The sequence below is a fragment of the Labeo rohita genome, chromosome 17, assembly GCF_022985175.1.
Source record: "Labeo rohita strain BAU-BD-2019 chromosome 17, IGBB_LRoh.1.0, whole genome shotgun sequence".
Classification (NCBI taxonomy): Eukaryota; Metazoa; Chordata; class Actinopteri; order Cypriniformes; family Cyprinidae; genus Labeo; species Labeo rohita.
In genome coordinates this window covers 22,296,133-22,584,490 of record NC_066885.1, presented here as the reverse complement: position 1 = coordinate 22,584,490, position 288,358 = coordinate 22,296,133, and the positions used below count along the sequence as shown (strand labels likewise).

Below are 288,358 nucleotides of genomic sequence, written 5' to 3'. Positions count from 1 at the left end.
TTGTCACAATACCAAAATTTTGACTTTGATACAATACCTGACTAAAATATCTCGATACCACTATAGAACCGATACTACGAAAAAAACATAGAACGACAAGTAGCCTAAATTAATAATAGCTTTATCCAAATCTTTTTTCATGATATAGTCATTTTTGTTGTTTTATCTTTGTTATTAATAATAAGAACATAGATGCAAGTAACAAACTGAAAGACAGATACAATGAAACAAAGACACAAATGAAATAAATAGGGCCCTATGAAATCTGTTTTCTTCCCAATATCTGTATCTGTATTTATTTTGATCAAATTCTTTTAGTCTGTTTTCATTAAATTGTAATAATCAAAAGCATGTCTAATAAATTTATAAATTAATTAGATTTGATAAAGAATTAATTTATTATATTATTTATTTCTCTCTTTTTTTCCGTAAATACTGTCTTGTGTGTTTACAATTTTCTTGTAAATAAACACTGGCAAATAATTTTCTGGAAAATATTCTGTAAATATTGTTTTAATAAAATTTTTGTAGTAGTAGTAGTACTATCATTAAGTAATATATCTGTCAAGTTCAACCAAACTTTTATTTTGACGGGTTGCTGCCTGTGTTACATGATCTAACAATAGTTTTTTCAAAAGTAACGGTAAAATGCTCGTGAGCTGACGCTCACAGCAGTTCTAGAGATTATGTTCATATGTTCATGTGTTCATGTACTCAAATATTGAGGCAGCAGAGGCTAAAAACAGCGAGCGTAACGCACTCTTAAATATGTGTGTAATAAATTAAACCATGCGTATGCGCCATTCATTCATACAGTAGTCTTACATAGCCAGAGCTTCAGACTGACGGTTGTAAACACAACGGCTTCCTTCTTTCGTGAGAGGGTTTGACGCTATGACGTTGTTTCCAGGCGGAACGTTAAAAAACGCAACACACTCATCTCCCAGAAATCCTATATAATCTAACCAATCTGATGACGACTTCAAACTCCTGAAGTGTTTCCAGCAAATCATGCTTTACGCATCAGACATTTAGCCAGCGTTCCATGGGCATGACGTCTGAGGCTGACACAATTCTTACAGAGACGCATAGAATGTGCAAGATTCATATGTAAATAGGCAAATTGTATGATATTTCGTGTTTTTATGACTGGATCCCGCAATTCCGTCCAAATTTTGCACTTCGCGGTAATCATAGGGCTGTAAATAAACAGTGTTAATACAGCTTTCATCAAAATGCATTCTTATTGTATTCTTATCGGAATCATACCGTTTTTAAAAGCAGGCTATTGCGATAACTTTTTAGTACCAATATACATGCATGCAATGCTCACGATACGACAAGATTTTAGCAGTCAAAATTGCATAAAACTTATGTAGTCTGAACCGGGCATGGATCCATGAATCGTAGCTATGGCTCTACATGTGGCAATTCTCTGCCGTAACCGAATGGATGCCTACAACAGTCTCAGGGACAGCAATAGTTATCCCTCAGCCACGCAAAGGCGATATTGATGTATTAGAAGATTATTAATTCACTCAGCATTTGAAGAACTCATCAGAGACACGCTGTTAATTCCCACTGTGAGGTAATAGAGTGGAATACAGTTTGTTTTCAGTGGGACCGGGTTGTGAGGACGTTGCCTGAAGGTTGTATCTGGCTTTAATTGCTTACCAAGGGCACTGAGAGAGAGCAAGAGCGAGTCAGCACTCACATCTATTATCAAAGGCCATGGGAAAAGGGTCGCCAAACAGTCGTGCCTGTCAGGCCTTATCAACAGACAAATCCCCACTGGTGTTAATGGCCAGGCTTTGTCTGCCTTTCATTACATTAACTAACAAGGCAGGAGCTTGTTCCTCTAATGTGTCACTTCCTGTTGCACTCTCCTCTCAGGGCAGGGGGTTAGACGGCCACAGCCAGAAAAATTCCACACATCAGAGGAAACATTAGCCTGACTCTTTGCTAGCCCTAAGGACCAAAGGGCGTGTGCCAGGAAAGCGCTGTGCCCTTTTCCCGGGAATGCACTGTTCTTGAAAAGCCGAGGTTTTGGATACCGTTCCTGCACTAATCCTTAATTAGATTATCCAACGAATAAACTGACGCGATATCTTCTTATTCACGCATAAGCACTTTTCTAATTCGGAAGGAGACTGTTGCGAGCGCAACAGTCCAGAGGTTTTCCCCACACGTTTGTGCACTCGCTGCAACTTTCATCTTAGAGCATTAGCGCCAATTCTGGCCTAATGCGATAGCAAATTTAACAGGAGCTTATGGAGGATTCTTGCATTAGAAGCGAGAGGGCTATCTAAGCGGAGACAGAAGCCACAAGAGCGTCGGTGGTGGGTTGCAAGGGGGGAAAAAAGCCTGTTTGGCAGTCTAGCTGCTCGTAGAAGGAGCAGGTCAAGTTCTTGGCGAAGAAAGTGCTGCGTTGCCATGGCGACGGGAGATTTTCTTTCCCAGTGTCCCGGGGTTAGGGCGCCATCAGCAGTGTGAATGTTGCTTAAAAAGCAGCACAGTTCAGCCCCTAATCGCCCCCCATTTATTTTCGGGCTCGGCAAATTCCGCCTCAGGCTGCACAACAAGAAATCAGGAAATACAGCTGCGAGGACAGCGAAACCGCCGAAGACGTGGTCGGAGCGCATAAATGCGTTCCATTCAGCGGCTCCGTTGATAATTTACAGGATCTGACGGGACAGAATCGGAGGGGATGTTTATCATTTTCGAATCGTTAAAAAACCATCAACCGGTTTGTTGTTTATTGGTTCCTATTATATAATCATATTAGGGAGTGAAATAAATTTAATACGACAGGAATGTTGATGAAATTTGGCGATCATGAGATTTCCTTGCAGCCTTGATTAGATCCTTACTGTACCGAAGATAAACCTCAGTATTTCTTGTCGGACACATTGCGTGAAGGAGGAGGAGGAGGTGGTGGACGGGGGGCTACAGTATGGAGAGGAAAAATCCTTGGCAAGCGCAATTAGCGCATGTGGATGTATGCTGCCAAAACGACTTTATTTATGTTTGAATGGCAGTGCTCAGTTCAGGTTGGCACAGATTGTCTGCCGCACTCGTTGGCTTCCTCCACCCGCCACCGTGTCCCCGTGGTGCGCCCTCACCTCCTGCTCGGAGTCCTAAAAGCGGGACAAGGCCTGTTAACCCTCGGTCCGTGCTCCAATAACCAATCATGAACTAACGTCTGAAAAATGAAGCACGGACTCAACAAAGGTATTCGGTCACGAGAAGGAAATGCGTGAGTCATCCGATAACTTTTTTTGGCTCAGTTTTTTCTCCTTTCTCGCGTCTGGTCTGCTTTCGCCTCCTCTGCGTAGCTTGTTCAGGCGCCTGCCAGGGCGATAAACGTAGTCGTTTCTGTCATACGGTGCGGGAAGGGTCAAGTAGACACATCTGTTATCGGTTGCAAATAAAGTGCATGAGTGCACGTTCCAGTGTTACCCTTCCCGGATCATTCCAACTTGGCATTTGATATATATATGTATAATATATACTGGTATGTTTTTATACATTGAGGCTAAGTTTGCAGCCTTTAAAGGAAGAAAGGCCTTTTTCCTTAGGCCTGCGGAGTGAAAGTCTGTAGAGGCTCAACTGAAGATCATGATCGCCTGGGATCTCTCAGCACGCTGCAGCTGGTGGAGGGGTGAAGGAGGAGAGGGCGGCCCAGCCCTGGCAGCCTTAGCAGGAACAGATAACAGCTGATACTGGGACTAATTTGGTAATGTGCAGTACCACTGGATGACGTGAGTTGCGGGCTGGTGGTGCCGCTGATAAAAAGCATGCCAGCAGAGATGAGTCCTCCTCGGGATGCTGGTCGTGTTTTCGTGAAGTGGACGTATGTGTATGTCTGTCCACACACAGGGCGGCCATTTATAAACCTATCTCAGGAATGGTCACTGATGTCTCTCTAAACACTGACAGACTCTCCAGATGTTCATACGTTGTAAGAGGAGAATTCAAAGGAGTTAAAGCAGTGTTCCTACACCTTTGATTACATTGGGTGGCCGTAATTACTATGTACTTACATCAAAAATGTATTATGAATTTAAATGTAAGTACATAGTAGTTAAGGCCACCTAATATACAATGGGACCAACAAAAGAAAAAAAGTTAGCAGTTTCTTTATCAATTCATTCATTTTGAATACTGTCATTTTTTGTTTGAGCAAGTATTTATGTATTTTTTTATATTTGGTATTTACATGAAATAATTATTTTTGTAGTTAAAAAAAAAAAAAAAAAAATTTTAAAAAAATAAGATTACCAATATTCTTAATATTTTTTAGGAATAATAATATTAATTTTATTTTAAATTACTAATGTATTAATTATAATAATACTAGTACATTTAAATTAGATATATATGTTAATTTAAATAATTGCTTACTTAACTATATTATAATTAATACATAATATGTAGTATAATTTATACATAATGAAATAATAATAATAATGATAATAATAATAATAAATTGTATTTTGACTCTACTAAATAAATACAAAAAATAATATACTTTATTAAAAAAAAAAAAAAAACATTGTCAGTTACTTTATCAAATTCATTCATGCTGAATCCAGTCATTTTTGTTTGATCAAGTATCTATTTTTATATTTGATATTTATATGCAATATATATATATATTTTTAAGTTAAAAAAATACCAGAAGTACAAAAAAAATTAATAATAAATTACTGATTAATTTAATTTAAATTAATATAAAATTTGAATTAATGCATAATAATATGTATTATAGTTAATACATAATTAGATAAAAAATAATAATAATAATAATAATAATAATAATAATAATAATAATAATAAATTGCATTTTTTACTCCCCCAAATAAATACAAAAAAGAATACGCCTTTGATTATTTGATTCTTTATCAAAATCATTCATGTCGAATTTTTGTTTGATCAAGTATTTATCTATTTTTATATTTGATATGTATATGCAATATTTATTTTTGTAGTTAAAAAATAAATACATAAAACGTGCAAAAAAAAAGATTTTATATATTTGATTTGAAATAACATTATTGTACATTTTAATTAAATTAAATTACTAATGTATTAAGTATAAAAATAGTAAATGTAAAAAATATATATAAATTAAATAAAAGTATATGTGTGTGTAGAATTAACTAATATTATAATTAATGCATAATAATATTATGATTAATACGTAATTATATAAAATAATAATAATAATAATAATAAATTGCATTTTAATCTTTTGTATTATATGCAATATTTATTTTTGTAGTTTAAAAAATCCAAAAAAGAATAAAAACATTTATTTAAATTACTACTGTATTTATTTTAATAATAGTCATTTTAAATTCTACATATAACTTAAATTAAATTATATATATAATTAACTATTGTTATAATTAATACATAGTTATATAAATAAAATAAATTATTACTATTAATAATAATAATAAATTGCATTTTGCATTGCATACAAAAAATAATTAAGCAAGCTGAATGTGGTGATATTTATTTATTACATACATTCATTGTTCATCATTTATTTTATTCTTCTTTACTGTTATTCTTCTTCTTCTCCCTAGTTTTTAAATTCTTTAATTTAATCACTGTGAATTTGCTTACTCGCAGGGTGTTCATTTGCAGAGGCATCCGAATTTGTTACTGATGGGCACGGTCTTTGCATTCATAGCCAGGAAAAGTATTATGTTAATAAATGATACCGCTGGAAGAGTGAGAGTTTGGAAATACACAGGGATAATAATAACAGCATCTGGACTCTGGACAGTGTTATTACCATTTAAATTAAGGCCCTTGAGCTGAGAGCCTCTCAAGTGAACAATCTTACAGTTAACTAAGCACACATGAAACCACGAGGCCTGTTTCTCCCAATATATATATTTTTTTATTTCAGGTTCATTTAAGGTTTACTCCCGACACAAAGAGCGCCACGATAAAGATTTATATTTTGGATTATTGTACCATATGTTCACATTGCCTGTTTAACCCACAAAAGGAGAAAGCATTATGTAAATACCACGGTTGTCAAGGGTGACAGATTGACATTACCCTACAACAATTCACAACCCCGCTCTTACGGCTGAAAGAGGCCGGCCGGTCTCGATGTAAATACGCCTAAATAAAAACTGTTGGAAAAGTCGCCCGTCACAATGACTGGGAAATGTCTGTGTCACATGTGCTATCCAAAGCAGACAGATACACAGAGCAGCAGTCAGGCTGCAAGCTTGGCCGGCACACAACAGCACGCATTTCTTTCAGTCATTCCCTTCGGTCTGTTCGAGAATACACTGGAAATCAAAGCGCGAGCAAGTCTTGAGATCTTTTCATCAGCGCGAGCCGATCATGGGTATCCGCTGTCAGGCAGATGAGACTTTAAATTAGCAATGCAATGTAGTTTCATCAAAACACATCCTGATTATTCAGCCAAATGATCGGGATGACTAAAAAAGCGGTGAGGAAAGGTGCCTGTTACGACATCCGCTCCTGAAAGGTTTGAAGTTTTAGAATTAGCCCGGTAAAGACATGTGGCGTGCACCGGCTAATCTACAAGCTGATCTCTGCTCGCTCTCTGCAAAGCCAACAGGCAGATCTGACAGCAGCTAACTAGCACCCCCTTTTGAAGTGATCGCATCTGGTCTTAGCTGCTGAGCGCCTGAGCACGAGGAACGAGTCCAAACATGATGCTTTTCCTCTCGCGATTGTAATCTGTGAAATATCCATTTATAAAAAGCCAATATTTCTGTCATTTAGAATAACAGTAAACGCTTTATTTGTTTCCTTGAACACTCTGAAAAAGAATTTAGCTTCTCAATTTTAAAATAACAAGCATGAAAGCTCCTGTTCCCGTTCTTTTCATCTGCTCTGCAAGTGAAGGAAGTGAAACAACAGCAAATTTCATCAGCGCATTGTGTGGTCAGATAGCGTCCCCATGGGCGTAACTCCTCGGCGGACGGCGTGTAATTAATCCCGCACAAACACTCATAACCCTTCTCTCGGAGGGTCTGGGATCAGCCCGTTCGCCGGGAGCCTCTCGCCGGGACGGGGATGGAGCCGGGGCCCTTGGGCCACCGGAGAGCAGTGTGGGAGCGTTCAGATAAACAGCTCAGACAGGATCATGGGTGAACCGTGGGGAAAGGACTCGATTCTGTTTCTCTTTCTATCCTCTCTCCGCACCGGAGCACCATACTATAGGGCTCATCTGTGATGTGTGGTGTGTGTGTGTTTTCACAGAGTTTGGAGCTGCTGTAGGTCAAAGAGGAGACTGGCGGGCCGGGGGTGCAGGCGGGCTGGGCGAGCGTTAAGCTGGTCAGGTGCAGCGCCACCAGTGATCATTAGGGTTACAGCTGCTAGGGCCAGATTGTCTGCTGCCTGTGCCGGGCGAGATGTCTCACCCTGGGAAAAAGAGTGAGCATCTGTCTGTCCTTCCCCGTAGACACGAACCTCCTACCAGCCTGTCCAACTCAGCCCGACTGGTAACAAGGTCACCTATCCTTTTTTTTTTTTTTTTTTTTTTTTTTTTGCTCTTTCTCTCACTCTCTATCTCACTTTTTCTCGCTGTGTAAATGCTGTTAACCGAGGCTTCACTGCCTAGTTATCAGGTCAGAGAGGCACAGGAGCTTCAGATCTGTTTTTTTGACAGAAATGGTTCCATTAGATTAAGGGAAAAATATATATGACTGTCAAGATATTAAAGTGTATAATTGCAATTAATCTCATAAAACTTTTCCAGGTTCCTAGTTCCAGGAAAACCAAGTAATATTCCTACAGTTTTTAGCAATGACGCTGCTCATGGCATAGATTGTTGGTTTGTGCATTATATAACGGCTCAAAAATACAGTATGAACTAATATTGTGATTTTTTTTTTACGATTTAAAATAACTGTTTTGAAATGTAATTTATTCCTGTGATGGCAAAGCTGAATTTTCAGCATCATTAATCCAGTCTTTAGTGTCACATGATCTTTCAGAAATCATTCTAATATGCTGATTTATTGCTTAATAAACATTTATTATCATTAATGAAAACAGTTGTGCTGCTTAATATTTTTGTGGAACCTTTTTTTTCTCTAAGATTTGTTGATGAATATTTCAAAAGTTTGAAAGAAAAGCATTTGTTTACGCTAAAAATATTTTGTAACGTTATTAAGCCCAAAGAAAGTTTTGAATGGTAGTGTAAATATGTATGAATGAACAAAATATCTATGAATTAACAAACAGTTTATTTAACAGTCAGTGTCAGTGTCAATAAAATAAAAAAAAAAAAAAAATTATAATAAAACAAAACAAATAAATTTGATAGAATGCTTTTAAAATATTTAATATTTTTGTGGAAACTGAAACATTTTTTTCCAAAATTTGTTGATGAATAGTTCAAAAGTTCAAAAGAAAGCATTTATTTAAAATATCTTTTGTAATATTATAAATGTCTGTCTTTACGGTCAGTTTCCTAAATGTGATGTTTCTTTGCTGAATAGTATAAATTTCTTAAAAATAAAATAAAGTAATAAAATAAAATTTAAAAATAAAATAAATTACATTTATAATGCTTTTAAAATATTTAATTGTTAAACAGTGCTGCTTAAAAATTTTGTGGAAACTGAGAAAACCTTTTTTTTTCTTCCAAAAATTTGTTGATGAATAGTTCAAAAGTTCAAAAGAACACAATTTTTTAATAAATAATTAAATAAAATGTTTTAAATAAAATATTTTTAAAATTAAAATAAAATAAATTAAATTAAAATAAATTAAATTAAATTAAATTAAATTAAATTAAATAACTGACCCCAACATTTTGAATGGCAGTGTCAATGTTAATGAATGACAATGTTTTAATCATGGGTGATATTTTACTTCAAAGAATGATTACACTATTACACTACTAATTACACTACTAGTCATATACATTATACTAGATTAGGCATACTTTCTCACATTATACTAACACATTATTATGGCATTTCCTTTTGTTAAAGACCTTGTCTATATTTGATTCCTAAATAAACAACCTGTAAAGCGGGACTTTGTCTGTCAACTGGCGCAAGAGACTTTTATAGAACAAAGGGAGACTTTTATAGAACAACATAAATCGGTGATGTCAAACAAAAGTTAATTTTGATAAAAATGCTTTTAAAACATTTAATTAATTGCATGCTTTAACACAGTTGCAATCAAAATTATTCAACCCCCCTTGACCTACAAGACATTTTGCTCCAGAGAACAAAATTTTGTAAAGACAAACAAAGGCATCAGACACTATTAGAGAAAGTTTATTAATATACATTTAAATCTGAGAATACTTCAAGAGAATAATTCTGATACTTCAAAGAATTCATGATGTCCTTCATACAGTCATGATTTCCACTGACTGATCAACCTCCATGTTTGACTACGGAGATGATGTTCTTCTGCGTATAAGCTTTGCCTTTTTTTGCACCAGACATACTGCTGATCCATAGGTCCAAAAAGTTCCAGTTTGTCACATCACTCCATAAAACATTCTTCCAGAACTCCACAGGTCTATCCAAATGAATTTTAGCATATTCAAGTAAGCGTTTTATGTTCTTCTTGATCAAGAGCGGCATTCGGCAAGATGCCCCAACATGAAAGCCATGCTTGTCTTGTGTTCATTTACTCTGTACTAACATGTTTTTCTGTCTTTCAATGGGTCGTCTTGAACGTCTCTGTGCATTGCAGGTTCGTCCTCAGTTGTTCTGATTAAACATTTCATGATATTGTGCTTTTTCTTCAACACCCTCAAAGTTTTTTTGGTACAACATATTTTAAGCTAGGGAATAAGGCTGCCAGCTGTGTCTCTAGGAACTTTTAATGTCTTGGAAATATTTATATATATAAGCCTTAGACTTTCTAAAGTAATAAAATGATTTCTTCTCTATAGCTTTTGTGAGAGCTCTGTTGACTTTGTCATATTAGCTACTTTAACTTCAGCACATGCATGTGTAACAGCTCAAGCTAATTCTGTTTCCTGTCCTGGATCTTCAGAAAAGCTTGAATTTGTAAAATACTCTGAATCTCTGAATAATTTCGTGACATAAACTTCTTCTGAATAAACTTCATGACACTGACCTGGACTCAGTGTTTCTTTTTAAAAACAACTTCTCTATTAATGAGGCTACTTGAAAACAGAATTTATGGATTAAATAAATGTTTCATGAGCACAAGCAAATTTATAACCCTGGAAGTGAACAAACACAGGCGTCACTGGACCAAAGTCCTGAGAACCTTCAAAACAAGTGCAAGGATTTGCTCCCAATAATCCTTTCAGCATATGAACAGCTCTCCATTGTTGATTATTTTAAGATTAACTCTAGTCATAATCTCTTTTTAAGTGCATGAATTGATGGATTTTAATCAATGTGAGTGAGTTCTGCTATGTAAAGTGTCGTAATGAAAAAATCACAGCCTCAATAAGCCACAAATAGCATATGGACAGCTATTAATCTGTCAAATGCAAGACTTTGCAAACATACTGGGGAGCGATTAATCAACATCGTAAAAATATGGTTTTAAGTCAAGTGATGATTTTAACGGACAGCAGATTAAAGCAGAGGTCAATCCTGCTGGTCCGATGGCAAGCAGTCAAACGCCGGCACTTGAACGAATGTGAACACAGAGTCTGGATTTATGAAAAGAACTGCTGTTTAGCACCTGGATCTGAGTGAGAGCTGTTTGGAGAAATATTTCGGGGAGTATAAATGTCTATTATAAACCAACGAACATGGGGGAAAAGCAATTTTCACAGACCACAAAAGAAAATTTACGATAAATACCATGGTACAAATGCAATAATCATTTACCATGGAATATGCCAATGTACCATAACATTACCATTTGATACCATCACTACATAGTACGACCACAGTGCTTTTTTTAAGCGAGTGACACACGGAGAGAAAGAGAGCGAGAGGGAACACAAGACCAAACAGGTGTGACTCCAACTTTCTGCCTCACAGGAGAAAATGAAGCGCTGTCAAGGACACTGCACCTGTGCTATTGTCTGCAACAAATGGCTTTTAAGTGCAAATTTCTGCCAGGCTTAAAGGAGGGCTGTGGCCTTTGCACTTATATTCCCCATCTGAACTCATACAATCTGCATAATGGGGTGGGAATCAAAATGAGGCTCCACAATGATTCTTCAGTGCTATGAGAGGAACACGACACATCATCCCATCCTTAAACACTCACTGCCATACATACTACATTGCTTTCCACACTCTTATTTCAACCATAGAGGCATAACGTTGGGCATCCGATTATGTTAAATGAATAATTCACCCGGAATTTTGTTATTGTACATAAAAATGATTTCATATTGTACATTATTCAAATCCAAATGACCTTACCTTGCAGAATCTCCAAGTCGTTTTTCCATTCACTGATGTTGAATGGTGATTTATACTGTCAGCATCTATTAAAAGTACAAGAAATACATTAGAAGTACCATAAAAATTGTGGTCATCCTTTGGCATTTCTTTCAAGGAGGCAGTGTCACCTCAAAATATTGGATGAGAAAAAAATTTTAGTACAAAAATAAAGCAACGCTAATATTACATAACATTAAAAATGGTATAAATCACTATTTTTTCTAAAGAAACATTGACACCAGCAGGTAAAGTTATAGCGAGACTCCCCGTCTCTCACCTCCCCTGAGCCCATTGAGCTTTAACAGACCCCCTAAAGCTTGGGATAGGTTTGGTGGGGGGTAATTGAGAATGAATGGAGTAAAGTCATGTGAGAGGAGGCGATGACTCCGTTATGATATGATTGGATATGACTGGTTATGATCGCCTGTGATTGGTTCATGTGATAAATCCCACCTCTTGTGTTCATGTGTGTTCGTGAATCAGTCTGAATAATCAATAAAATGGCATTAATGGGAAGACTAATTTGAAAAATTAAGTAAACAACTCACTCAATTAGATATAACCACTTTGTTACATTAAAATTAGACTTGAAATGGCCTGAAAACATGATCCGAGGGAGTTTTTAGTGAGTTTGGTGAAATTTAAAGTAAACCTCTGTCTGTGACCAATATTTACCAAGCTTTAATGACTGATGATGCGACAATTCAAAAATAGTTAAAAGTTAAAAGAATAGCTTAACATAAGTTCACAAATAAAATATGTTGCTTAAATTGTTACTCGCTTGAGTTATTTTGGAATAAATGTAAAATGCTCAAAAGCACTTAAATGAAAAAAACTTGATGAGATTCATACTTGGCTGATAAATAAGTACTAATTACATTGTTAATGTAAACATATTAAATAGATTTTTCTTTCTTCTTTTTTTTTATGAAATGTCAAATTTGCTGTGAAAATGTCACTGGGTAATCAATTTACATTTTATTAAAAAAAGGAGAGCTCATTTCAGAACACCACCAAACACCACTGGGGTGATCTAAAATGTTAAAATAATACAAAAGCATTGTAATTTCTAGTACAGTTTAGTAGAATTGCAATTAAATTGTGACCGTACATGCAAATGTCTATTTAAAGCTACACAGGCTATTAAATACAATTTAAGCAATGAGGTGCATGTTTTTGACCATACAGCAGAACACATTAGCAAAGACAGTATAATGATGGTAAAAAGACTGCAGAAATCACACAACATAAAGGCTGTGGAAAAAAAGTCCCGCCTTTCAATTTAATGAACCAATTAATGGCGGTTCTCACTGTTTTGAATAACACATTACCATGCTAATTATTCTACTTCGCAGAATGTATTATTTACAGTATGGTAGTTTCTGTATGTTTGGAATACCCAGATAACATAGAAAAATATGCACTACTGTATTGCCGAATGCAATTGTATCCCACAATGCACTGTGCTTGCCTTTTCAATTCAGTGAAAACTCATGGCACAGATTGCTGCCATGGTTTGTGCATTTGTTCAAAGGTTTGGGGTCAATAAGATTTTTTGATGTTTTTGGAAGGAGTCTATATTTATATGCTCAAAAGTACAGTAATGTTGTGAAATGTTAAATAACTATGTCTATTTTCAGCAGCCGTTACTCCAGTCTTCAGCGTCACATGATACTTGAAATCATTCTAATACGCTGATTTGGTGTTAAGCAAACAATTTATATTATCAGTGTTGAAAACAGTTGTGCTGCTTAATATTTTTGCTTGAATAGAGATATTGTTTTTCAGGATTTGTTGATGAATAGTCCAAAAGTTGGTCCCACTTTACATTAGGTGTCCTTAACTACTATGTACTTACATCAGAAAATAAGTACAATGTACTTATTGTGTTCATACTGTATTGCAAAACACTTTTGCTGCTATTGAGGTGGGACAGGGTCAGGTTAGGGACAGGTTTGGTGGTATGGGTAGGTTTAAGGGTGGGTTAAAGTGTAAGGAATGGGTCAACAGTGTAACTATAAATGTAATTACAGAAATTAATTACAGATGTAACTACATGCAGGTATTTTTTTAAATAGAAGTACAATGTTAAAACATGTACGTACACAATAAGTGCATTGTATCAAATAGCTAATTTAAATGTAAGTACATAGTAGTTAGGACCACCTAATATAAAGATCAATCTAATGTGTCCTTGCTGAATGGTAGGCCTACTCATTTCTTAAAGGGGACATCCATTTTTCCCAATTTGGTATGATTCTTTAGGATGTTCGTTAAATGTTTGTAACATACTTTGTCAAACCTTGTCAAAAAGCAGCTCTGTTCACAGCGATCTATTTCAATGCGTGTCTCTTTAAATGCTAATGAGCTACTGCTGACTCCACCCCCCTTCCGTTTTTTGTTTATTCAGTGGTGTGTTACCATCAAAAACAAAACTAATCCACAGCGTCCTCAGTGGCTCTGATGTCAGGAGGAAACGAAGACTCTTATGTATAATTGGAACCGTTTAGGTTTTTTTGGGATTAAAAAAAAGTGAATGGATTTTTATCATTGTATGGTGGTTGTGTCCACTCACTGTTAAGACGTATATATTGAAACACCATATAAAAGTGAAAAAAAAAAAAAAAAAAATGCATTGTGCTCAACTTTTCACTTTGGTGTGATGAATAATACAGCGGTAATATTAGTTTCTCAAAACTGTATTAATACGTGGCTTGTAGTGCATGAGCTCCTACATATGTGACTCCAGCTGCAATGTTGTGTCATTTGTGATGCTAAATGCATCAGCTGACAGTTGACAACTACAAATGAACGTATTACCTGAATAAACAAAGCCTGCTGTAAATAAATAGCTGCTCACCATTGATATCAGATTCAGTTCATAGATGAATAGTGTATGGAAGCGCTGATGCAAACTCCTCTGGCGTAGCTTAGAAAGTTTCACAGAGAAAGGCGGGGAACAAACGTAGCTATCTCTGAAATTTGAATGAACATGTGATGCCCCAGGATATTTGAAATAATAAGGTTACGTCTTTGAGGAGGGACATGAATGAAAGAGGTTCTACTAATGGCGTGCGGTGTTCTCTCTTTAATGTGTTGCTAGCGTGTTGCATCAGTTGTCACTGCGCAGGTTTGTTTGCCTAAACTGTTTTTAAGCAGGATTTGTACCTTGTTGAAATTCTGCTGAATGAAATTATGCATGAGCTCATGTTGTTTGTTTAGTAGTTCAGACAAAAAGCAGATTCAGTCTCAAAAACATGTTGCGGCAGTCCTGCCCTTTAATGAATTAAAAATAACTAGAATTGCCGCGTTGTTTTTGAGAACTGAAGTAGCTGTGTACTTATTTAAGTATTTTGTTTTCATGTGATCTGTATCATGCTGAAACTTTTTGGTTGGTTTTTTGAAAAGCAAGACATTTTGAGCTCCATCCAGTTTAATACTTATTTAATAATGCAAAAAATAAAATGAAGCTATTCATAAGCAAATCAAAGGGCCTTAGAAGAGGTTTTCATCAACACAGGCTCGACTTTATCTGCATCTTGTTGAATGCTGGTGTATCTAGAAGAGTCTGAGTCTGTCTTCAGCGTATTGGGTGACTCAGTCTAGTATGATGCTAATGGTTTTCCTGCAGCGGCCGCATCAACACCTATGTGCTGCAACCAGACTGCAACAATGACACGACGCAGAGAGCGTCACCTGAGCTCACTGTGAATTTTCTTCTTACATACCACCTATGAGTCATTTCTGCCGTTCCTGTGGCTCTCCAGAGCAAGTGAAGCTTGCATTGAGAACACCTCATAAATTCAGAGCTGGGGTATTCACTTTTTCTCATTGTGTTGAATCACTTGAGACGCCAGGTGGCTGCCAAAAATATCATACACATTATATAGTGCACAGGTACATAATTTAGTTATGTAACGATTTTTTGTTTGTTTGTTTTTTATTTCCACAGTTCTCTTACATTTGAAGGAAATTATAATTTGGGTACTTTACAACTATATAATCAACTCATTTCCCCTTACCAATAAGATTTTAGGTTACATGCAGGGGAAACCTACACTGCCGTTCAAAAGTTTGGGATCAGCAAGATTTTTTAATGTTTTTTTTAAAGAAGTCTCATCTATTTAATCAGAAATACAGAAAAATATAATGAAATATAGCAATTTTAAAAAATAGTGTTCTATTTTAATATACTTTAAAATAGAATTTATCTTTGTAATGCAAAGCTAATTTTTTTAGAAATCATTCTAATATGCTGATTTATAAGTGTTGTGCTGCTTTATATAGTTTTGGAACCTGTGATACTTTTTTCAGGATCCTTTGATGAATTAAAAATATTTATATAAAAATTTCTAACAATATAAGTCTTTACTATCACTTTTTATCAATTTTATTATTTATCCTTACTGAATAAAATAATTAATTTCAAACTTTGAATGGTAGTGTATATTGTTCAAAAAGATTTTTATTTTTAAATAAATGCTTTTCTTTTTAATCATCAAAGAATCCTGAAAAAATTACCACAGGTTCCATATATATATATATATATATATATATATATATATATATATATAAACGCAGCCTTGATGAGCAGAAAAGACTTCTTTTAAAAAAAATCTAGAAATCTTTACAATTATTATTATTATTATTATCATTAAGAAGAAGAAGAAGACTAATTTTTATTATTGTTATTATAAATTAGTGTGTTTATACTGTTTGCTGTTTGTTTTAGTTTAGTTTGATTTAGTTCTTCTTAATCTTGGTTTTACTTTTTCTTTTTTTTAGCATTTTAATTTATAAGAGTTTTATTATTGTAATACCTCAATAATAAATTATTTTATTTTAATAAATTAATAATAAATGATTAATTTAAATACTTTCACATTCATATTAAACAAATGCATAAAAACTACATGGGAAAAATATAAATAAAAAATAAGCTGTTAATACAAAATAAAACTGGCAGCTGTGGTTGCGAGAATATTTCTGTTGTTAAATAAATAAAAAATAATTTAAAAAACAAACAGTAAAACTATAAACAACATTACAGACCTGTGAAGTGTACAGTTTAAAATGGCAAACAAATAAATCAAAAAATCCAACAGTCCTTTTCTGCTGAATTAGCAAAACCGTGCCTATTCTAAACTTGTACCTTTAACATACTGACAACAACCATATAACAACGTATGGATAGTCACATCAAGTATAAAAGTTCATCACAAGCAGATTTTCCACATGCTGAGAGAAATGCTAATATATAGAAGGGTCATAAACACAAATAAAAAACACCATCATGGTAAAACACTACACTTAGGTAATGCAATGAATATTCATTTAACCATAATGTATATAACTGATAAGTAAAAGATAAATAAATAAATAAGAAGACATATTTATTATTTCAATGGAATAACATCAAATGTGAAGTGTCATATGGGGGAATGTATGTATTCTTTACTGCTTTAGTGCAAAGCTTTAAGGGTAGCATTTGTACAGTCTTTTTATTTATTTATTTATTTATTTATTTATTTATTTAACAGCGGATGACATTATACCACCACAACATTAGACCACATACCACTGCTGAACCAGCAATCAGTTCTCAGCTACCATTTATACTGAGAATGAAGTAATAAAAATCCTAGAAGATACTGTCTAAGCAGTAGTTTCTCTGTAGCAACTGTCGCACTGCCTGTGACTTCATTTCTACATCAATTCAGCGCTTGAGCATTAGTTAGGCTTATCTACTTGAACTTTCAAACACTATAAACATTTTTGCACAAATACTTACACTGGCAAGACAAATAACTACGCAAACCCTGAAGTCTTGTTCTCAGCTAAGGTAGATTATGTGCGGCTGCTGTGTGGAGCGTCTCCTGGGATACTTCGGATGCAGAGTAATAAAACTCTTAGCGTGCCTGTGCCAAGTTGGGACATCTGCTCACCTTATCACAGATAAGTGGGGGTTTGTCCCAGCATCTGTTAGAATTAATCCATTTTGCAAACACAGTTATCCTAATCTCCTAAATATGCCCCTTGCACATCAGCGATGCACAAGTATTGCTCTTTTTTGTGATGTTTGTCCTATTTCGTGTTAGCCTAAAAGGCTGAGGAGCCAAAGAGACCGAAACAGTAAGCCGGTGTCCAAAATGGCTCAAGCGCGCAGAGGCCTCTCAGCGTACCTACAATCTCTGCATGCATATTCATGAGGCGCCCTCTTCCTTTTGTTGCCTGCCTAGTCAGCAGTCACAAAACACATGGTGAGGGTTGGCAGTGCCTTGCCTAGGTAGAGAGGGGCGGTGGACGGAGGCAATGGCAGGAACCGGGACCTGTGAGGGCTGACTGACGTTTCCATCTGTGGCGAAGGCTGGTAATTATCGGGAAGAGGAGCGCCCGCAGCAGCGCGCCATCTGCTAAGGGGGAAACGGCTCAATGAGGTATGATCGGGCTCCGCAGCGCCGCCGTGCCATTGCCTGATTCTGACATGAGGGCCTCGCATCTGCTGCAGACGGGCCGCAGCCATGCCACACACACATACATCCGCGGTCTGGGTGCGAGCATCTGACGGGAGCGAAGAGAGCAGCCAAACGCCCTCTGTGACCCAAAACTCCATCTCCTTTGCACTTCTCGACGCCTACCCAGCCTGTGTGTGCCACACCACTTAAACACTGACGTTACCACACAGCTGGGAGATACTATTGTTTGTTTGGCTAGTGAACCTCCAAATGCTGTTAGCAAGTTCGTTGGTAAAACTAAAGAGATAGTTCAACCAAAAGTCAAACAACTCTCTAATCTAGTTCACAATGCACTTTCAACAAAGAAGTTAACTTTTATGCATTTGTCAAAGACTTTTACCCAAAACAACTCTCATTTCATTCAAGGTGTATGTTATGAATCAAACCCATGATGTTGGGTTTGACTGTGTTACCCAATACTGTTTGAGCTAAAGGAAATCAAGTGGCTACAACAAAGTAAGTTAACAGAGTAAAAGTCACTTAATGTTTGAGACCAAAAACTACTGAATGGCTTTAGACCCTGTATCAAAACAGTCTACAGTTTGCCGCATGGAGTCCACTGTGAAGTCTGCATCAATACAGGTGCAATGGAGGCCAGCAAAAAATTGCTAGCAACTGATACAAGAGTCTGCAGTCTTAGCACCCTTTAGCAAGTCGACTTCCTATGCTCGTTGACACTGGTTCGAATTCCACTCAGACTGGTGCGAGTTAAACCAGTCGCATTAGTGCCGTGACCCAGACGGGAGTGAGGTTTAGGGGGTTATTTAACGGAGGCCTCACAGGGTGCTTTAGACACTGAAACTTAAGGTTGTAGTCATTAGAGTCTTTGCTAGCGTGACTGGCTGGTTCGAATCCCACTCAGAGTGGTGCAAGTAGGACCAGTCACATTGGTGCCATGACCCAGACGGGAGTGAGATTTAGGGGTTAATGTAACAGAAGCCAGCTAGTAAGTGATTTCCAGGTAAACCTAACTAGCCTCGACTCACAGGGAGCACTAGCCCTTGTTAATGTGGTTAGCTGGTTGTAGAGTTAATGTCAACTGATTGGTAATGCACGCTAGCAACTGAAACAAGGGACGACAGTCTTTATCGTCCTTTAGTGAATCCACCTCCCAAGCTTGTTGACACTGGATCAAATCCCACTCAGAACAGTGCGAATAGAACCAGTTGTATTGGTGCTGTGATGCAGATGGAAGTGATGTTTTAGGGATTAATGTAACGGAAGCAAGCTAGTGAGTGTTTAACAGCTAAACCTCACAACGCTGGCCTCACGGGGTGCTCTAGGCACTGACACATGAGGTTGTAGTCATTAGAGTCCTTGTTAGCGTGATTACCTGGTTCGAATCCCACTCTGAGAGGTGAGAATAGGACCAGTCACATTGGTGCCATGACCCGGATGGGAGTGAGATTAATGTAACAGAATTTAGCTAGTAAGTGTTTTGCAGGTGAACCTCACTACCCTTGACTCACAGGAAGCACTAGCGACTACTACTAGGACTTAGGGTCATTAGCGTCCTTGTTAACATGGTTAGCTCGTTCAAATCCCTCTCAGAGTGGAAGCGAACATGACCAGTCACATCATTGCCATGACCTGGACAGAAGTGAGGCTTATAGAGATAATGTCAACTGATTGCTAATTCACGCCAGCAACTGATACAAGGGGCAGCAATCTTTAACGTCCTTTAACAAGCCCACCACCCATGCTCGTTGGCACTGGTTCGAATCCTACTCAGACAGAACCAATAGAACCAGACACATTGGTGCCGTGACCCGGATAATCGTGAAGTTTAGGGGTTAATGTAACAGAAGCCAGCTAGTGAGTGTTTTACAGCTAAACCTCACAACACTGCCTTTACAGGGTGCTCTAGGCACTGACACTTGAGGTTGTAGCCATCAGAGTCCTTGTTCGCATGATTATCAGGTTCGAATCCCACTCTAACCGATGCAAGTAGAACCAGTCACATTGGTGCCATGACCCAGTGGGAGTGAGGTTAAGGGAGTTAATGTAACAGACACTAGCTAGTAAGTGTTTTGCAGATAACTACTACCTCACTACCCTTGACTCACAGGGAGCACTAGCAACTAATGCTAGGATTTGTTAATGTGGTTAGCTGGTTCAGTCCCACACATGGTGGTGCAAATAGGAACAGTCACATTGTTGCCATGACCTGGACAGAAGTGAGACATATAGGATTAATGTCAACTGACTGCTAATGCACGCTAGCAGCTGAAACAAGGAGCGGCAGTCTTTAACATCCTTTAATGAGTCCACCTCCCATGCTTGTTAGAACTGGTTCGAATTCCACCCAGATTGGTGCAAGTAGAACCAGTCACATTGGTGCCGTGACCCAGATGGGAATGAGGGGGAGTTAGGCGGTTAATGTAACAAAAGTCAGCTAGTAAGTGTTTTGCAGGTAAACCTCACTACCCTGCCCTAATAGGGAGCACTAGCAACTGATGTTAAAGGTTGTGGCCAATTAGCATCCTTAGTAGTACAATTAGCTGGTTAGAATCCTGCACAGAGTGGTGCAAGCAGGGTCAATTACAAAGTTTCAGTCAAAGGGTGCATAGTGTCTGCAACAAGGTGATTTGTGAACACCTTAAAATAACAAATATGACACCCTATGGTCTTTTGGACTCGATAAATGCACAAAGGCAAAGGTCATGAGTTCACATAGAGCTATGTCTTCCTTATAAGAACTGAAATACACAGCACAGACTAATGATGCTGAATACATGATGATAGAACTTATATTTTTAAGTAAGCAATAGTCATAGTCTGATAGCTGCATGGAAATAGGTATGAATAAGCAGAAATGCATAAATAAATTTGATGATGTATGTGTGTCCTCCAGTAATACAATGCAGATGTAAGCGAGTTGCTCTATGTTCATTTGTGAAGCACAGGATTGTGGAGCTCATGGATGCTGGTGATGGAGCTTTACAGCACTTCTCCACCTGGCAGGTGCAAACTCCCCCCCTTCTCGGTCCGACTCTGATCGCTCTCCCCACACTGCCTGCAGACACACTAACATCCCCATTAACAATGAGCATGCTGTACCGGCTTCCTCAGGGGGCCGCAAACCCATGATGAGGATCCATGATGTCCCAATGCTATTATCTGTAAAGACAGCTGCATGTGTGGGTAAAACCAGGCATTTTCTATGATTTTCTGGAACTTGCTTAACACAGTATTTAAAGGTTTGCGGTGTTAAAATGCAATTGATTGCAGAGTAGTTGTAAGTTATTTGTATGTTAATTTCTATGTTTTGGTACCATCAAAATATTGCTCTGTTTGTTTGATCACCCAAATGCAGCATCATTGACGTTTGGGGTGGGGTTATCTGTTTGAGGACCAATGGTAAACGGGGAATTGTTTTGAAATCCTATTTAATAACAATATTTTTACCGTTTACTGACACTAGTGGTACATAAATTATAAAGGTCAGCATTAAAATTGCAGTTTCTTGTTACAACATTTCTATTTGTTTTCTGTAGGTCATGCTTATCAAAGTTCAGCTTTTCATCATTTTCAAATAATTTCTTAATCTGTATTTTTGTCTCGCTTTTCAGTAAGAATATCCACGCAAAAAAAGCCTTGTTTTAAATATAAAGAAAAAAATTAAAATTCAATTAGAAAAATTAACTTCATCCAAATCTTTCATCTTAAGTCTCACATCTTAATTTAAATAAGGAAAAAAGATTTGCCAATCTGGAAAGAAAAATAAACTTCATCCAAATGTTTTATTGTCTTGTTTGATTCTCCAAAAAATAAACAAACAAAAAAATCATCTTATTTTAAATATAAAGCAAAATGTTAAACATAAAATGAAATTCATGCGTAAAAGCTGAAAAAAAAAATGCCAATGGGGTAAGGAAAAACTGCATACAAATGTTTTATTATCTTATTTGCTAATCAAACAATCAAACAAACAAAAATAATCATCTTTTTTAATATATAAAGCAAGATGTTAAAGCAAAAATTACATTTATGTGTAATTTAATTGATCTTATTTGATTCTCAAAAAAAAAGAAATAAAATAAAATAAAAAATAAACAAACATACAAAAATAATATTTTTTTAAATATAAAGCAAAATGTTAAACTTAAAATTTAATTTATTTGTTTTTATTTTAAATATTTTATTATCTTATTTTATTCTAAAAAAAATAATGAAATTAATAAATAAATAAAATATATCTTATTTTGAATATAAAGCAAAATGTTACATTTAAAATTTAACTTGTGCATAAAAGTTGGAAAAAATTCCAATGGGGTAAGAAAAATAAACTTAATTAAAGTGTATCTTGTTTAATTCTCAAAAAATGAAATAAAAATAAAAAAGGAAAACCTTACCTTATTTCCCTTCGGGGATTAATAAAGTATTTCTGTTCTGATTTTAAGGATGACAACAAGATAAGTTCTAAAAGAAAATGTTTTTTTTTGTTTGTTTGTTTTTTGCAGTACACAAACAAATCAGAGAAATTTAAAAATACTACACCTCAAAATGAGGCACATTTATGCACATGTCTGACGCCTATTTCTCTGAAAACATGATAAATGTCAAATGCATGGCAGTTTTCAAAAGCACGTCTCTCCTTTTCAGAAATCTCTTTTATTGTCTTTTCCAACCTTACTTTTTCTAACCTTACACCATCTCTTGTTCTCTGTCTCACTCTCTCAGGCTGCTACTTCCCTCTGAAATCTCTCAATATTGCAGGAGCTCTCTTCACCTTTGTGGGTCTGTGTTTTCACGCCGCACTTTAGTACTTCTGGTCCCATCTGTGGCTGAATAAAAGAGGAGGAAATAACTTAACTCCCTATCACAGGAATTTGTCAGACTGTTTGGACAGATTGGTAGAATACAAAATGCAGTGGGGAGCTCTGATGTGGCGATAAAGCGCTCCCCTTTGATCGTACTTTGCCTCCCCCCGCCACAAACGCACATGTGCATGTCAAAGTCAGTTACATCATATACCGAGAGACAGGAAGCTAACCACCAAATTGACAGGATTTCTGTCCTGGTGTAGCTTTGAAATCGTTTCCCCTCGTTTTTGTCGTTGGGGGCAAAGGCAAATTTTGCTTCTGATCAATGCTGAGAGCTTTTTGTTTTTTCAGAGAGAGAAAGAGACGAAACACCCAGTGTGGTGAGCAATAAAAAAAAAAAAAACTAGCGTCGAAAACTATTTCCACGTGTAACATTATTTCATAATTAACATCTAAAACACTTGCTTACGAGAAAAAATTGGAAATGTGACTTTTCTCTTTTTGTTGGAGTGGCTTTTTAGATGTTGCCAGCACTTAGGAGAAATTCACGGCAGCATCAACAGCGGCCGTCTCCCCATTCAAAAGCATTAACTCTGTGCCATGTGTCTAACAAACAGAGGCCATTCTACAGCCCTTAATGACAAGGCAGGCGCTCCTCTTGCCTCCCTCTCCGCTGTTCAAATTGCTCTCCAAATGAAGTACAGCTGTGCCGACCAGGTGCTGCCATCCCTTTCAGAGAACAGGAAATTATCAAATCCCCAAATTCCTCAAACACAGCAAATGCCGGCTGCCTCTTCGTGTCTGTGGGCTCTTTTTTGCGGTGGGTAGCGCGCCTCGTGTTGCCATGCGTTCGTTATGCATATATTACTGCAGATCTTATTGTGAGTGCTTTCGCTTAAGATTAGGAAGTCTTCCCTTGGAAACCAGAGAGCAACCTTTCTCGACATTCCGTTGTTTTATTTTTCTTGTTAATTAGTAAAAAGTTCTTTTTTTATTTCAGTATGCTATTCCCTTTGGCTTGTTGTTAGAACTGTGAATGTGTATCTTCCCTAAATAATGTGATCTTTAGCATAACTGTCATTGTAGTTTGCATATGAAAAGTTGAATATCTTGATTCATTATTGCATGCATCATCTGTATTCTTTTAAAACCTGACCAAATGTCGGTTACTTTTCCATTCGGTCATGGAAATATTCTTTCTGCGCAAGCATTTGCTTCCTACACAGCTCATAGCTATAAATCTATGTAAAACTACATACCTATATAATAACAGTGTTATTGGTTGAAAAACGAATACATCCGATCTTAAATTTTGAGTTTTAGTGCCTATGTGCCAATGATGACCTTAAGATTAAGACCTCTTCCTTTGAGCAGGGATTTACAAAATAGGGTCGGGGAGCTCTAGGGTGCCACAAGGGGGTGCTAGAGAGTTCAGTTATTTATTTTATTTTATTTTATTTTATTTTCATTAGTTTTTATATTAAATTTCATTATGAACTCATTTAAAAAACATATAATTTGCTTAAAGATTAAAAATAAACAAATTATAATTTTTTGGGGGAAAAACATTTTATTTATTTATTTATTTATTTATTTATTTATTTATTTATTTTAAGTACTAATCTCAGATATGTTTTCAAATATGTTTTCTGGATAATAGTTTAAAATAGTTTTGCTTTAGTACACTGGCAATATAAAAGAAAATTATTTAATTTTGTAAAAAGTATTTATTTATTTATCACACCTAATATTTTTCTCACATAGTATAAATGGTTTTAGGTGAAAATATATAACTTCCTCCATAAAACATATTAGTATGGAAACCCATTTCCGCCACTGAATTTAAAAAAAAAAAACCTTTTTAAAAACGTAAAAAAAAAAAAAAAAAAAATTATCTTTCTGACTTTTTTGCTCACAATTGCGAGTTTATTATTATCTCACAATTCTGACTTTTTTCCTCAGAACTGTGTAATACAAACTCGCATTTCTGATTGTTTTTATTTCTCTCACAATTGTGAGATATTAACTCCCAATTATGAGAAATGAATTCAGAATTGATATTCTTTCTCAGAATTGCGAGTTGTGAGATATAAACTTAAAATTCAGACTTTTTTTCTCAGTTTATTTCTCAGTTTATATCTCAAAATTGTGACTATTTTTCTCAGGATTCACAGTTTCACATCTCGAAATTTAGATTTTTTTCCCCTCAGAATTCTGAGTTGTGATCTAGCAATTGCATGTTTATATTTCATAATTCTGAGAAAAAAAAAGTCTGAATTGCAAAATATGAACTCATATTTGTGATAAAAAAAGGCAGATTTGCAGTTTTTATTTCACATTTCTGACTTTATTTCTTGCAATTGTGACCTTTTATATAAACAGACAATTCTGACCTTTTTTCTCAGAATTGGCAGTTTGTATCTCGAAATAATGACTTTTTTCTCAAGATTGCGAGTTGCGGGATATAAACTCACAACTGTGAGTTATTCAGTCAGAAGATATAAACTTAATTCTGAGAACATATCAGTCGTTTTTCCCCTCAAAATTTTATTTCTTTCTAGCAATTGCGAGTTTATATCTCACAGTTCTGAGAAAAAAAGTCAGAATTGCAAGATATGAACTCACAATCGCAAGAAAGAAGTCTGAATTGTGAGAAAAAAAGTCAGATGTGCAGTTATTATTTCACAATTCAGACTTTATTTATTGCAATTGTGAGTTTTATAATGCAATTCTGAGAAATAAGTCAGAATTGTGAGTTTATTACTCACAACTTGGAGTTTATATCACACAAATAACCTTTTTTTATATAAGCTATCATTATGTAAGGGTGAAAAATCCCTGTTTTCGAGATTCTACATTGATTGAATATGAAAAAAAAAGTAAAACAACAAACTTTAGCTGTCAAATCTACAAAATAGCCAGTGTGGCATTGAGAAGTTTTATACACCCTACAACAGAATATCTGTAATAAAGTGTATTTTGATGACCTCACTCAAAAACTCATCTGCACGTTACAGGTTTTTGATCCCATTATCCTATGCTTTACCAGTAGGACCAGCTTTTTCAAGAGTGCTCTGTACTTTTCACTACGCTTGTGCTTGAAATATCGAGAGCAAACATCACTTCCCCCTTTTCATCCATCTGATGTGTATGCTCAGCTGTTCCAAAGGTAGAAAAGTGCATGGCCTTGTGCGCAGGAGTACAGCTGTCAGTGTCTCCATTAAAGTCCTTATTCATAAAACACAAAGCATTTCCACAGCCCGGCTTCATATGTGCACCCCCAGCTGGTCTCCCACCCCAGGCAAATCCCATTCAGGCATTGCTCCAGCCAGATGTGCACTGCACACCATGGCCTCTAGGTCAACACATGTTAAAGGTATACAGAAAGACCATCGTATGCAATAGAAAGCTGAAAATCAACCATAACAATGAGGTTATTGAAAAAAGCAAGTCAAGTGCAGGATCTTTCAAGGTTCTTTCAAGTAGTCCTTAAGACACTTATACCTAGAATTCTTAAAAAATATTATTATAGAAATATAATACAATAGTAAATGTAATACAATAGTGTTATTTACAGGAAACAAATATGAAAATATGAAATATTGGGGGGGCCTGGCAAGTCATGCTGAGACCAACATGCAAAAACAAGCCAAAAAAATATATATTTGTGATTAATATAATTCCATACATACGCCTCTTAAGTGTCCTGAAATTATAATTAAGGGGAAAAAATCCTTATTGAAAGTATGGAATTCTTGGAGAAAAAGAAAAAAGAAAGAAAGAAAGAAAGAAAGAAAGAAAGAAAGAAAGAAAGAAAGTAAGTTAAATTAAAAGTTATTTGCCTAATGGAATATATATATTTTTGGTTAGATATTAATTAATTAATCTATTCATTCATTCATTCATTTAGAATTTGAATTTTAAATGTCATGGTGGGACCAGTATGCTGAAACAAGCATAAAAAATGAAGAAAAAATAAAATAAATAAATAAATAAATAAAATAAAAAATACCTGAAAATAAAATGTCAAATGTCATGTGGTGTATTTTTTTAGAATAGTAAAATTCTATTTTATTTTTGGCATGTCTTAAGTATATTTGATATCTGACCTCCTTGACCTTGAAACACACTCATATATATATATATATATATATTTTTTTTTTTTTACTTGAGAAAATGAACTTAAATCGTTTTAATGTTTTTAATAATTAAGATGCGTACATTAATATTCAAGGTGTAAGAAAAAAATACACTGCATGATATTTGCCATTTCATACAATGTTTTTTTTTTTTCATAAAAATATATCGAACAATATGACATTAACTTGTAGAGAGTTACATTTACATGTGTAGTAAATTACACTTCTATATATTTCATTTATCTTTACCATGGACAGTCTCTGGCCCCAAAAGCAGATCTTGCGTTTTCTCCTCCACACCAAGCACTGAGCTCGTGCACATGTTTTCTCCTCATGTTTTCTCCTTTGGCATTTATATGCCTCTCTGGCACTCGTGCCAGGGTCAGGCAGTCCAGGTGGATGCCCGACTGATCAAGCCTTTTAACAGCCAGGCTTACTGGGATCACAAGATGCGCCCATGCTGGCTTTTATGTCCCCTTGTGCAGTTGAGGACGACCTGAATTGGAGATGAGCAAACCCCTGCTGAAACCAGATAACCTCAGATGGGCAGTCTCATTCGAAGACTTGGCCTGCGCTGCGCCTCTGAAAAAGAACGCGAACTCTTTGAAATGCAGAGCTCCATAAAGAATTGACAAGTAGGAGAAGAATCAAAGGACTGCGATTGGAAAGCAGTGAGCGAAAGTGATTCCTGAATTAAAGATGAGGAAGAAAATGTGTCAGGTTCTAAATGCCAGATGAGAAAGAGGAAATCAATATGTTTTCACACAAACAGAGACCGTAATTCCTCTGGACGTAATATTAGATTTATGAGCGACAGTGTATGATGCGCGTAGAATCTGATACGGACAGTCTCGCATTCAAATGCGCTGGGCTGGTACACGAGTAATCAAACTTTCAGAAGCGCGTCTTGCTTATCGGAAGTCTGTCTCTCTTCTCTTTCATCCCAGCCAGAAGAGGACAGACAATGGCAGCAGTCCTTGTGAGATAAATAAAGGGGGGGAATATTGTAATGCGGTGCCGACAAAGCGTTCTGGTGATGGTGGCAGCTGATGGCTATTATGTCCAGGTGGCCAGGGTTGCGCCGGGGCTCACAGAAAGCCTCCCAGCTGCTGGGATTCTTCGCATGTCAATTAGGGGAAAAGGGAATGTGTGTTTGCAGGTTTCACAAGGACACACGGCACTCCATGTGTCACATTTGGCGAAAATGCACAAAATCGCCATTGTGATTATCAAACTACGGAAGGGGCTTCAAGTAATACAGGTGCTGCAAGTGATTTCTATGAAATGGAACTCATGAAGTATCACTATTTCCTGATGGATCACTGAATTAGTGAATTAGTACTTTCAGCCTGTCGGTCATTTAGCATGTTTGCAGGATAGCTCATATATAATAAGTAGCTTTCATAAGCAGGTGTCAGTTATTGGTTGGTCATGTGAACACAATTTCGCTAATGTTGCTTTTGTCAACATTGGCAACACTGAGAAGACCTTGCTCTCTCTTTGGTTTCTATGCAGGGCAGAATTTTGTAAAAAAGGCTACAAAAAAGTCCAATTCAGTGGCCAGATCTGATGGAACTTGCAACACTTTTAAGTTCATCAAGGTCCTTATGAGCATGTGTCAGTTTGTATGCCATAGCAGAATACTTGAACTTACCTGTACATTGCTGAGTTGGACAATTCAGTCTCAGTTGACCCTTCGCAATGACCTGTCCTCCTTTGTCAATGTAGTCCGACAAGCTGGGGTGCTCTCATGCTCACATTATGTTGTCACGCAGTGAAAAATAAATCACGCAGCAAACAGCAAACTGGTGAGTCGACATACAAGACAGAGCAGATTATTTTGTTATAAAAAATCTCAGCTTTCAAATTTTGCAATTTTGTAAGAAATTCAAACAATAAATGTCATTTTGTGGCTTTTTAATATGTCATATCGCTGTAGCGACTGGCACGTGAACCAGTCATCTCTTCCTTTTTTACTAGTTATAGCACAAAATAAACATGAAATAAGGTATCAGAAGGTACCGTATCTTATTTCAACCATGGAAAGATGTCAGTACACACCATTTTTCAAGTTCAAGACCACCAATGTTAATCTACTCTCCTGTCTGGTTTGTTTGTTGAACAAAATGTGAGATTCTGCGTTATGATTGGTCAGATCGCCTGTCAATCAAACCTGCGAAGGGTCAGGGTCATCCCACTTCGTAGTTACTGTTGCTGACTTACAGGACATCCTATAGAAATACATTTTTGTGAATAGCTTTGTAAAACTTGGAGTGGAGAGTATTCTTATTGGGGCTTAAATTGATCGTGACATTGTAAAGAATTGAAATTTTACCCACTGTTATTTTTTAACAATATTATTATACAGTAATGTGATTAAAAACTAAATACTGTAAATCAATCAAACAAAAGGTGAGAAGCCTCCATTTTAAGCACTTGTATTTGCTAAGAGTGTAAAAGAGCTGTTCCTAACATTTCTACAAGAACTAAATCATTAAATAAATAAAATATTTTTTGCATAATTTCTATAAAATTAATCTTAAAAATAGAAATATGCCATAGAATTACATTAGACAAGAGCAAAAAAAAAAAAAAAAGTATTGAGATGAGAAAATGTTGAAATGACAACAGTTTTTGAAGGGATAGTTCACCCAAAAATGAATGATGAATTCTGTCATTAATTACTTACCCTCATTTCGTTCCACACCTGTAAGACCTCTGTTCATCTTCGAAACTCAAATTATGATATTTTTGATTAAATCCGAGAGCTTTCTGACTCTGCATAGACAGCAACGTAACTGACACGTTCAAGGCCGAGAAAGGTAGTGAGGACATTGTTAAAGTAGTCCATGTGACATTAGTGGTTCAACCATAATTTTATGAAGTTACGAGAATATTTTCTGTGCAAAGAAAACAAAAATGACTTTATTGTCTTTATTCAACCTTTTCTTTTCACTTTTCTTCACGCAAAAAGTATTCTTGTTGCTGTCTATGCAGGGTCAGAAAGCTCAGATCAAAAATAATTTGTGTTCTGAAGATGAACAAAGGTCTTACGGGTTTGGAATGACACAAGGGTGAGTAATTGATGACAGATTATCCATTTTTGGGTGAACTATCCCTTTAAGGCTGGGCTTAGTGAAAGTTCAATTAGGCTACTGTTCTAACAATGATTAAACTTACTTTTTATAATAAAGAAAAGATGTCAACCCAGTGTTTCATGTGGCAATAGAACAGTATTCATTTGACCAATTCAAATGAATCACTTGTATCTTTGAGCAATTCATTGAATGATCTGACTGTAAAGTAAAAGACTTACCCCTGGTTTCACAGACAAGGTTTAAACCTAATCCCAGCCTAAAATGTAAGTCTAAGCACTTTTAACGGAAAGAAACTTGAACTAATCTTAAAGTATGTATGCACACCAGTAATGTTTTTTTTCTAAGGCACATTTATAAAAACTACTTAAATATCCTGATTGAACTATTGCCTAATCCTGGCTTAATTTAAGCCCTTTCTGTAAAACTAGGCCATAAGATACAAAATTGCAAACAAAATCACAGTTGTGAGATACAAAGTTGTGGTTATGACAGCCCAAATAGCCAATCAAATTGCTGTGTTAAGTAGCCTTGTTCCTGCCATTTTGTCAGTCAATCTTTAAAGCTTCCTGAACATCTGGGCACATACAAACCTCGTTTAGTTTGACAAATTCCTTTAACTATGGTAAAAAGGTGTTTGGCATGTAATTCAGATACTAAGCATCCAGAGTGGATGGTTAATGGAGTTTTTTTTTTTTTTCATTCCAGAAATAAGACAGTAATCTCGAAAAATGCAGGCTTTGGATCTTGTTGTTCTTTATTAGACTGACCTTCATTTATTTTAAACTTCTTTATCAAATAAAAATAATGCATTTTCCTACATATGGATGCTAACAGACCCCACTGTACGAACTTTTGGAAACCAAGCCATGAAATAAGTTTAATGCAGAAAGAATGTGAGTATTTGTGAACCAATCTACACTGGACACACTGCATTTGTTATAAAATAAAATTTAATTTCTTTTTGTAGATTCAAGCACTGGAAATTTTGAGAAAATTGCATGGAATCCTGGTTACATTCTCACTGTATCAAACTCATTTCAGTGGGTTCGTTTCCCAAAGACCATACAAGGCAAGTTCTTATTCACCCTTGGCTATCTGGTAAAGGTCGAAGTGTGCATAGATGTTAGCAGTTACCCTGCTATGCCTGCCATTTTAATAGCATGCGCTGGGGTCAGAGGGCAGCGAGCGGGATTCAGTTTTCATACCCCGTATCGCACAGCCGGGTCTGTCCGTGTCTGTACGCGAGCTGCTCTTCGCATTCAGCCATGACAGGCCTGGTGTAATTGGCTCAGGGAGGTGAATCCATAATCGTGTGAGTGGCACGTTCCTCGCTACATTTTGACATCAAAGGTGAGGGAGAGGGTGCGTGTCACAAGTTGCCATAAGGAGTAACCTTGTTAGAGGCCACAGCCGCACTGGCGAGGTGTTTCTATTTTTGCCTTCGAATTGCGTAGCACTATAAAACCAGAATATTTTGAAGGACTTAAATTTCTGGCTACATCTGTTAAATTTGTTGTATGAAAACACGAGGCGTTGAGCGGGTAGTTTCTCATATAGAAAAGCCCACACAGAGAGCGTATAGTTCCATATGGCGAAGCTGGACTTGTCTTTCTCCTGGCCGAGACATTTGAAAAGAAACGCGTCGTTCCTCGGAAATTCAGTCTCCGCTGCAGCACACAGATGGTTATTATGGAGCTCCACATAAATTGATTATGTTGGAAATTAACTGTTGCTGTCAAAGGCAGCCGCCAAACCTGTCCCAGTGTGTCCCTCTGCCCGCTGATGCATAGGATCCAGCTGATGAACCAGATGTTGCATCAAGCTCTTCATTTTAAGGTCAACGCAGACGTGATATGGCGGTCCTTACTCCTCATCTTGCTTTGTTTGGTAGGCTTGTTAGCCTCATGTATTTGTCAAAGACGGGTAACGTTTCAATGCAAAAGAGTCGAGATTGAAGAGCCATCTGATGTCTATTCTAGCAGATGTGAAGCTATAGTGCATATTAGAGTATGTGCAAACACATCATCCCATCACTGTCTGTCATTAATCGCTCTTGATATCATAGAAACAGTTGTCACACCTGCACATTTGAAATGCATTTATACCATATGTAATCCTGAACAATTAGTCAGAAGCTTTTTTTAAAGGGGTCGTGAAATGCGGTTTTTACGTTTTAGAATATTTCCCGAGATGTGCTTATAATCTCACTATAGTTTTGTCATCAAAAATAGTTATAATTTAGATATAAATGCTCATTTTCAACCCTGAATTTAGCCCTCTGAATTGGTGAGACTTCACTGTAAACACACCCTGCTATGACATCTTGAACTCTCTAGAAAATGTCTGCATTTTTACTATAACAGCTGCCAAAATGAACTAATTTGTGGTGATAATAGCATTATATTTAGACCACTTTGGATCAAAGGTTTCAGCGCTGCACTGTATCCAACCACAGTCATGTCAACAGAACACACAATGCAACCCAATATCTGCAATCTCACGAATACTTTCATTCAGTGTTCGAATTGTGTCAAAGCTCTTGGGGGGTCCCTCTAACCAAATGTAATGTTTGGAACCATTTTGTTGGTGAAATAGAGCAAAAATAGGCAATATGGTGTCTTAATATCAACTTCTAGTTTATTGAACTGTTTTATCAGTATCACATTTGTAATTTTTTGTGAAAAGATGGCACTCTTCATGTGAGTGATATTGATTAACTATATGAAATAATATAAATATACATTTTCTGCCCCATATCCTGAATTTTGAGAAAATGCATTTTATTAGACTGAATCACAGCGTGAAAGAACACACTCTAAATGAGCAGTTAGTCTAGCAATTGTTTAAGCACTCATAACTCCTCTTATAATCAATGAAGCCATACACTGTATGATAAATCAATCTCTTACTTACATAGTTCGTACATATCTGTACTTTGTTGCTTATGATGAGGGAATGAAGGCTCACCAGCATGGGGTAAGAGGCACACAGTATTAATACAAATATTTTAGCTAAAATATTTTTTAATAATGCCTAAGTTAATACTTGTTCAAAACAATCACTTTAGCAACGTTTGTACTATTTTCTGCTTATTTTGATAAATAAAAGAACACGTTTTTGTTCAATAAATATACTGATAAATTTATATATATATGTATATATATATATATATATACTGATACAATAAATATACAATAAATATTTAATAAATAAAATGTTATAAAACATATATTTTAAAATACAAAAACTAAATCATTTTAAAATGTGAACATTCTGAAAGCATTGAAGGAGGTCCAACAGTAAACATGATGGTTTCATTCTAAACATGGTGATTATCTCTAAGATGAACACCCAACATAATATATTATATTTACCATCTGAATCTAACAATGTCATGTCAACAAATGGAAAAGTCAGCCTTCTGTTAATTATCATGTTAATTATTTGGCTTTTAGCCCCAACAGCAGGGGCACTTTTACCCCAAATACTGTACTTTTACATATTCTTTCGTTATTTAAAAATTGCTGTTTTAATTATCTTAAACACAACTGAAAGTCATTAAGAAGACCTTTGTCTCAAGATATATTCAAGAATTTTAGCTATTCTCATTTGCTACTTAAATCTACAACATTTTTAAAAAACAAATATTAGATTAAGTAAGCACAGAATCGACTTTGCGCTGCTGCCCTCGATCGCATTAAGCATCAGCCAAATTTGCACGTTTATCTTGAAAAATGGATGTTTTGGAAAGTGCTATGCCACCTTTTTTTGCCATCTAGTGGTTTAGGTAGAGGAAAATAATATCAAATGAGCCTTTTACCCCAGGGTTCCTTTAGCTCTGTTGTACCCTACTGAAAACCTCTAACATTTGTCTTACAAATCCTTGTTTTGTACTTCTAATTTGCACTCTCTTCTGCACTTACATGTTTGTCACCATGTTTACCTACATCATCTACTGGAAAGCCACTCCCTTGTGAATGCAAGTATGACAGTTAGCAGAAGCTAGAGATTACAGTTTATAAGGTTGTAAATATGGATTTTTTTTCTTACACAAATGCATCGATTTGCTTCAGGAGGCCTTTATTAACCCCCTGGAACCGTGGGAGTACTTTTAATGATGGATAGATGCACTTTATTTTGCTTCAAAACCTGCATTTGTCTGAAAGAAGAAAGTCGTATACACCTAGGATGGCTTGTGGGTGAGTAAATCAAGGGGTCATTTTCATTTTTGGGTAAACTATCCCTTTAAGCTCAAACAGGAGAAAGCATTTTAACATCGAAAACATTACACACAGCAGCTTTAAAAAAAGCTTTTAAAAAAGCTCACCCATCTATTCATAACTCAGTGGAGGAAAATACCTTTAAAACACTGAGTCTGTCAGGAAAAGAAAACCTTTCTTGTAAGTGTTTCTTCTCCTCACACCTAAAATATCACAGCGAAACAGCCATCTGCAGAACGCATTCCAGCCTTTTAGCGAGCATGCCTTTATCTCTGATTGGGGAGTGCAGGCTACACTCGCCACGTCTGGCAAAAGATGGAGTCCAGGCGCATGAATATGGATGCTGTCAGGTGTAAAAGAGTGGGGCTCTGTGATGCAGTGCTGTCTGTGACACATCCTCTGCTCAGCTCCCTGCTCCAATCACACCCCAGATGTACCAGGACTGCTGCTGCTGTCACTCAATCTGCGGCCCGTGGTGTCTGCCAGCAGCAGGAACCTCGGTCCATACCGCCCAGCTCTGACAGAATAAGACACAAAAGAGCCGTCCTCAGTTTGGCTTTCCAAGAACTACAGGGGTACCCTTTTAAATGTTGATCAAATTAAGCTTCAGTGATTAAAAAAAAAAAAAATAGTGTTTGTGGATGCACTATAAGTACAATATGGGAGACCATAAGTTGTGGACAGGAAATGAATGATCTCAGTGTTAGCTTCATATACAGTCAAACCAAAATTTATTCAGACACCTTCAACATTTCTCAGGTTATCACAGTTTATTCGCTATAGCTTAGAAAATAGTAATAAAATATACAAGACCTCAGAGTTAAACTGTGTCAGAACAAATTCATCTTGGTAATGTCAGAAAGGTATGTAATGAGGTTGAATAACTGTCAACTGCTAGATAATAACAATTTAGGTCAAACAATTACCAAGCAAAGCTTAATTTTGTTCAGTCTGTGGTGTAAAAAACTCACATTAGCAATTAAAGAAAAAACACTTAAAGGGGTCATCGGATGCCCATTTTCCACAAGTTGATATGATTCTTCAGGGTCTTAATGAAAGGTCTATAATGTACTTTGGTTAAAAATTCTCAATGGTTGTGTAAAACAAATTTTTTTTTACCTTGTCAAAAAGAGCTCTGCAAAAATCATCCCATTCTGAGGGATTTTTCCTTTAAATGCAAATGAGCTCTGCTCACCCCGCCCCTCTCTTCTCTCTGTGGAGTGACGAGCTGCTCCGAGAGATTGTTTACTTTAGCTGCATTTAGTGCGTTTAGCCGCGAAACTTGCTAACTAGCACTTTATTAGGAAAGGTGATTACAGAGATTCATAAAAAAACCCTTAAACTCACTTCTGCTTTAGGTGAAGCTGGATCACGAATCACGTAATCCATTGCATCTTCAGCGGCTCAGATGTCGGGAGTAAATGACGACCACTGTGTTCATTATTACATCCAGCAACACAACACCTCAATCGCTCAATCGGAGATATTATTGTCTAACTTACTTACCTGCTCCGGCATCGAAACAATGGAGGCCGGACTGTTACAGCTGATCTGAGGTAAAACGCTCATTTCAGTCAACTATCGTGGGAGCGGCCTCGTCACACCAACAGGCATCTGAGAATGGCTCGATTTGAAAAAGGGGATTTTATTTTGACAGATTAATTAAAAACCACTGCATAGATTTTTTTATCATTATAGGGTAGATTTGTACATACACTGCCAACACACATTAATGTTCAAACAACATGAAAAAGTGAACTTTGGAACCTTTGGAACATGGTTAGGTCAGAGTGTCTGAATAATTTTGGTCAAATTTTTATCAATTTTACTGGTAGTCCACTGTATGAAGAATTTTTCGGTATGTCACAGTTTACTTTATTTTGCTATCCTCACTTACATAAATGAATGGTAACACTTTAGTATAAGGAACTATTCTCACTATTAATTAGTTGCTTATCAGCACACCTATTATTAACATATTGGCTGTTTATTAGTACTTATAAAGCATATATTCTGCGTGACCATATTCTACAATCCTAGTCCTACCCAATACCCAAACTTAAAAAAATAAAAAAACAAACAAACAAAAATAAAAAAAATAAAAATAAATAAAAGCAAATTAGGAGTTTATTGAGGCAAAATTCGTAGTTAATGGTTTGTTAATAGCGAGAATTGGACCTTAAAATAAATATTTAAGAAAATATATCAGAAAATATATCTGGTGTCTGAATATTTTTTTGACTGTATATGAATGATGTAAATATGAATTAAGTATGAAAGTATAGAAATACAGAAGTCTGTTTATGTCTCATAGTAAAGAACGTAATTACAACTTTATAACTGCTAATTATGACCTTATATCTTGCAATGTGACTTTATATCTCACATTATGATATCCCATAATTGTGACTTTATTAACATTTATTAACATTTCCAATTTTACAAGGACTTTGCAAGGACTTTTTTTAGTCACATTTGCGCATATATATATATAATTGTGAATTTATTTCCCACGATGTAACTTTGTTTCTTGTAACATATCTCAAAATTGTGGCTTGGTCACAACTTAAAATGTTATGTCTTACAATGCGACTGTTGTTACTATATCTCATAGTCACTTGCGACTGACAAAGTTCTTGCAATTAAGAAAAACAAAGTCACAATTCTGAGATACAAAGCCAAAATGGGATATATTACATCACACTGCAAAATATATGGTTGCAAGATGTAAAACCCCAATTGGGACAAAGTTCTCACAAATTTGTAGAAAAGCAACTGCAATTTTATTTCTCACAACTGCGATTTTAAAGGGATGTTTCTACAGTAGAACAAAAAGAAAGATTTTTAACTCAAACCGTTGCAGTCTGTCAGTCATATAAAGGCAGTCAATGGGATCCACAGCTTTGAGAGTCAAAAAAACATACACAGACAAAACCAAATTAAACCCTGCAGCTCGTGACAATACACTGAGGTGTTAAGACACGAAACAATCGGTCTGTGCAAGAAACTGAACAGTATTTATATCATTTTTTTACCTCTGATCCACTCCAATTTCCACTGTCCTGAGCGCGTTCACAACAGCCAGCGCGTGAAGCGTCAGCATGCTCTGGCATAGCAGACGCATGCGCAGAAGCAATCTGTCGCATGTATGCCTCACTCATTCTTTACGCAGTGAGATTGTGTTGTGTTTTCGCAACCGATTAAAAACGAAAAGATTATGTTTGCTTGCGTGAACTCATCCGGGACTGTTGACTCCCAACTTTTGAGCCTGATCGACTGAAGTTATGGTTGCTTGCTCTTGTATATGCCAGAGCGAGCTGACACATCACAAACTGTTCAGTTTCTTGGACAGACCGATTGTTTCGTGTCTTAAGACCTCAATGTATCATCACGAAACGCAAGGTTTAATTTGATTTTGTCTGTGTGTTTTTGTGACTCTCAAAGCCGTGGATCCCATTGACTGCCATTATATGACTGACAGACTGCAACGGTTTGAGTTCAAAATCTTTCTTTGTGTTCTACTGAAGAAACAAAGTCACCTACATCTTGGATGCCCTGGGGTAAGCAAATAGACAATTTTCTAGTTTTTCAATTTTTTGGGTGAATCTATCCCTTTAATATCTCACACTGTGACTATATCTTGTTGTTAAAACTTTTTTTACTCTAAGGTATGGGCTTCAATACCAAGTCACCAAGACAAGAATGTACACTTTTTTTATACTGCAAACCCACTAACATCTAAACGACCTTGCTGTGACTCTTGCAACAAAAACTATTTATGTACTTTTCTATTTTTTTTTCACTTTTGCACGCAGAGATCTCAAAAGATGCCCTTCTGCTTTGTGCACAAATAATAAAAATTGCACTGCAAAAGTCACCTTCATCATGACCTTTCTTAAAACTTCTCTACTTGCAGTGTTTGCCTGCTTGACATCCTTGAAAACTGGCTTTTTATTTTATAATTAAAATTTTATTTATAATGTTTACTCCGAGGTGGAAATGGGCTTTGATACCAACAGCCACCAAGGCCCATCGCTTATGAAAAGTACACTTTTTTTTTTTTTTTTTTACAGCTAACCCATTAACATTCAAACACCACTGCTTTGACTTTTTTCATCAAATCCAATTTAGGAACTCAAATTCTTTCACTTTTGCCTGGAGACGCCTTTCTTTTTTGTGCGCAAGTAATAATAATTTGACTCCACGTTCACCTTATCGTGACCTTGATTATTTGTAGTCTTATGACAGCAACTTCTCTTCTTGAAGTTGTTTTTTTAGCTCCTAACATCCTTGACAACAATTCTGGAATAAGTTAAGCGTCTAATTTATGTCTTTCTCAAAAGTTCGAAAAGCCATTTTAACACAGTTTACAGAAGTTGATCTCACCCGTAATCCCTTTGGGGATTTTTTTTTTCCACACCGCTTTGTGAATCACCGCCGAGGATACGGACGTCTATTTATTGTGTGCATAAAAAGATTAGAAAAAGAAGCTTTCTTTTCTTTTTTTAATGCGATGTTAATGGGATGCGACACAAAATATGAAACATAAGTAGATGATGCTCTGCAAACCCAGATGGGGCCATTTAGCCTCTTTAAAATATATGAGAAATTAAACATGCTTGTAGGGGAAAGAAATGTGCTTATCTCATTTTACAAAGCACTCCTGTAGAATATCTGCTAGTATCCAGACGAATGGAAACAGAAGTGAAACAATGTCGAGATTTTGGAGCAATGTGCACTCATTGTTGCCTGAGTTAGATTAAAAATGAGAGGGGGATGAGAACCGGCGGGGGGGGAGGGGTGGACGTGCGTATTTTTCCGTGATTCATACCCCGCTGTAAAAGGCAAAACTCTCAATTCCAGTATATCAGAAGCAAACACCTTGGCTGATAGACGCTGTGAGGTGGAAAATAGCGAAATGAAATTTTCTGTGCTTAAACGGCGAGAAAGGAGGAAAAAATAGAAGAGGGGATATTCTCCAATCGCTGCGCCGCCATCCCTCTTTGTCCTGAGAGGCCTGTTTGCCATTCTGCACGATTAACAATATTATCTGTACCTGCCCGCGTCTGCCGGCAGGCTGCATGCCATTGTGTTCTCGTCAGGGGTGAGCGCCTCGGGCCTGGCGTGACACTGACGCTGGCCCGTCAGGTGCCACAGGGTTGGCTTCTCCCAGGTGGGACCGCGCTGGCATTTTGACCGGCTCCTCGCGGGGAGGGGGTGTGGAGACCCCCGGCAGGAGAGAGTACCTGCCCGAAAAAGGTGTATGTGTTTGGGCAGTAGTCCCAACGGGTGTAGCATTTGTACAGTGTGTACAGAGCTCCATCTGGCTCTTCTGTCTGGAACAGAAAAGTGTGCAATGAGCCGCTCCGGGTTTAATAAGCGTTCCGATTGCTTTATAGGTATTTCTGTTTTACACAGTCTCAACTTTGGACGGCCGGCAATGCTTTCACTGACCGTCAGGTGCGTATCGCACACAAACAAATCGCATGCTCCAATCTTTGCTGGCTGCTATGTATTTTCTGGCAGTGAAGTTGGTTTATAACGCCAGAAAAACGCTGAGCTGATGTAATCGGTATTGATTGGCGCTTTCACTGCTTTGAGATGCTTCAAAACATTTTTGAATCATTTGTTTTTAATCAAGATGTGAACTAAAGTCACATGACTTCAGTAAACAATGGCTTCATTATGCTGTAACTGTTTTGAAACATTTCTAAATTTCAATAGTTTACTGATATGGGTGATCTCTGTGAACACATGCATCAGTTTTATTAATCTGTAGACATTTTTATTGACACATTTGTGCAATAAAAAGGAGGAGTTGTAGTTAACAGTCTCCTATTTGGTATGTAGTGTTGTTAATCGAAAATCGATTCCAATTCCAGAATTGGATACTTGTTGTAAAATTTCAGTGTCGAAATTAAAATTTCGATTCCTTTGTGCGCTTCTTTTTCTTTTCTTTTTTTTTTTTTTTTTTTTCGAAATTCCCCTTCTGTGAGGACTCGACCTAGCGATCTGCCAGGACCTTGTTCGCTAATCTAAGCGCTCCAGAGTTTGTGTTCACTTGTGATCAGAGTAGTGATGGGAAGTTCGGATCATTTTACCGACTCAGACCTTTGAGTCTCATTCAGCAAAATGAACAAATCTTTTTTCGAGTCATTTCGATCATTTTAGCAAAATATAATAAAAATGTTACGTGTTACTTCCCTAACACATCTACTGCTTACACAAACGTTGATCACACCACAAACAAGACAAAACTATAATGCTATTAGAAACTTTAGTCTTTAGGGTCTTTAGTCTATGATTAGCTCACCTCACCTCTTATCTGGGTAAGTTTTCGGGTTTGAGTCATTCGTTCATCACGTGACAGCCCTATAAGCTTAACCAATGCAGTGTGAGCCAGAAAAAGAATTGATTAGTTCATCTGTCGAGTCTTCGGGTTCGAGTCGTTCGTTCATCACGTGACAGCGGAACCTAATGTTGCGCATGCTCGACTGAACGAATCACTCCCTGAGACGACTCGTTCGTCCTGAGTCATATTAAAGATTCGTTCAAAATGAAAGAATCGTTCAAGAACGACCCATTACTAATCAGAGGCCGAAAAAGCTAAATATAATATTTGTGACAAGCTAAACATGTTGCAAGAAAGGTGTCACCACCAACATGACAAAATGCACTTGATTTTTAACAGAACACTATTCAAACACCAACATGATTCTGTTCCTAATTACAATGATTCATCGGTTTTATTCATAAACCTTTGATGTGTGCGATTACGTCTGTGCAGCGAATGATCACATCAGTGTGATTTGAACATTCAAACCTGCGTTTGCACTGCCGCTGACCTGAAGAGTGTAGCTGTCGTGTATATAAATAAAACGGCTTCACAGTCTTTTCAACCACACAGTTTCATTATTTCTCTTACAAACATTCAAATAATCACAGAAGTACTGGAATGAAAGTTTATAGTTCAGATATAAACTCTGATTTGTTCGTTAGCGATCAAAATAGAGTAGCTACATCACCTTTTGAAAGTAATTTGACACTTTAAATAAAGATTTATCGATTACATTGTTACGCCAGCTGGCGAAAAGGGCTGTTAAAATGTTTTGAATCATTCAAGAGATTCGTTCACAAATGCTGATTCATCCAGTAATGAAACAAGTAAATTTTGAGTGAGTCATTGAATTTTGATTTTGTGGTTTTGTTTAGTTGTCTAATTTTTCTTCAGAATCTTGAGAGAAGCAGAGTCTCCATTAAAAAAAAACAAACTAGTTTATCCAGAATCATGTAGCTCTTAAACGACTCCAGTTTTATGTGGCCTGCTGGGTTTTGTTTGTTTATAGTACTCAACTGAAACTAAATGTTTTGCAATAACGAGACATAAATATGTTTTATACCATTTTTTAATCACATTGGAATCGAAAGAATTAGAATCGATAAGCAGAATCTAAATCTGAATTGATCAAATTCAAACGATACCCAACCCTATGATTGGGTTTGTAAATGTTGTTTTTATGCATGTTTGGGCTGATTTTATTTTCTTGCATTTACACCATTCTGACCAGGCGGTCTCATTAGCTTGTGGCGTTTCAAGCCCTTCAAAACAGTGGATGATTTTGTGAACTGATTTGAAATCTTAAAAAGCTTTGTTTTGCCCATCACTAATAATCACACTTCTGATGAGGAACTAGCATCTGGTTTTAAATTTCAACATGAAATTGCTTAACACTGAATTTTTAATAGAGTTTTGTTTAAAGCATCTAGTAGCCAGGATATGTGACCAGCTTCATCATTTTCATTTAGCTTGAAGCCAGAAACAGTTTTTATGTTTTAAAGCTTAAAAGGATAGTTCACCCAAAAATGAAAATTTGATGTTTATCTGCTTACCCCCAGGGCATCCAAGATGTAGGTGACTTTGTTTCTTCAGTAGAACACAAACCAAGATTTTTAACTCAAACTGGCACAGTCTGTTAGTCATATAATGGCAGTCAGTGAAACTCACGGCATTGAGAGTCAAAAAAAACCTTGCACAGACAAAACCATATTAAACCCTGCTGCTCACAGTGATACACTGAGGTCTTAAGACATGAAAAAAATCAGTCTGTGCAAGAAACTGAACAGTATTTATATCATTTGTTTTACCTCTGATCCGCCGCAATGCCCAACTGTCCTGAGTGCGTTCAAAGTGCTCTGCATTAGTAGATGCATGCGCGGAAGTTTTTTGAAGATTTTGAACAATTTAGATTAATACATCATCTGAAAGCTAAATAAATAAGCTCCATTCATATATGGTTTGTTAGGATAGGACGATATTTGGCAGAGATACAACTGTTTGAAAATCTGGAATCTAAATCTCCAAAAAATCTTAATGTTGAGAAAATCACTGTCCAAATGAAGTTCATAGCAGTGTATATATACTATTAAGAAATTAAGTTTGGATATATTTACGGTAGGAAATTTACTAAATGTCTTAATGGAACATGATCTTTACTTAATATTCTAATGATTTTTGGCATAAAATAAAAATCAATAATTTTGACTCATACAGTGTATTTTTAAGTATTGCTCCAAATATACCCATGTGACTTATGACTGGTTTTGTGGTCCAGGGTCATATATTACCTGAAAGAGGTTCGGCTGGCAAGAAAGTTTAGGAATCCCTGCATTACATTTAAATAATGTATGTGCATTTTAATGTGTTAAAACTAAATGTCTTATGTGCTGGGATTCCTTCATAAAGCCATGCTGCTGCTACTGTCATAGCAAATACAAAAGCAGTTGTACTGCTTTCTTTTAGGTTCATTTTTACTCACTGCAGATCCAGTGCAATACTTCAAGATTAAATATGTTGTTAAAACAAATCTCAAGCTCTCTCTTTCAAAACCTGGCCAACACGGATCCCTCTAAAAGTACTTTGATCAATTTAAAAAACAATACACTTTCTCTATTTCTACCTTTCGTCTCTCTTTCTTTGCCCACTCTTCTATTCACATAGAATAATTGACTCAGCTGCAGTCTTTGTGATATAATAACCAGTTCACCTCACTGAATAACATTTCAGAAGCTCAGTCCCAGCATAAAGCTAATTGTTCCAGAAAGAGAAAGAGAGAGCCGTGTATGTGTGTGTGTGTGTAAGCAGTGATAAGAGTAGACGCGACACACTCTCACTGCAGGCCTGTGTGTGTGCTGAAAATGACATTTATCTTCACAGTGAGGCCTGGCCCTCCCTGTATGCCCATATAAAGGGAACCGGCTCCGAGCCACACTGTATTTTTTTCGTTTTATTATTACTTTTCAATAACTACAAGGTTTCTTTTTTGCTCCCCGCAGGCCCAGACTGGGATCCTGCTGAGCTCAGATAGGCAGTGTAATATTCACACAACCTCCATTTTCTTTCTTCCCCATGAGCAGTAAGGGTTATTTCACCAGTCAACTTTTCATTGTCTTTCACAACTATATTTTGTTTTTTGTTTTCAAAGCACTCTTGATGGATATGAACTTAAAAAGCCTTTTATAAGGCCTTAATCCATACACCATTGAAAAACAACTGCTGGAACCTGTGTGGCTACACAGTAATATTTTTAACCATTTTTTTGTTTAAAGGGTCTTTAAAGTTCTTAAAGTTCTTTAAAGGGTCTTATACAGTATAAATCTGTTTTATTACATGTTTTACATGCAGTCACCATATTTAGGATATTATATTATATTATATTATATTATATTATATTATATTATATTATACCACATAACCAGTCTTAAGTACAGGTATATTTGTAGCAATAGCCAAAAATTTGGGGTCAAAATGATCAATTTTTCTTTTATTACAAAAAGTATATTAAGTAAAGATCAAGTTCCATGAAGATATTTTGTAAATTTCCTACTGTAAATATATCAAAACTGAATTTTTGATTAGTAATATGCATTGCTAAGAACTTCATTTGGACAACTTTAAAGGTGATTTTCTTTTCTTTATTTTTTTTTTTTTTCTTTATTTTCTTTTTTTTTTCTCAAATACTTGTTTTGTGGTCCAGGGGTTATTATATTATATTATATTATATTATATTATATTATATTATATTATATTATATTTTTCAGTCTGACAAAATTGATGCATTGGGAAATTTCATATATTTTTTTTCCTTTTTGTGAATTACTGACAAAAACAGGAAGTGTTTTGTGCTTTTTGAGTCCATGTATTTATATTTTCAGTCTATGAAGAGAAAATAATATACTTTTTTATGTTTTTGAATATTAGAGAGTATAAAATATTGTCAAACTTAAAAATGTTATAATATATATATATATATATATATATATATATATATATTTTTTTTTTTTTTTTTTTTTTTTTTTTTTTATGTGACCCTGGACGACAAAACCAGTCACCAGTCATAAGGGTGAATTTTTTGAAACTAAGATTTATTTTTAGATTTTTTTAAACTAAGCTGAACAAATAAGCTTTCCATTTATGTATGGTTTATTAGGATAGGACAATATTTGAAGATCTGGAATCTAAGGGTGCAGAAAAATAAATATTGAGAAAAATCAACCTTTAAAGTCGTCCAAATAAAGTTCTTAGCCATGCATATTACTAATCAAATTAGTGATTGCTAATTAAGTTTTGATATATTTACAGTAGGAAATTTACAAATTATCTTCATGGAACATGATATATATATAGATGTTTTTCCTTTTTGTCAATTACTGACAAAAACAGGAAGTGTTTTGTGCTTTTTGATACTAATAAAATGAAGAGAAAATAATATACTTTTTAATGTTTTTGAACATTAGAGAGTATAAAATATTGTCAAAATTTTACATATAATTTAAAAAATTATATATTTTAATATGAAAATTTTAATATAATTAAAAAAACATTTATTCTTCTTTAGCCTTCAGTGTCACGATCCTTCAGAAATTATTTTAATATGCTGATTTGGTGCTGAAGAAACATTTATTGTTATAATCTGTGTTGAAAACAGCTTGAAAAACAATGTTTTTTTAAATATTTATGCGGAAAGCATTATTTTTTATGAATATAAAGTTTAAAAAGAGCAGCATTTATTTAAAATAGAACTGTTTTGTAATATGTTTTTAGGATATTAAATGTGTTTCTTCTGATCAATTCAATGCATTCTTGCTATTTAAAACAAACAAACAGACAAAAAAACATCTTACCTTTGAATGCAAGTGTAGGTATTTTTGACTGACTTCCGTTCTCACAATGTAATGGGAAATATAGCTTTGGCGCACAAACCTGTAGCCTCATAAATCTGCTAAATGAGAAGAATTTTATGGCAAGTTTTATAGCTTTTCTTCATTAACCGTACCCAAAAATGAGTACAGACTGTATAGTTAACTTTGACAATTAAAACTTAATTATGCTCCATGCCAATTGGCTTCTGAAATGATTTTTTAATTGGCATGCCCCCAACTCAAAGAAAATCTCCAATTTGATAATTGTGATGGCGTCCATGTAAATATGATCCTTCCAACATTATTGTGTCACAAGTTACATGAGTGCTTTATTGGGCACACATCCAAAAAATTAAATAACCCTCATAGAAATAGAATAAGATGTAGACTTCAGTAACTTTGAGTGAGTGTTTTTTATCTGTGTCTTAATATGACAAATAGGAAGGTCTTTTTTCTTGTTCTTCTCCTTTACTTTTCTTTTCCCAATGTAATAGCATTCACATGGGCATTGAAGTGTATAGACCAAATGGGTAGTGTTGCAGTTTATTAATGTTGCCTGAATGAAAGTATTTGTTTGAGCATATTTTATAATACTAGAGTTGGCTCATCCAGGTCTTCTTTTTTGTTGATAGGAAATATCTCTGGACCGCTTTGTCTCAGATATTGGAAGCTCTGTTCAAGCCTATAGGGATTTAGGAAGACATCCCTGGAGGTGTCATGCTTCTGTTGATTTCCTGATTTTCTTTAATTTTTTCCTTTTATTGCTTGTCTACGGTATCACACAACAAAACATGTCCAGTTGGACGGGGCCGTAAGTGTTTTTTAAATTCGGCAGTAGGTCTCTTTTGGCTCAACGATATGCACTTCTTACTGTTCTTAGTTATTTGAGACAGATTCTGCGCTCCATTTCTTTTGCCCTCTTGTCAAAGTCAGTCTGTGCATCTCAGATCCGTTTCAGTCTATGGATCTGACCTTGTGGGATGTTCCCAGTTTCAGAAAGGATGAAGACAATTCCCTCTGGGAAGGAGTTTTTCATTCTTATCCCACATTCTGAAGTTTGAGATTTTATAGTTAGCTGTAAAGTAGGTCTTGATTGCCTGAAGGAAGATCTGATCTTGGAAGAGGAACGGCTTGTTCTTCAACGTCCATTCTGTCATTTACAAAATGAACTCTGCAGGGGGCGCTATTTATGGTAAAGCTCAAGAAACACATCATTATTCTGTATGATAAATATTACTTTTATTATTATATTTTATATTTATATTTTATTTATTATTAAAGGGATTACACATTTATAGACACTAAATGTGTACATTCAGTTGAGCAAATTTATTTGTTGAGGAATATTGTCTGGAATAAAAAAAGATATTAGATATATTAGATCAAAGACAGTAAATATAGTGGACATGGAACAAAATAAACTACTTGATATTGCAAAAAATATATATGTTTTTGTGGCTAAAATATATTTGAAGTATATGCTAAATATAGGTTGCAAACAGTGACGCTCAATGAAATATATTTTTGAAATAGGAATATATTTAGGTTCGACCTTTTATTTCAGGGGGAAGAAAATGCATTTTCTTGGACTAAAATATATAGAGGCCAAAATATATTTTTAAATGCTCTAAAAAAAACATATTAAATATATTTTTAAAAGATATACAAAAAATATTTTGCTAGAAAATATATTTACATACATATATTTTAGCAAATATATTTTTGGTATATTTTTTTAAATGTATTTAAATGTATCAATATATTTTCAAAAATATACAAAAATTGCCAAAACTATATTAGTAGAAAACCTGTAGCCTATGTATAGCATATTTATGTAAATGTATTTTGAAACATATTTTAGCAAATTAGCTATTTTTAAAATGTATTTTAAATGCAAAAATATATTTACAAAACATATACAAGAAAAAAACATTAGTAAACAAAATACTTATGTAAATGTAATTTTAAACATTTTAACAAACTTTTATATATATATAAAATATAAATTAAATATATTAAATATATTTTCAAAAATAGACAAACAAATGCTAAAAATATATTAGTAAAAAAAAAGGTTTTAATGTAAATACATTTTGAAACATATTTTAGCAAATATATGTTTGGCCAATTTTAAAATATATTTTGACTGTACAAAAATATATATATTTTTAAAATATATAAAAAATCCAAAAATATATTAGTAAAAAAAATATATGTATTTAAGTAAATGTATTTTGAAACATTTTAGCGAATATATATTTTTGCCCATTTTTAAAATATATTTCAAATGTATAAATATATATATATATATTTTAAATTGCCAAAAACTATATTAGTTAAAAAGAATATTTTTTTTGTAAAAAACTATTTTGAAACATATTTTAGCAAATGCATTCTTGCCTATTTTTAAAATATATTTTAAATGTATAAACATATTTTCAAAAACATACAAAAAAGGCCAAAAATAAATTAACAGAAAATATATTTATGCAACTATATTTTGAACCATATTTTTAGCAAATATAGATTCAAATGCTTAGATTTAGTGCTTTGGATTTAATTTCATCCACTTTGAAGATATTAGCTGCACAAATGGGTGCAAAAATTGCATTCTTCAGATGTGATTGAAATGGGTTTTAAAGTTATCACATTTATTTGTTTACTGTATAAATGAATTGATTGAGTCAGTCTCTTGAGTTACTGCATGAAACAGCAATAAATTAATGGTTTCAGATATGTAGACAACATAAAGAATATGACATGTAGCAGCTCCAAACAAAATATTTTAATTTAAATTCTATTAATTCAAATTAGTAATTGTGTTTACAATAAATATTTTTTAAGTCATAATAATGCAGTCTAGTCAAGTAGGCCTGGTTTCTGGTTAGCATATACTGTAATTAATGACCCATTTTAAATGACTAAATACACTCCATGATGTTTAACACATTTGCCATATTCCAGAATCATATTATCATTATTATCTGTCTTACATAGCTTCTTCACACATGCATCTACATGAAAATATTATGTAGTCACCTTGCAGTCTGTGCTGAGAACGCAGGTTTAAAGCATTTGCAAGAATATCAGTCTCTGTCTGTCATTGAATATTTAAGTTGAGCACCTGTGTGTGTGTGTGTGTGTGTGTGTGTGTGTTCAGACAGCTGTGAGTGGGGGGAGGGGGTGCTGACACTCCTGAGCTCGCTCACAGCAGAGTGGGAGGTGTGAACAGGAAGTACCGCCCAACCTGCTCTCCACCCAGCAGTCCCACCCCCTCACATCCCAAACTGGATGCCGTGGGGGTGAGACAGTTTCATCGGCAAGGTACCAGTTTTGTCTAAACTTCAGGTTCAAGTCAGGACTGCTTATAGGAGAAGCTTCAAAGATAATAGAATTTATTGCTGAGATCAAACGTTGGCAAGACTTCTTTTTTTGATGTTTTTATTATCACTGGCAGAGATGGCGTTTGTTTGACTTTTTATCTCATAACTGTGATTTTATTTTAAGCAGCTGTTTATGTTTAACAATTACGACTTTATTGCTGACAGTGTGACTAATAATTGTGACTGTATTTCACATAACAGTAACAATTTCTAACAATCTCACAATTATGACTTTGTCGCTATATTATTTCTCTTATCCACGACTATAACTTTGTACCTCACAATTATGACTTTAAATCTTACAATTAAGCCTATTTTTCTTACAATATGACTAATAATTATGACTGTGTTTCTCATAACAGCAACTTTATATCTCACAATTGCCAGTTTTTCTCTGAACTGCAACTTTGTTTATTGTATAATGTGATTGTAATATTTATTTCTCACGATTGACTTTGTACCTTAAAGGAACACTCCACTTTTTTTGAAAATAGGCTCATTTTCCAACTCCCCTAGAGTTAAACAGTTGAGTTTTACCATTTTCTAATCCATTCAGCCGATCTCCAGGTCTGGCGGTAGCACTTATAGCATATCTTAGCATAGATCATTGAATCCGATTAGACCGTTAGCATCTCGCTCAAAAATGACCGAAGATTTTCAATATTTTTCCTATTTAAAACTTGACTCTTCTGTAGTTACATTGTGTACAAAGACAGACGAAAAATAAAAAGTTGTGATTTTCTAGGTCAATATGGCTAGGAACTATATATCTCTCATTCGGCGTAATAATCAAGGAACTTTGCTGCCATACCATGGGTGCAGGAGGCGCAATGATATTACTCAGCCGTCTACTCTGCCGGCTGCAACTCTGCATCTACACAAACTTAATCCCGGTCACTTTCAGGCGCTGCGTAATATCATTGCGCCTGCTGCACCCATGGTACGGCAGCAAAGTTCCTTGATTATTACGCCGGAATGAGAGTATAGTTCCTAGCCATATCAGACTAGAAAATCACAACTTTTCATTTTCTTAGTACACAATGTAACTACAGAAAAGTGAAGTTTTAAACAGGAAAAATATCATCATTATATATGGACATTTTTGAGCGAGATGCTAACGTTCTAATCAGATTCAATGATCTATGCTAAGCTATGCTAAAAGTGCTACCGCCAGACCCGGAGATCTGATGAATGGATTCGAAAACTGTAAAACTCAACTGTTTAACTTTAGGGGAGGTGGACTATGAGCCTATTTTCAAAAAAAGTGGAGTGTTCCTTTAAAATTATGACTTTACACACAGTGTAATTTTAATATCTGTCACAATTGCAACTTTTTCTTAGAATTAAACTCTCACAAATGTGGCATTGTATCTCATAGTTGTGACTATATCTCACAGTTTTGACTTTACATTTTACTATCGCTATAGTATTTCTCATAACTGCGATTATAACTTAAAATTGCAGTTTTAATTTTTACATTTGTACTTTACAATTGACTTCATATCTTACAATTAAGCCTTTATTTCTTACAACCTGACTAATAATTGTGACTGTCTTTTAATAGTGACTTTATGTCTCACAATTGCTACTATTTCTATGAACTGCAACTTTATGTCTCACAAATGCAACTCATATCCACACATCTCACTATATTATTTCTCATAACTGTGACTATAACTTAAAATTGCAGTTTCACAATTTTAACCTTGTTTCATACAATTATGACTTGATATCTTACAATTAAAGGATTCGTTCACTTCCAGAACAAAGATTTACAGATAATTTATTCACCCCCTTTTCATTCAAGATGTTCATGTCTTTCTCTCTCCAGTCGTTAAGAAATTATGTTTTTTTGAGGAAAACATTTCAGGATTTTTTCCCATATGCTTCTATGGTGCCCGCGAGTTTGAACTTCCAAAATGCAGTTTAAATGCAGCTTCAAAGGGCTCCAAATGATCCCAGCTGAGGAATAAGGGTCTTATCTAGTGAACCGATCGGTTATTTATTTATTTTTTTTTTTTTATGTAGTTTCTATACTTTTTAACCTTTAATGCTTGTTGATGTAAGATGATTTTGAAGTTGGAGGAGCAGCATAGAAGTCAACTATGTGGAGAGAAATCCTGAAATGTTTTCCTCAAAAACAACTTCTTTATGACTGAAGAAAGAAAGACATGAACATATTGGATGACAAGGGGATGGGTAAATCATCTGTACATTTTTGTTCTGGAAGTGAGCTAATCTTTTAAACCTATATTTTCTACAACGTGACTAATAATTGTGACTGTGTTTCTCATAACAGTGACTATATCTCACAGTTGCTGCTATTTCTCTGAAATGCAACTTTATATAGTAAAATAATTACAACCTTATTTCTCACAGTTGACTTTGCAAATTATGACTTTACATTTCACAGTGTGACTTTATATTTAATAACTGACTATTACTCAAAATTGCAAGCTTTTATTGGAATTAAACTTTGTCACAAATGTGGCTTTATATCCCATTATTGAAATTATATCTCACAGTTATGACATTACATGTCACTATTGCTATATTATTTCCCATATATATATATATATATATATATATATGTATCAAGAACATTTTCATATATGGATGAAATTGGATTATCGTTTTTTTCTTATCGGATGGGTCTAGTATGACTGCTATGTGCAAAATAGCTTCACAAGTAGCATCATATTATCTAACGTTCACAAGTTGGTTTACGCAGTTCTTGGCCTTTACCGACGTGGCAGTTTTTGACCACGAAGGTCTGGTGTCAGTTCAGAGCAGCGATCTTCCCCTTCATTTTCCTCTCTTTTTTCTCCTTATCTTTCCACACGCCAGAGCTTTCAGGGGCTGCAGGAGTCTGCACGGCAGATGGGTGCCTTGCTTTTACATCTCACTTGAGGGATGGAAAAAACAGCGCAATCTGCGACCCACAATGCAGCATCAGCGGAGCCGCACGAACGAAACAGGGAATCGATGCAAGGGCACAGCCCAGATTCTTAACAATCCCTTTGAATCCCCACTTCCCCCTGCCCGGCCCTTCAAAGTGTGCCCAATGTTTTATTTATCCGACGGAGGAAGGAAATAAAGAGCCCGGCACAACAGAGTACCCCTTCTGTTTCCTGAAAAAGTCGGCCGTTATCGAGAACGAGGGGAGGGACGGTGGGGATTCGCACATGTCTTTGAGAAAGAACTACAAATCCCAACAGGCTCGGTGGTGGAAACGGACCAGCTGTCCACGGTTTTGCAGATCAGATCCCGTTGTCTTGATTATGAAATCACAAAATAATGAGGAGTAAAGTGCAGGCATGAGTGTTTTCTCCTTTGTTCTTGCTTTTGACAGAAGTTATTTTTCTCCCGTTGCCTCCAAGCTGTGGTCTGCCGTTGCCAATGTTTGGTGCAGGACTGCATTTGTTCCCGCAGACAGAAGAGAAGACTCGTGGCCTTGCCCTGTTTAAAGCTGTCATCCAACTCCCGCCTTGTGTTTTATTCAATTTTGACTGCGGCCCATACGCCTCCCATACCAACTGTCATCATCAAAATTGCAAAAGTCCAAAGCAATTAGACTTTTTGGAGACTCTCGGTTAACTTCTGTTGTGTTCTCGCATTATATTAGATGGATAGATGCACTACTTTATGAAAAAAAAAATAAACGAAGGCAGTTTTTGAGTATTGTTCTTGCAAAGTTTCATAGATGACACAATCGCAATCTGTCTAGTCTGGATCTGGGTTGCATTTGCCAAAAGCATTGTACGCCTAAGTAGATCGTAGAACCGTTGGCACCAACGGTCTCTACGAACTAGGTTTATGATGCTTCTGGGAAACACAACCCGAACTGGTATGATTTCATTTGGACTAAGGCAACATAGCATAAATTATTGCTTCAGTCCAAGTAAAGTCGAACTTTTAAACGCACTTACGGATGCACTCATCTACGGTTGTGCGCAAGCACCAACCACGACTTCCTAAAAGCTTTCGAAACTGACTTCCATAATGACTGGCTAATTTTCTAGTTTTTAGACAAATATGAACTTTTTACGACGCAGCAAATGAGCAAATCGCAGCAGGCACTGAAAGCAGGCAGCATTGTCAAAAAAGATTTAGATATGAACAAAAAAGCTGACAGTGTTAATATGGAACCAAAAAGAGGAGCGCAACCTGGCATTCACTCAAATTTTGCACCTGCACCTTAACAAATGGAGCTCTCCTGTGTGCCTCTCTGGCTTTCTCTGACTCCATCTCTCATTTCTATTCAGCAAAAACTCTCGTTCTGTCCTACACCCAGGCTCTGGGCGACATTTTTCGGGTGTTTCGTCTGCACGGTGTACTGTGCGTGCGTTAATTTGGGCCCATCCCTGAGGAAGCGCAACAATGAAGTGGACCTGTTTGGGAACATGGTGCCAAGATTGGGGGATGACACAGCGAGGAGTTAGAGACACCTGGTCTGCCTGAAGGGCAAGCGGAAAACTTCTTCCCCCTTTCCCTCGCTCTGAGAAAACAGCTGCTGATCAGCATCTCGCAGCCATCTTACCATACTGGCTCAACCCAGGCCATCAATCAGCCAACACCTCCTGGGTGAAAGAGAGAGAGAGAGAGAGTGAGCAATGAGCAGTACCTCATTTGTTTTGGCATAGGTGCTTGGTATACTTTCACGAGTCTCACGTCAGTTTTGATTGGTTTCAGTTTCAAGAGACGAAAATAGCTGATGAGCACAGTTCTCTCATGTTGATGTGTGTTTCCCATTCAATTCTGGCAAGACCGGATCAAAATATAAATATAATTTCACATATATTTTATATATAATATTACTTCTCATAACTGCAGTTTAACAATTGTGACTTTAAGTTAAGTCATTGTAACTTTGTACCTCACATTATGACTATCTATCTTACAATTTAAGGTTATATTTCTCACAATGTGATATGATTAGGGGGTACATTTACGATTTGACAATGTGAAGAAAAAAGTTTTCCTTTTTCCCAAAAACCCAAACATGACCTTACATAGCTGCTTTGAAACAATCTTTATTGTATAAAGTGCTATATTAATAATGATTTGTGGGAATATAAGCATAAAATAACATCTATGTTTGCTACTGTCCACCATGTTACTTTTACTGGGTAACACAGTTGACAGGTAACTTAGTTGACATTTTTAGTGTTTTGGGCCTATACTCAACATGGAAGCCTAGAACTACTGAGCATATGGTACGTTTAGAAATATATTTTCATAAACAAAACATATGTTTTAGTTAAACTGTCTTTAAAATTTGCAGCAATAATACATGCGTAACACTGTTGATAGTAAATTAATCCACTCTTGACACAGGTTTGCTAAATTAACCAATATTAGGGGAAAGAGAGAGAACATAGCTAGTGTTTCATCCATGTGCTTCTAGATGAAAAATATCATCATACTGTGCAAATTATGCAAGAATGGGACAAATCATTTTTTTTTTTTTTTTTTTTTTTTTTTGGGGGGTTTTCTAGTGGGTAACTTAGTTGACAGTGGTTTTTTGGTTATATCACAATAAACACTTATTTTTTTTAAAGCACAAACCTGATTGTCTTGGTAACCTAATCTAACTGACGGTAAAACTATTTTACTATTAATTAAACTATTTTTTAAACTAATTTATATTTGAGGTAATTTTCATGCTTAAATGCAGAGTAGAATGAGCAACTTTATAAAATCGGACAGCTGAATTCCAGGCTTGTATGTGATATAAACATAATTTTTGAACAAAAGATATGGCTTTTTTAACATATAGTAGTGTGACTGGGAAAAATATAATTGTGTACTAGAAAATTAAGCATCAAGGCTTTAAATTGATGAAAATATATTAAAAATATACTTCACGGACATGAGAAATACCCACAATTATAGAATGACCCTGTGGCTGTTTTTCTCATAAATGCAACTTTATATCTCACATTTACAACTGTTTCTCAGAAGTGCAACTGTAATACAAATGGCAATTTAAATATTATATCTGCAACTATATTTACAACATGACCTACCATTTTGCTAATAAACAACATTATTTGGCATAACTGTTTTATTATATTTAACTATTTGTTGAATATCTGTGTATGATCAATCAATCAATCAATCAATTAATCAATCTGTGTTATACTGTTCTTGCAGTTTATTCATTTATACAACAGTTTTCTCTGGTCCTCGAATCTGATTGGCTGAGAGGAGTGTGATATTCTAGTGATAACAGAACTCAAACAATTTCACTGTTTGTATCAATCCGCTTGCAGTATTTCTCACAGCGAGATGCCCAAATCCACTATAATTTTAAAAATAATACTGTTTTTGTGTCACAGAATGTAGTTTTAGGAATTTTTAGGCAAGAATGTACTTGTTTGGACTAGATAACGTCTATTTGAAAATTTGCTTCAGTGTTTTCAGTGATGTGAGCTCCAGGGCGTCAGCATCCGTTCAGCACTTATTAACCCGCCGAGAGCAGCCTAACCAGATCGTCCCCAGCTCGACCAGATCTTCTGGAATTTGCTACTGGCTCTGATGTCTCTATATTAGCTAAACATGAGATATAATTTGTTTGGGTAAACCTCATGGGCAGTCTTTGGTCTCATTAATTTTTTATTTGCTACAGAGCAAATAGTTTTGGCTGAGGGCAAAATCTCACCACGTTATATTTTACGTAAATTTAAAACTGTATATCAGAGCCTTTGTACTTTTGATTGAATTGCCTAAAAACTTTTATGATGGCTGTTGTTGTTTATTAAATAATATTATTCAATAAATAGCATAATATAATATAATATAAAATTTAGTACTGGAAAAGGGTGCGCGTGTTTGTGATGGTGATTTTAGTTCTATTATTTCACCATTAGATGGCGACAAGTGACTGTTTTTATGAGTGAGACAGCACTAAAGACTTTTATATTGAAAGAGACAGAAATCTTATCATGAAAAACCAAAAAAAAGTGATGCCAATAGCATGTCAAACCAACAGGTGGCAATATATCTCTAACCGTAAAGTCATGCTGGCCAATCAGAAGCCTGAAAAAAGCATGCACTCCAATGTCACAAGCCAAAATCTCTGGTTTTCACCAGCCAGTTTTCAAAAAGGTTTAGTTTCAGTGACCTGATACTGCACTTGAGTGTGGACGAATGGCCAAACCGGACAGAAAAAGCTGCAGTTTTGAAAATACCCGTGTTCGTGTGAACAGGGCATGTAACAGGTTGTAAACAAGGAAGTTTTTTTAATTTTCAGCAGCAGCGCTGTCATTGGAAATCAGCCTAAACAGATGAAAGGATACTACGACAAAGATATCGCTTTCCTCAGTGGGCATTCAAACTAATGTTAGATGCAGGTAACCACACTCGTTCAGTCCATCTCTCTCTTAATAATACTTTACATAATACAGCGAGACAATAAGCTTTCAATGAAGCAACTCAACGTTCCTTCGTTACTAGTTCTAAAGTGACGTTTTCGTATTAGTAATGGAGGCTTGGGCTCAGCTGTTCAGCTGTCAAATTGAGATTTGAATACGTGGTGGAAGGAAGTAGTTTTGCACAAAAGAGGGGTTTTAAAGACAGATTGATTAATACTTCTATTGTGTAGTATAGCTATGTGAACTGGGATGCAGTCAACGTCTCCAAATTCTAGTTCTGTTGCACCATTCAGCTTCTTTCCATCTGTAGCCTATGTGCTTTAGAACTTTCTGTTCTCCATGCGAGTGTGCTGAAAGAGGGAACCCTCTAAACGTCTGTCTGTCTTTCTTCTCCTCTGACGTGTTGAATAATGAAAAGTTGCAGGAGGAGCGCTCGTAGGCAGAGCCGGTGACATACGGACCCAGACACGTACTCCGGCACACAACTTGGTCAGCACAGATGAGTTGTGGGAAAACAAGCAGCTGCGGGAGGAAGAATGGACCATAAGGCTCGACCGCTTGCCAAATTTCATCATCTATTATGGATTGCCTGAGAAGCGTACTCCACTGCGACCGGGGGCATGTCTGAATCACATGCAATCGCAAATCCGCACCGAGCGCGCAGATATTGGAGATGTGCTCTGAGCCTGCCTGGCTTTATGGAATTTAACATGTTACGACAGAATTAAAGGATTTAGATGGTTGAAATGTCTTGTATTGAAATACCCCTGCAATTTCAAATCAGATATAACACGGATTTACTGACTTACTGAGAGGTTTATTGCCTGTTTGCTCAGAATGATAAGTGGAGGATAAATCTGATCAATTTATTAAACTATAAAGTATAATAAAAAGCATCAGAGTAAATCCAAATTGACAACAAGCCACACATTTTGTGCTCTGAGCCTTTTGAAAAGATACAAAGCAGAATTTATATGCTACACAAAGCTGCATTTTCCTTTTTTTTTGTTTTATAATCCTGAAAGGAATATGCCTCTTTTTGCCCCCTTAGAGAATGTACTGGTAATTGGTAATGAGTCATGGTACTTTTATAACACTAGATTTTTCATGTTTTTAAAAAAGTCTCTTTTGCTTACCAAGCCTGAATTTTTGATCCAAAGCACAGCAAAAAAAAAAAATTCTGAAATATTTTTTACAATTTAAAATGACTATTTTCTATTTGAATATATTTTAAAATGTAATTTATTTCTGTGATTTCAAAGCTGAATTTTGGCATCATTACTCCAGTCACATGATCCTTCAGAAATCATTCTAATATTCTGATCTGCTGCTCAAAAAAAAAAAAAAAAACATTATTTATTATTATTATTATTATTATTATTATTATTATTATTATTATTATTATTATGTTAAAAACAGCCGAGTATCTTTTTTTTTTTTCAGGTTTGTTTGATAAATAGAAAGAATAGAAAGAACAGCATTTATCTGAAATAGAGATCTTTGGTCTTTATCATCAATTTAAAGCCTCCTTGCTAAATAAAGTATCATTTCTTCCTTGTTTCTTGAACAGCAAATCAGCATATTAGAGTAATTTCTGAAGGAACATGTGACAATAAAGACTGGAGTAATGATGCTGAAAATTTAGCTTTGATCACAGGAATAAATTACATTTTAAAGCATAGAAAGCAGTTATTTTAAATAGTAAAAATATTTCACAGTATTACTGCTTTTGCTGTATTTTGAATTATAAATGCAGGCTTGGTGAGCAGAAGAGATTTTTAAAAAATAATAAAAATCTTTTGACTGTTAGTGTACATGACAGAGACATGGTCAGTGACAAATATGAGCATTCACACAAAAAAAATAAAAATAAAGATAGTTGAAAATATTTGCCAGCTCTAAGAAAAGTTCTCTGACTTCGAAAATATTATTTTTTTATGATATTTTATTTTTAAGAAATAATATAAAGTTAATAACTCAAAACATGTCATGTGAAGTGACCATCAATTAAATATTTTTACACCTTGAACACACGTGGAAAAAAAGGTAATGCTTCACAATAAGGTTCATTAATTAACATTAGTTAAAATCATTATTAAAATCACAAGTTGTGTTTGTTAACATTAGTTAATGCACTGTGAACTAATATGAACAAACAATGAACGACTGTATTTTTATTAATTAACATTAGCAAAGTTTAATAAATAGTGTAATAAATGTATTGTTCATAGTTCATTCATGTTATTTAATACATTAAATATAATACACTAATGTTAATTTTCTATAAAAAAATATTAATTTTAATCTATCAAAAATTATATATAAAAAAATAATTCTCATCCTTGAATCTGATCGACTGAAAGTAGTGAGATGTTCTAGTGATATTAGTTCTAGTGATATTAACTCTAACAACAAAAATAGTAAAAAAAAAAAAAAATCAGGCTAAATGAAATATTTTACAATATTATCATTTTTGGGGAGTCACAACACACATATCATCACATATTACAACCTGAGCTATGCCTTCTCAAATAAAAAAATAAAATGAAATAAAATAAAAACTAAATAAATAAACAAACAAACTGATGATTTGATCTTGACCCACATTCAAACATTGTTTTTGTTTTTTTTTTTGTTTTTTTGTTTTTTTAGTAAAATCAATTTGTTGAGTCAACTTAAAATAATTTGTAACCTGGCTGCCTTAAAATTTTAAGTTCAGTCAAATCAGAAAAAGTTTATTCAACTTGAAATGTTAAATTATACTAAGTGACAACTTGAGATATTTGAGTTGAATCAACTTAAAATTTTAAAGCAGCTGGGTTACTTACCCATCTGTTAAGTTTAACAAACACAAATATCTAAGTTGTTGCTTAGCAAAAATTAACATTTCAAGTTGACTAAACTTATTTTAGTTAACTGAACTTAAAATTTTAAGGCAGCAGGGTAACAAATTATTTTAAGATGACTCAACATTGTGTTTTTTATTTTTTTACAGTGTATGTGGTTTTGATTTGGCAGATAACTATGTAGTAATGTTTTCTTTTTAATATTTTCATTCTTGTAATGAGACTTCTTTAAGTTGCTATGATATTTTAGGGTACTATGTTTTTTGACTTTACTCCCCCAAAACAATAAAATGAGTTTTAATTCAGAAGTTAAAAACATGCTCATCATAGAAGATGTATTCAAGTCCATTTATGTATAAATTTACAATATACCATAATACTGAAAAATTACACTTGTTTATGTTTATGTGGTACCCCAATATACTTCAAAGAATCAACTCAACTAGTAGAATCAGTTCAACTATAATAAAACCAAAAGAATATTTTCCAAAAAGTCCCATACCACTTTTTTGTTAGTGCTGAGAATATTGCATCATTACATGAAAAAGTCTATATCTCCAAAGTAAAATCCCTCTTCGTCAAGGCAGATATATCCCTACAGTTCATTATCTCTTCCGCTCAAGCCTTCTCGTAAGAAGCCGAACTGAAGCAGCGTCGAGAGTTTCTATATCTTTTCTGAGGGACCACTTTGGCAGGCACCATCTCCACACAGCAGTCAATTGCCTTGTAAATTACAGGGCCGGGGTAATAAAAACTGATTTGTATATCACCAGGAGTGGAGAGTGTGTCTGTCTTGTAAATTTAATTAAACAGCAGGTGCAAAATCAGGTCATATGGCTTTGATGTGCCCCATGTGAGAATGACAACCAGACAAAGATTCTAATATGGGCAGCATTTACATATTTTTGCATGGGCGCTTGTACATCGGAACAGCCATCACCTTGTAGTGCATCGAACCCCCCCACCTCAAAAATCAAACGGGATTCAAATGAACCATCACCTCTAATTTTAATAGATCTGCACCAAAATAAACGTTTAAGCTCTTCACGACAGCTTTAATGCTCCTATTACGGCTTCGGCTACGTAACCTGGGGGGGGAAAACTCCAAACTCGAACGCCGATTCCTCTCAAGCATGCAAAGCAGTGAAGCTAGAAATCATCCTCTTATTGGACGATGTGACCTGTGACATCAGTCCCGCCTCTGTCCCCACAGGACCCCGTTGATTTGATTTGACTTGCAAGAGGTGTCAGAGTCTGACCTGATGGCAACACCCATCTTGTGTTTTTACTTTCTACTTTCTTGCCTTTTTTCTAGAGGAGGTGCTGGATAATTACCACCTAGGATGTTGCCATCTGTGCCGCCTTTTCACGGTCTGTTAACTTGCCTCTCAAAAACTTTTCTGGTGGCAGGGGCCACACATGTAAGAGAGTGCACATTCAAGCATCATTAAATCCTATGCTAAAGAGGATAGACTCTACTTATGGCTCAGAGCAGTATGTCACGCCGGCCCGAAATAGGCCGTTGGAAAATCAAGTCCCAAAAATGTAATAAATTCAATGTGTTTTTGAACATCGAGGTCATGTTAGCGCGATCCGGTCCAGATCGCGCTGGCACGCGCTGTCTTTCCAAAGTCAGTCTGACCTTATCCACCTTATGTCCAGTTAGGCACAAATGTGCGGAATAAACCTTGATATCCAAGAGCCGTGACTTTATTGCTCTGTCTTTTAGCGCGCCGGAGATCAAGTCCGACCCGGCGTATTGTTGTGGTGGAAATCTGTTATTAACAAGCTGTCGGGTGTTTGTACTGACAGATTCTTTGTGAAAGCCTCACTTAGGAAAGCGCGGTGTCAAGCTGAGCAAGTTTTTAATGAGAAATGCCAAGCAAAACACGGCACGCTGCTGCAGGAGCGAGGAGGGGTACAGGTGCATGGCTGGAAGCGGTGGATGGCTCAATAGCCAAGAGAGAACATATCTGTGTTCAGGATCTCCTCTGATTATTGCCACACATCATCAGAGAAATGAAGCAACATCAACACAGGTGCGCGGCTGAGGGTTATGGGAGCCCGTCTGACACGTTTCGCGAAAGGCTCGTGCTGTTTTATTGCGTGCAAAAAACCAGCAGCTACATTATTTGATATGAAGCAGTTCATCAAAGCTATGATACAAAACAGCAAATATTACACCAGAGAAATGCTGATTGCTTTAAAGAGCAACAGGCTTTCTGCTTCTAAGGAACCATTTAGATCAAGTGACGCTTTTAGTTGGGTTGAAGTAGTTGATAACGCCAAACAATGACAATTAACCCTTCGCTAAGTTTTGCCGCCTCTGGTTACTGTTGTTAAGGCTTTACACAGGAATGGGAACTGGAGATTTTCATTAATAGACGTGATGAAACATTCTCATAAAATGATTAAAATTGATTTAATGTTATTCTTACTTGGGCTGAAGTCAGGGTTGCCAGGTTTGTTAAACAAAACCAGTCCAACTGCTTATCAAAACTAGCCCAATTGTGTTTTTTTCACTGTTTTCCCTTTGTCGGGGGTCCCTACCATCAAAATTGTGTTCCAAGAGGGTCTTCTTCTTTACAGAAGATCCCATAGGAATGAAAACTGGAGATTTTCATTAATAGATGTGATGAAACATGCTTATAAAGTGATTAAAATTGATTTAATATTACTCTTACTTGGGCTGGAGTCAGGGTTGCCAGGTTTGCAAAACAAAACCAGTCCAACTGCTTATCAAAACTAGCCCAATTGTGTTTTTTTCACTGTTTTTCCCTTTGTCAGGGGTCCCTACTATCAAAAATGTGTTCCAAGGGGGTCTTCCTCTGTTGAAATTGCTTTCAGGGAGATGGTGTAGACTATGGCAACAGTGTAAAAGTAGCCCAATTATGTTGTAAAACCATGGATTTGGCAACACCGGCTGGAGTGGGTTTGCAAAATATTTTTATCTGCTGCTTTTCTTTAAAGAAACTGTTAAAGTTGTTCAATTCAAATGTTCATTCAAGTGAAATAGATTTCGAAAAAAAAAAAAAAAAAAAAAAAAAAAAGTAGGACGGGACTTGGATCTTAGTTGTTTTTACTACACATTCACTATGGTACTGTAGTTACTATTACACAACGATGACCTGAATGAATATATAAATGAATGCTGCAAGCAGCATTGAAAGGGCCCTCGGACCCAGGCTCACCGCCACCCGGAGGCTTTAGGAAAACAGCTAATGGTAAGCAGTATGTTTAAAATGTTAACTATATGAGCAATATATTATAGTCATTTATATGAGCCAAACTTCCTGCTGCCAGTTAGTGGTGCTATGACTATAACTGAATATTGGCTTCCAGATATCTTCAAGCCAGGACTTTGATGAAACATAAAGTTTGGTGCAGATTGAACATGGTATCTTTGAGTTAGTGTAAAACATGACATATCCTGTTGCCAACAGGTGGCGCTATGATTATAACTGAATATTGGCCTTTAGGACTCTTCAAAGATGTGAACTCTGGACATTCAAACAGTGTAAAACAAGAATTTTCCTGTTGCCAGCAGGTGGTGCTATGATCATAACAGAATATTAGCCTTTAGATGTGTTCAGGACAGGACTCTTATCAAACAAGTGAATTTTGGTGCAGATCGAACACTGTATGACTGAACTATAATAACGTACGGCCACCACAAACGAAAACTTAAGTTTTTCACAATTTAACGTCACAAAGCTTTAGATTACACTCACCAAATTTGGTGTTGATCTGTTTAAATCTCTAGGAGTATGTTTAAATACAAAGCCTGAAACTGGCAAAAACAGCACAAAACTTGCAGAGAACATTCAAAATAACAGACTTCCTGTTGAGTTTCGGACTTCATACCGAGGGACTTTTTTGTAGGTATTGGCATGTTACATGTGTCTACTGAATTTCGTACATGTATGTGAAATGTACATTGAAATTTTATAGGTGGCCGCTATCAAGCCTTTTTGACACACCAACTTCTGAAACCCATATCAGATATCAATTTTCACCACTAATGGCGCTTTTTCAGTGCTCGGTCACTATTTAAAGGGATCCCTGTGTATTAAGACTTGTATGGCTTAATATAATGTAAATTATGTTGGAAAATATGTTGTAGAAAAAACGTGAAAGATTTACATTATTTAAAAAATCCACATTGTTTTATACATATTTTGGACTACGGGGGGGCGCCATTATTTTGATGATATAAAATGGTTGCACTCAGTGAGCTACTGCCGCTACCTTACTGCTTTCTTAGTTCTGTCTTTTAGTCTTTGTTCTATCCACTTTAGCCCTGATGCCTTTGAGGCTTTTAGTAGACCACAGCTACTGAAAGAGCCTACAAACGGCAGAGACAAGAAATGCTAGATGCCATCCTGGCAGGATGTAAACATGCTGACGCTTGTCATGACGCCGCAGCCACCGAAGGAGTTTCTCAGCGTGAATTTTACTCGATATCTGGTGCCGTTTGGACTCCATGTGGGGAAAGGTCAATGGTACAACATTTGGTTTAAAGGGGTCATCGGATGCAAAGTTCACTTTTACATGTTGTTTGAACATTAATGTGTGTTGGCAGTGTAGGTACACATCTATCCTATAATGATAAAAATACATGCAGTGTTTTTTAATGAATCTGTAAAAATAATATCCCCTTTTTCAAATCAAGCCATTCTCAGATGCCATGGCGTCACATCCACTTTCATTAAGACCCTAAAGAATCATATCAACTTGTGGAAAATGGGGATCTGATGGCCCCTTTAAGTCTAAATTTATATCCATCGCCACCTGTAAGCTCTTTCAGTAGTTTTGGTCATCATATCAGTATTTTACTTCCAGAGTTGTGTTGCAGTAAAAATAGCAACAGGCAGCGCCAGTAGCTCACTGAGTGCAACCATTTCACATCATCGAAATAATACATTTTTAATTAGCTTAGAGCTAGTTTAGATGTTTTTTTTTTCAGCAGGAAAAACTTGAAAATGGCAGAACAGCAATAGCTGTTGGATTGGTCAGGATGATGTGAAGGCGGGGCTTAGCGGAGGCTCACTTTACAAGTGTGAACGAACAAAGATAAATATGAGCTCACAATGAATATTTTCTCCTTAGCAAAGATCCAGCACTAGCATGTGCAAGAAATTCCTCACCTATGCTCCAGTCCCAAGGTGTGTCCACTATTGATTTATATGGATATGCCTGAAACATTTTTAACCCAAAACACCTACGAGTCCAATAGAAATGTCATGAGCGCAGCTGAGAAAGCTCATAAACTCAGGTGAAACACTCCAGGCATCATCAGCGCATGAGCGCCGGGGTCCTGGAAGCAGACCTTTACTATTGACGGACGTGAGAGTTCCTCTTCATAATGAATATTATCTAGCTGCAGCTGTTGTAGATAACATACAAGAGGGCTTGATGTGTTGGCAGCTTTGTACAAACAAGTGAGTGAAAGCTACATTTGGAACGCTCGACTATGAGCCACATGAGCACAACGACTCAAACCTTGTTTAGCACTGTTGAATCAGGCCAGCAGCATTAGCGCCGGCAGCACGTTTGCTTGCGTAAGTGAAGGCTGACGGGGCAGGTCAGGGGAATGTGTTGTGTCATCTGTAGGCCTGAATACGTCTACACTGCACTATAGACCTCAATCCATCATCAACCTCATCATCTTCTCCTAATTAACCTTACTCTCCTGTGGAGAAAACCCAGCTGCAACATGCCCTCATCCAATCAATCCAATCATACACAAACCCACAGCCATCTATGCTTCACACAGGTATGAATGAAGGTGTCAAAGACTCTGATGATGCCTTGCTCGACTTATTGGTTGTGTTCAATGCATTTATAAAAGTGGTTCTGAGAAGCAACCAAAGGCTTTGTTTGTACTACAGGGAGAACGTGAATCTACAAGCTTTCTCTTTGATGATTTTACTTTTTGTTTTTTCCGAATTTTTATACTTCATCAGAATGGTATAAAACTTGGTAAAGTACCTGAATAACCAAAAATGTAAAATTTTCCTGAAAAAAGAAAGAAATTAATTAAATATAATGGAAACGTTTGGTACTGCACCTAAATTACATCTTTTTTGAGATATCAACTTCAAATTTGAAACACAACATGTTTAGTTTTATGGTTTTGATTTTTGCCCAATTTTAAAGTCAAACATGTTTTGGAAATATATATATATTATGTAAAACTTAAAATAGTAATTTTGTGTATTTTTAAGAATAATAAATATAAACTTCTATAACTGTTTTTAGTTTTACTTTAAAAAAAAATAAAAAAAATAAGTCTTCTTTGAAAAAAGACTTTTTATTATTATTTTTTTTTATTCCACAACAAACTGCAGAAATGAATACATTTAGCCAAATATTGTGTTCTTTGATATTTGCTTTAGAAAAATAGTATAGTTCTTCTATAAACTACAACTAGTTTTATTTGTCTAGTGATGATATATCAGATGATTTCACAATATTATACAGTAGATATTAGGCTGACAAACTTGAGAAACTTTCAACACAGACATCATGGAAAATAAGGGTAAAATAAAATAAAATAATGAGTGGAAAAATTACTGCTCTGGCAACATGGCAGAAATGTAATGATAATATTTATTATGCATTAAAATGTAATTTAGTTTTTTTTATTTACAATGTCAAACATTAAAACACAAAGTATAAAATAACTACTGTAAAACATCAATTTAAAAGAATTGAAATACAACAAGATTTAGTCGTTTTCTTAGAAATGATCTGACAGGGAAAAACAAAAACTTTCTTTGTTTATGATTTTTTTGTTGCTGTTGTTTTGAACACCATATGATAGTGAAATACAAGGATGCAAACTATAATTCATAATTTTGTAGCCAAAACCCGGTCCCACTTTATATAGGGTGGGGATGTAAAAAACAATAAAAAACAATTTGTTGAGTCAGATTAAAATAATTTCTTATCCTGGTGCTTTAAAATTTTAAGTTCAGTCAAATAAGTTTAGTCAACTTGAAATGTTACGTTGTACTACTAAGTGACAATTTAGATATTTAAGTTGACTAAACTAAAAATTGGGTTTGTTAAACTTAAAAGCTGGGTTTTGTTACCTAGCTGCCTTAAAATGTTAAGTTGAATCAACTCAAATATCTAAGTTGTAACTTAGTACAACTTAACATTTCAAGTTGACTGAACTTAAAATTTTAAGGAAGCGGGGTAACAAATTATTTTAGGTTGACTCAACAAATTGTTTTTTTACAGTGTACTATGTACTTACATTTAAAATAATAATTTGATATTATTATTATTTTACAAATGTTATTATTGTGTATTATATTTAAATACCTGCATATAATTACATCATTTATAATTACACTGTTGACGCATCCTTTAGACCTTAACCCACCTTTAAACCTACCCATACCACCAAACCTGTCCCTAACCGTACCAATATCTCAATAGCAGCAAATGTGTTCTGTAATATAATATAAACACAACAAGTACACTTTAATTATTTTTGATGTAAGTATATGGTAGTTAAGGTCACCTAATATAAAGTGGGACCCAAAACCTTTCTGAAAGTGCTTGAAGCTTTCTGACAAGAACCGTTTTTCTCAGCAAGTGTATTAATTTGTGCAATGTAGATCTGGATAATTTCATATTATTTATTTGCTTAAAAGTTACATGTGTGTTTTGCTGAGTTTTAGGCATAGAGGTTCTAACAGTACAAATAGGTTAGGCAAATATCATGGTCTTCTATGGTTACTGGTACTTTGGTTCCCTCACTTGGTAGACTTGTGAAATGCAAACATCCCATTATGCAAACATTATTTGTGTCATATTTATGCTTTCTGTTTTCCTAAGCCATCTCAAGCTCAAGCTCATCTTCTTTTAAAAATATATAAAAATGAATATAAACCCCGATTCCTAGCAACATAACGCAGAATCCACATTAAAAATATGAGATTACATAAACAATGTTTTCTCTTGAGTGGTGCGTAATCTTATAGAAAGGACAAAAACTGATTGCTAATTAATATTAAAGGTGATAATGAAGAGATTATTTTTCCAAGACGATAAGCAAATGGCTCTTAATTACAGGTGCTCTCTCTCCCTCACTTTACGCAGCCTTTGACGCAGCAGTGACAGAAATAACCCCTCATTAGCAGTTAATCATGTTAACCTGACTGAGTGTGCAGTGATGGGGAGCTAACTCGATTTTGCAACAAGAGATTGATTTCTTACAATTAAATGAACAGGTGCGACGCATGTAGAGTTTCAAAATTAGGAGTTCGGAACAATCTTTCAAGTTTCTTTCAGACTTGACTAAATAGCCACGTTTTCATTCTTTTCACATTTTCTAAAAATGAAAATGTGAACATTTCAGTGACTGTTTTACACTAATTAAAGGACATGAGAAATTAAAGTAGAATGGTTAAAGGAAAGTTTCTCTTTTGGGGCGGGGGTACAGTAAAAACAGTAATATTGTGAAATATTATTACAATTTAAAATAACTGTCTTCTAGTTTAAATATATTTTAGGATGTAATTTATTTCTGTGATGAAAATACAAAGGTGTAATAATATAGAAATTTTCTGTAACATTAATAAATGTCTTTACAGTCAAACATTTTGAATGGTTTAGTTAAACCTTTACCTGTCACTCCCATTTTTGAACACAGACATGCACTATCCAGACTTAAATTTTTATAATTCATGAATGAAAACATTTTGTAATATGATTTTAATGTACATTTTCCGTGGTAATGCAATGTCTGATTTTAAAATGCCTTTCAAAGGATGAATTTTGAGATTTTAAGTTTTGAACTGATATATAATTTTCTAAAGCGAGATAGGGAAAAAGACAATGAAGAATGTCTTTTGTGACAAAGGTCAGAACTCATGTTATGATGTGGATTTTTTTAAGTTGCATTCTTGACATATATTAATCTATTTCTTTTCCTACATAATTTGTAACACAAAAATATGGTAAAATATCTATTTAGGAGTCTTAGACCTTTCCAGCAATGTATAGTTTTTCGTGATTAGATTAGGTTTTATTCGTAATATGGTGAAGTAAAGTAGGAGTCCCACAGAGGGGATGGTGACAGTTAAAGAGTTAATATAATAATGCAGTTACTTACAATAACTTTTAACTCAAAGTTCTCTCGTGGTTTCTTACCTGAACTTCTTCAACTTTGCAATTTAAGAGATGATATAAATGCAGGAGTGAGAGTTCAGAGTCCTGCGATGGCAAAGTAAATGAGTCATTAGGCCAGGCCAGATGAAAATATGAAATAATATTAAAGAAATCACACCTAAAACCCATTTTATCAGTTACCAGTCCAGTTCAGTCCATCTGCAGATTCATAATGTACTATGTAACTCTTAAGTCTGATGAAAATATATCAAAGTGTAGACACACTTGACTGAATTTTTTTTTTTGTTATTTTAAGACCTTTATGTCCCCTTATACTTAAATATAAACAAAAATCAATACAAAATTTTAGATTAAATGCGAAATTAAAATGATTATAAGATCCTTTTAAAGCACACACATAACGCAGCTGAAAATATACAACACATCTGTATGGAAACGAGTACACTGAATAAATGGCTACACTAAAATAATCATAAAATACCTTTATCTCAGCGCTCTGAACTGTAGATGAGTGATTGGATGTGCAGGTTCCAGGCTTCCTGCCATAAGTATTCTCATGTGAACGCAAAACAGCCTGCTCTCATGTTCCGGAGTCTCATTTAGGCAGACAAACCTGTGCACACCTGCACCAATACAATGTACTTAGAGGCATTAGTACTCCTGAGTGGACATTATTGCAAATGCATTAAAACAGCTGTATGTATCTATAAACATAATGCCCTGCAAATGCTAAGCGGGTGCTCTGTAAAAATGACTGAAACATTCAGGCTGACCTGAGTTTATCAGTTGTGACCCTGGACCACAAAACCAGTCTTAAGTCACTGGGGTTTATTTGTAGCAATAGCCAAAAATACATTGTATGGGTCAAAATTATTGATTTTCATGAAGATATTGTGTAAAATTCCTACTGTAAATGTATGAAAACCTAATTTTTGATTAGTCATATACATTGTTAATAACATTATTTGAAGAACTTTAAAGGCAGTATTTTGATTTTTTTGCACCCTCAGATTCCTGATTTTTAAATAGTTGTATCTCTGCCATATATTGTCCTGTCCTAACAAACTATACATCAATGGAAAGCTTATTTATTCAGCTTTCAGATGGTGTATAAATCTCAGTTTTGAAAAAATGACCCTTATGACTGGTTTTGTGATCCAGGGTCACAAATACATGTGGAATCTTCTCCCAGACATGCAGCTGCTTGATGGTGGAACCCCGTGTAACGACATCCACACAAACACACACGCAAAAAAATGCTTGTTTATTATGGCTGAAGACCTGAATAAAAGAAAAGTGTGTAACTTTACAAATTAACCTTTTAGTTTGAGTCTACAGGCCAAAATGTGATACAACAGCGCCATCTTTTGATGGGAGACTGAATTACAAACTGAGTCTAGAACTGCACTGATGTGAAAACCCTCATCTTCACAGGTGGATGCTTTGGCTACATTCAAAAGTTTTTTGTTCTTGTTGAAACATGCCATTTTCTCTGCAGTGGAACATTAAACAGCGAAACAAACCAGTATGAGAATAAATAGATAATGCAAACTGCACTGTAAAAAATAAAAAACTCAATTTGTTGAGTCAGCTTAAAATAATTTGTTATCCTGCTGCCTTAAAATTTTAAGTTCAGTCAACTAAAATAAGTTTAGTCAACTTGAAATGTTAAGTTGTACTAAGTAACAACGTAGATATTTGTGTTTGCTAAACTTTACAGATGGGTAAGTAACCCAGCTGTCTTAAAATTTTAAGTTGATTCAACTCAAATATTTAAGTTGTCACTTAGTATAATTTAACATTTCAAGTTGAATAAACTTTTTTTGAGTTGACTGAACTTAAAATTTTGAGGCAGCCAGGTTAGAAATTATTTTAAGTTGACTCAACAAATTGTTTTTTACAGTGTGGTCATTACTGTGTAATTCACAGTCAACAACATTGTAAAACCTATTGGAAGCCCATTCTCACCACTGAATAAAAAAAGGTAATCGCGACACGCAACTGTGACTTTTTTCTCTCAGAATTGCGAGTTTATATCTCCCAGTTCTGACTTTATAACACGTAATTGCTTAATTACGTCTTAATTGTCAGATAAACTCGCAATTCTGAGAACATATCAGTCTTTTCCCCCCTCAAAACTGGACTTTATTTCTCGCACTTGAGTTTATATCACACATTTCTGAGAAAAAAGTCAGAACTGTGACTTTATTGCGAGTCTATGTACGCAATTCTGAGGAAAAAGGAATTGCAAGATAACTTGTAATTCTGAAAACATATCATCTCTCGCAGTTGAGTTTATATTACATTTCTGAAAAAAAAGTTGTAATTGCCACTATATATTATATCACGCAATTCTGAAGAAAAAAAGAATTGCAAGATATAATTCTGTGAATATATCAGCCTTTTTCCCTCAAAATTGGACTATATTTCTTGCAACTGTGAGTTTATATTATACATTCCTGAGAAAAAAGTCAGAATTGTGATTTTATATCATATCACGCGTGTTATCATATGATTAAAAAAGAATTCTGAGAACTTATCAGTCTTTTCTCCCCTCAAAATTGGACCTTATTTCTCGCAATTGAGTTTATATCACACATTTCTGAGAAAAAAAGTCAGAACTGTGACTTTATTGCTTTATTGTACGCAATTCTGAGGAAAAAAGAATTGTAATGTAACCTGTAATTCTGAGAACATACGAGTCTTTTTTCCCTCAAAATCGGAGTTTATTTTTCACAATTGAATTTATATCACATATTTGAAAAAAAAAAGTCATAATTGCCACTATATCTGGCAATTTATATCACGCAATTTTGAGGAAGAAAAGAATTGCAAAATATACTCATAATTCTGTGAATTCTTTTTTCCCTCAAAATTGGACATTATTATTACTTCATGTCTGGTAATTCCCAGTTTACATCTCCAAATTCTGTTTTGGGGAGTTTATATCACGCAATTTTGAGAGAAAACAAGAAAAACTAATATATCAGGTTGGGACCAGTCTCTTATGGTAGGCTGCATGTGTTACATCAAAATACACTAAAAATACCAAAACTGTGAAATAAGTTTTTAAATAACCATTTTGTATTTTGGTACATTTTAAAATGTAGTTCATGCCTGTGGTGGCCGATGAATTTTTCAGGACTCTTATTAAAGATTATACAATTCTGCATTTATTTGAAATAGTAATCTTCTGTAATATAGATGTCATTGCTGTCACTTCTGATAAATTTAACACACCACATGCAGACCCCCAAATTTTAAATGGTAGGCTAGTGCTTCTGCTAAAATAATATTCATTTAGTGAAGGCAGTTCGATTCCACACTATATTCCAACAAAACAAGCAGCATACACACATACACACACACAAAAAAGACAAATACTTCAGAAAAAAAAGCTTGTTTTTATTAGTTCTGCATCCACAACATAGGGCTTTGATAAGTAAACTCTGATAAAGAAAAGTCTTTTCACCACAAGTTGCATCTGTTTTGAATGAGGCTGGAGACAGAAGGTCACTTAAAACAACCACACTGTTGAAATGTTATCTATATTATTAATACTCCCAAAGCCAAACTCTAGTGTTCATGGAAGGCATTCCTCCCACAACTCATCTGATAAGCAAACGTCCACTTTCACTACCTGCCACAATTCACCCATAATCTGCTTGGTATTATGGAAGCAGTGCTTTCCCATCAATGGCTTTTCAGTCCTTGTAGTATGATAAACAACTCACTATAACTCTCAAGTCTCCTAAACGATTATGGCAATGCTGGTTTACTGTGTTTCTTCAAGCTAGTCTTCAGTCTTGGCCTCCATCTCTTCTGCATCATCGTCTCCATCCACCTCTGCATTCTCTCTCTCCAGCCGCTCTAACTGCCGAGCCAGTTCTGTCTCATCTGTGTCCGTTACTACTTTTGGCTGCAGGGGTAATGAAACAAAGTCAAATGCTATTCAATACAACAAAATGTACTGCAGCATACTGAACTAAAATTTCAGTTAGCAATGTCTCCATGCCAAAAGCATTGGAAAATCATAACTTCTCACCTCCATTTGAATGTTAAAGACACCTCTCTTTTCTTCGATCCTCTCTTTAATGACAGCCATGGCCTGATTGAGCACAGAAAGGCCCTCTGTGCGCTCTAGTGTGGTTGTGGTCATAACATAGCGTGGAGGGGCAATCAAGTTGATCTGCAACAGAAGCAGTGAAATAGCAAGCAAATCTGGATTATTAATCGAACAACAACAAAAAATTATCTTTCGGAATTCTAAAAATGTCATGTGGTGTAACAGGTAAAAAGTTCATACTTTCTAACATCTTAAAGGCATGCAAGCATACATATCTTAATAATATCATGAGTTCTTAATAAATATTTTATTTTTATTAAAAAAAAAATAAATAAATAAATATATATATATATATATATTATATATATATACACACACACACATATATATATACACACATACACACTGCCGTTCAAAAGTTTTGGATTAGTAAGATTTTTAAATTGTTTTTTTAAATACGTCTCTCATGCTAATCAAGGCTGCATTCATTTGATTAAAAATACAGAAAAAAACAGTAATATGAAATATTATTGCAATTTAAAATACCATTTTTCTATTGAAATGTCCTTAAAAATATAATTTATTCCTGTGATGCAAAGCTGAATTTTCATCAGCTATTAATCCAGTCTTCAGCATCACATGATCCTTCAGAAATCAGATGCTTCATATTTTTTTCAGATTTATTTATTTTTTTGGAACCTGTGATACTTTTTACCAAGACTTTTTAATCAATAAAAAGTTAAAAAGAACAGCATTTATTTAAAATAGGCATCTTTTCTAAAAATATAAGTCTTTACTATCATTTTGTATCAATTTAACACATCACTGGTGAATAAAAGTATTAATTTAAAAAGTATCACCGGTTCCAAAAAAAAAATCATCCCAACTTTTTTTTAACATTGATAATAAATCAGCATATTAAAATGATTTCTGAAGGATTGTGTGAGTAATGAAGACTGGAGTAATGATGCTAAAAAAAAATTCAGCTTTGTGTCAGAAATATATTATATTTTAAAATATATAAAAATATAAAACCATTATTTTCAATTGCAACAATATTTCACAATATCACTGTTTTTTTTCTGTATTTTTATCAAATAAATGCAGCCTTGATGTGCAGAAGAGAACTTAAAAAAAAAAAAAAAAAAAAAAAAAAAAAAAAAAAACACAACAACAAAACAAGAAAATAAAAAACATATTACAAATCTCAATGATCCCAATTCAATTCAATTAATTAATTCAATGTTAATTATTTTAATTACTTTCAATTATTTTACATTTTTCAATTATTTAACAAACTGAATTCTGAGGAGTTGCACCACATGACATTTTGCAACCTGAACTAACCTTTTCTTTCATAAAATTGTCAAATTATTGGATTTTTAGAGCCTAATTAACCTTGATCACATAAATGACAAACATTTCTCATGACTAATAATACTTTTAAAAAGCCTGCCTCACTTTTTTAAATAAATAACAATAAAAACATATTACACCAAACAGCACAAGTTTTTCTTTTTAAGAATTTCATTCTTTTAATGAGGTTTTCTTTTCTTTAACAGTTGCTTCAATTCAGGAATATCACAATACATCTTGAGTCAGAAATTAAAAACACGTGCATCATAAACAACGTGTATTCAAGTCACTGTGTGTATGAATTGCATTTTTAATGCATTTTTGAGTAAATGTGTATAATCGAAGCAAAAAAAAGTTTCTAACCTTGATTGGCATACACTCTGTTGAACACTTCAGTCCAGCCCTCAAAGCATCTTTCACTGCATCAATGCCCTCATACCCATAGCAGGCCACCTCAATATCTGCTCTTATTTTAACAGCCTGCGGAGTGAGTCGTCTGTTGATGTTATCAATCAGGACGTTCCTTTCCTCCTCAGTCAAATCCAGACCATCTAAAATGGATGGGTCTCTGTACAAAATGCAATTTACACAATAGTGATATAAAAACATTTTAGTCAAGTCATTTCTTAGCCAATACTTAAAGGAGAAGTCCACTTCCAGAACAAAGATTTACAGATAATGTACTCACCCCCTTGTCATCCAAGATGTTCATATCTTTCTTTCTTCAGTCGTAAAGAAATTATGTTTTTTAGGAAAACATTCCAGGATTTTTCTCCATATAATGGACTGATATGGTGTTTGAACTTCCAAAATGCAGCTTCAAACAATCGCAGCTGAGGAAGAAGGGTCCTATCTAGCGAAACGATCGGTTATTTTCATAAAAATAATACAATTTATATACTTTTAAAATCTCAAATGCTCATCTTGGCTTGCTCTGTTTGAAGTCTGTGTATTCTGACTTAAGACAGTTAGGGTATGTTGAAAAACTCCAATCGTATTTTCTCCCTCAACTCCAAAAATCATTTCAAAATCATCCTACATTGCTGCAGAAGTACCGACCCAGTCTATGCAAAGTGAACATGCAAAGAAGATCAAACACCCTTAACAAAATTACGATTTTGAAGTTGAGGGAGAACATGAGATGGGAGTTTTTCAGCATAACCCAAACTGTCATGAACAGGAACAAAAACAGAGTTCAGGCAGAGTAAGACAAGGAACATTCGACATTAAAAAGTATATAAATTATATTATTTTTATGATAATAACCAATCGTTTCACTAGATAAGACTCTTCTTCCTCAGCTGGGATTTTACAACCACATTTGGGATCGTTTGAAGCCGCATGTAAACTGCAATTTGGAAGTTCAAACATATCAGTCCATTATATGGAGAAAAATCAGTCGTAATTTCTTTACGACTGAAGAAAGAAAGGCATGAACATCTTGGATGACAAGAGGGTGAGTACATTATCTGTAATTTTTGTGGACCTCTCCTTTAATAGACAAAGATATACTTACGAAACAGCCTGTTTAAAGGCGTCATAGGCGCCGTATCCAGGTCGCTTGTACTTCTCATCGAACACCCAGGCAGTTCGCTGGTACAGACTCTCTAGCTGCTCATCTTTAGTGTACTCTAGGACTTCAGCAACATGCCTCAAAATGCTATAAACCTATAACAACATACATACAATATCTATGAGAACATATACAGGGTTTTAGAAATAGACAGGTTGAACTAACCTTGCTATGTGGGATTGACAAGAGGACAAAAACAGGATAACAACAGCTTTAAAACACTGTCAGACTTCATTTTCATCTCTGTTCTTTGATTTGATTGGCCATCTCAGTCATTTTGATTTTGACGAGCACTGTTTGACCACTAAATGAGGAAGTCTCTGTATCTTCGCAGCACAAGTAGAGCTAATATGAGTCAAATGTCAGTGTATCCATATTGAACAGACATGGCATACTTACAGTTTTAGATTTTGTGAACTTGTCTTCACATTTAACGGCCTCTTCAGGTGACACTCTTCTTTTGGATAAATCAATGTAGCCTGTGGAAATTTGGATATGACAGGTTAAAAGGAGAATTGGATTTAAAAACGCAAGAAACATACGTTTCAAGCACATCCCCACCTTTCTCTTTATCCACACGAATGACCACCACACATTCATTGCGTCCGATCCGGATGAGTTTGTTGATGGATCTGATTCGTCGTCTGGAGAGCTCGCTGAGCAGGATCATGCCCTCGATGTTGTTGTACTCCAGCAGACTCACATAGGCGCCCATCTCTGCTATGGATCTGACATTGACCATCACCACATCTTCCACCTCTGGAAACCTGTGCTGGTAGAATCTACAGCTGAGTCCTGGCATCTTGATCCTGGCACAGGGGGAAAAAAAACCTAATGTGAGGATGCTGTCTGTGTAGAAAGCTCACTAGGATTTGACACACAGCCAAACGATGCAAAAAGAGAAAAGCTTCTCAGGCAAACAGTTTTTTTTTATATATATATATAGAAAACTTTATAGAACGGCAAAGTGTTAAGAATGCAGACACAAAAACTGTCCATGGAACATACAAATAAAGTAAATGACACAGTTCAACAATTCAACACAAACCACACCACTTTCTGCCACTGCAACCATACTTTCTTTCACTTACCGATGTATAAGAGAAGTGTGTACTGGAGTTTACTTAATGTCTGTTATTTGATGATTAGAATCCAAGTGCACATACACAAAATAAGAAGTAATGAAAAATAAACAGCGGTTTCTCTACTGTCTATTTCATCAGCATGTTGAAAATCAGGCGGAAGAGGAAGTCGTTCTTTTGTTCGTGTTGTGTTAAGTTGCTCTGTACCGCCAACTTGTGATTCGGAGGCGATTTGCGAATGAAAGCGACAACAAACTAACGTTAGCAGATTCTATAATGATTTCATTTTGTAATACTGATGAAGAATCTGTTTTATATCTGTTTTGTCATTGCCCATTCTCCAAGTCTTTTTGGTCAAGAGTTACCCTGTTAATATCTTTTTGTTGTAACAAAATGATAGAAATGATAAAACCTATAATTTTTTTGTCTGACTTTAATTGTAAAGACAGTAATCTTGTCCGTACTGTATTATTGCTTTGTCTTCTGGGTATTTCACCTTCATGAAGCCAGAACTATTCATTGTAAACCTAACTTTAGGTTGTTTTCATCTGATTTAAAGTCTTTTTTTGCCTCTTTTAACAATGTGTCCAAACCATTGAACTCAAAGGCTTCTAAAACTTTTAAAATCCTTGAGTCAGTTGTACAACATCTTTGAGGTTTTTTTTTTTTTTTTTTTTTTTTTTTTTTTTTGCTGTCCGTATGCCCCGTGTTACATCTTCATTATTGTAATATTTGAATTTGCAATAAAAAAAAAAAAAGTAACACTTTACAACAAGGTATAATTTGGTATTAGTTAGTGTATTAACTAATATGAACGAGCAATGAACAATACATTTATTACACCATTTATTAATCTTCAGTAATGTTAGTTAATAAAATACAGCCGTTCATTGTTCATGTTAGTTGCATTAATGTTAACAGGCAACTTTTGGTATTAATAATGTATTAGTAAATGCTGAAATTAACATTAAGATTAATAAATGCTGTGGAACTATTGTTCATACATAGGCTAGTTCATGTTAACTAATGTAATGTAGTTAACTAATGTTAACTAATGAACCTTATTGTACCAAAGTGTTACTTAAGTGTTACCAAATATTTGAGTTTGTGCATTTTTTGTCCCGTTATAACAATCAACCAATGCTGTTGTTAAATAATAATAATAATAATAATAAAATCTGAAATACAGTAAAACTCATAATATTGTAATATGGTATATTATTGTAATAATTGTAATACTGCAAAATTTTAGCCTACTAAAATGTATGTTTTTAGCCTACTTTAAATGTATGTTTTAATATGCAGTTTATTTCTGTGATGCAAAGCTGAATTTTCAGCATTATTACTCAGTCGTTAGTGTCACATGATTTTTCAGAAATCATTCTAATATGCTGATTTGGTGGTAAAGATTGAAAAGAGCTGTGGCAAAACACTGCAGGTAAATAGGGTAAAAAAATTAACTTATAATTATTGCCTTACCCAGTTGACTGATTACATTGATAATTACAAACCGTAATACAAGTTTTCTAAAATGACAGGTTTAAATATGCAAAATGCAAATGAAATGTTTAATAAAATATCCACTAATTTGCATACATTTCTAGTACAAAAATCTAAACACTGGATGGAGTCAGTTTCAAAATTACCTTTCCATTTTTTGACATACTAGTCAAGTGGTTTTACAGAGGGAATTTTAGGTTTCTTATTTTTGTCACTCCCCTTAATTGTTTTGTGATATTTTTGCTGAACAGAAAGTTTAAAAGAACTCCATTTGTTTATTTTATTTATGTATTTATTTATTTTTTGTAACAGCAAAAGTCTTTACTGCACTTTTGACAATTTAGTGCATCCTTGTTGAATAAATGTATTAATTTAAATTAAAAAGGAAAGAAACAAGTTAAATCTATCCCTGTATAAACTATATATATATATATATATATATATATATACAGTGTTGGGAAGGATACTTTGGAAATGTAATAGGTTACAGATTACAAGTTACTTGATTTAAAATGTAATAAGTAGTGTAACTTTTCAATTACTTTATTAAAGTAATGTAACTTATTACTTTTAATTACTTTTTGATTACTTTTCTAAATTTCTAATATTTTCAACTGTTAATCATTTGAAACATTTAAACCAGGAAGAGTTAACCTTACAGTAGCACTCAACACTTATCACTGTCAGACTTTCAAAATCCTTTATCACTTGAATTAAGATTATAATAAGTAAAGGATAACATACATCTTTATTTTGCAATAACAACTGGCTGAATGTACATTATCTCACTTATTACACAGCTGCTCGATAGATTATTTAGATGTTTCGTGTCAAAATTATTAGACACGAAACACTGAGTTGAAATATTTGAACGCAAAGCTTCCATGAAGAAATCAGTTGCTGGCAAACGGCAAGTTCAAACTAGACATTTTAGGGACACAGTGCAGTCATACCAGTTTTGGTAGTAAACACTAGCATCTAACAATGCCTTGGAAAAACATCTTAAAAATAAAGTTTATGCATAAACCCAAATAGGAAATAAGTTATTGAATAAGCATGTGTCCTATTCTGTGTCCTAAACCCCTGAAACATTGCTGTCTCATTTTAGAGCAGTCAATGCAATTTATGAAAGAAGTCAGTTAAATCTGTAAGTGGGGGTGGGTGTGTAAAAAAAAAAATTCAGATGTAATCCCCTTTGTAATCACTGGCATTTTTTAAAAGTAACTGTAATTTAATTACATAGTTTTTCTCAGTAACTGTAACTAATTACAATTACATTTATTTTGTAATTAAATTACGTAATTCCGTTACATGTAATTAGTTACTCCCCAACACTGTATTAGGGGCGCAGAACAAGCGGCAACCTCCCGGTCTCCCTCTTCAAGTCAACACGGAAATGACTAAAACTGCAATTCATCGACTGACCGCTAGAAACTGGCTGCAAAGGGGTCAATCCCAAACTCCCCATGTTAAAATGCCCAACTTCACAGCAGAAACAAATGTTTACAGCCTGGTTCAAAAAGTGGTTTTGGTCTATATGGCTAATTTTGCCCTTCATGTCAACTGTGAGGGGGTGAATTTTTTTTAATAACTCATCCGTTTAATTTATATTAAGCCTTAAAGTTCTGCATAATTTAGGGCGTGGCCACTTGAGTGACAGGTGGATTGCCGCTGCTGTCACCACAGTCGCGCTAGGCGGGCTTGGTTTCAGCAACCAGCTCCACCCACGTCCCGCCTATTGCCCATTTTCGATTATCCGGGAGTGACGTGCAGTGACACGATTCTAAGATAGCGACGGCCGACTCCCGCCCACTAAGAGCTTCAAAAATGCTCTTCAGAAACCTACGGGTGACGTCACGGGCACTACGTCCATTCGGCACAAATCCAAATATTCCATAATATTTTCATAGTGACAATCCAAATGCTAATGCGTTCCTACGGTGATACAGTGAGGCGGGCGCGTATGTTTTATAGTATGTATATATGTACTGCAGATTTTATAGCCTATATATGACATTATAAACATTATAATTTGATATTTAGTATTTTCACATTTAGATGGGAAAAAAAAATGTAATTTGTATTACTGTCTGTTAAAAATAAAAGAAATCTAGCACAGTAGATTTTTTTTTTTTTTCTGTTGTACCGAAATTGTATTGAACCGTGACACCCAAACCGAATTACATACCGAACCGTGATATCTGTGTACCGTTACACCTACTATACACTACTGTTCAAAAGTTTGGGGTTAGTATATATATATATATATATATATATATATATTTTTTTTTTTAAGAAATTAATACTTTTATTCACCAAGGATGTATTTAGTTAATAATTAAAAGTTTATTAAAAGTTAATAATAAATAATTTACATTGCTATAAAATATGTATATTTTGAATAAACACTGTACTTTTTAAACTTGTTATTCATGAAAGAATCCTGAAAAAAAAAAAAAATCACAGGTTCCAAAAAATATTTGGCAGCACAACTGTTGATATTATCCAACACTGATCATTCTAATAATAAATCCGCATATTAGAATGATTTCTGAAGGATCATGTGACACTTAAGACTGGAGTAACAGCTGATAAAAATTCAGCTTTTCATCACAGGAATAAATTCTATTTTAAAGTATGTTAAAATAAAAAACATTATTTTATATTGTAAAAACATTTTGCAATATTTCTGTTTTTTTTTTTTGTTTTTTTTTAATCAAATAAATGCAGCCTTGATGAGCATAAGAGACTACTTTAAAGACTATTACAAATCTTACTGACCCCAAACTTTTGAACGGTAGTGTATATATATATATATATATATATATATATATATATAAACAATGCACACACATATCCACACATATCATCTCATCTACAAAGAAAAGGAGACAAACACTATTAATCTGGGCTTTAATTCACTTGTATAATTCATACAAAAACAGTTGAGAAGGAAAGTTGATTCTTCTTTTACATTCATTAATCCTACTTCCAGTTGACTGGCATGTAACTAGATCACATGAGACTGAGGTGTCGCACAGCGGGTTACTGGCTCCGTCCACGCTCACAACACAAACCAAAGTGTAGTGCACAAGAGTAAAAACCTCAACGGTGTGTGTTTCCTAGTGGCTGAGCTATTCTGTACATTAAAAAAATATTTAGGTTGCTTTCTAAATACACATTGATTATCTTAAAGAAAAAAACAACAACAGTAAAAACAGTTCTGCAGAGCAAATCTCAATAAAGCTGTTTCTAGTGTGTGCTTGAATCAGCTATGGAGATAATACTTGTCTGCAATAACCGACAGTCCTTCTTTTAAAAGAGTCGTTACCAATCAAACACACACACACACACACACACACGCACACACAGCTTTCTGTCCATCAAGATCAAGAGTTCCTTACTTCCAGCATTTGTACTTATGGGCCAAATAAACCCCAAAATCATGCATTCATAAGCATACACTCAGCACATCTCACCTCAACATGGAGCTGATGTTTCATACTTTTGATCATCCAAAGTCATGAAAAACCAATGGAAAAAAAAAATCTCTAAAACATATCCAGGTAAGATCACACCCCAAAACCAAAAAGAAAAATATATATATATACAAGACTTTTTATTTTTTCTTTGTGATTTTTGGGTGAAATATGGCCAGGACATGTTCTTGGCAGGTTTCAAGAGATCCTAATGTTACCACAAGTTAACACACAAGCCCTTTGCTCATGTTGAAATTGGTAAAAACAACACAGAACCTTCAAATCCAATCAAAAACAAATCATACATTTTAAATTGTGCAGAAGCATTGACTAAGACTAGGCCGTGCTGACGCTCAGATGGTGAACCTCACTGTATTGCTATAAAATACTGTTTACAATACTGGTTACACTTCTGAGAGCTGGAAGTGCATGTGAATACTGAGACAGAGAGCATAGACTTACATTTAGCCACTTGCATCGTGCAGCTACGTTCAGATGTGGCCTTGCAAACTCTCGAAAAACCTGAAGTGTACTATTAAGCTCTGTCATAATCACAGTATTGCTTGCCATAGGAACACTGAGGCAGCGTCACAGGGATAGAAGGCATCAGTCACTTTGACGTTTATCCCTTTTAGTGTCTTGTAAGCTTGAAAGAGTTGTTCAGACGAGCACTGAACTCTGCTGGATGCTCTAGTAACATTGTACATCAGAGTTTCAGGGTGAAAGAGGAGAGAACAGAGTGTATGGTCTTTGTCCATTAATAATGTCAGTGAACCTGAACTATTTGAGTCTTAATATCTCATTGGACTTTTAAAATGGTGAATGATTTCCCGCAACGTAAACCCTCCTCCAAAAAAACTTCTTTAAAAATACATATAGAATATTTACAATCATAAATAGTTATCAAAAGCAGTACAGAAGCCCTAATTCTACTGCTGCACCAAGTGCTGGTAACTCTCTCGTTGGAATGTGGGTAACCGGACTCAAAAACACACCTTGACCGAACGAGTTATGACATTAAAAACTCTTATTCCCTCAGCCTGCTGACAGCGCAGTGCATACAGACACTTCTGGCGAGGTCTGAGGGGGGCGTAGTGTCCTTATCTAGTGTTGAATCCTGTAGTGTAAAAACAGCGGCCTGCAGTCAACTCTATGGAAGCTGAGAGTGTGCGGTTCACAACCAGTCTGCTCTTCATTTACACCCGTCTGTGGAGGGGTCGCTGTGAGCGGGTTTCATCTCAGCGCAGCCAGGATGAGGGGACCCACTGAGGTTCAGTGTCTAGTTTGTTGATGAGACGCAGGAGCTCCTGGTAGGCCTTGTCTAGGTCGGTGTTGACGATGGCGGCGTCAAACAGGTGGCCGTAGTTCTGCTCCATCTCACGGGCCTTCTCGATGATGTCTCTCAGCTCCTCAGGCTGAAATGAGAAGGAAGAACAGAAAGCGTGTGAAACCATGAGAAAGGGAGCGGATTTGTAGACCAAAGGACTGTGTTCTGGTCATTTTGACCCAGCAATGATTTTATTTTTCCTAAAATGCTCGTTAAATCTTATTGCAGTGGACTAAAACTTCCTGACTTCACTCACACAGGGTAAAACCACTCCTTTTTGGAACTGATTATTCGTAGGCCTCAATCTGAGCATTTGCACCTCTGTTTTTGAGTGAAAATTGCCCCAATTTCTTTTAAACTCCAAAACCAAGGTACATAAGCTCAGATCAATGAGGCCTATATCCATAATTGAAAGAAATCAAGCTGACAAACAGATTAAATCTAAGATTTTGTGATGATATAGCATAAAGAGAGATCTGCAAGACATTTTTAGAAAGGCTGGCATTTTTTGACTGTGAACACCAAATTAACCTTGAGTATTAGAAATTTTTTTGGACGAATCCGATGTGTGATCTGCCAATACAGATTTAGATTTTCTTATATATATATATATATATATATATAGTGCATGAGTGCTGATTTATCAAAATCTTAAATGTGATTTTATACAACAGTTCAGTAAATAAAAAGTTGGTATTGTTTTATTTTAAACATTATATTATGTGTTTTTGCTCAGTTTTGCAGAGAACAATAATACCTTTGAAGCCACAGCAGAATTGTTACCGGTCTCTAAGCAGCACAGCGATTGTTAGTTTCTAAATGAATCCGCGTTTTTAACCAATTGTGTGAATGACTCATTAAGATTGACTTACCGCTACCTGCTGGCAGATTTAGTTTCTTATTTAGGGTATAATTTCATTTAAAAAACAAAATGACTTTCATTATATAAACAAAAAATACTGAGATATTTCTGAAACGATCTTCATTTATGTTCCACAGTTCACGTGAGGCCGTTGCAGCCTATAAAGTTTATGCTGAATAAAGTTTATGCTGAATCAAATAAAAAAATATGAATCGACACATCATGTAATTAGACAGCCCTAATATATTATATATATATATATATATATATATATATATATATATATATATATACACACACACACACACACACACACACACACACAAACAATACTTTTTTTTCAATGCAAAAAAAAAACAAACAAAAAAAAAGAAACATAAAAAATATATTTACATAAAAAAAAATTATTAAACATTACAATTCACTTAAGTAACGTAATTTTAACTTTTTGTTTATTGAACTACTGCTGTATAAAATCAGTGTCACATTGCAGTCGCATTGATATTCAGGGAAATGTCGTGCAATGTTGCTCACCTAAATTATTTATTGTACTTTTTTTTTTCTACCACACTATGCATCTAGGCTATAACTTTCTGTGGGAGCTGTTGCGCTCATTTGCTTTGATTTTTACACAAGTGTCTCTCACACATTCATCTGGCAAGCCGTAAGTGTGAAGTCAAAATGAAAAAAAATGTACAAAAAAAATAGCTAATTCCGGTCCCTGGCCGGCCAATTGGTGCATCTATATCCAAAATATGTATAAAATGATGTGGATGTTTTTAAATATATACCTTTCATGGGTTTTCTACTACATATATCAGTAAGAGACATCATTTAGATTATATTAAGCCATATAAGTCTTAATACCTAGGGTTCCCTTTAAAGAATTTTCAGCACAGCACAAGGGTTAAAAGTTTGAGCACTGTCATACATGACACTCAAGCACAACAGCCTAAGATGTCTATCTATCACAAGTTTACATAGAAAAACAATGGAAAATCGGCACAGTGGAATGCAAAAACATGGTCTATGTCAACAGAGTTGATCTTTCAGGGCTGATGTTTACCTTTGGATTTTTGTTGTCTTTAGCTAAAAGGGCTCTCAATCGCTCCTGGGATGGAGGAGCAATGAAGATTATGTAGGGCTTGAGGTCCGAGCTGCGCAACACCTTTAAAGACTAAAAAGAAAGAAGAAATTAATAACAACAATCCTCAAGAAAACGCATGTGGTACTTGGATTGCAAAATTTGCTGCCAAAATGCTAAGGGCAGAGATGTGTTCCTGGAGGCCACCTTCCTACTTAAACACACCTGAACCAGCCAATCCAAGACCACTAGAAGTGTCCAACTCTGCAGTAAAGTGGTCTTCACAAACACAACTGGTCACCTCTGTCCTAGGGAAGTTGTTTGAAAGGTGTTCTAAGTGGTCAGTCTCACCTGAGTGTGTACGCAGAGAAGGCAGATTTTGCCCGTGTTGATGACTTGTCGGACTGAGTCTGTGCTGGTGCCGTAGAGGTTCTTTTCAAACTCTCCAGACTCTATGAACTTCCCTGCCGCAGAGTCCATCTCAAAGGCCTGACGGGTCACAAAGTGATAATCGCGGCCATTCACCTCGATATCACGACGGCTTCGTGTGGTGTCTGCGGCAAAGAGAGTTTGTTGCTCAGGACATTACAGAGTAACACGGGCTGATAAACACTGTGTTTTCTGATACTTACGAGGAACGGCACCAGCAAATCTGTCTGGCTCACTGGATAGCAGTCTTTGTCTGAGCTCATTTTGACCACAGTTTGGTGGGCCGATGAGAGCGATGGGCCGCTTGCGATTGGCTGGCTGGTGATATAGTGCCATTTCTTCATATGTAAGAATCTCCTCGTTATCAAAGTCTGCAGAACAAGAAGAAATGGATGAGATGGAACAACTACAACAATGTGGAACTCAACAATGGCTATACATTAACTGTTAACATCCAAACTGAAGAGTACTTTAGGATTAAATGTCTGCTGTATAAAATATTGCTGTTACACTTAAATTTTTGTGAAGCACACAATAAAAAGTCATCACGGGTGTGTAGTGACCCCTCAGCATGTTCATTCAAGTATTTGTCTGTGGAGACTCACCATCATTTTTATTAGCATTGTATTGCACCTTCTTTCGCTTCTTCTTGTTCTTTTTTGCACACCAAAGTTTTCCTGTCAAAAGAAGATGGGTGTTAATGAGAATTAAACACTATGCATGTATGTCCGTAATAGTGTGCACAAGCTCTGCGATCCCAACCTGATTTCTCAGGCTCTTTATCCTCCTCTATGGTTTGCTTCATTGCCTCTCTCTGCTGCTGGAAACTTTTGCCTGGACAATCAGATGAGAACAACACATGTAAGTGTGAATCTTAATGTTAAAAAATTAGGCAGATATATTTAAATACAAATTTGGATCCATAGCATAACATGTGAGATACAGTACCAGGGACCAGGCCAGCAAGAGGCTGGTTGTCTTCATCCCCATCTCTGTAGGCCTGCCACCAGTTGGGGTCGTCTTGGCTGATTATGTGGAGGATATCTCCCTTCTGAAAGCACAGGCCGAGCTCTCGACACGGAACGTAGGGGTCATCTGAGGGGTCGTAGTCAAAATGTGCCTTCACATGCATCTGAGTGAATACAGGGATATGATTAGTTGTATTAATGAAGCGCTTTATTCGAGCAGTAATCACAGGGTTAGTTCATCTAAAAATTATTCCCCTCATGTCGTTTCAAACCCGTAAAACCTTCGTTCATGTTCGGAACACAAATGAAGATATTTTTGATGAAATCCAAGAGCTTTCTGACCCTGCAACTGAAACGTTTCCAGGCCCAGAAAGGTAGTAAGAAAATTGATAAAACAGTCCATGTGAAATCAGTGATTCAACCTCAATTTTTATGAAGCTACGAGAATAATTTTTGTGCGCAAAGAAAACAAAAATAATGACTTTATTCAACAATTTCTTCTCTTTTGTGTCAGTCTGTGTCAGCGCACAATAACGACTAGGGTTGGTTATCATGTTCGATACTTTTTAGGCACCACCCAAATTGCCTCAATACTATCGAGCACTGAAAAACATCTTGTCGTTCTGTACCAAACTTCAATATCTAAGGGATTAATCTTGTCAGCGTTAATGAGTCACTAAGCATGCTGCACCAGATGCGTTAGAATCGAAGCGGCACTGCACAGATCGATCTGTGTTTGACATCAGAGTACAGCGAGAGCAATTCGAAAGCATATGGAGCAGCCTATTCTCTATAGCTCTTGCAGTACTTTGATGTCATACACCAATCGGTCAGCACAGCACCGCGTCAACACGAACACACCTACTACTTTATGCCGGTTACACCCAGAGATGTATTCTCGTCCATACTGGCTTTTGCACTGCATTTCCGAAAAGATTGTCCAAACTACACGACCGAAATTGTGTGTTACGTGACCATTCATCCACACTGTAGCATCATGCTACATAAGGCAATAAATAAGATTTATATTCCACTTTTACTCACTTTAAATCACCATCGAGTGTTTGTAATAACTTCCGATTGCAGTCTAATGTGTGTTTTGTCCATGTTGCTGAAATATGTAATTTGTAGCCTATTATATCAAGCTAATCACTACATCTGCTTAGCATTTCTCATATAAACACTCTGTATTAATATGAAAATAGGCAGAATATCATGAAAATCACATATAAATCACATACCGTCGTAACTGTGTGTTTATTAGCTTAAAATGTTTTTTTTTTTTTTTTTTTTTTTACAGCTAATGCTTGAGTAAATCAGTGGAAAATTAATAGAAATGTTGATTCTGTCTGAGCTATGCATTTTAAAACAAACTAGGGTAAATGTAGCCAAGATGTAGAAACTGAAAACTATTTGAACTTCATTAAAACTATTTGCACTAATTTATTGTGCTGGTTACATTTTGTTCCTTTGTGTAGTAGTTAAGTATTCGAGTCTGTAAAAATGTCAACAAGCTGAAAAAATATTTTTTTTTGAGATAATGTAATCTTGTTACACATACACGTGCTGCTGCTGACACAGGAGCTGGTCAGAAAAAGTATTCTTAACATTATGGCTGAACTGATGTCACATGGACTATTTTATCGATGTCCTTGCTACCTTTCTTTGGATTTCATCAAAAATATCTTAATTTGTGTTCCGAAGAGAAGTCTTACATGTTTGGAATGACATGAGGGTGAGTAATTAAGGACAAAATTTTCATTTTAGGGTGAACTGTCCCTTTAATTTAGTTCTGACTGAAGGCCTTACCACAGTCTCTTTAATAGGAGGTGGTTTGATCTGTGCGCTAGGAATGAGAACAAAAGTCAATACGCCATGCATGTCCGCCTGTGAACAAGGAAAAACAACAATATTCAGTGTTTAGAGGCCCAAGAATGTTTTTGGAAACTTCCGTACTTAAATACCTAAACTCTTAGGTGTTTTATTATAAAACACAGACTTTATCCTCTTTTTTTCTAGCCATCCTTCTCTAAAATTAATTACCAGGATGTCGAAGACTTCGTTGACATCTTTGCCACGGATTTCCACACCATTGATCTCCAGGATCTCGTCTCCTTCATGCAGAAGGCCACTGCGTTCTGCTGCCCCTCCTTTCACGATGCGGCTGATGATTACGCTGTCCATATCGTTTCGAACAGTTGCTCCCTGCATAAATACACATGTGCATATTAAGCTAAATTACAAATCAGATAGCAAGAAGTGGATAATATTCTAAGGAAAAGCAATGAAAGAACATCCTCACCAATGGGATGTCCTTTGCTTTCTCAATCCGCACGATTTTGACAGTCTCCCCGCCCCACTGGGTGAGAGTCTCACTTTGATTGACAGAAGGAACAAGAGGCTCCAGCTGCATCTCTTGTTCAGCCACACTGTCATGGGCCATCATGAGTGCCTGGAGGATATAGAGAGCCATAGATGATGAGTTATATTCAGGATGAAAGCCACTGAGTTCTACAGAGTAGACATGAGTCTGACCTCAACGTCATGTTATAGAGTTCAAAAGAGCTCAGGCTCTTGGACAGAGATTGTGATCACAGCTGTGGGCATCAGCACAGCTACACAAAGGAGACATGGGGGAATGTGAGGATGTGTGTGCATGTGATAGAGACAGACCTGCATGTGAGGCGTTTTAAGCAGGGTGCTTAGCTCAAGTCCTTCCTTCTGCGAGCTGTTGTGCATCATGACCTCCACCTGTGAGGAGAGATTCAACAACAGGTCATTATAATACTATAACAACACTAATACATTTAGCATGCATTAAATTACTGTATAAGAAAGTGCTGAATTTTATTTTATCACCTTTGACAAAATGTATTTCAATTTTATGATATAAACTACTAATCAGAAGTTTTTTTTCATGTTTTTGAAGTCTCTTATGCTTATTAAGGCTGCATTTATTTGATCAAAAATGTGGTAAAACAGTAAAATAAATATAAATAATAAATAAAGCACTAAAATTAATATTTATATTAATTATATAATTATATATATATATATATATATATATATATATATATATATACACACACACACACACACACACATATATACACACATACACATATACAAATATACACATATATTTACACTACCACTCAAAAGTTTTTTAACAGCAAGAATTCTAAAGGATCATGTGACTGGAGAAATTATTCTAAAGATAATAAATGTACTATTTTTGCTGTACTTCAGATCAAATAAATGCAGGCTTAGTAAGCAGAAGATACTTTTAAAGAATATATTAAAAATCTTACAGTTCAAAACCTTTTGACTGGTAGTGTATATTATATTATAATATACATTTATAATTATATTTATTAATATTAAATATTAATTACTCTATTCTATTTTTACTGATTTTAAAATGTAAGTTATTCATGTGACAGCAAAGCTGAAAGTATTAACTTCATTTAAAAAAAAAAAAAAAAAAAAAAAAAGAAAAAAAAAAGTGCTGACCCCATACTTTTGAGCACTAGTTCATATTTGTGATTTCACAGATATATTATGAAATTAAAACTGTTGGTGTTCCCTTTCTTAATAAATGTCCCTGTTCTTATTATGCATGATGAATCATCAGGGCATAGTATAAAGATTAAAAAATTATAGATTTCACAGCATCATCAAAACGTAACAACTTTCTCTGCTTCCGAAATGACTTTTTTCTGCTGACAAATGTGAAAAAATATTAACCAAAAATATCACAGCCTACTTTTAAGAACTAAAGAAATCCTGATGGATGAAATCAAGTCCAGTTTTTCATTAATTCCCTATAAATATTCAGTTTTACGTTGAAAGGTCACATTAGGGAAATCACATTGTGGCAAAGGAATGAGATATAATCCATATGATTTATGCACGACACTAAAAGGGAATGATGTTGTTTGCTTTCAGATTGTACTAGAAAGTAGGGCTCCGGATTTCAGCAAGATTCCTTTAGGTTTTTGTAAACACAAAGTACAGCTTTATATCAAGGGGTCAGAGCAATGGGGTCTTGGTGGAATACAGCGATTTGAAACTGTAGGATCATTTCCAAAACCTCTGCAAGTTCAAATCAGTTACAGATGGAGAACATGTCCATTTTGGACAGCATTTCTGAGAAAATAAGGGGGTAATTTTTAGGAGCTCTGGATGGGATATGCCCACGTTTGAAAAGGCAGTCCACACACTGGCTCTGGTAACCTGTCCCGTGAGAGAGGGTATTACTGTGAGAGCCCAGCACAGGTCAGTGGATCTGGGTCTTAATGAATGTGGAAGACAGAGCAACTCTCTGTCTGCTATTGTCCTTCACGGAGTGAGAGAACCAAAAACAACAACCATGAGTTTATCAGGCTCTCATTAGCACTTCACACAACACTGACTCCAACTAAAGAGCCTTTTCACCGTAAATCGGATTCATTTGGACAGCTATAAAATGTCAGATCTTCTGAACTGTCCTTTACTCAGAATTATAAATGTGTGGTGCCATCAGCCAACTTGCAGTCATGACGTAAGTTCCTATGATTACTCACATGGCACTGACACAACTTAATTATACTGTTATGAACAGACTGTTGTTAATGTACCTGTTTTTTTAGTTTTTTTTAATTTCTGGTTACAGGTATGTTGATAATATGCATCAAAGATGATTAACCAGGTGTGAGAGTGGTGTAATCACTTTAGAGAAAAGAGCTGGGTGGGGTGTGTTAACTAATCACTTCAGAAATGTTCCGTCAACTTTACCAAACACTTGTTGATACCCACAACAGACATGCACCTACATGCAGAAATGCGCTGACAGCTTGTGACTGTCAAATGACTATAATATTGAACTGAATCTTACTGAATTATTGAAGTCCAACAGAATTATTTAAAAGAAAATTAAGTATTATTCCCATGCAAACACTCTCCTCCAGTTTGAACAGTCCATTACTAAGTGCCATTAATACACAAACGCAGATGCTCCCCTATTACCCAGTCTGCTAATTGCCCTTTTGTTGTTGTTAACCACTGAATACTCAAAATCCTCTTGTCCTCAATTGTTTTTTGATGTTACTGATTTTTAGGGTTCACATATTTAAACAATGCAATAGCAGTATCAACAAATGAATATTCAACAATAAGACACATTTGGCAAAGTGTCACTTCACCTTTAACAGAGCTTCTAAAAACAGTAACAAAGTGCAAATGATAAACATCAAATCAGGTCTGAAGTTGTTGTGCTTCACAGCTACAAGGGAGTTCCTGTCTTACAGCTCTTCATGCATCCTTGAGGGTGGGTTAAAAATACCCATTGCAACTTTCAAGTTGCATATAAAAAAAATACGTTAGGATTTTCTCTATTTTATTTTATTTATTTATTTTTTGAATTTTATGCTCACTATGTCCATAATTATTTGACAAATTAATTCTAAAAAAAAAAAAAAAAATCGATTCTCCGATGCATTGCGATTCTCTCTTCAACGATTCTGAGTATTTCAGAATTGATTCTGAGCTTGTTGTTTTTTTTTTCCCCGCATGTGGCACAAGTGCGCGGTAGAGACATGGTGGGCTTCACTGCACAGAATTTTTGCTGTAAAGTGGCTTTCACATAGAACATGGAAAGCGCTGTGCAGGCCGCTGAGTTCAACTATTCTGAACTTTGGCTTTGTGCGCCAGTGGTTCGCTCCGCTGCGCATGCGCTTTGGTCGACAAAAACAAACCATCCATGCGCGGTGCAAGTAATTGAAATTAATGGATTTCATAGCGTAGCGCTTTCCGTGTTCGGTGTGAAAGCCACTAGACACGTGCGCATTGCTTGACAGTGTGTGCTTCCACCCGCTGTGTTTTACTTTAGATATGCTATCATTAATGCCGCTTGGAATGCAGTACTATTAGATGCATGAAACTCACATACTGACGGACTTTGAAGTGCGCTTTGTGTTTGTTGTCCTAAAGATCGATTGTGGCTGCGGTTAAATGCACTTTTATTTTTTAATACTTTTATACAAAATTGATGTTCACACAGGTATGTTTTCAGAGCAGGACAAAACAACTGATATATATTGAAATAGATCTGTGTATTAGTGTGAATACAGTCTGTTAAAGCTGTCACTGTCTAAGATCTCATCAGTAATAATCAAACGCAATAATGCTGAGGAAAAAAGAAAAACCTGTAACTATTATCTGAAAACTTTCGGATACTTAAAGAACACTTATTTTAAATAAGTAATTGTTTTAAAAAGTAGCCTGTTTATATAATAAAAAATAAAGTTTGCACAAAATAAATTTAAAATTTATATGAAAATGTAGCCATGTGCAGTAATATTGAAAACTGAGAATGTGATGCATAATGATATTGAGTTGATAATGAAAACTGTAATTGAATAGAATCATGAAACCAGTGAAGATTCACACCCCTACTTTAACATACAGAGATTGCAACTATAAACAAAAAGCAAAGAAACTGCCATTTTGGTTAAAATGTAAGGTTGTAAAGATGTATTTGCACACCAGAAGAATTGTGGAAAAAAAATTAAATCAAGAATCGTTTTGGATTGTGACTCCCAGAATCGGATTGGATCGTGAAGTGCCTGAAGATTCCCTCTAGAAAGGATAAGTGTCTGTGCTTGTTAAAAATACCAAAATTTGTTTTCCATGGATTATTTTTTTGTTTTAGCAAACAACAGAACATGAGGATTCACATGGACGCATCACAGCACGCACCTGCATCACTTCTGTGAATGGAGATAAACATAATAAAGCTAGGCTATAATGAATGAATAGGCCTATATGATAAATATTTTTACTTAAAACAAACGAAAAAAAACCGTGCAAAAAGTAGCTAGTATGCAGAGTTTTGATTCATTTTTGTGCTGCGCGAAAGGAAGACGGTTGAAAGCGGCATCCTATTTTTCTTTATTTTCCAAATACACAAAGATTTGTTTTTATTGTGAATGTACACAAATATAAACAAACCGTTAACAGTTTCGATTATCTGTATGACTAGAAGGAGTCATTTTCAATGTTAAAAAAATTAGACGATTGCGATGGTGCTGCACGCGCATACACAGTTAAGCATTGCTAATTTGAAAATGCAGCCTTTTCATTATCATAATAAAATACAGTCAGCCAACAGTTAGCGATGCGGTGGCACCCACTTCCTTTGAAATGTTTGATAATTGCACCTGATGTGCCAGCTCCGTCCACTCCTCCACCCCAGATGCTGCCTGTTCATACGTGTGAGCATGGAGCTAACTCTATTAACGCATTCGTCATGTGGAATGGATTTGACTGATGGTGCTGTAAAAAGTGCGCAGACATAGGCCATGTTCACATTTGGCTTCTTTTTTGACAAGAAAAAGTTGCGCTTTTTTAGTAAAAAAAAAACATCTGGCAGCGTTGCAGCCGAGGGCGTCTTTTGTTGCTATAACAACAGCTGCAATCCTATGAATCTCGAGAAAAGAGAAAGCTCGCTCTTGCGCTGGTGTTTAATTTTTTATCTTTTTGCATTTTTCCCCCTTTACTTTATAGGGCAGTATTTACACAGGAAGCGAAGTGGGAGAGAGAGAGAGAGAGAGAGAGAGGGGGACGGGATCGGGAAGGATCTGCGAGACGAGACTGGAAAAAGGGACGCCCGAATCGCAGCGCCGTTCATGTTAACTTCAAATACCGACGCGCGGCTCCGATAGCCTTGAAAAGCCTATCAACTGGCACCGTCTCCATTTTTTCTTGTTGTTCTTGTTGTTATGGAACATCAGTTCTGGCTACTCGCTTGTCATTGGTCAGCTGTTAAAAAGGCGCTTGACATAGGCATTTCTTTCAGAAAAGCTGAACTTTTTTCAGAAAAGACGCTCTGAGCTGCAGAAAAAGACGCCGGCGGTGGCGTTTAAAAAAAACGCTGATGACTTTTTTGAAAAGACGGTTTACTCCATAGGATTATAATGTAAAACAGATGCTGCCAGTTTGAAAAAAGATGCCAAGTGTGAACATAGCCATATTTGCCCAATTAGAGACGGTAAAAGTGGGTGGGTCCAATATAATTGCTCTTCAAAAGTGGGTGGGTCCTGTCCCACCCACATTCAATGGTTCCGACGCCCATGCATGTATGCATCCACATATATAACAAGTGCTGCTCACCTCTTGTGCGAGGCTCTGTGCGTGGTCCGTCAGGGGGTAGGGAGGGCTGGGCCGGTTCATATAGTGGGCCACGGCGTTGTGAATGTTGAAGGCTTTCTGGAAGTCAGGCTTCTGGACCAGCTGTAGAACCAGCTCGATGTCCTCTTGACTCTGAGAGTCATTCAAACTATGCTGCACCTGCTTGAGGGACATCAACAGGTCCTCCAGCTCTGAAAGCACAAACACAACCCATAAGTATGCTTGCAGATCACTGATGTATCTCAAAAACACCCTGTCTGTAAAAACAGAAGAAACAGTAACTTCACAGAGGAACAGCAGTACATACCTCTGAATCATTCACCCGGAAAACTGATGACATGGCCTCCCCCACTGAGCATTTTTATTGTTCAACGCACAACATTTGCAAATCACAGATGTAATTCAGCTATTCTAGCGTTGTCCTTGACTAACCAAGTTTCAGCTATGCTGTAATTCTCCTTTATAGTGTCTAACTACACAATGAGAGAATGTCGGGACACAATAGGAGTGAGACATGTGGGTGTGTTTTCCTTGTGTGGTGTGTGTAATGTCTAAGTGGGTGGCTAATAGAGGTACTAGTGGGCAAATTAAATATCTTAAGTGTTGCCTTTGCTTTGTTCTTGACGGGATATAATTTATGCACACTTTAGAGTTTTAGACTGTCTAAAAACAACGTAGGGAGAGCGTAACAAACAATGCAGAGAGACAAACTGGCACGCAAACAAAAAAGAAAAACCGAAAACAGTACAGCAAGAGTGGTCTGGGTCAGAATGTTTCATAAAAGGCTTTTTAATTAACCTCCCCCTCAGAGGGTCCTCTTCTCCCTCCCTAAGGAATTCCACTCACACACATCCCTCGGCCATGACTTTCAGCAGTGCCCCTCTCATTTGCACAGTAACGTTCATCCATGCCATGCATTCTGGATTTCCCCTTAATAGAGATCTATTCAAACCAAAGAATTTACTGGAGGAGCTAAGCATGTGTGTGTCTGTCCAATCTAATGGATTAAACTAGTGAAAGACTTCATGTTGGGAGTAACTAAAGAGAAAGACTAAGAGGTTGTGGTGTGAGGAAAGCAAAGAAAGGTGAAAAACAGATTTAAAAAATGAGCTAAAAAGATATTAAAATAATGGGGCATATAAATGGACTTTTGTCCTCATTTAGTTTCAAGTCCAGTGGCTCTTTGGCTCTTGAACACTCTTAGTCATCAGTAACACGGCTCTTTGCCTCCTCTAAGAATGACTTCACTCATGCATGCTGATTTTAGCAGTCAAGTGCCCTTCAGTTCCCCTGAATCAGTTTCAGCCTCACATTTCCATAACCATTTGTGCCATTTTGTCACTTTTTGTCATACGATTGTGGAAATTAATGGTTAATAATTGTTTTTTTTGTTGGTCACTTTATAAGTCTAAATGTCAGGGCTCTAAAGTGAGACCATTTCAGTCGCATTTATGACTGAAAACTGCTGCGTGCGACTATGAAAAAATATCTAGGAGCACCAGTGCGACTGAACCGATCAGCATATTTGTGTTTTCACTGAGGGGAGCTTCAAAGGTTTTTATGTTCTTTTTTGCAGCGTTGAGAAATGCATCACAGACATCTCACGAATTCCTTCATAAAGTGTAGAGAGAGTGTAAATAAAAGATTGATTGTGCAGTGTAAAGAGCTTTGTTGATTATAATGGAACTTTGTGAGATCGCAATGAACTAAGTGACAGCTTTTAAAGATTATTAAGGGAGTTTCTAAATGAGATATTGATTTAATACAACAGTTAAATAAACAAAAAGGTAATATTAAGTGACTTACATTGCCTGGCTAAAACACTTTGGCCTGATTTTGCTCTATTTCGTCATCAAAATGAGTTTGAAACAAGTCACAACTGAACCACTGTGCATCTCCATTCACAGCGGTGTTTCACTGCATGAACGTGTGTTTTTAAATAAATCTAGCGAGTCACTGATTCAATTTCCCATTTATAATACTTTATACCTGAATGAATCAGCCATTTGAATGAAACAAATTAATGAATGATTAAAACTGGCAGTTTCAGTTTCTTTTTTAAAGTATCTTTGCAGTTATTTAAATAATTTCTATATTCATTTTATATTTAAACCATTAATCTCAACATGAATTTATGAATTTGACTGTACTCATGCCACCTCTGAGCCTCATTAAACATTTTTAAACAACAAGCCACTTTTGTGTCCTTCTGTGCCACCTCTGTAGTACAAATTAATTTTGTTAATACTGATTTCATTTAATTGGTAACTTATTATTATTCTACTTGTTCTTATTCTTCTTCTGTTGTTTTAACTAGAAATTTTAAAAAGCTTATATAACACATACTTTGAATAAAGTGAGAAAAATGGCATTACAAAGGTAAAAACAAAATTCCCCTGTAAATCACTTTAAAGAGTCAAATATTACCTTGTAAAGGGAAGGCTAATTTTTGATCAAATTTCAGACTGAAATTTCCCTGAATCTCATTACATATCATGCACTGTTTTAAATTATAATGTTTTTATATTTTAGTATTATTTATATAATATTATAATATTTATTAACATTTAGAATTAGCTTTTATTTTTATTTTATTATTTTATTAATTTATTTTTATTTTTAACTGATTTTTTTTTTTCATTTTTTATTTATTTATTTATTTTAGTTTTTAATGTTTCTAGCTTTAACTTAGTTTTATTTCATTTCTAGTTTTAGTACTTCAACTTAACTAAACTAAAAGTCTCCAATTTTTATTTTATTTTTAAGATTTTTATCTAATATTTTTATTTATTTTAGCTTTATTTCAAATAGTCGTGGTACTGTGAACGCACATCGAAAACTGACAGGGAAGAGAAGAAATTTTTAAACAAAGTAAAAGTCTATCACTATTGGAGTAAAGACAGAAACAATGTGGAGAAGAAAACAGGACTGAAAATGAAATATGTTGCAAGCCAGATTGAAACTCGTACAGGATCACCATGACTCAATGTGTAGGCTTAACTCACTAAACAATGGCTTTGAAACTAACAACACTCCTGGTTGCTCTGCACATGTCATGGGTGGGTTTATTGCAGCAATCTTTAGAAACAATGCCTATTAGCAGTTTATAACACCCACCTAGTAGAGTTGGTGGTGCGGTGAGGCTTTGCAGACCACCTATGGAGCCACCCGGACCTTCCATTTGCTCGAAGGTGGGGTTATCGATGCCCACTTTGGGATTCTGTGAGAGTTTCTTGAGGCGCATGGACGAGTTAAGGTCAAGTTCCTGTCGGTTGCGGCCTTCTTCCTCCCGCCTCCTGCGGTCCTCCTGCTGCTGCCGGATCCTTTCCAGCTGAGCGCTGCGTCTGACGGGCAGGGTGCGGGCACCCAGTTCGCTGGGACAGTCGACCGCCATCTCCCTGTGTCTCTGCACGACCTCCTCCAGAAAGTCAGTGCCTCCGCCGCTCCCTCCCCCGCTGTCTGACTCGGTCACATATCCGTTCATGTGGGAGGTGGTCATCATGGCTGTGCGTGTGTGTGGTGATGTGTGGTGTGAGTGTGTGTGAGGTATAAGGGTTAGGAGGGGTGCTTTCTGCATGGTGTGAGGGCTGAGGCCATGACAGCAGGGCTGAGGTCAGTAGCAGCTCCAGACAGAGAGCCACACCTGGAAAAGAGAGAGCAACACTTAGAGAAGTTTTCCACAACTAAGGATATTTTATGTAACCCTAACCTTAAGTACTAAAGGTTAGGGTTACATAAACTTTTTTCAGCCCTGGGCTACAAGCATGAATGATACTTTAAATGACGTGGCTTGAGGAGAGAGGTGATATTACTAAGGGAACAGACTTAGGACTTTAGGAAATTTCTCATGATCCAGTGTTTTCAGTATCTCAGTTTGAAGATAATGAAAAACCTGAAACATTTCCAGCCAAATCATGCAGACCTAGTTACACTCTTTAGACTTGGGCCAGTAACCATCCAAAATGCACTTAAAAACCAAAACAATATTAGATGAATAAACCGAAAGAAGGTCTGTATACTTAAATTGCGATATGGACTAGCGTCTGTGAATATTAAGCCACAAACAAAAAGACTACTTAAATATGAATCCTGCATGTTCTGCGTGTGTCTGTGTGAATGAATGGCCCAGATGCGCAACCCGTCAAAATAAAAGTTTGGTTTAACTTCAAGAAATTGCAACAGAAGCACATTACTTTATGTAATTATAGTATAACTACTACTAAAATTATTATTACAACTTTATTTTTTAACAAATATGTACCAGGAAAAAAATAAAATAAATACACACAGTATTTCTAAATAAATAAATACATATATTTTCAAATTAAATCAATTAGAGATGCTTTTTTAAAAAATAAAATGTAATGAAACCATTATGGAATGGAATGCAGCAAATTAATGGAAAACAGAATACAGAAGAAAAAAACAGAGAAAAAAAGAAAAATTATTCAAACAGCCATGTCAAAAACTGCACAATATGAGAATTCCTTTTTTTTTTTAATTCAAACAGGTCACCCTCACGCCAATGGCTCAGAGAGACAAACAGCCACACAGTGTTGTTCTCCACTGCAGTGGCCTTGTGGCTGTGAGCGTGAGCTGTGTCAGCTGTCTGAGACAGGCCAGATCAGTGTGTTATCTGCCCCTTTATCATCCCCATTTCTGACAGCTGACACTTTCAGAAAACCCCAAGTCGCTTTCTCAGCCCCCAACAAGACCTTGCAGATGTGAGCAGCCCTGACCCTTGACCCCTCAAACCTTTCCTTAAATCTTCTCAGACAGTTTTCGGTAACAAACAGCCCTGAGTCACGGCTCTGTCACTCGGTGAGTCAGGTGATGAGGCGTGCGTTTGAGGGAGATGCTGGAAGAAGCTCTTGTAATAATAAGAAGGAGGATTTAAGACTGAAGTGTTTGCTGTTGACTTGAGATGCCAACGGTCTACCACTGAATAATGCATGAGACAGTGATAGCACGTAAAATGGGCGTCTCCTTCCCGGAAAACCCATCTCATAGGATAAAGAAAAGACATGTGCGCACACAATGAGGATAAAGGATGACCTTTGTTCCTCCATATACCCCTCCTCCGTTCCACTTTCCTCATTCCTCACTTCTCTATCTACTTCTAATGTGGGCACAAAATATGAGAACCTGCCCATGCTATGATTAAATTTGTGACCCACTTAGATACCACCAATAAAGATTATTCCATGACTTTCCATAAACATGTAGATAAAAATTATTTTTTGAGAAATTAATAAACACTTTATATAAATTTTTGATTAAATATATTTTTAAATAAAAAAGTGAATAAATAAATATTTTAAATATTTTTTAATTTCAAAATTAAATGTTTTAAATAGAAACATATATTTTTTAAAAAAATAAAATAGTCTCCTCACACAATGTCATCACATGGTGTCAGAGGCTACTTTGAATAATTTTCACTGCACACAAGTTTGTGCGCACTTTTACAAATCATACAGGTTTGGAACCACATAATATGAAAGCCCGTTTCCGCCACTGAATAAAAAAGAAAAAAGGTAGCGATTTTTTATCTATTACAATTCTGACTTTTTTCTTTCAAATGTGAGTTTACATTTCGCTATTCTGACTGTTTTCTTAGAACTGTGAATTACAGTCAGCGCCAATAGCCAATAGTGCGTCGACACATAGCCCAACTGCGCTCACGGCGACCCGAGTTCGATCCCGTCTCGAGCTCCTTTGCCGATCCCGCTCCCCTCTCTCCTCCCAGCTCTTTTCTGTCATATCTCTACTGTCCTATCACAATAAGAGGCATAAAAACCCCACAAAAATAAGCATAAAAAAAAAACATTTTTGGTGAAATATAAAGATATAAACTTGCAACTGTGAGTCATAAAGTCAGAACTGAGATCCAAACCCACTGTTTTTCCTAAGAATTGCGAGTTTATATAACACACAGTTGCATGTTATTAAGTCAGAATATGAGATATAAACTCACAATTCTGAGAACATACCAGTTTTTATAACTCACAATTGTGAGTTTATATCTCACATTACTGAGAAAAAAAGTCAGAATTGCGAGAATAAACTCGCATTTGCAAGAAAAAAAAGTCAGAATTGCAAGTTATCCCGCAATTTAGTTTATATTACAACTCTGAGAAAAAAAAGTCAGAGTTGCAAGCTTTTAACTCACAATTCTGAAAAAAAACCTCACGTTTTTAGACATTTTATCGCAATTGTGAGTTTATATCACATAATTCTGAGAACATACCAGTCTTTATAACTTTATAACTCACAATTGCGAATTTATATCACACAATACTGAGAAAAAAAGCCAGAATTGTGAGATATAAACTCGTATTTGCAAGAAAAAAAGTCAGAATTGCAAGTTATCTCACAATTCAGACTTTATTTATCGCAATTGTGAGTTTATATCACATATTTCAGAAAAAAATAAGTTAGAATAGCAAGATATAAACTCACATTTGCAAGTTTCTAATTTAAATTTCTATTACAATTCTGAAAAAAAAAACTCAGAATTGTGAGATTAAATGTTGTAATAACCTTTAATAATGTTGTAATAACCAGAATTGCATGTTTTATTTGTGTGAACTATCACTTGAAGGCCCACACACCTCACATGAGTCTGAAAAAAAAAAAAAAAAAAAGCACTGTAAGCTAATTTTGGGAATGTTAAAGGCAATTTAGCAACCTTTCAAACTCCAGCCTGCCCAAATGCATCATCTAAGCCCCCATCTTGTCAGAGCAGGAAGCAAAGCAGTTCTGATTACAGAAGTTGTTGTTGCAGCACCAGTGATGGCTGAGATGAAAATCACCGGAGTTTCCTGGAAACTCTTGCTTTGCTCTGCCTCTCAGTCTGACCTCAGCGGAGCCTTCTGTCAGATACAGAACCTCTCTTATCTTTAACACTATCCCTCATTTAGTCTAGCTTCACTCCTCACTAATGCACTGCTCCCCTCACTTCTGCCATGCCCTCCCTCAGTTTCCCCTCCTCCCCTAAGACTGCTCTGAGATTACTGTGCCTCACGACTGCCTAACGCGTTGCCGTGACAACAGCTTTGTCTGTGGGTGGGAGGTCCCAAGGTCTGAGAACCAAACAAGGGGGAAAACACGAAGACACACACACACACACAGAGGGGAAAAGCTATATGGGGGTCCTCACCCGAGTTTGCAAGTCAGCCCAGGATAAGCCTTCCAGATTGTAGCAGGGTCTCCTCTCTCGTCAGTGCTGACCCGCCTGCCTCTTCCCCTGAATGCTAAAAGTCTGTCTCTCTCTTGACTCCTGAAATAAAGGGAAATTGTGAGTGCAGGTGACAACATGACCTTATTTACAACTCATTAGATCACAAGCAGATGGCCTTAAATGCAGGTGAACACAATGCATTTGTAGAGTAAACGCTAATCTGTCCTGATTTGTCCTGGACAAGAGTAAAAGAAAAGGCAATATAATATACTGTATATAAAATAATATTTATTATCAGCATTTCTATAAATCCACTCTCTCTCTCACTCAGGTTAGGTTAGGGTTAGGTATTAAAAGCAGATTTATGTAAACTGTATACACACTAAAGTGCATTGTAATTCACACAGACGTCTCTGAGGTCATAGTTGTGCAGTGACGGAGCAACAATCCCATAATGCACAAGTCAGGAATGCAAAACAGCCTGGGAACGACATTCCTCAGCAGACCAGACCAACATAAGGGCTCTTTTGTGAGCGTTTGCATGCATACACTTTCTCATGCAACCTCAATACCTGATTACTAGTGTTATCTGAAGTCAAGGTTACATTAAGACAATAGAACAAGTGCTGAAAAAATATGCCTGTGGTAAACAGAGATTTATTGCATTAAGACCTCTAAGCCACTGTTGTTTCTTTGGATGCAGCTGTGCTGATATCGACAAGAGAAAATCCATTTAATCTTTCCTATAAAAAGGTAAGAGGATTGTAGCCTTACACCTACACACAGATGTAGCTTGAGCATAGCCGACATCCATGTGAGCTCCACACACTCCCTACATTATTCAGGTGCTCATGTTGATGTCGTTATTAAGGTGGTTTCCACCCTGTTGGCCGCAGATAAGAACAATCTTTAGGCCGCACACTACAACACACCAGAGACAATATGCAATACTGAGCTAAATCAAACAATCCTCCGACTGACAACAGCCATTTATCTTTCATGAGAGCGGCTTAGATGGACGACTAAGGTGTAGTGCTTTCCAGAATCCAAAATTTACACTTAAAATGAGCCAATTTAAAGTTTAAAATCTTTGTTTAGAAAATGCATCATGGTTTTAAACAGCAACATAAAACTTTTTTTTTGGCCTTTGCTATTTAATCTGGCATTAGTGACGTTAGCAAATCAGGTCTGATCATATCAGAGAGATATAGATGTTTTATGTCTAACGTTCTGTGTCTGTCATGTGTTCCCTAACAAGTTTTTCACGGAACTGTAAAAAAGTCAAAAAAAAAAAATTGCATGTTTTTAACTCACAATTCTGAGAAAAAAAAAGTCAGAATTCCGGAAAAGAAGTCAGAATTGCAAGATATAAACTCTTATTTGTAAGAAAAAAATCAGAATTGCAAGTTTTCAATCTCACAATTCTGACTTTATTTCTTGCAGTTGTGAGTTTATATCACATACTTCTGAAAAAAAGTCAGAATTGTAAGATTAAAAGTTGCAATAACCTCTTTTAATTGTTACTCAGTGGCGAAAACGGGCTTACTGAGAAAATGATGATAGCATTAATATTTGCATGAACTATCACTTGATGGCCCACACACCTCACGAGTCTTGAAAAAAAGCACTGTAAGCTAATTTTGGAAGTGTTAAAGGCAATTTTTACTTCAGAAGAATTACAATTAGAATCTACATATTAACTCCCTATTATTTTCTGCATTTGTTTAGAAAATGTTATTCCACATCCTACCGAATGTTGTCCTTCAAAACGTGCAAACTGCAATATCTACGTAGGCTATGCTGCAAAAATGCGATAAAATATAAACGTTACATTCTAAAACACAATAATCGCTTTTTAAAGTAGAACTTAAAATCACTAAGGGTGCATTCACACTTCAGTTCTCTTGGTTTGTTTGCTCCGGACCAAAAAAAGAAAACAATACATTTGGTCCTGGTCCACTTAGCGTTCACACTGGCATTTTTGACAGTGAACCTAAAAACACTGAACTTAACAGCATAGTGATACGTTCACAACCTGTTTGATTGGACTGAATTAAGTATATTTTGTGTGGGAACTCACTGAACACCCCAAACAAAAGCTGTGTTTGCCGTAGCCATTGTTGCGTGTATATCTAATTTTTTTCACCACCTGCTAACTCACGAAGAGCTCATAAAATGCACTTTACCTCTTCGTTGCTCCACATTTGCCCTCTGCTCATTTTGGGTTAAAAAAAAAAAAAAAAAAAGTGCAGCCCAGAATGCCTACTCTGCCATGTTGCCGTCAAACAAAAAGACTTGCCATGCCAACCTACTACTGTAAACAAAAGCCTGCAACGTTTGCCCCGCCTCCATGGTCTTCTGATTGGTCCACTGTTTTGGAACTGACATTAATGAGCAGCCCTGTGTGTAAAAGTTTAAATTCTGTGCCACAGCATCTTAAACACATCACTCATGTGCGAGACACTGCCAAAGATGCAAGCGCAACAGTCATAAATGTCTGTATAGCGCCGACTACATACACGGTAGTATGTTTTTAATGGGAAAGTATTAACAGGATTAAAAAAATTAAATAAATAAATGAAATAACCATCATGGGAAAATTACATAAGTTAAGTCCGGTTCAGACATGATTTAAGACCAATTTTACCACAATGTGCATGTCGTAGGGGGTCATGGGGATTTGTATATGACAATGGGCGTTAGGACTCGAGATTCGATCGTTTCATCTAGTGTATCATAGAGTAGGACACGTCTGCGATGCTTCACAACGTGAACACAGAAAGTATAGCATGTTTATTTATTTTTTTTCATCGTACACAAGTACATGACAGAAACACCTTCGTACAAGCTTTCAAACACACCGAAACGAAAAAGACACAATGGTATTGGTCCTGCTAGGTGAAATTTTACAATGGAGGAAATGTTTGTGGAGCTACGGCAACAATACCCCTGCATTTATGATGAGGGACTACCGCGTCAGAGTTAAAAAAGGTAAAATAAAAAGTATTTTACCACAGTTCTCTTTGACAGTCCATACTGTCATCTTCATGCAATCCAGATTTGTGTCCATTGTCAGGTTCTTTCTTTCTTTTTGGGGCTTTTCTGATGACAAGACAGGGCAAAACACGGTGTTTGCTAGGTATTGTTTGTTTACGCTCACAGCATCGTCTAGTCCTGCTGTATCGATGACAGCATGCACGTCGTTAATGGTCCAGTAGCATCATGTAGTCTGACATCTTGTTCACAACACAAGATTTTGAGTCAAAATCACGTAATATGACACAGTGACTGCCGTAACCGACAAAAAAAATTGTGTAGTCTGACCTGGGCTTTAGAGGTTCTGAATTTTCTGAACACCCCAAACAAAAGCTGTGTTTTAGCCATTGTTGCGTGTATATCTAATTTTTTTCACCACCTGCTAACTCACGAAGAGCTCATAAAATGCATAATTGTTCATTATATTACAGTTAATTTACTCCATTACTCTGTTACTTCTCTCATAAAAACACAATTTGTGTTCATACATCTAACAACAAATATCACAAGCATGTCATTATCTGTCAGCACACACATCTGTCAGAGAACCTGACAGGGCAAGTCGCCCTTATCTATATGTTTACGAGCTAGTTTAAAGCTTGTCTAATGTTTAGGACAATTTGGATCTTGCACTTTTCCCACAGCAGCTCACTATGTGCCCTCACTAATTTTCAGAATTGTCTTGCATCGTTTTTGAATTGTAATAGGTTCTCCATACTGTAAATGTGCACCTTCAGAAGAGGAACCCATCCACTGTTGTCCAGGCATCTCTGCAAACCACACTTCTTGTAAGCATGTATTAATTTTAAAGTTATTAAATTTGAAATATTTTTATATAAAAGTCCAAATAGGTATTTAAAACGTGCAGCACTTTTACCGGGCAATTACAGGTGAGCCAATAAGGTCATTCTGCACCCTGGTGCTGTGCAATGAGGCTTTAGTTAATGTTGTTTTACAGATCATGCACACATATGAACGCAAACATGTTCCCACCAACAAGGACCATCTTAATGATATTTCCCCTTCCCCCCTACTGGATGACACAACACGCAGTGAAGAGCCTCAAGACTGAAAAACATATAAATAGAGCCCCGAACCATCTGCTGCTCAAGAGCTTAAGTAGCCTACTTCAAACCCTCCTGTTCCATTCAGCCGCAGGCTGGCCACGACTCAACTACAGCTCGGCCCAGCACGCTAAGCCTCTGGGACATCTGGGTGCTTACTAATAGATTCTTCCCCTTTACACTGGTGTAGGATCAGATCTACCAACTCAAATCCGAATCTTAGCCTGTATTGGCTAAATCATTAGACTGATCTGTGATAAATGCTAATTGGATGGCTAATATTTCCCAGTGTGGAAGAGCAGGGATGAGGCAAGGTAGATTAGGAAGAGAACATTCGTGGTAAATGCAGGTGTTTCTAGCAAGAGCAGGTGCAGCACGGCTGGCCCAGAGGCTGTGGGTGTGTCCTCACCGTGCCAGCCAATAGGACGCGAGCACTAGTGGGCACTCTGTCAACAACCCTGTTGTTTTTCATTCCACCTGGGGAAACGGTTTTGACAGATACTGTGGCTGTGAACACACACTACGCAACACACACAGCGGTCTCTCACCGGCCACATTCCTGGCAAGCTTTTGTAATAGAGTAGTTTCGCTAATGCAAACGAAATGAGAATGTAAACAAAGGTTGTCAAAAACATACATACATATTTCACTTTACACAAGCAGTTATTTTAACTAGTTCTGTTGGAGATGATTTATACAGTCATCATAACAATACCCAATAAATGTCAATCATGGCAATACCACAGCTCTTACGAATAACATGCACTATTCACATGAAGGAGGTTTTCTTCCTTGGTCTGGCAACCTCAACCCTGCACAGGATGAACCTGTTACAGACAGACATGAAACGGCTCGTCCAGAGGAGTGGCAAGTATGGAAAACAGTACCTGAATGCTGACAGGGTGGGAACAGAGCTCTTTTCCCATCATCACCCTCAATAGGTTTTGTAACTATACAATAGTATATCAAAGCTCTGGGGTCTACCACACCTTTACAGTGAAATTGACACACCACAGATATGAATCTCTCTTATCAGAGAACTGGAATTTAACACACAACTGAAAAAGCAATGTCTGGAAAGACATGATGCAGGATAGAGGAAAGCTGGACAGGCCGACACTTCCATGGCTGTCACTGTAGAGGAGAAACAGAGCAGGATCGTTATCTTCCCCAAAGCTCCAGCTCAACATTCCAACACCCCGTGTTTGTGTACAAAAAAAATTCCAGATTCCAGGCTCCTAAGAATCGTGCACGTACCACTTAGTACCAGGAGGGAGAGCAATGCTGAAGAGAGAGTGGAAAAGAAAGGGAAATATGTGGGAAGACCATGGTATGTAAAGGACAACATCAGCACGCCGAGATGAATCACTCTTGGCCTTTGCAGTGCAGAAGAGAAAATAAAACCAACATATGACCTTCAAAGCTATTAATAAGTAAACTATTGTACTTGCTTTCCCTTGACTCACAATTTTAATAAAAGACATTGAGAAAGTCATGTACATGCAAAAGCGTTTAGAAATAAATTACCCAAGAGAACGGCAGGTGTGAAAACAACACTTTGAGGCTCCACCTATCAAGACTAAAGAGAGTACATCAGGTCAACTATACACATTCGCATAAGATTTGTCTGTTCGGACCCCTTTTAAAAAAACAACAAACGCAATCCAGTTCTAAAAACAAATGTAAAAGCAGTGGTTTGGTAAAAAAGGTAAAAGCATGTTTGTGTCGGTCTGAGGAGATGCATTAACAGCCATTCATTCAAATGTACACATTTTTATTGAGCAGTATTTTCATATTAAAAATTAATCTTGGTGTGAACAGGCTATATAGTGATATACTACCCAAAAAAAGAACATTCTGTCACCACCATGTCATTACAAACCGGTATGACTTACTTTCTTCTGTGAAACACAAAATAAGATAATTTGAAGAATGCTGACAACCAGTTTCACTTTTCACTACCTTCCACTGTAACTGTGTCCATACAATGGAAGTCAAGGGGAACCAAAACTGTATCGTTCTTGGAAATATCTTCTTTTTTGTTCCACAGAAGAAAATCAGTGATACAGGTTTGGAACGGCATTTTTTTGGTTTATTTTAAGGCTGGACTTATCTAACTTTTATATTTTTTTTAAACCCAAGTTCCCAAAATGTTGCAATGAGCACTTCTGAGGAAGACCTAACCACAGGAGTTTTCATAGTTTGTAGGATCATGGCATTGCAACTTTAAAAGACAACCCTAACCAGCCTAATTACAGTCATTAAAGAATTAGCTCACTTCCAGAATAAAAATTTCTTGATAATTTTCTCACTGCCATGTCATTCAAGATGTAAATGTGTTTTCTTTCTTCATTCAAAAAGAAATTAAGGTTGAGGAAAGCATTCCAGGATTTTTCTCTATATAGTGGACATCAATAGAGATCAACAGGTGAAGGTCCAAACACAACTTTAAAGGATGCGATTACAGCTGAGGAATAAGCGAAATGTTTGATAATTTTCCAAAAAAAAAAAAAAGCATATACTTTTTAACCTCGTCTTGCACTAGATCTACAATGTGCATGTGCAAATTCACACATTATGGAATTACGTTGGAAAGGTCACATGATTAGTTCTGTATCTGTGTACTCTGGTTCAAAAAGCTTGGGTAGGGTGAAAAGCTCCATCTCATTTTCTCCTCCAACTTCAAAATCTTCCGACATTAGGGGAGTAACGGTACACGTATTCATACCAGCATGGCTGGTATACATGCATTGACTAAAGTGGCCATGATCAGCTCCGGTGGCCGCGTCGGAGCCATAATGCCTCGGAGACTCATGCAGTCTAAACTGGGTCAAGCTGAGCGAAACGAGAGTGAACGCGATCATTCCTTCCTCTTTACTACTACTTTTAACTTGAAATAAACATGAATGAACATTTCATACCTCATGTAATCACTCAATTAGTGTTTCAACTGTGGAAAGATCAATAAAACAGCTTCTAAACAAAACGTCACATAGCGTTTTATTTACCTCAGCATGTCATCAGTGTCCACAGCTCTTCTAGAGAAGAACATTTTGTGAAATATTAGACTGAAATAAAAACGATACTAGACTAAACATTTCGTGAAATATTATCACTAATAAAATTAATTATAACTGAATTTAAAGAAATATTCAATAATATTAAAAGAAAGACCAACTTGTTCAGCAAACCACTGTTTAATAAAAAAATAGTTTTTTTTTTTTCCCCCTCTGCTGTACTGAAATCACACCGAACAGTGACATCAAAACCGAGCTACGTACCAAACTGTCATATTTGTGTACCATTACACCCCTATCCGACATTGATGTTTTAACTCTTTTTGTAAAGGCCGTTTTTGTAAAACCCTTATTCCTTGGCTGGGATTGTGCCCTTTGAAACTGCACTGCATTGCTCCCACTTACGTCCACTATATGGAGAAAAATCCTGAAATGTTTTCCTCAAAAACCTTAATTTCTTTTCCACTGAAGAAAGAGAGATACAAACTTGGAAAAAAAAATCTTGGAAGACATGGGGATGAGTAAACTATCAGGATATTTTTTTTATTTTTTGGAAGTGAACTAATCCTTTAAGTTCATCAGCCAATCTGAAAACCTATCAACTTGTATTGAAAATATTATTTTCACTCAACAGTAAAAAGAATATACAACTACCAGCTTGGCTGTAGAAAAAAAACAGCATTAAAATATTAGCTTGCTTTATAGTGTGCTGATGTGTTGCAATTTATAGCACTGGAAGCCTATTAGACACAGTGCTGGTGATCTGTGGCTCATCCACTCTTGACTGGTTGCTGCACCTGGACCAGCCTGCAATGACTGAGAGATCTGACAGACCCCAAATGGAAACAAGAGATTAATAAGGATTTCTCACAGCTAGCATTAGCCAAGTGACAATCAATAAAAACAAACATTACACAGTTTTTAAGTTAGTGATTCGAGAGCTGCATGCTTTGCTTTCAGGGGTCATGAGTTTGAACACTCAGGGGCCTTGTTGTTATTGTCCTTCACAGGCCTCCTGAAATCTAGTAGGAAAATCCAGGTCTAGACAGAACTGTAGCCCCCTGGCATTTTGGATGGGCTCTCTAGGAGAGTTTGTGGCTTGATAATTCCTAGCCGTGGCGGTCTATAAGGACGGCAGAGCCGATGCATATTGAGAATTCCGCAGGGGACACGGATGGGTCACAGTGGTTCTGTACATTGCTGGCACTGGTCCCAGTCTGCTCCCGTACCACCATCCATGTGATAAAAATGTCCTGTCTACACTTTCATACCTCTCTTCCCACATCAGTGCACCACACACGTCTGAGTACGAAGCTGAAACACTTCAGACTATCAGCCTACTTGTTAGTTCCACACATAACTATATTGATAACATTTCACGCTGGTGTTTGTCACTAGCCCAGAAACGAACTTTAGCGCTTGACCAATACAGGTATTTCAATAGTTAAAGGAGCAGTTCGCTTACAGAACAGAAATTTACAAATAATGTACCCACCCCACCTTGTCACCAATAAGTTCAAGTCTTTCTATCTTCATTCGTAAAGAAATCATATGTTTTGAGGAAAACATTTCAGGATTTTTCTCCATATAGTGGACATCTATGGTGCTTTATCGGTGTTTTATCTTTTTTTGTAAAGGGTGTTTGACCTTCTTTGCGTGTTCGCACTAGTTTGTAAACACTGGGTCGGTACTTCTGCAGCGATGTAGGATGATTTTGAAGTTGGAGGAGAAAATGAGTTGGGAGTTTTTCGACATACCCTAACGGTCTTAAACCGGAAAACACCGAGGTCACGCACACCTACACAACAAAATCTCCAGTGTTAAAATCCTGGTGTTAAGGACTTTTAGAGTAAGGAGTTAAACTTGTGGTGTTGAATTTGAGAGGATTAACACTAGCTAGTGTAAACAGCGCCCTCTGGCCGGTGTAAATACGCAGAGTTACCCTTATTAACACTGTTGAGTGTTATCAGTCACATCCGGGACATTTGCTCGTGTGCGCGCCTCACCCATATGAAATATTTTTTACAGACGCCATTTTCTTTGCTCGCGAGGTGGAGCATAATGAGGACGGAAAACAGCGAAATACAGCGTTTCATCTTAATGTGTTTTGTAATGTAATATCGTTTAATAACGATATTTATGTGCTGTATGTGGCTAAAATTTTCTCTCAGACATTTATATCCACTCGCGATGCAGAACAGACCAGAGTCCTGTGTACTCCTAAACTTTTTCTCAGAGAGATATTTTCTTTCACTCACGATGCAGAGGAGACAAGTTTTATCAAGGAAAACACTGAAAGTAAGTGTTTTATCTAAGTTGCGATATGTATTTTGTAAGATAATATTACGTTAGGATGATATTTATAACGTTATGCTGTTCGCGCCTAAACGTTTCTCACAGATTTGAATTGCAATGCGGAGCTGACGCGGAGGTCGCTTTTAATAGGGAAACTTAAGGGTAAGTGTTTTACCCTATTTAATATATGTATTTTATAACATAACATTGATTAATAGCGACATTTCTGTGTTGTGCACTCCTAAACTTTCGTTTGTTTGTTTGTTGTTAGGACACATACCAGAGACAAGGGTAAGCCACAACTGCATATTTTAAAATTGTTGATTGTCATGCTTAATTTTTTGATTATTAAACAATAATGATAAAAAGTCTGATCTCCTTCTAAAAAATGTATCAAATGTAAGTTTTTGGTATGCTTCCATTTATTTATGTGCTGTCCCATTTATGTGCATTCATTCAGGAGGAGTCCAACCTCAATGCAGAGAGAGATCAGTACGCACTTGGAATTACGACTTCGTTTCTGTTGTTAAAAGACTAATTTTCCAGTAAGACTGACTTTCTTTTTACAATATATATACATACATTTACAGTGAATTAAATGATTTTCCTTGAAGCAGTAGGTCACCCAAAAATGAAAATTGAGTCAACATTTACTTAGCCTTGGCTTTGTGTTGCTCTAACGCCATATGCCTTTCTTTCTTTTTTGGACCACAAAAGGAGATTAAAAAAATGCCCTGAACAATGTTATCCATACGATGTCAGTATATGTCTTCTGTAGATTATTCAAAATATTTTTTTGTTCTTCTTAAAAGACAGAAGGTCCAAAATGATGACAGAATTTTCAGTTTTGGGTGAACTTGAATTGTATTTTATTGTATTGTCTAGATTTAAACTGACAGTCTGCCTCCCAAACAGTAGGAGGTAGATTATTCCAGAGTTTGGGAGCTAAATAGGAAAAGGATCTGCCGCCCGCAGTTGATTTTGATATTCTGGGTATTATTGACTCTGGCCTTCAATCTTGTCAGTTTAAATCTACATTAAAGAGCCATCTCTTTAACCTGGCTTATATGTAATACACTTACACATTTATATAATTCAAATCCGTTAAAGGATTGTTAGGCTGCATTAATTAGGTCAGCCAAAACTGGGAACACATCCCTGAACACATGATGTACTTGTTACATTGTAAGAAATAATGGCATCAATGCTAATATTAGTCTGTTTTGTTCTTATTTCGAAGTCACCGTAGCCACCCAGATCCAGACTGAATCCAGATCAGATGGTCACTGCAGTTCCCTGGATCCAGTCCAGATGGTGGATCAGTACCCCAGAGACGGATCCCCTGCGAACACCTCGTCAACACACCCATTGGCACAAGACCTCTGCTCAATCTGACTTTGTTGCAGCCTAGATTTTGACACACTATTTCCCTGTTTCATTCTGTAAAGCTGCATTGATACAATCTGCATTGTAAAAAAAAAATGCTATAAAAAATGGATGTGAAATTATCCTGTTTTTTATGTTTTTGTTATTTAGTTTTACAGTTTTACAGGAGCACTTTTGAAATGCTCCAAGTGGGAGTGGATATCTTGCTTGGCTGAAAACAGCAGAGAAACACATCTTGTCATGCTGAAAACAAAGCAAAGACTGTTGTTAAAGCTGATAAATGTAAGCATTATAAACCTTAAAACATTAAGAGCACATATGGACCACATAAGAATATTTATTTTGTGCCTTTGCATTGATTTGCCTTGACATTATGATGTTTTAGATCTTGTGAGAACATGTAAAAAACATGTATTGAGAACACTAAATGTGTTTCAATTTAAAAAAAGAAATAAATGTAAACATGTATTGTTTTGTGGGTTTATTTTTTAATATTTTCACCTGAACACTGGTATTGTGTTGACCAGTTACTCCATTAGTGGAGTAACTCTGAGGGAGTTAAATTCACCCGTTAAAATTTGTAGTGTAGGCTTTTGAGGTTAAAAACTTTATAAATTGTAATTTTTTTTAGAAAATAACCAATCATTTCACTAGATAAGACACTTATTTCCTTGGTTTAGAGCCCTTTGAAGCTGCATTTAAACTGCATTTCGGAAGTTCAAACTCAGGGGTACCATAGAAGTCCATTATATGGAGAGGAATATGGAGAGTAAATGTTTTCCTCAAAAAACATTTTCTTTACGACTGAAGAAAGAAAGATATGAACAACTTGGATGACAAGGGGGTGAGTACATCATCTGTTAATTTTTGTTCTGAAAGTGAACTACTCCTTTAAGGCAATGCAACAAAATATCTAGAGCAGGCAATGTTAACGGGCTATAAGCTAGTAGCGGATTCGGGAAATCAAAATAAAATCATAAAAAGGCGTTTAGATTGTTTTTGTTATAGAACATGATATATTCACACGTTATAGAAACAAAAATGATGGTGTACAAAATTTATTTTAAGATAAAAAAAAATAGACGATAAAGAATTAACGGAATTGACAAGCTCCAAACTCAATACACATGACAGCAACAAACCTATCCTACAATATATCCAACAGGCCAACAGTTTTCATCAGTCTGAAGGACTGAAGGAACGTGGCGGTGAGGTAATATGATTCTAGAGCGTGCTGGCATTAACACCTCTCAGTCTACTCTGAAAACAGATACCGTCTCCTTGAAAGAAAGCCCATCTGATTCAGAGCCAAAAACCTCTATCGTCTGTTATAGCATACTTTATTTGCGCAGTAACTCCACACCTGCACCAAACAAACATAACTGCCATAAATAACCCACCACTATCATCATCATAATCAACAACAACCCTGATTCATTTTATGGATCAAATGATCTTTGACTTCAACATACGTACAATGAGCCGGGAGGGTTATATCTGTGGCGGAGCTGATACAGGTTAACTTTGGCCCCCTCTGAAGCTAAATTATATCACAACATGCAGCGAAGACTTATCTTTAAACAACACAGAGCAGCCAGCTGACTCGCAGCTTGTGATCTGAGGAAATGATAAGATTGTCAATTGTATTCCTAATAATGGAATGAAGACATGGATCACAGCCAGACCATGCTGGGAACGGACTTTTCGGTGACATATAAAAAGAAACATCTACAAGAAAAACAAAAACAATCAAATGTTGAGAATGAAACTCTCACAGACTTTTACATTATGTATATTAGTAAACATTTTATTTGTTTGATTTTTTTTTGTAGTGTACTGTAGTGTTCCCACATTGTCTGACCAAAGATTATTCAAGTCGATTTAAAGACTTTTTTCTATGCAAAGACATACTGTTGACAGAGCACAACTACAAAACATTCTACTGAAATTTCCAAAACCTGTGTTGATTTAATTAATTTCTATGGCTTTTGGAGGTGCAAACATCACACTTTTGAAATTCCCCGATACCTTCAGGTTTTCCAGGAATGTAGGAACCCTGAAACCGAGGAATTTTTTTTTTTTTTTTTTGTGGTCAAAATTATTTTCAATAGATCAGCTTGTATTTAATCCAGAATTTAGATTTAGATAAAATTAGTCCTTAATTTATTAAAGTCTAAAAGTGAGGTAACAGTTTGTTATGAAATACATAAACATTTAAAGTGCACGTTGCATGTACTACAGTGACTGTGTGTGAACTTCTGCATCTAGAAACACAAGAAAACATCAACACTGAAAACTCCAAGCTTTATTTCCTTTTTTACTACCACATCAAACTGTCAGAGTCCTTTAAATATATGCAAAAAGAAGGTTGATAAAGTAAACCAGAACGCTTAACACTCCACTTTATAAGCACATAAACACTTTTAAGACGTCTAGTAAACACAGACCAGTGTGTCTAGAATCCGAGACTATTTTCATGAATGACACACGCTCTTCAGTTCATTAATAATGCAAAAATGATCAACTTTTAAACGACTGACTGGTGGAATACATTCCCCTCCACTTCCCCAAGGCAATTCAGCCATAAAATAAAACGATAACGCCCTTTTCCATGTCAGCTTTGATCCATAGTATCCCAGCAATCACTCCAGAGAGAATATGAAGAGTCGCTGATATCAGATTTCTGAAGGTTCCTGAAGGGAACAATGCGACATTTGTGTCCTAATGGCTGTAATGAAGGTAGATGAACAATGGCAGTCCGTGTATCGATCAAAGAAACTTCCACGCAGTTTCAACAGGTTGTGTGAGGAGCTGGATGAATCCCTAGTTTTGGCATGTACTTTCACATTCACAATAACTTAATCCAAAACAGCAGGGTAACTGTCTCAAGACCTAGTGAGCTGCCACTTTTGGGGCAATAAACGCGTCTATGATGCCTAAAAATGCTGCCTATGTAGGCAGCTCATTGGGTTTTGAGAGACAGCCGTTGTATGATCTTGGTATGCCCTCGAAACTCCAAAAATAGTGGAACACTTAACTTATAAATCCTATAAACCGTCTCTTTGATGTTTATTTAGCTTTACTTCAGAGAAATGAGAGTTTGTTTCAGTGTTTTGCTAGATATATTTGCATAGCTAACACAGCTAGCTGGCCACTTCCCGAAGTGCAGCGCTGCTTTCTTTCCCAGGCAACCTGTTGCAAACAACACTTACGCCGCGTTTTAACGGACAAACAACTTTAAAGAGTCGCTTAGCTTACCTCTTCAGTTATATATGCCGTTCCTTTAGTCCAAATAGTGTATGAATATTCCCAAACAAGCGGTTTTGTTCACAGAATAGCGCATTAGATTGTTGTCATATTGTGTGACGGGTCGCTGCGGATCCTGAGTCTCGGGACTGTGTGAAAGACTGACTGACTGACGGAGAGCGGCTCAACAGCGCCTCCGGCAACCGCATGAGACGACGCTTCTGATTGGACAGATCTACCACGCTTAAACTCCATCGTCCAATCAGATGTGGTTTTCCTTGAGAATGCCGAGAGGACGACAAGCCGGTCAGTTTCGACTTGAGATTTTTGAGGCTTCTTCAGTTTTTAGGTTTTAGCCACTCTCAAGTATTGTAGAACCAAAACGTTACAAATAAACTAAAAACTAAACTAAACTAAACTAAAATAGAAAACCATAGCTTTATGTCACAGACTGCTTCCTGCATTGTTAAATAGCAAAGAAGAACACATGTTTTTTTAAGGATGTTCCATTATTTCGTAATATTAGAGGGACTTTAATCATGCTTAAATGAAAATACATTTCAAGAGAGCGGTATCTCTAATAAATTATTTTTAAATAAATAAATAAAAGCGAGTGAACATCCAGAAGACCCAAATTTGGTTCAGGTGCAGGACAAAAAAGAAAGAAAGAAAAAAAGAAAGAAATGAAAAGAAAAGAAAGAATATCTGCACATTAAAACTACAGCTCAAAAATAAATAAATAAATAAAACCAATACAAATAAATAATTAAATTAAAAAATAGTAAAAATAAATAAATAAATTAATAATAATAAATCTAAATATCATCAGGAATTGTGCCTGTTGAACATCTGACTGGTCAAAATGTTGTGCTGTTTGGAAAATATGTTTTTTGGAGCTTTTCTTTGTTTATTACTTTATATTTCTAGTATATTTAAGTATTTTTTTTATATGATTTAATAAAAATTTGAATATTATATATTTTTATATAATAAACATTGATCGTGCATGAAAATAAATGACAGATATGGAGAACTCAAGTCAATCAGCTTTCAGTGTTTATTTTTTTTAAAAAAGAAACTGAACCACATCTTTACATAATGATCAATAATTTCAATTCTTAAACTTTAATAATGCTTAAAGGAAAACACTTAAATTTCAAGATAGTCATATCTCTTATCAGTAAATAAATAGAAAAATAAATATGTGAACATCTAGAAAACTCAAATTTGGTTCAGGTGCAAGACAAAAAAGAAAGAAAAAAAAAGAAAGAAAGAAAGAAAGAAAGAAAGAAAGAAAGAAAGAAAGAAAAGAAAAAGAAAGAACGAATAATGCCTGCACACTGAAATTACAGCTCCAAAAAATGAATAAATAAAAATAAAAAGAATATAAAATAAATAAATACATAAAACTAGTATACATTTAATAGTGTTAATAATAAATGTAAATATGATACATTTTTATAAACATTGGTCATGCATGAAAATAAATGACAGATATGAACAACTCCAGTCAATCGGCTTTCAGTGTTTATTTAAAAAAGAAACTGAACCACGTCTTTACATAATGATCAAGAATTTTAATTATTAAACTTTAATAATGCTTAAAGGAAAACACTTCAAGATAGTCATATCTCTTATTGATAAATAAATAAATAAATAAATAAATATGTGAACATCTAGAAAACCCAAATTTGGTTCAGGTTCAAGATAAAAAAGAAAGAAAGAAAGAAAGAAAGAATAATGTCTGCACACTGAAATTACAGCTCCGAAAAATAAATAAATAAAAATAAAAAGAATAGAAAATAAATAAATACATATTAATATGTAATAATAAATGTAAATATGATATATTTTTATAAACATTGATCGTGCATGAAAATAAATGACAGATATGGACAACTCCAGTCAATCGGCTTTCAGTGTTTATTTAAAAAAAGAAACTGAACCACGTCTTTACATAATGATCAAGAATTTTAATTCTCGCATTAGATCAGTATTACAGAAAATGATATTATAGTACAGAGTTTTTCAATATCTTTTCAATACCATAGTATATTTCCTCAGTAGTGCTGGTCACTTGTCTGTACAATATCACTCTTGCATTTTTTTGACTGTACATTTTATGTAATTCGTTTAAAAAGGCTGTCAGCACTTAAATAAGCTGTGTCTTCATCTTCAAAGTTAAACAAATAAAAGTTTCCAGGGAGCTCAGCCTCTAGGATTGGGCCGGGCGAGTTTAAATGTAAGGGTAGTGGGTAAAATAGAGAGTAATAAGGGCAGAGCTATGAGGGCCAGTTTACTATGAAGTATGTTCTAGACCGAGGTAGCCTGTAGCACAGGACATGCCTCCGGGCGCGCTGAAGTAGCACAGAGTTTACGCGGACCCCCGTCGGTGGTCGTTTTCGCACAAAGTCTGTGCTACCCGGCGGACGCGCGCTGCTTTCTCGGCGTCACGACCACGAGACCTTCCCCCACAGCCCTGGCTTTTGGCACTGCGCACATAAACACGACTCACAAGATAAACGACAAGCAAAGCGGTTTTGTAAACCCTTTATGAAGCATAATGAAGTCTTTATGGAGCATATAATACTAAAGGGAAAGATAGCTGGGTCACCTCGGTGCACTTTGAGGAGCGATGAAAAGATCCAAAGGGATCCCCGCTGTCACCTTGAAGAGCTTTTCATTCCTCAGTGACACATTTTCTACCGATGAGAAAATAAGCTTTCCGATGTATGTGTGACAGGCGCCAACAGCTGTCTATTAAAATGCTACGGCTATCTATAAGTTCTAGCATTGAACACACAAAGCAATTGCAATGAAAGAGAACAGAGTTGCTTAATATGATAATATTCATCATTATATTAATAATCATAATAATTATAACAATATATTACAGAATAAATCTCTTATATTTCATATATATATTCTCACTTTAAAAGGTATATTTTCTGTCTTTGAAATACTATGATGTCTTCGAAGTCGTATTTTCAGAAATTTCACATATTCGTCTTGGTTCGAAATGTTGATTATACTCGATCAACTTCTCCCAAATCAATAAAAACTAGCTGTGCCGTTGCATATTACAGAATAGTAATGATATGTGGACATGCACCACTTTCTTGCTCTGTACTTGGTCTGTCCCCTTGAGATGACATCATAGCCGTCCTATGACCATGACGTCCACGACTTCACCCTTGTGCAACTCCACGTATTGCTCTGTTTTCGGAGGCAACATCAGAAGGCCGTTGGCACTGCGCATGCTCATTAGCCGACTACTCATTTGGTTTCCTGTCAAGCAGAGCACGAAAACGGGTGTTATATGCTTTCTGCATACAATCATGTTAGTTATTTGTAAGCTATATATGCTGTACGCTGTATATAGACATACACTACCAGTCAAAAGTCAAAAGATTTTTAGTGTTTTTTAAAGAAGTCGCTTCTGCTCACCAAGCCTGCATTTATTTGATCCAACGTACAGCAAAAACAGAAACATTCTGTAATATTTTTACTATTTAAAATAACTACTTTCTATTTGAATATATTTTAAAGTGTAATTTAGTCCTGTGATTTCAAAGATAAATTTTCAACATCATTACTCCAGTCGTCAGTGTCACATGATCCTTTAGAAATCATTCTAATATGCTGATTTGCTGTTGAGTACATTATTTTCAGGATTCCTTGATAAATAGAAAGATCCAAAGATCAGAATTTATCTGAGAGAAAAAGCTATTATATTATTATATAAATTCAATGAGAACTTCACTTCCAGAACAACAGTTTACAAATAATTTACTCACCCCCTTGTCATCCAAGATGTTTATGTCTAGGGATGCACCGAAACGTATCGGCCGAAATGCTTGCGCGTTTTGTCAGTAAAGCCGGTTCTGTAATCAGCGGTAAATGCCATCAGGTGCGTGATTTCACGTTGAGCCGTATATACTACACACAGCCGTTGTTCACTGACGAGCTGCGCAAATCCATGTTCATTATCAGTGTGAATTTGCGCAGCTCGTCAGTGAACAATGGCTGTGTGTAGTATATACGGCTCAACGTGAAATCACGCACCTGATGGCATTTACCGCTGATTACAGAACCGGCTTTACTGACAAAACGCGCAAGCATTTCGGCCGATACGTTTCGGTGCATCCCTATTTATGTCTCTCTGTCTTCAGTCATAAAGAAATTTTGGTTTCTGACAAAAGTATTTTAGGATTTTTCTCCATATAATGGACTTCATTGGGGCCCTGATTTTGAAATTTTAAATGCAGCTTTAAAGGGCTCTAAACAATCCCAGCCGAGGAAGAAGGGTCTTATCTAGCAAAACGATTTGTATACTTTTTAAGCACAAAAGCTTGTGTAGCACAGGCTCTGGGATGCGCGTCCACGATGCTACGAATCATGTCTAAATTCATCATCTGTGTACTCCGGCTCAAAAAGGTAGAGTATGGCGAAAAACTCCTAAAATCTTATTTTCTCCTACAACTTCAGAATCGCCCAACATCATTGTACCTTTTTGTTTGTAAACAGCGTTTGACTTACTTGCACTTCCTTAGTCTTTGTGTGTTCGCTTTGTAAACCCTGGGTCTGTAGTTCCGCATGACCTTTCGACATGATTCAATAGTACGTAGCGTCATGGACGCGCATCCCAGAGCCTGTGCTACACCAGCTTTTGTGCTTAAAAAGTATACAAATTTTATTTTCCGGAAAAAATGACAGATCGTTTCGCTATATAAGACCCTTCTTCCTCGGCTGGGATCGTTTAGAGCCCTTAGAAGCTGCATTTAAACTACTTTTTAGAAGTAAAAAATCGGGGCACCAATGAAGTCCATTATATGGAGAAAGATCCAGAAAAGCTATCCTCAAAAACCATAATTTCTTCACGAATGAAGACAGAAAGTCATGCACATCTTAGATGACAAGGGGCTGTTTTTCTGAACTTTCTTTTCATCAAAGAAACCTGAAAAAATTCTACTCAGCTGTTTCTAACATAAAAATGTTTTTGAGAAGCAAATCAGAATATTAGAATGATTTCTGAATAATGATGCTAAAATTCAGCATTAACTCATTCAAATAGAAAACAGTTATTTTAAATAGTAAAAATAGTTTTTGCTGTACTTTGGATCAAATAAATGCAGGCTTACTGTTCAAAAACTTTTGGCTGGTAGTGTATACATTACTAATTATGTATACCTGTGCTCTGTGCCCAGGGTAGTGGTTCCTGGTGGTGCCATGTCAGTATACAGCGATGATATTCAGGACGTGGATCCAACTTTACGTCACAGGACAGCTGGCAAGAAAAGGACACATATTTATGACATCTAAGCAGTACAGAAACACAATGTAAGTCACAAGAACACAGTGATAGACCAAGTACATAAATCAAGTACTGGAGTAATAGTACAGATACCCTAATAAAACATTACTCCAGAAGTATACTCCTTATAAATTTTATGTGAGTAAAAGTGCAAAAGTAAAATGTACTTAAAGGGACAGTTCACCCAATAATGAAAATTACCCCATGATTTGCTCCTAGGTGTATATGACATTTTTCATTCAGATGAATGCAGTCAGAGTTATATAAAAAATGTCTTGGCTCTTCCAAGCTTTAGAATGGCAGTGAATGGCTGTTGAGATTTTGTAGTCCAATAAAGTGCATTCATCTATCATAAAAAGAGCTCCACATGCAATGACGAGCGTGAAAGCTCAGTGGAGAGAGCAAAACAAAACACTGCTCACGAATTAGAAGTACAAAATTAGCATTTGTTAAGAAAAATGTCAAAGGATTTCAATAAAAGCCAAGAGGAAACTGGTTTTCCTTCTGTGTAAACAAAACTTGGTGCTCACAAGACACAAGCAGTTTCAAATATGGATATTTTTCTTACACAAACCATCGATTTGCTTCAGAAACAAGTACAGAGCAAGTTCAGTGAGTTGTTGCCTTGAGAACAGCTGCTATCGGATCAGTCCAATTTGTGAAAGAACTGCAATATGCAATCCAGTTCAACAGGTTCATTGAATAGAATCAGCTCGTTCACAAATTGGGCTTCGCAAGCACGTCTCAGAGCAGGTGATGATTTCTTCAGATCCAATTAACATGGAATGAGTGTTTATGAAATGTAATAAAAAAAAAAACAACTTGAAAAATTCACATAGAGTAATGAGGTAAAAATACTTAGTTACCATCCACCACTTCAAGAACGTGTGCTTTAGTGGTCATACTCACCCTGGCTTTGATGATTGTGGGCCGTGGGTCCAGGATCCCCTGCATCTTTCTTAATGCAGGGATGACAAAGAGGTTACAGGTTACAACAGCTGACACTGGGTTACCTGAGAGAGAAAGAAGAGACGACTGTTGAGGTGAAGACTATGGCTTACAGTTTGGGGTCAGGGGTGGAGGTCTGGGGCAGAATCTCTCTGAACTGTGGATCATCTGTAGTAGAAAGGAATTCAGTCTGTTTCCTGATGTCTTTAAAGCGACAGCTCACTTCCAAAATGCAAATTCTGTCATCATTTGTTCACCCTCATGTTGTTCCAAACTTGCGTTTCAGAGAACATAAAAAGAGACATTTAGCAGAATGTTTACGCTGCTCTTTGACATACAATTCAAATACACAGTAATCAGTGGCTATCAAGCTCCAAGAACAACAAAACACTGTAGAAGTACCACAAAAATTGCTCGAAATCAAGTAGGGATGCACAATATTATCTGACTAATATTGGAATTGGCCGATAATAGCATTAAATGCAAATATCGGCGTCGCCCCGATATGAAAAATGATGCCGATATGTCTTGCCTATAAGAGGAATACCTCTTATAACAAATGCTTAGGGTGTGCTAGCGATTAGATCATGTCAGCAGTTTGGCTCATTCGTGAAGCAAAGTTTTGCCTGAATGGTGATTAGATTCACTGTTTTGGATTGCTGAATTTAATCTGAGAATGCACATACAGAATGACGTGTTCGGTGTGTAATAGAGTAAACAGTAATAGCACGTGCAATGGCAGCAGTGGCAGCCTTCCCTGGGTCCTAATGCCGTTCGGTAAGGCTTTTTAATTTAGCAGGGGGCGCTGTTGGCCTACTTCTAATAAAATGAAAGTAATATACACAAATAACATTTAGACTGTACTTCTGATTAAATAAAGCAATAATTGATACCATACAATTTTGAGTATGTTTTGATGTAAAAGTCAGAAGCTATAGCTTACATGTACAAAAAAAAAGTCACAAACATGACACTTGTAAATTAAATAATGTTGTATGTACTGATTTATTCATTAATGTATAGTATAGTTTTATAAACAAATTATGAGCTCTAAAAGATTTTCAGAATTTTGCTTTAGACCATCTACAAATGTTACATCTTAAAATAAATGTTAGGGTTATCACTGCATTTTTCTAGAAAAAAAAATAATGCAACGATTGATATCGCTTATTTACAGTTATTTTCAAAGCTTCAATGTGCTGTCATTATAAAACAACTTCATTATTGTTTAATTCTAACAAATAAGTTCTTGTTAAAAACTAGCCAAAATGAAAAAATAATTGACTTATAATTTCCAAACAGGAAAAACTAGGTGTTGTTTCCAAACAAAAGGAAATATATTGGTATCGGCGTTGGCTATCAGCCAAAATTAGTTGAAAAATATCGGCATATCGGATATCGGCAAAAATCCAATATGTGCATCCCTAAAATCAAGCAATAGGATCTCAAACCACATTCTTGCACACTACTGTTCAAAAGTTTAGTCTCTGTAAAGTTTTTCATGTCTTTTATGCTCACTAAAGCTGTATTTATTTGATCAAAAATGGCAAAAATGTTAATACTGTGAAAAATGTAAAGTTTTTAATGCCTTTTATGCTCACTAAAGCTGCATTTATTTAATCAAAAATGGCAAAAACAGTGATACTGTGAAAAATGTAAAGTTTTTAATGCCTATTTTTTAATGCCATATTTTAAAACATAATTTATTCCTGAGAAAGAAAAGCAGAATTTTCAGCAGCCTTTTCTCCAGTCTTCAGTGTCACATGATCCTTCAGAAATCTTTTTAATATGCTGATTTGGTGCTCAAATAACATTTCTTATTATCAGTGTTAAAAATAGTTGAAATTATTTTTTGGAAACCGTTACACATTTAGGAATTCTTTGATGAACAGAAACTTCAAAAGAGCCACATTTATTTAAAAAAGAAATTATTTGCAAAATTATAAATGTCTTTATGGCTTTTGATCAATTTAATGTGTCCTTGTTGAATTAAGCTACTAATTATTATTTTTTGTGTGCCCCTTTTGTATACCTGTTATCATTAAATTAAAAAATAGCAGCATTAACATCTCATGAGGTTTGTAGCAACACATGGGTGATTAAACAGTGACAAAATTTTAATTTCTGGGTCAACTGTCCCTTTAAGCAGTCTTTTTGACATCAGAGTTCAGTTTGTCTGGTTGTGTAGCGTGAGTGCAGTGTATGTGAAAGCTGCACTCGCACTAATGATGCAAATGTACATTTGTGTGCATGTACATTTTGAAGCCTAATAATACTAAGGATGGAATTAAACTCTGGTGCATACCAAAAGAATCAAATAAAGTGTTAAAACAACCCAAAACTCTCTGATAGGACAAATGTGTACCAACTACTGAAACCAGTTAAGGAAGAAGAGTGTTTCAAGTGCAGAGGTGCCCTCCACCACATCAACAAGGGAAAAAGGACATTGAAAGCAAAAGAAGGACGGGACTATTTCAGACAAACAGCAGTTTCAAGACACTAAGCCACATCACGGTACACAAACGGAAGGGCTTTGGGAGGCTGCAACAGATCTATAACTACAAGGAGCGCCATGGACGCAAAAAAGGAGGCAAAAACACAAAGCTTCTCTCAGAAAACAGAACAGAAAGCATCACATTGGAAAATCAGAACAAAAATATTATTCCTACATTTGGAGGTTGTTACTATAGATTAGACAAGGCTTTTTCGGGTTTTCATCTTGTAATGTCTGGAATAATTAACATTCTGGTCCCAAATGAGCCCAAGTGCACTAAAAAGAGATTTTGTGTTATATCCTGTGTTTTGAAAACCAATTAATTAGGGTTTGGTGTCAAAATTTCAAGTCCATTTCCGTTTTCTGAGCTCGGGCTGAAGACAGGGCTTATTTCCTGAATTAAGAGCACCTACTTCCTCGTGGGGGAGGAGGCACAGGCAGTCTGCTGGCCTCGCTGTCACTCAGGGGCACAGCCTCCAGAAGAGTCGCCCCTGTGTCTCTGTAGGTGAAATTACCTTTGAAGGGGAATATAGAAATCGCCACTGTCACCACTGCCTCGACCACCTGGTTTCTGAAGGCACAAGGTGGGAGTACAGTTGGCTCGGGGTGGGGGCAAGCCTGGGAAAGCTGATCGGACCGGTGGGCAAGCAGGGGAGATGCAGGTTTGCAGAAAGGTACACAGGTGGGCAACCGTGGGCTGATTAAATTTTATGGAAAAGGGACCATTTAGTTTGGAAATGCTACTATATAGATATGTGAGTTTATATAAATAGTTTGAATAAGAGAAGTTTTTCTGTTATAAGTAGTACAATACATAAAGCACATACAGTGGGAGAAAGAGGAAACTCGGTCACCTGAAATTGTGTATGAATGTGTGTGAATTCCAAACAGTTCCAACTGAGAGACTGTTAAAACTTCTCCATTCGTTTACTTACACACTATGTGTGTCAAAAACACAGAGGATTATACCTGGAAGGGCGAAGATCAGCTTTCTGGCACCGTCAATGTCTAAGGTGGCAAACGTAGTAGGCAAACTAAAATAGAAAAAGAAAGCATATTCAACATCCCAGGAACAACTAAAAACATTTTTTAAACATCTGCCCTAACTGTACTAATATGTAAGGGATAATATACAGTCAGCCAGTTGTTATCGTAAATTATTACACGGTTCTCTGGAATACTTTTTGATTGGTCAATCACCGCGTTAAAGGATTCGTTCAGTCCTAAAAAAAAAAAATAACCCTGATAATTTACTCATAATTTACACCCACTATGATGTCATTAAAGGATTAGTTCAGTCCTAAAAAAAATAAATAACCCTGATAATTTACTCATAATTTACGCACACTATGTCATCCAAGATGTTCATGTGTTTCTTTCTTCAGCCAAAAAGAAATGAAGGTTTTTGAGAAAAACATTCCACAATTTTTGGGAGCCAACGGGTTCAAATTTCAGTTTCACTGCAGCTTCAGATGGCTTGTACATGATCCCTGCCAAGAAAATAAGGGTCTTATCTAGCGAAACAATAGGCCATTTTCTAAAAAAAAAAATAAAAATAAATAAATAAATAATACAGTTTTACATACTTTTTAACCACAAATGCTTGTCTTGCACTAGCTCTGTGATGCACATCTACGACTTCACACATTATGTAATTATGTAGCCTGTGTACTCCGGTTCAAAAAAATAGGGTAGGACAAAAAACTCCATCTCATTTTCTCCTCCAACTTCAAAATTGTCCGACATCGTTGTTTTACCTTTTTTGGTAAAGGGCGTTTGACTTTTTTTGCATGTTTGCTTTGTGAACACTGGGTCTGTACTTCCGTCTAAGTCATGCACCTTTCCAACATGACTACGTAATGCGTGAAGACAAGCTTGTGCAAGATGAGCATTTGTGGTTAAAAATTTTTTTTTTTTTTTTATTTTAGAAAATGACCAATCGTTTCACTAGACAAGACCCTTATTTCTTGGCTAGGATGGCCTAGAACAGGGGTTTTCAAACTATAGGTCACAACCCACTTTTGAGTCGCAGAGTGGGACAAGGTGGGTCGCACAAAGTCACTTGGTCTCAGCTAAATTTGCGTTTCAATGACACACACACTCACACAGGGCTGCACGGTATACCAACATTAATTACAAACTGCAATATTGCAATTTTCGAATAACAATAAGGGTCTCAGATTGGTTGTTCAATCGGCATTATTAATGAGAATAAATTCGCTCACTTCACTGTGCTGTATTCAGCATGAGACTGCATACACTGGAAAATTTAAATGTTACAAAACTGTTTCAGGTTCATTTCTATTATCTGTTTGAACTTTGCACTGTATCTTTCTGAGAAATATAAAGACTTTGTTGTTTTCATTCCTTCAAATGCAGTTGGCTTCCTACCAATAAGGAAACAGTCTATAAAAAGCATTTCACATGTACAGGATGAGCAGGGCACAAACACGGGTACATTGTAACACTACATGATTTACACACTTCCACATGCTAGCATAACAAAATGTACAACAATTCCTATTATTTCTGGCCATATCATCACTATATATAAAAAAATATGCCAAAGATAAAACATCTTTTGAAGATATCGCTGAACATTTATTTAACTATTGCAAAAGTAAATTTCCGGCTGAAGTAAATGTGTCATTTGTCTTAGTTTTTAGTGTTTATTTAAAATAAGACACATCTGTTTATTGTTTTTACAATTATTTCACAATTATTTTAATCTCTGAACTGTTTTAGATACTTCTGCTTCGCTTCTTATGCTTTGCTAAAAAAAACATGTTGGGTTTTGCTCCACTCTCCCTTATACACACGGAAGGATCATGTAAGGATTTTCTGCTCTGAACCCCACGATGAGTTTAGCAACTCTCGCAGTTTGGATTACAGTTCATGTTTTGAGATTTTATGGACATATTTCATAAACTCATTAACGGCTGTAAATGAAGAAGTTTAAATGTAAATATTAGTACTGCAATTTTAAAGTTGTACTATAAAATAAAATGGTTCTTTTTCTTAAATACTCACCCTGATAGCGCATGTACATTACGAAGACGTTTGATGTCCGCATTTACATCTGCAAAATATATTAGTGTTTGCTCATCTGCAATATGTCTATAGGACGTTTCCTATCAGATGTCAAATAAACGTCTATTAGATGTCTTTAAGATGTTTATGATTTAGGATGTATGTAAAACTGACATTTTACAGACGTCTGTCAGATGTTTGTACAAGCAGATGCTTTCCAGATCAAGTGATCTTTAACAGACATCTTGCAGACGTACATGTGCTATCTGGGTAGTTTCTGCCATATTAAACTTCTAACTAAGATTAAGCTTAACCTGATAGCACACGCACATCTCGGAGACATCTATTTGACGTCTGCATTTGCATCTGCAAGTCGTATTTTTTTAAAGTGTTTGCTCATCTGCAATACATCTATAGGTCGTTTCCTATCAGATGTCAAATATACATCTATTAGATGTCTTTAAGATGTTTATGATCTAGAATGGATGTAAAACTGACATCTTACAGACGTCTGTCAGATGTTTGTACACATCAGATGCTTTCGAGATCAAGTGATCTTTAACAGACATCTTGCAGACGTATGCTTGCTATCTGGGTACAGTAATGTCAATTGTTTTTTATATTTGAAATATTTTGGTGGGCCTTGAAATAGATTATAATGTCTAGTTGGATCATGGAATGGAAAAGTGTGGGAACCCCTGGTCTAGAGCCCTTTGAAGCTGCACTGAAACTACAATTTGGACCTTCAACACAAGTCCGGAGAAAAATCCTGGAATGTTTTCCTCAAAAACCTTAATTTCTTTTTCACTGAAGAAAGAAAGATATTAACATCTTGGATGACATAGAGGTGAGTAAATTATCAGGAAATTTTAATTCTGGAGTGAACACATTTTTTAAATCAGTCATATGTTTCTAAATATTTTCTGTCGTCTGGACAAATATCAAACCGCTCATCTGGGTAACTGAACCTGGCGGCATTTTCATGTATGCTGTATCACTGCAGACTAGCGCTCTCTTGTTTTATACGAACAACCACTTATACACCATCTTGCATCTTGATTAATAATTGTAGTAAAAATGATCTGTTGCAGGAGTATTACAAGATATATGAAGTCACTGGTTGCCTGTATAAGCAGTCAGTTATAGAGAATTACCCAAATGAGCGGTGATTATTCAAAAACGACGGCTTAATGCCCCGACCAACCAATCAGAATTTCGTTTTTCAGAGGGTGTTGTCATAATGAAAGCTACAAATAATGCAACACTACATCTAATTAAAACCAGTGCTGCAGTTATGAACTAAAAACTAAAAAAAAACTTAAAGTATTAAAATGACTTAAATAAAAATAAAAAGCTTAAAAAAAAAAAATAGAAAAACATAAAATAACTAAAAATGAAAACAAAAAATATAAAAATAAAAGGCATGTAAAAATGTTCATAAATCCTATAATAGTAAATAAGTAATACTAAAATAACACATAACAGTTTTTCTGTCTGCATTGATTTATCTATGATTTATGACTGGTGTAGTACTTCGCAACTTTTGGGAGTCAGGGTGCACTGGTTCTTATCAGCATTTTGGTGTTGCCAACATTTTTTAGGTCATGGTATTAAATCCCTAAAGAGTTTTACGGCAGTTGGCTTACAAGAAAACAACATATCCTCAATCCAACAACCACACGCCTCCCCTCACGCCAGTGCCGCCCCATCCAGACTTTACGCAAGTCTGGCTCTGCGTGACTCAGACTGCTTTTCTCACTCACCCCGGCTTCATAAACACTCGGCCAAAGTGGATCTGGGCATGGAGATCTATATCCAGCACTTGCTTCAGGTAGTCCTGAAAAAAAAAACAAGAGAGAGAGACTGTAGCGTACGTGTTTGCATTTCTCCTCTCATGTAGGACAACACATCTATCCGCGCCTGGTGAAGTGAAACATCGGGTAATTAAAGAGCTTTAATTAATAGGGCAGAAAATCAAGAGCAAGAGGCGGTCAGTGCACTGCTGCCTGGGCAAAGACCCAAAATAAAAGGTCAGATTAACAAATGCTGCTTTGTGACAAGAAACAAGTAGAAACACTAGATGGCAGTGAAACATATGGGGGCCTGCGGCATAAGCTCTTAAAAAGAGTTGCTCTGAGATCTCATGGCCTCTGGGTAAACCAAAGGAATTTACTTCTTGACATAAAATAGATTGATCCGTGAGGCCACATTTCTGTATTGGGAAGCTTGGACATTTCAAGCATGTGACCTTTCATTAGTCTACTACTCCAATCAACTGACCTTCTCACCCATGGACACACCCCCAGAGGTGATGATGACGTCAGCACGACTAATGCCCTCATTCAGGGCGTTCAGCAGGTCATCTGGACTGCAGGGGGAGACAGATAACATAATCATGACAAATTACTTGCAATTTTTTCTTTGCCAAATCAATTACTGGCAGATTAGGGAAGTATTGAGTGCAAAATGTTTACTTATACTACTAGTGCAAATGTAATGTAAGCAATAAGCTGAATTTAATATTTTTGTTTATTAAGGACGCATTCATTTAATTAAAAGTAGGGTTGCAAAAAGGCGGAAATTTTCCAGCCAATTTAGGAAACATTTAAAAATTTTGGAAACTTTCCAGGAAACCGGAAATGTTCCACCCCTTTGCAACCCTAATTTAAAATAAAGGCTTTTACATTTTTACACAAGCTTTGTGGGGGAGTAGAGCATCGCAGTTTCAACAGAATGTGAATAATATTTAAGCACCAAATCTTAATATTATGATGATTTCTGATGGATTAGATCATGTGACACTGAAGACTGGAGTAATGCCTGCTGAAATTTGAGCTTTGCCATCACAGGAATAAATTACATTTTAAGATATAGTAAAATAGAAAATGGTTATTTTAAATTACAATAACATTTCACATTATTACTGTTTTTACTGAATTTTTTCATACATCAACCTCAAACTTTTTAACTATTATATTATATTATATTATTGTATTAAACTCAGAATTTAAAACAATTAACCAAAATTATATTAAATTGTCTATATTAAATATTTATAATTTACAATTATTAGTACATTATAAAATCATATGCATTTGGCATTTTGCCTTTTATTATGACAGGACAGTTTAGAAGTGACAGGAAGCAAAGTGGGAGAGAGAGATGAGGGCAGGATCAGGAAAGGTCCTCGAGTCGGGATTCGAACACGGGACGCCCGGTGCGCAACGGCGCTGTATGTAATGCAAATCATATGCATTTCTAAAAACATAATATATTGTTATATTTTAAATTTATACTAAATGTATTAAATATTTAATAATCCATATCCACAAAATGAGGACAACACAAAAAAGCATTACTGAGTTCAAGAACAATATTTAAGTTTATCAGATGAATGCAGAACTGGAAACAAAACATTATCCACTTAACGTTACTGTTAACCCATTTGTAGTTGCTTCTTATACATGTTTTATTCATGTTCCTTATACATATTATACATCCCTACAGTATGTGTATGCACATACAAAAAAGGTGGAATAAATACTTCAGAGCACTGCAGGAATTGCTGTCTTTCAGTAAATTCTGCTGAGACGTTGTATGATCCTGTATTGATTCTAATATATGAGCTGCAGTTTCAGAGGAGTGCTGAGGTTGGAAAGATTTAGACATGTGCAGAGCTGACTGTGTGTATGTGCGTGTGTGTGTGTGTGTGGTAAGGAAGGGCTGCTGACTTGTCTCCGACGATGCCGAGGTTGATGGTAGGATAGCCGTGTTCCTGAATGGTGGCCAACAGTGTAGATCGGTTACTATCCCTGATCTTGCCTGGGTGAAGGTCATCCTCAGGGTTTAACAACTGCATACATAAGCATACAAAAACTTGTTTAAACATACTCAAACATGTTTTAAATTAGCATTTGCAAAAGAAAGTAAAAAAGTGATACAAACATACCTCATTGCCAGTGGACATGACTGCTACAACTGGGAATTTCTGCACCTCCACCTCTGTGACTCCTACAGTGGCCAGGAGGCCGATCTCAGATGGACCCATGTGAGTGCCCTTAGCCAGCACACACTCCCCACGCTTGATATCATGTCCTATAGGCCTGTGTGTGACAGAAACAAGAAAAGATTAACTTTAGCTTTTATAACACCAGTTCTATCATGACAGCTCTTGGGAGATTTTAGCATGTTAGCATGTTAATGTATTTGGTCTTGGCGGAATAGGTCTGCTACGTTCCTGCTGTTTGTTATTGCTGCAATGGTCTAAAAGGGCGAAAAGTCTCATCTCCCATTCCCTTAAGAGCCAGTTGCGCTTGCACCATGGGAGATTCGCTATTTACACGGCAGAATTTGCGAGAACAAAGGCTGAACACTTCTACAGAAAGCAGGGCCGGCGCAAAGGAGGGCATTCATGGGGCCGAGCCCACTCAAATTAGTTATTGTGCGTCCCCCTTTCAAAACTCTCCCCTTCTTGCCGAACGTGATCGTTTTCTAAAGAGAAGGTCAAACCAAAAAACAGCTCGCATAAGAAAGCTATCAACTATCCATTATGACGTGTAGGCATTTTTTATATTTACGTACACAATAATAATCTGTTACATTGTAATCCTTTCATTTTTAATATTTGGCATGTTTGTGTGCTGATGCACGTCCATGTGTGTGTAATAAGCAGAGTGTATGTGCATTGTGCACCTGCCTATAGGCGCATATTACTAATGCACTCTTTAAATAACAAAAAAAAATTGACTTTAGACCAGGTTTTAGTTGGTCAATGGCGCAGTCTAATTCAGTTGCCTCAAAATAGCAACGTGCCAACAATGCGCCTGAACACACCTCGTTTTCAGATCAGCACACCCACGGGCGCACAAATGGTCGCAAATGTATTTGCTATTTAAACAACGTGGCACAGGACATGAAAATGCGTCGGGCTGAAACTAGCAAAAATCAATTGCGTCGCGCCTGGCGCCACATTGTTCCAAGTGTTTAATAGGGCCCCTAGAGTTTTATGACAGAACTTGGCATTTTTTTTATAACTTCAAACAAAAGAAACTAACTGATTTCTCATGAAAAAGATGAAATGTGGAATAATTTCTATTCACATTATCAAGCATATTATTTACACTTTTTACTTTTTTATTCTTTTATTTAGCAAGGATGCATTAAATTGAATACAAGTGACAGTATAAACATTGAAATTCCACAAAATATTAAGCAGCACTTGTTTTCAAAAGTGATAATAATAAGAAATATTTCTTAAGCATCAAATCAGCATATAAGAATGATTTCTGAAGAAGCATGTGACACTGAAAATTCAGATTTGCCATCACTGAATAAATTTCATTTTGAAATATATTAAAAATAGAGAACAGTTATTTCTATTTTATATCTAGTATTTCACAAAACTAGTTTTTACTGTACTTTTGATAAGATAAAAGCATAACAGACTTCCGAAAACATCCCAAAATCTTTTTTCCCCAAAGTAAATTATGCATCAAACACAAGTGTGAATACTTTTGGTGAAAATAGACTTGATATTGAGATGGACAAACACAGTAAAGAAAAAATATTTGATCATTAATAAAGAGTCTTTGGCATTTTTGAGGAAGTAAACTTCAATTCCACTCACCTGATATCCAGTCCTGGACGAGCTTGAACCAGGATCCTCACCTCCAGCTCCTCTGTACCCTATAATTCATAACCAACCAGACTGAAACAAACACACAACCTGTACACACATGAATGATATTGGACTTAAATTTATATGAGAAGTTGCCAGACACTGTTTACAATTGTGTTGTGTGGTGTGTTTCTTGTTTTATCTATACAAAATTAAGATAATAAAAAATATACGACTGCAATTTCCTTAAAAAATACTGCTGTATAATTTAATTGTAATTATGTATTCGTAAAATCCTTGTATTGTTCTCTATATTTTAAACATATACACTACCGTTCAAAAGTTTGGGGTCAGTACATTTTTACTGTTTTGAATAAACACTGTACTTTTTAAACTTGTTATTCATGAAAGAATCCTGAAAAAAAAAATTACAGGTTCCAAAAAATATTTGGCAGCACAACTGTTGATATTATCCAACACTGATCATTCTAATAATAAATCCGCATATTAGAATGATTTCTGAAGAATCATGTGACACTTAAGACTGGAGTAACAGCTGATAAAAATTCAGCTTTTCATCACAGGAATAAAGTCTATTTTAAAGTATGTTAAAATAAAAAACATTATTTTATATTGTAAAAACATTTTGCAATATTACTGTTTTTTTTCTATATTTTTAATCAAATTAATGCAGCCTTGATGAGCATAAGAGACTACTTTAAAGACTATTAGAAGTCTTACTGACCCCAAACTTTTGAACGGTAGTGTGTGTATATATATATATATATATATATATGTATATATATATATATATATGTACATATATATATATTTTTTAATTGTCTTATACTTCGAACTATGCATGTTTCACTATCGGGACAAAATATATACAAATTGTCCCCAGAAGCCAGATAAAACTAACAAAACTGGGAGCATCCTCAAAGGTAGAAATTATTTCAAAGTTATTTATTTCAAAATATATTATAAATAGTTTGCGGTTGAGGATGTGACACACTTACGTCTTCAGACTCTCGTAGCAGCTCTGTGTCTTCTACTTGCACTACGGCGTCTGCACCACAGGGGATAGGAGCACCTGTCGTCACCCTCATCACTTGGCCTGGCATTACTGTGAGAGTGGGCTAAGACAGAAAAAGATCTTTAATCACTGTATCAGACAACATGTATTTGTACACGTGTGGTGTGGAAGCAAAACTACACTGCTTCTGAAACTAGGTCAAACAGTTATTATTCATGCAAAATGACATGCACATACCAGAGTCATAAGCCATTAGCTGAGAAAACAACAGCGTAACAGAATGACCCAAGACTCAAATGCAAACACACACGCCAGACAGAGCACTGTATGGACATTGGCCACGAGCACTGGAGTGCTGGCCTGTACTCTGCTGCACACAGCCCACGGGGATCTCCCCCTCTTTCTCTGTGTGTGTGTGTGTGTGTGTGTGTGTGTGTGTGTGTGTGTGTGTAATGCACTCATTAAACACGCTCACTGAGTCTGAGTTTTCTTGCCATCTGAGCACACAAGCCTCCTGCAGACACAAGGTGCCAGTGCAAAAGCAGGCATTTCCCATGTATGTGTCAGAGAGAGAGACTATGTCACATTTTTAAAGCACAACCGTGTAAGAAGACTAGTTTAACTAACTAGTTTTTGTTAGTTTAACTCACCTGCTCCCCAGCCTGAGACTCTCCAATGATGAAGCGATCACCAGGACCATCAGCAGCTGAAAAACAGTAAAAAGAGTAACTCAGTAACAGTCATTTTCAGCTTGACGGGTTTGGTAAATGAGATCATAATGGTTCAAGTTAAAAATAAGGGTGTAATATCTTGTTAAACTTAATATGAGCAAAATAAAAAAAAAATCTTTGCTTAGAAACTACAAAAAAAAACTTTTACTGAGCAAGGTTGCATTAAATCGATTAAAAGAGACAATAAAACATTTACAATACTGGAAAAAAATGTCATGGTTTGTCCAAAAATATGAAGCAACATTCAACACTGATAACAGATGCATCTTCAGCAGTAAATCAGCATATTAGAATAATTTCTGAAGGATCATGTGACACTGAAGACTGGAGCAATGGCTGCTGAAAATTCATTTTTACATCACAGTAATAAAATTATTAGAATTATGCTTTACGTTAAGCTTTCTCTGAATGTTTGTGTTCACTGCTATTTATTGGGGTAGTGTGAAATAGCCTTAAGACTTGTAAACAAACCCGTAATGTGCAAATGCAATGTTTATGAGCATGGTTTCAGCGACAACACTGCACCATTTTGGTGGAAAAGTGGTAAATGAGACAGAGTGAGTAATTTTGCAGTAAATGGTATTCACCTCGAACAGCGTAGCCATCTTTAACTGATGCGGGGAAAGGAGGCAGGTTGTCTTTGGCGTAGACGTCCTGAGCCAGAACTCGACCCATTCCATCTACAAACACAAAAAAGGACAAAAGTCTGATAAACTCATTCATGAATACAAAAAAAGTAAACAAGTTAACTTCTGTGTGACAGTCATAAAAGGAGATACGTGCCCAGATCACAGGCCAGCAAAAGCTATATGAAAAAGCAAATGCACACATGCAGCCATACAACATTAAAAGATGAATGTAAAAATGAGAAAAGTGATTTTCATTATTTAGAACAGGGGTGCCCAACCCTGTTCCTGGAGATCAACCTTCCTGCAAAGTTTAGTTCCAACCATGATCAAACACACCTGTCTGTAATTATCAAGTTCTCCTTCAAATCCTAATTAGTTGGTTCAGGTGTGTTTGATCAGGGTTGGAGCTGAACTCTGTAGGACGGTCGATCTCCAGGAACAGGGTTGAGCACCCCTGATCTAGAAGATCCAATCCAGCTAACAACAGCTAACTTTGGGGTCCAAGGCGGAAGATTCTGCAAGAGGGTCACAGAAAATGCTGTATGGCAGAAAGTTGTTCCTTGTGATTAAATTGTACTTGCTTACAGGGGACCCTGGGTTTTAAGACTTGTATGGTTTAAGGCAGGGGTCACCAGATCCAGTCCTGGAAGGCTGGTGTCTCTGCAGAGTTTAGCTCCAACCCTCACCACCTGAACCAGCTAATCAAGGTCTTACTAGGTATACTTGAAACTTCCAGGTAGGTGTGTCGAGGAAAGTTGGAGGTAAACTCTGAAGGACACCGGCCCTCCAGGAACAAGTTTGGTGACCCCTGGTTTAAGGAGAAGTTCACTTCCAGGACAAAAATTTACAGATAAATTACTCACCCCCCTTGTCATCCAAGATGTTCATGTCTTTCTTTCTGCTGTCGTAAAGAAATTATGTTTTTTGAGGAAAACATTTCAGGATTTTTCTCCATATAGTTGACTTCAATGGTGACCGCGAGTTTGAACTTCCAAAATGCAGTTTAAATGCAGCTTGAAAGGGCTCTAAACGATCCCAGCCGAGGAAAAGGGTCTTATGTATCTAGCAAAACGATGGGTCATTTTCCGATCGGTCATTGTGTATTCCGGTTCAAGACAGTTAAGGTATATCAAAAACTTCAAAATCATCCTACATCACTGTTTTACCTTTTTTGTAAAGGGCGTTTGCATGCTCACTTTGTAAACACTGGGTCGGTACTTCTGCAGCGATGTAGGACAATTTTTAAGTTGAAGTAGAAAATGAGATGTGAGTTTTTCGACATACCCTAACTGTCTTGAAGTTCAGAGATAAACAAGATGAGCATTTGAGGTTAAAAAGTATATAAACTGTCAATATTTTTAGAAAATGACTGATTGTTTCGTTAGGTAAGATCCTTCTTCCTCAGCTGAGATCATTAAGCTGCATTTACTGCATTTTGGAAGTTCAAACTCACAGGGACCATAGAAGTCCACTATATGGAGAGAAATTTCTTTACGACTGAAGAAAGAAAGACATGAACATCTTGGATGAGAAGGGGGGTGAGTAAATTACCTGGGAATTTTTGTTCTGGAAGTGAACTTCTCATTTAATATAACATAAATGATGTCTAGAAAACCCATTAAAGATTTAAGTTATTTAAAAAAAACGTTTTTCTATACATATTTTGGACTATGGCGGCGCCATTATTTTTTGCACTCTGTGAGCTACTGCCGTGAGCTGCTGACCACAGCTACTGAAAGAGCTTACGGGTGGCAATGAATGTAAGTGTAGGCTTAAACCAAATGCCGTACCATCGATTTTTCCCCACAAGGAGTCTAAACGCCCCCTGATAACAAGTGAAATCCGCATTGAGAAAATCCTTCAGTGTCTGTGATGTCATGACAAGTGTCTGCATGTTTGCATACTGCCAGGATGGCATCTAGCGTTTCTTGTCTCTGCTGTTTGTAAGTTCTTTCAGTAGCTGTGGTCTACTGTAGCCTCAAAGGCATCATGGCTGAAGTGGAGAGAACAAAGATGCAGGTCTTTAGGAAGGTGTGTTGCGGTAAAAATAGCAACAGGTAGTGCCAGTAGCTCAACGAGTGCAACCATTTGACGTAATCAAAATAATGGCGCCCCCATAGACCAAAACATGTATAAACCAATGTGGATTTTTTATGTAAATCTTTCATAGGTTTTCTACTACATACTTCAGTAAGAGACATCATTTATATTATATTAAGCCATATAAGTCTTACTACCTGTCAAAATCCCAGATGCGTTATGGGTAGGAATTTATAGAGCATACATCATTGGTCAAATTTCATACATTTCATAATTTCATAGGACAGCACATGAATTCGCACATAGCATAAATGAAGGGGTAGGAAAGGTGGATGAGAGTGTGCCCTGAAACACAGATGTGGCATTTCCTCTGAGCACCAAACACGCTGTGTAACGTGTACACACTTACACTCACACACAAAGCCTGAGATCTCTTGGGGGAGCAACAAGCGCCCTCCCACACATTGAAAAGAAGAAGAGAAAAGAGAGATGACAGACAGAGAGAGAGAAAGAGGGGATGGAATAAAGAATCAGGGAGAGCCAGAAGGAAAGCGAGAGAGAGAGAAAGAATAAAGAGAGACAGAAAAAGAAAAGAACGAGAGAGTGCAAAGGCGCTCTTGTAGAGATAAAGCACGCGAATGATAGAGGGAGAACGAGCTGATGCTAATGAGGCCTCTCCTCGGTTGGAGGCTGATTAGAAAAGACTTATTTCTCTAAAACAGCACATCTGACGAGGCTCTAAATATAGCGCGTGTCTGGATTGGGAGATCAAACAGATGGGTACGGTGTTATCTACACACAGAGATGAGTACACAAGCGCGCATCACAGAGCGCTGACAACCCAGTCACCGTGAAACTGCAACGATTCCCTGCAGCTACAATACAACAAGCCCAGATCTACTCAACACACCCGAGCACAGGCCCGTAAAGAGACCACATGTAAGCCTGAAGTCCATACCAAATGCTGTCATCTGAAATGAACGCTAAAACAAAGCTCCAAAACTGATTCTAAAGGTGACGCAAACTTATCTAGCACTCGATTAATTTTAAATTTATACAAATAAAAGGTACACAACTGTTTAAATAAACATATAGCAAACATTTTTGGGAAAAACTTGCTTGTTTTTTAAAGGGGTCATCGGATGCAAAGTTCACTTTTACATGTTGTTTGAACATTAATGTGTGTTGGCAGTGTATGTACAAATCTACCCTATAATGATAAAAATCCATGCAGTGGTTTGTAATTAATCTGTAAAAATAATATTCCCTTTTTCAAATCAAGCCGTTCTCAGATGCCGCTCCCACGATAGCTGATTGACATGAGCGTCTTACCTCAGAGCCACCCTAAATCAGCTGTAACAGTCTGACCTCCATTGTTTTGATGCTGGAGCAGGGATGTAAGTTAGACAAGAATATCTCTGATTGAGCGATTGAGGTGTTGTGTTGCTGGATGTAATAATGAACATAGTGGTTGTCATTTACTCCCGACATCTGAGCTGCTGAAAATGCAGTGGATTACGTTTGTTTGTGAAGGGAATGCTCCTCCAGATCTACATAAATGCATCGATGTTCGCGCAAATCATTCGTGATCCATCTTCACTTACAGCAGAAGTGAGTATAAGGGTTTTTTAATGATTCTCTGCAATCACCTTTCCTAATAATATGCCAGTTATCAAGTTTCGCAGCTAAATGCGGCTAAAGTAAACAGGCTCGTCACTCCACAGAGAGAAGAGAGGGGCGGGGCGAGCAGAGCTCATTTGCATTTAAAGGAACAATCTCTCAGAATGGGATGATTTTTGCAGAGCTCATTTTGAAAAGGTAAAAAGGGTGTTGTTTTACACTACCATTGAGAATTTTTAATCAAAGCATATCACAGACTTTTCATTAAGACCCTAAAGAATCATATCAACTTGTGGAAAATGGGCATCCGATGACCCCTTTAAAGAGCTTGGTGTGATGGTAATGACAGCAGTACTGAGAACAGTGATTACTTACAAAAAAAATAAAAATTACAAATTTTACACATAAATAACATAAATTATTAGGGCCTTATGATTTCGAATTGTGGAATCCAGTTTTAAAAATGGAATTTACTGTATACTGCGGAATGTCATAGAATTTGCCAAATTTTGGATGAATAAAGGAAAAAGTAGGTTGAAGAATTCTAGAACTGCTCTGAGAGTCACTTCATGAGCATTTTACTTTACTAGTTTCTTTTGAGAATACTGTCTTCATATCATATACAAACAGAAACTTAAAGGTCTTCACAGCAACCCATCAAAATAAAAGTTCAGTTTAACTTGAAAAAAGGGTGACCAAAAAAAAAAATAATGTAATGATAGTACTACTAATAAAACAAATATTATTAAAACAGAACCACAAGAAAATATTTATCAGGGAAAAAAAAAAATACAGTATTTCTGGGGGAAAAAATAAATAAATAAATAAATACATTATTTTTTAAATAAAATCAATTAATTACAGATGCTTTTGATTATTAAAATTTAATTAAATCATCACAATGGAACCCAGAAATGGAAAACAGAATTTGATAAAAAATAAATAAATAAAACTGAATTTATGAAGAAAAAAAAAAAGTATTTCATAGCGGCTTAAAAATTTAATTTTTGTTAAACATTTAATAAATTGCTGTAAAATATAAAGTTGCTGTAAAGTTTCATGATTTCAATTAATTAGACATACCTTTTTAAATTTTTTTTTTTTTTGTTTAATATAATTTATTTTTTAAAAACGGATTTCATAGGGCCCTATATTATAAACATAACTAAAATATGAATATGAAAAAAATGATATAAGACGTTCTTTGGGAAAAAAGCGTTTTGTTTTGACACAAAAAAAGCATGTACACTCCACAGAACACTAAAATGCAACACTCTGATCTTATTTTTAAAAAATGTAAATATTATTTATAAATATTTAAAAATGTTTAAAAAACACTGCTTTTTTAAACCTCTATAAAAGGGACAAAAACGTTTCTGTAATTAAAGAGGAGCCATCATATTAGCCAATTATACACTACATATTCATCAGCAAATTCTGAAAAAAATATATACCACAAAAATATTAAAAGGATAGTTCACCCAAAAATGAAAATTACCCCATGATTCACTCACCCTCAAGACACCCTTAGGTGTATCTGACTTTCATCTTTCAGGCAGATACAATTGGAGTTATATATAAAAATGTCCTGGCTCTTCCAAGCTTAATAACGACAGTAAACAGATGTTGAGATTCTAATAAAGATTCCAATAAACTGCATCCATCCAACATAAAAATAGCTCCACGCAGCTCTGAGGGTTTTTGGGTGAACTACTTAAGCAGCACATATGTTTTCAGTGTTGATATTAATAAGAAACGATTCTTGATCACTAAATCAGCATGTTAGAATGATTTCTGAATGACCTGAAGACTGGAGTAATGGTTGCTGAAAATTCATCTTTGCATCATAAGAATATATTACATTTTAAAATACATTACAGGAGAAATTTTAAATTATAAAACTGTATTTTCTGCATTTTGAGCATAAGAGACTATTATCAAAAATGGTATATGCAGAGATTCATTTATACAGCAATATCTGCAGTCATACAGTATTGGTTATTGGTAATTCACATCAGTGCACTGGAAACTCTTACTTGTACATCAACATCTAGCAGAACAGACAGTTCCACCTCAGCATACTCTAAATGGCCAATCTTCTCCAAGGCTGAGACCATTTATACATTTTAAATTCATTTTATTAACCGAGGTGACAGAGAGAGGTTTTAAAACAGACAGCCGCTCATAATTTACACCCATCTTGTTGTATGAACAACGCATTTCAAAAATTTATGAGTGACATTACTTGGCTGGGTAAGGATATTTCCTCTATTTACGCTGATCTGGACCTGCCCTCCTTGTGCTCGTGCTGAGCTGAAAATCCATCACTTTTATCTGTCAGGAAACAGCGAAGCTCCACACACGGTTACTGGTAGATTAAAGGCACAATGTTTGAGGTGCTGCTGGAAATTGTGAAAAGAGGTGATGTCGGAAGAGCTTGTGTATTGAATGTTTGAGGTTTTTTGTTGGTTTTTGTACGCAAGCACACTGACATCTCTAACCGTTGCGTCACGCATCACGATTGATGAGTTCACTGGCTTCCATAACAGCAGTCGTGGGCAAATGATCTGGAACGCAAAATGACAGCAAAGCTCTTCCAAACTAGGCCATTCTCCATGGATAAACCAAACAGACACAGCCAAACATGGAACATGATTCTGTCCTTTGACTATTAGTGACAACCATGGCATGTTAAAATCAGTGGAACAAGCTAAAGGAAAATAAAAGATTCCAGTGAATCACTTCTGTCTTATAAGCTGAATCTCAATTCGACATACTATCCGTAATAGTTCGTCACATTAAAAAAAACAAAATAAATAAAATCAAGTGGATTTGTTTGTGATAGTTCACTGATGCAATATCAAGATGCAATTTTTGTCACAACTGTGTACCGGCCTACATCATATTTACGTTTTGACTTTGCATACAGGTATGCAAACTGTGATTCAGCCATACTTAGGTCAATCCTAAAAGGGATAGTTCACCAAAAATGAAAATTCTGTCTTAATTACTCACCCTCATGTTGTTCCGAACCGTAAGAACTTTGCTCATCTTCAGAACACAAATTAAGATATTTTGGATGAAATCCAAGAGCTTTCTGATCCTGCATAGACAGCAACTCAACTGACACGTTCAAGGCCCAGAAAGGTAGTAAGGACATTGTTAAAAAAAGTCCATGTGACATCAGTGGTTCACCTGTAATTTTATGAAGCTACGAGAATACTTAGACTGACGCACGTCGAAGCCTGACATGGAAGAGAAGAAATTGTTGAATAAAGTAGTTATTTTTGTCTTTGCAGACAAAAAGTATTCTCGTAGCTTCATAAAATTTTGGTTAAACCACTTAGGAGCACTTGTGCTTCTAACTTAAAAAATTTAGGAGCACAGTCAAAATCTGATCAAAAAATTGCCTTCCTATTACGAGGTGATATTGGACTCCTTAAAGTGATTTTCAGGGGGATTTTGTTTTTACCCTTGTAATGGCATTTTTCTAACTTTTTTAAAAGTATGACATCTTTTATGTCAAATTTTTAATTATTTATTTATTTTTAATCTTTTTAATTTAATTTCTAATTAAAACAACAGAATAAGAATAAGTAGAATACTACAGAGGTGACAGAAGAACACAAAAGTGGCTTGTAGATGTATTTTCATTTGTTTAATGAGGCTCAGAAGTGGCATGCGTACAATCACATTCATAAATTCATGTTGAGACTAATGTTTTAAATATAAAATCTATTTAAAATAAATATATATTAAATATTTGTTATTATTTTTTAAATATTATATACTTAAATAACTGAAAAAATACTTTAAAATGAAACTAAAAATCCCAGTAGGTGGCGGCAAGTTGCTGATTTAATTACTGAATCATTCATTCATTCGATTCGCTCGAATGGCTGATTCATTCAGGAATAAAGCAAATGACTCTCTTTATGAATGGGAAATTTAATCATTAACTCACTAGATTTATTTAAAAATGCACGTTCATTCATAAACAAAACAACGCTGTGTTTGAACGAAGATGCGCAGTGGCTCATTTGTGACTTGTTTCAAACTATTTTTGACGACGAAATAGAGTAAAATCAGGAAATAGTGTTATAGTCAGACAATGTAAGTCACTTAATATTAACCTCTTGTTTATTTGACCTGTATTAAATCAATATCTCATTTACAAACTCCCTTAAAAATCATTAATGCTGTCACTCATCTTCATCGCAACCTCACAAAGTTCCATTATAATCAATGAAGCTCTCTACGCTGCACAATCAATCTCTTATTTTCACTCTCTCTACACTTTGTTTATGAAGGGATTTGTGAGATATGTCTGTGATACATTACTCAACATTCTCGACCCTTGACCCAGGGTCCTTTGCCAATCCCAGTTCCTCCAAAAACCCTTTAAAGCTCCCTTCAGCACAAACACAAATATGCCGATTGGGAAAGTTGCTGGTGCTCCTAAATATTTTTACAATAGATTTCAGTCGCAAATGCGACTGAAAGGGTCGCACTGTAGAGCCCTGATGGACTATTTTAACAATGTCCTTACTACCTTTCTGGGCCTTGAACGTGATAGTTGCATTGCTGTCTATGCGGGGTCAGAAAGCTCTCGGATATTATCAAAAATTTCTTAATTTGCATTCTGAAGATGAATGAAAGTCTTACGGGTTTGGAATGAGTATGAGTAATGAATTACAGAATTTTCATTTTTGGGTAAACTACCCCTTTAACATGAAGTTCTTTTCCACCCTCTCGTCAACGGTAAACAACTCAATCGGCTCCTGCTGGTCTGGAGGTGAAATGACGCTGTGGCATGGATGACTATTCCACACATTACTGGGACCGGATGAGCATCGGGCATGCTCGAAGATGCGAGCCGGACATGAAGGTGCTGGTTAAGGTGCACACTGACCTCTGTGATACTTTGGGTTGTGGGCGGCAATGGCCAGGGCTCTCCTCTCTGCCTTTGCTTCGGTGCCAGTGCAGAGAGGAATTTTCCGCCAACTTGAGCCACTCTGGCGCCAGACGCCTTTTCTCGCTGGAGGGGCCAAGTCACCTGCATTTGTCCCTGCCAGACGCATTGGGCACATTTAACTAGCACATGGGCATTCCCACTATCCCCCACCACATGGACCGAAATTAACGCCCAGCTCACAGCCTGCGTCTTGGTGGCACAATTCACATCCACATGCAAGGGTGGCTGCCCTGTGTTAGTGATGGCCATGAAAAACCAAAGAAGAGCCATCAAAACGAATAGCATGGGCTGTGTCAGAGTGCCGACTATAAAGTAAATAAAAAACTATGGGATGTAATCTAGCCCGTGGAACTGGACCGCTCCTGATGTTCAGGTGGATTCAGTAACTGAAAATCTTTTCCCAAAATTCAGAAAGAACGCCTTTGGAAACTGACCACAGGATCTGTCTTCGGATGATCACAATGGCATCAAAGCTTTAGAGAAGTCAGCGATTTAAAAAACAACAGACGGCCAGATGGAACGAGCTACAAGATTAAAGCTAGAAGGATGGAAAGACGATGTGGTGAAAGAAACAACGAACAGATGTGTGACAGATGAGGAGCTAAGGGCATGGAAGATGAAAAAAGCAAAAGCTGAAAGCCTGCGAAGCAAAGAGCTTGGTGACTATATGCCTTCAGCACCTACTGGCCTATATACACCACAATCCAACAGCCAATGAGAACCCATTTTGGTACCATCAGAGGGACAGTGCTTCATGTTAAAAGGATAGTTCACGAAAAAATCATCATTCAATCATCCTTGTGTTTTTTGAAACCATATGATGTTTCTTCCATGTAGAACAAAATGAGCTATGACAATTAATTACTCACCCTCATGACATTCTAAACCCGTAATCTTCGGAACACAAAGTGCACAAACCTTTGCGCACCAAAAGTATTGTCATAGCTTCATAAAAATATGGTTGAACCACTGATGTCACATGGACTTTTTTAATGATGTCCTTACTTCGTTTCTGGGCTCTTCTGGGCTCAGAAAGCTTTCGCATTTCATCAAAAATATCTTAATTTGTGTTCTGAAAATGAACAGTTCTTTCGGGTTTGGAATGACATGAGGTTGAGTAATTAATGACAGGATTTACATTTTTGCGTGAACTAACCCTTTGATTTAATTCTACGTGATTGCGGCCACCACTACCTTGCCAGGGACGAGCACTTTAAAATAGTTGCTATAACTGCTATTATTCAATTTATTTAATTTAGTATCAAATACATGTATGTTTGACATCCCTAGTTTGTGAATATATTCTTTCAGATGGTTTAACCTGGTGCGAACAGGCCTAGTTTAGTCTAGTTTTGGCTTGGTATGAGCAAACAAGGGTCTTACCTCTGTAGTTGATGATTTCAGTACCCAGGACAGGAGTCATCTCCAGCACAGTGATGAAGGCCTTGTCCATAGAAGTGAGGGGAAACGGGGACATGCGGTGTCTCCGAGCTACCTTGGTGATGTCCACTGCGCTGTGACCTGAGACAAAGATTGAGAATTTAAACACGCTCTTAAACACACGCACAAACATCACGATAATACACAATCGGTCACCCACTTGCTCTCAGGATGTTCTCCTTGCTGCTGCATCGTGACTGCACCTACAGATATATAGAGAGAGACAGAATGAGAGGGAATGAGGAAGAGAGAGAGAAAGGAATTGGGAAAAGAAAGACAGAAAGACATGAGTTAGAGCACAAAAGGAGCCCCATCCTCCGTCCAGGAGAGTTAGCATTCCACTGACAGGATTCATAAAGATCAGGATGATCATCTACACACTCAGACAAAACAACCAAAAGAAACTAGCTTGAAAACAAACAAACTGAAAACAACATTTTCAGTCCTACTGCCATTATTATCATTATCATCATGGTCTTGACATAATGCTGTAGCCAAAAGTTAAGTGTTGTGTCATGGTAGCATTCTAGTGCCTAAAATAACCCGATTCCAGATATAACAAACATTAAAGTCAACATGAAAAATTTTAATGCTGTAATGTGATGTTCTTCAGAGTTGGTAAGAAAAATGTAGGCGTTACATATCAAAATAGTGATCTGAAGCAGAACATTTTGATTGGTTTCCTGATAATTTACTCACCCCCATGTCACCCAATATATCTGTCTTTTTTTCTTCATCCAAAAATAAAATTTTTGAGGAAAACATTCCAGGATTTTTCTCCACATAGTGGACTTCAATGGGAATCAACAGGTTAAAGGTTAAATTGCAGTTTTGTTTTAATGTGGCTTCAAAGGGCTCTACACCAGTGGTTTTCAATTTTTTTTTTTTTTACAAGTGACCCTATTCTTTTTAAATTGACGCGACCCGTATATATATATATATATATATATATATATATATATATACACTTGACATTATCATTGAAGACCAGCAATAATAATTTTCATTTTTGATTACATAATAATGGCAATATATACATGTCAAAGTCAGACATGCCCCTTTGCCAGCTGTGATGAATGGTTACTGGTTTAAACTTGGCCCAGGTTTTAAAAGATTTTTGGGTCAGCACACCTTAATAGCTTCAACAATTGATTGCCAATTAAGTTTAGAATACAATGACTTAAAGGCCCAGATTATGCAGAGCTGTAATAGCTGCTAATGGTGGATATTTTGATGAACTGAAAATTTAGTTTTTTTTCCATTTATAAACTGTTTATGTAATAAAATATGTTTTCGTAGTTTGTGTTGTCCTTTATCAGTGCAAAATTATCACAAATTAAAAAAGGATTCATGCCAATATTGTTGAAAAACCCCACTTTTCTAGGGTGTTTCCAAACTTTTGAGGGCAGTGTATATAAAGAATGTTCCCTTAATCACTAAAAAGCTGTCACTCACTTCAGTTTATTGCAATCTCAGAAAATTCCACTATAATCTCTCTACATGGCACAATCAATCTTTTATTTATGAGTTAACACCTTGTTATAATGAGAGGAAATACAAACTTCCAGAACTTAAGACTGAACAAAAACTGAAACGCCTCTAACTGTGTTCCAGAAATCAACAGATATGTCTGTGATTGGCTATAATGTTCAAAACTGCAAAAACTGCATACAAACACAAATACACATTGAATTCTGCCGTAAAGCAGCTGCTGCTTACTGTAGTTTTGTTGCTTATGCTTACTTAATTATTAAAGTTAAGTTTGCCGGTTCCTGCTTCCTTCTCTGAGTTTTGTACTTTGTTACATACATAAAAACTTTTCTTTAAATCATCCTGGTGACCCATTTTTTATGTCTCTTGACCCACCAATGGGTTGCGAACCAGGGTATGAAAACCACTGCTCTACACAATCCCAGACAAGGAAAAAGCCCAGCAGGCACCAGACGTCAATACAATGTCAGGTTGACGATGGACCCCAACGTCAGATAGATGTTGCATTTTGGTTAAGAATGAAAATCGGATTGACGTCAATATTGGATGTCAATTTGACGTTGACTTAACTTTGGATTTTGGTTACACAACCTATAAACAACAAAATATCAACATCAGCTGACATCGGTATTGGACATCAATTTAATGTTGATGTTAGACGTTGAGTTTACATTGAATTTTGGTCACCCGACCATGCAGCCCGAAATGTAACCAAATATCAACATCTTATGATGTTGTGTGCCTGCTGGGAGGGTCTTATCTAGTGAAACAATCAGCCATTTTCTAAAAAAATAAAACTGATATACTAATCAAATTTATAACTAGCTCTGCGATGCGCGTCTACGACTTTACGGATTGCGTAATCATGCTGGAAAGGTAACGTGTTGTTAGTTCTTCATCTGTGTACTTTGGTTGAAAAAGGCAGGGTAGGGCGAAAAACTCCATCTCGTTTTTTTCATCCAACTTCATAATCGTCCAACATTGTTTTACCTTTTATTGTAGAGGACGCATGACTTTCTTTGCACGTTCACTTTGTAAATACCAAGCGTGCTACACAAGTCCTGAAAAGTGAAGCCAAAGTGTCTCGATCACCCCCAGGTGACTGGATGCAGTATAGGTCATAAACCCCAGCCTCTCCAATAATCTCATTACACTCCAATAAAATTTTTCCCAAATGTGGTCTGCTTTTAGGTAGTTATTTGATGCAATAAAAATAGCGTTTGTTGTAATGACTGATCTTGCGATTGGGTCTACGGGAGTTTGGGCGGGACTTTGATACCGCGGCTCCACCTCACGACACTACTGCGAGAACTCCAAATGATGTCATTTATTCAAGATGACAGTGGCCATACTGAGATGCTTTGGCTTCACCTTTCTATAGTGGACACGAGTCTATAGTAAAAACTGGGTCAGCACTTCCATTTACCGTATTTTTTTTAGAAAATGACCGATAGATAAGGCCCTTATTCCTCGGCTGGGATCATTTAGAGTCTTTTGAAACTGCAATTTGGACCTTCAACCTGTTGATTCCCATTAAAGTCCACTATACAGAGAAAAATCCTGGACTGTTTTCTTCAAAAACCTTCATTTCTTTTCGAGTGAAGAAAGAAAGACAAGAACATCTTGGATGACATGGGGGTGAGTTAATTAACAGGAAATTTTAATTCTGGTGTGAACTAATCCTTTAAGACTTGCTTTTATCCATCAGGAGTTGATTATATCATGAAAAATGAGTGTTCTATACCAAAATGGGGTTTCTGTATGCTTTTTTGGAACTGGAACTTGGAGGTCAAAGGTCAAGTTCAGCCTCAAAAGCATTTGGACTTACCCCAATGGTAATTCTTATTTTTCAAATGTAATATTTTTTTTAATCTTTTGCAAGTTAACAGTATCAGTTTTGGTTTCATATTGACTTTAACAGCTAGAAATCTTATTACGCTGGAATCCAGTTCAAGCACCCCCTCCCATCCAGTTTAATTTTGACCCCATTTAAGCCAAATTTCTCTCAAAATGAGCCATGAATGTTTTAAGATAATAATAATAATAGCAAATTTGATTATACATTCAGCTGTAACTGTGGAATCTACCAATACAAAGTATCATAAAGTATGGAGTTCCCTTAGGCCAAGAGTAATGGTATGAGAGGGCAATCAAATTCCATGCAAAAATACACATTGACTTGAGGCTATAGTGACAGAAGTTTACAGATATTAAGTCTTTGATTTACTGCATGAAAGCGTTAAAAACAGCCCTTTATGTGTCCTTCGTGCTGAGACGCAATGCCCCTGGCCTATAGGGGGAGACACACAAGCAAGTCCCAAGTCCTCTCTACTCACGATCCAGTTACAACAGACTAGCACCAACACGACAAATCAATGATCGACACAGAGCAAAGAAAGAGAGTTTAGAGAAAGACAGGAAGAGGAAGAGAACGATGAGGCGCAGCTCACATACAGCAAACAGCAATAAAACACTGCATCTAAATGGAGATAAAACTCAAAAGAAACAGAAAATCAGGAGAAAAAAGATCTAAGAAACAGAACTCAATGTCCACAAGAGACTCCAACACACCAAACGGCTAATAAAACAAAGAGAGCATTAGAAAGAGCGACGTCTACAGACAAGATAATGAGAGAGAAGGAAAGAAACAGACACGAGGAGAGAGAAGAAGAGTGTAAAGCAAGGAGTTTGGACTCCTGACGCAAAGCAGAGTTTGCGGATGGAAGCAGCTCCTTTTTTTTTTTTTTTTTTTTTTTTTTTGCGTGGGTTGGGAATAGTTACTCGCGAGTCGAAGGTCCTATGGTTCCTGCGATCATCTTTGAGCCCCTCCAGCCTAGAGTGGAGCTTTGGCAATGAACAGAAACAAAAGGGTTTACAACAGACAGAGCAAAGGAGAAGCTTTGGGAGACCAAAAGAAGAAAACCGAATGAGTTTTAAAGGCTCTCTGAGACAGCGCTCGCTCGGTTTACACACACAACAAGCGGAGATGACAACGGATGAGCACTGAGAGGTGAAGAGAGGTCTGACTGGGCGTCATTCGGTCCTGTTGCTAATGTTTAAGGTGGGGGGCGTTATGCCGGCCAGCCAGGAAGGTAGCACAGGTTAGCGAGGAAGAGGGGTGCGGTGAGGCACAATGTCACTCGGCACAGTTAGCGAAATCACATGGGACAAACTGCACTTCTGTTCCAGTGAGGTTTTAGAAGACACCGGAAAAACACAGTGTTGGTGATACTGAGTGTCAGTGTGCTAATGGCCACCAGAGCAGGGAAGAGTTTGTATGCATTAATACATTATTGCATTTGAGGTCTGAGGGGAATGAATGGAAGATATGCACATGTGGAATGGACATATGGGTAAATGAGTGAATGATGATGATGAAAACATAAGGACTGTTAAACATTCAATGCCATAAATACATTATTTAATGGTATATTATTTAGGTTTCAGTCAGAAGTTCACTTCCAGAACAAAAATTTACAGATAATGTACTCACCCCTTGTCGTCCAAGATGTTCATGTCTTTCTTTCTTCAGCCGTAAAGAAATTATGTTTTTTTTTTTTTTCATAAAAATAATACAATGTATATACTTTGTAATGTCAAATGCTTGTCTTGTCTTACTCTGCCTGGACTGTTTTTTTTCCGGTTCATGACAGTTAGGGTACGTCAAAAAATTCCCATCTCATGTTCTCCCTCAACTTGAAAATCATCCTATATCGCTGTTTTACCTTTTTTGTTAAGGGTGTTTGATCTTCTTTGCATGTTTACTTTGCAAAGACTGGGTCGGTACTTCTGCAGCGATGTAGGATGATTTTGAAATGATTTTTTAAGTTGAGGGAGAAAATACAATTGGAGTTTTTCGACATACCCTAACTGTTTAGAGGCAGAACACACAGTGTTCAGGGAGCGTTTGAGATTAAAAAGTATTTAAACTGTATTTTTTAATGAAAATAACTGATCGTTTCGCTAGATAAGATGTTGTAGATGTTTTACTTAAAAAAAAGCAAAAAAACAAAAAAACAAAAAACAAAACACAATTTCTTTAAGGCTGAAGAAAAAAAAAAGACATCTTGGATGACAAGGGGGTGAGTACATTATCTGTAAATTTTTGTTCTGGAAGTGGACTTCTCCTTTTAATAATGCATTGGTAATTGTTGAAAGTAATATTAACTAAGATTAATACATGCTTGAGCAGTATTGTTCATTCTATTTAATTTATTAAAAGCCCTATATATACTTTATGTATATAATAATACATTATGAGCACTATTTATTAGATTAAAAGCTATTATTTAGAGACCTAGATTACAGACTTAGATTTCCTATAACAAATAAATGAACAACGATGAAAACATAAAAAAATCCTTTGGAAATGCATATTAAAATATCAGGCCACAAATACGAATAATTCATTTAACAGAGTTAATGTATTTACCTCACTGTACATTAAAACTGTTTGAGTTTTCGGTCTTCTTTCCTTAAGAAACGTAATAATACAGTAAAACTGTACAATATTTAAATAAAATTAAATAAAATTTTAGATTATCCAACATAGCTATTCTTTTTTTTTTTAGATTAAAGATTATTTGTAAGTTATTAGAAAAAATAAGGATTTAGATTTATCGTAGTAAATAAATAAATGATAATGAAAACATAAAAAACTGCTCCTAAAAAGCATGTTAAAATATCAGGCCACACGTTTTAGATACTTAAATATTCTTAATTAAATATTCATAATTTTCAATCAATTGAATTCAATCAATTCCCTTTCCTTCAGAAAAGTATGAATGTAATCAATAAAACTGTATAAAATAAAATAAAATAATAAATTTTAATATAATTCAAAATCTGGAGGTTTTTCCAGTGGATATTAAATGAAAAATAAAATAAAATAATAAAATATAGTAAAATAAAAAAAATAAAATAAATGTCTAGTTTCATTACATTCATTAGATTTTTCTAGGGATTTGCCCGAATCTGAATACCATGTTTGGAAAGGAAATGACGTGTACTACGGAACCCCTAAAGGGAATAAATACAAGATGGGAATGCGCGTTTGTTTTCTAATTTCACTTTTATCGAATCAGACGATTTACACTTGCGTAACTTTTCAGTCAGTTACCCCGATGCGCAGCCATAGTGGAGATACTCAGATGTAAACAACAGCATGGATCGCACGGTAATGTACTACTGAATATGTTGTTCTACTAATTTATGCTGTCTAAACCCACAAACATGTGGAAGCTGCTAAATCATATAGAGAAGGACTTGAGCAGGCAAGGGCGCAATATTTTGACAAACTAAAGTTAACAGGTGGTAAAGATACATATGAGCAGTATTAATTAAGATATTAGCCTAATATTTCACCTACCTGACAGGAAATGATAAGAACAAACACGAATGTTGTCAAGATTCTTGCTCTGGAATTGATTTGTCTCCTTGAACTTTTGGCAGTCTATAGTACTCCAAATGTTTTTCCCAGTCCAAGTGATTAGTGTAGACCAAAACATGACAATAACTGACCATTTCCAGCAGCAATAATCAGCTAAATTTTTGAGCTCCGTTCAGTTCAGTGGCATTGTTTACGTTTAGTGCCGCCAACATGGCCGACTGATGACGCGTTGTGAAAAGATGTTTGTCAGTGGTGCTCAGGATTTGCAAATCATTCGCCATCGTCCTATCAGTCATCTCTTCTTACTCGGTTTATGTGGTAAGTGAAATTTTATGAACTGTAATGTAACAGGCTAACCATGTCTTTTTAGTGGCTCCGTAGAACACGTTATTCAGATTCATAATTCGGACACATCCCTATATTTAACACAACACAAACACACAGTTCTAAGACTGGTAGTATGCTGTTAACCAACCGTTTTTTGTTTACCAAGTCCTGTACATACAGGAAAGTAAAACTGAACATCCTTGGCACTTTCTATTCCTCCCCTCCTCCTATTTGTACATCTAACCTCCTTTCATCAAACAACAGACAGAATGAGCTCAGAGTGGAGATGAGAGGTAACCAGTGATCACAGGAGGGGTTGAAGGAATGGACTGAGGCAATGAAAGCAATGCAGAGACGTCAGGTCTCTTTAAATCAGAGCCGGACCAAAGAACTCAGTGGACTGAAAACACACGCTCACAAACAGAAACGTCCTCGCACACACACAAGGGGTGGGGAACCATGTGTCAGCGTACGGGCAGATGAGAGTTAATCCCTGACCATTGAAATGAAGATGGAGTAATTGGGGAACAGCAATGGGGAATGAATTATTAACAAGTGAGTGTCAGGCCCAATAAGAGGAACTCCGCTCTGTGATTAATCAATCAAAAATGATTGATAAGACAGTATGGAAACTAACAGCTGTAATGCTGGTGAGCCCATTTGATTAGCTCAGAAAGAGGGATGGAGAGAAAAGGAGAAGCTCTTTTCCAAAACCTAGCGACCAAAACCATTTCGAGTAACTTTTAACACGAAAGCTGCTCCAAAAGGTAGGCTGAATGATTATATGGATAGAACACATATTAATTGATTAAATTAATTAACTGAAAATTAAATTTTGGTAACATGATTAATATTAAATGTTGAACTTCGTTAAATCTGACATTTATTATTTTATTTTAATTAAAATGCATATTAAAATATCAGGCTACATTTTAAATATTAAGATTAATTAAATGTTCATATTTTATTTAATATAGTTAATTTACTAACCTAACTGCACACAGAGCATTTTCCTCTGGAATTAAATCAAATTAAAATTAAAATTAAATGACAATAAAAATTTAATTAAATGACAATAAAATAAAATACAGTAAAATAAACAACTAATCGTTTTTATCCTCTATTTGAGGAAAAAAAACATGAAACTGAATTAAACTTTAAATATTATATTATATTATATTATATTATATTATATTATATTATATTACATTATATTATATTATAGATAGAACTAGTATATTAGTTGATTACAATAATTAATAGCAATACATTTTGTAGATAACATAATTAATATTAAATGTTGAATTTGGTTAAAATGCATAATAAAATCAGGCCACATATTAAGATTAATTAAATGTTCACATTATAATGGCAAAATAAACAAAACAAAACAAAATAAAATAACAATAAACAGCAAAATAAAATACAGTAAATTAAAAGAAAATTACAATGAACTTAAATAAAATACAGTAAAGTTAAACAAAACAAAAAATAAAATAAAATAAAATCATTTTTTATTCTTTATTTAAGGAAAAAACATGAAACTGAATTAAACTTTACATTTATAGGATTAGATTAGATATTAGATTAGATTAAAATAATAAACTGCAATAACTTTTGTAGATAACACGATTAAAATCAAATGTTGAGCTTGCTTAAATCTGAAATGTATTTTATGTTAAGTTAAAATGCATATTAAAATATCAGGCCACATTTTAAATATTAAGATGATTTAAATATTCATATTTTATTTAACACAGTTAATTTACTAACCTAATTGTACAGTGAGCATTTTTCCCCAGGAAAGTAATAAATGCATTAAATTAAATTAAATTAAATTGATTTTTTATATAATAATTTAAATAATTATATAATAATAATAACAACACTTTTTTAAATAATTAAATTTAATTAAAAGAAAAGTAAATTATAATACAATTAAATTCAGCAAAATAAAATTACAGTAAAATTAAATGAAAATCCAGTCAAATAAAATAAAAGAATAAAATAAAATAACAAATGGAGCAATTCCAATAGGGTCCTCGCACTGCAGTGCTCGGGCCATAATGAATAAAATAAAATAAAATAAAATAAAAAATAAAAATCAATTATTAAAAGAATCTTTTTTTGGATTTACCATTTTTTTAAGGAAAGAAAACATGAAACTGAATTAAACTTTTATATGATATTACATTTTTATATTATATTATACTATATTATATTATATTATATTATATTCAGTTTTATGGATTCACTGTTTCTAAGAGAAGAAAACATGAAAGTGAATTAAACTTTACATATAAAATAAGCTAAAAGAGTTAACTGCTTTCATTTTAATTTTTTTTTTTTTTAGTAATTATGTTGCCTTCTAAAATAACTTCATTTGGCCAAATAAGATGTAATAAGAGGGAACGTGGCAATTGCAAAACGCACTGCGACAAACTCCATTCAAGATGTAAAATTTTGATTACAAATATATATAAATTGTATCGAATCAAAAAATGTTATACGAGTGGAAGCATTAAGAAGTTAGTCACTTCTGCAGTTGATGGACAACAAGGCAGCAGACTAGATTTTGGAACAGAGCAACAGAGAGAGACAGAGATTGTTTAGGACAAGAAGATAAAGCTACAACAAAACAAACTGCCCTGATGCTACATCAATAGACTGTGGGCCGCGTGCAACACTCTGAGGGAAGACTTTAGTGCATGTTCGTATGTGTGATTGACTGAGTGCTGATTTATGTGAAGATTAGGGGAGAAAGGGATATCTGTTTACCTGGTCCAAGGTAGAGTACCTTGACTTGAGCGTGATGACCTCATCCAGGTGAGCCCTGAACTCTCTCCGTGAGGCCTGGAGGAAGCCACAGGACAGTAACTCACCTGATACAGCCTTCCCCGTCAACAAATACACACACACACACACTTCACAATATACACTGTCACAAACACACACTCTAAGGGTCATCTAACACTGATATGAAAAATATGAGGGGGAATCAAGCGAAGTCAAAACAGCAAAATAATCCCACTACTACTACGCAACCAAAGAGGAGCAAAGCAGCTGCAGCGTGTCTCTGTGTGTTACGCTGATCTTTCACCCGATTTCCAAGAACAAAGGAGGCTTTCGTGGATAATGAGCACTCGTGGCTGTATTAAAGCTCATTTGTATAACCCCTCCAACTTTGTGAAACTGAAAGTCTTGAGGAACAGAAGTGTATTTAATGGTCATTAAAGCAGCTGTAAGCAATTTAGCCATAATGCTAACATGCTAACAAACACTCTCTCCAAAAAGCAAGTGTGAATCTGATCAAACATTTCACAAACATGTCTAGATTAGAGGTGGCCAATATACCGGTAGATTATCGACTATCGTTTTTATTGCTGTTACATGTTCACGTGACGTTGCTGTGCTACGCGGTCACGAAAACGTATTGTTTACATGCGTTTTTAAGCATTGAGAGTTAAAAACAAGTGATTTTAAGCCATTGAAATGCAATCAGCAGCGTTTCAACGGCTTTATATCTTGTAATTCTGACTTTATAACAACTTTACATCTCACGATTCTGAGAAAAAAGTCAGCATTGTAAGATAAGTCGCAATAACCTTTTTTCTTTTATTTTTTATTCATTGGCTTTCATAATTTAAGGCAAAAATAACTATATTGTGATACATATCCCCTAATAGCACATTTACATCACTTGGACGTCTATTTGATGTCTGTATTTACATCTGCAAGACGTATTTTTTAGAGTGTTTGCTCATCTGCAATACGTCTACAGGACGTTTCCTATCAGATGTCAAACAGACGTCGGTTAGATGTCTTTAAGATGTTTATGATTTAGAATGTATGTAAAACTGACATCTTACAGACGTCTGTCAGATGTTTGTACACCGCAGATGCTTTTCAGATCAACTGATCTTTAACAGACATCTTGCGGATGTACATGTGCTACCTGGGTCGTTAACGTGAAATAAAATTACCCGTATTGTGACATAAGATTCTGGTCATATCGCCCACCTCTAATCTTAAACAAATTTTCATGAAAAATTAAAAGGAAAAAAAAAAATTAAACAAAACCCAGAAACCCTCCACTCTACAATTCTCATTACTGCAACGTAAAAAAAATCTAATTTTCATTAAATGGTATTATTTTATCTATAAAAGTTGGAAAATGATTAGTAGTTGAGGTCGAAAGTTTACATACAGAATCATTAAAAATATTCATTATTTTACCAAAATAAGAGAGATCATACAAAATGTTTTTTTTAATTATTACTTCATTATTTTTTTATTATTTAGTTCTCACCTGAATAAGATATTTCACATAAGAGATGTTTATATATAGTCCACAAGAGAAAATATTAGTTGAATTTGTAAAAAATTATCCTGTTCAAAAGTTTACATCCCCTTGATTCTTAATACTGTGTCGTTACCTGAATGATCCACAACTGTTTTTTTGTTTTCTTTAGTGATAGTTGTTCATAAGTCCCTTCTTTGTCCTTCAGAAAAATACTTCAGGTCCCACAAATTCTTTGGTTTTCCAGCATTTTTGTGTTTTTGAACAATGCCTATATGACTTTGAGATGCATCTTTTCAGACTGAGGGACTCATATGCAACTATTACAGAAGGTTCAAACGCTAACTGATGCTCCAGAAGAAAAAAACAAAAAACAAAAAAAAACCATGCATTCAGAGTCGGGGGTGAAAACTTTTGAACAGAATGGAGATGTGTACATTTTTCTTATTTTGCCTAAATATCATATTTTTTTCATTTAGTGCTGCTCTTCAGAGGCTACAGAAGATACTGACATGTTTCCCAGAAGACAAAAAAGTTAAATTTACCCTGATCTTCAAATTCAAAAAGTTTTCACCACCCGGCTCTTAATGCATTGTGCTTCCTTCTGAAGCATCAGAAGCGTTTGAATCTTCTGTAACAGTTGCATATGAGTTATCGTCAGTGTGAAAGGATGGATGTCAAAGGGTTATCAAAAATGCTGGAAAACCGAAGAATTTGTGGGACCTGAAAGATTTTTCTGAAGAACAGCGGACATTTTAACTGTTCAGGACAAACAAGGGACTCATGAACAACTATCACTAAACAAAAAAACACAGTTGTGGATCACTTCTTCAGATCAGTACTAAATAAACAATAACATGCATTTTGTATGATCTCTCTTATTTTGGTAAAATAATTTAAATTTTTAATGATTCTGAAAGGGGGATGCAAACTTTTGACCTCAACTGTATGAATCATGATAGCATTTGTAGACTTAATAATATATAATGTTTTAAACACTAATGAGAATCAATAATAGGGAATACAAAAAACACTTATTATTCTATACAGTTTTTCGACTTGATTTTGGGCATTTTTAAATATTGCTTACAGCAGCTTTAAATGTTTTTGTCAATTATGAAAAATACCACACGTATGATGTTATCCATTAATCAAAATATTGATTCTGTGTCACTTCATCCTTATTTAGGACAGTTATTTAGAGTTAACGAAACAAATGAATTGAAGGACACACACAAACACACACTCAAACACACGAAACAAACTACAGGGCTTTTTGGGGGTTAAAAAAAAATAAACCGATGAGACAGACTTGCTTTACAGGGATGAGTTGTGCACGTGTGAGGTGTGTGAGCAATGATTGGCCGAGTCTCTGAGAGGGACGTGGTTAGTCGCAGGGTGATGGACGGCGCTGTGTAAAACATGCTGTACCTCTGTGACACTATAAGTGGATGAACAGGAGGTGAGCCGGGCCTGGTGCAGGGAGAGAGGGAACAGGGAAGAGGAGGGTTAACACCACAGCCACAAGCAAGGGAAACACATACAAACAGCATTCCCGTCATTACAGCAGATCACAGGCAGGTGCTGGCCAAAACAGGGAGAGAGAGCATGTTCAGGACACCAGGACGCAGCAACCTCACTGCCAGTTTGACAGGACACAACTGCACATGTTTGTCAAGAGCTCCAGCGAGAGAGTCTTTTCAAACAGAAACATGCAACAAATTAGCTGAATAGATTAGAGTGATCGCTCACTCCAAAAAATGTAAATTCTGTTATTATTTACTCAATTTCATATCATTCCAAATTAGTAGGCCTGTCTTTCTTCCTTTCAAGACAAAAGGAGAAATGCTGAAGAATGTGTTGGCTACTCTTTTCTATATTATTAAGGAGAATGAAGATGCAGTACGCAGAGCTACAAAATGAGCAGAAAAAAAGACAAAAAAAAAGGGGTCCCAAACATGACACAAAAAAAGCCATGGCAATGAATTAAGAATTTGTTCCCAAAAATTGACCACATCAATTCTCTTCCATATAAAAAAAAAAATAGTCAGATGTAAACACGGACAGCAGACAGTAAGATTTTCAGTAGGGCTGGGTTTTGACACAAATTTCATGATTTGATTTGATTCTGATGCACAATGTTGCAATTCGATTTCCGATTCGATGTTGATTATTTTGGATATATCTCCCGTACAGTACATGCAAAATTTTCTTAAGGGAAAAAATCTTTCAACTAATGCTGAAAACTATACATGAGTGTCAGTTGGTACCACATTACTATTATATTGAAGATTATATTGATTTGTATACAAACACTTCATTAAAATTTAATAATAATAAAGTTACAATTCCATAATTATATTTCTACTCTAATTTGTTTTATGAAATATAAGCATTTAAATGGCGTCTGTCATAAAAACTGAACGGATTTATTCAAACTAGGGCTGGCAAACCCTAGTCATGATTAATCGCATACAAAATAAAAGTTTGAGTTTGCCTAATGTATGTGTGTGTACTGTGTGTAATTATTATGTATATATAAATACACACAAATTAATGTATATATTTAAGAGAAATGTTATTTATGCACAAAATATTTTTATTTATATATAATATAAATTATATAAAAATTATAATAAATACATATACTTGTAAATATTTCTCAAATATATACATGAATGTGTTTATATTTATATATACATAATAATTACACACAGTATACACACATACAGCAAACTCAAACTTTTATTTTGTATGCGATTAATTGTGATTAATCATTTGCCAGCCCTAATTCAAACAAACACTGAAGAACAGTAAAAAGTATAATGAATGTGTTAAATGGTGCATATATATTTAGCGAAATACTCCTCTCTAGAGTTCATTTTTCAGCTAACGAGTTTATGGTCACTGTTTTTTTCTAAGGTAAGTGTTACGTTATAGGAAATATTGTTTACAAGCTGTTATCTGTTGACATCTTCCTATGGTTGAAACACTGTTTGAGCGATTACATGAGACAGAATACTGATTTCGGTAAGTTGTACTCTTTCATTTAACATAACTTCAGATGTTTAATCCTATTTATTTTGTGCTGAAACTAGTATTAAAGTGGAGGACACGTGAACTTAATTCATGCTGAGGTTCTCTTGAACTGAGGCACTACAGAGATGTGTCACTCCACATTAAACAGTGCCAAAACGGCATTTATTGTTTGAATACTGTAATAAAATGGACAGAATTTGAAACTGAGACTTTGTTTCATATCAAAAGTAATTAAGCACAAAGCTTATCGCGATTTATTGGATGGGAGGCGTGCTACAATGTTCGATTTAAAAATCGATAGTTTCATAAAAATGATTTGTAGCATTAGCCAACAATACATTGTATGGGTCAAAATAATGCCAAAAATCATTAGGATATTAAGTAAAGATCATGTTCCATTAAGATATTTTGTAAATTCCATAAATATATAAAATATACCATAAATATATCAAAACGCACTTTTTAATTAGTAATATGCATTACTTATAACTTCATTTGGACAACTATAAAGGCGATTTTCTCAATATTTTGATTTTGATTTTTTTTTTTTTTTTTTTTGCACCCTCTGACTCCAGATTTTCAAATAGCATACACCAAAAAACATACATCAGCGGAAAGCTTATTTATATAATATTTTATATAATATTTATTTATATCTCAGAATATTTAAATCTCATCTGAAAAAAAAGGTTTTGTGGTCCAGGGTCACATATGGAAAATGAGCAGTAGATTCTGCAGCATTTCCCCTGTTGTGTCACATTGAAAGAAGAAAGTCATGTGGGTTTTAAACAACATGTGGGTGAATAAATGACGGCAGAATTGTTATTTTTGTATGAACTATCCTTTAACACCTACATTTATATTTAGAAGGAGGACAAACAATGGAAAACAGGATTTCAATCTACCCCTCTGACACTACACAATGCTTCCTCCCTCCATTTACAACTAAACTACCACAAAAAAGTCATTCAAAAATCGCCATGGTTACGACATCACAACCATGAGCACATTAACATATGACCGCCAACATTTAGTTATCAACGTCCTCTGTTTAACAACAGTGTGAATTAGGCTGTTTTTTTTTTCACATACAGCAAGCTATTCATAACAGAAATCAATTAAATATACAACTCTTACAGTAGTACATACGGTAACAAAAACAATCTAATCTGGTGCAAAAAAGTCAACTTGCAGTGTAAGATTGCATAAAAATGTAGAATATGGTTGTTTTAATAGACTGCTAATGTAGCTGTATGTCAAAACATGTATATGCGTATAAACATGGTTTATACTAACAGAGCCTAAAGAATAACTATGGGATGCAAGACGGATTGTAAATGGACACACATAACTGGACAAACGCACACTTTGAAATAAACAGAACTGGTCATGACTATAATACATCACTATTTGTCCTTGATGTTTTGCACCAGCCTTTAACCCCACAAACACATACACACACACACACACACATTAATGAAAAAATTAAATGCAGAGGTACTGCCAGATACAATATGCATCTCTTCCACAACTGTCACACAGCTGTCAGATTCAATGACAGGGCTGTATAGTAATCGCCACAGCAAGCGTAAGGGCCTGTTCTCCCCTTCACCTGATCTTCAATCTCCTCTCCATTCATCAATCGAACAGAGAGAGGAGGTGGGGGTGGAGTGGGCTCAGGGGCATAGGGTCATCAGACCGTCAATGTCCATTTATTGCACTTCCACATAGGGTAAGCACGGGCATGTCCCTCAAACCAACAGATGCAATCTAAACACGTTTGCAGCGTGTTTATACCTTGAAGTGCGAGCTTTCTGTTCCACCTGCTCCAAAATTTTGTCATTAACTGCTCACCGTTATGTCGTTCCAAACCCGTAAGACCTTTGTTCGTCTTTAGAGCACAAATGAAGATATTTTTAATGAAATCCGAAAGCTTTCTGACCCTGCACAGACAGAAACACAACTGACACGTTCAAGGCCCAGAAAGGTAGTAAGGACAATGTTAAAATAGTCAATGTGACATCGACTTTATTCAACAATTTCTCCTCTTGAACGAAGGTCTTATGGCCTTAACCCATGAGGTTTAGGTTACCTTAAAACTTCTGGTAACACTTTATTTTATGGTTTCTCAACTAGTTGCTTACTAGCATGCATATTACTAGAATAAGCAGCAAATTATGTATTTATTGAGGGAAAAGTCACAGTTGATAGTGAATAAGTGTTAGCGAACTTCTAAATTGTTTAGTATCCAAACAGTAAAAAAAACGGGACGTGGCTGCTAAAAACCAACCAAGCAAAAAATAATCACAGTATGATATTTCCTTCTAGTGCGAATGAGTTAACAGAGAAACCGTTTTATTTTAAAATCCTGTCGTGCATGTTTTTCTTGCCCTGTGTAGGTGAAGATGTGACTGTAATTTAGTAGAAGCACCGTTGTTTAATTACAGCTTCTTTTTTTTTTGTCTCCTCCATATCTGTCTGTTGCTGAAAGCCCCTCCAGGCGGTATCCTTAGCTAACCCTACCCCGCAAGCACACACCAGTGAACACGCCACACACTCGCCTCAGTGAACACATAACACACACACTGTCCCTCCGAGCATCCACAACTCCAACCACTGAAGCACAGGGAAAGCTTCAGTATGAATCTCTCTTTCTATATCTCATACTGCTGTTATCTCGTCTTATACATCACATACGCGGTGGGAATCACCAGTGATCAAGTGGAATGACTGCTGTTCTTATATGTGGCAATGTGGGTCACGCTACATTATGTTACAAACTACATAGAATAGAATAGAAAACAACCAAGTACTGGTATTTAATTCAGTCACATTGTGTTTTTAGTTGATATAGCCGCAACCTGGAATACCAAACCATATGGTTTCTCTAGCGATCGTCTTTATTCAATTAATCTTTTCCCCAGGTCAAATTAAATGAATTATTTCGCTAGTGCTGATATGTACTTCGCTACATTTTGAGGCCAACTACTTGACATGCCACAAAGGACGTTGTTGGAATTATTAAAATGACTGTATTAATTATTGAAACATTCCATTACCGTATCTGATACAAATCTTAAAGCTGCAGTCCTGGATTTGTCAGTACATGCTAGATGTGTAAAAATACATGATATAAGTGCCTAAAGGTGCCATCGTTTGACATTTGTTTACATGCCAGTCACTAAATATTCTAGCAGAGAGATGCCATGTTTTGACTAAATAAAAACAGCACTGCATATTATTAAGTTAGAATTCATTATAATTTATATTCATAAAATGGCTGTTATAAAACTCCTTGTAGCTCTATATAAAACTGCATTGTATCCCCACAATAAAAATAAAAGTGTGTGTTTACATGTTAGAATAAACAGTATAGCAGAGAGCATGTTTTACTTAATAATAAAATATAAAATGTTGTTCTCCATAATCTTCATAATCACAAAATAAAATTGTGTTTATAAGCCGGACTAAATATTATATTATATTATATTATATTATATTATATTATATTATATATGTAGTTTTTTTTTTGTTTCACTTACAACAGTTACATTGTATTGCAATTATATTATCTAATTCATAAATAAAAAAAGGTATCTCCAGAAATATATAATGAAAATTTGTATATATGCCAAGCTATAATATAATATAATATAATATAATATAATATAATATGTAGTTTTTTCACTTACAGCAGTTACATTTTATTGGAATTATATTATCTAATTCATAAATTAAGAATCACTTCTGTATCTCCACAATTACAAAATAAATTTGTGTTTATATGCCAGACTAAATATTATATTATATTATATTATATTATATTATATTATATTATATTATATTATATTATATTATATTATATTATATTATATGTAGTATTTTTTTCCCAATTATAGCAGTTACATTGTATTGCAATTATATTAACTAATTAATAAAAAAAAGGTATCTCCATAAATACATGAAAATGTGTATATATGCCAGGCTATAATATAATATAATATAATATAATATAATATAATATAAAATAATATAATATAATATAATACAATATGTAGTTTTTTTCACTTACAGCAGTTACATTTTATTGGAATTATATTATCTAATTCATAAATTAAGGATCACTACTGTATCTCCATAATTACAAAATAAAATTGTGTTTATATGCCAGACTAAATATTATATTATATGCAGCATTTTTTCCAACTGTAGCAGTTACATTGTATTGCAATATATATAAAATTCATAAATAATAAAAAAAAAAAGTATCTCCATAAATATAAAATGAAAATGCCAGGATACAATATAATAAAATACAATATATTTTTTTATTTCAGTTAAAACCATTACATTGTATTGAAACTACATTATACTTTCTTATATTATAGTTATTATAAATTATAACTTATTAAGCATGTTTTTCTTTATAAATTAACTTTTTATATTATATTACATTGTATTATATTATACTGGCAGTTACATTTTACCGGAATTATTTTATCTAATTCATAACTCCATAACTCCATAACTATATTATCTACATAAAATGTAAATTGTAAAACTCCTAAGAACATTGTATCCTCATAATGAAAATTAGAAATGTGTAAAATAACACACAAACACAGTGCACATGCACAACAACACACAGATGTGCACTTGCACAACATGCAACGCGCATAAGCTACAGAATGAGACAAACATGAATGCACAAGTTATAACCAAAACAACATTAATTCCCCCTGTAAGCGCCTGCACCTGGAGATGTGGAGCAGCACTGAAACTACACCAACCACATCTCCAAACAGTGGCATCCATTCAGAAAAGCCACAGTAACGTGTCCTGTACTACTACACCAGACCACTGCAGCTGTTATGAAACCAAGGGGCTGCTCCGTACGCCGTAGATCATGCACCCTGAAATCCTCCTGCCCCACCGATCCCCCCTGGAGTCTATCAGGAGCCCTACCGACCTACACCCCTCAAGCACGCACATCCAAAACAGACACGTGTACAACAAAACAAAGTGACGCAGCAGAGCGGAGAAAGATGGCGCTTACCATGCTTTATCCCGACACACAGAAGAATGCCGCACGTCTCTCGTGCACACACTGACACGCACGCACACACACACACTACACGCATGAAGCCAGAGTGTAGGAGGGGAGAAAGAGGTGGAGTGAGACAGCATGCAAAGCGGAGGATGAGTAAAAACCACTGGGATCTAAATTTGGAGGAATGCAGCCACAGATTTGAGGGATAGACGGCGTAACGGGGTTGACGGCTGTGTGCGGGTGCGGAGTGTGTTTTCTGAAATCAGATCGGCTCGGGCAAAGCATCTGAGTGGGTTTAGAAAGGGAGAGAGAGAGTGTAAAAACTTATTATGCATTATTACCTCTGCGTTTAGCGCGCTTGGAGAGCTCACAGCCAAACAGGGTCTTATGTAACAGCTGGACGTTGTGCTGAGGGAATGCAGCGAGCATATGTGTATGTGTGCGCGTGTTGCCGCCGGTCGTCTTGGATGATGTATGCTAGGGAAAGGTTTTTAATCACACGCTCTTTTCACACTACACACAAATCCAATTTGGTTTCACATGCCATCTTTAGGCCTGATTGTTGTTTTGATGAAATGTAGTTTGCTAGTTCAGACGACCAAGATTCAGTGAGTTATCATAGTAACAGGATTTTAAACGTAAAAGCTGAAATGTAGCCTCTGCTGTCTACCACGCCATTTTGCTGACCAGAAAAAGTGACATTTTACTCATTCATGCTTATATTAGTCCAGAACTGCTGATTTGTTCACTAAATAGTGAATATCACATAATTTGTTATATAAGGAAGAGTAACAGCTCCAGACTATATTGCGCACATTATAATTGATGTTACACACATTACCATTCACAAAATTTTGGGAAAAAATGCTTTTTTGGTTATTTTGTATTTTAATAAAATGTATTTTATTTTCACCAAGGCTGCATGTATTTGATCAAACTACAGTAAAAACTGATACTGTGAAATATTGTTACAATTTTAAAGTTTTCTGTTTTATTACACACTGTTGTTCAAAAGTTTGTGATCAGTAAGATTTTTAATATCTTTTAAAGACATGCTCATCAAAGCTGCAAAAAAATCCAGAAAAAACAGTAATATTGTGAAATATTATTTGAATGTAAAATAACTATAGGGCTGTGTATTGCCAAGAATCTGGCGATACGATACGTATCACGATACAGGGGTTGCGATACGATACGTTGCGATACATTGCGATATTGTAAACAAGGTGATATATTGGGATATTTCTTATTTTATGAATAGGACATAATTTTAGGAAAGCTGTAATTAAGAAAACACCACCATATGCAAAGCATTCAATGTTACTGAATCACTTTTTGTGCAGAACGAGTAAAGGGGGAAAATAAAGTGCTTGCAAGATTCTTTAGTTATTAAATGTATAAAGCAAGTGTCATGAATCTTGTATGATTATTATTTTTTTTAAATATCGATATTGCGTTTTTGAAAATCGATACAGTATCGCCAAACAAAATATCACGATACACACGTGCATCTATATTTTTTTACACCCCTATATGTGAATATTAAAAAAATTCTATGTGCATATATTTTAAAATGTAATTTAATCCTGTGATGCAAAGCAGCATCTTTACTCCAGTCTTCAGTGTCACATGATCCTTCTGAAATTTTTCTAATATGCATATTTATTATTAATGTTGAAAACAGTTGTGATGCTTAATATTTAGTTTGAACCTGTAGGTTTTTTTTTTCAGAATTATTTAATGAATAAAAAGTTTAAAATAACAATGTTTTTTAACATAGAAATCTTTTTGTTCATCAAGGAATCCTGAAAAAAAGAATCACAGGTTCCAAAAAAAAACAAAAAAAACAATATATATTAATAGTAAACATTAACCAGCACAACTGTTTTGTACATTTATAATAAAAGTAGTCCTAATAAATCAGCATATTAGAATGATTTCTGAAAGATCATGTGACACTGAAGACCGGAGCAATGACTGATGAAAATTCAGCTTTGCATTTCAGGAATAAATTATATTTTAAAATATATTAAAATAGAAAACCATTATTTGAAACTGTAATAATATTTCACAATATTACTGTCATTTCTGTTTTTTTATCAAGTAAATGCAGCATCAATGAACATAAGATAATTATTTAAAAAACATAAAAAAAAAAATTCTTACAGATCCAAAGCTTTTGAATGGCAGTGTATTTTTTTTCAAAATGTCATTTATTTATTTGGATAATTTACTCCAGTCTTCAGTGTCACATGATCCTTCAGAAATCATTCTAATATACTCAAGAAACCATTATTATCACTTTTGTGGAAACTTTTTTCTTCTTCAGGATTCATTGATGAACATTGGAAAAAACAGCAATTATTTGAAATATAAATCTTTTGTAACATTTAAAAAGTCCACTAACCCCAAACCTTTAAACAGTAGAGTATCTACTTGGAATCAAATCTGACAGTTCATATATTGGAATTATTTATTTATTTTTTATTTTTTTTGCTGTTCATGCTGTTCAGACAACAAGAAAACTAAATGCAACAAAGCCTAAGAACAGTTTCCCATCTCTCCTTTATGTTAATTTACTGACTCCACTTCCACTGGTGTTCACAGGTGAAACATTGGCCCCTAAGCCCCTAACTAAAACTGAACTGGCACCTTGGAAAATGACTAGTTATTGGAAGTCAAATCCAGTATATAATATATACACAGTATGTGGATTTCCTATAAAGTGTAATTGCAAGATACCTGCAAGATTTAAATCATTTCAAAGTGTTTCTTTTTAACAAGGTAGCGACGGAAATGTCATTTTTAAAATGACAAAGTTAAATGTATTTAAAAAAAGAAAAATAAATATGTGCACAGATGAACTATACACAATAAGACTAACAACATGCGTTAAAAAAAAAAAAAAAAAAAAAAACAGATTTTCATTTGATTTCAACTTTAAAATTACATTTTAAATTACATTTTCAAGAGCATATAAATTTGGCTATTTTTATGTGAGCCCCAACACAGTGTCTCTCTCTCTCACACACACACACACACACACACACACAAAATTCCCACCGCATATAAATTCTCCACACATCTGTGAACCGGCAATGACTATTTTATCAGGTCTGTGAATGTGATAGGTGCACCTCTCATCAGCACACACACACACACACACACATCTCAGTATGTTCTTTACTGCATGTAGCCTCTAACTGTTAAGTGCCACCTGACACCCTTGTTTAGCAACTAAAGCCAAACTGCCAGACACTTGTCAAAAAAAACAGCAGTCAGCAGAATTAAAAACCCAGCCTGAGGTCAAAGCTGAAGCTTAGAGCACTTTGCTGCAATTCTGCTTATCACAGGCTTTTCACATACATCCTAAAAAAGAAACGATACAAAGAGGGCTAAACATTTCCATTATATACTTCAAGTACTCGGCGGCATCAACTTTCCAAAGTCTAACACTGAGACAGAGTAATACTCCGATCTGCCAAAGGAAAACCACTGCAATACACACTGTGTTCACAAGAGGGAGACAAAAAAGCTACTAATAACTTATTCACAGCATGTTGATGAATTTCACACACACAACCTGTGAACTCATCGTCTCATGAACTAAACGAAAAAATGATTGCTCCTCACACAAATATGCACTTAATGTGTTTTTTGATTATGTTTTTGTCTGTCAATAGTGTCCACAAAAGTGTAGTATGTGCTATTTAACAGTCTTAAAATGCATTCTGTGACCAAAAAGTGCTCAAAAGCACACATTTATACCATGACAAACAGTTCAGAACGAGTTGAAATCAGTCAGCTACACCAGTAACATTTTTCACTCAAAAGTTGAGATGAAAGTGTATGTATGACAATGTATAATGTGACTAAATACTACATGGCGGACACAACGTGAGTTAGAGACTTAACTGTTGTAAAAAGAACACCCAAAACAGCTCCTAAACATCTTAAAGAAAAAAAATATTAATGTTGTAGCATTCATCTAATTGCACTGTTGGATCTAAAACAACAAACTGTTAACGCTACACGAGGAAAATCAAATTGACCGAACTTGAAATTCAGCCAGTGAAGAGTTCCCGCCTCTCTTCTCACACGGCCCAATGAGCAGAGTCACTGCTGTCTGGAATGCAAAGCAGTGTGTCAAGCAGCCAATGAGGTGGCAGGAGATGAGGATCCAGCCATGGAGGATACGGAGTGCATGGCGGAAAAGAAAGCTGAGGGGAGAAGGAATGGCGTGAATATAGGGAGAAGGGGGCGGAGTCTTACTTTGGGGGTGGGGCAGGAGGCAGTGGAGAGGCGGGACTGCTGAGCGCAAGGAGACTCCGAGGGCGTGGTGCTGAGAGAGGCGGTGTCCCGCGGCAACACCTGCACGCCTCGTGAAATGATGGACTCTGGTATCTGTAAATAGAAGACAGGGAGAGTCAAATTCAGTAAAAATAATGGCAGTATTCATTATACTCACTTAAAGGGACAGTTCACTCAAAAATGAAAAGGCTTTCTGAAGGAAATCAATGCATTTTTGTAAAAATATCCATTTTAAAACTTTATAAACCATAATCACCAGCTTCTGCTATTTTTCTTCACAAATTCTCGTTCTGTACTAAATAGTGACCAGTTTTTTGTTTTGCTTTCTCCTCTGAGCTTTCAAATTCGTCACTTCATCCTACGTCATTCAGTGGAACATCACTCTCATTTACGCATGTGCGACAGCCAGTGGAAGCTAGAGGTTATGGTTTATAAATTTTAAAATATGGAATTTTTTCTTACATATACACATCGATTCACTTCAGAAGGCCTTTATTAAGCCCCCGGAGCCGTGTGGAGCACTTTTTATGATGGATGGATGCACTTTATTGGACTCCCAAATCTCAACAGCCATTCACTGCCATTATAAAGCTTGGAAGAGTCAGGACATTTATTAATATAACTCGGACTGCATTCAACTAAAAGAAGAAAGTCGTATACAGGGTGAGTAAATCATGGGGTAATTTTCATGTTTTGGGGTGAACTATTCTTTTAAATATTATTTACAGTCCTTTTTTCATTATTTATTTAAAGAAATCAATATTTGTATTCACCAAAAACACATTAACTCGCTCAAAAGTAACAGTAAATACATATGTAATGTTACAAAAGATTTCTATTTCAAATAAATGCTGTTTGATTTTCTATTCATCAAAGAAACCTGAAAAATTAAGCAGCACAACATTTTTCTACATTACTAATAAAGAAATGCTTCTTGAGCATCATATCGGCATAGAACGATTTCTGAAGGATACTGAAGAAGACTGGAGTAATGATGCTGAAAATTCAGCTTTTCCATCATTGTAAATGTATTAGAATAGAAAATAAGTTTTTAAATTGTAACAATATTTCACAATATTAATGTTTTTACTGTATTTTTATCAAATAAATGCAGCCTTGGTGAGCATAAGAGACATAATATTTCAGTTAAACTGAAATTGTTAAATTAAATTAGAGTCAAAAATTAATACAACTCATAAATAATTATACATTATTATTTAGAACTATATTTCTATAGCTATTATAATATATACTTTCTATATTAACGCTATAATATGATAATATACACATTATACACATACACAATGACACACACATACATATTTATAAATAGATATTTTTATAATTATTTATTTAGAGAAATTTAATTATTAAATTAAAAATGAAAAAATAATTACATTAAAAATAATTTCTTATCTACTTGTTGTACATGCAAAAGCATCATTAACATATGAGCACCACACACAGGGCCCTATGATTTCCACAATGCGGAAAACGCATACGGAATCATGGAATAAAAGGTATAAAAATGGAATTTACTGTATGTACTGCATGTCGTGCCAAACCCGTAAAAGATTTGTTCTTCTTCAAAACACAATTTAAGATATTTTGGATGAAAATGACTGTCCCATTCACAGCCAAGTAAATAACACTGTCAAGACCCAAAAAAAGTACGAAAGATGTCGTCAAAATAGATCATATTAAATCAGTGGTTCAGTCAGAATTTTTTCTATTAAGCAACGAGAATAATTTTTGTACACAGAAAATAAAAATAGTGACTTTATTCAACAATTCGTCTCATCTGCATCACCGTAGTGCCATTTTGGAGAATATCCGCTGGGCGCAAACTGCGTACACTGTTCTGTGTCAGCCGCACCACACGGATACACTGTTTTCGTTCAAATCAAAGCGTAAAAAACATAGAAGACGTATCAGTGTGGTGGGTAAATGTACGCAGTTTGCGACCAGCGGATATTCTCCAAAATGGCGCTACGGTGAAGCAGACAAATTGTTGTATAAAGTCGCTATTTTTATTTTCTTTGCGTATAAAAAGTATTCTCATCGCTTCATAAAATTCAGATTGAAGCACTGATGGCAGATGCCTTTTGACAATGACTTTGACGATGTCTTTCATACTTTTCTGGGTCTTGACAGTGGTATTTACTTGGCAGTCAATGGGACACTCACAAGCCTCCTTGTTTTCATCCAGAGTATCTTAAATTGTGTTCCAAACTTTAAGCTTTTACTGGTTTGGCACGACATGGAGGTAAGTGATTAATGACAAAATTTTCATTGTGGGGTGGAGTAACCCTTTAATAGTAAAATACTATTTAGATATGAATCCTGCATGTTCTGTGCGTTTCTGTATAATGAAACACGTTTCATTTCATTTACTACACACATACTGAAGCGAAAAAAATGCCTTAAAAAATTATTTTTTGTTAAACTTTTAATAATCTGCTGTTAAGTTGAATAATTTAAATTAATTAGACATACTTTTTGATTAATATTATTTAATTTAACCACTAAAACAGAGTCTAGAAAATTTAAATGGAAAAAAAATGGAATTTGTGGGAAAAATAAAACGGATTTCATGGGGCCCTGTGTTGGCTGGCACTTTGCAAAGTGTTAGCCAATCATAACGCTGCATATTTACATCTAGAACTCTCAAAGGTGCAACAGCATCAGAGAGCAGGGTGGTAAATAATCACTAACACTATATTAAACCTTGAGTAACAGACTTTTAAATACTACAGGAGCACATAATACAGCCCACAAAATGTCGACAGAAAGTATCAATGAACATCCACAAAGAAGACAAATATTTGAAACACCATTATCTATACAGAGTGATATTTGGTACTGTATTCAGACTGAGACTTCAGTCTTCAGAGCTTTGATCCAGCAGGCAAGTTTTCGTGCAGTAACAAACTGCAGCTATGCTGTCTGGGAGAACTGTGCTGGGATTAAGCAGGAGTCTGATGGGCAGAAGGACGAAGAGCGCAGGGATCTTCCACAGGAACGCTGGGGCTTAACGGAGCACTAATTAACACTGGGGCTAAATCAAGGCCTCACAGGAAAGAGCAGCTCCACGAGCGCTTTAATTACCCAGCGCAGAAGCTAACCCTGCGCTAATAATAGCACTCGACTCAACCTCTGCCTTCCCGCGAGACTCGAGCTACGAGCGCTCCCTGTGGAGAACACAGTAATGCCAACCTGCATGACCCCATTATAATTACTATATAAAGACAGCTAATACAGGATATATACTCAATCCTCTGCTATCAAGAAAAAAACATTTACAAGACCTGGCAAAGCTGAACAACAAGACAAATATTGCTTGCTAGAGAAACTGATACAACACACCGTAGAAAGCTATAGAAAGTAAGTCGTGCTTGTCCGTGTTGTGGGCAGTTGCCAAGGTGTTACTTACTGGCAAAGTCACAAAAGCTAAAACTGGAGGTGCCAAGTCTATGATATTTTGGTCACTAGATCCGGCTTTAATGTTTTGTGTAACATTCAGAATAAAGAAGACTCTGATTTTATTTTTTGTTAAATGACATAAAAAAAAAATCTAACAATACAAACTTGGCCAATGGAATAGCAGGAGAGGTGAATGTGGATGGAAGAGTGGGTGTGGCTTACCTTATCGCTACAGGAGCAGGTGAAATGAGAGGGAATGGAGGTGGACGGGATGAAGCCACTCAAGGGCTGCCCACCTTTCGCCATGAAAACAGCATGGCTGGGATGAGACTTCATGTTCTGATGATGAACGTGAGATGCATAAACATGACAAGAGGCTTGACACATGCACACACAACACATAAAAGATGATTTAATGGAACATCAAGGGCAAGAGACAATGAAAGAGAGCCTTAAAGGGGCAGAGTGTAATTTTTTTCTATGCCAAAATACTTTCTTCTATTCCAGTTTTGTTTGGGAAACATGAAATAACATGAAATCACATTTTTATTATTATTATTAGTTATACTCACTTTAGCAGCAATAGCAGCTGCTGTGATGTGAGAGGAGCCGCTGTCCTCTGTGGATGCCACGCCACTGTCCTTCTTCTCCTCGTCCTCTTCCTCACACTGCACACCCTTGTCTTCTGTCTGCTTGTGTGGGCTGGTGGTGGGCGGAGGGGAGAGGGGCGGCGGAGGGGACGGCAGGTCCTCTAGTGCGTCGTGTACCTCCTTCACCTTTACTATGGCGTCCCGCAGCAGGTCTATGGCGTGCGGCAGAGCAGGCAGGATGAACTGGAAGCACTCCTGAGCAAAGACAGAGATGCCGAAGAAACAAGTGAAAGAATGAAACCATGAAAAGATCTTTTAGACATGCTCGAGCTCAATTCTACAGGGACAAAATCATGATAAGCTCAGAGAAAGTAATATTCATATTTATTATGAATATCACATAGATTAGTAACATGCTGCTTTAAATGGCAGTTACTACTAGGTGCTATGCAGCTTTCTCAATTATGGAAAAGAGCCAGTAACTCTCAGTAACAAAACAAAGCAAAGAAAAGCAAAACAAAACCAATCAGAAAACAGAACAAAGCCAAACTACACCACACCAAACCAAAACCAAAAGCAAACAAAACAAGGCAATATGAATTAAAAGCAAAACCAAACAAAACAAAAAGCAAAGCATAACTAAAGAAAGCAAAATAAAAGCAAAAGCAAGACCAAACTAAACAAAGCAAGGCAAAACAAATCAAAACAAAAGGAAAACCAAAGCAAAAGCAAACAAAATACAATAAAATAAAATAAAAGCAAAACCAAACAAAACAATGCAAAACCAAAGCAAAACAAAGCAAAACAAAGCAAAGCAAAAGCAAAAGCAAAAGCAAAAGCAAAAGCAAACAAAACAAAACAAAAATAAAAGGCAAAAGCAAGACCAAAAAAACAAAGCAAAACCAAGCAAAACAAATTAACATAAACAAAGAAAAATACAAGTAAAAGCAAAACCAAACAAAGCAAAGCAAACAAAACAAAGCAAAAATAAAAGCAAACAAAACAAAGCAAAATAAAATAAAAGCAAAAGCAAACAAAAACAAAACAAAAGCAAAACCACACCAAACAAAGTAAAAACAAACAAAACAGAGCAAAATAAAAACAAAATCAAACAAAGCAAAATAAAAGCAAAAGCAAACAAAAAAACAAAACAAAAGCAAAACCACACCAAACAAAGCAAAATAAAACAAAAAAAAACAGAGAAAAATAAAAGCAAAAGCAAAACCAAACCAAAAAGCAAAAACCAAATCAAATCCCATCCTGTTATTATACTGGGTAATACAAAAATAATGTTGTGCAATATCCAGTATAATGAAGAAATAGAAATTACATTTTATGGGATAATGAAATTGCATAAAGTTAAATATAAATGTTATAGTGTTGTTTGTTAAAAATTAAATTAATTAAACTAAATTCTTTTCAAAAATGAATTACACATCATAAAAAAATAAAAAATCAACACAAGTTACCATAAATGCCTGACTGAGATAGTATTTTTATCCATTTTATATGATATTTGAAACATTCTGGTGCTTAAATAATTTGTAATCTGAGATATTCCTTCAAAACTTGAACAGTAGAATTACAAAAAAAAAAAAAAAAAACATTAATTAATCTGTTGTATCTCCTCAGAGTTCAACTTTCTCTAGCTCCTCCAGCTTCGACTGTACCGTTTAGCAGTAATGTGAGGTCTTTACGGCTTAAATCCCTCTTGTTCTCCTCCAACGTAACAGGCCACTATCTATCCGAATCCCCCTAATAGGATGACATACAGGCCAACCTATTGACACTAACTTAATGGAATTTCTAATACAGTTGGACATCCTCCATTTTGAGGGGCTGAAGTCTGATAAGGACACAGCGTGTGAACTTAACACAGGTGGCCAAACTCGATTGCTCTTAAACCGCATTTCTTAAATACTTCTGACAAGAGACATTAATAATAATGAAGGAAAGGACGGCAGTGGGGATGGAGACCGGTCCAGGGAGGGTTGATGCGGTGGAGAGTTAACCCCCCCCCACAGGTCTGATGTGGTTGCATCTCTCCGTTTTGGTGACTCAGAGTTAAAACGAAGATTAATGTGTGGAGACATCAGAAGTCCATAGGCTACTTCATGTCCTCTTGGTGCATGTACGGATGGTCTATTTTTGTCTTTCCGTTGCAAGGTGAGGCACATGTGTGCGCGCTGACGCTCCAGATCAGAGCACGCTGCTCTGTAGAAATAATGGCACCTGAGCTCAAAGAAAGAGTGATGGGCAACTCAGACATGCTGACCAGACAGCAACATGCCAATACTGGATGTGTGATGTGAAGCCACATCACTGTAAAAGCAGATGGACACATTTCATGTCCAGTTTCCTCGAAACAACAGTAGAAGTTCCTACAGTGTAGCCCTTTTTCAGAGCTAAGGCATTACAAATCACTTCGACAGCAACACTGTGTCCTGACTGTGTGTGACTTGACTTCATAAAGCAAAACAAAAGACTTTTTTTTAGTTGCTTGGTTTCGATTTTGTTTCAACAGATTAAATAGCATTTAAATCATCACATTTAATCACCCCCATATCATCTAAGATGTTCATGTTTATTTCTTCATTCGAGAAGAAATTAAGGTTTTTGAGGAGCACATTCCAGGATTTTTCTCCATGTAGTGGACTTCAACGGGGATCAATGGGTTGAAGGTCCAAACTGCAGCTTCAAAGGACTCTACACGATCCCAGCTGAGGAATAAGGCTCTTATCTAGTAAAACGATCAGTCATTTTATAAAAAAAAAATACATTTATATACTTTTAAACCACAAATGCTTGCCTTGCACTAGCTCAGCAATGCGCATCCACGACTTTGCATTACGTAATCACGCTGGAAAGGTCATGCGTGGTTAGCTCTTCCTTTGTGTAATCTGGTTCAAAAAGGTATGGAAGGCCGAAAAGCTCATCTCATTTTCTCCTCCAACTTCAAAATCGTCCAACATCGTTGTTTCACCATTTTTTGTAAAGGGCGTTTGACTTTCTTTGCACATTCGCTTTGTAAACACTGGGTCAGCACGTCCGCCTAAGTCACACGTGACCTTTCCAACGTTTTCAATTGTTTTCAATGGGAGCACAGCATTTTGTGTTTTTGTATGGGCATTCTGGCGTTTTTTCTTGGCTCTGAGAGTTAAAGAATGTTCAACTGAGTAGCACTAATCACTGTCCCCTTCTAGTCAGCTAACCAATCGGAGTGGAGGAGGGGCGGGATTAACACCGATAACCCTGCTTGTACAAAGACTGAATAAGAATGGAGAAGTTAATATTGCTTATCTCCAAGTATTTATGCCTTTACCAGATGGAATTGCCAGACTACGATATTATTGTTATACAAAATAATGCTTGGAGAAACATTTTATTCGTTATGCGTTATGCCATTACTTCAGCTGATATTCTGTATCATAACAACCACCGCATATCAATGGAAAAAAAAAAACGCTGCACTCTAAAGTGCTCTCAGATGGGTGTTTTCAGCAGAGCGCCTGGCATTTTCAGCTGGCTAAAAATGCTTTGGCGGACACGCAGCCTAAGTACATATTACGTTTCCAAAAGAAATGAACACTAGAGGCGGTAAAACAGCGAGCACTTGTAATCGTCTTTGCACACAGTTATGATTACAGCTCCATATATTTCGCTTTCCAGACATAACAAGCTTGCTCGGTAGCTCAGCTGGCACAGAATTGGACTTAGGATGTGGAATCCTTGGGTACGAATCCTGTGAAAAACATGACTCACGATGTAAAGCTGAAGATGAGAGATCGAAAAGCAAGCTAAAATGGCATACTTGTGATGGCGTTTTAAAGTCACATTCACTTTTGTTCATACTATCAGGTAGGTTAAGGTGCAGTGCAGATGGTACATTATTTTAAAACATCACGGAGCGTTAGAGTTATAGCGCCATTCGTTGGACATTTCAAGTCAGAACTGTGGTGACACGTACAAAACCAACGTCAAATAAAACGTATCATATGTACGTTCATCTGTTTCAGGGAAAAAAACAACAGCACTCTTTTAGTGCCACTTAGGCAACATTTCACATAAAACACATAGGTCGCCTATTATTCATCGACCTTAAATATGGCGTATCATCTGAAATATGTAAGTAGTAGCAACTTCACAAGGACGCTCAATTTAATGTTAATCTAGAAAAATGTGAGCTATCAGCACGCTTACTGCATGACAGATTGAGGCAGCGGTGCAGTCACTTAAAACGCTCCGTCATTTTTGGTCATACAGATAAGAGTAATACATCTTTCGAATCTGTAAAGACTCTACATTTATTTGAGTGCACTCAGAATAACAACAAAACATTGTGCTTTTGTAAAATAATGAAAGCATTGCTTTCTTCCGTCTCGGTCTTTGTGAACTTGAATGCAAAACTCCAAAACTCTGTTTATACTTGCCTTACAGACATAAAAAATATATCTATAGCAAGTGAAATGTCTACTTTAAAATGAACCAACTGAAATGGAAAACAAATATTCTCAGATTATGTAAGCCGTGTGAAACATGAATACAGCGCATCCACTACTGCGGAGATGACGAGTCAGTGTCGCCGACTTCGTCTCATAAGCTTAAAACAAAGAAAGCACTAGTTTATCGATAAATTATTAAAATGTTGGAGCCTCCTTACTGTTTTTTTACTGGAAACACACATCTCATTTTCACAGAGGTTCTGAGGTCTGTAGTCCTGTTTTGCATTCACTCAGTTTACTTAAATGTTAACAATTTGCCCGTACCAAAACTCTTGCTGCAATCTAAAGGTTTTGCAGAATCTCTGTGGAATGGAGTCTGTCTAAACCTGTGGTGTTGTGGCCTGGGTCTGTCTTCTTTTTAAAAGCAAGAAGGGCAAACTCAGTCCAGAAGCAGAGTCGCTGTCATAGAGGAGGAGTCGGGGCTGTGAGGAGGCTGCTTTTATAGGTCGTGGACGTGGGATGGAGGGATGCTTTTATTTAGGAAGGGAGAGGGGGAGTGCTGTAGCTGAGCTGGACCGAGCATAAAGGGGTTCTTCAAAGTTTAATCCCCTTATCGGCTCGGCTTCTGGACTTCAAAGCGGCAGTGACAGCGGAGTGCTCCGTGGCTGGGGCTGATGGGTAATGGAGATTAATACCACGGCCCTATCAGCAGAGCTCCACGGGAAGGAGCTGTAATAGGATTGGCCACAATGTTAACACGGTAAATGAGGGTAAACGTATATGTGAGAGGTGAAGGAAGAGAAGGGGCATATCCTCATTTTAAACTTTTTGTCATTGTTTATTCATCCTCATGTTGATAATAAATATATATTTTTCCTTTTTTTATTTTATCAAAAAATTTTGTACCAACACCAATATTACAAAATATAACATTTAAAAAGTGTATAAATCACTTGTTTTTCTAAAGAAATATTGTCCAACAGCGACACCAGCAGGTTAAATTACAGCATGAGTCCGTGTTTCTCTCACCTCTCCTGAGCCCATTGAGTTTTAACAGACCCCCCTAAAGCGTGCCATGAGTTTGGTGGGGGGTAACTGAGAATGAATGAGGGAAAGTCATTTGAGAGGAGCCAATGCTTTCATCGCGATATGACTGGATATGACTGGTTATTTTCAGTTATGATTAATTCCGCCTCTTGTGTGCATGCGTGTTTCTCGAATCAGTCTGAAGGAACAATATAATGGAGCTAATAGAAAGACTAATTTTAAAATAGTGAGTAAACAACTCATAGACTTAAAATAAAAACATTTTGTTATATCAAATAAGATTAAAATGGCATGAAAACATCTGTGGGAAGTCATAATTGCATGATACAAACTCACAATAAAACCCACACAATAAAAGTTGCAAGACAAACTCACAATTGTAAGAAATAGTCACAATTCTGACATTTTTCTCAGAATTGCAAGATATAAACTCACAACTCTAACTTTTTTCTCGCAAATACAAGTTTATATCTCACAATTGTGACTTTTTTCCTCAGAATTATGAGATATAAACTTGCAATTCGGAGAAATTAAGCTGTAATTACCTTATATAAAGTTTATATCTCACAATTCTGACTTCATAACTCTCAAATGCAAGTCACACAGCTCTGAGGAAAAACGGCAGAATTGCAAGTTTTTATCTCGCAATTCTGACTTTATTTCCCACAGTTGTGAGTTTACATCACAATTGTGAGAAAGTCACAATTGTGATATATAAACTCACATTTGTGAGATAAAAACAGTCAGAACTGTGAGTTTATATCTTGAAATTTTGACATTATAACGCACAAGTGCAAATTTATATCACACAATTCAGACAAAAACGTCACAATAACCATTTTTTTTTCTTATTTAGTGGTGGAAACGCGCATACATAGTTTTTGTGTTTTGTGAAATTTAAAGTAAATCTCTGTATCTGTGACCAATATTTACCAAGCTTTGATGGCCAATGATCAGAGAAATTCAAAAATAGTTAAAAGTTAACTATTAAAATATATACTCTTCAATTGTTTACTGCCTTGAGTGATTATTTTGGAATAAATGTAAAATGCTTAAAAAACACTAACTTGACGAGATTCATATTTGGCTTCAATAAACAGAATAAGGATTACATTAAAGGGAAAAATATAAAGATTTTTTTCTTTGCTTTTTTATGATAGTGTAATTAATAATAAGACATTTGATTTAAAAAAAATAATAATAATAAATAAATAAAAACTTTGTGGTATGTTCAGAATAATTGAAGATGAGGACATAATCAGAATTTATATGCACCATTAGACAGACACACACACACACACACACACACAGACAAACAGCTTACCTGTGAGCCCTTCTTGCTCCCAGGTAAATTAATGATGAGGGTTTTGCCTCTGATTCCACAAACGGGTCTACAGGAAGGAGATGATTAGTATTTAATCCAATTAGTATTCCGAACACATCTTCTACTCTTGTGCGTTTGAGAGTGACAGGAAGAGCGAAGGAGTGAGATGAGAGGACATGTCTGTGCATGTGCATTCACCTGGACAGCATGCCGAGTGGCGTGACATTTAGGGAGCCCATGAGCATTGCTAGAGCCATCCCAGGAGCTTCACGCTCGATCACTTCTCTGGTGGCCTGCAGACGAGAGAACACACACATCTATAAGCAACAACAGGTGCATAAACCATCAATCTTATCTTTTAGGGATGTCAGTACCAGCACAAGTCGATAATAAGGAGGGAAAACCAGTCTTTCTACCGTACAGATTTAATACAAGAGTGCTGTCTGACTTGCAAGATTCTGTTTCGTTTGTTTTTTTAAATGCATGCTCATACAATGGCTCCAATCTTTAAAACCCGATGAAAATGATAACTAAATTTTAATTATGACAGTGAGTTTTATCCATGTGCCACCGATTTTGTTTAGTATGTGACAAAATGTAAAAACTGTTGTTACAAAACCACAAAACAGACCCTGTTTGACATCACTTTTCATGATTTGCAGTCACGCATGCTAACAGGCTAAGCTAATTCATTGATTAGAGGCAATTGTTCTTCACAGCAGTGGCATTAGCACAATACTCATGACATAAGCACAGCCCCATCGCTGAGATTTTTCATTACAAACACATTTCCAGTGGGCCTTTGATGTCTCTGCTCTTCCATCTGAAATCCCCGTTCACTGAACCCTTCCCAGCGTCCCTCCACCTCCGCCGTCCCATCCCGGTTGAACACACACACACCCCCGCACATAGTCATATTCAAACAAACACATTCAAGACGCAAAGTCAGAAGAAAAGTATGCAGCAGGGAGGGGAGAAGAAAACGAAAGGGATCTCAGGCTAAAAGAAGGAGAGAATTTCTCTCCGATGTGACGCACTGTGCCCTTGAATTGAATGACACTTCAAACACTCACATTAGGAAAAAGGAGAAGGAGTGGAGGGTACATCAAAAAAAGCTACAGAGCATTGCTTCACCAGGCACAATCCCCATACGGATACACACAACATTTCACTCATTAATTACAGCACTTTTGTGTAGAAGTCTACAGGTACACACACACACACACACACACACACACACATACATACATGCATGCATACACACATACACTACCAGTCAAAAGTTTTTGTACAGTAAGATTTTTAATGTTTTTTTAAAGAAGTTGCTTCTGCTCACCAAGCCTGCATTTATAAGATCCAAAATACAGCAAAAGCAGTAATATTGTGATATATTTTTACTATTTAAAATAACTGCTTTCTATTTAAATATATATTTTAAAATGTAATTTATTCCTGTGATCAAAGCGTCATTACTCCAGTCTTCAGTGTCACATGATCCTTCAGAAATCATTCTAATATGCTGATTTGCTGTTCAAGAAATGACAGAAATTAAAACTTTTATTTAGCAAGGATGCTTTAAATTGATCAAAAGTGATGATAAAGACATTTAGAATGTTATTTCAGATAAAGTTTGTTCTTTTGAACTTTCTATCAACCAATTCAGTGTTTGCAAGCAGTGATGACGTTTGCAGAAAATTACAGTTTTTTAAGTAGCAGTCTATGGAGCCATGCAAATAAAAGAATAAAAAAAGGTAAATTTGAGTTTATGTTTCAAGATTCTGACTTTATTATTGCAATTCTGAGATTAAATCTTACAATTCTGATAAGAAAAACCAAACTCGTCATTCTCTCTTTTCCCCTAGGCTCTGGCTTTTTTCCCCTGAGAATTGACAAACGCACTATTGTTGAGTTAAATCGAGTTAAATCAAATTTATGCTTTAAAAGTAGAGTTATCATAGCAGTTTTCATCCAGGGTCTGTCCGTTTAAACGTATGCATTTAACAACAAATAGCATCTTTGACGACAATATTCTGTAAAAATTATTTGCATTCCGATTCTGGCATCAAAAAGCACAAAAATAGCTTTTTTTTTCTTATTACATGGATTTTACCTGTTTCCCTCCACTTGTTACCAGTGTTTTTCGCCACCACTATGCATGGTGTAATTGAGGTCTACTATGAATTGGTGTATTCATCAAAGACGAATAATAATAATATTAATAATAAATGTTAGAAGAGACTTTAAAAACTTAAAAAAAAAAAAAAAAAAAAACATTAAAAATCTTACTGTTCAAAAACTTTTGACCGGTAGTGTATATACTGTGTATATAAAATTCATATAAATCACTTGTTTTCCTATAGTAAAACTGTCCAACAGAAACACCAGCAGGTAAACTTACAGTCTCTCGCCTCCCCTGAGCTCACTGAGTTTTAACAGACCCCCTAAAGTGTGCGGTGGGTTTGGTGGGGGGTAATTGAGAATGAATGGGGGAAAGTCATGCCATCACGATATGATTAGACATGAATGATTACGATCAGCTATGATTGGTTCATGCAATAAATCCCACCTCTTGTGTTCATGCACGTTCGGCATTCGCAAATCAGAATGAACAACATAATGGCGTTAATGAGAAAACCCAGGCGTCATTTCATATATACACAGGTAATGCCATTTCTAGACTGTGAAACGCCTATGAAAAGTAATTGTAAACACATTTTCCAAGAACTGTTTGTATCATAAGAAAACATCAACCAAACAGCATGCATGTGAACAGAAAACAAATATACAAATGTCACAGTTTCTCTCTCACACTTAGAGTCAGACACAGAAAAACAAGGACACATGCGGGTGGGGGCAGAAACCCACACTCACGTGGACACAAACACAAACAGGTGGGCTCCCATGTACCTCTGGTGTGACATCACGGGGGGCAAAACCCGTTCCACCGGTGGTCAGGATCAAGTTGAGCTCCTTCTCATCGCACCAGTCCACCAGCGTCTCCTTTAATGCACACAAACACACAGAATATCACCAATTTTGTAATGTTGCATAGTGCAGCTACATTTCTGGGTGTGTGTTTGTGCACCATATAAGCAGTCGCCCTCAATCTAGTGGTGCAACATCACCTCAGCTATTTCGGGCGTATAGCCTGGCCTGATAAATAAAATATTAAATTTTAAACTGCTGTTACCAGCAAAAAAAAAAATTATATACAGTGGCTCCAAAAGTATTTGCACACGTATGTCATTGCTTCACTGCAGCAATAGACTTTTAACCAACTAGTCCACCTAGGTGATTTTTAGTGGATTTAGGTAATCATATCCACTAACCAGCGTTGCCAAGTCCACAGTTTTCCCACGGACCTGGGCTACTTGAACACTGTTGCACTGAGTTTAAAAGAGGGATCCACTTCCAGAACAAAAATTTATAGATAATTTACTCACCCCCTTTAGATGTTCGTGTCTTTCTTTCTTCAGTCGTAAAGAAATAATGTTTTTTAAGGAAAATATTTCAGCATTTTTCTGCATAGAGTGGACTTCTATGGTTCCCCGATTTCAAACTTTTAAAAAAAATGCAATTTAAATGCAGCTTCAAACGATCCCAGCCGAGAAAGAAGGGTCTTATCGAGCAAAACAATCATTTTTATAAAAATAATACAATTTATATACTTTCAATGTCAAACGCTCGTCTTGTCTTACTCTGCCTGAACTCAGATTTTTCCGGTTCATGACAGTTAGGGTATGCCGAAAAACTCCCATCTCATGTTCTCCCTCAACTTCAAAATCGTCCTATATCGCTGTTTTACCTTTTTTTGTTAAGGGTGTTTGATCTTCTTTGCATGTTCACTTTGCAAAGACTGTGTCGGTACTTCTGTAGCGATGTAGGATGATTTTGAAATGATTTTTGAAGTTGAGGGAGAAAATACGATTGGACTTTTTCAACATACCCTAACTGTCTTGGGCCAGAATACACAGAGTTCAGGCAGAGCAAGACAAGACGAGCGTTTGAGATGAAAAAATATTTAAATTGTATTTTTTTTACGAAAATACCCGATTGTTTCACTAGATAAGACCCTTCTTCCTTGGCTGGGATCGTTTACAACCACATTTGGGATAGTTTGAAGCCGCATTTAAACTGCATGTTGGAAGTTCAAACTCGGGGCACCATATCAGTCCATTATATGGAGAAAAATCCTGAAATGTTTTCCTCAAAAAACAATTTCTTTACGACTGAAGAAAGAAAGACATGAACATCTTGGACGACAAGGGGGTGAGTAAATTATCTGTAATTTTTTGTTCTGGAAGTGGACTTCTCCTTTAAGCGACCCTAATAACATCATTTTAGCCCATTGAATGTGAATTTACCAGGGGAACTCTAACAAAAAAAGTATATTTTACACCCCAAAATGCGATTTTTGAGGAATGCCCCACCCCCCCACCCTCGAAATGCGATTGGGCTAGTTTTGGGCTAGTTTTGAGTAGCAATTGGGTTTTGTTGTGAAAACCTGGCAACCCTGCCACATTTTTTTATTTTATTTTTTTTTCATTTTAAAACCTCACAGCATTCTTATAATGAAATGTTTTGGTTAAAAAAGTGCGCTTGTGTTTTCTTGTGCAATGTTATTTCTACTTCTTATATGCAGCTCAAGTGTTCTATTTGAATACATTTTAGACACATTTTTCCCTATTTGAGCTCATAAACTCTATAAAGTTCAGCATTTTATGACTAAGAGTACAGCACCGCTATTGGCCTCTAGGGGGCAGCAGTGTGCAAAGGTGTGATTGGATGTGCATGTGTGCCTCATGGCCTCACTGAAGGGGTGAGAGGAAGCGTTACCTTGATCTCGTCAATCTCATCAGGGACTATTTTGTATGCAGAGATTATGCCTCCGAGCCTGTGGGTGAAACACACAAACGACAACAACCGTTAGTGTATGTTCAGTCCCAACAGCAGGGGAGAAAAGGGGAGCGAGAGAGGGGAAAAAAACACAATGTGACAGAATGCAAGAAAGAGAAAGAGCAACACAATGCCAGAGGTACCAGAAAGCTGTCAAAATACATCCCCACACACTCCACCCACAACAGGAATGACAGTTAAAGAAGAATTTTCTCTTCTTTCACAGGGCTCTTGCTGTTTTATTCGCTTCTGCATTCACAGGGGTGACGGCTCACAGAGGATTAAACTTTGACAGCACAGTTTTTAGGCCACAAAACAGGTGGATTAGCACAATGGCTAGGTTACAAGTACTACTTTCCCATACAAACGTATATTTGTACTCCTACACGGTGTAAGTTCTCTGGAGAAAAAAGGAAATTTGAACATGCACAAAACTTTTGAGCAAACCATATTTAAATTCTGAATTGCAGCACACACTAGTGGCTGCTTCGAGTACTGCAACTAACATTAAATAGCAGTTCAAACAGATGTGGGCACATTTTATTTTGATTTTGACAAACAGACAAGCACATTTTTCCACTTAGTACAACGTTTCATATTCATTTGGGTCTAAATTGTTATTATGTGAGAAGACAAAGGTGATACAATATGCAAACTAGCACAGCTAAGATGGAAATCACTTGCCTGTTACAACAAATGGGATCAGGAGATGATGCAAGCTAGACTTGAACTTGTTTCGCCTGCATGAGAACCGTGTTTAAACAAGTGTTTTTCAAAACCATTTTTAAACAAGTACAAGCTCATGTGTCAGGAAACTGAAACGATTTAGCAAAATCCTTTTTTTTTTGACTCAGGCCCGGTTTTCTGAAGCTTATTTGTATATTTTGGGCTCTCTGTGTTGATTACGTTGTTGTTTTGCATCAGTACTGATCTATCTTCTCTTGATCTATCTGTCTGTCTATCTACAATGGTGTAATGCCCACAAAAGAGCAAGAAATGGAGAAAAAGAAAGAAAGAGAGAGGGAGAGAGAGAGACACGGAGAGCGGAGACTAAAAGAAGAATATGCTGAACACAAAGATGCAGAGCTCTTTAATCCGGTTGCCAGGGAAACCGCTGGTGTGTGAAGATTGGGGGTTTGGGGAGAGGTGCTTTAAGACGGAGATGAGTTTGGGATTTCAACCTGGGTATTTTGTTTGTGTAAGTGAGTACACACATGCACACGCATACGCCAACAAAGGAAAGTGAAGGAAGAATGCTGAATCTGACTGGAGCGTCTTCTGAATCTGGATGAAAGTGTGATTGGCTGTGGCTCTTTTAATAAGTGTGCAAGTGTGGGTTGGGCTGCGCAGCCTTTCTCAAACCCAAACAAGTATGTTAAAGGGATAGTTCACCCAAAAATGAAAATTCTGTCATTATTACTCACCCTCATGTTGTTCCAACCCCGTAAGATCTTTGTTCATCTATGGAACACAAGTTATTATATTTTTAATGAAATCCGAGAGCTTTCTGACCCTGCATAGACAGCAATGCAACTACTACATTCAAGGCCCAGAAAGGTAGGAAGGACATCAATAAAATAGTCCATGTGACATCAGTGGTTCAACCATAATTTTATGAAGCTACGAGAATACTTTTTGTGCGATTTCTTCTCTTCTGTGTCAGTTTTCCAACTAGTCAGGTATTAAAACTGGTAGTTTTGCACATCACTACTAATTACTAACTGCAGTCACACACTCTATTAGTTTAGCTAATCTGGATTCATGTTCATGATTCATAAAATTTCATTTTTGGGTGAACTATCCTTTTAACCAGTAGCCTGTTTAGGCACCATGTAAACCACACAATCGCGAAACACGATTTCTACAGAACAGGACCCTTAAAGGAGAAGTCCACTTCCAGAACAAAGATTTACAGATAATGTACTCACCCCCTTGTCATCCAAGATGTTCATGTCTGTCTTTCTTCAGTCGTAAAGAAATTATGTTTTTTGAGCAAAACATTTCAGCATTTTTCTCCACATAGTGGGCTTCAATGGTGCCCCAAGTTTGAACCCAGCCGAGGAAGAAGGGTCTTATCTAGCAAAACGATCGGATATTTTCATAAAAATAATACATTTGTATACTTTTTAATGTCAACGTTCGTCTTGTCTTACTCTGCCTGGACGCTGTTTTCATCCGGTTCATGACAGTTAGGGTATGTCGAAAAACTCCCATCTCATGTTCTTTCTCCCTCAACTTCAAAATCATCCTATATCGCTGTTTTACATTTTTTGTTAAGGGTGTTTGATTTTCTTTGCATGTTCACTTTGCAAAGACTGTGTCGGTACTTCTGCAGCGATGTAGGATGATTTTAAAATGATTTTTTTGAAGTTGAGGGAGAAAATACAATTGGAGTTTTTCGACATGCTTGAGCCAGAATACACAGAATTCAGGCAGAGCAAGACAAGATGAGCGTTTGACATAAAAAGTATTTAAATTGTATTTTTTTAAAAATAGCGTTTCGCTAGATAAGACCCTTCTTCCTCAGCTGGGATCGTTTACAACTGCATTAGGGATCGTTTGAAGCTGCATTTAAAGTGCACTTTGAAAGTTTAAACTCAGGGCACCACAGCGGTCCATTATATGGAGAAAATATTTTCTGAATATTATTTATTATATATATAATATTAATTTATATAATATTAATATTATAATATTTTCCTCAAAAAACAATTTCTTTACGACTGAAGAAAGAAAGACATGAACATCCTGGATGACAAGGGGGTGAGTACATTATCGGTAAATTGTTGGTCTGGAAGTGGACTTCTCCTGTAATAGTCACCCACGCTCAACTAAGCAGACAAGGCTTTGGAATATATAGGGATGAATTTACAAACCATGTTACACCTATTTTATACAGTATTTCAGTGCATAAAAACAGCATGTCGTTCATTTATCACCTACAATCAAGTTAAGTGAGGCACTAAATGTGCTAAAACAGTGTTTCACAGTGAGTACTTCAAGTCATTCTCATTATTTAATGTATTGTTAAAAAATATTAAGTAATATTTCTTTAAGCAGCACTGCTTTCTTAGTGCATGTAGTGCAATTGTGCTAATCATGTTCACTGTAAACAGGAAGTTTTAGTTTCAGTAAAGAGATTCCTCTACAATGGAGCATTAATAATCATGCAAACTGCATTTAACAATAAATTCTCGTAGCTTTATAAAATTACGATTGAACCACTGCTGTTACATGAACTATTTTATTGATGTCCTTACTACCTTTCTGGGCCTTGAACTTGGTAGTTGTGTTGCTGTCTATGCAGGGTCAGAAAGCTCTCAGATTTAATAAAAATATCTTAATTTGTGTTCTGAAGATGAACAAAGGTCTTACGGGTTTAGAACGACATGAGGGTGAGTAACTAATGACAGAATTTTTTAATTTTTGGGTGAACTATTCCTTTAAGCCCTATTCGGATGGGATTAGTTTTACAAGAGTAGATGGAGTAATATAATTTTACCACAGGATGTCTGTAATATTAATGGCCAGATTGCACGGGATAAGATATCTCCAGAAAACTACCAAAAGTGGGAGGGGTAACTCAATTTACGTACTGCCGCCACCTCCCTGACGTCATGTACATGCCATTTTGCTTGATATACATATACATGGTAATCGGCACTTACCTAAAACTAACAGAAGTTTGTGCCTCTAACAAGTGCTTTCGACCTTCTTTTTGATCTATTAAAGTAGGAGTCATAATATGTGGAAAAACACTTGTTCCACCATCTAGAATGCAGCTGATTGCTTCTTCAAGCGCCTCCATACTTGGAAAAAACACGTAAACCTACTTTTAAACAAGAAATGATGGAATATTTACAGCTGGTCTGTTCGCATGGGATTAGCATTACCTGAGGAAATTGTTCCAGACCTTTTTACAGCAGGTAAAAGTTGCCGTAATCTTTACTGACATCGTTCATCATGATTACTGAGACGGCACATTCAGACGGGACTAGAATCACTGAGAAGCTCTGCTAGTAATTACTTCACCCCGCCTCTCCATGAAAAACTAATCCCGTCCAAATGGGGTTTTACTTGTACTCACTGTAAATACAGAAAAGGCAGCAACTATTACAGGTGAACTATTATGTCCCTTTTCACAAGATGTAAAATAAGTCTCTGATGTCCCCAAAGTGTTTATGTGAAGTTTTAGGGTATTTAAAATACCTGACAAATCATTTTATATAGCTTGGTAAAATTGCCACTTTTAGGGTATGAGCCAAAACCGCTTTTGTGTTGGTCCCTTTAAAAATGCAAATGAGCTGGTGCTCCCGCCCCCCTTTTCAGATGAGGGCGGAGCTTCAAGAGCCAGCAAAAACAAAAAAAGAATCTCATGCACTGAAAATGTCAGAAACTCTCAGTAGTGGTGTTCAGCCTTATATGTTCGAACTGGAATCGGTTTAAAAGTCAGTCATCTGATTATACTATGCATAATAAATGCACGTTTATGAATTTCACAGATGGAGAGCACGGCGCGATACAAATAACAACATAGCTGGTGTCATGGTGTCATCGCGTGCTATCACAAACTTAATAAGTCCGACATTACGACATCAGGACATCAGGAACGACATTAAGGTGAATTAATCACAGAATTTTCATTTTTGGTTGAACTATCTCTTTAAAACATTTTGAGCTGATGTGCTCATGCAGGTGATGCAGGTACAACTACAGTCCCATCCTAATCCAATCTCTTCCATTTTCCTGTCTCCTCTCTTCTGTCACTAAAAAACTTCAGCAAGTTAATAACTCTCTGCAGGCCCGCGGCAAATAAAACTTGCTCTCATAAGGAACTATGACCTTGGTGACACTTTTCTGCTCTGGGGTGAAGACACGTCCATCTCTGTTTCTCAGGTGAGTGCTCAGCTGTCCCTCCCTCAAACGTCTGCACGCTCACCTCTCCGTAGGTGAAGACGTCGAAATTGTCTCTATCCAGAGGACGATGAGCCGTGTGTGTCTCCACTATGATTAATTCAGCTCTATTTTTACCACACCTCGTTAGTAAAACTGACAGCTCTTCCGATGAATCAATTCACCTGACCTGACAGAGCACTGGAGAAGGAGCTCACCAGTCAACAGACAACACACACAACCCTTATCCATCAATACTCTCTGAACTATCTCTACCTTCTGGCTGCGCCCCATGCTTCTCTTCCTCTCTGACACCTTTCAGAGACCTACATCCTGCTGTCTCTGTCGCTCCTCTGACCTTGGTCGAGGTACGCAGAATTGCTCTGAGTGAAGCTTTGGTTTTGATACTAAAGTAAGGACAGAGGGGGACAAGCATTGCAGGTTCTGGTACAATGCAGTCTTGGGACAAGTTCCCATCAAGTCCTAATCCATCATAGAGACTTGCAGAGACAACCCTACATAATTCAATTATTAGGATGGGGCACTGCACTCTTGCAGTGTCTATTAAGTTACTTCCCAAGGAAACTGGTCTTCCAAGGCACTTTAGAAATTAACTAGATTGGTGCATCTTTTTAGACAGGTTGTTAGTTGAACATTTGATTTGGATGTGTCTTGAGGCCTTCCAACCTTCGGATTATGCCTAGAGATTCAGCATTTATACAGAGAGGTGGAAGGACAACGAGCTCTCCTTCTTGCTGAAAGACTGTTAAGGGTTTCTCAAAGCATGAGAGGTCTCTGCTGAAGTATACGAGAAGTAGCTGCCATACGATAGGCCTGCATTATGTGAAGAGTCCTCACTATGCCTATTTGCAAGAGTGCATGCCGACATACTCTGCACACAAGCACTCGTAAGTGCAGTCTCCAGCAGTTCAGCCCCGCACATGGTCATTTTTTCATGACCTTTGACGCATGACTGAAGAAAGCCAACAGTCTAGGTTAGCATCTCATATGCACGTAGTCCACCTTTGATGCAATCGACACTTTCACAACTCCTGTTCTATCTACTCCTTACTACGTTAAAGTAGTTCCTTAATCGTATATATATTGGCTTGTCTTATGGACCAAGTTTTTTGATTACTTGTGCAAAGTCTGGTCCACTTTGAAGAATATTCTAGCCAAAAAACTCGTTTTCATTCAAAAATGGGATCATCATCTGCCAAACAGAGCTGCTTTTTACAATCCGTTTAGGGGTGTTTAAAAATCTTGTCTAAAATGCAACCAATAAATATCTTTCAAAGATCTGATGCCATAACCCTTGCAAACTTTGGCAACCTCAGCAACAGGCTGTTACTCAGAAGCATTTATTACATCGGTTTGATACCCTGTTAAGAAAAGCTTCCAGGAAAACTCATAAAAGCCTGTGTACCTCAATTCCTGGAAATTGTATAGAAGCTTTGCTCCAAATTCTGTCAGTTCACAGAAGCAACGGTTTCCAACAATGCATGAAAGGTAATGCAGACAAAGTAAGAAACTGTAGCTGCTGTCCTCCTCTGTCAGGGATGGACTCTTGGGCCTTGCCCCAAATGCTGCCCAAACTCTTACAGTCCTCCACCAATTCCACACATTAGTCTGGATCATTGGGTAGCAGTTCATCTCAGCGTTGACTCAGCATAAGGCACATTCGAGGGCACATACGGACAGTAAAGAGGGTTACACCAATGGCAGCGATGTCCAATCCTGCTTCAGTCTTGAAGGGTTTAGCACCAATCCTAATTGAAGCTAATCAAGGTCTTCAGGATTACTCCCAGGTAAGTGTGCTGAGGCAGGCTAGAGCTAAACTCTGCAGGACATCGGCCCTTCACGAGCAAGACTGAACTCCGCTGCCCTGCAGTTTTGTGAACTTCACAAACATGCCTTGACCTTGGGACAGAGCCTTGATCTTCACAAAGGACAAGCATCCATTTAGGGACACAGTGGTAGTCTGGCAACGTCCTATGTTGAACAGGACCTGATGCATGGGCATTGTAGTATTGTACAGTATATAGCCAATATATTGTGAGTGAGTCACTTACAAGGACGGGTCATGGACAAGATCTTTAAGGTTGATTCCACTGCGGTCCTCAGCAAGGTTTCTGAAGCAGCTGTCACTCACTGCAGACAGAAGAAAGATGGAGAAAGAATGTAAGACATTGAAAAAGGGAGAGAAAAGAGAAAAAAAGGCACATCATTCATGGAAATAACAGAACGCCCCATCGCCGACCATACATGTCTGATTCCTTAAACGTCACGTTAGTCCTGAGGTTCGAGAGAATATGAGTTATGTCAAAACACATTACTCAACAAAAGCACACAGCTACAAGCATAGAGAATCATACTCTAAGGCCCTCACGTATACTATGTAACAGAGGCCACACTGTTACGCACCAAGGAGCATTAACATTATTGTCCTCCTCTGCATTGTGTCAACTTCCTCTGGGATTTTTTCAACCTGTATGATGGTGAGGAGAATCAGCTCCACTGATAACCATCAGTTCAGTGCACATCCTCAAGCACCAGCAAAAAGCTGCCAGTTACAATTACAACAAGGGAATGTATCATTGAAAACAGGATTTCTCTTGCTTTTTGAACACACATTCAATAAGAGCTATATACAAAAGCTATGCTGCAAAAATCGTCATAGTATTGATGCCAAAACAGTAAGCTCATTAGCATATGACCGACCACGTTCACATATCAATGCCTATTTAGAATTCAGTAACATTACAAGCCTTGATAAATAACACAAGAACTGTTAGTAAGAGACTAGCCAATTAAAACAGCGCTCATATAGGAGTCTTAAAGAAATAGTTCATCTAAAAATAAAAATTCATTGTTGTTTTAGACTCCACTGACTTTCATTGTATAGGCCAAACGGTTTAAACATTCTTAAAAATGTCTTATTTTGTATTCCACAAGTCATACCGGTTCAAAACAAAACGAGGGTGAGTAAATGATGACAGAATTTTTATTTTTATTGGATGGTCTTTAGATCTCTCTAAAGACGCTGTAGCAACAGTTTAACTCGAAGCACCAAAACAAAAGTGGAAAATAGACATGATAAACTACATGATCACCGTTTGTGGTGTTAGAAAACTTGACCAACTGTACTATTGGGCTTTGGGGAAGAAAATAAAATAGTATTGACTCTATCAGTGTTGTAGTCGAGGCCAGCTCATATGAGTCTGAGTTCAGGCTGAGTCCAGAAGCGGGTCAAGTCCAAGTCTAAATGATTCAGACAGTGTAAATATGCTTTCCAACGGGCAGTTGAAGCCTGGTTACGAGTCGGTGTTACTAGAGTCATGATAGCACAGAGTGATCGTACACACGATTTGGCACAGAAAAACAAAATGCATTTGCAGTATTCATCTGAATGCTGAATGTGCCAAGGGCTCCAGAGTCCATGAAAAGACCAAGACCAAGTCCAAGTCCAGACTTGAGTATTACAACACCGGGCAACTTCCCATAAGTCAAAATTGAAACTATGTGTAAACATGGTCTTATTGTGCATGTTATGCTGAGGAAAACACTTTACAATGTGTAATGAAAACATAACTTTCTACACCTCTAAAATGACTTTAAGTCAACATGCCCTCTTATTTTTCAACCACCAGCCATATAGAGGCGATCATTCTTGATCAATTCTAATCTAATCCTACATACAAGTCTAATCCTACGTTTTCTCCTCATGGAATATGCTTTACCTACAAAAATGCTGCATAACCGAAGTAAAAATGCTTGTAAATGCTTTTATATGCTTTTAATAGCAACAGAAATAATAGTAATTCCAACAGCATTGTGGATATAAAAGGGTCTAGTGTAGCTCAAAACAGGTCAAAATCAGTGACGAGAGAAGAGAATGACCTGTGCTGTGTAAATAAATGATAAAGCGCTGCCGTTCACCATCACATTCCCCATCACGCACAAGGGCTCGGTGCAACACTTGCTTCATAATTGCAGCATTTTCTCACCCTTCTCTCTTTTCTCCTCATCTCTTGCTCTCTCTGTTCTCTCTCTCTCTCCACCCTGCTAACCCTTGATCTATAAATAGGCTGGTGTTCCCTGCAGGAGGCAGGAGAAGTGAGCTCTCCTCAGAGAGGCGGCAAAAAACTTCTTGTCACAGGCACGCAAATGCAATGTCTGTGTGTGTATGAAGGAGTAGGATTGTTCTGCCGATGCGCATTGTATATAAGTGACCGTGTGTGTGTGTGAGAGAGAGAGAGAGAGACAGAGAGAGAGAGAGAGGGGGAAAGACGCAGCAGTTGGAACATTCATCAGAGACGTTAAGGCATCAGAATGTTAATGTCACCACAGCTCTGCCCTGCATGAGAGGAGCGCTGTCTATTTTTTCAGAGCTGCTAAAGAGCTACACCTCTCAAGCAAAGCGTTGTTAACCATATCAAATAATTGTCAAAGCCACTGTCATTGTTCCTTTCAAACCTTACAATAACTACTGGTACACTGATAATAACTGATGTAGTACCATAGCTCTTTGATATATACATCACACAGATCCAAACATCACGGTACATGGTACCATGGAATGCATTACTATACATACTGGTCAAAATACTATCTATACTAGTCACACTTTAGTTTGGGCACCAATTCTCATTATTAACTAACTGCATCCACATGTGGGTCACACGTGATGTAGGCGGAAGTACCGACCCAGTGTTTACAAAGCGAACGTGCAAAGAAAGTCAAATGCCTTTTACAAAAAAAAGGTAAAACAACGATGCTGGATGGTTTTGAACTTTTGAGCTGGACTGGAGTACACAGACAAAGAAGTAACCAACCATGACCTTTCAAATGTGATTACGTAATGCGTGAAGTAGTAGACATGCATCACAGAGCTAGTGCAAGCCGAGCATTTGTGGTTAAAAATAATATTTATTTTTTTCCGCTTGGTTTTGCTAGACAAGACCCTTATTCCTCGGCTGTGATCGTGTAGAGCCCTTTGAAGCTGCACTGAAACTGTAATTTGGATCTTCAACCATGTTGGTTCACATTGAGGTTCACTATATAGAGAAAAATTCCTCAAAAACCTTAATTTCTTTTCGACTGAAGAAAGAAAGACATGAACATCTTGGACAGGGGTTAAAAAATTATCAGGAAATTTTAATTCAGGAATGAACTAATCCTTTAAGGGATCTAAAATATGGTAATGCAGATTAAGCCATTAATATTCATTGTGTAAGTTCTAATAAACACCCAATGTGCTAGTAATATGCATGCTAATAAGCGACTAGTTAATTGTGAGAATTGGTGAAAATGTTACCTACATACTCTCTGACAATACATGTCAAAAATATGACTGTTTTATATATGAGAATAGAAATGATCCCTAATACATTGTGAATGTTGCTCTAGAATATTAGGCGGTTTTTGCCACAAGTTGTCAGTTTGCAACCAGTTGACAAACACTTATGTTTATAAATATGAAATTATATCATGACATTATAAATATACAATGATTTTATAACGACGCTTAACAAAAAGTACTAATGGTAACACTGTGGTACTGTGATATACACCATGGTATTTTTTCATGGCATTCCAAGGTACTCAAAACTATGATTTTGGTACAATGATAGTAATGGATGGTAAAGCCATAATAATCCACAATGAAATTTACATGGTACTTCAAGGTACTTAAAGGGCTAGTTCACCCAAAAATGAAAATTACCCCAAGATTTACTCACGCTCAAGCCATCACAGGTTTATATGACTTTCTTCTGGACCTTTATTAACCCTCCGGAGCTGTGTAGAGTACTTTTTATGATAGTTGGATGCAATTTACTGGACTTCAAAATCTCAACCCCCATTCACTGCCATTATAAAGCACATACATCTAAAATGGCTTGCAGGTGGGTAAATCATGGGGTTTTCATTTTCATTTTGGGTGAACTATCCCTTTAAGGGTGTGTTCACACTTGTTCGGTTCGTTTGGTTCATTTGGTCCGGACCAAAAAGGAAAATGATACATTTGGTCCTGGTCCACTTAGCGTTCACACTGGCATTTTTGACAGTGAATCTAAAGATACCAAACCTAAAGGCATAGTGAGACGTTCACAACCTGATTGGTCGGATTGAATGACATATATTTTGTGACGGAACTCACCGAACACTCCAAACTGCTGCTTTAAGTCAAATACACCTAATGCCATCTGCTGGACTAAGTGTGCTCACTGTTGTGTGTATCTGAATTTATTCTAACCACCTGCAAAGTCTTTGCTCCGTGTTTGCCCTCCGCTCATTTTGTTTTGGATACACCACTTGTTCCCTTCATGAAATCATGTCGCATAGCATTGCATCTTGTCATTAGATCCTGTTTTTGGTTCGTTTAGAAGTATTTGGTCCGTGTTCCGATCCTATTTCATTCGAATCGCACCAGAGTTAGTCTGGAAGTGGACAGAGACCCATCTTTTTTGCGGTCTTGGTCCGCACCAGGGTTCGGATGGCAGCGTTCACACCTACTCAAATAAACTGCACTAACAGAGCAATCACACCAGGGATCATTTTAATCGAACCAAATATGACTTTATTCATGACTTATTCTCCCTCAACTTCAAAATCGTCCTATATCGCTGTTTTACCTTTTTTGTTAAGGGTGTTTGATCTTCTTTGCATGTACACTTTGCATAGACTGTGTCGGTACTGAACACACCCTAAAAGAATTATATAGTAATACCATGTTACTTTTTATATTTAAACAGAATAAGTACCTTCTACATACAGTACTCTAAACAAAACACTATGGTGTTCCCATGGTGCAGTGATGTAACGAATGGTAATACCACAGTAATTGGTTTTACACCATGGTATTCCGAGGGAAAAAAAAAAACACGGTAATAGTATGATACATGTTCAAAAGAACATGGAATTAACAATGATTTTATATTAAGTAATATTAGTGTAAAGGAATTATCGAACATCACTGATTCTCAACTTACAAAGAAACGGCATCCTTTAAGCTCTGTTTGTAGGAAGGTACGCGCACACACAGACTCAGACACACACACTCTTTCTTTCTACCTCATGTCTGTGACTCACAGCTCTGCAGACGGAAAAGTCTGTCTGCATGGACACTTTGGTGAGGTGAGAGTTTCCCTCTCAGCGTGAGACTGTGTGTGTGTGTGCGCGAGTGTGTGTTGCCTGCGGCTGTGAGTAGGAGTTAGACTTGCATGAGCTGAGCTGGTGTAAAACCCTGTCTCGTTAACCCCTGCCTACATCCAGAGAAGACCTGTGGACCTCACTCTGTTCCTCAAACACCACAGGTCCAACACCTGGGAGCAGATAATCCCAGCTTTGAGCCGCAAACCTCGGCGGAGCAGCATTCCCTTTAAAAAAAACCCCTCCTGCTATAAAAGACTGCGTCCTGTACTAAAGCTTACGGTACAAGGACGAGTATGTCTCTGATTGGACGATCAGCTAATCCAGTTGGTTCAATTTACTTTCTGTCTTGTTTCATCCCCCTTCAGGTTTTTCAAGGTGTCTTCTGACACTAAGTAGCAAATAAGGTTGAAACTTCCATTTAAGAACTCTTTTAGTAGCCTAACATGAGTAAAATTAGATTCTTACATTTTCTGAAGCAATTTGAGTGTTCCAAAACTCCCCTCTAAATTGCTGTGGATAGTTTCCAGGGTGTCGATACACAGCTGCTAAGGTCTCCTGGATGTAAATGCTCATTAACACCAATAACGATAAATATAATAATAGCAATAATAACTGCTATAAGTAGTGTCAACAGATGATAATGTTCTGTTTATTTTAAGTGCACAATGCAGTTATGTCAACTGTCGCTATAAACGTTCACACTCTTTAAAGTCGTGTGAATTTTGATTGGCTGTCTATGTTTTTATCATTCATCAGAGGGAAGAAAATCATTCCGAAAGAAACTCCACACAAAAAGTAATGCCAACTGGCAAGCATATAGACATTTGAGAAATCTGAGCAAGACAAAAGTAAGAAGATCTTTCCTATAATTGTAAGAACTCATATTTTTTGTAATAAAATTAAAAACATAAGATGAATATTTAATTAATCAAATTCGAGTTAATAAAACAATATTAAATAAATCTTGAGGTGTGCCCCAAGGTTCAATATTGAGACCACATCCTTTATGTATTTATGTTAATAATTTACCCCTAATTTTCAGTAACTGTTACGTTTAACTTCATTCTGATATTTTACAAATTCAGTTATCTCTTCAGTATGATTTTAATATTTTACAAGATTGGTTTTGGATAATAAATTTGTGTTAATCCTAATAAATAAAAACTTACATGTACATCACCAAACGTTTTTGAACAGAAAGATTTTTAATGTTTTTTAAAGAAGTCTCTTCTGCTCACCAAGCCTGCATTTATTTGATCCAAAGTGCAGCAAAAACAGTAAAATTTTGAAATATTTTTACTATTTAAAATAACAGTTTTCTATTACAATATATTTTAAAATGTAATTTATTCCTGTGATTTCAAAGTTGAATTATTAGCATAATTACTCCAGTCACATGATCCTTCAGAAATCATTATAAAATTCTGATTTTCTGCTCAAAAAACATTTATTATTATTATTACATTATTATAACAGCCGTGTAGAATTTTGTCAGGTTTCTTTGATGAATAAAAAGTTCAGAAGAACAGCATTTATCTGAAATAGAAATCTTTTGTAAAATTATAAATAAGGGTGTAAAGGGGTAGAACATTTCTGGTAAATTTCCGGAAACTTTCCAAAAATCCCTGAAATATTAAAAAAAAAAAAAAATCCTGGAAAGTTTCCAAAATTTCTGGAATGTTTCCAAAATTTACTGACAATTTTTTGCAACCCTAAATGTATAAATGTCTTTATCATCATTTTTGATCGATTTAAAGCATCTTTGCTTAATAAAAGTTTAAATTTCTATAATTTCTGTCCCCAAAAAAAATCTATATATACTGACTCCAAGCTTTTGAATAGTATAGTGTATAATGTTACAGATAAATGCTGATTTTTTGGATCTTGTACTAAAAGAAAATATACTAAACCGTTTTAAATATTGATAATAATAATAAAAAATGTTTCTTGCACAGCAAATCAGCATATTAGAATTATTTCTGAAGGATACTGAAGACTGGCGTGATGATGTATGTGAAATATTCAAAGAGAAAGCAGCTATTTTAAACAGTAAAAATATTTCACAATATTACTGCTTTTGCTGTATTTTGGATCAAATAAATGCTGGCTTGGTGAGCAGAAGAGACTTCTTTAAAATCTTACTGTTCAAAAACATTTGACTGTCAATGTATATTGTTCATATGTATCTTTAGGTATGTAAAATATCAATAACGTGCATTTAGGAAACAGTTTGGGTGACTTTTCATGTCATGTTGTTTAAGAAGAAAAAAATAAAAATAATAAAAGCCTACCACCATGTCTCTATGATATTCTAGTCGTGCTTCTGTAGCTCCGGCGCTAGCGATGCCAAGGTCATGGGTTCATTTCCCAAGGAATACCTTGAATCTAAGTTGCTTTAGGTAAAGTCTGCTTTTATCCAAAAGTGGACAAATCGTCCTTGGAGGCTCAACTCTCCAAACCAGCTGCACAATTCAAAATCAGTCATGTTCTTAGCGTAAATGATGCAGGACAAGCTATGTGCCAAAGTTCAATACCTAGGGTTAGTGTTTTTGTTTTTTTTTTAAACATGAGCAATAGTAGCCTTCTCAAGCACTACTATCAAAATGATTTAAAGGCCTTCGCAGTGTTCAGATGTGTGTCCAATCAGAGTCATGTATGCGTAACCTCCGCTGACCAATCGGAGAAGCCCCCTGGAACAACTCCCCAAGAGCAACGTTATATATTACTCACTCCTCGCTCTAGATCTAATCAATGAGCATCTCTACTGCCCCCTGCCTCCACCTTCATGACTATGCAAGACTGGTCTGGAAACATAGGAGATATGAAAAGAAAATGGAATAGAGCTGAAAGGAAAAGGGTTTTCAAGAAGAGGAAGCTGGTCTGTAGGTTTCAGGTGAACTCCATTAGATCAGTGACAGGAACACGTTGATCCCCAGGCACGTAGTTAACAGCGCTGGACACGTTGTGTGTGTGTGTGTGTGTGAGGGGATGATGTTAAGGAGAGAAGAGAGAAAGTCACAATGGAACTTAAATCTGTGAGCTGCATTTCAAAGCACCTTTATACAAAATGTATCGTATGGAGTCTACAAAAGCTCAGTTTCTAGATAAGCGTTTCACAAAGGCAAAGGAGGGAATAGGGAAAACGAAAAAGAATTTATTTAGGGGGAGGAGGGTGCCGAAGGGAATGTGAAAGAATAGTGTACGTGTTCTAGAGAGGAATGAGGAGCGTCTAATTAAATCATTGAGAAAATACCAACATCATCTTTCCTATAAAAACACAAACACATAGTCATACACATTTGTACAGTGGTGACAGGAAGTACTGGGTAGCACTTCATTTAGCAGTCATGACTTCCAAACATTTCCTGCAGGCTACTCCATCACTCCAGCACATCAACTTGAAGGTATTTTGGCCCACTTCTCAGCACAGGACTGCTTCAAGTCACTGATATTTTGGGCTGTTTTGGCTTCGGGTCACTGCTGCAATATCTTGATTTGGTCAGGGCTGTGACTTTTGCAAACCCTTTAGCCATTCAGACTTACCATTTCAGATACAAGAGTATCTGATGGTGGTTTTCGCCATATTACAACCTGATCTCACGACAAAAACATACTTGTGGGAACGTTTTCGTAAGATGCGAAATACTAAGTACTTTTCGTAACATATATTCGATGTGAAACGCTAAAAGAGTGTTCGGGTTTTTTCTCCGAAACTGATGAACATACATATGGTAGTTCTGACTTGAAACGTCCATTGAGTGACGCTATAACTCTAATGCTCTGTGACGTTTTAAAATAATGTACCATCTGCACTAAACCTAAACCTACCTAGTATCTAGTACCTAGTAAACCTAGTATGAACAAAAGTGAATGTGATGTAAAAACGCAATCGCAAACGTGCTGTTTTAGCTTGTTTTTCGATCTCTCATCTTTTGGTTATTTTATCGTGAATCTTTTTTTTTTTTTTTTTTTTTTTTTTTTTCACAGGATTCGTACCCAAGGATTCTGCAACCTAAGTCCAAATCCATGCCGTCTGAGCTACCGAGCAAGCTTGTTACGTCCGAAGAGCGAAACAATGTATCATAACTGTGTACGAAAACGATTACAAGTGCTTGCTGTTTTACTGCCTCTAGTGTTCATTTCTGTTGGAAACTGCAGTGATATGTACTTATTGGTATTATTGCGAAAAAAAACCTCACAGTATTTTCTAAAGCTGTTATTTTTATGTGGCTAGTTACATTTTTTTTCATACAGTAAAAACTAGCTTTGAAAACTTTTTTAATCAAATATGTATTTAGAAAATGCATGATTATTGCCTCTAAGAAATAGAGGAATGAACTTAGAAAATGTGGAGAATATGGCTATCAGACAAAACAAACAACAACAAAAAAAAAAGTGTAAACACTACAATTATTTAGTAAAACGCCTCTATTATTTGAGCTATAAAGTTGTCTAAATCAGTTGTAGGGCAGTGGTGTTATCATCAACCAAAACAAATTAAAACTACAACTGTTTATTTAATTGAAATAAAACTGAAAAATATGCATATTGGTCAAAAGATTGGTCAAACTTGTTACCTAAAAAAAAATTTTAGTTTGGCAATTATTTTTTTTTAAATCATTAAATGTACCACAATTAAAACCTAAATAAAAATACATTAAAGCTAAATATAAATATATTTGTTATTATAATTATAAAAATGAATACAAATTACCAAGGTACATAAAATTACTAAAACTTAAACTAAAACTATAAAAATAACACTAATTTAAATATAAATAAATACTACAATAGTACAAAAAAATCATACTAAAATAACTCTGGTTGTGAAGTTGCCTGTGTCTTTGTCCATATTTTGCAAATGTTAAATTGGATAGAAGTTCAAAAAGACAACCAATTTTATTACACTAGTCTCATTTTAATATGTATAACGTTGATGATAAATTACTGTGATTTAAAAAAGTACCTATTAAAAAAGAAAAAAAAAAAAGAAAAACTGGACCACCAAATCAGTCATAAGTAGCACGGGTATATTTGTAGCAACAGCAAATTTATTGATTTTTCTTTTATGCCAAAAATCTTTAGGATATTAAGTAAAGATCATGTTCCATGAAGATATTTTGTGAATTTCTTTTTTTCAAAAAACTTAATTTTTGATTAGTAATGTGCTTTGCTAAGTACTTCACTTTGACAACTACAAAGGTGATTTTCTCAATATTTAGATTTTTTTATTTTCAAATAGTTGTATCTCAGCCAAAAAATTGCCTATCCTAACAAACCATACATAAATGGAAAGCTTATTTATTTAGCTTTCAGATGATTTATAAATCTCAATTTCATAAAATTGACCCTTATGACTGATTTTGTGGTCTAGGATCACATATTGTAATATTTACTGCCTGGAACCATGAGCTTCCGCTGCAAGTGCTTATTGCAACCATAGTTTAATCTCACTGCTAAAAAAAAGATTAAAATAACACAAATATATGTACTTCAACAAAATACCAAGCCACACATTTCTTCTTTCCTCTTCATAAGTAAATTAACTCAAATCAGTCAAGCATTTTCTGTAATTGTGTTTAAACTAGAACGCCAAAAATATGTTCCCTAAACACTTGCCACTTCGAACTGAAGATCATCTGATCTCACTGGCCTTCTGCACCAACAGAATCCACTCTAAACATCCAACCATGACGTTCCGTGAAGTCACACTAAAGAACGCCACCCTGATCTCAGTCTGAGTGAAAAATGACTTAAAAACCGTGAGTTGAAAGTTGCCCTCGTCTCCTCTCTCTTTCCAGAGCAGATTAATAAAACATCATACACAGCAGCTCCACTGCTAACTTACTTAGTCAGCAAAATGTAGCCCATCTCTCAATACTGAACACACACATACGCATGCAAACAACGCCAAGACCACACAATAACAAAGCAAGCGCACTCACAAAGAAAAGAAATACTTAGAAGCGAGTGCTTTCAGTCAGTCATTTGAAATTTGGAAAGTTCTCATTGATCAATGTCAACTAAATATAAATATTCACAGTATAGGAAAGACCACCCTTACATTTTAATAAATGATGATATGAATTATGATATATGAATGAGTTTCCCTCATATATACACTACCAGTTTTTGAACAGTAAGATTTTTTAATGTTTTTTAAAGAATTTTCTTCTTCTCACCAAGCCTGGATTTATTTGATCCAAAATAAAGCAAAAGCAGTAATATCATATCAATACACCAACTTTGAGAACTACAATATATAAATGAACATGAAAAATCTCAATGCCTTTTCCAGTTGTTCATGATTTCTGGATGAAGATTTCTAAAACATCTAGGAAGAGCAACATATAACCGATAATATATTTTAGAGACTATCATTACTAGAACAAAAAGTATATTCGTTAGAGAAACTCCCATGACTCATTTTTCCTTCAATGGCCTTTTTTATATTTGTGAGATGAGGTTGTCCAGCATTATTAATATTTCATTACCACGCTGATAAATATTAAGAAGTGACACACAACAGAGAGAAATCTCAGCACTTCGCATCCCTCCATCCCGCCACTCCTGTCATCTTCAGCCTTTTCCCACTCCTACATTTTTTTTTACCACTTCTAAAAATCAAAAGACAGAGAAAATTCAAATTATAGGCTACATAATGTGAGAAAAAAAACTGAGAGAGATACATAGAAAGACGGAATGACAAACAGAGATGGAGAAAGACAGATGGTCAGTCAGGATGAACAATGGGGAATGATGAAGGGATCTGAAGACTGAAGAAGAGAATGGGGGAGGTGTAGAAGAGCGACTGAGGATGAGCTGGATTGGGGAGGAGAGCGAGAGACTGTGGATGAGAAGAAAAGGAGGATGAAAAGACGAGTAGATAAATGATGAACAAGACACAACATATATCCTGAAAGAGAAAGAATACACAGGAAGGAATAGGAGATTTTGATTTACAGAGGAATGACGCAAACCCTTACAGCCAAAACACACACACATACACACAGAGAGAGAGCTATTCCCCTTGTGAACGCTGGTAATTATCTTAAAGCCCACTGCTGATGACCCCTGTGCTTTCATTAGCACTTTTGCCTCATTTCTGCACATACAAGCACACACATACACACAGAAACTAACCTGTTTACTCTCCTGCAAGACATTCATTAAGAGCAGAGCTGTCACTGTAACACTCATGAAAACAAGATTTTGGGAATCCTCTTAAAGGGATATTATGGGTTTATTATAAGTTAAGGTCTATGGGAAGCATCTGTTATCAGTTATGACAGAAAATCATTTCAACTCTTCCGTCAGTTTGTGAAAACAAAAAATAAAACGCATTGGACTTTTAATGGAAGTCTATGGGACGAACCAACTGACCTACTGTATAAAACTCTATTGAAAGAGCACTTTTCAGTCATGTTCACTTCCAGAACAAAAATTTACAGGTAATTTACTCACCCCCTTGTCATCCAAGAAATTCATTTCTTTCTTTCTTCAGTCGATAGGAAATTATGTTTCTTGAGGAAAACATTTCAGGAATTATCTCCATATAGTGGACTTCAATGGTGCCCCCAAGTTTGAACTTCCAAAATGCAGTTTTAAATGCGGCTTCAAATGGCTCTTAATGATCCCAGCTGAAAAAGAAGGGTCTTTTTCGGTCATTTTCAAAACAAATTGACAATTTATATACGATTTTTGACCTCAAACGCTCGTCTTGTCTAGGTCTGCGTGAACTGCGGTTTTTCCAGTTCAAGACAGTTAGGGTCAAAAAACTCCCATCTTGTTTTCTTCCCCAACTTCAAAATCATTCTACATTGCTGCAGAAGTACAAACCCAGTGTTTTCAAAGTGCATATGCAAAGATGATCAAATGCCCTTTACAAAAAAAGGTAAAACAGTGATGCAGAACAATTTTGAAGTTGAAGAACAAAATGAGATGGGAGTTTCTCGACATACCCTAACTGTACTAACCCAGATTACGCAGACTACACATCTGCATCGCATAGACGAGGCAAGAGCATTTGAGGTTAAAAAGTATATAAATTGTCAATTTGTTTTGAAAATGACTGATTGTTTCATTAGATGAGACCTTTCTTCTTGGCTGGGATCATTTAGAGCCATTTGAAGCTGCATTTAAACTGCATTTTGGAAGTTCAAACATGGGGGCACCATTGAAGTCCACTATATGGAGATAATTCCAGAAATGTTTTCCTCAAGAAACATAATTTCTTTACGACTGAAGAAAGAAAGACATGAACATCTTGGATGACAAAGAGGTGAGTAAATTATCTGTAAATTTTTGTTCAGGAAGTGGACTTCTCCTTTAAAACCATCTGCCTTTGACTAGCAATAGCAGGTAGCAAATCATGGTTTAAAGTTCCAGTGAAGTGCTTTGAAACACGCAGCGTTATTCTATGTGTTGACGTAATTTCAACTGAAACAAAAACACAGGGCGTTTACATTACACTGAAATCCGATCACAATGCATCCTTGACTACCTCTGGACCAAGGCACGCTGATCGGATAACATTCTGATTTGAAGCGCATTTACACTTGTGTTTTCAATGTGTATGTGGACAACATCCAAATACAGGACACATGTTAATGCCAAATGTAAACGTAAATGCAGCCTATAGTGCAGGGGGTGGGACGCTTCAGATTCTAGAAAGCATTTGATTGGACAGAAAGTTTGATGAGAAGCTGAGGTGCCATGATGTCATCAAAACCAATGATCCATATTGGCGGAAGTTATAGATTTAGTTTTGAATGCTTATATCTTTTAAATGTGAATTTTGTCTTTGTTTTGAAACACACCAGATAACCTTAAGCCTAACATATTCGTACTAAAAGCCAAAAACTTCAATTTTGATTGCATGGGGACTGTGATCAACAAAAAGCTACTTTATTAACTTCCAACACATCTTCCCTTTTTAACGGGTAAACATAACAAGAAAATAAAACTGGGCTTTGGAGTCGTGACCTAGCCAGACATGTTGATGTGCTAATTCAGGATATCGCATGACTTCCTAAGCCCTCACAACTACCTCTAAAAATAAAAGTGGCAAAGCCAAAAATATAAAGACACCAGTCTTGTATTACCCTCAGAGTGATGGGGTGCAAAGCTTCTCCAATGCTCTGTTTAAAATCATCCTAATCCATATTAGATGCTTTCTGGGGTAAAGGCATTGTTCCCTTAAAAAAAATAATGGTTAATGTTTGTGTGCTGATGAATGTTTAAATGCAAATAAAAATCTGAATTAAATCTTCGGTTGTGTCTCATCATGAACGTTTTGAATCATCAACATTTTAATGTTACAGTTTAAATGGAGGGACAGAAATCTATCAGGTTTCATTAAAAATATCTCAATTTTTGTTTCAATGAGTCTGAAATGACATGAGGCTAAATAAATGAAAGACTTTTCATTTTTAGTGAACTCTCTTTAAAAGGGACATTGAATGCCTATTTACCACAAGTTGGTTTGATTCTTTAGGGTTTTCATAAAATGTCTGCAACGTACGTTGGTAAAAATTTCTCAATGGTTGTCTACAACAACACCCTTTTTACCTTGTCAAAAACAGCTCTGTTCACAGCGACCTGTTTCGGTGCATGTCTCTTTAAATGATAATGAGCTACTGCTAACCCCACCCCTCTCTTCCATTTTTTTGTGCATTTGGTGGCTAATCAACTGTGTCCTCAGTGGCTTTGATGTCTGGAGAAAATGAAGACTCTTATGTTTACTTTTATATCCAACAACAAAACACCTGCTAGAGTTGTCAAAAGATACCGGGTTCGGTACTTTCGGTACTGAAATTTTAAAAAATGTGAAGCGCTTATCATTGTAGCCAATCACAGTCATGTCTGTTGAGCGCGTGAACACTATGGCCAATCAGCGAAGTTTAAAAATCGGCTCAACAGCGCTCAAATGTGAGTGGGAAATGGACGTTTTTAAAATTTCAGTACCGAAAGTACCAAACCCGGTACCTTTTGACAACCCTACCACCTGCACTGCTTACTAGACGTTGTTGCCGCTATGGCTGCTCAAGCGGGAAGAAAATGTCGGACAGCGTACAACTGGCTGTGGGCGGATATACACTACCGTTCAAAAGTTTGGGGTCAGTACATTTTTATTGTTTCTTTTTTTTTTAAGAAATTAATACTTTTATTCACCAAGGATGTATTAAGGTAATAATTAAAAGTTTATTAAAAGTTAATAATAAATAATTTACATTGTTATAAAATATTTATATTTTGAATAAACACTGTACTTTTTAAACTTGTTATTCATGAAAGAATCCTGGAAAAAAAAAAAAAAAAAAAAAAAAAAAAAAAAAAAATCACAGGTTCCAAAAAATATTTGGCAGCACAACTGTTGATATTATCCAACATTGATCATTCTAATAATAAATCCGCATATTAGAATGATTTCTGAAGGATCATGTGACACTTAAGACTGGAGTAACAGCTGATAAAAATTCAGGTTTTCATCACAGGAATAAATTCTATTTTAAAGTATGTTAATTTTGCAATATTACTGTTTTTTTTTCTATATTTTTAATCAAATAAATGCAGCCTTGATGAGCATAAGAGACTTCTTTAAAGACTATTACAAGTCTTACTGACCCCAAACTTTTGAACGGTAGTGTATATGGAACAGTCTGTCAGCAGCCGTGGGCGGGGCTTGAGCAGTATGACATCATACTGCTCTGAAAATCCATTGAGACTGTTTGGGTTTGTGGGGGATTAAAAAGGAAGGAGCGAATGGATTTTTATCATTGTAGGGTGGTTGTGTACACAGACTGCTAAGATTAGTGAATTTTGCATCCAATGTCCCCTTTAAACATTTACTAATGCAACTCAGTCTCATGTTTGCTTATATGCACACATGAAAACAACAGAATAAGAACTTCCTGTAGGCCTCAAGTTGCAGACCAATTTGTGAAATTGTTTTTTGGGGACTGTAACAACAGCACTGTCCTTCACTAGACAGACACTGCAGATGAAGACTCAGTTGAGCTGCAATGTGTGAGAGCTGTAATCCCACAATCCAGCTCTGCATCCGAATCGGAAGCTTAATCTGCTGCGGAACGACTCCCAAGGTCTCACATACCACGCTGACTTAAAGGTGCTCTGTTCATTCACTTTGTGTATCCGTGTGTTTGGTGAATCACCGAAAGTGTGATTGCGTCAGAAAATAAAGTAAAGCAGAGAGAGGGACACAGAGAAAGAGAATGAATTAAGAAGTTCAAGTTGACAGAAGTTGTGTTCTCAAGACAGATGTCTGCGGACTCACCTCCGCTCCTGCAGGAGTCCCACATTTCTGTGAGTCACTCTCACCAAACGCATCTCTGTATGACCACAGCGCTCAGATCATATCACACATCTCATTATGCCAACATGTTATATTACCCAGTTTTGTTTTTCCCAAAGTAGGTTCACTTCACCCAACACAAACAGGCACTTTAAACCAGATAAAATTATTCCATTATTAGAAAAAGAATGAAATCAATACAATATTACAACTATCTTACACTCATCCTTCATTGCACTACAGAATCTCCACTCTGAGGCCAAGTTTTAATTAGCATTATAAAGGGTTGTTGTTCATTCAAAACAAATAGCACTGCTTCGAAAATTTGTTACAATGAACTATTTTAATCGAGACTGGAATGGTTATTTAAGAGCGTCCAGAAGTTATTTTAAAACTGGTGCGCAAACTGAAGTTCTATATACGCACTGAACTGGATTTATTTCGTCTTTAATAGCATTAAAGAGAAACAAAAGCCTGATATGAAACACGCTATTTGCAAGAGAGAATGTATGAAAGTTATACGGCAGTTTAATAAGCCTTGATGTCCTATAATACTTCTTGTATGTATGCATATAAAGAAAGCTGCAAATGTATTGCGATATGACCCAAGTAATATGAAGATTATGACTTCCTGGAATCCCTGAATATTTACATCCCTGTGATTAATGATAGTGGTAGCAAAATGGTTGCAGGTTCAGCCCCAAGTAGGTGTGACCTAGACTTGGAAAGATTTAAAGTTTGCATGAACCAGGAAGTTGTGACGGACATTATTTCATAATTGTTATGTATTTCTGAATGAATGAAATTGGGAAGGAAGACCATTCCAGATTATCAAGATTACAAAGACATTCATTACTCATCCTCATGTCATTCCAAACCTGTAAGACCTTCGTTCATCTTCGGAACACAAATAAAGACATTTTTGATGAAATCCGAGAGCTTTCTGACCCTGCATAGACAGCAACATAACTGACATATTCAAGGCCCAGAAAGGGCCTACAATAGTCCACGTGACATCAGTGCTTCAACTGTAATTTTATAAAGCTACTAGAGATGCACCGATTGCAATTTTCTTGACCGATTCCAATTTATGATTTTTTTTTGTAAGTGTGACCTGATACTGACTTTTGCCAATTAAAATTTTCTTTCTAAGATCTATAATTGACAGCATATACAAACAAAAACCTAGGGCTGTCCCCTAAATCGACTAACCATTAGTTAATGAGTAGAGGCTTGGTTGAACAAAATTTTATTAATCACTAAAAAAAAAAAAAAACCTACTAATCATTCATTAACCTCAAATATGGCTCTTCATATTTTCAAGATGTATGTATTAGCAACTTTACATGGCAGCTCCAAAGTAATGTTAAAAGTTTAAACATTTTAACGTTACTCCTAAAATATTCCGTCATTTTTGGTCATACAGATAAAAGTAATATCTCTATGTTTATTTGTGTGCACTCACAATAACAACAAAACGCTGCGCTTTTGTAAAATGAAACCAGAAAGCGCTTTCCGCCAATTCAAATAGAAAACAAATATTTTCAGATTATATAATCTATATGAAACATGCATGGCACATCACTACTTCGGAGATGACGAGTCAGTGTCATTGACTTCATCTCTTAAGCTGAAAAAAAAAGAAAGCACCAATTCGTCAATAAATTATTAAAAAGTTAATACAGTCTACTTGCTGTTTTTCCCTGACATATTCGTAATTATTATATTTGCCATGCACTGTGGCAAGCTTTTTTTTTATTGGGCTATATAGGCAATTAAATGCTCATTATTATGATTTATATGGGTTATTAATAAACATGCAACAGCCGACTAATGCTTAAAATGAACAACTAACCAGAAAAATCTTTAGTCGAGAGCAGCCCTACAAAACCCTATACCTTTTTTTTTCAATGCAAAAAAATGTTGCGTAAAAAAAATTATTATACATTACAATTCCCCAAATCTGGACTAAGTTACAGACATTCTCAATAAATGCATTTACACAGTAAAATTACAAATGCATAAACACATTTCTAAAATTAATGTTTTAAATATTTTAAACATGCTAAAATAAATGTTGAGAAAAATGCAACGACACATAAATTAGAGCTTAAGATCTTTGCCCGAACCCGATGAGACCCGACGGGACCCGCAGCAGCGAAAGGGTGTTCAGTGCTGCTGGACGCACCATCAGTGAGCGCAGGACCGCGCTGAAACTACAGTGGATTCAATAATTTTCCTCCACAAAAATATGTAGCCTAATCTTGGTGAGTAAAGTTTTTTTTGCCGCGTTAGCCTATTTATAGGCTAAGTGTATGACTATATTGAGTGCCGAGATGTTACGACGTTACAGAGGACTTATTTTATTTCTTTGTTCCAAGTTGCAAGTGGCCTATAGCCTACGTTAGTCATTAATAAATTGTTAAAACATGTATAAATGACTCATTCTTGGCAAAAGCCAAAAGAGCTGTGTGCTTGCGCACATTTGAATAATGTCGGGCTGTAAACGGGTTCGGGCTTTTAAAAAGCTGCCAATCAAAATATACTTATCGGGCTCGGGCCGAATTCTGTCGTGCTCGGGCCCTGTCGGGCCTACCTTTTAACGCCCGTTTACAGCTCTAACATAAATATTTAAAAAACCAAACCACCAGTGGGTGACGGCAAATTACTGTTTTAATGAGTGAGTCATTTAGTCATTCACTCAACCGATTCATTCAAACAGCAGATTCGTTCAAAAAAGAGGCATGTGACTGTCTTTATGTATGGATTTTTGAATCACTGACTCACTTGATTCGTTCAAAAACGCGGATTCATTCAGTAGCGAAACACCACTGTGTTGAATGGAACTATTTTCGTCAACAAAATTGAGGAAAAATTGTGTCACATTACAATTAAACGGGAAACGTTGTGCAATCTTGCGTACCTACATCATATATTATAACAATTTCTTCTCTTCCACGTCAGTCTTCGACACAAATTGACGTGGGTACCAAGACGTGCATGTGGTGCTGACGCAGGAGCCAGGATTTCATCAAAAATATCTTAATTTGTGTTCTGAAGATGAACAAAGGTCTTATGGGATTGGAACGACATCACAAAAATAATAATTAAATATCATCAGTAAAACTCTTTTGTGGTTGCAGCTGCTTGGGACAAAAAAATTGAATTTACATGGAGAGAGCTGTTATTGCATCATACCTGGTTAGTTGTTTGTATTATAGTTTTTTTTAAATGACCTCTTAATAACTCTGTTTGCCACAGAAAGGCATGCCATGTCCTTGTCTTTTTGCGAGAACAACCTTTCTCTCTTGAAACAAATGAATTTGCATGTCTATCTGATTGAGAGAGAAACTTCCCACCCTGCTTTCTCAGGACAGGCACTACCCACCTCCAAATGTTGCACTTACAGAAATCTGAAGTAATGCCAAGCACAGAAAGCATCACCAACAAATCACATATGCTCTGAAACACACACTCCAACAGGTTACACAAACGTAAAGAGAGCAGCATGTCCATTTGATCAGCGGCGCGAGAGCGATTCCAGGGGGTTCCTTTAGCCGTGGGTTAGGGGGGGGGTCTGTGATTAATGTCTGTATTCTATTATCTAAGACGCTGCAGTCACACTGTGTCCAGATAAGGCTTGAGTTAAATTATTCATCCAGACACGGGCCAACAGAACACAGGCACATTCAGATGGGAAGGCATGTTTAAGAGAAGAGATCATTACTGAGACACTTTGGCAGATTCTCTCTCTCACACAGTCTGTTTCCACCATATGGGCCTCTTGTACTGTTACTGATACAGTTTCTACCTCGCTGTGAGAAGTGTTCCCGGAATATAACCGAGCTGTTCAGGCATCAACAATAAGCTTTTTTTTTTTTCCCGCCTGCCCAGTCAATTTGTCACTCACATAAAAAAAAAAAAAAAAAAAAAAAAAGACAAGTATTTAGTATGTATATATATTTACATTTAAAAAGAAAATAAATAAAAAGTAAAGCAATAAATAAACAAATATAATCTCTGCTTACGTGCTTTCAACAGAAACTAACTCATAGAGGTTTGGAACAACATGTGGGTGAGTAAATGATGACAGAATTTTCATTTGCGTAGGAACTATCCCTTTACCATTTTTGATTGTGGATGATTAAAATATCTCCTCGATCTCCCTTTGAAGAAATATTGTAGTATTGTGCTACAGCGCACATTTTATCATTTGCAGTTCTGCCGTCTCCATCTAAATGTACTGTACAACGTGACATACATTCATAGGGCCCTATTAAATCCATTTTATTTTTCCCAAAGTCCATTTTATTTTTTTCCAACTTCCACTTTTTACATTTTTCTGGCTTCTGTGTTTTCCCCATTTAAATTTTTCTAGACTCTTTTTCATTTTTAAATTATATTTTATTAATCCTGTCCAATTAATTGAAATCATCAAACACAATTTGACAGCAATTTATTAAAAGTTTTTAACTTTTTTATTTATTTATTTATTTTTTAATTTTCTAATTAATTTTATTGTTACCCAATTCGGCTTTCCATTAATTTTCCGGATTCTATTCATTTTATTAAAAAAATAATAATTATTTATTTTTATTTTATTTATTTATTTATTTTTTCCCAAAAATACTGTGTCGAGTATTTACAATTTTCTGATAAATAAATTCTGGTAAATAATTTCCAATATTCCTTAAGAAATAATGTTTTGACAATATATTTATTAGTAGTAGTAGTAGTAGTAGCACTATCATTACATTAAGTTGTATATTTCCATCACAATTTGTTCAAGTTAAACCAAACTTTTAATATGACTGGTTCTATGTAATATGAGGTGAGCTTTAGTATGTGTAAAGTATGGTAAACGAAACAATGCATCTGCACCATTCATTCAGCGACACACAGAACATGCAGGATTCATACTGAAATAGTCTTTCTGCGGCTTAATATTCACGTACACAAGTTCATATTACATTATGACTTGAGTGTAATGACCTACTTTTCATTTACTCATCCAAAATTTGGCAAATTCCATGACATTCTGCATTATACAGTAAATTCCATTTTTATGGCTGAATTCTGCAATTTCATCCGGGTTTTCCATATCACGGAAATCAAAGGGCCCTACGTTCACGTCAAATGTTAACTCAGTGGTAGAGCTACACTCAACGAGACACTGCACTTATGTCTAAAGTGAAAGTAAACAATTAAGAGGCCTGTATATTAGATGTGTGCAGTTCTTAAAGGAGAAGTCCACTTCCAGAACAACAATTCACAAATAATTTACTCAATCCCTTTTTTGTGCCCCCGATTTTGAACTTCAAAATAGTAGTTTAAATGCAGCTTCAAAAGGCTCTAAATCAGGGGTGCCCAAACCTGTTCCTGGAGATCGACTTTCCTGCAGAGTTTAGTTCCAACCCTAATCAAACACACCTGTCTGTAATTATCAAGTGCTCCTGGACATCCTAATTAGCTGGTTCAGGTGTGTTTGGTCAGGGTTGGAGCTGAACTCTGCAGGAAAGTCGATCTCCAGGAACAGGTTTGGGCACCCCTGCTCTAAATGATCCCAGCCGAGGAAGAAGGGTCTTATCTAGCGAAACGATCTGTCATTTTTTTCCAAAAAAATGCATAGCACGGGCTCTCGGATGTGCGTCCACGGGTCGTTCTTGAATGATTCGTTCATTTTGAACAAATCTTTAATGTGACTCGCGATGAACAAGTCATCTTGGGGAGTGATTCGTTCAGTCGCGCATGCACAACATCCTATTAGGTTCTGTACTGGAATTAGTTCACCTGTTTCGAGTTTTCAGGTTTTTCGAGTCATTCGTTCATCTTGTGGGGCTGTCACGTGATGCTGATTTTGCTAAAATTAACAAAGTGACTCATTTTAAAATTAGTTTCAAAGTGAAGAAAGATTAGTTAATTTTGCTGAACGAGACTCAAAGGTCCGAGTCGGTAAAATGATCCGAACTCCCCATCACTACTATGAATCACGTCTAAGTTCATCGTCTGTGTACTCCGGCTAAAAAAAAGGTCCGTATAGGGCCGTCAAACGGTACCGGGTCCGGTACTTTCGGTGCTGAAATTTTAAAAACGTCCATTTCCCGCTCACATTTGAGTGCTGTTGAGCCGATTTTTTTCAACATTGTGCCCGTTGTGCTTATTTGTGAGTGCTCGGTGAGGAGCGTGAAGTGCTTATCATTGTAGCAAATCACAGTCATGTCTGCTGAGTGTGTGAACACTATGGCCAATCAGTGATGTTTAAAAATCGGCTCAACAGCGCTCAAATATGAGCGGGAAATGGACGTTTTTAAAATTTCAGCACCGAAAGAACCGAACCGGTACCATTTGACATCCCTAGTAGAGCATGGCGAAAAACTCCATCTTATTTTCTCCTAAAACTTCAGAATCGTCCGACACGTTGTATCTGTTTGTTTGTAAACAGCGTACTTGCACTTTCTTAGTCTGTAGTTCCGCCTACATTTGGCCTGACCTTTCGACATTTGCCAGAGCCTGTGTTACACAAGCTTTTGTGCTTAAAAAGTAAACATTTTTATTTTCCGAAAAAAAAAAAAGACCAATCGTTTTGCTAGATTGAAGTCCATTATATAAAGAAAAATCCTAAAATGCTTTCCTCACTCACAAGTTGTCCCAAACATGTATTAATTTCTTCCTTGTGTTGAACAAAAAAGAAGACATTTTGAAGAATGTGGGTAACCAAACAGTTGCTCCCCACTGACTTTGATAGTAGGAAAAAACAAATACTGTGGAAGTCACTGGGGACCAGCAACTGTTTGGTCACACACATTCTTCAAAATAACATGTTCAAAAGAAGAAAGAAACAGGTTTAAAACAACTTGAGTGAGTAAATGATAACAGAATTGTAATTTTTGGGTGAACTATACCTTTAAACACAAAGAGAAAAAAACACTGCTCGACTGAAGAAGTCATATAGTTGTGTATGTGTATTTGTAATGTGTAGGTATTCAAATAACAAAGATAAAATACTGACAAAGATGTATTATCTTTGCTTACTTTGGCCTAAATGCCTGTCATTCTTTTTTTATTTTACATTTGTTGCCTTGCAAGTGTTAGTTTTTATAAAAGGTGCTCAGAAAACGTGACAAAGAATTGTACTAAAATCGCAAATAACGATTTTCCCGAAAAGAAACTGTGATATCATATTTTTGTCTTATTGCCCACAACTAGTTCACCAGAAAAAGTATCTGTACTTCTTGACTCATGATAAAGATGGACTTTTTAACTAGGACCAGCTTCATGTTTCCAGAGACTAACAAATAATATGGACATGTATGGCTGTGATATAAGATATATAAATAGAAACGCAAAATAAACAGCTGAGAGCTGGAGCTAAAATTTTTGATGCACTTTTTATGGCGATGAAATGGAAAACAATACAAGCTGTGTCAGGCCTTGCTCCACAAGACTGGTTTGGTGAGAACACAACCCTGAATCCAAACACATGTGACAAGGAGTGACATGCTCACAATCATGAACAAAAAAAGTAAATAATAATTAAAATATTATATCAACCAGCATTACTGAGGAATGATATAAACTAAACAATAATTTGCTCACACAATCATAAATCCATGAGCATGTTCTTAAACTATTCCAAGAGCACACAGGCTTTCTCTTATGTATTCAGAGTCGTATGTGTCTAGCGTTGTATGGATGTGTGTTTTGAGCACCGCTGACAGTGGAGGAGTGTAATGAGAGTAATGATTAAAGGCCGATTAAAACTGCATGAGGATTATCGTGCTCATTTTCAGCCTCTGCTTTGCTAACTATCAAACGCTGCTGCATTTCAGCCACTGCGCTAGTATATCTGTGTATATGCATTCATTTACACATTCTTATGTAGCATTTACATCACTGATTAAAATACTCTACATTCAGGAACTGGAATTTTAAAGCATTCTTAATTCCATTCTGCATGGTGCAAAATACTGCTGTGTGTTTGCATGCGTCTCGTGATCTGGGCTGCTCTGTGAACTCTAATGGTTGAGGAGCATGTGATAAATATATGACCAGCCATGAACCCCTTCAGAGATCCATTTAATCAGCAGTCAGGGGGCCAGCTTGAAAAAAATACACCATTTCAAGGCCAGCTCTCAGGGCATTATGGGACACAGAAGGCCAAAGGTCATTTCTCGATCATTAAGAGCCGAAAAAGGCACAAGGTCTCTGAAATAAAAGTCATAATCGGACGTGAATTATATCTTGTTAGACTGATATACTATCATACTATAATGGAGCATCTGAGCATATCAATTTCTTATGAATAAGCAAAATCTGTTCCTCATTTACATAGATGTTTATAGAAGACGATCTATTTTTGGCGCTCATAATGAAGCAACTAACAATAACTTACAAAAGCGTTTTTAAGGAGAAAAGGGGGAGGGGTACTAGGACCACTCAATATTTCACAAAAGTAAAAAAAAAAAAAAAAAAATAATAATATAAAAGAACAAAAGAAAGACAAAACAAAACAAAAATGAGTATATATTCACAGATCTAGTGTAAGCTGCTGTCCCACAACTAAAAAAAAAAAAAATTAAAAAAGCATAAGTATTCAAATATTAGATGTTTACTAAGATCCTTTCATTTATTGAAACCCACAATAATATTTAAAATATCAGTAAGCGTAAAGTGCTCCTATTATGCTATTTTAAAGGTTGCTAATATTGTTTTATGAGTCTCCTAAAACATGTTTACATGTATGCAAGGTCAAAAAACACTTTAATTTTCTCCAAAAATAATTTAATTTTACCTCATTTCTAAATGATTCGTAAATGACTCGTGCAAAGCAGTTAGAAGAATCAGTCTCTCTAAACCCCTCCTTTCCGTGAGCCCTCACTGCTGTGGTCAGATGGCTCAGTCCTTTATGATTGGTTTACCATGTACAGCGCGTGTCGGAAGATGATACGCCCATTGCCATAACTGAATGCTGAATGACAGCCCTGGAGGCTTGTCAATAAAAATTGTGAGCCAACTCCTTTTTGTTATAGACAATAACTTTATTTATCATGCACTGTCAGCTATATATATATATATATATATATATACCCCTATATTTACGATCAGGAAATATGGTGAGTAGATTTTGAGGTAAATTACATTTTGAGGTAAATGTGTTCAAAAGTATGAAAATCTGTCTGTAACTTTAACGAATTTCACTAACGGACAGCATTTCTTCTATAATTAAGCACACTTTTTTGGGAGTCATTCCATAACATTAAGTTTTTATATGTGTAAAACTGTTCAGAACTGTGCTAGCTAACCATGTGCTGATTAGCATCTTTGAGCTAGGTTCAAAAGTATCTAAAATTGTCACTATCGAAACAGTCATGACCGAAACGTTTGATGGCGTTTCGGTAGTGACATCATTGTTTTTTTTTTTGGGTTGTGACTACCGTAACAGTCACGACCAAAACATGTCAGCATTGTTTCAGTAGTGACAACAGAGAACACATAGTCCTCATATTTGGTGGAAATAAACTACATTTTAGAACAGTTATGCAATTTTTTTGTATTGCAGTATGTTTTAATAGTGTTTTAGCATGTGGGTTGAGATTCTGTAATGTGCTGAAAATGTGCCGTCACGACCGAAACATGGGATGTTTTGTCAAAAATAAAGCATACTGAATTATTAACAAAGATGTTATGAGTGTGTTTGGTTCAATGTAGGGCTGCACGATTAATCGAATGCGTTTATGAGGCGCGCTTAGTCAGTAAAGCCGGTACTTTGATTAGTAGTAAAGCTCCATTACGTGCGTTCAGCTGGAGCGGCAATTAATACACAGAGCCATAAATCACTGACAAGCTGCGCGAAATCGCGCTCATAATAATAATAATCAAAGTACCGGCTTTACTGACTAAGTGCGCCTCATAAACGCATTCGATTAATCGTGCAGCCCTAGTCCAATGTATATTCAAACTAATGAATCTTTAAGTTTGAAATCAATATGGTCAACTTTTTACCTTTTACAAAGAAAAACTGGATTCAAAATACAACAAATCTCATAAATCACACTTGAAATATTGTTAAAATTGTAACTTTTTGATTTACCTCCGAAAACGTTCGAATAAAATAGAAAAAAATATAACCCTTCTTATTAAATTATATATTACTGTGTTTTGGTAGTGACAAATTTGGGGAGTGGACAAATAATCCAAAACTTTCTGAAAATACAATATGAGAATTAACTGCACAATTACTAGAAATGTGTACCTGAGACATTATACAGTTTGCATACTTACAGAATTTGTGGACAAAGACATTTTTTTCCAAGATGATTCCAACTCTGACTTTGCACCATTTTTGTATAATGGCTCATATAATGTTTAATTTATCCAGCAAAATACAGTACAAAAGCCATAAAAATATAAATCAAATAATTTATTATAATAAATAATAAATCAAAACCTGTTTATAACTGATTAAAGGGGTCATATGATGTTGCTAAAAATAACATTATTTTGTGTATTAGGTGTAATGCAAAGTCTGTACGTGGTTTGACGTTAAAAAAACACATTATTTTCCACATACTGTACATTACTGTTGCTTCTCTCTGCCTGGCCTTTCTAAAACACGTCAATTTTTACAAAGCTCAACGTTGTGAAAAGCGTGGTGTGCTCTGATTAACCAGCTATCCGGTGCATTGTGATTGGCCGGATACATTAAGTGTGTGACGGAAAAGTTACAGCCTTTACCATGTTGTGATGCCGTGTCCTGGCACGACGAGACATACTGTCTTTTTACATGTTGTGTTGCATCGCGCCGCATAAACATAACACCATGTCTGCATTTGTGATCGTAAAAACGACAAACAACACTGCTCAAAACTTACGTTTGAACAGCCAGTTGCAAATTCTATAAATATGAAAACATGCTTACAGGCTGTGAATCAGAAGTGCCAGACTGTTTTGCAAAGTTGGATTTGCCCCACTTCATAGTGCGCACAGCCGGCATTGTAGTCTACTCTCTCAGGTTCAGGAAACAGTCCTCCGTAAAATGCGCTGCACACAATTGAATATTTGCATTGCGCTGTTTTAGAACAGTGTTGTAAATATTAGGGCTGCAACGATTAATCGAACGATGTCGTGAGGCGCGTTTAGTCAATGAAGCCGGTACTTTGATTAGTAGTAAAGCTCCATCACGTGCGTTCAGTACACAGAGCAAGTAATACAAAATACCAAAATCGGCGTAGCTTGTCAGTGCTTTACGGCTCTGTGTATTACTTGCCACTCCAGCTGAACGCACGTGATGTAGCTTTACTACTAATCAAAGTACCGGCTTCATTGACTAAACGCGCCTCACGACATCGTTCGATTAATCGTTGCAGCCCTAGTAAATATACTTGTGTACTCACTTGAAAGCCCAAACAAAGTACTTTCGCAACGAAACACAGCATCTCCGCAACATGGCAGCGGCTGCAACAATACTACAGTGAGAATAAAAGTTACACCTCCTTTCTTTGTGTATACATTTGGGTGGTGTTATGCAAATCTTCCCACACAGTGATGTAGATTTGTGGGGGCGTGTTTGAATGAGCCGTTTTAGGAAGGCTATTTGGGTTTGAGACTTGCAACTTTACAGATCTTATATGCGCACGAACAGCTTGTAACACTCCAACGACAAAAGACAACATGAAATAGCATCATATGACTTTAAAAATAATTATATTACATTAAAAAAAAACACACACAGACAAAGATTGAAAAATGCTATACCTAAACCTCATGCAACATGAACGAATCGATGTCTATCAGCACTTCTGTTACTAATGTTTAAATCACAGTTGCTGGCCTAATGTCTATGTTCAGCATGTGTATCATTACCACATCGATTACTACAGACAATGACTCTGATTTGTCCCTCAGTGTCTTAACAAGAAACAAGAAGGATGTTAACCTGTAAATACACTCACAGTTGAAACCTAGGAGGCATGTAGGTTTCTATGCACACGTTCAACTACTGCACTGTTTCACCAGTACATCCGTAACACAGTACACATGATGACATGAGACTGGTGGAGTGGAAATCGCTTACTAACCCCGTCTGTGCAAAACACATGTCAAAACCAGCTAAACAAGCAAACACGCTTGGATACCAAGAAGGCACTTGGAAAAGATGTGATGTATCTGAAAAGCACTTCAAACTCCATCCACAGGAATTATGTCAGTAATGCTGGGGAAGTTTTTATGCCTAGAAAAGTAGGTCCACATCAAATGGACAACTTAAAATTATTCGGCTTATTTCTGTTAAGCTTTTATTACAAACTAAGTGTATTACTGAAAAACACATTTCCCATTTGTGTTTACACACTGAGGGTTGGCCTTCTACAAATGACATTAGGTGAGATTAGACATTAGGCTAAAAATAACCTAGAATATTCCTTTAAATAATAATAAAACAATATGAATTAAACGGATGGATTTGTTTCTTCAACTAAACAGATTTGGAGAAATTTAGCATACATCACTTGCTCACCAATGGACCCTCTTTGGTAAATGGGTGCCGTCAGAATGAGTTCACAATAATCCATATGACTTCAGTTCATCAATTAATGTCTTGTGAAGTGAAAAGCTTTGGCTTCTAGCCAAAATACGAACCCATAATTCATAACACTTCATCCAGTGAAAATGTCATCTCATCTGAATCAAGAGAGAGATATGCACAGATCAAGCACTGTTTACAAGTGAAAACAGTCCAAAACACTTCTAAACAAACGCGTTGGTGGATTTTGTTGTGAGAGGTCAACAGCAGATGGATTTTTTTTTTTTTTTTTTTAACTGGAGAATTCATTCTCATGGTTTATAAAGTGACACTTCAAAGTTAAAAGGTCTTAATGATGGATTTGTTTCTTAAAAATATGCATCTTTTCACTTTACAAGACATTAATTGATGAACTGGAGTTATTTGGATTATTTGTGGATTATTTTTATCAGCCGTTTGGACTCTCATTCTGACGGCACCCATTCACTATAAAGGATACAACTCATGGATGGCCTGAGGGTGAATAATTTTTGAGGGAAAAACATTTTTCGGACACCTATTCCTTAAAAAACAAACAAAACTTGGGTGTCTGTGACATAGGCATGCAGGCCTGTCTGGCTGTATGAAGGTCACACACACTGTGTGTGTAAAACACACAACACACCGACTGCAATGAGTTCACACACTCTCCACACACTGTGAGTGCAAGCGGGAAGTGAAGCATAGGCTAGACGGCATGGAATAAATGTCCTGCTGGATCATATTTCCCACTGCTCCAAATCCCCAGCAGGACACAGACACAGAGCCAACACGTTCATGAGCCATTACGCATTTATGAATGGAGCTTGTGGTGTGGTAATAGAGGCAGGCCTTGGAGCCAACCCTGCTGGAACAGACTGCGAGAGGACAGGAGAACTGTCAGTCAGCAGGGAGACCAATAGCAGAGCAAGTGGGAATGGGAGATCTCAGCCAGGTGACCTTCTCGAGAAAAAAAAAGTCTTAAATAAATGCATAATTAAACAATGATTAAAATCATTCTGGAAATTATTCACTGTTACTTCAGCATATAATTAATTTTTAACACCATGTCAGCAGCAAAGGTATCTTCATGGCGAGTACAAAGAGTGGGGTTGGACGATTTTTCTGATTTTTTTGATTAATTCGAATTTAATGTTTTGCCATGATTTTATTCTTTAGAAATCGAGGAATCACGATATGCCAATGATAACATTAAATTGAAAAGAACGATTTAACCTCATGTGACACGCTCATATCGCTAGGCGCCACTCGCACAGAATGCGCTTTTGCGTTGACAAAGATGTGATGTGGGCAGTGAAAGATGAAGAACATGCAAGAAGATGGGAGTGAACTTCTTTTAATTTAAGCAACATGTTTTTATAATGCCGTTTAACGCATTAGACACTGGAAGAGACACGAGTGAAACAGTCAAACGTGTCCATATTTAGAAAAAAACAATGGAAAAGCAGCGCAATCGAATAAAAAACCTGTGAAGAACTACTACTGTATGTCTGATATTCCATGTTAGCATCATGGTGACAGGCAGAAAGCAGCTGCTCATTGTTTTTACAGAAGATTTATAGTTAATAATAGTCTACTGGTGTTACACCTTCAGTCATATTGAATTTGAATTACCTTGATATTTGAGGGTTTTTTTAAAGCATTTTCCACATATTATTTCTGAACATATAATATGTATAAGACAAGTTTGTATAAGATGTAGTTGTTGTTCATGCACCTTTTCTGCAAAGATATGTAACAAGTCATTTGTTTAACATTTACATCATGTAGACAACTTCATGTGGTGCAACTGCAAAAGAGATTTCTTTAACTACAAGGTTAATAAAGCGAAAATTTTGTAGTTACAGTGTTGACTAGTAAAAACAAGTTGACTAGTTAAAAATGGTTTAAGAATCAGTAAAATGTTCAGAGAAAAGAAAAAAAGAAAAAACAAAATTACATTTTTTGCCATTTTGCCCAGCAGAACAGAAGTCATACAATTAACAAAAAAAGCACATAAAGCATTTAAGATTAATAGAAGACAAAAATTCTAAAAAATTCTAAAAGAAATCTGGGTGATTCTTTTTTAAAAGAAGTTTAACATGCCTACAAAGGAATGCACCAAAATTTCCATAAATGGCATTTCGGTTTTTGGCCGAAAGAGGAAAAAATGGCCAAGAATGTGAGCTGTGTGATTCTGTTGAATAGAACTGAAAAAAAATCTATATTGACATTTAATAATAATATATTTTCTGTCCAATTTTAGTGTTTTTCTTTCAAAAAAGTGTGGTTATTTTATAGGCTTGTATTTTTAAATTCAGTATCATTAAAATTATTAAGTTAAATTAAAAAGTCTTACAAAATGATATTTTATTATTTAGTAAAATAATAAATATTTATTAAACGGCATTTTTTGCATCCAGAATTTTCAGTTTTTTGTTTTCAGCCCAGAATTTTTATTTTGGTGCATCTCTAGAAGAAATGTTGTGTATTTACATTAAAAACTGCAATCCAGTAAAATATGTTTAAAGGAACACTATATAAAATCTATAAAGATATAAAATTTAGCATTTAAGCATGTAAAATATAAAATATGCATTTAACGTAAAATAAGAGCCAAAACTATCTTTTTTTTCAAGTTAGCATGTTTTATGTAAAACTAAAAAAGACTTACCAATACGCACAATTATATGAATGCTTGCCTGCAAAATTATTTTTTTATTGTAGCTCTTTTTTGACATACAAGCATGAATTAAAAATTATGTAAAATAAGAGCCCAAAAACTCGGCCTGTCAGCATGTTTTACGTAAAATAGAAGACAAGCTCATATGCAAAAAAGTTTTTTTTTTCTTTTTGTTGTTGTTGTTAAAAAAAAAAAAACATGTATGCATAATTATGTAAAATTAAAAATTTTCTCATACACACTTCTTTGTAATATAAGTTCCAAAAAAGTTAGTCAGAATATTTTTACATAAACCATTTTTTTTTAGATAATGAATACCTAAGTATTTCGTAATATGTTACCCTGGACCACAAAACCTGTCGCACAGGTATATATTTTGTAAATTTCCTACCATAAATATATCAAAACTTAATTTTTGATTAATATGCATTGCCAAGAACTTCTTTTGGACAACTTTAAAGGTGATTTTCACAATATTTAGATTTTTTGGCACCCTTAGATTCCAGAATTTCAAACAGTTGTATCTTGACTAAATATTGTCCTATCATAACAAATCTTACATCAATGCAAAGCTTATTTATTTAAATCTCAATTTCAAAAAATTGACCCTTATGACTGATTTTGTGGTCCAGAGTAAAATATGTAAGCGTGCAAGCATACATGTAAAATAATAACCAGAATAACTCTGCATGAAAGAATGTGTTTATATAAAATAAAAGCCATAATAAAGAATCATTTTTCTTAACAGGGCTCAAAATTAACTTTTACACTTGGTAGCACTGGTGCTCCCAAATTCAAAAAATTAGGCGCACCAAATAAAATTTAGGAGCACCCAAAGGAGCACTACAACTGCCAATTGAGAGGAATGGCCAGCAACATTTATTATTATTTATTGCCTTAAGAAAGGGACAAGAAAGAATGAAAATATGAGTACATGAACAAGATGTTTATTTTATCTATTACAGGTCAAACTCTCTGTAGCCATTTAAACTAGAGGCAACCACCGCATTTTTAAACTTAACGGCATGAGCCGTTTCTGATTTAAATTAGATTATAATTTCAATATCTGAAGAAAAAACAGAATGGTCTGACAGACTTTAGATTTGTGAAATTATGCTACATAAAACACCTGGGCCAAACCACACATGAAAGATAACTTACTCCAGTAATCGTAAGTAGGCGCTGTTTCACAGGCTTTTTATTTTATTATTATTATTTTTTAAGATTTATTTGTTGGCTTTTTTGTGCCTTTATTTAGATAGGACAGTGTAGTTTTGACAGGAAGTGAAGTGGGAGAGAGAGAAGGGGGTGGGATCGGGAAAGTTCCACGAGCCGGGATTCGAACTCGGGACGCCCGCAGTGCAAAGGCGCTATATGTCGGCGCGCTAACCACCAGGCTATTGGCGCCGACAGCTTTTTACTTTTATTTTTATTTTTATTTTTATTATTATTTTTTTTAATGTATGTCGCGTGAAACAGAGGCGACAGAACCGCAACAGATAAAATACACTGTTTTGTGAAGGAATTAAAACAAGTCGCACCACAACAATTACTAGCAATGCTCCCAAATATATTTTGAGGTTGCACCGATTAAATTCCGGGAGCATATGCGACCAAAACGGTCGCAATTTCGAGCCCTGCTTAATACTCAGCTACCTAACGTTTAACTGTAAATCTGTGTGTAGTACTTACGTACTGAACCTTCCATTTCGATTCTGTCTGTACTAGTTGGACTAAGTGGGCCCCTTAGGCGTTTCAAAGAATACATCATTGCCATGGGGTTACACTATAACCGAGACTTACATTAAGTATATCTCAGTACGAGCTATGGCTCTCTAAACGGCAGAGAGATGCTTCAAAGATAATCCGCTTCAAAAAGAAATTCTTGTGCCCATGCTGAGAGATCTGAGCTCTAAACATATGCAGATAACAACTGCAGTGGATTTATCATGAGCATGCAATTTCATCTCGCCCACATCTGGACAGAAATCCCTCGATGGAATAGATTAATAATCCGCTAAACTGAAGATACCTTCGGCATAATGCGGTTACCGGAACGGCTTTCGATTGGCGTCTATGGTCGCTCCATATGACAGCTACGTAAACCGGATTCACGTAAAACACCAACCATGTGCATAAGGCTTAGAGATTTTTACAGCAAAACGCCTTGGGAATGAAATAGTATTAAGTGAACGTAAGCCCAAAGTCTTTCAACACACCCATTAACTTTGAAAAATGACAGTGATCTTCAAAAATATGCACAAATACGCCCTGCTTTTGTGGTGAAAACTAAGGGACGACGAACCTGGAATACCATAAATGTATACATACATCAAGCTGAAGTCATTTGTCCTCTACATCCCCAAAGGGTAAGTACAGTCACAGAACGGGGAGCATAAATCCACAAAAATGTCATCCGTGTCTACATAGAAAAAGAGTATTCGCATAAACCACTACATAAAAGCCTAAAACATGAGCCGTTCTGAGAACACTGACCAGAATGCACTGTTATCTGCGTTCTCCGGGGCTGATCTTGTCTGAATTTCCAACACCTGTGAAATTACGCCGCTGTAATTCAATACTGATGGCTTCGAAATGATACCTGGGGACTGACATCTGAACTATCTTTCATTAAGGCTTATTAATGGCAACTGTTGACGTTCAACTGAGATTAGATCTTGGCAGAGGCCCATGTCTTTCAAATACAAGGTCCTCTACTGCCTTTAAGTCTGGCACATGAGTTCCCAATTGCTATTCAAGTGTCTGCTCCTTCACCACTGGAGGGTTTCCGGAGGTGTTAAAGGGACTTGAAGTGTAAACTTTTGGAGAGCTGTTTGAGTGTTAGCACAAAGATACCCTTCACAAGGGTGCTAACATGCTTTGACACCACAATGGCCAAGAGGAACTACATCTGAAGGTGGATCTAAAATGGGCCGATAGGAGAGGAGCAGCTTACAGGTGACTACGTTGTATAAATACAATACAGCGTTTGGAGAATTTAATGGATTAGTATGATAGATCGAGAGATTAAGGTTAAACCACTGATGTCACATGGACTATTTTAACGATGTCCTTACTACCTTTCTGGGCCTTGAACGTGTCAGTTGCGTTCCTGTCTACGCAGGGTCAGAAAGCTCTCGAATTTTTATTAAAAGTATCTTGATTTGTGTTCTGAAGATGGACAAAGGTCTTACGGTTTTGTAATGACTTGACGGTGCGTAACTAATGGCAGAATTTTCATTTTTGGGTGAACTATCCTTTTAAAATCTACAAGTAGGAAAGTTCGAGTTTGAATAGTTTGCAGGAGCATAAGTATAAACAAAAAAGGCTGTAAAAGTAGACTAGTGAATGGATGAGTTTCTCTGTTTGGTATGACTGTTCAAAGTCCCCAACAGCCTCTGTAGTCCTATTTAGTCACTTGTTAGCATCCAGCTTTTCTCAAAACATGTAAAAGCTTAAATAAATCATGAGTGGGTTATTACTGGTGTAGTTTATGTTGTGAAATATAAACTTAACTTAACTTATAACCAAAACTACAGAATGAAGGAAACAGATCCAAATGCTAACTTGCCTCCAAGCTGTAGGATTCATTCCTGCGGCATTCTACCCATGTGTTCCAAACAGGAAGTCCATTTTCAAATGGCACTTTGGAGTGAAAACAATCATGGCCACTAGGGCTGCACGATAAATCGAAATGAAATCGCAATTGCGATTAATCAAAAGCTGCCTTTATAATGCGTATCTTTCAGTGAAGCATGGTTCTGTGATCAGCAGTAAATCTCCATCTGAAGGCCAGAGGGCACTCTTGCACGGAAACTCCAAATACGCTCGAAGAAGACACCCGGGAAATCACGATTGCTGCAGCTGAATAAACAGAAGATTTAACTGCTTTCATTGATTCAGCACGACTAATAAACACACGACAATGTATGGTTTATCTTTTATGTATGGAGTTCTTTTGATTATAATTTCCTTTAGAATATAGTATACTGCAATGCCTTTATCACTGCTTAAAACACTATGAATGCTATGTGTGCCTTATTCTGTGTAAAAAGCCACATCATTTTACAGAAGGATTTATTTCAAAAACTCGACTGACAATATGAAGTGAGTTTGGAGTAAAAATGTTATTAAATGTGGTATTTTCATATGCTTTCAGATGTAGCAGCATTTCTACACAGAGCCGTAGTTCACTGAGAAGCTACGCAAACAGCTGTCATTATCGCAAACGATTTATTTCGATTTCATAATCACGTGATTAAATCGTCTGCGATAATGAACACGATATAGCGTAGATTTTCAGTGAACTACGGCTCTGTGTACTAAATGCTGCTCCATCTGAAAGCACCTACTGGAGATTTACTGATTACACAACTGGTTTCACTGAAAAAATGCACATGACAATCGCCTTCGATTAATCTGTGCAGCCCTAATGGCCGCCATATTGGAGGGCCAAACCAAAGAGCACAAAAATGGCCACTTCAAGAGTCCAAGGGGTTAATAAAGGCTTTCTGAACTGAATAGAGTAATTTCCCATGTTAACACTTAATACTTTTGTATAGCGTAAGCTCCGGTGATAAGTGACAAAAGTGGAAACACAAAGGAGAGAGCAAAGTACGGTTTATAAAGTTTTAAATACGGACATTTATCTTACACAAATCTATCAATGCGCTTCAGCAGGCATTTATTAACCCCCCGGAGCCACGTGGAGTACTTTTTATTATGGATGGATGCACTTTATTGGATTTCAAAATTAAAAATTCCCATTCATTGCCTTTATAAAGCTTGGAAGAGCCAGGAGATTTTTTTAACATAACTCTGACTGTATTTGTCTGAAAGAAAGAAGTCATATACACCTAGGATGGCTTGAGAGTGAGTAAATCATGGGGTGATTTTCATTTTTGGGTGAACTACTCCTTTAATTCTGTGACCACGTTGTTCCATTTAGTTCCCTAGTTTTAGTCAAATCATGGAGACAATTAAACAAATTCTTAATTTTTAGCTATATCTCATGTGTGGGACTCCGTAACTCTGATTTTTCTTGGCCAGGTATTAAACCACAAAAAAATATATATATATATATTTTGACAATACTAAAAATTCCAGAACTCAATCCTTTCCTGTGTTAGAGGAAATAAAGCACATCAGTGCCGGGCATGTACCTGACTTCAGTTTACTCGTTGAAGCACGACAGCTGTTCAGAAGGAGGAGCCCTGCCCACACGGGAGGATCGCTCTGAACACCTCAGAGACAAGCCCTGACAGCATCCACAGCCGTGAATGTAACTCTGATGCTGGCACCTTTGAATGGAAAGATGAGAGCTGGAGAGGAAACGATCTAAAAGCTTGCGCTTTTTCTCTATGTGTCATTTCATGTATCAGATATCAAAGAGGAACCAACGACTTACCGAGAGATGTGCCTGACCCTCCATAGCATTCAACTACGGCTCAAGCAATCAGAATGAAAAAAACGCTTGGGTGAGCAAACCTGATGAATGCAGTAAATATATGCCATTTACAACACAACAAATTCAGTCCAATATCACAATCCCCTTCAGGAGGCAGTTTGTAGGATACACAAATAGTTTACTGTTCTATGAAAAACCAAAAGCAACACCTTTCCAAAAATTAAAGCCTCTGAGCTCAGCATTAAACCAAAACCTTGAGACTCCAGGGCATTCTGTATTCGTCCTTTATATTCATTCAATATGTTTCAGGGTATGAATGTTATATGTAAAACATTTGTAATACCAGACAGCACTTGGAACAATGATAACATTTGCCTGGAAACCACTCGGAAATCTGCAGAGCATGCAGACTCAGTCTCGACTGCTACGCTAAAAATAAACACCAAAACAAATCAACTTTGAATAGCGCAAAATCCAATTCTATTAGCATGCAATTTTAATGCATAGTCTAAACATTCTGGAGACCTATTTTTAGACTAATCCACATTTGGAAACCCTTGCTGTGTTTCTATTTCACCAATTTACAACATCTCAAACAAGGGGGTCAAAAGGTTTTTGCTTGTCAGTGCACAACTGTCTAGAAATGGCGATGTGTCGCTTGCTCACTATTAAGTATGCACCTTCCGTAGTTCTATGTGCTTGGTCCCATTTTCGTCTCACTCTAAGGCATCCATACTCGCTCTCGCTCCCTCCCTGCCTCCTTTACACACACACACACAGTTCCTCATCAATAAGCGTGCGCTTCCACGAAATGCCCCTACACAGTGCAGGCATGCTAACCAATCTCCTAGAAGGGCTAGGCGTGACTGCGACTAATGATGGACTAGATCAGCTGATGTTAGTATAAGAGAAAAGGGAAGGAGGGGAGCGTATAATGTCCTCGGGAAAATCCCTCTCACCTTCTCAAAAATATTTCCGTTACGGCTCCACACAGCTGAGGAAAACGTTGCGATAAGCACAAATATGAGGCTGCTGGCGTCTCAGCACCAAAAATCAGTGGACAGCACCCTCGGCCAGCAGTCATGCTTATACAGGGGTGTGTATGTGTGTGATGGGGGAGGGGGATTCCCACAATGTTTTATGCCGTTCCCCCTCGCGACATGCTTCTCGGGGGCTCGTGCTCGCGGAATAGGCTAGCGGAAACACGCCGAGAGGAATGTCATGAATATATGACACACTGCAAAGTCACTGACATTTGCATTCAGTCAGTGTGTGCATTTCATCACTTGTGATGGGAAGTCCATGAACTGGTTCCTTTAAGCAAGGAACCGATTAAAGAAACGATTCAGTGATTCTTTCACATCATCACGTGACCCCTGAGATCTAGATGTGGTATATTACATGCTCAAAAACATTACAATAAAACCATTTATAGGCACATAATAGGGCTGTCAAATAATTATTTGCAATTAATCACATGCAAAATAAAAGTTTGCATTTATATAATATATGTGTATGTACTGTGTATATTTATTATGTATACATAAACACACGCATGTATATGCCAAATATTAAATACATACATGTATGCGTGTGTATTTAGATGTGCATAATTAATATACACAGTACACACACATATAATATGTAAACACAAACTTTTATTTTGCATGCAATTAATTGTGATTAATCGTTTGACAGCCCTAGCACATAATGCTGTTTATTAAAGTCAATTTTCTCAATAAGGGTTATTATTGTAATTTCAGTTCTGATGAAAAAGTTCTTGGATGTTTTTATAGGGGCTGTTTTAAATGTTTAAAAAATTTACGAATTTTCCTGGGTGAAATTCAGTCATTTTCGGTCAAAATTTAGTCAAATTCGGTCGAATTAAGGCAACTGGCAAAAAGGGAGCGAAAGATTTCCCCACACAGATTTTTGCACTTTAAAGTTACTCACACAAATTAGCAGCGACGACCAACACAGAGCTTTTCACTAATCACAAAAGACAAGTGGAACTTTTTTCCCTGCGAAATTTTGTCGAAATGTTGCTAATGTGACCACACATTCATGCATGTTGATAAAACTGTCACATAATGAAGTTCTAAAAGTGTTTATGGAACTCTGCATATTATTTACGAGTAAAAAACAGTTCTCGAATCAATGAGTTAATAAGACAGAATTGCAAGTGAATCCTATTTTCCTGTGGAATTTTGCCGGAATGTTGCTAATGTGACCGTACATTCATGCATGTTTATGAAACTGTCACATAATTAAGTTGTAAATGTTTTTATGTAACTCTGCATATTATTTACGAGTGAAAAACAGTTCTCGAATCAATGAGTTAATAAGTCAGAATCGTAACTGGACACTTTTTTTCAGCCAAAATGTTGCTAATGTAACCGCACATTCATGCATGTTTATAAAACTGTCACATAATTAAGTTGTAAATGTTTTTATGTAACTCCGCATATTATTTACGAGTGAAAAACAGTTCTCGAATCAATTAGTTAATAGGTCAGAATAGCAAGTGGACCTTTTTTTTTCCTCCGAAATTTTGTGGAAATGTTACTAATGCGACCGCACATTCATGCATGTTTATAAAACTGTCACATAATTAAGTTGTAAATGTTTTTAAGTAACTCCGCATATTATTTACGAGTGAAAAACAGTTCTCGAATCAATGAGTTAATAGGTCAGAATCGCAAGTGGACCATTTTTTTCCTCTGAAATTTTGCCGAAATGTTGCTAATGTGACCGCACATTCATGCATGTTTATAAAACTGTCACATAATTAAGTTTAAAGGTATTTATGGAACTCTTTATATTGTTTACAAGCAAAAAAACTGATCAATGAGTTAATAAGTCAGAATCGCTCAGACAGACTCAGCCCGACTCATTAACCGATTTTTTCAGTCCGACTGGTGAACCGATCAATTAATCGGACTCATAAACGAACTAGTTCCATCCTCCAATCGTGAACAGATTCATTATAAAGATCTGACTGAAAAGAACGATTCGTTCACGAATCGGACATCGCTATTCATCACTCATTCCCCCCTGTTCCCGAGGGGAAGCTACGGCAGCGATATTTAACAGGAAGGCGGCTGCTTCATTCCCGTTTTTAGCCAAAATTGGGGTGGCGATCAATGAAGACGATTCAAACGCATGCACGAGAATACCACTTAATCGCATGCACAGTGACAGCCATTATCGGTAACCCTTAAAGTCGTGTTTAATGTGCATTCCTGAGTGTATCAATCAATTGCATGAGACGCTGTATGTATTTATACATCACCGTGCATGTGTACAAATACAGCCTCAAAGCAAACCCGAAGCTGAGATGCTGCTGTGCAGAAATCCATGAGGAAAAAAAAACACTGCGTGACCAACTCCAAATACCAACTCGTATCCACATAACAGCACTATTCAACAACCACACATGTTAACATGAGCACAAACAGACATATGGCAGCGATCGGAGGGTTCATTCACAGATATAAGAGGGTTTTCCAACGATCTGCTCTATGTTATTTGGATGTCTTGCGTACAAGCTATGAATAATTCATCACACAAACTGTTGTCTTGACACTGAGCTGTGCTGCATGACAGACCAAAGGCAGATCTCACAGAGCCGGATACATTATCGCATAGATGTATAAAAGAATACTAGAATATATAGATAAATAAACGCACAGCTTTTGCAAATGAGTCGAGGAACGCGAGCGATAGATGGGCAGAACTCGCTCAGATAGGAATCACCACCGGCACGACAGACAACAGCGGGCAACAGCATGAACGGACAGACCGGCATGAGCGACGAGGCGTAAAAGGAGCTAGTGTCATTTCGTATTTACCTGTCAATATTCCAACTCGGATTTGGTGGTCGTGGTTGGTTAAAATCATCCCGTCCGACGCCATGTTTAGCAGCGCTCTCGCCCGCACTGACAAGCCTGAGCAGAGCCGAGAGACGAGCGCATCGAACTCGGGGGGAGGAGTCAGGCGAGAGCAGCCGAACTCTGACCACAACACTGGAGATTTGGCAAGGTTGGTGATAGTGTTGGTGGGCACTAATTTACTGTTTACTCGCTAATTTCTAAATGTACAAGAAATGACAGGGCTGTGATACAATACAACAAGTGTTTTCCTCTTTCATGGATGTGCAGTGGAGTGTAATCGGTGATTATACATTTTGTTTCAATGCAAAGCTGTGATATTAACATATAACATTATGCATTTATCGTTTAACATTATGCATTTATTTATTTATTTCATATGTTTGTAAATGTATATTGTATATGCTCCTGTTTCATCCTCTATCATCCCCCACATTTTATTTTAAACATTTGGTAACAGTTTACAAGTTTCACTGGTATCACGTTACATTAAGGTGTCATTTGTTAACATTAGTTAATGTATTAACTAACATGAACGAACAGTGAATCATCTTTGTTAATGTTAGTTAATAAAAATACATTTGTTCATTGTTAGTTCATGTTAACTAATTGTTAACCATTAACTAATGAACCTTATTGTAAAAAGTTACCATTTCATTTGTTAAAAAATTAGTTGACTAAATTAATTAATGAACTATTAATACATCTGTAGCATTTATTAAGTTTAACTGTTAATTTTTACATTTAGGGCTGCATTTCAAAAATTAGAAGTAGAATCTGTCAATTTTAGTAAATGCAACGTGAACAAATAATGGATAATTGTATTTTTTATTAAATAATATTAACGGTTAATAAATGCTGTAAAATATATTGCTAACAGTTAGTTCATATTAACTAATGCATGTTAACATATGCAATTTGTTAAGTGTTGCCAAATATTTTTTATTTGGTAACACTTTACAGTAAGGTGTCATATGTTTACATTAGTTAATGTATTAACTAGCATGAACGAACAATGAATCATCTTTGTTAATGTTAGTTAATAAAAATACATTTGTTCATTGTTAGTTCATGTTAACTAATTGTTAACCATTAAGTAATGAACCTTATTGTAAAAAGTTACCATTTCATTTGTTAGTTAACTAAATTAATTAATGAACTATTAATACATCTGTAGCATTTATTAAGTTTAACTGTTAATTTTTACATTTAGGGCTGCATTTCAAAAATTAGAAGTAGAATCTGTCAATTTTAGTAAATGCAACGTGAACAAATAATGGATAATTGTATTTTTTATTAAATAATATTAACGGTTAATAAATGCTGTAAAATATATTGCTCACAGTTAGTTCATATTAACTAATGCATGTTAACATATGCAATTTGTTAAGTGTTGCCAAATATTTTTTATTTGGTAACACTTTACAGTAAAGTGTCATATGTTTACATTAGTTAATGTATTAACTAACATGAACGAACAGTGAATCATCTTTGTTAATGTTAGTTAATAAAAATGCATTTGCTCATTGTTAGTTCATGTTAACTAATTGTTAACCATTAACTAATGAACCTTATTGTAAAAAGTTACCATTTCATTTGTTAAAAAATTAGTTGACTAAATTAATTAATGAACTATTAATACATCTGTAGCATTTATTAAGTTTAACTGAATTTTTACATTTAGGGCTGCATTTCAAAAATTAGAAGTAGAATCTGTCAATTTTAGTAAATGCAACGTGAACAAATAATGGATAATTGTATTTTTTATTAAATAATATTAACAGTTAATAAATGCTGTAAAATATATTGCTCAGAGTTAGTTCATATTAACTAATGCATGTTAACATATGCAATTTGTTAAGTGTTGCCAAATATTTTTTATTTGGTAACACTTTACAGTAAGGTGTCATATGTTTACATTAGTTAATGTATTAACTAACATGAACGAACAATGAATCATCTTTGTTAATGTTAGTTAATAAAAATACATTTGTTCATTGTTAGTTCATGTTAACTAATTGTTAACCATTAAGTAATGAACCTTATTGTAAAAAGTTACCATTTCATTTGTTAAAAAATTAGTTAACTAAATTAATTTAATTTAGCATTACTACATCAGTAATTGTATTATTTTTATGAAAATATCCGATCATTTCGGTAGATAAGACCCTTCTTCTTCATCTGGGATAATTTACAACCGCATCTGGGATCGTTTGAAGCCGCATTTAAACTGCATTTTGGAAGTTCAAAATCAGGGCACCATATCAGTCCATTATATGGAGAAAAATCCTAAAATGTTTTCCTCAAAAAATATAATTTCTTTATGATTGAAGAAAGAAAGACATGAACATTTTGGATGACAAGGGGGTGAGTACATTATCTGTAAATTGTTGTTCTGGAAGTGGACTTCTCCTTTAACTAACATGCCAAACAATGAACATTTATTACAGAATGTATTAATCTTTGTTAATGTTTGTTAATAAAAATATAGTTGTTCATTGTTTGTTCATGTTAATTCACAGTGCATTAAGTAATATTAACAAACTAGTATGGAGTACCACAAGGCTCAGTACTAGGGCCGTTACTCTTTACGCTTTACATGCTACCCTTGGGTGATATCATCAGGAAATATGGTGTTAGCTTTCACTGCTATGCTGATGATACCCAGCTCTATATTTCTTCGCGGCCTGGCGAAACGTACCAATTTGAAAAACTAATGGATTGTGTAGTTGAGTTAAAAAACTGACAAGCCTGAGCAGAGCCGAGAGACGAGCGCATCGAACTCGGGGGGAGGAGTCAGGCGAGAGCAGCCGAACTCTGACCACAACACTGGAGATTTGGCAAGGTTGGTGATAGTGTTGGTGGGCACTAATTTACTGTTTACTCGCTAATTTCTAAATGTACAAGAAATGACAGGGCTGTGATACAATACAACAAGTGTTTTCCTCTTTCATGGATGTGCAGTGGAGTGTAATCGGTGATTATACATTTTGTTTCAATGCAAAGCTGTGATATTAACATATAACATTATGCATTTATCGTTTAACATTATGCATTTATTTATTTATTTCATATGTTTGTAAATGTATATTGTATATGCTCCTGTTTCATCCTCTATCATCCCCCACATTTTATTTTAAACATTTGGTAACAGTTTACAAGTTTCACTGGTATCACGTTACATTAAGGTGTCATTTGTTTTATTTGGTAACACTTTACAGTAAGGTGTCATATGTTTACATTAGTTAATGTATTAACTAACATGAACGAACAATGAATCATCTTTGTTAATGTTAGTTAATAAAAATACATTTGTTCATTGTTAGTTCATGTTAACTAATTGTTAACCATTAAGTAATGAACCTTATTGTAAAAAGTTACCATTTCATTTGTTAAAAAATTAGTTAACTAAATTAATTTAATTTAGCATTACTACATCAGTAATTGTATTATTTTTATGAAAATATCCGATCATTTCGGTAGATAAGACCCTTCTTCTTCATCTGGGATAATTTACAACCGCATCTGGGATCGTTTGAAGCCGCATTTAAACTGCATTTTGGAAGTTCAAAATCAGGGCACCATATCAGTCCATTATATGGAGAAAAATCCTAAAATGTTTTCCTCAAAAAATATAATTTCTTTATGATTGAAGAAAGAAAGACATGAACATTTTGGATGACAAGGGGTGAGTACATTATCTGTAAATTGTTGTTCTGGAAGTGGACTTCTCCTTTAACTAACATGCCAAACAATGAACATTTATTACAGAATGTATTAATCTTTGTTAATGTTTGTTAATAAAAATATAGTTGTTCATTGTTTGTTCATGTTAATTCACAGTGCATTAAGTAATATTAACAAACTAGTATGGAGTACCACAAGGCTCAGTACTAGGGCCGTTACTCTTTACGCTTTACATGCTACCCTTGGGTGATATCATCAGGAAATATGGTGTTAGCTTTCACTGCTATGCTGATGATACCCAGCTCTATATTTCTTCGCGGCCTGGCGAAACGTACCAATTTGAAAAACTAATGGATTGTGTAGTTGAGTTAAAAAACTGACAAGCCTGAGCAGAGCCGAGAGACGAGCGCATCGAACTCGGGGGGAGGAGTCAGGCGAGAGCAGCCGAACTCTGACCACAACACTGGAGATTTGGCAAGGTTGGTGATAGTGTTGGTGGGCACTAATTTACTGTTTACTCGCTAATTTCTAAATGTACAAGAAATGACAGGGCTGTGATACAATACAACAAGTGTTTTCCTCTTTCATGGATGTGCAGTGGAGTGTAATCGGTGATTATACATTTTGTTTCAATGCAAAGCTGTGATATTAACATATAACATTATGCATTTATCGTTTAACATTATGCATTTATTTATTTATTTCATATGTTTGTAAATGTATATTGTATATGCTCCTGTTTCATCCTCTATCATCCCCCACATTTTATTTTAAACATTTGGTAACAGTTTACAAGTTTCACTGGTATCACGTTACATTAAGGTGTCATTTGTTTTATTTGGTAACACTTTACAGTAAGGTGTCATATGTTTACATTAGTTAATGTATTAACTAACATGAACGAACAATGAATCATCTTTGTTAATGTTAGTTAATAAAAATACATTTGTTCATTGTTAGTTCATGTTAACTAATTGTTAACCATTAAGTAATGAACCTTATTGTAAAAAGTTACCATTTCATTTGTTAAAAAATTAGTTAACTAAATTAATTTAATTTAGCATTACTACATCAGTAATTGTATTATTTTTATGAAAATATCCGATCATTTCGGTAGATAAGACCCTTCTTCTTCATCTGGGATAATTTACAACCGCATCTGGGATCGTTTGAAGCCGCATTTAAACTGCATTTTGGAAGTTCAAAATCAGGGCACCATATCAGTCCATTATATGGAGAAAAATCCTAAAATGTTTTCCTCAAAAATATAATTTCTTTATGATTGAAGAAAGAAAGACATGAACATTTTGGATGACAAGGGGGTGAGTACATTATCTGTAAATTGTTGTTCTGGAAGTGGACTTCTCCTTTAACTAACATGCCAAACAATGAACATTTATTACAGAATGTATTAATCTTTGTTAATGTTTGTTAATAAAAATATAGTTGTTCATTGTTTGTTCATGTTAATTCACAGTGCATTAAGTAATATTAACAAACTAGTATGGAGTACCACAAGGCTCAGTACTAGGGCCGTTACTCTTTACGCTTTACATGCTACCCTTGGGTGATATCATCAGGAAATATGGTGTTAGCTTTCACTGCTATGCTGATGATACCCAGCTCTATATTTCTTCGCGGCCTGGCGAAACGTACCAATTTGAAAAACTAATGGATTGTGTAGTTGAGTTAAAAAATTGGATGACAAGTAATTTCTTACTGCTAAATTCTGAAAAAACAGAGGTGTTAGTTATTGGGCCTAAAACCTCAGCGTGTAATAACCTAAAACACTGTCTAATACTTGATGGCTGTTCTGTCAATTCTTCGTCATCAGTTAGGAACCTAGGTGTGCTATTTGATGGTAATCTTTCCTTTGAAAACCACATCTCTAGTATTTGCAAAACTGCATTTTTCCATCTCAAAAATATATCTAAACTACGACCTATGCTATCAATGTCAAATGCTGAAACATTAATTCATGCGTTTATGACCTCACGGTTAGATTATTGTAATGCTTTATTGGGTGGTTGTTCTGCTCGCTTAATAAACAAACTCCAGCTGGTCCAAAATGCAGCAGCTAGAGTTCTTACTAGAACCAAAAAGTATGATCATATTAGCCCGGTTCTGTCTACACTGCACTGGCTCCCTATTAAACATCGTATAGATTTTAAAATCTTGCTAATTACTTATAAAGCCCTGAATGGTTTAGCTCCCCAGTACCTGAGTGAGCTCTTATCGCATTATAGTCCCTCACGTCCGCTGCGTTCTCAAAACTCTGGCAATTTGATAATACAGAGAATATCAAAATCAACCGCGGGCGGCAGATCTTTTTCTTATTTAGCACCCAAACTCTGGAACAATCTACCCTACAATGTTCGGGACGCAGACACACTCTGTCAGTTTAAATCTAGATTAAAGACCCATCTCTTTAACCTTGCTTACACATAACAAATCCACATTCTTATAATTCAAATCCGTTAAAGGATTGTTAGGCTGCACTAATTAGGTCAACCGGAACCGGGAACACTTCCCATAACACCCGATGTACTCGGTGCATCGTCAGAAGAATGGCATCTACGCTAATATTAGTCTGTTTCTCTCTTATTCCGAGGTCACATTAACCACCAGATCCAGTCCGTATCCAGATCAGATGGTCACTGCAGTCCCCCGGATCCAGTCCGAACCCAGCCCAGACGGTGGATCAGCACCTAGAGACGACCTCTACAGCCCTGAATGTCAGCGGAGTCCACATCAACTAGATGAGCCCCAGAGACGGATCCACATTAAAGACCACATCACCTAGACGGCTGTCGGCACAAGACCACGGGAACTTTGGCCAGAGGAGAACTGGCCCCCCCGACTGAGCCTGGTTTCTCCCAAGGTTTTTTTTCTCCATTTGTCACCGATGGAGTTTTGGTTCCTTGCCGCTGTCGCCTCTGGCTTGCTTAGTTGGGGACACTTTCTCTTAACACAATATTGCATTTTATTTTATTGTTTTTGATTAACTACCTTTACCTATAATGTGAGTGTTTAATGTTGCCTTTGGCATTGTTGATGTACTGTTTCCTATTTAATACTGTACAGCCGCCTTGTCACAATTCTGTATTGTTAAAGGCGGTATATAAATAAAGGTGACTTGACTTGACTTGACTTGACAAACACAACTTGTGATTGTAATAATGCATTATTAAATGTTGAAATTAACTAAGATTAGTAAATTCTGCAGATATTGTTCAATTAGTTCATGTTAACTGATGTAGTAATGTTAACTATTGAACCTTATTGTAAAGTGTTACCTTTAATTCTAACTGAACATATAGGAATAATAAAATTATTACAGAATGTATAGTTTGAATATAGTTTGAATATATTTCAAACTACTTTAGTTTAAACATTGTTTGAATGTTTATTATTCTTGTTATTAACCTTATTTATTACACTTATTTAACAATAATACTGTATTTGACAAAATGTAATAGCCTGAGATATTAAACCTGTGTTTCATGGGGGGAAATGATTTGTATAATGAGAATGATTTATTAATATACATTTTTTTGGGTGCATTTTGCATGGGCTCACATGTGGAGAAAAGCACTATTACCTGTCTTCTGCTTGTCATTTCATACATTTAGTTCGTTTGAGCTTGAAGGGGAAATATAAGTATCTCGACAATATGTAAGGTGCAAAGATTTACAATAAAGGACTCAATTTTTCTGTGGCCTTTGGCATTTGAAAGTTTCAGTAATAGCTCACATATTTCACCATGAGTCTTCCGTTTAGCCCATTAATTTAGGAACATGAATATATCACAGGCATATTCAGCATTATTGCAAATGGTCAAAGAAAAGTCAAGGTAAAATGTAGATTTTAGTAGTATAACATTACATGATTATATGTTACAGTATTTTTTGGTGAGTTTCTTGCAACCAGCTGCCAGTTTTTACTGTAAATTTAGCAGGTTTTTTGTGAATTGTTAACCCCTAAATTCACAAACCCCCTCTCAAAAAAAGCTTGGAAGCTTAGAATTAAAAACTGACCGTTTCGCTTCCACTGCAAGTACAGAAAAAGAAGAGATGAGTGAAAATGAATTTTAATGGTAATATTACTTCACAGCTGTTGTTGATTGTGCTTGAGCCTGGAATATTCCTTTAAGGGTTGATGTTTAGAGATGATTTTATTGGAGTGTCAGTGCGGGACGGATACAGGGGAGTTGGTACCTGTATCAGAAATTAATTACACACTTTATTGCATCACAGAATCACAAGCTTAGATCTGGCACTAAGGTGCACAGCTCCGGTAGAAGCACTTCAGCTTTATTAACATGTGCACAAGAGCATTATGGGAAATACCAGTGAAGGCTATGGGGATGCTTGGGTCTTGTCCATTAATAGACATGAATGTTTGCTATGGTGTTATTAAGTAACCATTTTGTGCTGTTGCAAGGATCATTGAGAGATTTTGAGCCAAGCACAGCTAAATGTAGATCAGCGCTCACCATGTAAACCTGTACAGGATGTCAGACTTTACTTGAGTTGAGTGAAAAGTCAGCACGTCAGCACAGGCCTCCTAGGAGGACAACAGCTCTCTGCAGGTCATTATTTAAGCATTCTTAATTGGCAACAAGCTCAAGCCAACAAAATGAGCGGCTGTTTTCTGCTGGCAGAGCACAAAAATACCCAGCATAGAAATCACAATCTATCCTTACATCTCTAAAATATATAAATGAAATGCAAACACTACTGGCTGGAGGGGCTGGCACGCTCCCAAATGAGTCGCGCTCAGTAGCATTCTGTGGTGAAAATGACACATGAACATTTTTGGAATTAAAAATCTGTCTTTTTTGTCTTCTAGTTGCTAATTCAGAGCTAGCAGTATTTTCATATGCTAAAAAAACAATTCAATGATATTTTCACACTTTTTGCATAATCTGACAGTTACAGCTCAACTGGAAATTACACTTAATTAAAACAAATAAAAATAAAAGTAATTTAAATGAAAACAAAATAATAAAATAAAATCTGTGTACAGGTGATACTTACCTTCATGTATTTATACATAACATGTCCCATATTTTACTTCAAGCTCTTCAATAGAAATGTATTTATACACTGACCAAAATTATAAACGCAACACTTTTGTTTTTGCCCCCATTTTTCATGAGCTGCACTCAAACGTCTAAGACTTTTTCTAAGTATACAAAAGGCCTATTTCTCTCAAATATTGTTCATAAATCTGTCTAAATCTGTGTTAGTGAGCACTTCTCCTTTGCCGAGATAATCCATCCACCTCGCAGGTGTGCCATATCAAGGTCCGAAAACCAGTCAGTATCTGGTATGACCACCATTTGCCTCACGCAGTGCAACACATCTCCTTCACATAGAGTTGATCAGGTTGTTGATTGTGGCCTGTGGAATGTTGGTCCACTCCTCTTCAATGTCTGTGTGAAGTTGCTGGATACTGGCAGGAACTGGAACACCCTGTCGTATATGCCGATCCAGAGCATCCCAAACATGCACAACGAGTGACATGTCCGGTGAGTATGCTGACTATGCAAGAACTGGGATGTTTTCATCTTCCAGGAATTGTGTACAGATCCTTGCAACATGAGGCCGTGCCCCACTGCCACCATGGGCCACTCGATCCACAACGTTGACATCAGCAAACCGCTCACCCATATGACGCCATACACGCTGTCTGCCATCTGCCCTGTACACTGAAAACCGGGATTCATCCGTGAAGAGAACACCTCTCCAAAGTGCTGGACACCATCGAATGTGAGCATTTGCCCACTCAGGTCGGTTACGACAACGAACTGCAGTCAGGTTGAGACCTCGATGAGGATGATGAGCATGCAGATGAGCTTCCCTGAGACGCTTTCTGGCAGTTTGTGCTGAAATTCTTTGGTTATGCAAACCATTAAAAAGATTGTTGCAGCAGCTGTCCAGGTGGCTGGTCTCAAATGATCTTGGAGGTGAAGATGCTGGATGTGGAGGTCCTGGGCTGGTGTGGTTACACGTGGTCTGCGTTTGTGAGGCCGGTTAGATGTACTGCCAAATTCTCTGAAACGTCTTTGGAGACAGCTTATGGTAGAGAAATGAACATTCAATTCACGGGCAACAGCTCTGGTGGACATTCCTGCAGTCAGCATGCTAATTGCACGCTCCCTCAAAACTTGCGACATCTGTGGCATTGTGCTGTGTGATAAAACTGCACATTTTAGAGTGGCATTTTATTGTGGCCAGCCTAAGGCACACCTGTGCAATAATCATGCTGTCTAATCAGCATCTTGATATGCCACACCTGTGAGGTGGATGGATTATCTCAGCAAAGGAGAAGTGCTCACTAACACAGATTTAGACAGATTTGTGAACAATATTTGAGAGAAATAGGCCTTTTGTGTACATAGAAAAAGTCTTAGATCTTTGAGTTCAGCTCATGAAAAATGGGGGCAAAAACAAAAGTGTTGTGTTTATAATTTTGGTCAGTGTATATAAAATTGTTTTGCATGCAGGGATATTGCAGTGAACTAGAAGTAATACTGAAACTATACAAACATTTTTACTGCTCAAAATAAAATACATGTTAACTGAAATAAAACAAAATAAATATATATTTTAGCTGCCAAGACAATATTTTTTTAGTTTAATTTAGTTTAACTTGATGTACTAAAATAACTAAAACTAAGTTAAAAAATAAAATTGAAAATATTTTGAAATATGAATACAAATATTATAGTATCTCAGTTATAGAAATATAACATTACTGTGGAGGAAATAATTTTCACACAATAAATGTTGGAATGTTATTTGTTTATTTTACTTTTTATTAACTAGTGTAAGAATGTAATAATTATGTATAATTTTCATTGTTCAAGATAGGACGTCTGGGACAAGTAAAGTATAGAACAATATAAATTTATAGATAAAAAGCATTTAAAAACAGCAAAAGTAATTGATGAAATTAGGGTAAAAAGCTTTCTAGAAACTTTTAATATGTAATTAAAAAAAGAAAATACTTACTTTATAATAAATTAAATTCAACTCTGGGATGTTAAAAAAAAATTAAATATCTTACCTTATAATAAATTAAAATTAGGATCAACTCTGGGATGTTAAAAAAAAGAGAAAAGGTCTCTTTCTTTACAATAAATTAAAATAAAAATAAACTCTGGGATGTTGAAAAAAATTAAATCTCTTACCTTATAATAAAAAAAATAAAAAAATTAATCTCTTTTTTATAATTAATTAAAAAAAATCAACTCTGGGATGTTGAAAAAAGAATAAATCTCATCTCTTACTTTCTAATAAATTAAAATAAAAATCACCTTGGGTATTAAAAAAAATAATCTCTTTCTTTATAATTAAAATAAAAATAAACTCTGGGATGTTGAAAAAAAAGTGTTATGATTGTTTTAAATCTCTGTCTTTATAATAAATTAACCAAAAATAAATAAATAAATAAATAAATAAATAAATAAATAAACTCTGGGATGCTAAAAAAAAAGTTAAATCTCGTACCTTATAATCAATTAAAATAAAAATCAACTCTGGAATGTTGAAAAAAAAGATTGCATCTCTTATTTTATAATTAATTAAAATAAAAATCAACTCTGGGATGTTAAAAAAAAGATTAAATCTCTTACTTTATAATGAATTGAAATAAAAATCAACTCTGGAAAAAGTGGCTCTGACATCAACATTGGCGTTTTAGTTCAAGTAGAAGCCAGAGAAGTGCAGAATAATTATAATTTGACAGATTTTACTCTATAGCTATTACTCCATAACTCTCTGACAGTATCTTTCAGTGTCTATGCATGACCCTCCTCGGCTTTCATGAATGTGTGTGTATTGCAATAACACAGGAAGGCCTCTCACTAGAGCTGACATGAACATTTCCTGCTGTTGGCACTCTGTGAGGAAAGCCTTAGCACTCTTAGAGATGAGACTGCTCTCCAATTCACACATACTGTATGCAGACAGAATTTTAACCAACCTGAATTCCAAGTAGGCACTAGCCTGTGAACCTAAGACTGCTCCGCTCGTCCGTTCGCTCACCTCCCCCATCCTCTCAATCTCTCTGTCTTCCTCACCAATGTCTCTCAGCATCCCCCTTATTCTCTCTTGCATGAATTTCCTTGCTGGTCCAGGCTGGTTAGTGCTGGTTTAGCTGGTGCAGCAGCATAGCCATACTGTTCAACAGCTAAACCTACAGATGGAGGACGAGCAATGACATTTGGCAGGTTAAGCTAATTAAGAACCCTCGTGGAGACACCAGCATCCAACACATAAAATATTGCTTAGTCAGGGTAGTTGAGTGAATCTCATGAACAGGTGTCCAGGTTACATTACTTCTTTTCTCAAAATTGTGAGTATTTTAAGAAGCAGTTGAGAGTTATTAAAGGTATAGTTCACCCAAAAAATTAATTACTCACCCTCATGTCGTTCCATAGCCGTAAGACCTTCATTCATCTTCAGAACACAAATTAAGATATTTTTGATGAAATAAAATTTGATGAGCTTTCTGACCCTGCATAGACAGCAAAGCAACTGACACATTCAAGGTCCAGAAAGGCAGTAAGGACAATGTTAACATAGTCCATGTGACGTCTGTGGTTCAACAGTCATTTTATGTAGCTACGAGAATACTGTTTGTGTTCAAAGAAAACAAAAATAATTACTTTTTTGGGCAAACTATCCTTTTAAAGGAGATAAATAATTTACTCACCCCCTTGTCATCCAAGATGTTCATGTCTTTCTGTCTTCAGTCGTAAAAAAATTATGGTTTTTGAGGAAAACATTTCAGGATTTTTCTCTATATAATGGACTTCATTGGTGCCCAGAATTTGAACTTCTAAAATGTAGTTTAAATGCAGTTTCAAAGGGCTCTAACAATCCCAGCCGAGGAAGAAGGGTCTTATCTAGCGAAACGATCGGTCAAAGGTATACAAATAAAAATTTGTATACCTTTGAAGCACAAAAGCTCATGTAGCACAGGCTCTGGAATGTGCATCCAAGATGCTACGTATTAGTGATGGGTCGTTCTTGAACGATTCGTTCATTTTGAATGAATCTTTAATGTGACTCGGGAAGAACGAGTCATCTTGGGGAGTGATCTGTTCAGTCGCGCATGCGCAACATCCTATTAGGTTCTGTACTGGAATTAGTTCACCTATTTCGAGTCTTACCACGTGATGAACGAATGACTCGAACCCAAAGACTCAAGAGATGAACTAATCAATTATTTTTCTGGGTTACACTACATTACATAGACTAAAGACCCAGGTAAACAATGAATTAATCTTTTCTGTTTCTTATAGCATTATAGTTTTGTCTTGTTTGTAGTGTGATCAACGTTTGTGTAAGCAGTAGATGTGTTAGGGAGGTAACACATAACATTTTAATTATTTTGCTAAAATGAATGAAATAACTTGAAAAAGAGTCGTTCATTTTGCTGAACAAGACTCAAAGGTCTGAGTCGGTAAAATGATCCGAACTTCCCATCACTACTACGAATCACGTCTAAGTTCATCGTCTGTGTACTCCGGCTCAAAAGGGTACAGTATGGCGAAAAACTCCATCTTTTCATAAAAATAATATAATTTATATACTTTTTAATGTCAAACGGTCGTCTTGTCTTACTCTGCCTAGACTGTTTTTTTTTTTTTCGGTTCATGACAGTTAGGGTATGTCAAAAAATGTCTCATCTCATGTTTTCCCTCAACTTCAAAATCATCGCTGTTTTACCTTTTTTGTTAAGGGTGTTTGATCTTCTTTGCATGTTCACTTTGCAAAGACTGGGTCGGTATTTCTGCAGTGATGTAGGATGATTTTGAAATGATTTTTGAAGTTGAGGGAGAAAATACAATTGGAGTTTTTCGACATACCCTAACTGTCTTGAGTCAGAATACAAAGAGTTAAGGGAGAGCAAAGCAAGACAAGCGTTTGAGATTAAAAAGTATAAATATTGTTAAATATTGAATATTATATTAGTAAAACACAATAAGTATTTCCTGATGAAGTATTTCATTTGTTGCACTGCCTTGAAAATTGTATTAAATAAAAAATAAAAAAACACCAAGGCTGCATTTATTTGATAAAACGGTTATATTGTAAAATATAATTACAACTTTAAAGAACTATTATATATTTTAATATATTTTAAAATGTAATTTATTCCTGTGATGGCAAAGGCAACTTTTCAGCAGCCATTTCTCCAGTCTTAAGTGTCACATAATCCTCCATGATCTATAATGCATATAAATCCTTTGTGAGTTGTATTTAATACGGTACATTTTATAGATTTAAATATTGAATATTATATTAGTAAAACACAATAAGTATTTATCATGAGAGCATTTGTTGCACTGACCTTTATTTGATTGTATTAAAATAAACTAAATAATAAAAAACATCAAGGTTGCATTTATTTGATTTTTTAAAAAGGCAGTAAAAACAGTAATATGTGAAGCGTTATTACAATTTAAAAGAACTATTTTTTACTTATATATATATTTAATATATTTTAAAATGTACAGTACATTTATTAAAATGTGAGTACATTATCTGTAAATTTTTGTTCTGGAAGTGAACTTCTTTTATGAACTTTTGACCGGTACTACATATAAATCTTTTGTGAGTTGTATATTATAAAGTACATCTGATAGATTTAAATAAATGTTATATTAGTACACTACAATAAGTATTTATTGATTATGTTAGCATTTATTGCAATGTATATAAAACTATTAAAATGAACTAAATAAAAAAACCACACAATTTGTACCACAATTTGGTTAAATCATCACTAATGCAATGACACCTGGGAAGTAAAACATGTTAAAAACAGTCCTAAAATAGTGTCACATAATAGTAGGGTCATAATAGTAGATTAAATTATTTTCTCTCTTGATTTTGACCTAGACATTTTTCCAGTTTTTATTCCTAAACGCAGCAATAATATCATCATCACTTTAATACACAGTCAAACTCAAACACGTTCTAGGCATAACCAGAGATGATTGTGAAGGCTGGTCTAAGTGGGTTGTTGGAGAGCACGTATATTACCCCAGTCCCAATTTCGAGCAGCACCGCTCATATATTCCGGGAGGTAAATGAGCAAGGCTGTGTGGTTACAGAGATTGAAATACATTCATTAACTTTTCCCTTTTTGCTAATATAAGCCTTTTAACGCCACGCATCCTTGAAATTTACATTTAAATTAAATTGACTGGGGGCCAGATGAGGAGGCACCCCAGACACGGCTCCTGGGGTGACTGTTATTTACTGATCTCCTCTTCTCGTTGGTCAGTCTCCACTGCATATCCCCCTCCCCAACCCACTCCTCGCATTTTTTCCCCTCTCCCATCGCTCCGTGATGGAAAGGACATCGGCTTATGCCTTTAAGACAGGCTTTCAAAATTTCCTGTCAAGAACTTGAGAAGGCTGGAGCTGAGAGATGTGTTCGCTGACAGCTCGTGAAAGAAAACTACATGTCTGGAAATGGAGCGATGACACTGTGACACCGTGTAGAGGTGAGCGGCTCATTGGAGGGTCAACGGGGGCAGGAAGGATCAACCCGAAAGGTCACATCTTCATTACTGTCACTCGCTCGCACGCGCACACCTACGCAAGCTCTCCAGTCCACCTCGGCTAATTCCACAGGACAGAACTGAAGGTTAACTTCAATGAGAATCGATAACCTATTTATGCTAATGTCAGCGTAATGTGCGTTTCCAGCAAGTACGACCTAACCGAGTATGCGCTCGAGTATCGGCCTGCCTCGCCAAACAGCTCTAGCGAGCGTAACGTTCTTCAGATTCATTTTTCATCTTAGCGTGTTTCAGCTTAGCGTCTTTCCACTACAGTTTTGCTGTAATTGGATTTCAGACGAATTACAGCCAGTGAGACAAACATCCATCGCTGGACATTGCTCTGACCGCAAAAAAGTGAGCTTTAGGTTAATCAGAATTCATTTCGCCATTGATTTGTCTGAGCGGCAGAAGGTAAAGGGGGGAAGGGCTTTAGATGGAGCTGGTGGCTGTCATCACACGTCTTCACACTAACAAAATAAATACACCATTTTCATACTGTACACGCTTTGACACAATGATAGTAATTTTAATCAAGCCACAAGGATAATACATGGCAACTCGGTAACTGCATAAAATACTCAGATAAACCCCTCACCATGCAATTCAGTAGCATTTTACTTTAAAATTCCTTTTGAATTGCAGTGAATCTGTTTTATATTTATATTTCTTTTGAGTATTAGAGATTTGATAGAAAATCAGCACTGTAATCACACTGAGTGCAAAATATCAAATGGTATTTTCTGATTCATAAAATTATTACTCAAACCTTGGCTTCATTATAGGTATGGATTTTTATTTAACTTTGTATTGCTATTTTATTGTCAATGTGTGTTTTCAGTGTCGTTTTTGTTAGTTTCCACTCTATAAGTGTTAGTCTTGGTTCCGTTTCTGCTAATTTAATTTGTAGTTTACTGTTTTAGGGCTGCCAAAGTTAATGTGTCCACTGGAAGGGGGAACGGGGTAAGTTGAGCCACCCTCTGTATCTTCACAGCTGTACACTTTTACTGTCATGTGGTCATGTATTTTTGGAACCATAATTTCTGCCGGACTATGCAAAGGAGAAACACATAAGAGGAGTTAAAGGCACCCACTGACTTTAAAATGGATGTTTTTGGCTTGTCAAAGTACAATTTTGGCATAACCGATACAATGGCTGTTATATCAAAGCAAATTTATCCAGATCTAAAAACTGTTATGATGCATATGTGATTTAACAACATATAAATCCATGCAAATCATTTGGCAGCTATTTGGCAAAGTAAGCCAAATGCTGTGGGACAGGGGCGGAGCCAGACATTATAAACATTCGGGGCTTAGCCCCAGAAGCTTCAACAGTAAGATTTTAATCAACAAACTCTCTGTTTAGTCTGTTTTTGGGAACATTACAACTTTGGTGTTCAACATATTGTTTCAGAAATGCAAACAATTAAAGACTAAAATTTAATCTTAATCTGGTTTTATGTTGTTTAAGTTATCTAAAAAAAAAAAAAAAAAGAAGAAGAACTATGGCTGTTTATACAAGGAAATTTGATTATTAAATTAGTTTTTAAAAGAATTATCTTTCAAATTAATGGGTTTGAATCAGGGTCAGTCACATGGTCAGTTTACACCCAGATGGTGCATCTTACCCACTGACTCGGCTCAATTTACCCCTAACCTGGGGGTAAATTGAGCCACGGGAACTGTTTTTTATAAGAACCCATAATTTTAGAACCCTGCATCATAGATTCATTCTAGTAATGATACTAATAATAATTTAAATGATAGGAAACATCTCGAAATTACTTTAGACACTTTCATTGTACTTCTGCCTCATTTCCCCTTATCTTAAGGACCAAAAATGGCTCATCTTACCCCACTATCCTCTATCATTCAAATTTTTTTATTGGGGTTACAGTCTGTTGTTATTGCTGTTTATTTTCATGTTTAGTGCAGGCTTGTTGTAAAGTTTTATAATATACCATGTGTCAAAAACTAAACTAATTGTTTCCATTTATTTTTAGTCATAAAAATATATTTCAGTTCAGTTTTTTATAGGTGTTAGTGTTTATTTAATGAATTTAGGATTTATTATACTCAGATAAATGCCTTGCCATGCAATTCATTAACATTAAATTTCTAAATTTATATAACACACCTATGAAACATTTTATATCATCGTTTTGCTTATGATTTGACAGAAAAACAGGGCCACAACCACAGTGATCCTCCCAAAATTTCAGATTAAGTGTTTCTGGGTCTCCACAATATTTTAAATTACAATAATATACTTGAGAATTTTTTAAAAATAATTCAGAAGGTATCGATTTATTTTTATTGATTTGTTACTGTCAAATTATATTTTTCATTTAAATTACATTAACATTTATTCATTTATTCATTTAGCAGATGCTTTTATCCAAAGAGACTTACAAATGAAGAATACATCATAAAGAGGTAATAAACACTAGAAGTGCTACAAAAGAAGTAATACAAAATTTCAGACATTATTTAGAATAGTTGTAAAGGGAAAGATTAAGGAAGGATTTTACTCCTTTGTTTTGTTTCAGTTTATTTAACTATTTAAAGCTATTTTAGTGTATTTTAGTTCTTTTTTGTTTTTCCGATATTTCTTTAATTTTTTAACCGTAATAACACTAATCCTCACAGAGATCCCCATTTCCAGTTGGCAAACCTTTGAGTCTGTCTGTGACTGATCATACGGTTACACGGTCAGGCTGATCAATGAAGACATCCAGTTCATTAATATTCCACGTCTTCAAAGACCTGCTCACCTCCGACGCCTCCCGACCAGACAATACTGTGTGACCTGAGCGTCCTTTGAAACGATCCACAGGGGACAGCTAAAAGGCTCTATAATCCAATAAATAGAATAAAGGCTCATTATTCAATTCTCAACAATTAAGTGTGTCTATTCTTTGTAATCAAAAGCTGAGTAAATGTTTCTCATATGAGGCCCACCTCTCACCTCCACCCAGAGTGCACTCATGCAAATGCACAATTAAAACAAGCCATTACCCTTCCCGAATGCAAAACTGTCATCCTATTATCATGACTAATTGAGGCTTTATAACATAGTGTTGAGGTCTGTTTAGACAGCGACTCTTGTCACAACAGAACAAAATAAAACTATTAGGCGAGCAGCTGCGCAAAATGGCGGCTGGTGTTATATAGTGCTGTTGTTGGGACAAAAACGATATGTGATCTATAGATCAAAAGACTACATTATAAATTACATTCATGTAATTGTAGATTCTACTGTGGTGAAGCCTTAACTCGTGGATATTAATTATGAGTTGATAAAATCTTTACAAGATTAACAGTCAAGATTTGTTTACCGAAATACTGTTTACACAGACGGTTCACACTTCACTGAACTGTGCCGTGCTCACCATCACACTCCTTCAGGCTCCTTCAGTGCCTCACTGAAATGAACAATATAATTAGCCAGTAGATGGCAGCAGCGTGCTGATGAAAGGTGTTGGGCCTGGAAGGTTATGACTCCAGAATACCTGTTCATGCCAGCCAGTTACATCTTCACTTATTTGTGCAGCTTATTTGGCCACCATTTTGGCATATCGCAGTGGAATCGGTGCCACAATCATAAAACAAACCCTGCATGACCTAATTGTTAAATAAGCTCTTGAAGATATATTTAAAATGTCAGTCGTAAAGGCAAATGGAGCATAACTAGCATTATTTCACAGACTATAATAGTAAAACAAAGCAGTGCCAGATATAAGTGAGATGATCAACCATCCTTGAATGACTCAAGTACATTAAGATTAATTTGGATCTCTGATGGTTTTATGTCAAATTAGTAGAATCCACATGTAAATCTGGATGGGCTTAAAGGGATAATACAGCATAAAAATGAAAACTCTGTCATCATTTATAGTATTCACATTAAAGTTGTTCCAAGCCACTATGAATTTCTTTCTTCTGTGGAACACAAAATATATTTTGAAGACTGCTGGTAATCAGACAGTTTCTACCTCAGTCTTCTGCCCATGACATTTTGTGTCCACACTTTGGAAGTTAATGAGAACTGAAACTATTTGGCTATATTCTTCAAAAACATTCTTTTCTGTTCCACAGAAGAAAGTATGGAAGCATGTTTCCACCACTAAATAAAACATTTAAAAGGTAACTGGGACTTTTTATCTCGCAATTCTGACCTTTTTTTCTCAGAACTGTGAGATATAAACGCACAATTGCGAGGTATAAAGTCATATTTGCAGGATATAAACTCACAATTCAGATTTTTTTTCTTGCAATTGCGAGTTTGTATCTCGCAATTCTGACTTTTTTCTCGCAATTGCGTTTGTATCTTGTAGTTCTGACTTTTTTTCTCAGAACTGTGAGATATTGCAAGTTATAATGTCCAGTTTTGAGGAGAAAAAAAAGACTGATATGTTTACAGAATTGCGAGTTTACATCTCACAATTCTGACTTCAAGATTACTACTGAGTTTATTTCTCGAAATGTTGATACATACAGGACATTAGGAATAAATGATGACAGAACTTTAATTTTTAGGATGGACTGTATCTTTAAAAAACAACTAGTGCTTAATAAAAGGGATCAGAAGCCCTTCTAATCCTGTTGAGCTCAAGGTGGGCTTCATCTGACAACAGGAGAACATTTATTTCTGTGTTAAAGCCGCATTAAGTAACTATTTTTGGTTGAAAATGATCCAAAATCAATTATTGAGCAAGTACATAACCAATCAGTGTCTAAAACTATCTCCTTACTCTAGCTTGATTCACCATGGTAAGCTTCATTTTTGCATCATTACTTCACGTCTGTATACATAAATACATTTTTATTTATTTATTTTTGTGGTTAAAAGAACTATTTCTTTTGATGACATTCGAATATGACAAGATTACATTGAAATCTACAAGTAAGGCCACAATACACTAAATGCACATAGTCCACAATGTTGATATTGTTAACATTAACAATTTAAGAAAAATGTATAACAATAATAATCATTTGCACCGTTTGAAGTAATCTGAGCTAACTTTGCGATCGTTACACCAATGGCAGCGCGATTTATTGTTAATCTTGTTTTTTCAGTTGGTCAGAACAAAACTGGCAGATGTGTTACTTGTTGAGACGACATTTTTAAGTGAAACGTCTTATTTTAATAATATTGAATTAATTTATAGCTTTTCTTGTTTTCATATGAATTTGTGTACACACACACATATATATATATATATACACACACACACACACACACACACACACACACACATATATATATATATATATATAGTTTTTATTCATTTTTAATTTTAGTTTTAGTTATTTTAGTACTGTACATTAAGTTTAAATAAATATGAGATATTATATTGGCAACTAGCTGAAATGAATTTATTTTTTTATTTTTTTATTTTATTTTATTTTCAGTTGTAATGTTACTATTTCAAGTAACAGTTTTCTAACCCTGAACAGGAGGATGAATTTTGAGAGAAAAAAGGGGAAGAAAAGGACATGGTTTGTAGTGTCTTAGCTGGTAACAATGCTTCTGAAGTACAGGAACTGCTTGAGGAGTGAGAAAACATAAGTGAACAGGGTGACAGATAAGGGTAAGACCCATGTTGTGATCTGTGAGCTGTGAAAAGCATCTAACCTCACTAGTCTGAGTGCTCGCTCTTATGTCCAGATTAACAACTGCGCCTCAATTTAAAGTGCAATATTCTTGTGCACTCATGAGATATAGTTGGGTTACAAGTGCAGGTCTCATAACGCACGATGAGCCTCGGCCTGTGAAAACACACCTCTGATCTTTATTATTGTATTACTGTGAAAGTGTGAGAGCAACCTGCTGTACTGAGGTAAGCACTGTAATTATGAACACTGTATCTCTGTGTGACTCCAATTATCCCTCACCATGTAATCTCTCTCTCTTTCCCTCCCTCCCTCTCACTCACTCACAGAAGTTATGAGAGTCTCAGACTTACAAGAAGGATGAGCAAAGGGAGTGGGTGAAAGATAAGTAGATGAAGAAAATGTGCTGCTTGCCATGTAATTCGCCACAATGAGTTGCTAAGGTTTTGAGTGTTTTTCGCATGCTGATATGTACTTCCAAGCAGTTGCTAAGGTGTTTTTCGAGTGTTTTTTGCTATGCGGTAGTAGCTAAGGTGTTCTAGATGGTTGTCAGGGTGTTGCTGAGGTGGGTTTTAAGTTCCTATTTCCTATGTGGTAGTTAAGGTGTTCTGGGTGGTGGTCAGGGTGTTGTTCTGAATGTTCTGAACACACTGGTATTGTTGCATTGTTATGTGGTTTCTAGGTTGTTCTGAGTAGTTGCCAGGCTGTTGCTAAGGTATACGGAGTGTTTTTAGCACATTGCTATGTTGTTTCTAAGGTTTTGTCAATTGTTTCCAGGGCATCTCAATGGTGTTCTGAATTTTAGTGCATTGTTATGTGGTTTCTAGGGTGTTTTGAGTAGTTGCCAGGGCGTTTCTAAGGTATTCTGAGTGTTGTTAACACATTGCTAGGTTGTTGCTAGGGCGTCGTTGATTGCTTTCAAGGCATCTCTCAAGTGTTCTGAATGTTTTAGCAGGATGCTATGTGGTTGCCAAGGTGTTGCTAAGGTGTTCTCAGTGTTTTTCAGACCTTGCTATGCAGCTGTAATGGTTTTGATGGTTGTTGCTAAGGCATTGCTACATTGTTCTAAGTTTTAGTGTACTGCCATGCTAAGGTGTTATGGATGTTACCACAGTGTTGCTAAGGCCTTTTGAGCATATGAAGTTGCATTCATATGCAAGTTGCATTTATGGCTGCTGGCCATTGCTACGGTGTTCTGAGTGTTTTAGCACATTGTTATACACTTTCTACAATGTTACTAGGTGGTCGATAAGTGGCTGCTTACTGGCTCCAAAACACTGAACCACAGCGGTCATAGTCGCTGCCAAGCGTTTGACCTTAGCTTCCTGATTCTGTTCCCACATATTCTTCAAACCACTTCCTGTCATCACTCTACTGCACATATAAATAAAAATAACTAACAGCAACAGTCAATTTAAAGGGGAGAGGCAAAATTTATTTCTACATGGTGTTTGCATATAAATGTGTCTTACACAACCACCCTACAACAATAAAAATCCATTCGCTCAGTTTTGATTTTCTAAACAACGTGATGTCATATTGCTTAAGCCCCGCCCCACAATCATGACTGTCTCGTATAAGCATATTTCCACCCTCAGCCAGTTGTATGCTATCTGCCATTTTCTCTGCGCTCAAGCAGCTGTAGTGATAAATGTCTCATAAGCAATGCAGATAGTTTGTAGTTAGATGTAAAAATGTACATATGACCAGTTTTGATGAAATTATGTTGATGCAAATCTAAAGCTTGTGGTGTGAAACAATTTTCTCCTGACATCAGAGTCACTAAGGACACAGTGTATTAGTTTTGTTTTTGATGGTAATGCACCACCGAATACACAAAAAACTGAAGAGAGGGGCGGGGTAAGCAGTGGCTCATTATCATTTAAAGAGACATGACCCGAAACGGCTTGCTGTGAACAGATCTGTTTTTTCGACAAGGAAAAACGGGTGTTGTTTTACATGCCCTTTAAGGAATTTTGTATTGTAACCTATGTTGCAGACATATCATAAAGACCCTGAAGCATCATACCAACTTGTGGAAAATGGCCATCCAATGTCCTCTTTAAAAATATGCAATAGAGAATTTTCAATTAAGCAAATGTTTATAATTGTTGTCAATGATTTAGCATGTGTTCATGCCTTATCCATTTATGATTTAGCAGCAAGAAGTTCTCTAATCAGTAGATTAGTACACATGCACTGCGTTTTCATATTCCACAGATGGTGATATATTCCCAAACAGCACACACACACACACGCTTCATCTCCATGGGGAGGATGTCCATCACATCTTCTTTGATCTTCAGTCTTCTGCAGGCTTACAGAACAGCAAAGGGACCCTCAGTTATTGCATCTGTAGCGAAGTGGCCAATTATGCTTCAAAGTAAAACCAGAGATTTCTGTTTTTTTAAACACACCCCATAAGGCGTTCCCCTGGCTCTTTTCCTTCTGCTCCATGTTTTATCACATTCCCACTCTCTCATTCTCCTACTCAGGTACATGGAATGTAGACACACACCCACTTGGCACATTGCAGTCTTTTAATATCATCAAACATTAACAAGAAAGCTTAAGAAACAGCCCAGGTGTTTGATTACACTAGACAAGCCCATCGAAGCCTCTTTCCTACTTCTTTTTGAGTTAACATACCCTGGCAAGCTCAGTGCTTTTAACCCAGCTCTGACACTCTGTGGCCAAGTTACGTGGAATTTTTCAATATGCAAACATGAGAATTCCAGAAAGCATCCAAATGGAGATGGTACTCCAGAGGCCAAACCATATTTATCAGTTCATCAGAGGAGACAAATGAAAAAAGACAAGCTTTATTTTGCTCCCATTATTTGATACTCGCAAATGGAGCGCTTCCCTCCCATTCTGCGCCTGTCACAGCAAAACAAAAAAGCTTTTTAGTTGGGAGGAATTATTTGAGATAATGTGTGTTCTCCCAGTGAGACTCACAACTGATTTAACCTGGCTGCGAGTTGCCGTGGAGATGCGCGATGAGGGCGTGCGCGAACGTGCGGCATCGCTCTTGGTTGCTGATGGGAATAAACTGGAGAAATAAAGAACACTGAGTTTCTAATGAATCTGTGCTGCACCTTCTCGCAGCATGTGCAAATGAAAATAATGTTGCAAAACAGCCAAGGTGAAATTCGCCCTTGTTTGACATTGATGCAATCATATAACATTACCTTAAAATTGGGTGTATGTTTGTAGGGATGTGTAGGTTCATATTCTTAAACAAATCAAACTCAGACTGCTTAAATGAGAAAAAGTATCCAGTTAATTTTGCATTCACACTGTCTCTGGTTTCAAAACTGGATTTATTTTAGTATTTTGGTCTGTTTTAGTTGTGAAGGCCTTTTTAAAAGGAAGCCTACAGTATATTAAAACCAAAAGATGAGCCAAGTGTAAAAGCAATTCAGGAATCACTTTCATTTTAACATTTTTAGTTACCAGATCTAACCTCCACAGATTCCCATGGAATTCATAATTTGTTACTAACCAAAGGTCCTAGATTATATAAACCTTGTCACAGTTCATTTGGAATTCAAATACTTTTCAAGATTATTTGAATAGAAAGGTATATGAATTTTTAATGCATGAATAATATTTGCATAGATAACTTACAGTTTCAATGTGATGGCAAACATTATGACCACCTTCCTAATATTGCGTTGGTCCCCCTTTTGCTTCCAAAACAGCCCTGACCCATCAAGGCATGGGTCTCCACTAGATCCCTAAAGGCGTGCTGTGGTATCTGGCACCAAGATGTTAGCAGCACATACTTTAAGTCCTGTAAGTTGCAAGGTAGGCCCTACATGGATCGGACTTGTTTGTTCAGCACATCCTGCAGATTCTTGATGCTTGCCTTCTTCCCATAGTGCATCCTGGTGCCACGTGTAAATGACACACACGCACCCGGCCATCCACATGATGTAAAAGAGAACATGATTAATCAGACCAGGCTACTTTCTTCTAGTGCTCCGTGGTCCAGTTCTGATGTTCATGTGCCTACTGTTGCCGCTTTCAGTGTTGGACAGGGGTCAGCATGGGCGATGCACTGTGTATTCTGACCCCTTTCCATCAGAACCAGCATTAACCTTCTTGAGCAATTTGAGCTACAATAGCTTGTCTGTTGGATCGGACAACACAGGCCAGCCTTTGCTCCCCATGTGCACCAATAAGCCTTGGCCGCCCATGACCCTGTCGCTGGACCACTTTTGATAGTATGGATCACTGGAGACCAGGAACACTCCAAAAGAGCTGCAGTTTTGACATGGTCCGCACTGCATAACACAAGATCTAGGGGCCGAGGTTGGATCCAGATCCAACTCTTCCTATCTTACATATACCTAAACCTACCAGTCAAACCCCCGATCCCTAAACCCATCCATCTTCACCCTTAAAACTACAATCTCCATCCCCTAGATGTGGATCCAACCCTGCCCTCTGGAACTTGTGTCCTGCAGTGGGGGGCTACTGGCAGTTTTGGAGATGCTCTGACCCAATGGTCTAGTCACCCCAATTTGGCCCATGTCAAACTCGCTTGCCCATTTTTCCTGCTTCTAACACATCAACTTTACTGATAGAAAATGAAAAGTTGCAATTTTCTAGGCTGATATGGCTAGAAACTATACTCTCATTCCGGCGTAATAATCAAGGAACTTTGACCGGCACTAAGTTTGTGTAAATGCAGAGTTGCAGCCGGCAGAGTAGACGGCATTGCACCTATCATTGTGCCTTGTGCACCCATGGTACGGCAGCCAAGTTTCTTGATTATTACGTCGGAATGAGAGTACAGTTCCTAGCCATATCGACCTAGAAAATCGCAACTTTTCATTTCCCGTCAGTCTTTGTACACAATGTAACTACAGAAGAGTCAAGTTTTAAATAGGAAAAATATCAAAACTCTTTGGTCATTTTTGAGCGAGATGCTGACGGTCTAATCAGATTCAATGATCTATGCTAAGCTATGCTAAAAGTGCTACCGCCAGACCCGGCGATCGACTGAATGGATTCGAAAACAGTTTAACTCTAGGGGAGTTGGAAAAAGTGTTCCTTTAATTTTGACGCAACGCGACACTCGCATTCAGCATATCAGCCATTAAGCGACTGAACACCAGTGGGCGAGGCCTATGATGAGAAGATGACTGTTTGTCGATGCCTTGCTTTGGAGGCGGTGTTTATGCAAACGACTTCACCCTGGTGACATCACAATGCACCTCAGATCCAAACAAGCCATTTTTGGAGCTTGCTTTGATTATTATGAGGAGGAGGTTTTAAGCTATGAAACTTGCAGGATGTTTTAATGGTACAAAGAGCTCTTATATGCCAAAAGATCAAGGCAAATTTGATTTCTCATGTCATGACCCCTTAATTATATCAGCAGTAAGTCATAAAGGCACACATTGCAGAGAAACGCTACAGTGTGAGAGTGACCTTAATGTTCTCAGTGACACTAATCACATTGTACAAAAAAGTCCATTATTAGCCTACAATCACCCATATAAGATATGGATTTTCTTTCTTTTTTCCCTCATTCATCCATTCATCCACCCATTCATTCAACTGTTGAAATTCCCCAGGCTATTTTCCGCTGCATTGTTGCAGGTGTTCTATCTTTTGCTGTCTATAGTTATAATGAGACTGGATCTGATTTGTTTCTTTTAAGCAAGTGTATCCACCTGTCCTCCCAAACCTATTATTCCCTTTTGGATTCTCATGTCCCACTTTTTCTTTTCTTCCCCACTAACAGTCCCACCCATACACACATTTAAGGGCTCTTTCATATCCGTCTGTGGACTCCACCCGTTTTGTTACGTTTGTCGCTCTCCGGTTTCTTTTTAACTTCTCTGCATCTCTGTATTTCATCATCCTTACACCTTCCTTCCTCCCTCCCCCGTCCTCAATTCTCCTGTCCCTTTCCCTGTCCTTCACTTTATCTTCTCTCTTCTTTCATCCCTGCTTTCTATTTCTCTCACTCTTGTCTCACATCAATCCCTCTTCACTAATCACCGTTGATGTGGAGTTAAATGTGGAAATGAGGTACATGCAACAGGAGGGGAAACTTACTCCATTTAAAGCTCGCCCAGCCGTCCCATCCATCACTCTCTCCAGCACGGCCTCTCATCTCTGCCCCGTCTGATTAATCATCACGCTCACATTACAGAAGCAGCGTTATGTGAAATGGGCCTGAGGAATTTTTAAAAGATTCAATTTAGAGTATCACTCCTCATCCGTTCCCAATAAATGCCAACGTGAGCATCATTATGGTGGCCTTGTTAATCAAGATATAGAGAGACGAAGGATGAATCAGAGAAGAGCTGCCCAATTTAATACTGAAGAGAACTGACATCCAATCCACCTGATAGACTACCTGTGCCCTAAAGGAGTGAGTTGGATTTTGGGTAAAATGCACATTTTTTAAAAAAAGCCACTGGGTTAATTTTTTTTTTTTTTTAGTTGACAAAGCAATTTACATAATCACATTTTTTTTTTCAAGTAACGCATTGTTTTTTAATTTACAAGAAAACATCTGAGTTACTTTTTCAAATAAGTAACACCAGTTACTTTGTTTTCCCATGTAATGACTGACAGCTCTCTCCCATGTTGAGATAAATCAGGAGTAAGTGCAGAGACATTGTGTGCGCTGTGTAAACGTGATGCTTACTGTAGTTCTAGACTATGTGATTATGTGAGACCATGCTTTAATTCATCTCAATCACACAAAAACAGATTCAGTATTCCTGAAAATGAATAAAAACAGTTAAAATGCCTGCTGTTCTTCAGAAAAATCCTTCAGGTCCCACAAATTATTTAGTTTTTTTGGCATTTTTGTATATTTGAACCCATTCCAGCAATGACTGCATGGTTTTGAGATCCATCTTTTCATACTAAGGACAACTGAGAGACTCATATGCAACTATTACAGAAGGTTCAAATGCTCACTGATGCTCTAGAGGGAAAAACTATGCATTAAGAGCCAGGGGGTTAAAACTTTTGAACAGAATTTCTTATTTTTCCTAAATGTCAATTTCTTTTCATTTAGTACTGCCCTTCAGAAGCTATAGAAGACACTTACATGTTTCCCAGAATATAAAAGAAGTTGAATTTACCCGAATCTTCAAATTAAAAAAAAATTTCACCCAGTATAAAAAGATCACAGCCATTGTTGTAAAGGTTTCAAATACACGGAAATGCTAAAAAACAAAAAATTGGTGGGATCTGAAGGATTTTTCTGAAGAAGCAGGCAGTTTAACTGTTCAGGACAAACAAGGGACTCCAGTCAAGGAGTCAAATTCAACTATTATTTTCTCTTGTGGACTATATGTAAACATCTTTTGTGTAAAATATCTTATTCAGGTCAGTATTAAATAATAAAAAACTAACATGCATCCCTCTTATTTTGGTAAAAGAATTAACATTTCACAGATTCTGCAAGGTGTGTGTAAACTTTTGACCTCAACTGTAAGTGCATACATTGATGGATCCAACATATTAACCAATCACATTACCATATAGTCATATCTAACCCTTTTATGGTCTTCGCTTATTTTTGAATTTTGGTACAAAAAATGATACAAAACTTGGTAAGTTTTGAAGCACTCGATATATGAACAGAAATATATCAAGAAAATATCTAATTGGTCACCTATGATCAATTAGTAACTCATTATGACATCATGACGCCTGATCAAACCACATAAGGACTTATTGCAAACCACATATTGCGTTACATGCAATTACATTTACATTTAAAATCATTACATGTTCTAAATGCTTTGAATATCCAGGTGACTTACTACATAAGTCGAGATGTGCAGTACAAAACGGTACACACTGCAAAAAAATAACATCCATTACATCCATAAAGCAGTTCACTCAATCTCACTCAAACATCCATTTCCAGTATGACGAAAGAACCGGAAGCAATGCCAATGTTGATTTATAATATTTCCTCCTAGACTCATGTATTTCATCAGACATATAACTCAAAACTAAATTAAAATGCATCAAAACCATATTTATTACACTGCTCTCTGGAATACTTCTGCTTCATGTCTGGGTCCTGAATACCTTGTCTGGATTTTGTTCAAAAGTTCACCTGATAATCTAGTCTAGTTTTTGTCAATTTAATTTGTAACTGTCCTCTGGTCAATGTCTTTCTAATTCTTTCTTAAATTAACTTAAAATAAAGATTAAATTGTAATTACACATTGTATGCAATAATATAATGTTTATATATATATATATATATATATATATATATAAACCCCAATGTTCCATTTCTAGCACATAAGGTTTTATTTCAGTCACCAAGATGCTGTCAACGAACACACTGTACAAAACGAGGACAGGCCACCAAAAACGGGACGTCTGGCGTCAGTAGTATTCCAATTGGAGATTTAGCTGGCTGAAACACTCCGTCTGTGCATGTGTTTGCGTGTGGTGTAATGGAGACAGAGGGAGAAAGACAGCTTCATCATCTCCTCACAGTGTCTCTCTGTCCATATGTTCAGCAGCACTACCTCAGTTCACTACATCGGGAATGAGACGCTTGGAACAGATGCTGAAATTGAGTGTGTGTGTGTGTGTCCTCATACATATGTCAACTCAGAGGAATTATTCATCAAAGTGAGAGCTCCTGCACGCTGAGTGTCAGCATTGGTTTGGTGATTGGATTCCGTCTCAACTTGGCAAAGAAGTTCCCCCCACGGAGGCGAGAGAGACACTTTGTTTGTCCTTTCTCTCTATCGGCTGGGGATGTGATGGATCGTGGTGTTTGTGTCAGCTGAGTAAACAAGTCCATTTAAGCTGCTTCATCAACATTGGACGAACCACGTCCAGCCCGGCCAACAGCACAAACCATAAAGACAAAGAGATACTATAACAGTGCATTTTAAAAACCATGAAGCAAATGTTTTTTTTTTTTGTCAGACACTATTAATTTGTTTCAAAATACATAAAAATGCATATAAAATAAATATTTAGAATTTATTTAGATTTTTTAAAATTAATTCAGAATTTCTAATTTTGAATAAAAAACTATTTTAACAATATTAGCATATTTTAAATATTTAAAATAAGTCTGATTCTGATTTGTAAAGACAAAAAGGAAATACATACACTATCAGTCAAAAGTTTTTGAACAGTACGATTTTTAATGTTTTCTGCTTACCAAGCCTGCTTTTATTTGATCCAAAGTACAGCAAAAACAGTAACATTTTGAAATATTTTTACTATTTAAAATAACTGTTTTCAAATTGAATATATTTTAAAATGTAATTTATTCCTGTGATCAAAGCTAAATTTTCAGCATCATTACTCCAGTCTTCAGTATCACATGATCCTTCAGAAATCATTCTAATATGCTGATTTGCTGTTGAAGAAATTTTTTTATACTTTTTTCAGGATTCTTTGATGAATAGAAAGATCCAAATATCAGCATTTATCTAAAAATAAAAAGCTTTTGTAACATTATACACTATACGGTTCAAAAGCTTGGAGTCAGTACAATTATTTATTTATTTATTGGGAAAGTAATTATAGAAATTAATATTTTTGTTTAGCAAGGATGCTTTAAATTGATCAAAAGTGATGATAAATACATTTATAATGTTACCAAAGATTTCAAATAAATGCTGTTCTTTTGAACTTTCTATTCACCAAAGAAACCTGAAAAAATTCTACTGAGCTGTTTTCAACATAATAATAATACACATTTTTTGAGCAGCAAATCAGAATATTAGAATGATTTCTGAAGGATCATGTGACTGGACTAATGATGCTAAACATTCAGCTTTGAAATCACAGGAATAAATTTCATTTTAAAATATATTCAAATAGAAAACAGTTATTTTAAATAGTACAAATATTTCACAATTTTACTGTTTTTCCTGTGCTTTGTCTGAAATAAATGCAGAGACTTCCTTAAAACACATAAAAATCTTACTGTTCAAAAACTTTTGACTGGTAGTGTACATAAAAAATGTAAAAAATTAACTTTTTAAATTATGTGTACACTCACAAGGTGAAAGGAAAATCATTTTTTCTTAATAATAACACCACATTTTTAGAATTATTAAATTAATCATTTTCTTTAAAAAAAAAAAAAAATCATTTTCTTTATCATTGGTGCTTTTATCTAAAATGACAGTCCAGCTGGATCAATCTGGAGTTAAGTGCCTTACTCATGGGCGCAGCTCATATCTCGCTCCTTGCAAATCTTGAACCAGCGACCTTCTGATTACCAGCCTTAAGCTGTACCCACTGCACCACATCACCAAAATAATAAATCATCTTCCGCAGAATATTCACTATCAATCTGTCACCCTTAAGCCTTCAAACGATCATTCCAAATGGAACACTCAAACAGACATAGTTCCACGCTGCACATTATCTGAAGAACATTTCACAAAGACATGTAGAAAGAGTCCTACAGAACATTCTGTGTATAAAAATGGGTAATCTGCGACCTTATTTGTGTTCTGCTGGAGTGGATGTACTCTACTAGATCCATGCTAATCAAATGAAAGTCTGTAATCTGGAAAAAGCGTATAGCTCTGTTAATTAGAGTTATAACCCCATTTTCTCTGCCCGTTTGCCCCAGCAGAAAGGAACAGGCTCAAATCGAATGATTTTATCATGCGAAATGAAGCTTTTGTGCTTGTTGAACATCTCTGTCTAACATCACTTTTTAATTGGAAGGCACTGCGCCATATTACAGAGCACAGTCTGCCACTGTGTACTGAGACTAGTTTAGAGTAGTTTAAAGGGGTCAAATTAGTTTTTTTTTACAAATGATTGCTTTTTCCCCATAATGTTACAGCGTTAGCCAAGGTTATCTACACCGTAAAACTGTAATTTAGTTTTGACATGACCATTTTTTCTAAGCCTTCAGACTCATCTGACTGTGTTTGCTGTTTTGCATAAATGCCATTTTTGCATGTGCTTTGCATCATATGCCATTGCTTTACAGCAAGGGTGTGTTTAAGAGTGATGAGTCACATTCTAGCTGTATCATTTCCAAATGTCCTTTTTGTAAAACAACAACAATAATAGTGAACAAAAATGCTTTCATTAGCATTAACTAACAATGAGCAATACATTCAGTGTTTATTAATCTGAATAGTTCACCCAAAAATGAAAATTCTGTCATTAATTACTCACCCTTATGTTGTTCCAAACCAAGACCTTCGTTCATCTTGAGAACACAAATTAAGATATTTTTGCATGAAATCTGAGAGCTTTCTGACTCTGTACAGACAGCAGCGCAACTGACACGTTTAAGGCCCAGAAGGACATTTGCACGAAATTGCGGTGTATTTTATCCAGTGGAGATATTTGAAATGATTCTGGGGAAAAAAAGCAAAAATATACTTTAAAGTGCCCCTATTATGCCTTTTCAAATATGATCTTTCATGTAGTGTTTCATGTAGCTGTATGTGAACATAAACTATCTGCAAAGTTGTGAAGCCGACAGTGCACGATACATAAAGTTATTGTCTATCAAAAAAAAGAGTCGGCTCACATTTGCCTGAACGAGTCATCAGGAATTAGAATCTTTTTCTGTTACGGCCACACGTCACGAAGTAACACATCTGCATAATGTCCGCCCACGTTCTACGTCGCGAACAACTTGCCCGCCCATAAATTTCCATGTGGTTTATGTCACATGGAAATTTACACATACATTATACGGAAGATGCTATATCCTATGCTGTGAGTAAAATTGTTTTATATTCACTTCCAAAAGATGATAAATCTACAAAGATTGTATTTTCTAGCGATCGTTCAAAATAAGTAGTTGTGTATGTTATGTTGTGTAACAACCCTGCACATGTCATGCTAACCGGCTAAATCACGCTTCTGTAGTTCTTTTGTTCAGCTGTGGACCCACTGTAGTCTGACAATTTGTGATTGATGAAGCTTGACTGTCTGTCTGTCTCGTTAGTTGGAGTAATGATAAAGGATGGTGCACGAAGCGGCTTTCACACCGAATGCGGAAAGCGCTGTGCTATGAATCCCATTCGTTTTAATTGCTTACGCCCTGCCAGGACGGCTTGTTTCTGCCTCGACCAAAGCGCATGCGCAGCGGAGCGCGCACGCCGCAGACAAAGTTCAAATGAGTTGTTCAAATGAACTTTTGCCGCTGCGCTCTGAAGGGCTGCACTGAACCCAGCGGCCAGCGCAGCGCTTTCCGCGTTCGGTGTGAAAGCCGCCTTAATGCATTATACATTGTTGAAGTTTACAACATAGAGATCTGCCCGGTTCGCTTATATAAGCAAATTGCGAGCACTTTCCACGGTAGACCGTGCTAACTTGTCGATCAGCCACTTCAGCCGTTTCATCGTCAGACTCTGGCTGGAATTGTTATGGTAAAATCGATGCCATCTTTTCTATGTATTGACAAGCATCCAGGGCTGTCAGTCAGTTATGGCAATGGGCGTTTCGTTTTCCGACACGCCGTACGCGGTAGACCAATCATAAAGGACTGCGCCATCTGACCAATCACAGCAGTGAGGGCTCACGGAAAGGCGGGGTTTAGAGAGACTGATTCTTCGAACTGCTTCGCACAAGTCGTTTATGAATCATTTAGAAATGGGGTAAAATTAAATCTATTTTTGGAGAAAACTGAAGTGTTTTTTGACCTTGCATACATGTAAACCTGTTTTGGGAGTCTAATAAATCAATATTAGCAACCTTTAAAATGGCATAATAGGGGCACTTTAAATATAAACCTAAAATCACCAGTAGGTGGAAGCAAATCACTGCATGAGTGAGTCATTGAGTCATTCATTCAACTGATTTATTCAAACGGCTGATTGATTCAGTAGCGAAACAGTTCTGCTGTGGCTTCGTTTGGAACTACTTTCGTTGATGAATTACAGCAAAAACAGGAACTTGACAGGAAGCAAAAACAGGAAGTCAATTAATATTAACTTCTTGTTTATTTAACCGTTTTATAATATAAGAATCACATCTAAAATCGTATTAATATCTGGAGAAAAAAACTATACTCTTTGTGTGATATTAACTACACTACCAGTCAAAAGTTTTTGAACAGTAAGATTTTTAGTGTTTTTTAAAGAAGTTTCTTTAGCTTACCAAGCCTGCATTTATTTGATCCAAAGTACAGCAAAAACAGTAAAATTTTGAAATATTTTTACTATTTAAAATAACTGTTTTCTATATGAACTTATTTTACAATGTCATTTATTCCTGTGATCAAAGCTACATTTTCAGCATCATTCCTCCAGTCTTCAGTGTCACATGATCCTTCAGAAATCATTCTAACATGATAATTTGCTGTTCAAGAAACATTTTTATTATTTTTATTATTATGAATATTTAAAACATTCGAGTACATTTTTTTCCAGGATTTATCTGAAATAAAAAGCTTTTGTAACATTATACACTATACCATTCAAAAGCTTGGAGTCAGTATTTATTTATTTATTTTTTGGGAAAGAAATGATAGAAATTAATAATTAATAATTAACATTATTTTTGTTTTCTTTGCACACAAAAAAAGTTTTCTTATAGCTTCATAAAATTAAGGTTGAACCGATGTCACATGAGCTATTTTAACAAATATGTCCTTACTATCTTTCTGGCCTTGAATGTGTCAGTTCCTGTCTATGCAGGGTCAGAAAGCTCTCAGATTTAATAAAAAATATCTTAATTTGTGTTATGAAGATGAACGAAGGTCTTACGGTTTGGAACAACATGGGTGAGAGTAATTAATGACAGAATTTTTAAATTTTTAGGGTGAACTATTCCTTTAATAAATTAAGTGTTCTTTTTATTGCTAGTTCACTAAGAAACCTTACTGTAAAGCCAAAAAAGAATTTTAAAGCAAATTTCTTTTTGGTGTTTTAAAATGCTCATTTTGGACTGGAGAGTTCTGGAATGTACAGTATCTTTCCAAGTACAAACTCTTCTGCTTTAAAAGATCAATAAAACACACACAGAAACCACAGAGGGTCTGCAGAGTCTTCCCTCGTGCTGTATCAGGGTCCCCCGGTGGATCCCGCGGGTTCTCGGCACTGCAGAGTCAGCATCTCATCATAACCTTCACCACAAGGGCAGACCGCTTCTCCTTTATCACTATTTCAAAAACCCTGTCACACAGGACTGCAGCCGCTGACAGCTCTGCAACAGCAGCTCTCCATCCTGTCAGTCAGGAGCTATTACGGCTCCATGTTCGGCCGGGAAGATCTGGGCACTGACCCAAGGAACATCTTTATGAGTTGAGCCCAAAGAGTGAGCTTCAGCGCCCATAGTGGGCCAGCCAATTGTCAGAACACAAGCCTCATTAAATATTCATCAGAACGAGGCCCTCTCGTCTCTGATCAGCAGAAGAAGAAGGGAGAAGAACAAGAAGCCTGTCTTTCCACACATGGTAGCAGAAATGAAATGTGTCATCTGAAGGTCTTCAAGGACATCTCCCATCCTAGAAACACACAAGTATGGCCTTGCTTTACAGTCTGCAAGGGAGAAATATTCAGAACGTCTTGTGTCTGCATATCTGTGTTCAGGAAGCGATTTTGAAATGCCACTTTGCTAGAAAACTAACCACAATTTAAAGTAAGGTTTAACTACAATGAAGCTTTTGTAGTAATACATTATATTATACTTTTATTCAGCAAATTAAATTGATTAAAAAGACAGGAACATTTACACTGTTACAAAAGATTTCTATTTTTAAATAAATGTTGTTCTTTTGAACTTTATTATTTATCAAAGAATCCTGAAAAAAACAAAAACAAATGTAATTTGAAAAAAATATATATATATTAAGAAATATTTCAGAAATATTTAAGAAATTAATACTATTCAGCAAATTAAATTGATCAAAAAGAGTGACATTTACATTGTTACAAAAGATTTCTATTTTTAAATAAATGTTCTTTTGAACTTTATTATTTATAAAAGACTCCTGAAAAAAACAAACACATGTCATTTGAAAAAAAAAAAAAAGAAATATTTCAGATTTTAAGAAATATTTAAGAAATTAATGCTTTTATTCAGCAAATTAAATTGATCAAAAAACGGTGATATTTATAATGTTACAAAAGATTTCTGTTTAAAATAAATGTTGTTCTTTTGAACTTTATTATTTATCAAAAAATCCTGAAAAGAAAAATCATTTGAAAAAAAGAATATTTCAGATTTTAAGACATATTTAAGAAATTAATACTTTTATTCAGCAAATTAAATTGATCAAAAAAGACTGACATTTATCATTTAACAAAAGATTTCTATTTAAAATAAATGCTGTTCTTTTAAACTTTATTATTTATTAAAGAATCCTGAAAAAATACCAAATATAATTTGAAAAAATATATTAAGAAATATTTAAGAGTTTAAGAAATATTTAAGAAATTAATACTTGTATTCAGCAATTTAAATTGATCAAAAAGACAGTGACATTTACATTGTTACAAAAGATTTCTATTTTTAAATAAATGTTGTTCTTTTGAACTTCATTATTTATAAAAGAATCCTGAAAAAAAATACCAAATATAATTTGAAAAAAAAATATGAATATATAATATTAAATATATTAAATATTATGAAATGAATACTTTTATTCAGCTAATTAAATTGATCAAAAAGACAGTGACATTTATAATGTTGCAAATGATTTCAATTTAAATAAATGTTCTATTGAACTTTATTATTTATCAAAGAATCCTGAAAAGAAAACATATATAATTTGAAAAAATATATTAAGAAATATTTAAGATTTTAAGAAATATTTAAGAAATTATTACTTTTATTCAGCAAATTAAATTTGTCAAAAAGACAGTGACATTTATAATGTCACAAAAGATGTCTAATGTTGTTCTTTTGAACTTTATTATTCTATGCCCTGGAAGTCACCAGCTTTCATTAAAAATGAATGACTTCAGGGTGTTTTTCACTGAAAAAGCTGCTTGTTATAAAAGTAGCCTGTTATTGTAAAAGCGAGAGTATTTTGGGCTGAACTATTGTCACACGATCGAGGAATGCAGTTAAGTTAGTAGTGCCTCCACTTTTAGTTAGTTACTCCTCAACACTGCTTCACACAGGAAGCTCGCACAAATCCACGTACACAATGAGCACTTCCTCAAAGCTCGTGTCAGTCTTCAGAACCTTTGGAGCAAACCTCTCTGTTCCTCTAAATTATTCAGACTGAAAGACTCCTTCAGCTAAGCTAAACTCTACCTTGTGCGGAAAAAGTCTCCACACACACTCACACAAACTACGCTGCTGAACTTGTGCGTGAACTCACAAGCATCATTGTCAGCACTGCCAGTGACCCCTTTTACAGACATCACCATCCTGTATACAGCATTACTGTGAAACTCTTAAGACCCACTTGAATTCTTTAGTACTTTCATAGCTTAGAAACATGATGGAGTTCTCAGTAAAGTTTCAACTTTGTCTCAAATGTTTCACTTAAAGGGATAGTTCACCCAAAAATGAAAATTCTGTCATTGGTTACTCACCATCATGTCATTCCAAGACTGTAAGATCTTTGTTCATCTTTGGAACACAAATGAAGATATTTTTGATGAAAACCGAGAGCTTTCTGACCCTGCATAGACAGCAACACAACTGACACTTTCAAGGCCCAGAAAGGTAGTAAGGGCATTGTTAAAACAGTCCATGTGACACCAGTGGTTCAACCTTAATTTTATAAAGCTGCATTTCTTTTTGTGCACAAAGAAAACAAAAATGACTTTATTCAACAATTTCTTCTCTTCCGTGTCAATCTGCATCTGTTGTGAACACGTGTCGAAGCTCATTAGCTCACCGTATTTTTTTGGGAGGGCCTTTTTCATGCCTTTTAATAGACAGGACAGTAGAGAATGACAAGAAAGCAGGGTGGAGAGTTGGGAACAGGATTGGCAAAGGACCACAAGTCGGGTCTCAAACTCAGGTCGCCAGAGGTGCAGTTGCACTATATATGTCAGTGCTCTAACCGCTAGGATATCAGTATCAGCTAGCTCACCACATTACCTCATTGCAATCATAGGACGAACCACTGAGATATAAAGAGTTTGCATTTGTGATTTCATTTTCCTGTGGGAATGTTTACTGGTTTATTCATTAACCTCTCTAACCTAGACCTGCACAAACATGCACACACAGGCAAGCTAAAATATCTAACCATTAATGAGTTTAAAAACCTGCTAAAAACACTTGATTTACAGTTCAAAACCATAGAAATTAGGGATGGAATAATAATAATAATAATAATAAATTATAAAATAAAATAACTTATTTAAAGCAAAAATAACTATATCGTAATCACAAGAAATAGGACAAAAAAACTATATATATATATATATATATATTTCTTCTCATTAACGTGGTTTAGTCAAGAGCAGTGAGAATTTTAGGAATATTAAAGTGCTGTCACTTTAAGAGCTGCCCAGATCCAATATACTGTTACACGTGTGTTTTCTTTCTCAATTGTTTGCTTTCACTTAAGACCTTAATTACTGTGTTTACGAGGATACTTGAAAAGATGGGCATTTTGATACATACAAGTGTGTATATTACTATTCATGACCTATAGAGGGTTTGCATTTGGTCAGTTACCCAGAAGCACGGCCATATTGGAGATACTCAGTCATAAACAACTGCATTAATTGCACGGTTAATTATGTCTAAACCACAGAAAAAATGTGTGGAAGCTGTTAAATCATATAGAGAAAGACTTAGTAAGCAGAAAAGGGCGCAATATTGTGACAAACCAAAGTTAATGGGTGGTAAAGATATGTACAAGCCTAATATTTCACCTGCCTGACCAGAAAATATAAAAACACACAAGAATGTTGTCAAAATTTTTGGCCTGGAAATCGTGGTTCAGTTTGGCCAACCACAAATGCCTTTTGTTCCTCAGACAGTTTTTTGCACTCTTCTACTTGATTTGTTATAACTTTTGGCAGTCTGTAGTACTTCAAATGTTTTTCCCGGTCCGACCGATTAGTACAGACCAAAACATGACAATAACTGACCATTTTTAGCAGCAATAATCAGCAAAATATGCAAGTTTCGTTCAGTTCAGTGGCATTGTTTACATTCAGTGCCACTAATATGGCTGATTGATGACGCACCATGAAAACACTCTATAAAGCGGCAAAAATAACTAATTAAATACTACCAAGCTCTATTAGCACCGTCTTTCAGTTCACGCCTCTCTGACAGCGCTCAGAAATAATTAAAATTGTATTTGGGCCTTTTACACTCCCATATAAAATTTTATCTACATATAACATTCCCCAAGCAAGTTATAGCCATTTATTACAATATTGTTATAGGCGCTTCAGTGAAAAACAGGTCTATTTAGTTTACTGACAGTAGATGTGTTCAAAAATGTTTAGAAAGTAAAGTTAATGGAAACAGTATTATGTAATAACAAAACAGTAAAAAAAAAAATAAATAAATAAAAGGTGAGTTTTTTCAGAGAAATTCAATCAGAGTATGAACAACAAACGCAACTGCACAAATGGTCTTGTGCAACAAATATATAAACAGTGCAAATTATTCACAAACTACACGCAAAATGAGAGAAAATATACAGACAGCAACAGAAAAAATAGTGCAAGTGATCTTTATAAACTATATAAGAAGAATTACCATAATATAACAGCCAAATGGATCGATCCACTGGCTGTGTTCCGCGTTTTACCGGGACAGCGCATAACCACGTGAAAACATAAATTCCAGTACTTTATCCGATATGTACCGCTGTTTCATCCTTGTTTTTGGTTTGTTTATGTCAAAGTGCTCTGTCGTGTGTTTTTCTATGCTTTTCAGAGAGTGCTGTCATGCAAATGTGTTTGAGTTCGTTCAAATTTCCAAAGAAACATGCTAATGGAGGTTAAAAAATCCAAAAACTATGTTTATTGGTTGAATAGAGAACAGTTTGAAACAATCGAGGCACGGGGGTGGGACTAAGCGTCAACAATCGTTCCTGCTTACGTAACCTTCGACAAGTTTCTACCGGTTAATCGTGTCTACCGGTATATTGCCCTTTCCTAAAAGAAATCTTCATTAGGAATCCTTAGTGACAGCACTGATTTGACACCTGCTGTGGTCACCAATGATTGAGTTTGATAGTTGTACTCAGTTCAGTGGCTATAAAAGTCACAGCTCACAGAACAGTTTTTCTCCAGTACTACCACCACAAGTCCTAATAGCATCATACACCTGTAGGATGGTGCCACTGGAACACTTATCATATTTTTGGCTTTAATATCTCTCAGTGGTTTCGTTTTAGATTGATTGTATTGTGACTCTTGAATCAATATTTAATGAAGCAAAAACAAGTGGAACGCAGTATATTTCGTCTCCATTATTTCCTTTTATTTTTCAGGAGAGGATATAAAAGGAGGAATGGGATGTTCTCACAGGGGAGGAGAGTAAAAAAATGCTTTATACGCTGCGAAAGATTCTTCAAAAAGAAATGGGAAATGAAATGATAATAAAACCCTCTCATTTAGCGCAGCTAACACCCAGCTGCCCACCGAGCCATTCACACACCTTCACACAGGATCTCTCGTTTTAACAGACTCATTATTCAGCTCTAACCAGGCGGCAGTTGCGGCAGCTGAACCAGAGAGGACCCTGGGAAATCAAGCTTTCAAGGGACTATTCCCTCTCCACTGTTCCATCATTCTTTGTCACACACAACTCATTCTCAGTTTTCATCCAAGGACAAAGCTTTCACACAGGTCTCAGATGCTTATTACAGTACACGTACACAAGTGTGAATGACTTCAGATGCGGCAGATAATTATTATACAAAATTAATATAACCTAGGGGAGAGGTAAAAGGAGAAAACAAACTGGACTAAAATTAGGCAAAGCGAACAACAGAGAAAGTTTATTGAGAGTGCAGATGAGGGAGGAAGAAAAACGTGTCATTGCGCGACATGCCAGATTTCAGCCTCAAACAGCATTCCCACAGTCTGTCCTCTGACCGCCTCGCGCATATTTCACACAAAATGGGAGAGCTCTTGTACAAACCACAAGCTCCAATCATATTGAAAGACTGCTACACAACCTCCAAGAGTCAGGGGGCAATTTTTTAATCAGTCCACCGGGAAACAAATCTCTGGAGAAGCTGGACACTGCCGGGTTTGTGCAATCAAATCTTTTAAAGAGTTTAGGGCAAACTCTCAACAAGCAAAACTCTCAATGTTCAACTTTGTTTTCTGTCTAATGATCAGTAAACAATCAGTAATGTATTAATTGACATACAGATATTGATCACCATTAAAGTACAGACACATTACATTTTCAGCAAAGCATGATTTTTGGCAAAACCAGGTAATTTACCATAGAAATCTGATGATATTTAACATTTATGACTGATCAAATTTCCATTAAATGTTCCATGCTTGTTTAGAATAATCTATTGAATATGCTCAACCAGTTTCATGAAGTTTTGAGTTTTTGTTTAGGATTTATAGGGATACATATTATATATATTTGAGTACAACTGGCCACCCCTTCAAAAATGACCCTGTTTGTAGTTTACCAAAGTTTAAAGTTCAATATTTTTTGGACAATTATGGATCTAGAGGGTTCAGAGAATTGTTTTTTTTTTTGAGGTTAAGTGTAAAACCTAGGAGTTATATAGTTTTTTTTTAAAACTAATATTTAATATTTAAAGAACAATTTGATTGACAGCAGGAAGATTCAGCAGGAGAATCAGGAGATTGATCGTACGATGAGAAGATCTAGTGTGAATGTATGACCTTTTTCTGCAATTTGAGGTTCTTTACCATAGAAATACAGTGTTTTTTGAATCCTGTTTAATTGTTATAGCACCAACTGTGGTCTGATCTCCTTAAAACTTTGCATGTTTGTTTAGAATCACCTGTGGCATGTGCTCACCAGGTTTCGAGAAGTTCGTGAGTTATCCTTTGGGCTTTGGAGGATTTTGGATAAATTTGGACAGGCCACTTTTCTAATCGACCTTGTTATAGCTTCCCAAAGGGTAAATTTCAACATTTTTTTCATAATTATTGACCTAGAGAGTCCAGAGAATTGTACTGTGTTTTTTTTCCAGAATGAGCAAAAAACCTAGGACTAGTTCACAAAAGCAGTTTTTTTTTTTTTTTTTTTTTTTTTTTTACATCTTCTCAATCATATAATAAACGATTTGACTGACAGCAGTGGTTCTAGAGGCAGAGTTGTCTGTAATGAGGAGTTCTGTTGCATGACACCAATATTACGTGACGGATAAACGTTTACACCCATGAAAAATGCGATATCGTCCCCCAGTGGCTGATTTCTTTCAAAGACCGTGGACACAGATTTTCATGTTGAAAGGGCAAATGGTTGTGCAGTTATAGCCTTTTTTATGTTTTTTTCCCCTGTAATAGTGTCAACAAGTGGCCAAGCTCTGCAATTTTTTTTCCCTGCGACCTCAGATTGAGCTCTTACATATGTGTTCTGAGTTTGGCAAAATATCTTATTCCGTTCAGGAGTTATAGTCATTTTAGTGGCCCTACTCCTTTCAAAACGTTCTGGCGTGCATTTGCGGCGGTTGAGTCGAAAGTTCAACTTTTTTTTTTCCAATAATTATTGATATTCACTCTGCAGAGAATCTTTCTGGACTGGTTTGGTTCTGAAAAACCTAGGACTAGTTTACAAAAATATTTTTTTTTTCAAATAATGTTAAATACCCGAAAATTTCACCAGGCTTTTTGTGTATTTTGCGTTTTTGTCTGGTGTGAGCCGGTTTAGGAGTTATGAGCGATAAGCTAGTACTTTGTTCACTTACAAAGACTTGGTTAAATAACCTAGTTATAATTCAAATTAAAATCAATCCACGTGCAATGTTGAAACATTTCCTAAACCTGAAATGATTTTTGTAAATCGGTGGTCAAACGCTGTGTCGCCACCTGACTAATGATTATCTTTGTGTGAATGTCCACAAAACTGGAAGACTTTCTAAATGTTTATAAGTAGTAGACCAATTTAGAAAGGAACATTTAAAAGATGAAAAAGAGGAATTAAATAAATTATTAAATTAGGAATAATTTATTGCTATTGTGTAAATTATATGTAATCATGTAATCCATAAAAAAGTAACTGTGGTCTGATTATGAGTATTGTAAAATGTAATTTAATCTAATTACAAATACTTAATTTCTGGAATTTGATTATGTAGTTTACATTACATGTAATCAGTTTCTACCCAGCTCTATTTACTTCACATAAATTAAACACAATTTTCTATCATTTCTGGTGAATGCAGAACAAGAAGGTCAAGACCTCAAAGATGGGACAGGCCAAAAGAAAACAAACACCTTTCAGTGTGTTTAAAATATCTGTTAATTTTATTTTGCTTGATAACAATTTATTTTCTAAAAAAAAATAATTATAATAAATAACAGCAAAGTATGAAAAGTGCCAAATAATAATTTAACAGACCCTTTTTTCTAAAGCCACTAACAGTAGATGTATTAGTGGGTCAGGTCTACTGGTGTAACATGAGGTTAAGTACTTTGCTCAAGTGCACAAGGGTAAAAGCTCAGCAATAAACCCTCGCATGGATTTAACCTACGCCCTTTCGAAATCCAGCCCAGATCATTAACCACTACAACACACCTCCAGTCAAATCAGCCATTGTATTTGCTAAATGAGTTAATGCCATATGTGCTCACCACACAAAATTCACTTCAACTAGCAAGCATAGACCATTGCTGACAAAAAATAAACCAGCAGAAGTTCTGAACGCCGGTTCCAGTAGCATTTCTGTATTAAGGAGTGTGGAATAATCCCCTCAGGATCCAATAAAGAACGTCTCCTCCAGAGGTCTTTTCTTTCACCCATCATCCTTCCCAGCTTTGTTTACCTCTTTATCCAACTCATTCTTTCTCTGCTGTCAAAAGCAGCACAGTTCTTCCATACACTTTTCTTCCTCTGCTTTCACCACATATTTATTCAAGTGTCAGAGAGTGACACCTTAATTACAGCAGATGACCTGCAGTCCCAGAGAGAGTAGCCAGTCTTTCACACTCTCCTCTTCTCTCGTTCACCAACTGCTGGACAAGGTCATGGCCATTGCTCAGCCTTTTATAGTGTTTTTTAACTATGTGAGAGCAGGGAGAATCGTGAAATTCTCTGGTTTTCGAGAGAATGATTTTGGCAAGGTAAAAAGGATATTATAGACTTTTCATTAAGACCCTAAAGAATCATATCAACTTGTGGAAAATGGGCATCCGATGACCCCTTTAAAAGCAGTTACTATGAGTGCGCAATTTAAGAGGAAACACTTTTTTTTTTTTTTTTTAACAGATGATTTTTTTCTGCCGACCCCCTATAGTGTCCACTTGAAAACCCCTGAATTAAAGTGTTTCGTGCTCAGAGGACTAAAGCAGCATTGCTAGGATGGTAAAAGAGCTTATGAAGATGGAATATTGGTTGAACACTTGAATGAATGAAAAAAAAACATAGATCTATGTCTCGGCACATGCTGTGGCGCACACACAAGCGTATACAGTCCATTTAATGACAGCACAAATGACAGACAATTACTTCTTTTCAATGCAGAATCCTCCAAAAAGCTTTTAAAGCAACGGATTCCATCTGCTGTCTGATGTGGTTCAGTGATTTCTCATTTACGAAGCTGACGAAGTCATTTGTCATTTCAAAGCATCCATACGACTCGCCGCCAGTTGGCTGAGAGAAAGCGTAAGGGGAAGTTTCACCATTTAAAAGCTGTTGGGGTCACTGACATCATTTCCAGAAACGTCAGAGAATCTCTAAACTGTTCATATGTATAATGAAGGTCAGTTTAGGATTGGTTTGTGTCTGAAAAAAAGAAATGGAAGCCTTTTCTGTGTGGGCCTGTGAAACAAGTTGGCATTGCTGTGTTGTTTTGAAGACTGAATTGTAATTACACAATACATGGCAATTATTGCAAATGCACTAGGGTGTTTTTCAACCTTGGGCACTTTTATGTTCCAGAGATTGATTTTTATTAAACCTAACAGACTTCAGCTTTAGTTTTCTGGAGTTTTAATTACACATTGCGCCAGTCTCAGATTTTTAACTTTCTTCACTATCTATGTCAAAGTGTTAAATAAGGCTCTTTAAGATACACTGAGTTACAGGTTACCACTTTTCACATTGTATATTTAACAAAATCCATCCTGAAAGATTGAAACAATAAGAAATCTACACAATAAACATAAGCCATTTTTTAAAGTGTACTTTAGTCAGTAAACAGTGACAAGTAAAAAGCAAACAGAGATGAATTGAAATTAATTTCTGTGGTAACTGACAGCATGTTATGGATGAGATGACAGAGGCTACTTTGTGTTTAACCCCAGACGTTCCTTTAATCTGATTAGGTCGAGACCATACTACAAGACAGAAGGTCGTTGCCTTACAAATGTTTAACACGTACAGTTTCTTGTTTCTCGGATATGGTTATGATCCTACAATTCCGTTGCCAGACAACATATTTAGGAACATCACGTCAACAGACAACATGGGTGAAGAGTTTGCTGCTATTTTTGCACTTAACAGCATGAGCTGAAACATAAGAAAGCTCATTTCTGCCACTGAATAAAAAATAAAAAAAGGTAATTGCAACTTTTTATCTCACAATTCTGACTTCTTTCTCGCAATTGCAAGTTGACATCTCTCAATTCTGACTTTTTTCTTAGAATTGTATGATATAAACTCGCAATTTTGAGTTATAAAGTCAGAATAGCGAGAGAAAGTCCGAATTGCGGGATATAAACTCGCAATTGCGAAAAATGATAAAATGAAAACAAACTTGCAATTCTGACTTTTTTTTTGTTGCAAATGTGAGGGGTTTTTTATATCGAAGGTTTACATCATAAACTTGCAATTGCGGGTTATAAAGTCAGAACTGCGGGATATAAACCTGAAATGATGAGAAAGGCAGAATTAAAACAAACTCGCAATTCTGACTTTTTTTCTTGCGAAAGTGAGTTTTTATATTGAAAGTTTACAGCTCGCAAGTCTGACTTTTTTCACAGGATTGTATGATATAAACTCACAATTGCGAGTTATAAAGTCAGAAATGCAAAATACAAACAATTTTGAGTTATAAAGTCAGAATATAATAAGCAGGGATATAAACTTGCAATTGTGAAAAATAAAGTCAGAATTTAAACAAACTTGCAGTTCTGACTTTTTCTCGCAAATGTGTTTGTATCTTGCAATTCTGACTTTTATTTTCAGAACTGCGTGATACAAACTTGCAATTCTGACTTTTTTTCTCAGATTTGTGAGATATAAGCTCACAAATTGCAAGTTACAATGTTAGAATTGAGAGTTCACGAGTTTGCCTGCCCATCCAGTCCTTATGGGCAATAGTAAACAAACTTGGCTTGCTGTCCTTAATGGAGGCTCGAACCCGAGGCTCAGCTTGAGCGCAGAGTCCGACCCCCCAAAAAGTGCTTACAATAGACCGCAAGCTGGGCAATCAGCTGTGAGTAGTTTTTGTGATACGAGTAGAGAAAACCTTTATTGACTCAATCTCTCCCCCCCAAGAATGTGCAGAATACATTTCCCTGTTGCCGCATTAGGGCAATATAAGGCAGGTGAAGGGCTAACAAATGAGATCGCTCCTGTAGGAGAGGGGTGGGAAAGCACTGCTGCGGCAGTGACGTAAAGTAACATTTTCATTGGAGGAGAAACCTCTGCTCTAGCAAAACTGGAAGAAAAATTTATATATGAAGATTAGTCAGGGCGCTGCAAGGGTGCTGCGCAAAATCACTGCTGTGGCAGTGAGAAGTGGAATTTAACATGGCATCAGCTGCAAGGAAAGTGGGAGAGGTTATTGCTGTGGAGGTGAGAAAGAGTTTTAGTATACCTGCTCTTAGACAGAAAAAGAGGTTAGTATGACTTCTGCTGCAGGAGAGGTGGGAATGTCATTGCTGCGGAGGTGAGAAATAATGTTTAGAATGGAAACTCCTCCAAGACCAGTGGAAGAAATACTGACCTCTAGACATCGGCTGAGACCGGTGGAAGAATTCACTGCTGCGGCGGTGAGTAATAGAGTTTGGTGTGACGTCTGCTGAGGCCAGCGGGAGAATTCACTGCTGGAGCAGTGAGCAATAGAGTTTGGTGTGACGTCTGCTGAGGCCAGTGGGAGAATTTAAACGATAGAAATTGCCTGAAGTGGCTTGCGGGATTGATAGTAAAGTTACAGAATTAATGATGCCAATTTGTCATGGAGATGAATTCGAGTTCTGCTGTAAGTCAGCTGAAACAAAAAAATAATGACTATTCAGTTCAATTCTGATCAGTGATGACTCAATTGCATGTTATGACTGTGCAGAGTTATATCAAGTTTAGTTTAGCTATGAGCAACTCTACTGTAGACAGTAAAAGCAAGTGCTGTCATAGTTGATGGGTTAGAAATCGCTGATGTGGGAGTAAAATTGGAAATTTTGTAGGGGGGAGTTCACTGCTGCGGCAGTGAAGTAATAAGTGATTTGTTAGGGTAAATCACTGCAGTGTCACTAAGAGATAACAGAGGTGATTTGAGAATGGTGGGAAATGTCACTGCTGCGGCAGAGACATACTGAACATTTTCTGGAAGACAGACCCAATGAGAGGGAAGCAAGGGTCCAAGACATACAGTTGCCTACAGAAAGAAATCTCAAGGTGGATGGCTCACAGTGCTGTTGAAATCATTTCAAGTTTAAGTGCGACTTTAGAAAGCTCAGCTGGCCAGCAATGCGACAATGCCAAGGCAGGGTTTCTTTGAGCATAAGCTATTTTCACGAACATATGACTCGGCCTGAAGGTCAGAAGCGGGTAATTATCTGCACTCAATCAATTTCTCTTTCCTTCGCTGTCTGTTTGGGCTTGTTAAGAATAAATCTGCGCAGCCTCTGTAGAAATCAGCATGGTACACATTATCATTAACTTATGTACAGGCGTAGAACAAGAAGGGCATAAACTTACAGAAAAAGGAAAAAAACATGCGAATATAGTGGTTGCGGTTTTTGCAATCCTCTGCGGTTGGTTCGTCAACGTGGTATTGCGATGATTGCAACAGCCCAATGGGAATCCTGCTTTTGCTAAGAAATGGCAAATGATGCCAGATGACTAGGTAGAAATTTTTGGATGTATTAATGGAGAAAGGTGTATGGGTTATTAATTAATTAATAGCAGGGCACTGCTGACCAAATTTAGTTTAACTGTATTACTTCGGCAGAACTTGATCTGCATTTGTTGGGACAATAGATTACGGTGCACTCCATTGAATTGTCCCAGTGGAAGGAAATGCTTAGGAGGCCATTCTTTGACCACAGGGTAGTGGACACGAGAAGCCCAGGGAGAAATCTCTGCTGAGACAGATAAGTAACAAAATGTAATCATGAAGCTGCTGTAAAACGGAGTAATGAAGAAATGTAATGTGCTAATAAAACGGGTGAGACATCAAGTACTAATGATACAAGCCATTTACAGTATCCTACTTCATAAGCCAAAGTATGTAGCATCACGGCACATGGCTGACTTTTAATTAGCCTGAACTGAGCGGACCATCTTCAGAAACATGCAAAAGAAGATGGTTTACACGCATGACAGAGAACTGTGGTAGCGCTGATTCTACTTGCTGATTTACTAGGGGATGAAAGCAATTGAGACATTCACAAGCAAATATTCATACAGTGGTTTAGTAAAATTGTTAAATACCTGTAAGTTCTCAACTTAGTTTGAAGAAATCTGCCAGAAAAGGCAGCCATGGGGAATAACCACTTTGAAACAAAAGCATCTGATGACCTGCTAAATTGGATTTTGCGTACATGAAATAAGCTTGGAGCCATTTGTGTTCACAATGCACAGGTTACAGAACCATATTGATGGATGAAACTGAATTATACTCAGACCACCTCCAAGATGGGCTTGGTTTACAAAGTTCTGCAATATTTTTAGTGCTGACATATGGGCCAAATCCAGTGGAACATGTTAGAAAAGGTTAGAAAACACCCAGACAGACAGAGGTTCCACAGCAGCAGTATGGGTTGGGGCTGCTATGTGAGAGGCTGTAAAGATCTTTGCGGAGGCAGTCTCACGCTAGGACACCCGTGAAAGAAAGGTTGTAGAAAGAAAGGAAAAAGTTATGCAAAGGAGCAGCCAGAGCGGTTCTTTTTGCGGAGGCAGCCTCACTGTAGGCCACTTCTGGCAGAAAGGTTCTGGGAAGAGAAGGGAGATATATACCAAGGAGAAGCCAGAACGGTTCCTTGTTGCGGAGGCAGCCTCACGCTAGGGCACCTGTGGAAGAAAGGTTGTAAAAAGAAAGGAAATAGGCATGCAAAAGCAGCAGCCAGAGTGGTTCTTTTACGGAGGCAGCCTCACGCTAGGGCACTTCTGGAAGAAAGGTACTAGGAAGAAAAGAGAGGTAGATATACCAAGAAGCAGCCAGAGCGATTCCTTGTTGTGGAGGCAGTCTAACGCTAGGGGCCACCTCGGAGACATCTGAGGAGGAAGAAAAAGGAGACGAGCGAAGGATGGATGTGTTTTGGGTAAAGCAAGGTAAAATAGCCGGGGCAAAGTCGTGGTAAGGGAGTGCCCGGTCATTCTTAGCAATGGTTTAACATTGCTAACATAATGAAGGGCTTCATTTTCATGGGATGAAAATGGGAATTACCACTTTAGTTGATGGGAATCTGAAAAGGCATGATAATGGATAGTCAGGATAAACAATATTAAAATCTCAGTTATTGAAATGCACCCAGTAAATTTGATTTAGTTGGAGATCAAAGAGTTTACAAAAACGCCATGTACATAAATGTAAACGGTAAACCCAGTATTCTTTGTGCAACGTTTTAGATTATAACTTCACAAAACATTACATTATAAATTATAGATTTAGATTATAACTTCACAAAATATAAGGTATAATAATCGCAATTTTAAAGCGGTTCATCTCAAATCAAACGAGCCTATTCACGATATAAAGCGATGTATAGATCTTAAGCAATGTTTGTAGAGTGGGTGACGTGCTATTTGACTAAAGCTGAGACTTCCGGGATATGGTTAGGCCGCGATGAAGATTCAAAATTAAAAACATAGTTTGAAAAACAACAGTAATCTGACCAGAGGGAGCTCGATCTACGATGCAATGAGTGGGGATTATCAACAAGTTTCCTACGCCCCATGAGGCCTTGCATCAAAAGTGGAAGCGGAGAGCTGAATTTCTGATTGTTTTCGTGGGAAATGAATGTTTGATGCGGCGAGCGTGCCTCAAACATTCAACTGTATGCGTTCCTATTTTAAGAGAGGTAGATTTTACGGATGAAAGCGGTTTAGCTGTAATTTGGATAACGTTAGGAACGTGTTTGATGGAGGTGGCTGGGCATTGTTGACGAGCTCTATTTCTCTTGTTAAAAGCTAAAAGTGGAGCCAGATTAAGCGTGACTTTGCAGAGCGCTGTTAGTTGGAGAAGTGCGGGAGTTCGTTGGGCTGGGAGGCTGTTCACGGGACAGGGCGGGGTCGTATGCCAGAAGAACGGAGGCTGGGACAGTGTAATGAGAGCTGCTTATATAGGCTTGTAATGATGATTGACAGGACTGAATGATTAGGCTCCTCCCGAGCCTACGTTTGGAACTTCATATAAAAAAACAATTTGAGTTAGGAAGTCAGAATAGTGAGAGAAAGTGAGAATTGGGGGATATAACTCGGAATTGTGAAAAATAAAGTCAGAATTTAAACATAAACTCGCAATTCTGACTTTTTTTGTTGCAAATGCCAGTTTTTATATTGAAAGTTTACATCCCACAATTCAGACTTTTTTCTCAGAATTGTATGATATAAACTCGCAATTTCGAGTTATAAAGTCAGAATAGCGAGAGAAATGCAGAATTGCGGGATATAAACTCGCAGTTGCAAAAAATAAAGTCAGAATTTAAACAAACTCGCAATTCTTGACTTTTTCTTGCAAATGTGTTTGTATCTTGCAATTCCGACTTTTATTTTCAGAACTGCGTGATACAAACTTGCAATTCTGACTTTTTTTTCTCAGATTTGTGAGATATAAGCTCACAAATTGCGAGTTACAATGTTAGAATTGAGAGATAAAAACACAATTTTGAGTTATGAAGTCAGAATAGCGAGAGAAAGTGAGAATTGCGGGATATAAACTCGCAATTGTGAAAAATAAAGTCAGAATTGAAACATAAACTCGCAATTCTGACTTTTTTCTTGCATATGTGAATTTTTATATTGAAAGTTTACATCTCACACTTCTGATTATATCACATATATATCATAAGATTTTTTGCTCAGAATTGTATGATATAAATGGGAATATAAACTCGAAATTGCGAGAAATAGTCAGAATTAAGAGATATAAACTAGCAATTCTTACTTTTTTCTCGCAATGCCTTTGTATCTCGCAATTCTGACTTTTATTTTCAGAACTGCATGATACAAACTTGCAATTCTTAATTTTTGTTGTTTATTTGTGAGACATAAACTTGCAATTGTCAGTTATAAAGTCCAATTCTGAGGGGAAAAAAAGACTGATATGTTCTCAGAATTGTGACTTTTTATCTCAGACAACTTAATATCTCTTAACTGCATGTTGTAAAGTCAGAACTGCAAGATAAAACATGCATGGAAGCTAAAGCTTTTAACAGAAAATTTCTACATAAAAACACTAACTGACAAATTTCTATGATAAAAGTCAAGCTCACTTTTTAGTCTTAAGCCTTCAGGCCTGTAAAGGCCTACCTTAAGCACACATTGACATTCAGTAACTGAGTCGTGATTGATTTAGGAAGGAATTATACTGTACCCTCTTCCTTTCAAATCTCTATTCTAAAGTCCTGCATCTAGAACGGAAAAAGACAGATGGAGCAGGAGAGACGAGGAGCGGCTGTAAAAGTAAAGACGTTTAACGTGTGAAGAGATAAGAGCCGTGCTGCAATTTCTCGGTGTGTCGCGGCAGAGACGCAACCTCTTAATCACCCGAGCTATCAGATCAGCCCAGCTGCTAACAGCGCTAAAAGCCCAGACGCTAGAGGACCAGAAACACGCTGTTGCAGCCAACATGCAAACTAATGCCAACGCGAGAGAAATAGAGGGTGATGTGGGGGTCTTTGGCAGTTAATTGAGGCTGCAGGCAGACAGGATGCTAATCATTCTAGAAAACCTATTCTAGAGGCAATTCTTCAATTCCTGCTTCTACAAATTGTTGCCCTTCATTGGAGCACTTCATCTCCTGCCTCCTTAAGAATTACAGCTGCTGTTTTGTAAATATCTAGTTCAGTGTAAGGGATAGTTCACCCAAAAATGAAACATTGCCCATTTATTCACCCTTATGTCATGCCAAAACTGCTGTTCTTTCTTCCGTAACACACAAAAGCAGTTAAATTTTACTCTTTGCAGGCATTATATGGAAAAGCACAGCATGGACATTTTACTAAATGACTTCTTTTGGCTTCCACAAAAGAAAGAAAGACCTACATGTTTGGACTAACATAAAGGCAGAAAAATGCTGACAGACTATTCATGTCTAAGACATGTCATCTACAATGTTTACAGCAAGGCCCAATTTTATCTGCGCTGGCATCAGGCCATAACACAGAGGAACCCAAGAGGCACCAGACTACAGATCCAGTCTTCTGATAGCAGTGTTCTTCCCTGACATCCTGCTGAGAGAGGGAGCTTATTTCCTATTTTCGTAAGTGTATTCAGTTCAATGGTCAATTTAATAAATAATTGTAAATGGCAATTTCGTTCAAATACCTGTTCAGAGTGTGCTGTGGTTTAATTAATGAGAGCAGCGTGTGACCTGTGTGTCCAGGAACACCTCAGAGAAACGCACAGTCTGTTTTGCCCACTGCTGGGAACTGAACTCAGTATCAGAGCTGTAATTTGGGCTGTGACGCACACACACACACACACACACACACACATACATCTGATTTAATTAGTTCTTAACAGGATCGAAAATGTCACCTTTTCAAAAATTACATAAGCAGGTGGCACATGTAAACACGTTTGTTTTGTTAACATGGTTAACATCGACTTTTACTGTATTTAAATGGTGCTAACATTATCTACCTTAACCCTACATAAGACCACATTATACAATGCACTTCTAGGCCAGGAGTTTTCAAACTGGATTCAAAGGAAAAGTTCTGAGAATAGAAAAGAATATATATATATATATATATATATATTGTGGCGAGAGGAGCAAAACGACAGACACAGTGGGCGTGACGTCAGGCCTCAGAGAGGCTTTTATTAAACAATATAAACAAAAGTGTCCAAAAGGGGGAATAAAAGTGTCCAAAATAAATAGGGAATCTGGTGTCCTCGACGTGCAGGGGTTCTGTGAAGGAGGGGCAGTGTTCAGAAGGGTTGGACACTTTTGTTTATATTGTTTAATAAAAGCCTCTCCGAGGCCTGACATCATGCCCACTGTGTCTGTCGTTTTGCTCCTCCCGCCACAGTGGTGGAGAATGTGGGCAAGGCGGAGTTTAGACAGTTGGGAAACACCTGATGACGTCATCTCCTCTCGCTCGCAAAAGAAGTCAATGAAAATTCGGACCCGTGGGACGGAGAGACGACGGTGACGGCCTCCCAGCCGCTAAAGGGGTAAGTGATTCGTTTCATTTAGTATCACTTACCCTGCGGTTGGTTGAGGCTGTCGACTAAATTCCGGTTTCTCTGTCCCCGGTCCGGTGCGTTGCGAGTCGCCCGGAGAGGAATCCCCGCCAACTCCGACCGCCGGAGCCTGGTTGAGGAAGGTAGCACTCCCATGTGGGCGGCAGCCTGATGACGGGGATGTCGCTTGGGGGGGGATGTGACGAGTCGGCTGCCTCCCCCCTAATTATCATCATCACCCCGTCCATAATCGCCGCCCTTCACCAGGCTCCTGACGGGAGTGGGTGTGCGAGAGAGGAGGGGCGCTGAAACAGCCAGGTCTGGCGGCGTGTGGTGAGGCACACCTGATGTGAATGAAGCCTCATCACCGCCGCTGTTAAAATGCCGAGCGCGCCTCTCTTTGGACGACTGGTCTCTTCCCCGTGCATGCACGCTGGTGTCCTCCTGGGTCCAGGAAGGGAGTGTAGAGGGATCGAGCGCCAACGAAATGATGGACGAGCTGCCGGACCCGCGGTCCGGACGTGAGCTGCACCCAGACGGCTGCGGGCTAGGATGCCGGGCCGATTTACCCGCCTCAGGAAGTGCCGTGATGAAAGGTGCATGAAGCCGCTGAAGGAAGCCGCTACCCCTCGTGCCATGGACCTCGGTGGGGAGCGAGTGCGGCTGCCGGACTCCGCCCCTTACCTGGACCCTTCCCTTCTGAACACTGCCCCTCCTTCACGGGACCCCTGCACATCGAGAACACCAGATCCCCTATTTATTTTGGACACTTATTTCCCCTTTTGGACACTTTTGTTTATATTGTTTAATAAAAGCCTCTCCGAGGCCTGACGTCATGCCCACTGTGTCTGTCATTTTGCTCCTCCCGCCACAATATATATACAAACACATAATCAGTGGAAATGCACTATACCTAAATTGACAATACAATTTTATTCTGGCTTAGAAATTTTGCACCATTATACAACGTATTACGGATGTCATGATTGAAATGAAATGTGAAAATGAATGAAAAGTGTCAATTTGCAGAATTAAATTTAGATTTTCACACTGCATCAGATGCTTTTACGCGCTGTTTTGTACAGCGTTGAGCCTTATAACCAATCAAACGCATTTCTGTTGAATTTAAGAATGCATTGGCCAATCAGAGGCGCTTAGATTAGTCAGTGCTGAAAACGCTGGAGCTGTTGATGCTTGAGAATTCGTAACATACGATATGATGTAAATAAAAGATCAATTTCGTAGCTTCAGTAATTATAGCCTAATAGGAGTTTTTGCATAACTTGTGCAAGACGGACCAATGTTTGTCTATGAAGCCAGAATGTGACGTGTGTTTTTTATTGTTTTCTATATCGATATTAATAATCATTATTTCAATAGAAAAATCAAATAATCTACAATAACGATTTTTGTTATAATATTGCAGTCCTATGAGCTTCTGTTTTTTTTTTTCCATGTGTAATTTAGATACAGTTTTAAACAGTCTATTGTTATTGACAACAGTTTAAAATATTGATTAAAGTAATTGGGTAAATTTAAGTATTTAATTTAAGTATTTGGTTTTTATAATAAGAAGGTGATTATATAAGATGCCCCTGTTTTTATGTAAATATTATGTTAATATTCACATTTCTGACTTCACAACATAAATGGGCCTGGCTTTATACATAAAAGAAACTTATTTGGAGTTATTTGAAAGTGGGGCTGTGCAAACAATAAGTTTAAAAACATCTGTTCTAGGTACATTTAGTGTCTACGATTGACAACCATATTACTCTCAAACTGTCCTGCTCACACAACGGATTTCACAAAGTTCTCACTAACAGTGCCCAAATTAAAGCGATTTCCACAACACTAAAGGCTTACCACAGAATATTTGACACGCTTCCAATCAGGGCGCGACTACGTCAACACGTTTGCGACAACCCCGTCACATGAGGTTTTCATTTATTTATTACCCTGGTGAAAAAACCAGCATATGCTGGTAGGTTTGATGCTGGAATGCTGGTTAGGTAGATTTTGATGCTGGTTTAAGCTGGTCCTTCGCTGGTCATGTTGCTGGTCGAGGACCAGCATGAACCAGCAAAGGACCAGCATAAACCAGCAAAGGACCAGCTTAAACCAGCATCAAAACCTACCTAACCAGCATCCCAGCATCAAAACATACCTACCAGCATATGCTGGTTTTTTCACCAGGGTACCTGGTTGTAGCACGCAGCTTTTGGGTCAGGC

General features: G+C 36.2%; 3 protein-coding genes across 10 annotated transcripts; all 3 read right to left on the bottom strand.

The window, feature by feature from the left end:
• Positions 1-71,484: 71,484 nt before the first annotated feature.
• eif2s1a (eukaryotic translation initiation factor 2, subunit 1 alpha a) lies at positions 71,485-76,361 on the bottom strand. The gene is made up of 7 exons (XM_051133737.1): positions 76,187-76,361; positions 75,657-75,904; positions 75,495-75,574; positions 75,039-75,190; positions 73,886-74,090; positions 72,146-72,289; positions 71,485-72,019 (listed from the first exon to the last, which is right to left on the bottom strand). Exons 2-7 carry the CDS (start codon positions 75,895-75,897, stop codon positions 71,894-71,896), a joined length of 948 nt encoding a protein of 315 aa, XP_050989694.1. The 5' UTR covers positions 75,898-75,904; positions 76,187-76,361; the 3' UTR covers positions 71,485-71,893.
• Positions 76,362-80,574: 4,213 nt separating this feature from the next.
• Positions 80,575-115,386, bottom strand: pals1a (protein associated with LIN7 1, MAGUK p55 family member a). Its single transcript, XM_051133729.1, has 15 exons — positions 115,235-115,386; positions 101,158-101,277; positions 97,113-97,638; positions 93,978-94,186; positions 88,500-88,577; positions 88,129-88,278; positions 87,870-88,031; positions 87,636-87,713; positions 85,807-85,990; positions 85,621-85,692; positions 85,464-85,535; positions 85,062-85,229; positions 84,781-84,983; positions 84,412-84,522; positions 80,575-82,571 (listed from the first exon to the last, which is right to left on the bottom strand). Exons 3-15 carry the CDS (start codon positions 97,570-97,572, stop codon positions 82,395-82,397), a joined length of 2,124 nt encoding a protein of 707 aa, XP_050989686.1. The 5' UTR covers positions 97,573-97,638; positions 101,158-101,277; positions 115,235-115,386; the 3' UTR covers positions 80,575-82,394.
• Positions 115,387-117,122: 1,736 nt separating this feature from the next.
• On the bottom strand, positions 117,123-232,869 carry gphna (gephyrin a). Of its 8 annotated transcripts, none has more exons than XM_051133721.1 (26): positions 232,567-232,869; positions 191,691-191,769; positions 184,666-184,723; positions 182,737-182,829; positions 180,028-180,122; positions 179,830-179,896; positions 172,999-173,271; positions 172,649-172,765; positions 168,965-169,096; positions 158,035-158,076; positions 155,082-155,156; positions 149,369-149,431; positions 145,257-145,299; positions 145,040-145,177; positions 134,980-135,072; positions 134,312-134,367; positions 133,645-133,764; positions 132,635-132,693; positions 130,958-131,111; positions 130,740-130,861; positions 129,289-129,376; positions 128,772-128,845; positions 124,948-125,012; positions 121,446-121,549; positions 120,413-120,509; positions 117,123-118,510 (listed from the first exon to the last, which is right to left on the bottom strand). In XM_051133721.1, the coding sequence occupies exons 1-26, from the start codon at positions 232,628-232,630 to the stop codon at positions 118,377-118,379; spliced, it is 2,505 nt and encodes an 834-aa protein (XP_050989678.1). In that variant the 5' UTR covers positions 232,631-232,869; the 3' UTR covers positions 117,123-118,376. The 8 variants fall into 8 exon arrangements, with proteins under 8 accessions (XP_050989678.1, XP_050989685.1, XP_050989680.1 ...); XM_051133728.1 differs by lacking the exon at positions 232,567-232,869 and adding an exon at positions 199,065-199,346; XM_051133723.1 differs by lacking the exon at positions 149,369-149,431.
• Between the last annotated feature and the right edge of the window lie 55,489 nt (positions 232,870-288,358).

Excerpts from the sequence above, each read along its gene's own strand:
- pals1a (XM_051133729.1), bottom strand. The coding sequence starts at position 97,572 with ATGCAGAAAGCACCCCTCCTAACCCTTATACCTCACACACACTCACAC. Across the intron at positions 94,187-97,112 it reads CGCACCACCAACTCTACTAG|AGCTGGAGGACCTGTTGATG; the intron begins GTGGGTGTTATA and ends TTGTGCTTTCAG. Across the intron at positions 88,578-93,977 it reads CACAGAGCCTCGCACAAGAG|GTGGAGGTCATGATGCACAA; the intron begins GTGAGCAGCACT and ends CTCTCCTCACAG.
- gphna (XM_051133721.1), bottom strand. The coding sequence starts at position 232,630 with ATGGCGTCGGACGGGATGATTTTAACCAACCACGACCACCAAATCCGA. Across the intron at positions 191,770-232,566 it reads CCGAGTTGGAATATTGACAG|TGAGTGACAGCTGCTTCAGA; the intron begins GTAAATACGAAA and ends TTCTGTCTGCAG. Across the intron at positions 145,300-149,368 it reads ATAGGACCTTCGACTCGCGA|GTGCAGTCACGATGCAGCAG; the intron begins GTAACTATTCCC and ends ATATATCTGTAG.
- eif2s1a (XM_051133737.1), bottom strand. The coding sequence starts at position 75,897 with ATGCCAGGACTCAGCTGTAGATTCTACCAGCACAGGTTTCCAGAGGTG. Across the intron at positions 75,575-75,656 it reads TCGTGTGGATAAAGAGAAAG|GCTACATTGATTTATCCAAA; the intron begins GTGGGGATGTGC and ends AAATTTCCACAG. Across the intron at positions 72,020-72,145 it reads TCTTTAACATTCAAATGGAG|CCAAAAGTAGTAACGGACAC; the intron begins GTGAGAAGTTAT and ends TTACCCCTGCAG.